Source organism: Engystomops pustulosus, chromosome 6 (genome assembly GCF_040894005.1).
Source record: "Engystomops pustulosus chromosome 6, aEngPut4.maternal, whole genome shotgun sequence".
NCBI classification, from domain to species: domain Eukaryota; kingdom Metazoa; phylum Chordata; class Amphibia; order Anura; family Leptodactylidae; genus Engystomops; species Engystomops pustulosus.
The window spans coordinates 1,087,560-1,330,395 of NC_092416.1; the positions used below are offsets into that span (position 1 = coordinate 1,087,560).

A 242,836-nucleotide genomic window follows, 5' to 3' on the forward strand; every position below is an offset into this window, starting at 1 on the left:
AAGGCTCCACAGAAGATAGAGAGCGGCCACAGGAACAGGGGGTGCAGCAAGTGACAGTTTTGGGGCTTGGATCAACAAGTGCATGTGCCTCCATTTTATGGACATTTGTAGCTTGAAGTAACCCGAGCCGAGGCCCTTCTAATTTCTGTAGCAAACCCCACAGCAGCCAGCAGATGACATAGACCACTGGGCTTAACCCGCTACTCTGACCTTCATGCTAACCAGCCTCCCTAACAAGCAGTTTGCTACTCAAAGGATCCACCATCATAAAGTATTTGCTCAGGCTGCAAGGGGGCCAGCGTTAATCCATCAGCAGCCACATCACACGTGTGAGGGCTCCTGCATCCAGACTGCTGACTGTCGCCCAAAGGCAAAACAGGGTCGTACTCGCTGCAGATACAGACATACTTGTGGAGTGGGACAGAAGCAGGTCAAAACCAAGATGGCATCGGAGCTCAGAATCTATTAACAAGGGAGAAGTTGAGTAAATGTAGAAGAGGTCGGATACACAGAAGAGCAAAATAATAATAAGCAGAAAAGAGGAAAATGTATGAGGAGATGAAAGGAACCAGCAAGGAGTAATGGAACTGGCCAGATATATAAAGGAGTTCATGGATGCCGCCCCCCGCAGCTGACTTGAATAGCTGTCCATCACTCCAGTAACCCTGGACAGATCTGACACATGAGTCATAATGGTAGTGGGTTTAGGGTCACATGAGTATTAATGGTAGCAGGTTAGGGTCACATGAGTAGTAATGGTAGTGGGTTTAGAGTCACATGAGTATTAATGGTAGCAGGTTGGGGTCACATGAGTAGTAATGGTAGCAGGTTAGGGTCACATGAGTAGTAATGGTAGCAGGTTAGGGTCACATGAGTAGTAATGGTAGCAGGTTAGGGTCACATGAGTAGTAATGGTAGCAGGTTAGGGTCACATGAGTAGTAATGGTAGCAGGTTGGGGTCACATGAGTAGTAATGGTAGCAGGTTGGGGTCACATGAGTAGTAATGGTAGCAGGTTGGGGTCACATGAGTAGTAATGGTAGCAGGTTGGGGTCACATGAGTAGTAATGGTAGCAGGTTGGGGTCACATGAGTAGTAATGGTAGCAGGTTGGGGTCACATGAGTAGTAATGGTAGCAGATTGGGGGTCACATGAGTAGTAATGGTAGCAGGTTGGGGTCACATGAGTAGTAATGGTAGTGGGTTTAGGGTCACATGAGTAGTAATGGTAGCAGGTTGGGGTCACATGAGTAGTAATGGTAGCAGGTTGGGGTCACATTAGTAGTAATGGTAGCAGGTTGGGGTCACATGAGTAGTAATGGTAGCAGGTTAGGGTCACATGAGTAGTAATGGTAGCAGGTTGGGGTCACATGAGTAGTAATGGTAGCAGGTTGGGGTCACATGAGTAGTAATGGTGGCAGGTTGGGGTCACATGAGTAGTAATGGTAGTGGGTTTAGGGCACAGGAGCAGTAACTATTAGGAAATTCCAGGGTAATTGGCCCCCCCTGTAGGCCATGCTGGTGGGCGTAGCAGGTTGTATCAGGTCTATAGACTTCCAGTCTCACATGTAGGATGTCCCCATCCAGAGGTTGGACCTCGCCCTCTCACTGGAGATGTGGATTACAGTATTGGAGATCCAGTGATCCCGTAACACAAGCTACACGTTATCTCTCCGCCGTCACCCTGGTTACACGTCCTGCACCCAGGAGATATGGACGCAGGGTATTTGCTTACATTGGAAGGAGAACTTTGCATCTCCGGCTCAGTTACTTCTCCGCACAATGCAAAGGAGCTCAATAAAATGCAAAAATGTGTAAAAGTCCATGTGTCATCATTTCCATTATCTGCGGTGTGGGCGGGGTCAGGGTTTCTCCAATATTCGGCTATTTTGATTCTTGCTGCTATCATTACATGGGATATAACTGTGAGATGATGGGGGTTGTAGTCGTCTAAGTCCATGAGGGACAGAATTTGAAGTGCTGTCAGGTTCGTTATATTTTGGAGAGTGAAGCTGCGATAGCCGTTAGTTTTATAATGTGCAGCGTCCGGGTGCGCAGTCCTGATATACATATATATATATATACACCTGGATGTATCTGCTGGGTGTCAGATACCAACAATACGGCATCTTTATTGCATCTTCCAAATGACTGACGCATTTACATATCTGCGAGGACGTCACATGACGATTCCCATCGTTCGTTCTCAATGTTTATATCCAGTTTATTAGATTATTTTTTAGATTATTATCTGAGAGTCTGATTGGACCTTATAGAATGGGATCGGCCTTTGGTAGTCCATATGATAATTGTTGGGGCCGATATCTGTGGGGGGTTTAGCCTTAGATAAAGTGGGACTTACTCTGATGATATTGTGACTGGTGGAAGGCTAAAGGTAACCCACCTAAAGATAAGGCGTCACCCGGCACTTTCCCAGCAGCATTATATGAAACCTGTAATAACTTATTTTAAACACGTATAACATTAAAGAACGAGGATGGAAAGTCGGCCAGACGAGCAAAGCACCAATCTCCGATCTCCATTTTCCACCAGCAAAGCTCCTCCCCTTAAAGTGCAAGCTAACTTAACCCCTTCCGCCTAACCCGCCTCCACCAGTACAGGTGCACCCTCCATAGCCCGTCAGGCGTACACCGCAGCCTGTTACTTCTTGGTCTGTGATGATTTGGGTTTAGGGTTTAATGTTATTATTATCCATCAGATCCCTGGAGAGTTGTAATCCTTGGGGATCCATGATGGAATTTCAAAATTCTGGATCCTTATTTTAATCTCTTTGTTGTTTTTGTGTTTCTATTTTTCACTCCCCACCTTCAAAAATCTATAACTTTTTTATTTCTCCATGTACAGAGCTGTGTACTGTGCTCTTCATAGTGATGGTATGTAATATCCCGCATTGTGTTCTGGGAAGTGGGAAAAAATCCTAAATGCAGTGAAAATGGTAAAAAAATGCATTTGCTTCATATTCTTGTGGGGTCACTGTGCGCCAGAAATGACAGGTCTACTTTATTCTTTGGGTCGGTATTATCACAGGGATAATGAATTTCTAGGTTTTACGATGTTTTCATACATTGACAAGAATTAAAACTTCCTGTACCAAAAAAAATTCTTCATTTTTCCATCTTCTGGCGCTAATAACGTTTTCATACTTCGGTGCCGGCGCTGTGGGTGGGGTCATTTCTTGTGACTTTTGATGACACTTTCAATGCTTCTATTTCAGGACTGTACGGCACTTTTTTACCAACTGTATTTTTAATAAATGTTTCCAAATCCATCAGCATAAGAAAAACAAGAAGAATCCTTAAACAGGGTCTTTGTGGACATATTGGGGCAGATTTACTTACCCGGTCCTGTCGCGATTCTGTGGTGCGTTGTGCGAAGAGGATTCGGGTCTGCCGGGATTCACTAAGCTCGTGCGTCCAACTTTCTGCATGTGTGGCTTCCGCGCTGAGATCCGCCGGAGTTCACCTTCCTCTTCCTGGTGCATGTAAGTGCTTGATCTTGCGACACATTTCCATTTTTTAATTCAGCGGTTTGTCCGAATCCATCGGGTTGTCGGCACGCCCCCCAATTTGTGTTGCATGCAAGCGGGCGCCGATGCACCACAATCGGTCCACGCGCGCCAAAAGCTCGGGGCATTTTGCTGCAAAAAGGAAATATTTGGGAAACCTAATGGAATCACAGACCCTTGGTAAATGAGCCCCATTACGTCTCTTTCAGGAGCGCTAACACGGTGTATCATTACACTTCAGACTCTGCAGCCCCCCCCCCCTAGGAGGGAGAGAGGCAATTGTCTCGTTCAGTGGTAAAACGTAATTAAGTAACAGGTAACAGAAATCCTGGAAAAGAGAAACAGGTCTGCAAAAAAAAGGATATTAGACTGACAATAACAAGACAAGGGGGAGGACAGTAGGAGAGATGGGACAGGCTGTGGACCTAATCATCATAGTGTGGGGACGGGAGCGGACACGCCAATGACAAAAAATTATCTGACACCTGGGTCATGGTGGATCAGTACCTATCCCAGGAAGCCCAAACTAAGTCAAATGGGTTATTGATCCATCGGATCGCCGTAGGGCGAGTGCCGTGCATCTAGCCGAGTCCTCTCTCAGCTGTCGGCCAGTAAGGAATGGGCTTGGTTTCCTTTTTCGTGATACTTCTGCTTGGTATAGAGTAAAAGTTTTTCTGTACAGAACATTGCTTGTTCCTTCAGTTTAGCCCTGAGGTCTACCATTTTTGTGAGGAGCCCTGAAGTAGGGCAGGATGGTAAAAGAGTCTCTAGGCGGATCGGATCAGCTTTCCCTAGGGATTCCTGCTGAGTCCTCTCCCTTCAGAGGCCTGTTGCTATAGAGATGCATTGCCCCCTAGCTGCCATTTTGTGTGATTCCCACAAAGCTGTGAGAGATCCAAGTTTTTCGTTGACTGCCCAAATAAAATTAAAACCATACCCACCGGGAGCTCAGGCCCCTTTAACCCTAAACCAATTTTCGCCGATAAATAAACACACAGAGACTTGTATTAACCCCTTAAGGACGGAGGGTTTTTCGCCTCATTTCTCGCTCTACAACTTCAAAAATCCATAACTTTTTCATTTTTCCGTGTACAGACCTGTGTGAGGGCTTATTTTGTGCGTAACAAATTTTACTTTCCCGTAATGTTATTTATTTTAACATGCCATGTACTGCAAAGCTGAAAAAAAATTCCAAATGTGGAAAAATTGAAAAAAAACCGCACGTGCGTCACGTTCTTGTGGGCTCAGTTTTTACGACTTTCACTCTTCGCTCCAAATAACACGCCTACTTTATTCTTTGGTTCGGTGCGATCGCGGTGATACCAAATTTATACAGGTTTTATTGTGTTTTAATACATTTTCAAAAATTAAACGAATGTGTACAAAAAAGAAAAAATTTTTTTTGCCATCTTCTGACGCTAATAACTTTTTCATACTTTAGCGCACGGAGATGTGTGAGGGGTCATTTTTTGCGAAATGAGGCGACGTTTTCATTGCTACCATTTTGAGGTCTGTGCGACATTTTGATCATTTTTTATTTCATTTTTTATGTTATGTAAAAAGGTGTAAAAGTCGCATTTCGGACATTTGGGCGCCATTTCCCGCCTCGGAGGTCACCGCCGGCCGTAACCGTTTTTATATTTTGATAGATCGGGCATTTTGGGACGCGGCGATACCTAATATGTCTGTGATTTTTACTGTTTGTTATGTTTTATATCCGTTCTAGGGAAAGGGGGGTGATTTGAACTTTTAATATTTTATTAATTTTTTTTATTTTTTAAACTTTTTTTTTTCTTTTTTTTTTCACTATCTTTTAGACCATCTAGGGTACATTAACCCTAGATAGTCAGATCGCTGCTACCATATACTGCAATACTTCTGTATTGCAATATATGGCGTTTTTGCAGCACATTCATTACAATGAGCCACTGGCTCATTGTAACGAATATGCAGCTGCCAGATAGCCTCGTGTCAAAAGAAGACACGAGGCTACCATGGCAACTGATCGCCGCCCCCCGATGACGTTCGGGGGCGTGGCGATCGAAAAAAAGATGGCGGCGCCCACGCGCCGCCGTCTTTTAAACGCCGCCGGCGACTTTGCCGGCGGCGTTTAGGGGGTTAATAGCCGCGATCGGTGCAAGCACCGACCGCGGTTATTAGCGGTGGGGGTTTTGTGCAAAATGCAAAAACCCCCACCTTTGTATGAAGAGGACTCAGCCCGTGAGCCCTCTTCATACATCCCTTATACCTCTGCGCCGTAGAGCTACGGCGCAGAGCGTTAAGGGGTTAAAGTTGAACATATGTGGGTTGACATGAGGGTCGGCCACAGCTTTATATATTATTGCAATAAACATCTCGTATTTTTTTTTATATTATTTTTTTGTATTATTTAAAACATAAATTGAACAGGTAACAAATTTACATAACAAACCAAGAGCAACAAAACCCCTCCCACCTGTATGCCTGCCAGCCAATGGGCATGTAGGCCAAATACCCCAACTAACCGCCAGCTGTGACAAAAGCAACGCCGAAAATACATTAAACAAAGGGAGGGCGGGTGGGAAACGCAATCCGGAAAGAGGGTGAGTGACGTCTGCAGCCCCTATTTATGCTATGCTCACTTCCTGTACCACCCACGACACAAGCCCCGCCCCTAGTCACATAGCCCCACCACCAGCCCCGCCCCTAGTCACGTAGCCCCCACCACAAGCCCCGCCCCTAGTCACATACCCCCCAGCTCCCTGGAATACGCAGGGAGACAGAAAGGAAAGGGAAAAACCACTTCAGTTACAGAGGGCCTATTCCTGTACATAGAACCCCGCTAACTAAGACCCCTTTGTGCAGTCATTAGCCCAACGGCTATACGCCTCCGGGCTTGCAATGCTTGGAAGAATTCTTTAACAACCGAAGCGAGAGCATCTTTGTGTATTGTTTTTTGAGTGGCACATTTTTGAGGAGGAGAACGTTTCCCTCGGGGTTAGGGTGAGGGGGTCCTGATCTGACCATGTTATGGAGCACAGCATTGTGCATAGAAGTTTTATTGAGCCTAAGTAGGAGTCTATTCTTGTGTGAGTTTTATGGGGAGAATAAAATGAGAAGGAATTATCGCTAGGATTATTATACAGACCGTATTGCGTTATCAGGTCCCGCAGTTGGGGAGAAGGGGGGGTTACCATTCAACGTTAGTCTGTCAGCATAGAACAAAAAGAATCCCCATCAGGATAGATGCTTTAGGTAAAGTCATCAGTTTTTTAAAAACCTGTCATAGAAAACGTATTTGGCCCGAATTTGGAGCGTAGATATTACAGAGAGTCACAGGAGCCCCTTGCAACGTGCCGTGGAGGGAAGTGTATCTACCCTTAGGATCTAACAAAACCGCGGAGGTCTAGAATGGGCAGTGTGATAATAATATTACCACTCTACAGTTTGTTTGTTTTATTTTATTATTTTTTTGGGATGTTTCATTCTGCCTGTTATGAGTCATTAGGCTCCATTTGTTTTTAGACCAGCCGGGAAGAGGAGACTGGCAGTGTGTCTATAACACCCCAGGGAGTCTCTGTATGATCAATGGAGCCTGGCAGTGTGTCTATAACACCCCAGGGAGTCTCTGTATGATCAATGGAGCCTGGCAGTGTGTGTATAACACCCCAGGGAGTCTGTGTATGATCAGAGGAGCCTGGCAGTGTGTCTATAACACCCCAGGGAGTCTCTGTATGATCAGAGGAGCCTGGCAGTGTGTGTATAACACCCCAGGGAGTCTCTGTATGATCAGAGGAGCCTGGTAGTGTGTCTATAACACCCCAGGGAGTCTCTGTATGATCAATGGAGCCTGGCAGTGTGTGTATAACACCCCAGGGAGTCTCTGTATGATCAGAGGAGCCTGGCAGTGTGTCTATAACACCCTAGGGAGTCTCTGTATGATCAGAGGAGCCTGACAGTGTGTCTATAACACCCCAGGGAGTCTCTGTATGATCAGAGGAGCCTGACAGTGTGTCGATAACACCCCAGGGAGTCTCTGTATGATCAGAGGAGCCTGACAGTGTGTCTATAACACCCCAGGGAGTCTCTGTATGATCAGAGGAGCCAGGCAGTGTGTCTATAACACCCCAGGGAGTCTCTGTATGATCAGAGGAGCCTGGCAATGTGTCTATAACACCCCAGGGAGTCTCTGTATGATCAGAGGAGCCTGACAGTGTGTCTATAACACCCCAGGGAGTCTCTGTATGATCAGAGGAGCCTGGCAGTGTGTCTATAACACCCCAGGGAGTCTGTGTATGATCAGAGGAGCCTGGCAGTGTGTCTATAACACCCCAGGGAGTCTCTGTATGATCAGAGGAGCCTGGCAGTGTGTCTATAACACCCCATGTAGTCTCTGTATGATCAGAGGAGCCAGGCAGTGTGTCTATAACACCCCAGGGAGTCTCTGTATGATCAGAGGAGCCTGGCAATGTGTCTATAACACCCCAGGGAGTCTCTGTATGATCAGAGGAGCCTGACAGTGTGTCTATAACACCCCAGGGAGTCTCTGTATGATCAGAGGAGCCTGGCAGTGTGTCTATAACACCCCAGGGAGTCTCTGTATGATCAGAGGAGCCTGGCAGTGTGTCTATAACACCCCAGGGAGTCTCTGTATGATCAGAGGAGCCTGGCAGTGTGTCTATAACACCCCAGGGAGTCTCTGTATGATCAGAGGAGCCTGGCAGTGTGTCTATAACACCCTAGGGAGTCTCTGTATGATCAGAGGAGCCTGGCAGTGTGTCTATAACACCCCAGGGAGTCTCTGTATGATCAGAGGAGCCTGGCAGTGTGTCTATAACACCCCAGGGAGTCTCTGTATGATCAGAGGAGCCTGGCAGTGTGTGTATAACACCCCAGGGAGTCTCTGTATGATCAGAGGAGCCTGGCAGTGTGTCTATAACACCCCCGGGAGTCTCTGTATGATCAGAGGAGCCAGGCAGTGTGTCTATAACACCCCAGGGAGTCTCTGTATGATCAGAGGAGCCTGGCAATGTGTCTATAACACCCCAGGGAGTCTCTGTATGATCAGAGGAGCCTGGCAGTGTGTCTATAACACCTCAGGGAGTCTCTGTATGATCAGAGGAGCCTGGCAGTGTGTCTATAACACCCTAGGGAGTCTCTGTATGATCAGAGGAGCCTGGCAGTGTGTGTATAACACCCCAGGGAGTCTCTGTATGATCAGAGGAGCCTGGCAGTGTGTGTATAACACCCCAGGGAGTCTCTGTATGATCAGAGGAGCCTGGCAGTGTGTGTATAACACCCCAGGGAGTCTCTGTATGATCAGAGGAGCCTGGCAGTGTGTGTATAACACCCCAGGGAGTCTCTGTATGATCAGAGGAGCCTGGCAGTGTGTGTATAACACCCCAGGGAGTCTCTGTATGATCAGAGGAGCCTGGCAGTGTGTCTATAACACCCCAGGGAGTCTCTGTATGATCAGAGGAGCCTGGCAGTGTGTCTATAACACCCCAGGGAGTCTCTGTATGATCAGAGGAGCCTGGCAGTGTGCAATAACACCCCAGGGAGTCTCTGTATGATCAGAGGAGCCTGGCAGTGTGTGTATAACACCCCAGGGAGTCTCTGTATGATCAGAGGAGCCTGGCAGTGTGTGTATAACACCCCAGGGAGTCTCTGTATGATCAGAGGAGCCTGGCAGTGTGTCTATAACACCCCAGGGAGTCTCTGTATGATCAGAGGAGCCTGGCAGTGTGTCTATAACACCCCAGGGAGTCTCTGTATGATCAGAGGAGCCTGGCAGTGTGCAATAACACCCCAGGGAGTCTCTGTATGATCAGAGGAGCCTGGCAGTGTGTCTATAACACCCTAGGGAGTCTCTGTATGATCAGAGGAGCCTGGCAGTGTGTCTATAACACCCCAGGGAGTCTCTGTATGATCAGAGGAGCCTGGCAGTGTGTCTATAACACCCCAGGGAGTCTCTGTATGATCAGAGGAGCCTGGCAGTGTGTGTATAACACCCCAGGGAGTCTCTGTATGATCAGAGGAGCCTGGCAGTGTGTCTATAACACCCCCGGGAGTCTCTGTATGATCAGAGGAGCCAGGCAGTGTGTCTATAACACCCCAGGGAGTCTCTGTATGATCAGAGGAGCCTGGCAATGTGTCTATAACACCCCAGGGAGTCTCTGTATGATCAGAGGAGCCTGGCAGTGTGTCTATAACACCTCAGGGAGTCTCTGTATGATCAGAGGAGCCTGGCAGTGTGTCTATAACACCCTAGGGAGTCTCTGTATGATCAGAGGAGCCTGGCAGTGTGTGTATAACACCCCAGGGAGTCTCTGTATGATCAGAGGAGCCTGGCAGTGTGTGTATAACACCCCAGGGAGTCTCTGTATGATCAGAGGAGCCTGGCAGTGTGTGTATAACACCCCAGGGAGTCTCTGTATGATCAGAGGAGCCTGGCAGTGTGTGTATAACACCCCAGGGAGTCTCTGTATGATCAGAGGAGCCTGGCAGTGTGTGTATAACACCCCAGGGAGTCTCTGTATGATCAGAGGAGCCTGGCAGTGTGTCTATAACACCCCAGGGAGTCTCTGTATGATCAGAGGAGCCTGGCAGTGTGTCTATAACACCCCAGGGAGTCTCTGTATGATCAGAGGAGCCTGGCAGTGTGCAATAACACCCCAGGGAGTCTCTGTATGATCAGAGGAGCCTGGCAGTGTGTGTATAACACCCCAGGGAGTCTCTGTATGATCAGAGGAGCCTAGCAGTGTGTGTATAACACCCCAGGGAGTCTCTGTATGATCAGAGGAGCCTGGCAGTGTGTCTATAACACCCCAGGGAGTCTCTGTATGATCAGAGGAGCCTGGCAGTGTGTGTATAACACCCCAGGGAGTCTCTGTATGATCAGAGGAGCCTGGCAGTGTGTCTATAACACCCCAGGGAGTCTCTGTATGATCAGAGGAGCCTGGCAGTGTGTCTATAACACCCCAGGGAGTCTCTGTATGATCAGAGGAGCCTGGCAGTGTGTCTATAACACCCCAGGGAGTCTCTGTATGATCAGAGGAGCCTGGCAGTGTGTCTATAACACGCCAGGGAGTCTCTGTATGATCAGAGGAGCCTGGCAGTGTCTATAACACCCCAGGGAGTCTCTGTATGATCAGAGGAGCCTGGCAATGTGTCTATAACACCCCAGGGAGTCTCTGTATGATCAGAGGAGCCTGGCAGTGTGTCTATAACACCCCAGGGAGTCTCTGTATGATCAGAGGAGCCTGGCAGTGTGTCTATAACACCCCAGGGAGTCTCTGTATGATCAGAGGAGCCTGGCAGTGTGTGTATAACACCCCATGGAGTCTCTGTATGATCAGAGGAGCCTGGCAGTGTGTGTATAACACCCCAGGGAGTCTCTGTTTGATCAGAGGAGCCTGGCAGTGTGTCTATAACACCACAGGGAGTCTCTGTATGATCAGAGGAGCCTGGCAGTGTGTCTATAACACCCCAGGGAGTCTCTGTATGATCAGAGGAGCCTGGCAGTGTGTGTATAACACCCCAGGGAGTCTCTGTATGATCAGAGGAGCCTGGCAGTGTGTCTATAACACCCCAGGGAGTCGCTGTATGATCAGAGGAGCCTGGCAGTGTGTGTATAACACCCCAGGGAGTCTCTGTATGATCAGAGGAGCCTGGCAGTGTCTATAACACCCCAGGGAGTCTCTGTATGATCAGAGGAGCCTGGCAGTGTGTGTATAACACCCCAGGGAGTCTCTGTATGATCAGATGAGCCTGGCAGTGTGTCTATAACACCCCAGGGAGTCTCTGTATGATCAGAGGAGCCTGGCAGTGTCTATAACACCCCAGGGAGTCTCTGTATGATCAGAGGAGCCTGGCAGTGTGTCTATAACACCCCAGGGAGTCTCTGTATGATCAGAGGAGCCTGGCAGTGTGTCTATAACACCCCAGGGAGTCTCTGTATGATCAGAGGAGCCTGGCAGTGTGTCTATAACACCCCAGGGAGTCTCTGTATGATCAGAGGAGCCTGGCAGTGTGTGTATAACACCCCAGGGAGTCTCTGTATGATCAGAGGAGCCTGACAGTGTGTCGATAACACCCCAGGGAGTCTCTGTATGATCAGAGGAGCCTGACAGTGTGTCTATAACACCCCAGGGAGTCTCTGTATGATCAGAGGAGCCAGGCAGTGTGTCTATAACACCCCAGGGAGTCTCTGTATGATCAGAGGAGCCTGGCAGTGTCTATAACACCCCAGGGAGTCTCTGTATGATCAGAGGAGCCTGGCAGTGTGTCTATAACACCCCAGGGAGTCTCTGTATGATCAGAGGAGCCTGGCAGTGTGTCTATAACACCCCAGGGAGTCTCTGTATGATCAGAGGAGCCTGGCAGTGTGTGTATAACACCCCATGGAGTCTCTGTATGATCAGAGGAGCCTGGCAGTGTGTGTATAACACCCCAGGGAGTCTCTGTTTGATCAGAGGAGCCTGGTAGTGTGTCTATAACACCACAGGGAGTCTCTGTATGATCAGAGGAGCCTGGCAGTGTGTCTATAACACCCCAGGGAGTCTCTGTATGATCAGAGGAGCCTGGCAGTGTGTCTATAACACCCCAGGGAGTCTCTGTATGATCAGAGGAGCCTGGCAGTGTGTGTATAACACCCCAGGGAGTCTCTGTATGATCAGAGGAGCCTGGCAGTGTGTCTATAACACCCCAGGGAGTCGCTGTATGATCAGAGGAGCCTGGCAGTGTGTGTATAACACCCCAGGGAGTCTCTGTATGATCAGAGGAGCCTGGCAGTGTGTCTATAACACCCCAGGGAGTCTCTGTATGATCAGAGGAGCCTGGCAGTGTGTCTATAACACCCCAGGGAGTCTCTGTATGATCAGAGGAGCCTGGCAGTGTGTGTATAACACCCCAGGGAGTCTCTGTATGATCAGAGGAGCCTGGCAGTGTGTCTATAACACCCCAGGGAGTCTCTGTATGATCAGAGGAGCCTGGCAGTGTGTCTATAACACCCCAGGGAGTCTCTGTATGATCAGAGGAGCCTGGCAGTGTGTCTATAACACCCCAGGGAGTCTCTGTATGATCAGAGGAGCCTGGCAGTGTGTGTATAACACCCCAGGGAGTCTCTGTATGATCAGAGGAGCCTGGCAGTGTGTCTATAACACCCCAGGGAGTCTCTGTATGATCAGAGGAGCCTGGCAGTGTGTCTATAACACCCCAGGGAGTCTCTGTATGATCAGAGGAGCCTAGCAGTGTGTGTATAACACCCCAGGGAGTCTCTGTATGATCAGATGAGCCTGGCAGTGTGTCTATAACACCCCAGGGAGTCTCTGTATGATCAGAGGAGCCTGGCAGTGTGTGTATAACACCCCAGGGAGTCTCTGTATGATCAGAGGAGCCTGGCAGTGTGTCTATAACACCCCAGGGAGTCTCTGTATGATCAGAGGAGCCTGGCAGTGTGTCTATAACACCCCAGGGAGTCTCTGTATGATCAGAGGAGCCTAGCAGTGTGTGTATAACACCCCAGGGAGTCTCTGTATGATCAGATGAGCCTGGCAGTGTGTCTATAACACCCCAGGGAGTCTCTGTATGATCAGAGGAGCCTGGCAGTGTCTATAACACCCCCGGGAGTCTCTGTATGATCAGAGGAGCCTGGCAGTGTGTCTATAACACGCCAGGGAGTCTCTGTATGATCAGAGGAGCCTGGCAGTGTGTCTATAACACCCCCGGGAGTCTCTGTATGATCAGAGGAGCCTGGCAGTGTCTATAACACCCCAGGGAGTCTCTGTTTGATCAGAGGAGCCTGGTAGTTTGTCTATAACACCCCAGGGAGTCTCTGTATGATCAGAGGAGCCTGGCAGTGTGTCTATAACACCCTAGGGAGTCTCTGTATGATCAGAGGAGCCTGGCAGTGTGTGTATAACACCCCAGGGAGTCTCTGTATGATCAGAGGAGCCTGGCAGTGTGTGTATAACACCCCAGGGAGTCTCTGTATGATCAGAGGAGCCTGGCAGTGTGTGTATAACACCCCAGGGAGTCTCTGTATGATCAGAGGAGCCTGGCAGTGTGTCTATAACACCCCAGGGAGTCTCTGTATGATCAGAGGAGCCTGGCAGTGTGTCTATAACACCCCAGGGAGTCTCTGTATGATCAGAGGAGCCTGGCAGTGTGTCTATAACACCCCAGGGAGTCTCTGTATGATCAGAGGAGCCTGGCAGTGTGTCTATAACACCCCAGGGAGTCTGTGTATGATCAGAGGAGCCTGGCAATGTGTCTATAACACCCCAGGGAGTCTCTGTATGATCAGAGGAGCCTGGTAGTGTGTCTATAACACCCCAGGGAGTCTCTGTATGATCAGAGGAGCCTGGCAGTGTGTCTATAACACCCCAGGGAGTCTCTGTATGATCAGAGGAGCCTGGCAGTGTGTCTATAACACCCCCGGGAGTCTCTGTATGATCAGATGAGCCTGGCAGTGTGTCTATAACACCCCAGGGAGTCTCTGTATGATCAGAGGAGCCTGGCAGTGTCTATAACACCCCCGGGAGTCTCTGTATGATCAGAGGAGCCTGGCAGTGTGTCTATAACACGCCAGGGAGTCTCTGTATGATCAGAGGAGCCTGGCAGTGTGTCTATAACACCCCCGGGAGTCTCTGTATGATCAGAGGAGCCTGGCAGTGTCTATAACACCCCAGGGAGTCTCTGTATGATCAGAGGAGCCTGGCAGTGTGTGTATAACACCCCAGGGAGTCTCTGTATGATCAGAGGAGCCTGGCAGTGTGTGTATAACACCCCAGGGAGTCTCTGTTTGATCAGAGGAGCCTGGTAGTTTGTCTATAACACCCCAGGGAGTCTCTGTATGATCAGAGGAGCCTGGCAGTGTGTCTATAACACCCCAGGGAGTCTCTGTATGATCAGAGGAGCCTGGCAGTGTGTCTATAACACCCCAGGGAGTCTCTGTATGATCAGAGGAGCCTGGCAGTGTGTCTATAACACCCCAGGGAGTCTCTGTATGATCAGAGGAGCCTGGTAGTGTGTCTATAACACCCCAGGGAGTCTCTGTATGATCAGAGGAGCCTGGCAGTGTCTATAACACCCCAGGGAGTCTGTGTATGATCAGAGGAGCCTGGCAGTGTGTGTTTAACACGCCAGGGAGTCTCTGTATGATCAGAGGAGCCTGGCAGTGTGTCTATAACACCCCAGGGAGTCTCTGTATGATCAGAGGAGCCTGGTAGTGTGTCTATAACACCCCAGGGAGTCTCTGTATGATCAGAGGAGCCTGGCAGTGTGTCTATAACACCCCAGGGAGTCTCTGTATGATCAGAGGAGCCTGGCAGTGTGTCTATAACACCCCAGGGAGTCTCTGTATGATCAGAGGAGCCTGGTAGTGTGTCTATAACACCCCAGGGAGTCTGTGTATGATCAGAGGAGCCTGGCAGTGTGTGTTTAACACGCCAGGGAGTCTCTGTATGATCAGAGGAGCCTGGCAGTGTGTCTATAACACCCCCGGGAGTCTCTCTATGATCAGAGGAGCCTGGCAGTGTGTGTATAACACCCCAGGGAGTCTCTGTATGATCAGAGGAGCCTGGTAGTGTGCAATAACACCCCAGGGAGTCTCTGTCTGATCAGAGGAGCCTGGCAGTGTGTCTATAACACCCCAGGGAGTCTCTGTATGATCAGAGGAGCCTGGCAGTGTGTCTATAACACCCCAGGGAGTCTCTGTATGATCAGAGGAGCCTGGCAGTGTGTCTATAACACCCCGGGGAGTCTCTGTATGATCAGAGGAGCCTGGCAGTGTGTCTATAACACCCCAGGGAGTCTCTGTATGATCAGAGGAGCCTGGCAGTGTGTCTATAACACCCCAGGGAGTCTCTGTATGATCAGAGGAGCCTGGTAGTGTGTCTATAACACCCCAGGGAGTCTGTGTATGATCAGAGGAGCCTGGCAGTGTGTGTATAACACCCCAGGGAGTCTCTGTATGATCAGAGGAGCCTGGCAGTGTGTCTATAACACCCCAGGGAGTCTCTGTATGATCAGAGGAGCCTGGCAGTGTGTGTATAACACCCCAGGGAGTCTCTGTATGATCAGAGGAGCCTGGCAGTGTGTGTATAACACCCCAGGGAGTCTCTGTATGATCAGAGGAGCCTGGTAGTGTGCAATAACACCCCAGGGAGTCTCTGTCTGATCAGAGGAGCCTTGCAGTGTCTATAACACCCCAGGGAGTCTCTGTATGATCAGAGGAGCCTGGCAGTGTGTCTATAACACCCCAGGGAGTCTCTGTATGATCAGAGGAGCCTGGCAGTGTGTGTATAACACGCCAGGGAGTCTCTGTATGATCAGAGGAGCCTGGCAGTGTGTCTATAAGACCCCAGGGAGTCTCTGTATGATCAGAGGAGCCTGGCAGTGTGTGTATAACACCCCAGGGAGTCTCTGTATGATCAGAGGAGCCTGGTAGTGTGCAATAACACCCCAGGGAGTCTCTGTCTGATCAGAGGAGCCTGGCAGTGTGTCTATAACACCCCAGGGAGTCTCTGTATGATCAGAGGAGCCTGGCAGTGTGTGTATAACACCCCAGGGAGTCTCTGTATGATCAGAGGAGCCTGGCAGTGTGTCTATAACACCCCCGGGAGTCTCTGTATGATCAGAGGAGCCTGGCAGTGTGTGTATAACACCCCAGGGAGTCTCTGTATGATCAGAGGAGCCTGGCAGTGTGTCTATAACACCCCAGGAAGTCTCTGTATGATCAGAGGAGCCTGGTAGTGTGCAATAACACCCCAGGGAGTCTCTGTCTGATCAGAGGAGCCTGGCAGTGTGTCTATAACACCCCAGGGAGTCTCTGTATGATCAGAGGAGCCTGGCAGTGTGTCTATAACACCTCAGGGAGTCTCTGTATGATCAGAGGAGCCTGGCAGTGTGTCTGTAACACCCTAGGGAGTCTCTGTATGATCAGAGGAGCCTGGCAGTGTGTCTATAACACCCCAGGGAGTCTCTGTATGATCAGAGGAGCCTGGTAGTGTGTCTATAACACCCCAGGGAGTCTCTGTATGATCAGAGGAGCCTGGCAGTGTGTCTATAACACCCCAGGGAGTCTCTGTATGATCAGAGGAGCCTGGCAGTGTGTCTATAACACCCCGGGGAGTCTCTGTATGATCAGAGGAGCCTGGCAGTGTGTCTATAACACCCCAGGGAGTCTCTGTATGATCAGAGGAGCCTGGCAGTGTGTCTATAACACCCCAGGGAGTCTCTGTATGATCAGAGGAGCCTGGTAGTGTGTCTATAACACCCCAGGGAGTCTGTGTATGATCAGAGGAGCCTGGCAGTGTGTGTATAACACCCCAGGGAGTCTCTGTATGATCAGAGGAGCCTGGCAGTGTGTCTATAACACCCCAGGGAGTCTCTGTATGATCAGAGGAGCCTGGCAGTGTGTCTATAACACCCCAGGGAGTCTCTGTATGATCAGAGGAGCCTGGTAGTGTGTCTATAACACCCCAGGGAGTCTGTGTATGATCAGAGGAGCCTGGCAGTGTGTGTATAACACCCCAGGGAGTCTCTGTATGATCAGAGGAGCCTGGCAGTGTGTCTATAACACCCCAGGGAGTCTCTGTATGATCAGAGGAGCCTGGCAGTGTGTCTATAACACCCCAGGGAGTCTCTGTATGATCAGAGGAGCCTGGCAGTGTGTCTATAACACCCTAGGGAGTCTCTGTATGATCAGAGGAGCCTGGCAGTGTGTGTATAACACCCCAGGGAGTCTCTGTATGATCAGAGGAGCCTGGCAGTGTGTGTATAACACCCCAGGGAGTCTCTGTATGATCAGAGGAGCCTGGCAGTGTGTCTATAACACCCCAGGGAGTCTCTGTATGATCAGAGGAGCCTGGCAGTGTGTCTATAACACCTCAGGGAGTCTCTGTATGATCAGAGGAGCCTGGCAGTGTGTCTGTAACACCCTAGGGAGTCTCTGTATGATCAGAGGAGCCTGGCAGTGTGTCTATAACACCCCAGGGAGTCTCTGTATGATCAGAGGAGCCTGGTAGTGTGTCTATAACACCCCAGGGAGTCTCTGTATGATCAGAGGAGCCTGGCAGTGTGTCTATAACACCCCAGGGAGTCTCTGTATGATCAGAGGAGCCTGGCAGTGTGTCTATAACACCCCGGGGAGTCTCTGTATGATCAGAGGAGCCTGGCAGTGTGTCTATAACACCCCAGGGAGTCTCTGTATGATCAGAGGAGCCTGGCAGTGTGTCTATAACACCCCAGGGAGTCTCTGTATGATCAGAGGAGCCTGGTAGTGTGTCTATAACACCCCAGGGAGTCTGTGTATGATCAGAGGAGCCTGGCAGTGTGTCTATAACACCCCAGGGAGTCTCTGTATGATCAGAGGAGCCTGGCAGTGTGTCTATAACACCCCAGGGAGTCTCTGTATGATCAGAGGAGCCTGGCAGTGTGTCTATAACACCCCAGGGAGTCTCTGTATGATCAGAGGAGCCTGGTAGTGTGTCTATAACACCCCAGGGAGTCTGTGTATGATCAGAGGAGCCTGGCAGTGTGTGTATAACACCCCAGGGAGTCTCTGTATGATCAGAGGAGCCTGGCAGTGTGTCTATAACACCCCAGGGAGTCTCTGTATGATCAGAGGAGCCTGGCAGTGTGTCTATAACACCCCAGGGAGTCTCTGTATGATCAGAGGAGCCTGGCAGTGTGTCTATAACACCCTAGGGAGTCTCTGTATGATCAGAGGAGCCTGGCAGTGTGTGTATAACACCCCAGGGAGTCTCTGTATGATCAGAGGAGCCTGGCAGTGTGTGTATAACACCCCAGGGAGTCTCTGTATGATCAGAGGAGCCTGGTAGTGTGCAATAACACCCCAGGGAGTCTCTGTCTGATCCGAGGAGCCTTGCAGTGTCTATAACACCCCAGGGAGTCTCTGTATGATCAGAGGAGCCTGGCAGTGTGTCTATAACACCCCAGGGAGTCTCTGTATGATCAGAGGAGCCTGGCAGTGTGTCTATAACACCCCAGGGAGTCTCTGTATGATCAGAGGAGCCTGGCAGTGTGTGTATAACACCCCAGGGAGTCTCTGTATGATCAGAGGAGCCTGGCAGTGTGTCTATAACACCCCAGGGAGTCTCTGTATGATCAGAGGAGCCTGGCAGTGTGTCTATAACACCCCAGGGAGTCTCTGTATGATCAGAGGAGCCTGGCAGTGTGTCTATAACACCCCAGGGAGTCTCTGTATGATCAGAGGAGCCTGGCAGTGTGTCTATAACACCCCAGGGAGTCTCTGTATGATCAGAGGAGCCTGGCAGTGTGTCTATAACACCCCAGGGAGTCTCTGTATGATCAGAGGAGCCTGGCAGTGTGTCTATAACACCCCAGGGAGTCTCTGTATGATCAGAGGAGCCTGGCAGTGTGTCTATAACACCCCAGGGAGTCTCTGTATGATCAGAGGAGCCTGGTAGTGTGTCTATAACACCCCAGGGAGTCTCTGTATGATCAGAGGAGCCTGGCAGTGTGTCTATAACACCCCAGGGAGTCTCTGTATGATCAGAGGAGCCTGGCAGTGTGTCTATAACACCCCAGGGAGTCTCTGTATGATCAGAGGAGCCTGGCAGTGTGTCTATAACACCCCAGGGAGTCTCTGTATGATCAGAGGAGCCTGGTAGTGTGTCTATAACACCCCAGGGAGTCTCTGTATGATCAGAGGAGCCTGGCAGTGTCTATAACACCCCAGGGAGTCTGTGTATGATCAGAGGAGCCTGGCAGTGTGTGTTTAACACGCCAGGGAGTCTTTGTATGATCAGAGGAGCCTGGCAGTGTGTCTATAACACCCCAGGGAGTCTCTGTATGATCAGAGGAGCCTGGTAGTGTGTCTATAACACCCCAGGGAGTCTCTGTATGATCAGAGGAGCCTGGCAGTGTGTCTATAACACCCCAGGGAGTCTCTGTATGATCAGAGGAGCCTGGCAGTGTGTCTATAACACCCCAGGGAGTCTCTGTATGATCAGAGGAGCCTGGTAGTGTGTCTATAACACCCCAGGGAGTCTGTGTATGATCAGAGGAGCCTGGCAGTGTGTGTTTAACACGCCAGGGAGTCTCTGTATGATCAGAGGATCCTGGCAGTGTGTCTATAACACCCCCGGGAGTCTCTGTATGATCAGAGGAGCCTGGCAGTGTGTGTATAACACCCCAGGGAGTCTCTGTATGATCAGAGGAGCCTGGTAGTGTGCAATAACACCCCAGGGAGTCTCTGTCTGATCAGAGGAGCCTGGCAGTGTGTCTATAACACCCCAGGGAGTCTCTGTATGATCAGAGGAGCCTGGCAGTGTGTCTATAACACCCCAGGGAGTCTCTGTATGATCAGAGGAGCCTGGCAGTGTGTCTATAACACCCCGGGGAGTCTCTGTATGATCAGAGGAGCCTGGCAGTGTGTCTATAACACCCCAGGGAGTCTCTGTATGATCAGAGGAGCCTGGCAGTGTGTCTATAACACCCCAGGGAGTCTCTGTATGATCAGAGGAGCCTGGTAGTGTGTCTATAACACCCCAGGGAGTCTGTGTATGATCAGAGGAGCCTGGCAGTGTGTGTATAACACCCCAGGGAGTCTCTGTATGATCAGAGGAGCCTGGCAGTGTGTCTATAACACCCCAGGGAGTCTCTGTATGATCAGAGGAGCCTGGCAGTGTGTGTATAACACCCCAGGGAGTCTCTGTATGATCAGAGGAGCCTGGCAGTGTGTGTATAACACCCCAGGGAGTCTGTGTATGATCAGAGGAGCCTGGCAGTGTGTGTATAACACCCCAGGGAGTCTCTGTATGATCAGAGGAGCCTGGTAGTGTGCAATAACACCCCAGGGAGTCTCTGTCTGATCAGAGGAGCCTTGCAGTGTCTATAACACCCCAGGGAGTCTCTGTATGATCAGAGGAGCCTGGCAGTGTGTCTATAACACCCCAGGGAGTCTCTGTATGATCAGAGGAGCCTGGCAGTGTGTGTATAACACGCCAGGGAGTCTCTGTATGATCAGAGGAGCCTGGCAGTGTGTCTATAAGACCCCAGGGAGTCTCTGTATGATCAGAGGAGCCTGGCAGTGTGTGTATAACACCCCAGGGAGTCTCTGTATGATCAGAGGAGCCTGGCAGTGTGTGTATAACACCCCAAGGAGTCTCTGTATGATCAGAGGAGCCTGGTAGTGTGCAATAACACCCCAGGGAGTCTCTGTCTGATCAGAGGAGCCTGGCAGTGTGTCTATAACACCCCAGGGAGTCTCTGTATGATCAGAGGAGCCTGGCAGTGTGTGTATAACACCCCAGGGAGTCTCTGTATGATCAGAGGAGCCTGGCAGTGTGTCTATAACACCCCCGGGAGTCTCTGTATGATCAGAGGAGCCTGGCAGTGTGTGTATAACACCCCAGGGAGTCTCTGTATGATCAGAGGAGCCTGGTATTGTGCAATAACACCCCAGGGAGTCTCTGTCTGATCAGAGGAGCCTGGCAGTGTGTCTATAACACCCCAGGGAGTCTCTGTATGATCAGAGGAGCCTGGCAGTGTGTCTATAACACCCCAGGGAGTCTCTGTATGATCAGAGGAGCCTGGCAGTGTGTCTATAACACCCCGGGGAGTCTCTGTATGATCAGAGGAGCCTGGCAGTGTGTCTATAACACCCCAGGGAGTCTCTGTATGATCAGAGGAGCCTGGCAGTGTGTCTATAACACCCCAGGGAGTCTCTGTATGATCAGAGGAGCCTGGTAGTGTGTCTATAACACCCCAGGGAGTCTGTGTATGATCAGAGGAGCCTGGCAGTGTGTCTATAACACCCCAGGGAGTCTCTGTATGATCAGAGGAGCCTGGCAGTGTGTCTATAACACCCCAGGGAGTCTCTGTATGATCAGAGGAGCCTGGCAGTGTGTGTATAACACCCCAGGGAGTCTCTGTATGATCAGAGGAGCCTGGCAGTGTGTGTATAACACCCCAGGGAGTCTCTGTATGATCAGAGGAGCCTGGTAGTGTGCAATAACACCCCAGGGAGTCTCTGTCTGATCAGAGGAGCCTTGCAGTGTCTATAACACCCCAGGGAGTCTCTGTATGATCAGAGGAGCCTGGCAGTGTGTCTATAACACCCCAGGGAGTCTCTGTATGATCAGAGGAGCCTGGCAGTGTGTGTATAACACGCCAGGGAGTCTCTGTATGATCAGAGGAGCCTGGCAGTGTGTCTATAAGACCCCAGGGAGTCTCTGTATGATCAGAGGAGCCTGGCAGTGTGTCTATAACACCCCAGGGAGTCTGTGTATGATCAGAGGAGCCTGGCAGTGTGTGTATAACACCCCAGGGAGTCTCTGTATGATCAGAGGAGCCTGGCAGTGTGTGTATAACACCCCAGGGAGTCTCTGTATGATCAGAGGAGCCTGGCAGTGTGTGTATAACACCCCAAGGAGTCTCTGTATGATCAGAGGAGCCTGGTAGTGTGCAATAACACCCCAGGGAGTCTCTGTCTGATCAGAGCAGCCTGGCAGTGTCTATAACACCCCAGGGAGTCTCTGTATGATCAGAGGAGCCTGGCAGTGTGTCTATAACACCCCAGGGAGTCTCTGTATGATCAGAGGAGCCTGGCAGTGTGTCTATAACACCCCAGGGAGTCTCTGTATGATCAGATGAGCCTGGCAGTGTGTCTATAACACCCCAGGGAGTCTCTGTCTGATCAGAGCAGCCTGGCAGTGTCTATAACACCCCAGGGAGTCTCTGTCTGATCAGAGGAGCCTGGCAGTGTGTCTATAACACCCCAGGGAGTCTCTGTATGATCAGAGGAGCCTGGCAGTGTGTGTATAACACGCCAGGGAGTCTCTGTATGATCAGAGGAGCCTGGCAGTGTGTCTATAACACCCCAGGGAGTCTCTGTATGATCAGAGGAGCCTGGCAGTGTGTGTATAACACCCCAGGGAGTCTCTGTATGATCAGAGGAGCCTGGCAGTGTGTGTATAACACCCCAGGGAGTCTCTGTATGATCAGAGGAGCCTGGCAGTGTGTGTATAACACCCCAGGGAGTCTCTGTTTGATCAGATGAGCCTGGCAGTGTGTCTATAACACCCCAGGGAGTCTCTGTATGATCAGAGGAGCCTGGCAATGTGTCTATAACACCCCAGGGAGTCTCTGTATGATCAGAGGAGCCTGACAGTGTGTCTATAACACCCCAGGGAGTCTCTGTATGATCAGAGGAGCCTGGCAGTGTGTGTATAACACCCCAGGGAGTCTCTGTATGATCAGAGGAGCCTGGCAGTGTGTCTATAACACCCCAGGGAGTCTCTGTATGATCAGAGGAGCCTGGCAGTGTGTCTATAACACCCCAGGGAGTCTCTGTATGATCAAAAGTTATGGGGTTTTGATAAAAACCCAGACCCAATAAGTATCTCACTGATGGGAGGGGCATAGAAAACGCCCCCCCTCACAGGGACATCACAGCCAGGGGTGGGGGTCAAAATTCCCCTGGGTTTAAATTAGTGAAGCAGCCACATAGTAGTGTTCAGTCTGAGGACTCTAATACACTAGAAGGCTGGATCGATGCTTATGCCCTGTCCTCGGGCCAAAGAATTTCTTCCTATTCCACTAGCAGGAGTTTTTTGTTTCCTTCTTCCCTCACTGTTTGTAAGTATCGGATGTGGATTGTTTTTATCTTTTTTTCATTTTATCTGACATTTTTATTCTTTGAGTGTACTGAATTTTTTATGTATATTAAAGTGTCTATATTAAGTCTCTGCTTGTAGCCTTAAAGAATCTGAGTCTCTGAAGGGAATCACGTTACCAGAGGTCATTGTTAGCGGAGTCCATGTAGTAAGCGATTGCATGTTCTGTGTGAATTTATCCTGTTAATATCGTATAAGAAGTGAGTGCATGCGCTGTGTAATCATCAGGGGGCATTGTCTGTGTGGTTGAGGTGCCTACGGCCTTCTTTGCCTAAGTAACTCATGGGTGGTGGCAGTGGATTTGCCGGGGCTGAGATTCTGTGGAGTAAATTTAGCGTAAAGATGCCATTTTAAGGAAGTGGGTGGAGCTTAAGGGCTAAATTCTGGGACTCCATAGAGTAGGTATCCCCGTGTGTGAACTCTGGTGAGTGGGTTCGTGACAGGCAGGAAGCGGCTAATAAAACGGCTGCCCAGGAACCTTGCTTTTCGCCTATTGCCTGGTACGTCCTACGGTATTTCCCTTTGGCAAAATCTAGGGAGCCTGTGGAATCTAGGTGAGTTGCTTGCAGAAGGACTACTTCCGCACCCTGGGATCTCATTTCTGATAGAGCCAGCCGTCTTTTGGGGGTGATTTAAGACCCTTAACGTTTAAAGTCAGAATACTAACCATCATACCTGAGGGAAATCAATAACCAGCTATAGAAGTTCTTACCCATCCAGGGCTGAAGAAGGGTCATAGCAAGACACCGTTGTGACAGCGACCCCCCCCCCCAATGTGTGGTTAGAGGGCCGCAAAGCCCAGGGCCCAACCTGTTAGGTAACAAAAGTATAAGGGGGAAGGGAAGAAGGGGAGGGGGACACAAAGACAAAAGAACTAGCAAAACCCGACGGAATCCTCGTCGGAGAATGCGCCGCTGGATCGCGACAGAACCGGGTAAGTAAATCTGCCCCTCTGTGTTACATAGGGCAGAGAGCTCTGGGAAGGAGAAGGGAACACCCTCGATCACATGTGCAGACCTGTAAGCCAATCAGCGAGTGGCAGGCTTATGTGATGTCACACAGCCCTATAAAAACAGGCGGCCATTTCCAATCTACTGTACTGTGCTGTAGTGATTTCTGCTCTAATTCCTGGGTGTCCATTTTGGGCGATCTGTATACCGCAAATTGCTGGTGTTTTTTGTTGCTGAAGTTAATAGCAAGAAATCAGAGTAAAATCCAAGCAATTGCTGCAGCGATTTATGCTCCTATTCCAGGGTGTCAGTTCTTGTGCTTCTGTATACCCCAAATTTCAGGTTTCTTTGAAATCTGTGTCAAATCAACATAGTTGATTAACAAATATGTCAGACATAGAGGTGGCAGGTGGAGCAGGCAGAGGTGGCCCACAGTAAGGGGACGTCGCGGCAGGGGTGACTCTGTGAGGCTAGAACTGTCGTTGTCATCTAGCGGCAGTGTGTTGATTAACAACCCAAAGGTTCTCAATTGGTTGACTAGGTCATCCACTTCCTCCCAAATAACATCTGACAACCCTAGCCAAAAGTCTGTGGGCTCGTCAGATACAACCATTAGTTGGCATGGCCGCGGAGCAGGTCAGCGGCCCTCAACTGTCCTCAACCAGCCTCTGTCCTGTTCCTTTCCCGCAGCCAGAGATCTACTAGGTGGTCTGGGCTCAGCGCCACTATTCAGCGAGGACAAAATGTTTGAGGACAGTCAGCAGCTGCTTGGCAGTAGGCAGGAAAGTAGAGATGTGGAGAGTGGTACAGGAAGTTATGTGCATGCTGAGACCATTGATGAGGATAGCAGTGACGGGGAATCACAAATCGATGATGATATAGCCGATCGCACTTGGGAGCCGGGTAAAGCCAGGGTTCATCATCATCATCATCAGGAGAAGGGGTGTCAGCTTGCCTGTCAGGCAGTGGAGCAGGCAGCAAGTCACTACTGTGGCCGTGAATAAGCAGGGTGTCAGCAGTGCGAGGACGGGAGCCAAATGGCCGCGGGGTACAAACCCCGTTCTCGCAGGTCCAAGTAAGCAGTGGCACAGGGGCTTAGCGAGGCAGCGGCTTTTAGTAGTCACTCAGTGTTGGCACTAAAATCACTCACCTCTGTGGTGTGCCAGTTTTTTCTTAAGACACCAGAGGAGCCTAGGGTGTGTATATGTAGAATCTGCGGGCAGAAAGGGAAGCATGGCCAGGAAGCTAACGTTGGCACCACGGCCCTGCATCAACACATGCAGCATCACCATCCAATGGCCTGGGAGAAACGTGGAAAAGATGTGGGAGTCCATCCTGCCACTGGAGCAACAGCAGCAGCACCTAGTGGCACACATGCCATTTCAGCCAGTCAAGGTTCCAGCACCTCTGCCGAAGGGAGCTGTTTGTCTTTGACATCATCTCCCGGTCCAGATGCTCCTGCTCCTCGCTACGCATGGCGCCAGCAGTTCTTGCATGAGACGATTACAAAGAGACAACTCTAAGCATCCAGCAATCCTAAGGTGCAGAAGCTGACCATGCTCCTGTCCATGTTGTTGGTACTGCAGTCTCTCCCTTTCCAAGTCGTGGACTCTCCACCCTTCAGAGAACTAATGGCTTGTGCCAAACCGAGGTGGAGAGTTCCAAGCCGCAATTTTTTTCCCAAAAAGGCAGTGCCAGCCCTTCACAAATATGTAGAACAGAAGGTGGGCCAGTCCTTGAGCTTATCAGTTTCTTCCAAGGTGCACGGCATCGCGGACGTGTGGAGCTGTAATTATGGTCAGGGCCAGTACATGTCGTTTAGAGCCCACTGGGTGAATGTGCTTCCCGCCCAGCCACACCAACAACTTCCACAAGAGACAGCGCTTTCTCCTCCACGTTGTCAAACTGATGCTCCTGCTCCAGTGTCTGCCTCCTCCTTCTCCACCACTGCCTCAGCCTCCACATGTGCTGCTCCATCATACCACATATGCAGGGCACAGCGGTGTCACGCAGTTCTACACCTGGTTTGCCTGGGCGAACGAAGTCACACAGGGGAGGAACTGCTCCGCATCATGCAAGAAGAAATCAATGTGTGGCTTTCTCCGCAACAACTGCAAATCGGAACCATGGTGACAGACAATCGGAGGAACATGGTGTCCACGCTGGACCGAGGAGGGATGGCCCATGAGCCCTGCATGGCGCACGTGTTCAATCTGGTAGCCAACAAGTTCCTGAAGTCTTACACCCATCTGCAAGACATTCTAAAAATGGCCAGGACACTGTGCACGCACTTCAGCCATTCTTACAAAGCCAAGCACACCCTCCTCGAGTTGCAGCGTCAGAACGGCCTCTCCCAACATAGTCTGATATGCGATGTTTCCACCGTTGGAATTCCATCCTCCATATGTTAGACTGTCTGTATGAACAGAGAACAGCCATTAATGAGTTTTTGATGATGTAAGTGGACCGGAGTACACCTCTGTGTAACTTTGATGTCAGCCACTGGCAGCTCATGCGTGACACCTGCCGTTTGCTCAGGCCCTTTGAAGAGGCCACGTTATTTGTCAGTCGCCAGGACTGCAGGATGAATAACGTCATACCACTGCTTCATGTCCTGGAACTCATGCTGCAAAATCTGTCTGGTCAGGGCACTGGAGAAGTGGAGACTACATCTCATGGCCACATGAGTCCGGTGGGGGCTAAACTGGAGGAGGATGAGGAGGAGGACATTGGAGCACAAGCAGAGTCTGGTGAAATCAGTGGTTTTTCTACTCAGGTGACAGGAGAGAGGGGACAATCTCAATTTGTTTAAACAGTAATTGTTAGATAGATTTGGAATAAATACAGGTTTCTCCCTCAAACCACTGTGAATATATTTACTATTCTTCTCCGTTGCATGATTGGGGTGCATTAAAAAATATTTCTTTAACCCCTTAAGGACGCAGAGTATTTTCGCTCATTTCTCGCTCTCCATCATCATTTTTCCGTGTACAGAGCTGTGTGAGGCTTATTTTGTGCGTAACAAATTTTACTTTCCCATAATGTTATTTATTATTCCCTGCTGTGTAGTGGGAAGCCAGAAAAAATTCCAAATGTTGAAAAAAAATTTTAAAACATGTGTGGGCTCAATTTTTATGACTTTCACTGTGTGCTCCAATTATATTATATTTTGATAGATCGGGCATTTTGGGAGGCGGTCATACGTAATGTGTCTTTGATTTTTACTGTTTATTATGTTTTATATCAGTTCTAGGGAAAGGGGGGAGATTTGAACATTTAATATTTTATTAATTTTTCACAATTTTTAAACTTTTTTTTCTTTTTTTTTTCACTATTTCTTAGACCCTCCGGGATACATTAAGCCTGGATGGTCGGATCGTTCCTACCATATACTGCAATAAAACTGTATCGCGGTATGTGGCATTTCTGCACAGTATACACTGCCACTGGCTCATTGTAAAGAATAGGCAGAAGCCATTCAGCCTCGGGTCAAATGAAGATCCAAGGCTACCATGGCAACCGATCACCGCCCCCCGATGACGATCAAAGGTAACATGGCGGCGGCAAAGAAAAGGTTAACACCCGTGATCGGTGCAAGCACCGACCGCAGGTGATAGCGTCTTTGCTGTGATACGCAGCCCGTGAGCCCTCCTCATACACCCTTCATAGCTCCATGGCAGATATATCCATCACTAATCTATGAAGGGGTTAAGTTAACTGATCTAATGAACTTCTGAACATCTACAAATACTTCAAACTTATTCATTTTTTTATCTGGAATATATTTTAGACTTTTAGAGAGGAGACTGACATGTGCTGTAGAGAGAGGTTTTTTACTAAGATTGAAAATACACTTTTCTATTGGATCTATTTGTCTTTCGGTTTCCCAGAGGAACAAAAAATTTTTGTTGTAGATCTGTTGAAATTTGGGTTAGAAAAAAATTATTTTTGGTTTGAAGGTCGTTTCTTCCTGTAAACATCAGGGACGGCGATGGGGGCAAAATTTTCCCCATGCTATGCCTTATACATGGCCACCTGGGAGAGTAGACACATTTTTGAGAATAATCCATTTGGAAAGTACTAAAAACTCTATAAGAGGAATATCGATGATATTATAATAGTGCGGGAGGGTTCTCCACAGCTCCACATTAATAAGAACGCTTTTAACTTGTCTTTTACGTCTAACTTTAGTAAAACTAATATCCAAATTGTAGACTTGGAATTGATTGAGGGGACAATATGATATATACAAAAACTTATTTTAAAGAAACTGACTGCAGTAGCTATGTAGACTTGTCATTCCGCCCCTTGGTTCAGATGAATAAAAAGGAAAGAGGATTATGAGGAGCGAGCCGCGATACTGAAAGAGGGATTCTTGGAGAGGAATGATAGAATAGAGGACACTGATAAAGCACAAAAGGAAATAGAAAATAATCCCATGACATCGGTAGATACTGAAGATAAACATAAGAATAGAAACAATGATAATAAAATTAAAGACACAAGGACACAAGGATGGGGGAAGGGGGAGAAAAAAATCACCTTCACACGAAGGATTCACATTGGGTGAGGAAAATTATCAAAAAGAACGGCACATTTTGCCGCATGATCCGGTGTTAGGACATAGAATGGCAGAACCCAAGATCGTCCATCGGAGACTAAAGAACTTAAGAGATCACATTGTTCACAATAGTATTGGGACAAACTCCAAATCGGTTAAGATCGCACATACAGGTTTTTTTAATTGTTCCCATTGTAAAGCCTGTAGGGGTACGGAAAAATGTTGCACTGGAGGTGTCCATAGTTTTACATCATCTGCGTTGTCCGACGCTGATTCAGGTCTGCGGGGATTCACTAAGGTTGTGCGCCCGATATCCAGCAGGTGTCGCTGCTGCGCTGAGGTCCGCCGGAGTTCACCTTCTTCTTCATGGTGCATGTAAGTGCTTGATCCTGCGACACAAATCGCTTTTTAAATTCCGCCGTTTTTCTGAATCCGTCGGGTTGTCCGACGGCCACGCCCCCCAATTTCTGTCGCGTGAAAGCCGGCGCAATTGAGTCGAAATCCGAACACGTGCGCCAACATCCCAGCAGAATTAGACGGAAATGCACGATTTGGACCCTTAGTAAATGAGCCCCATTATGCGAAACACCACAATAAAAATCCTACAGGTACCTCCTTTTTTAGTATAGAACAGGTGTCTTCACACTCCAGAGGAGAAGACCTATTGAAAAAGATGAGCCAGAGAGAATCCCTTTGGATCTTCCAACTAAAAATGCTGCTCTCACTAGGTCTTAATGCAGACCTTGAAATGAAGTGCTTCTTATAAGGAAAAAATCTTACTCCTGATGTTCTTCCTTTCATCTTAAACAATTTTGGTAAAAAGAGTTAACGGAAAAATAGAGAATGACCTATGGAATTTATATATAAGTATGTCCCTGTTTCGATCCTTCATAGTTTTTTTTTATATTTTTACATAGATTTTTATACATATTTTTATGTATTGTACAAATTGAGTACATGTCTTGTTCTTATGTGTAAGGCTCTTCGTAATTTCAGACGACTACATCAGTATTTATCATTAAGTCTTTGAATTAGGAATCTATATATAGGCAACAATGTATGCACGCCGGCAAGCCCCGGATGACGCCATGTTGGCTAAACTCGGAGTCGGGCAAGTAACGCCGAATGTGCAATTGCTCTGTTTTATAAGCCTTTTTACTTGAAAATTCTTGCGAGTACCTTTAATAAAAGAAAAAGTTTCTCAATGTAGAACCATGTTGCACTACCGGTGAGTGGATTTGAAGTCCTGCTTTTGGAGTTGAGCAGAACCAATAGTTAAAGAGTAGAGTTTCCAAGCCGGAAGACCGGACACTCGCACCGTATCCCACTGTGAACCGCGAGACCCACGAGTGCTCCTAACCGAAAGAACGCCACACCAAAGGAAGATAATACGCAAGAAGGTTGTTTGCCTCTACTGGGGTATATGTGTCTGGAGATGGAGAGGTGCTGCTTTTCACTGACTGTTCTATAACATATAACTCATATGAGGGACGTTGATGTAGAGAAACATTTTTGTATATGTTTTTCGGCTAAAGAATTTGTCATTGTGCCTCTCTCTGACCTCCTGCTGCTTCTACTGCTGCTGCCACCAGCTCCGCACTCTGTCATTGTGCCACTTTCTGACCTCCTGCTGCCGCCACCTCCACGCTCAGTCATTGTGCCACTCTATAGCCTACCATATTGTTGCCAGCTAAATAATTTGTCATTGTGCCACTCTGTGCCCTGCTGCTGCTGCCGCCACCTCTACACTCGGTCATTGTACCACCCTGTGGCCTCCTGCTGCTGCCGCCACCTCCACACTCTGTCATTGTACCACCCTGTGGACTACCATGTTGCCGCCACCCCCAAACTCTGTCATTGCGCCACTCTGTGGCCTACCATGTTGCTGCCAGCTCCAGAATTTTTCATTGTGCCACTTTGAGGCCTCATGCTGCTGCTGCCACCTTTGACTGCCCAAATAGAGTTAAGTCCAAACCACTGGGGCCCCTTTAACCCTGAACCAATATCCGCTGCTAATAAACACACGAAGACTTGTATTCAAGTTGAACTTGTGGGTTAACATGAGGGTCGGCCACAGCTTTATATAATTTAACCAATCGTATAAACATTTCTTTTTTTGTTTTAAATAACACCATGCATAAAGTGCAAAACCCTCTCACCTGTATGCCGGCCAGCCAATGGGCATGTAGGCCAATAACCCCATCTATCCACCAAGAAGGAGGTCGTGTACCACCTATATGACCCTCCGACCCCCAGCCAACCAAAACAAAGCCCTTTCAATGACGTCCTGTAATCCCGATAAATATCCGGGCCAATGTCCGTAAGATGGACACCGTCGGCCATCAGCAAACAGCTGTTATCACCCTCCAATTGCCTATGGCGAATAACCTCACCACCTCTGGCCCGAACAAATCTTGACACCCGGGTATTCAACAGTCTCCGCCCCCTCTCAATAGCTTCCACATCCCGGGCACCTTGCCACACTGTCCTCGGAATGATTTCCGATCACACCAACACCAGTTGCCCAAAATAGGAAGCAAATTGCTCTAAGTCGGACTGGATTAGCGCAATGAGCTTGCTGAAATGAACATGGCAGAGGTTGTTGCCACCAAGATGAATCACCAGCACCGTAGGAACCGGAGGATGAAGACTGATCTCCACGACCTCTGGGAGAGCCTGCAACCAGCACAGACCGCGGAGGCCACGCCAAAAGACATCAACATCATAAAACCCCAGCGATCTTCCACCCAGACGAATTTGGGCCCGATGCTCAGCCCAATAGATGTAAGAGTGGTCGATCAGCCACACAGCTAGACGAGGACCTGAAAAGGAAAAAAACATTAATACAAAAGAAAATCACGGCGAACATAGCCTGCAAAACAGTTGGAACGCCATCTCCCTATTCGCTGTACATCACCATCAGCCGTGGCAGCCGCCCTAATACAGAAAGAATGGGTCCCATACTCAGCCGAGGGAAGCCCAACCGCCTCCAGGGCCTTTCTAAACACTGAAGCAAATTGATACTGGGTCAGAGGAGAAGAGTCCTCGTGAGCCAGGAAATGCACCCCCCAACTCGGCTAGCTAAATAAGTCGATACAGCGGACACGGGGCAAGCCTCACCGTCAAAGGGACACAATGACACCCAACAGCCCCACCCCCACACGTCAGTTTTAGAACAAGGCAGCCTAAAGCGCAAACTACTAATCGAGAGAACCACATCGTCAAAAAACAAACCACCAGGATGCGTATAAATCGACGTCACCAACTCCGACACTCGTAAGGCTCCAAAAAACGCGATAAGAAAAGCTGCGCGGAACAGCAAAACCTCAAACTCATCCGTGCACACAGAAGGAAGGGAGGCTAATAGGCGAAGCAAAATGGAGAAGGAAATCGGCCGGCGAGAATCACACCGCCTGGAACCCTTCTTCCACCCTTTCAACACGGCACAGATCCCGAAAAACCTGCCAATGAAAACTAGATAGCGCATCAGCAGCTTTATTATACACCCCTGGGACATGGCAAGCCCTAAAAGAAATATTGTGCTGGAGGCCAGACTGCTTAGCAATACTAACACTGGAGGGGAGTAAGAAGAAAGGTTATTAACCCCTTAACGCTCTGCGCCGTAGCTCTACAGCGCAGAGGTATAAGGGTTGTATGAAGAGGGCTCACGGGCTGAGTCCTCTTCATACAGAGGTGGGGGTTGTTGCATATTGCAGCAAACCCCCACCGCTAATAACCGCGGCCGGTGCTTGCACCGATCGCGGCTATTAACCCTTTCAACGCCGCCGGCAAAGTCGCCAGCGGCGTTTAAAAGTTATGGATTTTTGAAGTTGGAGAGAAAGAAATGAGCCGAAAAACCCTCCGTCCTTAAGGGGTTAATCACATGTACTACACTCAAATTATCAGTCTAGAACACAATAGATTTAGCAGCCATGGAAGCCCCCCACAATTCAACTGCTACTACAATGGGAAAAAGCTTGAGAAGGGTGAGATTACCGCACCAGCCAAGGTCGCGCCTGCGCACCAAGATGGCCACGCGCCTGCGCACCAAGCCAAACCAATAATAGCTCCAAAACTCTGCCCACCCGAGGCGCCTGTAAACAACTGGAGATCCGGACTGGACTCTACAGCAGAGCGCCAGCAAGTATGCACGTTATACTCAGCGAGAAAAAATTCCCAGACGCCCAGGTGATCCTTAATCTGCCTGGTAATACGGACCCTTTGATGAGGGGAACTTGCCCCCCACTGTTGCCAGTGATAACCTGCAATAAAACACCCGACCCATGGGCATGAAATGACAAACAAAAACTAACAGGCTTAACAGTGATTGCACCTGACGCAGCAGCAGTTTCTTGACACCCAGGCACCTGGAAATGGCATTGCACAATTTCTGCAATTTATCCTCGGGAGGACGAAACTCCGTAGTGACGGAATCAATCTCAATACCCAAAAAATACAAAACTGTACAAGGGGCCACTGTTTTATCAGCCGAAAGGAGAAATTCAGAATCAGAAATCAGAGCCACCAGGACCAACAAATAAGAAATTATCCAAATAGTGGGTAACCAAAGAGGAAGACGTCTCATACCAGAGGAATCATTCCAAAAAGGTGCTAAAGACCTCAAAGTAGTACCATGAGATGGAGCCCCCCATTGGAAGGCACATGTCATAATATAAGGTGTCATCCAGTTGGCAACCCAATAAGTGGAAGCAATCAGCATGAATGGGAAGCAAGCGAAACACCGATTTGATATCGGACTAAGCCATGAGGGCACCGGGACCAGCGTTGCAAACCAAATCGACAACCCTATCAAAGGACACATACGACACAGATATCAAATCCTTCGAGATTCCGTCCTTGACTCACAAACCCGAGGGATAAGATAGGTATTATATTAACCTAAAATAATCTGCCTCCTTCTTGGGAACCACACCCAAAGGGGAAACTCACAAATTAGAGCAGGGCGGTTCCCGGAAAGGACCCGCCATGCGGCCCAATTCCACCTCCTTCCCAACCTTGTCGCTAGCAACATTGGGGAATTCCCGAACAGACTTCAAATTCCCGGAGAATGACGGAAAATCCGGGGCACAAAGGGAATTAGTAGTTCTAACTACGGCAACAGCTCTAGCACGTGCACGGGAGTCCTCTGTGCAACTACCACCCTGAGGGTGGGAGGAGACCGATGCTGGGCGGGAACAGCGAATCGCAGAATGGGCGCCCCTGCAGTTGGAGCACTCATGCCGGAATTTACATGCGCCATAGAAGCAGCAGTGGCCCTCGTTAAACATCCAACACGTCCCAGACCTGCGAGCTTCCCCTGCCCTGAGGGAGGCCCCTGGAGCGGATGAGGGGGGAGGAGGAGGCGGCCCCAAGAAAGGGCCTAGGCGTCATCATGAGCCTAAGCCAAACATCAGTAGCCTTAGTATCCCAACCAAAGTCAGGACGCTGGGCCAACCTCCTCCTGAACTCCTCATCATACTTCCACCACGTGGACCCACCATGGCAGCGAAAAACGCTAAAAATTCGTATATCAATACACGAACAATTGTGGGGATCTATCAGCGAACTTCTGTGAAATCACACAATCCAGCACAGCAAAGGCCTGAACCCAATTGTTAAAGGTCTTTACCACCCTAGGTTCCTTGTCCACCTTTACTGAATCCGTGGAAACCAGGGACCAAATGTCAACATAATCGTTCCGAAGAATCTTGTCCCTGGTATCCTCGGACAGGTGAGTGCCGAGAGGAGAGACCCCACTGAAATAGGTATCCCTAAAAGCTGGAAGAGAGGGAGTAAACTTCCAAGTGGATGCTTCCGCCACCGATTTCCCCGTTGGAGGCGGCAACACCCCAGCCAATGCCAAGGGGGCCGCCCCCAAGAGGGAGCAAAGAGAAGCAAGCAGGGCAGATCAGACACCGTACCACCCCAAGCCTGCAAGCAGGCGGACTCACCGGGCGGAGCTGCAGATGAAGGCGGATGCACCGGACAACCACTGGGCGGCGGGCCTCCACCGATGCCATAGAAGAAGCAGAAGCGCCAGAGGACTTGGAACACAGGGAAGAGAAAGAGCCCCACCTGTTTCTGGCGTGATGCCGCTTATGCCTGACGGATGGATACCCGAAGGCAGTGCGCCGCCTGGAGGCACCTGAACTGCTGCTGCACGGGGAACTCTCCCCGGAGAGGACTGAGGAGGCCCAGGAGGCATTATCGGGGACAGCATGGGGCTTACCAAGGTGGCGGAAACCACCAACTGCCCTGAGGACAGCGGCTCTAGCTCCGCCCCCAGACGTGCCTCATCGGGCCCTGCTGCAAGAGGGGGAGGACAGTGGCGGGGGCACGATACTGTCACTTGGAGGAGACAGTGAACGAAGCAGGGGGCTGCAGAAGTAAGTGAGCTGCAGCCGAACCTCTGCTCCGAGTGGCGGGAGGTGGGGAGCGAGCAGCGTGCGCATGAGAAGTGCTCCCTGCTGCCGGGAGTGAAGGCACAGGGTGTGGCGGTGGCAGGGAGGGAGGGGAATGCCTAGTGCCGGCGCGCGCTGCAAATGCCATCGACGCAGCCGAAGCCCAAGATGCGGCGGACCGCAATCAAGCTGACAGGGACACGGGGGAGAGCTCCCGGCCAGCCATCTCTGTCCCACTCTCTGTTATGGCTGCCACCGCGGCTCCGTCCATGGTGGCGGCCATAACAGAGCGGGGGACAGAGGGCACAAATCGGGGTGCACGGCCGCCGATTCAGAGGGGGCAGCCGGCCGGGGGCCCGGACAGCCTACCTGAATGGCGATGCAAGCGGAGGCCTCCTCCAGGAGGGCCTGAAGCCAGACGGAGCCTTTGGCTATGCTCACTTCCTCTCTTCTGTATGTACCCCCCATATGTACCCCCTGTATGTACCCCCTGCCCATCATACAGATGCTTCATTCTGTGTGTGTGTATGTGACGGTTCTGTATCTCAGTGGTTTTGCCAGCAGCTCCACCTGTTGATCGGTTCTTGTATTGCAGCCTCATGTTTCTGTGCAGATTAACCTTTTCCTATGCTCCTTAGTTTCCCATCATGCTTTGCTGTAGCCCAGCCCCGTGCCTCTTCAGCAGACATCTTTCTCTATAGAAGGTGCACACACAAATGTCTCTCTATTAGTCAATTTATCTGTTGTTTTCCTCACTACAGAACAGTAGGCATAGCTCCCAACCGTCCCGATTTTGACGGGACTTTCCCGTTTTTCGTACCTCTGCCCCGCGTCACGGGCAGCTATGAGATTGTCACGGATTCTCCCCCCCAGGTCCCGCTGTGTCCCGGCGCTGTGTCCGCATTGTAAATACTTTGAAAGTCTGAACTCACAGTACAGAATGGCTTCTACAGACATCGGGAGGGAATCCTTTTCAGAGAAGTGTCGGGCTTAGCGCAGAGCAGGGACCACGTCATCAGCTTCAGATCTGTCCATATATGGTCACTGTATCTCCTAGGGTTCCCCAGAGCAGACATCGGGCAGGGAATCCTTTTCAGAGAAGTGTCGGCTTAGCCAGAGAGCAGGGACCACGTCATCAGCTTCAGATCTGTCCATATATGGTCGCTACATCTCTTAGGGTTCCCCAGAGCAGACATCGGGAGGGAATCCTTTTCAGAGAAGTGTCGGCTTAGTGGAGAGAGCAGGGACCACGTCATCAGCTCAGATCTCTATCTGTCCATATATGGTCACTGCATCTCCTAGGGTTCCCCAGAGCAGACATCGGGAGGGAATCCTTTTCAGAGAAGTGTCGGGCTTAGCGCAGAGCAGGGACCACGTCATCAGCTTCAGATCTGTCCATATATGGTCGCTACATCTCTTAGGGTTCCCCAGAGCAGACATCGGGAGGGAATCCTTTTCAGAGAAGTGTCGGCTTAGTGGAGAGAGCAGGGACCACGTCATCAGCTCAGATCTCTATCTGTCCATATATGGTCACTGCATCTCCTAGGGTTCCCCAGAGCAGACATCGGGCAGGGAATCCTTTTCAGAGAAGTGTCGGGCTTAGCTGAGAGCAGGGACCACGTCATCAGCTCAGATCTCTATCTGTCCATATATGGTCTCCAGGGCTTCCCCAGACACAAGCTCTTTATATAATTAAATTACATAAAGTTTTGCCCAGGCTGAGATTCGAACCTGGGACCCACTGCACCATAGACAGGAGCTTAACTAACTGAGATATAAGCCCAGTGATACAGAGCTGAGGATTTCTGGTAAGTAAGACATGTTATCTGCCATTTACACTGTGACACAGACTAATGCACTGATATATAGAGAGGGATCTTCTCAGAGATTATTATTGTAATTATTCAGACTATTATTATTATTATTATAAATTTTATTATTATGGAGATGATTATTAATAATGGTAAAAATAATAATAATCATCTCAATAATAATAATAATAATAATAATAATAATAGTCTCAATAATTACAATAATCTGAGAAGATCCCTCCCTATATACCAAGGCAGTATATAGTTCTTAGTTACCAAAATTCTCCACTTGTTAATCACTGAGGTTATAGCTCAGTGGGTTGAGGCGCTGTGTTATTATTGTACATGGACACTGCAGGTTCTGGGTTCAAATCCCAATGAGGATAATATTTTTTTAATTATGATTTTTATTATTTTTAATATGGCTAAAATTTGGGGCGTGGCCAGGGAGTGATTGGGGGTGTGGCTTAGGGGGATCGCCGCGGCACGCTACGCGTGCCACCATTTTGTCCCTCTTTCCTTTTCCCAAATGTTGGGAGGTATGCAGTAGGTGTCGACAGAAGTCGGCCCCTCCGTCCAGCTCTAGCGTCTGTCTCCTGTGTCCAGACCCTGTATTCGTCTCCTGTGTCCAGCCGCTGTATCCATCTCCTGCGTCCGGCCCCTGCGTCCGTCTCCTGCGTCCAACCCCCTGCGTCCATCTCCTATGTCCGGCCCCTGCATCCATCTCCTGCGTCCGTCACTTGCGGCCAACCCCTCCACGTCCGTCTCCTGCGTCCGTCCAGCCCCTGCGTCCGTCTCCTGTGTCCAATCCCTACGTCCGTCTCCTGCTTCCAGCCCCTGTGTCTGGCTTGTGTGACCAGCCCGTTTTTTCCAGCCCCTGTGTCCATTTTCCGGTTCAGGTCCCTGCGTCCGGCCCCTGTGTCCATCTCATGCATTCGGCCCCTGTGTCCGGCCCCTGCGTCCGGCTCCTGCGTCCGGTCCCTGCCTCCGGCTCAATGCATTGATAGGAAAGAGTTTAGCTGCCTGACAACTCGTTCACAGGGATGGATTGAGGGTGTCAGAAGAGTTACACAGCTGTATGAAGGCCGCTCCTTCCATGTGCACACCCCATGAGGGGCAGAAGGGGCTGATGGGTAATTCTGAGGAGGCCCAGACATGGAAGGCAGCTGTGCAGGTTACAGAACCTTATACATCAGGACTTGTGCGGCCCCTGAAATTTACTACAACCTGCCGCCCTGAGCCCAATGGCTCAACCACATGCTAGCGCGGCCTGTAGTCTGTGCAACACTAAGAGATGGTTAAAGGGGTTGTTTAATATTAGAAAAGCAAAGTCCCTTTTACAACATTCTCACAACATTCACTATCTAGTTCTGACACTCCCTTTAAGGAATGAGACCTTTCCTTGTATCTAACAGTCCCCACATGATGGCGGCAGAACAGTCTTTATCTACCATGAGGCAAACAGCTTTATTATCCCCAAGGTCCAGATCTCCAGCACCAGAACATGCCAGAACTCACCGTGTAGCTTGCGGCTTAACACCCGACCCCTCCTGTGCTTATTCTGTAGGGACTGGGACTGGGGTGCGGCTACTATAACCCTGCGCTCTCCACCGTGTGGAATGAGACTCCTTCTCCTCGTAGATATTTGGGAAGTTCTATGGACTGGAATAGGATCTCAGCTGGAAGCTACGTGTAGCCTTCAGTCAGTGGGCGGAGCCATTATGTGCCACTCTGGGGGGTTTCTAGGCAGATACCAGCTGAGTTTAGGAGGAGAGGAATCGCATAGTACCAGACCCCTGCTGGGAGGGACCAGGGTTATAGGGGGGCGTCCGGTGCACCCAGCGAGTCCCAGCGGTGGCTCCACCAGTCGTTGTGCCCCGCACCAGATTTAGTGATCTCAGAAGTTATAAAATAAGAAGGTAAAATAAATCTCATGATGATGCAAATAATCAAATAGAACAATTTTTATTGTATTTCTGGTATCCTCTTTCCCTGTGAATGTTACATTGTTGTATATACAGGTTATATTGTTATATACAGGACATTTACAATCTTATATAACGTAGGACCCCAATCATAACTCGCCTGTAGGATCAGGACGTCTTCATACATCACACCAGGCGCATCCTGAGGACTTCTACTCCTGGGTCTATGGACCTTCAGTCGCTGCGGAGGATCAGCTCCTGTCACACAATTATAATGTACAAGATGGCGGCTCCTCCTATATTCGTAATCTCATGGTTCTTTAGGGGATTATGCGGATGATGATAATGACACTATCCTCCCAGCAGGCAGAGCTGGTCATGTGAAACTATGATGAGACATCATGGGATTGGTACCTCCTGAGGAACAGGTCAGGTGATAGAGGGATGGTGATTAGACAATGAGGTGGGATAGACAATGGGGTGGGATGGGCAGTAATGGAACGTTGAGGGTCTGAGAGAGTCAGGGGGATCCTATAACAGTCCCTTCCTCCAGTCTCCTGTACATCCAGCACCTCGTACCTTGAGGGTCAGTAGTCAGTGGGTGTAATCAGGGAGCCCCCACAGCTCATGTAGTGAGACACATGTTACTGCCCCGGGCCGGGGGTCACTGTGTGGTAGATGACGTCCTTGGGGTTTATCAGTTCCTGTTGGAGAGAAGCGAAGATGAGAGGAGAGCAAACAAAACACATTACACCATGTTCTCAGCAATCCTAGAGGTCAGGACTCCACTACTAGGACTGGGAGGAGCAGGAATACTGGGAGGAGCAGGAGGACTGGGAGGAGCAGGAGGACTGGGAGGAGCAGGATTACTGGGAGGAGCAGGAGGACTGGGGAGAGCAAGAGGACTGGGAGGAGCAATAGGACTGGGAGGAAAAGGAGGACTGGAGGGAGCAGAAGGACTAGGAGGACTGGGAGGAACAGGAGGACTGGAAGGAGTAGGAGGACTTGGAAGAGCAGGAGGACTGAGAGGAGCAGGAGGTCTGGAAAGAGCAGGAGGACTGGGAGAAGCAGAAGGACTGGGAGAAGCAGGAGGACTGGGAGAAGCAGGAGGACTGGAGGGAGTAGGAGGAGTGGGAGGAGCAGGATGATCGGGAGGAGCAGGAGGACTGGGAGGAGCAGGAGGACTGGATGGAGTAGGAGGACTGGAGGGAGTAGGAGGACTGGGAGGAGTAAGAGGACTGGGAGGAACAGGAGGACTGGAAGTAGCAGGAGAACTGGAGGGAGCAGGATGAATGGGAGGAGCAGGAGCACTGGGGAGAGCAAGAGGACTGGGGAGAGCAAGAGGACTGGGAGGAGCAATTGGACTGGGAGGAAAAGGAGGACTGGAGGGAGCAGAAGGACTGGGAGGATCAAGAGGACTGGGAGGAACAGGAGGACTGGAAGGAGTAGGAGGACTTGGAGGAGCAGGAGGACTGAGAGGAGCAGGAGGTCTGGGAAGAGCAGGAGGACTGGGAGGAGCAAGAGGACTGGGAGGAGCAGGAGGACTGGAGGGAGTAGGAGGACTGGGAGGAGCAGAATGACTGGGAGGAGCAGGAGGAGCTGGAGGACTGAGAGGAGCAGTAGGACTGAGGGGAGCAAGAGGACTGAGAGGAGAAGGAAGATTGGGAGGAACAGGAGGACTGGGAGTGCACTGCCTGGACTGGACTGGATGGAGTAGGAGGACGGGAGGGAGTAGGAGGACTGGGAGGAGTAAGAGGACTGGGAGGAACAGGAGGACTGGAAGTAGCAGGAGGACTGGAGGGAGCAGGATGACTGGGAGGAGCAGGAGCACTGGGGAGAGCAAAAGGACTGGGGAGAGCAAGAGGACTGGGAGGAGCAATTGGACTGGGAGGAAAAGGAGGACTGGAGGGAGCAGAAGGACTGGGAGGATCAAGAGGACTGGGAGGAACAGGAGGACTGGAAGGAGTAGGAGGACTTGGAGGAGCAGGAGGACTGAGAGGAACAGGAGGTCTGGGGAGAGCAGGAGGACTGGGAGGAGCAGGAGGACTGGGAAGAGCAGGAGGACTGGAGGGAGTAGGAGGACTGGGAGGAGCAGAATGACTGGGAGGAGCAGGAGGATTGGAGGAATCAAGAGGACTGGGGGGAGCAGGAGGACTGGGGGAAGCAAAAGGACTGTAGGAGCAGGAAGACTTGGGGGAGCAGGAGAACTGTGAGGAGCAAGAGGACTGAAAGGAGCAGGAAGACTTGTGGTAGCAGGAAAACTGGGAGGACCAGGAGGATTGGAGGAATCAAGAGAACTGGGGGGAGCAGGAGAACTGGGGGAAGCAAAAGGACTGGAGGAGCAGGAGGACTGGAGGAGCAGGAGGACTAGGGGAGAGCAGGAGGACTAAGGAGAGCAAGAGGACTGGGAGGAGCAGGAGGACTGGAAGGAGAAGGAAGACTTGGGGGAGCAGGAAAACTGGGAGGACCAGGAGGACTGGGGGGAGCAGTAGGACTGGGGGGAGCAAGAGGACTGGGGGAGCAAGGGGACTGGGGGGAGCAGGAGGACTGGGGGAAGCAGGAGGACTGGGGGAAGCAGGAGGACAGAGAAGAGCAGGAGGACAGAGAAGACCAGAAGGACTTGGGGGAGCAGGAGGACTCTGGAGCAGGAGGACTGGGGAAAGCAGGAGGACTGGGGAAAGCAGGAGGACTGGGGGAAGCAGGAGGACTGGGAGGAGCAGGAGGACTGGGGGGAAGAATGACTAGTGGGGGAGCAGGAGGCCTGAGAGAAGCAGGAGGATGGGGAAGAGCAGGAGGACATAGAAGAGTAAGAGGACTAAGAGCAGCAGGAGGACTGAGGGGAGCAGGAGTACTGAGAGGAGCAGGAGGACTGGGGAGAGCAGGAGGACTGGGGGGGAGGAGAATGACTAGTGCGGGAGCAGGAGGACTGAGAGGAGCAGTAGTACTGGTAGGAGCAGAAGGACTGTGAGGAGCAGGAGGACTGGGGGAGCAGACAAACTAATGGGAGAGCAGAAGGACTGTGGAGAGCAAGAGGACTGGGGAGAGCAGGAGGACTGGGAGTAGCAGAAGAGCTGGGAGGAGCAGGAGGACTGGGAGAAGCAGGAAGACTGGGGGAAGCAGGAGGACTGGGGGAAGCAGGAGGACAGAGAAGAGCAGGAGGACTATGAGAATTAGGAGGACTGAGAGGAGCAGGAGGACGAGGAGGAGTAGCAGGAGGAGGACTGGGAGGAACAGGAGAACTGGAGGGAGCATGAGGATTGGGGGAAGCAGGAGGACCAGGGGGGAGCAGGAAGATAGAGGAGCAGGAGGACTGAGAGGAGCAGGAGGACTAGGGAGAGCAGGAAGGCTGAGAAGAGCAGGACGACTTTGGAGAGCAGGAGGACTGGGAGGATTGGAGGAGCAGGAGGTCTAGGGAGAGCAGTAGGACTGGGAGGAGCAGGAAGATTTTGGGGAGCAGGAGAACTGTGAGGAGCAGGAGGACTGAAAGGAGCAGGAAGACTTGGGGTAGCAGGAAATCTGGGAGGACCAGGAGGATTGGAGGAATCAAGAGGACTGGGGGGAGCAGGAGGACTGGGGGAAGCAAAAGGACTGTAGGAGCAGGAAGACTTGGGGGAGCAGGAGAACTGTGAGGAGCAGGAGGAATGAAATGACCAGGAAGACTTGTGGTAGCAGGAAAACTGGGAGGACCAGGAGGACTGGGGGAGCAGTAGGACTGGGGGGAGCAAGAGGACTGGGGGAGCAAGGGGACTGGGGGGAGCAGGAGGACTGGGGGAAACAGGAGGACAGAGAAGAGCAGGATGACAGAGAGGAGCAGGAGGACTTGGGGGAGCAGGAGGACTCTGGAGTAGGAGGACTGGGGAGAGCAGGAGGACTGGGGGAAGCAGGAGGACTGGAGAAAGCTGGAGGACTGGGAGGAGCAGGAGGACTGGGGGGAAGAACGACTAGTGGTCGAGCAGGAGGACTGAGAGAAGCAGGAGGATGGGGAAGAGCAAGAAGACAGAGAAGAGCAGGAGGACTGGGAGCAGCAGGAGATCTGAGGGGAGCAGGAGTACTGAGAGGAGCAGGAGGACTGGGGAGAGCAGGAGGACTGGGGGGAGGAGAATGACTAGTGCAGGAGCAGGAGGACTGAGAGGAGCAGAAGAACTAATGGGAGAGCAGAAGGACTGTGGAGAGAGAGAGGACTGGGGAGAGCAGGAGAACTGGGAGTAGCAGAAGAACTGGGAGGAGCAGGATGACTGGGAGGGGCAGGAAGACTGGGGGGAGCAGGAGGACTGGGGGAAGCAGGAGGACAGAGAAGACCAGGAGGACAGAGAAGAGCAGGAGGACTTGGAAAAGCAGGAGGACTTGGGGGAGCAGGAGGACTCTGGAGCAGGAGGACTGGGGAGAGCAGGAGGACTGGGGGAAGCAGGAGGACTGGGAGGAGCAGGAGGACTGGGGGGCAGGAGGACTGGGGGGAAGAACGACTAGTGGGGGAGCATGAGGACTGAGAGAAGCAAGAGGATGGGGAAGAGCAGGAGGACAGAAAAGAGCAGGAGGACTGGGAGCAGCAGGAGGACTGAGGGGAGCAGGAGTACTGAGAGGAGGAGGAGGACTAGGGAGAGCAGGAGGACTGGGGGGGAGCAGGAAGATTGGGAGGAACAGGAGGACTGGGAGTGCACTGCCTGGTAGAGAAGAGTTTCTGTCTCCCTGCAGCCACCACTAGGGGGAGCTCTCTTCAGCCATGTATTTTATGCTATAGGTTCCCTTGATTGTTGCCAGTGAATATACAAGTTTTATACATCAAACCTTTGGCCCTTTTCATATATTTTATTCATATAGTTATATGCTGAATGCTTTATCTTTATTTATTTCTTTTTTGTCATATTGTCCCACAACACATCAGTTGGGCTCTGGTAGAACATATTTGGGGTCCTGTGGCTAACAATGTATTTGGGGTCCTGTGGCTGACACTGTATTTGGGGTCTTGTGGGTGACACAGTATTTGGGGTCCTGTGCCTGACACTGAATTTGGGGTCCTATGGCTGACACTGTATTTGGGGTACTGTGGCTGACACTGTATTTGGGGTACTATGGCTGACCCTGAATTTGGGGTCCTGTGCCTGACACTGTATTTGGGCTACTGTGGCTGACACTGTATTTGGGGTCCTGTGGCTAACACTGTATTTGGGGTCTTGTGGGTGACACAGTGTTTGGGGTCCTTTGGCTAACACTGAATTTGGGGTACTGTGGCTGACACTGTATTTGTGGTCCTGTGGCTGACACTGTATTTGGGGTCTTGTGGGTGACACAGTATTTGGGGTCCTGTGGCTGACGCTGTATTTGGGGTACTGTGTCTGACACTGTATTTGGGGTCTTGTGTCTTACACTGTATTTGGGGTCCTGTGGTTGACACAGTATTTGGGGTCCTGTGGCTGACGCTGTATTTGGGGTACTGTGGCTGACACTGTATTTGGGGTACTATGGCTGACCCTGAATTTGGGGTCCTGTGCCTGACACTGTATTTGGGCTACTGTGGCTGACACTGTATTTGGGGTCCTGTGGCTGACACTGTATTTGGGGTCCTGTGGGTGATACTGTATTTGGGGTCCTGTGGTCCTCCAGTCAACCCAACAGTGAAACAACTCAGTCTCTATGGGGGTCATTAGCCTCGTCTATGGATCTCTATTTTCTATGAAGTTACTAATTCCACAATTAAAATGTGTATGGTTTAAATTTGAGGGCGGGGATAGTGATAAAGGGGTGTGGTCAGGTAAGCCATTGGTGGATTGCTTTCATCATTTTGATCCAAAGGATCTATTAGAGATCACGACTCTGTGAAGGGGGGGAGGGGATTATGCCACTTTTTCGGAGGGCTTGGTGTCCCCCTGTCACAGCTATGGCGCTGTACACTCAGGATCAGTAGGTGATGGATAATATATCACAAACCTGATAATTTGGCTCCTCCCTCTTGGCCGCTGCTGGATCCATCTGTCAGGAGAAGAAGAGTCAGAGCAATGAAGGAATAAGATCCTGAGGTTTACCATGGGGTCAAAGGTCAGAGGTGACAAGGACAATGCAGGTGCAGTCCAGAGGCTGTTCTGAGGAGGAGGTTGGGGCAGACACCAGGGGAGAGTCCATCCCCCATCCCGGATATTGTACACAGTAGTAGAGGCTGCAGTATGGAGGCGGCTTAAGTGATCAGGTCGTGAATCGATCTTCACCCTTTGTGAGGTTTTCCAGGAGTTAAAGGGTTTGTCCAGTGACTGTGGCCGGTGGTATCACTGGAACTCATTCACATAAGCTGCAATACTAGATGTGACCATGGGGGGCGGTGGCGCTATTCATAACAAGCTGAATACTTGTCTAATCCGGGACAACTCTTCAGTCTATGACCCAGGATTAGAGTCCCTCACATCTGAAGCTTCTGATCTCTGTGTTCCCTGAGGAGGATCTGATATCATTGAGAGGAGTTACTACTGATATTCCCTCCCCCGGATTCCTGACCCTGTGACAGATGAATGTAGATGGAGAGGTGTAACATCTCACCCGTGGCTCTGGGAGCTTCTTGTCATAGATGTTCGGTGGTGGAACGTCCGGATTCTCATAGATCACTGCTGTGGAGTCATCTCCTGAAAGGGTTAAATTATACAACAATGGTAAAGAGTGATAATCATGAGCGACACACTGTGACGAATACTCTGCGAGACTTACTCTTCTTCATTATGAAGAACACAATGATTCCTATCAGAGCCCCAGCAGCGAGGACTCCGATCACGATCCCAGCGATCGCCCCACCATCCAGTCCATTCCTGGAGACAACTGGAAGACAACCAGGAGGAAGGTCAGAAGAAGGAGCAAGGACAACGAGCAGGACCGGGGATCAGGCAGAGGAGGTCCCAGTTATTATATGATAGTATATGAGGAGGAGACAACCAGCAGGACCGGGGATCAGGCAGAGGAGGTCCCAGTTATTATATGATAGTATATGAGGAGGAGACAACCAGCAGGACCAGGGATCAGGCAGAGGAGGTCCCAGTTATTATATGATAGTATATGAGGAAAAGACAACCAGCAGGACCGGGGATCAGGCAGAGGAGGTCCCAGTTATTATATGATAGTATATGAGGAGGAGACATCCAGCAGGACCAGGGATCAGGCAGAGGAGGTCCCAGTTATTATATGATAGTATATGAGGAGGAGACAACCAGCAGGACCAGGGATCAGGCAGAGGAGGTCCCAGTTATTATATGATAGTATATGAGGAGACAACCAGCAGGACCAGGGATCAGGCAGAGGAGGTCCCAGTTATTATATGATAGTATATGAGGAGGAGACAACCAGCAGGACCGGGGATCAGGCAGAGGAGGTCCCAGTTATTATATTATATGATAGTATATGAGGAGACAACCAGCAGGACCGGGGATCAGGCAGAGGAGGTCCCAGTTATTATATTATATGATAGTATATGAGGAGACAACCAGCAGGACCAGGGATCAGGCAGAGGAGGTCCCAGTTATTATATGATAGTATATGAGGAGGAGACAACCAGCAGGACCGGGGATCAGGCAGAGGAGGTCCCAGTTATTATATGATAGTATATGAGGAGGAGACAACCAGCAGGACCGGGGATCAGGCAGAGGAGGTCCCAGTTATTATATGATAGTATATGAGGAGGAGACAACCAGCAGGACCAGGGATCAGGCAGAGGAGGCCCCAGTTATTATATGATAGTATATGAGGAGGAGACAACCAGCAGGACCAGGGATCAGGCAGAGGAGGTCCCAGTTATTATATGATAGTATATGAGGAGGAGACAACCAGCAGGACCAGGGATCAGGCAGAGGAGGTCCCAGTTATTATATGATAGTATATGAGGAGACAACCAGCAGGACCAGGGATCAGGCAGAGGAGGTCCCAGTTATTATATGATAGTATATGAGGAGGAGACAACCAGCAGGACCGGGGATCAGGCAGAGGAGGTCCCAGTTATTATATGATAGTATATGAGGAGGAGACAACCAGCAGGACCAGGGATCAGGCAGAGGAGGTCCCAGTTATTATATGATAGTATATGAGGAGGAGACAACCAGCAGGACCAGGGATCAGGCAGAGGAGGTCCCAGTTATTATATGATAGTATATGAGGAGGAGACAACCAGCAGGACCGGGGATCAGGCAGAGGAGGTCCCAGTTATTATATGATAGTATATGAGGAGACAACCAGCAGGACCAGGGATCAGGCAGAGGAGGTCCCAGTTATTATATGATAGTATATGAGGAGGAGACAACCAGCAGGACCGGGGATCAGGCAGAGGAGGTCCCAGTTATTATATGATAGTATATGAGGAGGAGACAACCAGCAGGACCGGGGATCAGGCAGAGGAGGTCCCAGTTATTATATGATAGTATATGAGGAGGAGACAACCAGCAGGACCAGGGATCAGGCAGAGGAGGTCCCAGTTATTATATTATATGATAGTATATGAGGAGACAACCAGCAGGACCGGGGATCAGGCAGAGGAGGTCCCAGTTATTATATTATATGATAGTATATGAGGAGACAACCAGCAGGACCAGGGATCAGGCAGAGGAGGTCCCAGTTATTATATGATAGTATATGAGGAGGAGACAACCAGCAGGACCGGGGATCAGGCAGAGGAGGTCCCAGTTATTATATGATAGTATATGAGGAGGAGACAACCAGCAGGACCGGGGATCAGGCAGAGGAGGTCCCAGTTATTATATGATAGTATATGAGGAGGAGACAACCAGCAGGACCGGGGATCAGGCAGAGGAGGTCCCAGTTATTATATGATAGTATATGAGGAGGAGACAACCAGCAGGACCAGGGATCAGGCAGAGGAGGTCCCAGTTATTATATGATAGTATATGAGGAGGAGACAACCAGCAGGACCAGGGATCAGGCAGAGGAGGTCCCAGTTATTATATGATAGTATATGAGGAGGAGACAACCAGCAGGACCAGGGATCAGGCAGAGGAGGTCCCAGTTATTATATGATAGTATATGAGGAGGAGACAACCAGCAGGACCGGGGATCAGGCAGAGGAGGTCCCAGTTATTATATGATAGTATATGAGGAGACAACCAGCAGGACCAGGGATCAGGCAGAGGAGGTCCCAGTTATTATATGATAGTATATGAGGAGGAGACAACCAGCAGGACCGGGGATCAGGCAGAGGAGGTCCCAGTTATTATATGATAGTATATGAGGAGACAACCAGCAGGACCGGGGATCAGGCAGAGGAGGTCCCAGTTATTATATGATAGTATATGAGGAGGAGACAACCAGCAGGACCGGGGATCAGGCAGAGGAGGTCCCAGTTATTATATGATAGTATATGAGGAGACAACCAGCAGGACCAGGGATCAGGCAGAGGAGGTCCCAGTTATTATATGATAGTATATGAGGAGGAGACAACCAGCAGGACCAGGGATCAGGCAGAGGAGGTCCCAGTTATTATATGATAGTATATGAGGAGGAGACAACCAGCAGGACCGGGGATCAGGCAGAGGAGGTCCCAGTTATTATATTATATGATAGTATATGAGGAGACAACCAGCAGGACCGGGGATCAGGCAGAGGAGGTCCCAGTTATTATATTATATGATAGTATATGAGGAGACAACCAGCAGGACCGGGGATCAGGCAGAGGAGGTCCCAGTTATTATATGATAGTATATGAGGAGACAACCAGCAGGACCAGGGATCAGGCAGAGGAGGTCCCAGTTATTATATGATAGTATATGAGGAGGAGACAACCAGCAGGACCGGGGATCAGGCAGAGGAGGTCCCAGTTATTATATGATAGTATATGAGGAGGAGACAACCAGCAGGACCAGGGATCAGGCAGAGGAGGTCCCAGTTATTATATGATAGTATATGAGGAGGAGACAACCAGCAGGACCAGGGATCAGGCAGAGGAGGTCCCAGTTATTATATGATAGTATATGAGGAGGAGACAACCAGCAGGACCGGGGATCAGGCAGAGGAGGTCCCAGTTATTATATGATAGTATATGAGGAGGAGACAACCAGCAGGACCAGGGATCAGGCAGAGGAGGTCCCAGTTATTATATGATAGTATATGAGGAGGAGACAACCAGCAGGACCGGGGATCAGGCAGAGGAGGTCCCAGTTATTATATGATAGTATATGAGGAGGAGACAACCAGCAGGACCAGGGATCAGGCAGAGGAGGTCCCAGTTATTATATGATAGTATATGAGGAGGAGACAACCAGCAGGACCAGGGATCAGGCAGAGGAGGTCCCAGTTATTATATGATAGTATATGAGGAGGAGACAACCAGCAGGACCAGGGATCAGGCAGAGGAGGTCCCAGTTATTATATGATAGTATATGAGGAGGAGACAACCAGCAGGACCGGGGATCAGGCAGAGGAGGTCCCAGTTATTATATGATAGTATATGAGGAGGAGACAACCAGCAGGACCGGGGATCAGGCAGAGGAGGTCCCAGTTATTATATGATAGTATATGAGGAGGAGACAACCAGCAGGACCAGGGATCAGGCAGAGGAGGTCCCAGTTATTATATGATAGTATATGAGGAGGAGACAACCAGCAGGACCAGGGATCAGGCAGAGGAGGTCCCAGTTATTATATGATAGTATATGAGGAGAGGACAACCAGCAGGACCGGGGATCAGGCAGAGGAGGTCCCAGTTATTATATGATAGTATATGAGGAGGAGACAACCAGCAGGACCAGGGATCAGGCAGAGGAGGTCCCAGTTATTATATGATAGTATATGAGGAGGAGACAACCAGCAGGACCGGGGATCAGGCAGAGGAGGTCCCAGTTATTATATGATAGTATATGAGGAGACAACCAGCAGGACCGGGGATCAGGCAGAGGAGGTCCCAGTTATTATATGATAGTATATGAGGAGAGGACAACCAGCAGGACCGGGGATCAGGCAGAGGAGGTCCCAGTTATTATATGATAGTATATGAGGAGAGGACAACCAGCAGGACCGGGGATCAGGCAGAGGAGGTCCCAGTTATTATATGATAGTATATGAGGAGAGGACAACCAGCAGGACCGGGGATCAGGCAGAGGAGGTCCCAGTTATTATATGATAGTATATGAGGAGGAGACAACCAGCAGGACCAGGGATCAGGCAGAGGAGGTCCCAGTTATTATATGATAGTATATGAGGAGGAGACAACCAGCAGGACCAGGGATCAGGCAGAGGAGGTCCCAGTTATTATATGATAGTATATGAGGAGGAGACAACCAGCAGGACCAGGGATCAGGCAGAGGAGGTCCCAGTTATTATATGATAGTATATGAGGAGACAACCAGCAGGACCGGGGATCAGGCAGAGGAGGTCCCAGTTATTATATGATAGTATATGAGGAGAAGACAACCAGCAGGACCGGGGATCAGGCAGAGGAGGTCCCAGTTATTATATGATAGTATATGAGGAGGAGACAACCAGCAGGACCAGGGATCAGGCAGAGGAGGTCCCAGTTATTATATGATAGTGCAACACCCTCGCCGATGCAATGGCGAGGTAGTGTTTGCGAATACGTCCCACCTGCATATACCCACATCACTCTATATGGTCCTGATAGGACATAGGGGATATTGCAGTGGTGAATCCTGCCTGGCAAGGCAGAGGTTAAGTATTTTGTATGATGCAAGATGCTGTTGTCCAATGATATGTGTTACATCCTGTGCTCTGTAAGCTGAGATGTGATTGGAGGAGCAGCCACCATCTGACCAGGGGAGTTACAAGATCCCTGGAAACTTCCAGAAGAGGTTAGTTCTCTCTCAGAAGAGAGTGCAGTGTGAGGAGAGAGTTCACTCTCTCAGATTAGAGACTCAGAGGAGTCAGTGCAGCTAGCACATCAGACCAGAGCAAGTGAGCCCAGCTCCCTGCCTGAGTGTAGTGAGTTAGTGAGTGAGGAAAGGGATATCATCCTACCTTCCAGGGTGATATCTGAAGCACTCCAGGACAAGCTGAAGCTTCCTATTAGGACACAGCTACCTCCCAGCCTGCCCTCTGCATCCAGGCTGGCGATCTACCTCCTGAGGCTCCCTCCAAAAGCATCTCAGCACTCCACCATTCTGTTAAAGGCACGTTGCTGAAGTTCCTGTCGGTTCCAATAAAGAACTGTAAGTTGTTTTTGTTCAACCTCTGCCTCCGTCTGGTCCCTGCTACTCCGGCTGTCACCATCACCGGCACCCTGTCCATCACCCAGAGACTCACACTCGGGACATTAAGGGGTTGCCCCAGGGAGATCCGCTATAGCAGCCTCTCCCTCATCATTTCTTGCCAACACCACCCTGCTGGAGACCTGCCAGGCTGTAGGACAGCCCTCCGGTTTCCCCGTACCAAGCACCGTGACCATAGCGTGCTTAGGCCGCAACCGCCAGCCACTCCGGTACCGCGGGCCCCGGCTGTCTCCAGGCCTCACCTCAAAGGCTTGGCCCCGGTGGGGGATGTTGCAATAGTATATGAGGAGACAACCAGCAGGACCAGGGATCAGGCAGAGGAGGTCCCAGTTATTATATGATAGTATATGAGGAGAAGACAACCAGCAGGACCGGGGATCAGGCAGAGGAGGTCCAGTTATTATATGATAGTATATGAGGAGAAGACAACCAGCAGGACCGGGGATCAGGCAGAGGAGGTCCCAGTTATTATATGATAGTATATGAGGAGAGGACAACCAGCAGGACCGGGGATCAGGCAGAGGAGGTCCCAGTTATTATATGATAGTATATGAGGAGAGGACAACCAGCAGGACCAGGGATCAGGCAGAGGAGGTCCCAGTTATTATATGATAGTATATGAGGAGAAGACAACCAGCAGGACCGGGGATCAGGCAGAGGAGGTCCCAGTTATTATATGATAGTATATGAGGAGAAGACAACCAGCAGGACCGGGGATCAGGCAGAGGAGGTCCCAGTTATTATATGATAGTATATGAGGAGACAACCAGCAGGACCGGGGATCAGGCAGAGGAGGTCCCAGTTATTATATGATAGTATATGAGGAGAAGACAACCAGCAGGACCGGGGATCAGGCAGAGGAGGTCCCAGTTATTATATGATAGTATATGAGGAGAGGACAACCAGCAGGACCGGGGATCAGGCAGAGGAGGTCCCAGTTATTATATGATAGTATATGAGGAAAAGACAACCAGCAGGACCGGGGATCAGGCAGAGGAGGTCCCAGTTATTATATGATAGTATATGAGGAGAGGACAACCAGCAGGACCAGGGATCAGGCAGAGGAGGTCCCAGTTATTATATGATAGTATATGAGGAGGAGACAACCAGCAGGACCGGGGATCAGGCAGAGGAGGTCCCAGTTATTATATGATAGTATATGAGGAGAAGACAACCAGCAGGACCAGGGATCAGGCAGAGGAGGTCCCAGTTATTATATGATAGTATATGAGGAGGAGACAACCAGCAGGACCAGGGATCAGGCAGAGGAGGTCCCAGTTATTATATAATAGTATATGAGGAGGAGACAACCAGCAGGACCGGGGATCAGGCAGAGGAGGTCCCAGTTATTATATGATAGTATATGAGGAGAGGACAACCAGCAGGACCGGGGATCAGGAGACACACATATTATATCAATAGAGTATTATAAGCATTTGTCAGGTTGGAGATGTCATGCCAGGATGCTTAATATGTGTTCTCCCTCTGGAGGGCCCTCCAATCTGTAGACCATAGAGAACCCAATGGGGAACATTTACTACGGGTCCGAACTCGCACTTTCGTCAGGTTTCACCTTCTTCTTCCTGGTGCATGTCAGTGCTTGATCCTGCGACACAAATCCTTTCTTAAATTCCGCGGTTTGTCCGAATCTGTCGAGTTGTCCGACGGCCACGCCCCCGATTTCTGTCTCGTGAAAGCCGGCGCCGATGCATCACAATCAGATCGCGTTTGACAAAATCCGGGGACAATTCGGCACAAAACGGAAATATTCGGGAAACCCAACGAAAGTGCATCGTTCGGACTCTTAGTAAATGTGCCCTAATGAGTTCTAGGAAATGTGTGCAATATGTCTTCTCCCCTCGGGAGGCGCTGCAGGGCCAAGAGACACCTGATGCCGAAATCTCCACACAACTGATTGCTTAGGGTCATCCTATCATCAGGGCCATGATGGACAATGTGCAGGGTCTATCTGTGGCTTTCAGGTGAGATGTGAGGTAACGGATGTATGGACCAGCACTTACCTTTCTCCATCACTGTCACGTTGAAGGTGAGGGTTTTGCTGTCTATAAAATTCCTGGCAGTGCATCCGTATAATCCAGATTCCGCCTTGGACGCCTTCTGGATGGTGAGACTGGATGTGTAGTCAGTGGAGATGACAATGTACTGACTGCTATTCTGAACAGGAACATGATCCGGACCACGGAACCAGGAGAACTCAGCGGGAAGGACCTGAGATGAGGGGGAGGCCCGTGACGAGGGTGCAGCTCGGAGATCCACCGTCAGGGTGATTGACTCGCCCACTGTTACTTCATGCTTTGTATCATTTATTTGGTTGGGAAATTGTGGAGCCTCTGATGGAGGAAGAAGAAGAAGAGATTAGAGGACACTTCACCCTAGAGGTCACCGTCTACTCCCCCGGGGTCAGCGCTGGACCCGGTGCTCTCCATATTCATTACAGGTGATGCAATATATTACAGAAGAGGACGGTGTGATACATAAATGGGTCAGAGAGTGGATGGAATATGGTACAATGGCAGGCCGAGGACTATTGTAGTGACCCACAGTGGTCCCTGTGGTATTGTGGCTGGAGGTCTTATCGCCAGCTGCTTTCAGTATTTCTAAGCCCCAGTCATGTAGCATAAGGTGGAACAGACTGTGGATTACTGGGCGACACTTGTACATAAGCCTCATTGTTGTTCATTATAATATTTTAATGTGATATTTAATGTTTGTCACCGAGCTGTACGCAGATATTTTCTCTGGCTGCGAAAATGTTTATACAAAGGGAAGTGGTTCTGGTTCTGTGGTGGAAATTGAGTGATGGAAATATCGGGTTGGAGAGTAATGGTGGGTTATAGTAGTGGAAGCTAAGAATGAGAATGACAAGTCGTGTAGCAGAGCTGAGTCAGCCAATAAAAGGAGACCGAGACAATGGGGCAGATTTTTCAAGTGATTGAAAGCCAGAATATTCCTAGTTGCCCATGGCAACCAATCACAGCTCAGCTCTTTACTTTACCAGTACTCATGAATATTTTAAAGGGGAGCTGTGATAGGATGCCCTGGGCAACTAGGAATATTCTGACTTTCAGACACTTGATAAATCTGCCCCACTGTGTGCAAACCGATATTATAGGGCTGATGAAGAATGTTCCAGCCCTGAATTGAAATGGATTCTGTGAGGGGTATTTATCAAGGCTTCTGCACCAGGAAACGTGATTTTTTGGATTAAAAAAAAATTTAAAAGGACTTTTCACGGCACTCAGAAAATATTGAACCACTGCTAGTGAAGGTGATGGTAGAACCTCCTCTCCTCTAGGTGTAGAGGATGCCCCCTCTCTATGGTGATGGTAGAACCTCCTCTCCTCTAGGTGTAGAGGATGTCCCCTCTCTATTATGATGGTAGAACCTCCTCTCCTCTAGGTGTAGAGGATGCTCCCTGTCTATGGTGATGGTAGACCCTCCTCTCCTCTAGGTGTAGAGGATGCCCCTGTCTATGGTGATGGTAGAGCCTCCTCTCCTCTAGGTGTAGATTATTCCCCCTGCCTATGGTGATGGTAGAACCTCCTCTCCTCTAGGTGTAGAGGATGCCCCCTGTCTATGGTGATGATAGAACCTCCTCTCCTCTAGGTGTAGAGGATCCTCCATGTCTATAGTGATGGTAGAACCTCCTCTCCTCTAGGTGTAGAAGATGCCCCCTGTCTATGGTGATGGTAGAACCTCCTCTCCTCTAGGTGTAGAGGATGCCCCCCTTCTATGGTGATGGTAGAACCTCCTCTCCTCTTAGTGTAGAGGATGCCCTCTGTCTATGGTGATGGTAGAACCTGCTCTCCTCTAGGTGTAGAGGATGCCCTCTGTCTATGGTGATGGTAGAACCTCCTCTCCTCTAGGTGTAGAGGATGCCCCCTGTCTATGGTGATGGTAGAACCTCATCTCCTCTAGGTGTTGAGGATGCCTCCTGTCTATGGTGATGGTAGAACCTCCTCTTCTCTAGGTGTAGAGGATGCCTCCTGTCTATGGAGATGATAGAACCTCCTCTCCTCTAGGAGTAGAGGATGACCCCTGTCTATAGTGATGATAGAACCTCCTCCCCTCTAGGTGTAGAGGATGCCCCCTGTGTATGGTGATGGTAGAACCTCCTCTCCTCTAGGTGTAGAGGATACCCCCTGTATATGGTGATGGTAGAACCTCCTCTCCTCTAGGTGTAGAGGATGTCCCCTGTCTATGTTGATGGTATAACCTCCTCTCCTCTAGGTGTAGAGGATGCCTGTTGTCTATGGTGAAGGTAGCCTGTCTATGGTGATGGTAGAACCTCCTCTCTTCTAGGTGTAGAGGATGCCCCCTGTCTATGGTGATGGTAGAACCTCCTCTCCTCTAGTTGTGGAGGATACCCCCTGTCTATGGTGATGGTAGAACCTCCTCTTCTCTAGGTGTAGAGGATGCCCCCTGTCTATGGTGATGGTAGAACCTCCTCTCCTCTAGGTGTGGAGGATGCCCCCTGTCTATGGTGATGGTATAACCTCCTCTCCTCTAGGTGTAGAGGATGCCCCCTGTCTATGGTGATGGTAGAACCTCCTCTTCTCTAGGTGTAGAGGATGCCCCCTGTCTATGGTGATGGTAGAACCTCCTCTCCTCTAGGTGTGGAGGATGCCCCCTGTCTATGGTAATGGTATAACCTCCTCTACTCTAGGTGTAGAGGATGCCCCCTGTCTATGGTGATGATAGAACCTCCTCTTCTCTAGGTGTAGAGGATGCCCCCTGTGTATGGTGATGGTAGAACCTCCTCTCTTCTAGGTGTAGAGGATGCCCCCTGTCTATGGTGATGGTAGAACCTCCTCTCCTCTAGGTGTAGAGGATGTCCCCTGTCTATGGTGATCGCAGAACCTCCTCTTCTCTAGGTGTAGAGGATACCCCTGTCTATGGTGATGGTAGCACCTTTACTCCTCTAGGTGTAGAGGATGCCCCCTCTCTATTATGATGGTAGAACCTCCTCTCCTCTAGGTGTAGAGGATGCCCCCTGTCTATTATGATGGTAGAACCTCCTCTCCTCTAGGTGTAGAGGATGCTCCCTGTCTTTGGTGATGATAAAACCTCCTCTCCTCTAGGTTTAGAGGATGCCTCCTGTCTATAGTGATGGTAGAACCTCTTCTCCTCTAGGTGTAGAGGATGCCCCCTGTCTATGGTGATGGTAGAATCTCCTCTCCTCTAGGTGTAGAGGATGTCCCCTGTCTATGGTGATTGCAGAACCTCCTCTTCTCTAGGTGTAGAGGATGCCCCCTGTGTATGGTGATGGTAGAATCTCCTCTCCTCTAGGTGTAGAGGATGTCCCCTGTCTATGGTGATTGCAGAACCTCCTCTTCTCTAGGTGTAGAGGATGCCCCCTGTGTATGGTGATGGTAGAATCTCCTCTCCTCTAGGTGTAGAGGATGCCCCCTGTGTATGGTGATGGTAGAATCTCCTCTCCTCTAGGTGTAGAGGATGCCCCCTGTGTATGGTGATGGTAGAATCTCCTCTCCTCTAGGTGTAGAGGATGCCCCCTGTGTATGGTGATGGTAGAATCTCCTCTCCTCTAGGTGTAGAGGATGCCCCCTGTGTATGGTGATGGTAGAATCTCCTCTCCTCTAGGTGTAGAGGATGCCCCCTGTGTATGGTGATGGTAGAACCTCCTCTCCTCTAGGTGTAGAGGATGTCCCCTGTCTATGGTGATGGTAGAACCTCCTCTCCTCTAGGTGTAGAGGATGCACCCTGTCTATGGTGATGGTAGAACCTCTTATCCTCTAGGTGTAGAGGATGCCCCCTGTCTATGGTGATGGTAGAATCTCCTCTCCTCTAGGTGTAGAGGATGCCCTCTGTCTATGGTGATGGTAGAACCTCCTCTCCTCTAGGTGTAGAGGATGTCCCCTGTCTATGGTGATTGCAGAACCTCCTCTTCTCTAGGTGTAGAGGATGCCCCCTGTGTATGGTGATGGTAGAATCTCCTCTCCTCTAGGTGTAGAGGATGCCCCCTGTCTATGGTGATGGTAGTACCTCCTCTCCTCTAGGTGTAGAGGATGCCCCTGTCTATGGTGATGGTAGAACCTCCTCTCCTCTAGGTGTAGAGGATGTACCCCTGTCTATGATGATGGTAGAACCTCCTCTCTTCTAGGTTTAGAGGATGCCTCCTGTCTATGGTGATGGTAGAACCTCCTCTCCTCTAGGTGTAGAGGATGCCCCCTGTCTATGGTGATGGTAGAACCTCCTCTGCTCTAGGTGTAGAGGATGCCCCCTGTCTATGGTGATGGTAGCACCTTTACTCCTCTAGGTGTAGAGGATGCCCCCTCTCTATTATGATGGTAGAACCTCCTCTCCTCTAGGTGTAGAGGATGCCCCCTTTCTATTATGATGGTAGAACCTCCTCTCCTCTAGGTGTAGAGGATGCTCCCTGTCTTTGGTGATGATAAAACCTCCTCTCCTCTAGGTTTAGAGGATACCCCCTGTCTATGGTGATGGTAGAACCTCCTCTCCTATAGATGTAGAGGATGTCCCCTGTCTATGGTGATGGTAGAACCTCCTCTCCTGTAGGTGTAGAGGATGGTCCCTGTCTATAGTGATAGTAGAACCTCCTCTCCTCTAGGTGTAGAGGATGTCCCCTGTCTATAGTGATAGTAGAACCTCCTCTACTCTAGGTGTAGTAGATGCCCCCTGTCTATGGTGATGGTAGAACCTCCTCTACTCTAGGTGCAGTAGATGCCCCCTGTCTATGGTGATGGTAGAACCTCCTCTCCTCTCAGTGTAGAGGATGCCCCCTGTCTATGGTGATGGTAGAACCTCCTTTCCTCTAGGTGTAGAGAATGCCCCCCTTCTATGGTGATGGTAGATCCTCCGCTCCTCTAGGTGTAGAGGATGCCCCTTGTCTACAGTGATGGTAGAACCTCCTCTCCTCTAGGTGTAGAGGATGACCCCTGTCTATGGTGATGGTAGAACCTCCTCTCATCTAGGTGTAGAGGATGCCCCCTGTCTATGGTGATGGTAGAACCTCCTCTCCTCTAGGTGTAGAGGATGTCCCCTGTCTATAGTGATAGTAGAACCTCCTCTCCTCTAGGTGTAGAGGATGCCCCCTCTCTATTATGATGGTAGAACCTCCTCTCCTCTAGGTGTAGAGGATGCCCCTGTCTGTGGTGATGGTAGAGCCTCCTCTCCTCTAGGTGTAGATTATTCCCCCTGCCTATGGTGATGGTAGAACCTCCTCTCCTCTAGGTGTAGAGGATGCCCCCTGTCTATGGTGATGATAGAACCTCCTCTCCTCTAGGTGTAGAGGATCCTCCATGTCTATGGTGATGGTAGAACCTCCTCTCCTCTAGGTGTAGAAGATGCCCCCTGTCTATGGTGATGGTAGAACCTCCTCTCCTCTAGGTGTAGAGGATGCCCCCCTTCTATGGTGATGGTAGAACCTCCTCTCCTCTTAGTGTAGAGGATGCCCTCTGTCTATGGTGATGGTAGAACCTGCTCTCCTCTAGGTGTAGAGGATGCCCTCTGTCTATGGTGATGGTAGAACCTCCTCTCCTCTAGGTGTAGAGGATGCCCCCTGTCTATGGTGATGGTAGAACCTCATCTCCTCTAGGTGTTGAGGATGCCTCCTGTCTATGGTGATGGTAGAACCTCCTCTTCTCTAGGTGTAGAGGATGCCTCCTGTCTATGGAGATGATAGAACCTCCTCTCCTCTAGGAGTAGAGGATGACCCCTGTCTATAGTGATGATAGAACCTCCTCCCCTCTAGGTGTAGAGGATGCCCCCTGTGTATGGTGATGGTAGAACCTCCTCTCCTCTAGGTGTAGAGGATACCCCCTGTATATGGTGATGGTAGAACCTCCTCTCCTCTAGGTGTAGAGGATGTCCCCTGTCTATGTTGATGGTATAACCTCCTCTCCTCTAGGTGTAGAGGATGCCTGTTGTCTATGGTGAAGGTAGAACCTCCTCTCCTCTAGGTGTAGAGGATGCCTCCTGTCTATGGAGATGATAGAACCTCCTCTCCTCTAGGAGTAGAGGATGACCCCTGTCTATAGTGATGATAGAACCTCCTCCCCTCTAGGTGTAGAGGATGCCCCCTGTGTATGGTGATGGTAGAACCTCCTCTCCTCTAGGTGTAGAGGATACCCCCTGTATATGGTGATGGTAGAACCTCCTCTCCTCTAGGTGTAGAGGATGTCCCCTGTCTATGTTGATGGTATAACCTCCTCTCCTCTAGGTGTAGAGGATGCCTGTTGTCTATGGTGAAGGTAGAACCTCCTCTCCTCTAGGTGTGGAGGATGCCCCCTGTCTATGGTGATGGTATAACCTCCTCTCCTCTAGGTGTAGAGGATGCCCCCTGTCTATGGTGATGGTAGAACCTCCTCTTCTCTAGGTGTAGAGGATGCCCCCTATCTATGGTGATGGTAGAACCTCCTCTCCTCTAGGTGTGGAGGATGCCCCCTGTCTATGGTAATGGTATAACCTCCTCTCCTCTAGGTGTAGAGGATGCCCCCTGTCTATGGTGATGGTAGAACCTCCTCTTCTCTAGGTGTAGAGGATGCCCCCTGTGTATGGTGATGGTAGAACCTCCTCTCTTCTAGGTGTAGAGGATGCCCCCTGTCTATGGTGATGGTAGAACCTCCTCTCCTCTAGGTGTAGAGGATGTCCCCTGTCTATGGTGATTGCAGAACCTCCTCTTCTCTAGGTGTAGAGGATACCCCTGTGTATGGTGATTGCAGAGCCTCCTCTCCTCTAGGTTTAGAGGATGCCTCCTGTCTATGGTGATGGTAGAATCTCCTCTCCTCTAGATGTAGAGGATGTCCCCTGTCTATGGTGATTGCAGAACCTCCTCTTCTCTAGGTGTAGAGGATGCCCCCTGTGTATGGTGATGGTAGAATCTCCTCACCTCTAGGTGTAGAGGATGCCCCCTGTCTATGGTGATGGTAGTACCTCCTCTCCTCTAGGTGTAGAGGATGCCCCTGTCTATGGTGATGGTAGAACCTCCTCTCCTCTAGGTGTAGAGGATGTACCCCTGTCTATGATGATGGTAGAACCTCCTCTCTTCTAGGTTTAGAGGATGCCTCCTGTCTATGGTGATGGTAGAACCTCCTCTCCTCTAGGTGTAGAGGATGCCCCCTGTCTATGGTGATGGTAGAACCTCCTCTGCTCTAGGTGTAGAGGATGCCCCCTGTCTATGGTGATGGTAGCACCTTTACTCCTCTAGGTGTAGAGGATGCCCCCTCTCTATTATGATGGTAGAACCTCCTCTCCTCTAGGTGTAGAGGATGCCCCCTGTCTATTATGATGGTAGAACCTCCTCTCCTCTAGGTGTAGAGGATACTCCCTGTCTTTGGTGATGATAAAACCTCCTCTCCTCTAGGTGTGGAGGATGCCCCCTGTCTATGGTAATGGTATAACCTCCTCTCCTCTAGGTGTAGAGGATGCCCCCTGTCTATGGTGATGGTAGAACCTCCTCTTCTCTAGGTGTAGAGGATGCCCCCTGTGTATGGTGATGGTAGAACCTCCTCTCTTCTAGGTGTAGAGGATGCCCCCTGTCTATGGTGATGGTAGAACCTCCTCTCCTCTAGGTGTAGAGGATGTCCCCTGTCTATGGTGATCGCAGAACCTCCTCTTCTCTAGGTGTAGAGGATACCCCTGTCTATGGTGATGGTAGCACCTTTACTCCTCTAGGTGTAGAGGATGCCCCCTCTCTATTATGATGGTAGAACCTCCTCTCCTCTAGGTGTAGAGGATGCCCCCTGTCTATTATGATGGTAGAACCTCCTCTCCTCTAGGTGTAGAGGATGCTCCCTGTCTTTGGTGATGATAAAACCTCCTCTCCTCTAGGTTTAGAGGATGCCTCCTGTCTATGGTGATGGTAGAATCTCCTCTCCTCTAGATGTAGAGGATGTCCCCTGTCTATGGTGATTGCAGAACCTCCTCTTCTCTAGGTGTAGAGGATGCCCCCTGTGTATGGTGATGGTAGAATCTCCTCTCCTCTAGGTGTAGAGGATGCCCCCTGTCTATGGTGATGGTAGTACCTCCTCTCCTCTAGGTGTAGAGGATGCCCCTGTCTATGGTGATGGTAGAACCTCCTCTCCTCTAGGTGTAGAGGATGTACCCCTGTCTATGATGATGGTAGAACCTCCTCTCTTCTAGGTTTAGAGGATGCCTCCTGTCTATGGTGATGGTAGAACCTCCTCTCCTCTAGGTGTAGAGGATGCCCCCTGTCTATGGTGATGGTAGAACCTCCTCTGCTCTAGGTGTAGAGGATGCCCCCTGTCTATGGTGATGGTAGCACCTTTACTCCTCTAGGTGTAGAGGATGCCCCCTCTCTATTATGATGGTAGAACCTCCTCTCCTCTAGGTGTAGAGGATGCCCCCTGTCTATTATGATGGTAGAACCTCCTCTCCTCTAGGTGTAGAGGATGCTCCCTGTCTTTGGTGATGATAAAACCTCCTCTCCTCTAGGTGTAGAGGATACCCCCTGTCTATGGTGATGGTAGAACCTCCTCTCCTATAGATGTAGAGGATGTCCCCTGTCTATGGTGATGGTAGAACCTCCTCTCCTGTAGGTGTAGAGGATGGTCCCTGTCTATAGTGATAGTAGAACCTCCTCTCCTCTAGGTGTAGAGGATGTCCCCTGTCTATAGTGATAGTAGAACCTCCTCTACTCTAGGTGTAGTAGATGCCCCCTGTCTATGGTGATGGTAGAACCTCCTCTCTTCTAGGTGTAGAGGATGCCCCCTGTCTATGGTGATGGTAGAACCTCCTCTCCTCTCAGTGTAGAGGATGCCCCCTGTCTATGGTGATGGTAGAACCTCCTTTCCTCTAGGTGTAGAGAATGCCCCCCTTCTATGGTGATGGTAGATCCTCCGCTCCTCTAGGTGTAGAGGATGCCCCCTGTCTACAGTGATGGTAGAACCTCCTCTCCTCTAGGTGTAGAGGATGACCCCTGTCTATGGTGATGGTAGAACCTCCTCTCATCTAGGTGTAGAGGATGCCCCCTGTCTATGGTGATGGTAGAACCTCCTCTCCTCTAGGTGTAGAGGATGTCCCCTGTCTATAGTGATAGTAGAACCTCCTCTCCTCTAGGTGTAGAGGATGCCCCCTCTCTATTATGATGGTAGAACCTCCTCTCCTCTAGGTGTAGAGGATGCCCCTGTCTGTGGTGATGGTAGAGCCTCCTCTCCTCTAGGTGTAGATTATTCCCCCTGCCTATGGTGATGGTAGAACCTCCTCTCCTCTAGGTGTAGAGGATGCCCCCTGTCTATGGTGATGATAGAACCTCCTCTCCTCTAGGTGTAGAGGATCCTCCATGTCTATGGTGATGGTAGAACCTCCTCTCCTCTAGGTGTAGAAGATGCCCCCTGTCTATGGTGATGGTAGAACCTCCTCTCCTCTAGGTGTAGAGGATGCCCCCCTTCTATGGTGATGGTAGAACCTCCTCTCCTCTTAGTGTAGAGGATGCCCTCTGTCTATGGTGATGGTAGAACCTGCTCTCCTCTAGGTGTAGAGGATGCCCTCTGTCTATGGTGATGGTAGAACCTCCTCTCCTCTAGGTGTAGAGGATGCCCCCTGTCTATGGTGATGGTAGAACCTCATCTCCTCTAGGTGTTGAGGATGCCTCCTGTCTATGGTGATGGTAGAACCTCCTCTTCTCTAGGTGTAGAGGATGCCTCCTGTCTATGGAGATGATAGAACCTCCTCTCCTCTAGGAGTAGAGGATGACCCCTGTCTATAGTGATGATAGAACCTCCTCCCCTCTAGGTGTAGAGGATGCCCCCTGTGTATGGTGATGGTAGAACCTCCTCTCCTCTAGGTGTAGAGGATACCCCCTGTATATGGTGATGGTAGAACCTCCTCTCCTCTAGGTGTAGAGGATGTCCCCTGTCTATGGTGATGGTAGAACCTCCTCTCCTCTAGGTGTAGAGGATGCCCCCCTTCTATGGTGATGGTAGAACCTCCTCTCCTCTTAGTGTAGAGGATGCCCTCTGTCTATGGTGATGGTAGAACCTGCTCTCCTCTAGGTGTAGAGGATGCCCTCTGTCTATGGTGATGGTAGAACCTCCTCTCCTCTAGGTGTAGAGGATGCCCCCTGTCTATGGTGATGGTAGAACCTCATCTCCTCTAGGTGTTGAGGATGCCTCCTGTCTATGGTGATGGTAGAACCTCCTCTTCTCTAGGTGTAGAGGATGCCTCCTGTCTATGGAGATGATAGAACCTCCTCTCCTCTAGGAGTAGAGGATGACCCCTGTCTATAGTGATGATAGAACCTCCTCCCCTCTAGGTGTAGAGGATGCCCCCTGTGTATGGTGATGGTAGAACCTCCTCTCCTCTAGGTGTAGAGGATACCCCCTGTATATGGTGATGGTAGAACCTCCTCTCCTCTAGGTGTAGAGGATGTCCCCTGTCTATGTTGATGGTATAACCTCCTCTCCTCTAGGTGTAGAGGATGCCTGTTGTCTATGGTGAAGGTAGAACCTCCTCTCCTCTAGGTGTGGAGGATGCCCCCTGTCTATGGTGATGGTATAACCTCCTCTCCTCTAGGTGTAGAGGATGCCCCCTGTCTATGGTGATGGTAGAACCTCCTCTTCTCTAGTTGTAGAGGATGCCCCCTTTCTATGGTGATGGTAGAACCTCCTCTCCTCTAGGTGTGGAGGATGCCCCCTGTCTATGGTAATGGTATAACCTCCTCTCCTCTAGGTGTAGAGGATGCCCCCTGTCTATGGTGATGGTAGAACCTCCTCTTCTCTAGGTGTAGAGGATGCCCCCTGTGTATGGTGATGGTAGAACCTCCTCTCTTCTAGGTGTAGAGGATGCCCCCTGTCTATGGTGATGGTAGAACCTCCTCTCCTCTAGGTGTAGAGGATGTCCCCTGTCTATGGTGATTGCAGAACCTCCTCTTGTCTAGGTGTAGAGGATGCCCCCTGTGTATGGTGATTGCAGAGCCTCCTCTCCTCTAGGTTTAGAGGATGCCTCCTGTCTATGGTGATGGTAGAATCTCCTCTCCTCTAGATGTAGAGGATGTCCCCTGTCTATGGTGATTGCAGAACCTCCTCTTCTCTAGGTGTAGAGGATGCCCCCTGTGTATGGTGATGGTAGAATCTCCTCACCTCTAGGTGTAGAGGATGCCCCCTGTCTATGGTGATGGTAGTACCTCCTCTCCTCTAGGTGTAGAGGATGCCCCTGTCTATGGTGATGGTAGAACCTCCTCTCCTCTAGGTGTAGAGGATGTACCCCTGTCTATGATGATGGTAGAACCTCCTCTCTTCTAGGTTTAGAGGATGCCTCCTGTCTATGGTGATGGTAGAACCTCCTCTCCTCTAGGTGTAGAGGATGCCCCCTGTCTATGGTGATGGTAGAACCTCCTCTGCTCTAGGTGTAGAGGATGCCCCCTGTCTATGGTGATGGTAGCACCTTTACTCCTCTAGGTGTAGAGGATGCCCCCTCTCTATTATGATGGTAGAACCTCCTCTCCTCTAGGTGTAGAGGATGCCCCCTGTCTATTATGATGGTAGAACCTCCTCTCCTCTAGGTGTAGAGGATGCTTCCTGTCTTTGGTGATGATAAAACCTCCTCTCCTCTAGGTGTAGAGGATGCCCCCTGTCTATGGTGATGGTAGAACCTCCTCTCCTATAGATGTAGAGGATGTCCCCTGTCTATGGTGATGGTAGAACCTCCTCTCCTGTAGGTGTAGAGGATGGTCCCTGTCTATAGTGATAGTAGAACCTCCTCTTCTCTAGGTGTAGAGGATGCCCCCTGTGTATGGTGATGGTAGAACCTCCTCTCCTCTAGGTGTGGAGGATGCCCCCTGTCTATGGTGATGGTATAACCTCCTCTCCTCTAGGTGTAGAGGATGCCCCCTGTCTATGGTGATGGTAGAACCTCCTCTTCTCTAGGTGTAGAGGATGCCCCCTGTCTATGGTGATGGTAGAACCTCCTCTCCTCTAGGTGTGGAGGATGCCCCCTGTCTATGGTAATGGTATAACCTCCTCTACTCTAGGTGTAGAGGATGCCCCCTGTCTATGGTGATGATAGAACCTCCTCTTCTCTAGGTGTAGAGGATGCCCCCTGTGTATGGTGATGGTAGAACCTCCTCTCTTCTAGGTGTAGAGGATGCCCCCTGTCTATGGTGATGGTAGAACCTCCTCTCCTCTAGGTGTAGAGGATACCCCCTGTATATGGTGATGGTAGAACCTCCTCTCCTCTAGGTGTAGAGGATGTCCCCTGTCTATGTTGATGGTATAACCTCCTCTCCTCTAGGTGTAGAGGATGCCTGTTGTCTATGGTGAAGGTAGAACCTCCTCTCCTCTAGGTGTAGAGGATGCCTCCTGTGTATGGTGATGGTAGAACCTCCTCTCCTCTAGGTGTGGAGGATGCCCCCTGTCTATGGTGATGGTATAACCTCCTCTCCTCTAGGTGTAGAGGATGCCCCCTGTCTATGGTGATGGTAGAACCTCCTCTTCTCTAGGTGTAGAGGATGCCCCCTGTCTATGGTGATGGTAGAACCTCATCTCCTCTAGGTGTTGAGGATGCCTCCTGTCTATGGTGATGGTAGAACCTCCTCTTCTCTAGGTGTAGAGGATGCCTCCTGTCTATGGAGATGATAGAACCTCCTCTCCTCTAGGAGTAGAGGATGACCCCTGTCTATAGTGATGATAGAACCTCCTCCCCTCTAGGTGTAGAGGATGCCCCCTGTGTATGGTGATGGTAGAACCTCCTCTCCTCTAGGTGTAGAGGATACCCCCTGTATATGGTGATGGTAGAACCTCCTCTCCTCTAGGTGTAGAGGATGTCCCCTGTCTATGTTGATGGTATAACCTCCTCTCCTCTAGGTGTAGAGGATGCCTGTTGTCTATGGTGAAGGTAGAACCTCCTCTCCTCTAGGTGTAGAGGATGCCTCCTGTCTATGGAGATGATAGAACCTCCTCTCCTCTAGGAGTAGAGGATGACCCCTGTCTATAGTGATGATAGAACCTCCTCCCCTCTAGGTGTAGAGGATGCCCCCTGTGTATGGTGATGGTAGAACCTCCTCTCCTCTAGGTGTAGAGGATACCCCCTGTATATGGTGATGGTAGAACCTCCTCTCCTCTAGGTGTAGAGGATGTCCCCTGTCTATGTTGATGGTATAACCTCCTCTCCTCTAGGTGTAGAGGATGCCTGTTGTCTATGGTGAAGGTAGAACCTCCTCTCCTCTAGGTGTGGAGGATGCCCCCTGTCTATGGTGATGGTATAACCTCCTCTCCTCTAGGTGTAGAGGATGCCCCCTGTCTATGGTGATGGTAGAACCTCCTCTTCTCTAGGTGTAGAGGATGCCCCCTATCTATGGTGATGGTAGAACCTCCTCTCCTCTAGGTGTGGAGGATGCCCCCTGTCTATGGTAATGGTATAACCTCCTCTCCTCTAGGTGTAGAGGATGCCCCCTGTCTATGGTGATGGTAGAACCTCCTCTTCTCTAGGTGTAGAGGATGCCCCCTGTGTATGGTGATGGTAGAACCTCCTCTCTTCTAGGTGTAGAGGATGCCCCCTGTCTATGGTGATGGTAGAACCTCCTCTCCTCTAGGTGTAGAGGATGTCCCCTGTCTATGGTGATTGCAGAACCTCCTCTTCTCTAGGTGTAGAGGATACCCCTGTGTATGGTGATTGCAGAGCCTCCTCTCCTCTAGGTTTAGAGGATGCCTCCTGTCTATGGTGATGGTAGAATCTCCTCTCCTCTAGATGTAGAGGATGTCCCCTGTCTATGGTGATTGCAGAACCTCCTCTTCTCTAGGTGTAGAGGATGCCCCCTGTGTATGGTGATGGTAGAATCTCCTCACCTCTAGGTGTAGAGGATGCCCCCTGTCTATGGTGATGGTAGTACCTCCTCTCCTCTAGGTGTAGAGGATGCCCCTGTCTATGGTGATGGTAGAACCTCCTCTCCTCTAGGTGTAGAGGATGTACCCCTGTCTATGATGATGGTAGAACCTCCTCTCTTCTAGGTTTAGAGGATGCCTCCTGTCTATGGTGATGGTAGAACCTCCTCTCCTCTAGGTGTAGAGGATGCCCCCTGTCTATGGTGATGGTAGAACCTCCTCTGCTCTAGGTGTAGAGGATGCCCCCTGTCTATGGTGATGGTAGCACCTTTACTCCTCTAGGTGTAGAGGATGCCCCCTCTCTATTATGATGGTAGAACCTCCTCTCCTCTAGGTGTAGAGGATGCCCCCTGTCTATTATGATGGTAGAACCTCCTCTCCTCTAGGTGTAGAGGATACTCCCTGTCTTTGGTGATGATAAAACCTCCTCTCCTCTAGGTGTGGAGGATGCCCCCTGTCTATGGTAATGGTATAACCTCCTCTCCTCTAGGTGTAGAGGATGCCCCCTGTCTATGGTGATGGTAGAACCTCCTCTTCTCTAGGTGTAGAGGATGCCCCCTGTGTATGGTGATGGTAGAACCTCCTCTCTTCTAGGTGTAGAGGATGCCCCCTGTCTATGGTGATGGTAGAACCTCCTCTCCTCTAGGTGTAGAGGATGTCCCCTGTCTATGGTGATCGCAGAACCTCCTCTTCTCTAGGTGTAGAGGATACCCCTGTCTATGGTGATGGTAGCACCTTTACTCCTCTAGGTGTAGAGGATGCCCCCTCTCTATTATGATGGTAGAACCTCCTCTCCTCTAGGTGTAGAGGATGCCCCCTGTCTATTATGATGGTAGAACCTCCTCTCCTCTAGGTGTAGAGGATGCTCCCTGTCTTTGGTGATGATAAAACCTCCTCTCCTCTAGGTTTAGAGGATGCCTCCTGTCTATGGTGATGGTAGAATCTCCTCTCCTCTAGATGTAGAGGATGTCCCCTGTCTATGGTGATTGCAGAACCTCCTCTTCTCTAGGTGTAGAGGATGCCCCCTGTGTATGGTGATGGTAGAATCTCCTCTCCTCTAGGTGTAGAGGATGCCCCCTGTCTATGGTGATGGTAGTACCTCCTCTCCTCTAGGTGTAGAGGATGCCCCTGTCTATGGTGATGGTAGAACCTCCTCTCCTCTAGGTGTAGAGGATGTACCCCTGTCTATGATGATGGTAGAACCTCCTCTCTTCTAGGTTTAGAGGATGCCTCCTGTCTATGGTGATGGTAGAACCTCCTCTCCTCTAGGTGTAGAGGATGCCCCCTGTCTATGGTGATGGTAGAACCTCCTCTGCTCTAGGTGTAGAGGATGCCCCCTGTCTATGGTGATGGTAGCACCTTTACTCCTCTAGGTGTAGAGGATGCCCCCTCTCTATTATGATGGTAGAACCTCCTCTCCTCTAGGTGTAGAGGATGCCCCCTGTCTATTATGATGGTAGAACCTCCTCTCCTCTAGGTGTAGAGGATGCTCCCTGTCTTTGGTGATGATAAAACCTCCTCTCCTCTAGGTGTAGAGGATACCCCCTGTCTATGGTGATGGTAGAACCTCCTCTCCTATAGATGTAGAGGATGTCCCCTGTCTATGGTGATGGTAGAACCTCCTCTCCTGTAGGTGTAGAGGATGGTCCCTGTCTATAGTGATAGTAGAACCTCCTCTCCTCTAGGTGTAGAGGATGTCCCCTGTCTATAGTGATAGTAGAACCTCCTCTACTCTAGGTGTAGTAGATGCCCCCTGTCTATGGTGATGGTAGAACCTCCTCTCTTCTAGGTGTAGAGGATGCCCCCTGTCTATGGTGATGGTAGAACCTCCTCTCCTCTCAGTGTAGAGGATGCCCCCTGTCTATGGTGATGGTAGAACCTCCTTTCCTCTAGGTGTAGAGAATGCCCCCCTTCTATGGTGATGGTAGATCCTCCGCTCCTCTAGGTGTAGAGGATGCCCCCTGTCTACAGTGATGGTAGAACCTCCTCTCCTCTAGGTGTAGAGGATGACCCCTGTCTATGGTGATGGTAGAACCTCCTCTCATCTAGGTGTAGAGGATGCCCCCTGTCTATGGTGATGGTAGAACCTCCTCTCCTCTAGGTGTAGAGGATGTCCCCTGTCTATAGTGATAGTAGAACCTCCTCTCCTCTAGGTGTAGAGGATGCCCCCTCTCTATTATGATGGTAGAACCTCCTCTCCTCTAGGTGTAGAGGATGCCCCTGTCTGTGGTGATGGTAGAGCCTCCTCTCCTCTAGGTGTAGATTATTCCCCCTGCCTATGGTGATGGTAGAACCTCCTCTCCTCTAGGTGTAGAGGATGCCCCCTGTCTATGGTGATGATAGAACCTCCTCTCCTCTAGGTGTAGAGGATCCTCCATGTCTATGGTGATGGTAGAACCTCCTCTCCTCTAGGTGTAGAAGATGCCCCCTGTCTATGGTGATGGTAGAACCTCCTCTCCTCTAGGTGTAGAGGATGCCCCCCTTCTATGGTGATGGTAGAACCTCCTCTCCTCTTAGTGTAGAGGATGCCCTCTGTCTATGGTGATGGTAGAACCTGCTCTCCTCTAGGTGTAGAGGATGCCCTCTGTCTATGGTGATGGTAGAACCTCCTCTCCTCTAGGTGTAGAGGATGCCCCCTGTCTATGGTGATGGTAGAACCTCATCTCCTCTAGGTGTTGAGGATGCCTCCTGTCTATGGTGATGGTAGAACCTCCTCTTCTCTAGGTGTAGAGGATGCCTCCTGTCTATGGAGATGATAGAACCTCCTCTCCTCTAGGAGTAGAGGATGACCCCTGTCTATAGTGATGATAGAACCTCCTCCCCTCTAGGTGTAGAGGATGCCCCCTGTGTATGGTGATGGTAGAACCTCCTCTCCTCTAGGTGTAGAGGATACCCCCTGTATATGGTGATGGTAGAACCTCCTCTCCTCTAGGTGTAGAGGATGTCCCCTGTCTATGGTGATGGTAGAACCTCCTCTCCTCTAGGTGTAGAGGATGCCCCCCTTCTATGGTGATGGTAGAACCTCCTCTCCTCTTAGTGTAGAGGATGCCCTCTGTCTATGGTGATGGTAGAACCTGCTCTCCTCTAGGTGTAGAGGATGCCCTCTGTCTATGGTGATGGTAGAACCTCCTCTCCTCTAGGTGTAGAGGATGCCCCCTGTCTATGGTGATGGTAGAACCTCATCTCCTCTAGGTGTTGAGGATGCCTCCTGTCTATGGTGATGGTAGAACCTCCTCTTCTCTAGGTGTAGAGGATGCCTCCTGTCTATGGAGATGATAGAACCTCCTCTCCTCTAGGAGTAGAGGATGACCCCTGTCTATAGTGATGATAGAACCTCCTCCCCTCTAGGTGTAGAGGATGCCCCCTGTGTATGGTGATGGTAGAACCTCCTCTCCTCTAGGTGTAGAGGATACCCCCTGTATATGGTGATGGTAGAACCTCCTCTCCTCTAGGTGTAGAGGATGTCCCCTGTCTATGTTGATGGTATAACCTCCTCTCCTCTAGGTGTAGAGGATGCCTGTTGTCTATGGTGAAGGTAGAACCTCCTCTCCTCTAGGTGTGGAGGATGCCCCCTGTCTATGGTGATGGTATAACCTCCTCTCCTCTAGGTGTAGAGGATGCCCCCTGTCTATGGTGATGGTAGAACCTCCTCTTCTCTAGTTGTAGAGGATGCCCCCTTTCTATGGTGATGGTAGAACCTCCTCTCCTCTAGGTGTGGAGGATGCCCCCTGTCTATGGTAATGGTATAACCTCCTCTCCTCTAGGTGTAGAGGATGCCCCCTGTCTATGGTGATGGTAGAACCTCCTCTTCTCTAGGTGTAGAGGATGCCCCCTGTGTATGGTGATGGTAGAACCTCCTCTCTTCTAGGTGTAGAGGATGCCCCCTGTCTATGGTGATGGTAGAACCTCCTCTCCTCTAGGTGTAGAGGATGTCCCCTGTCTATGGTGATTGCAGAACCTCCTCTTGTCTAGGTGTAGAGGATACCCCTGTGTATGGTGATTGCAGAGCCTCCTCTCCTCTAGGTTTAGAGGATGCCTCCTGTCTATGGTGATGGTAGAATCTCCTCTCCTCTAGATGTAGAGGATGTCCCCTGTCTATGGTGATTGCAGAACCTCCTCTTCTCTAGGTGTAGAGGATGCCCCCTGTGTATGGTGATGGTAGAATCTCCTCACCTCTAGGTGTAGAGGATGCCCCCTGTCTATGGTGATGGTAGTACCTCCTCTCCTCTAGGTGTAGAGGATGCCCCTGTCTATGGTGATGGTAGAACCTCCTCTCCTCTAGGTGTAGAGGATGTACCCCTGTCTATGATGATGGTAGAACCTCCTCTCTTCTAGGTTTAGAGGATGCCTCCTGTCTATGGTGATGGTAGAACCTCCTCTCCTCTAGGTGTAGAGGATGCCCCCTGTCTATGGTGATGGTAGAACCTCCTCTGCTCTAGGTGTAGAGGATGCCCCCTGTCTATGGTGATGGTAGCACCTTTACTCCTCTAGGTGTAGAGGATGCCCCCTCTCTATTATGATGGTAGAACCTCCTCTCCTCTAGGTGTAGAGGATGCCCCCTGTCTATTATGATGGTAGAACCTCCTCTCCTCTAGGTGTAGAGGATGCTTCCTGTCTTTGGTGATGATAAAACCTCCTCTCCTCTAGGTGTAGAGGATGCCCCCTGTCTATGGTGATGGTAGAACCTCCTCTCCTATAGATGTAGAGGATGTCCCCTGTCTATGGTGATGGTAGAACCTCCTCTCCTGTAGGTGTAGAGGATGGTCCCTGTCTATAGTGATAGTAGAACCTCCTCTCCTCTAGGTGTAGAGGATGTCCTCTGTCTATAGTGATAGTAGAACCTCCTCTACTCTAGGTGTAGTAGATGCCCCCTGTCTATGGTGATGGTAGAACCTCCTCTACTCTAGGTGCAGTAGATGCCCCCTGTCTATGGTGATGGTAGAACCTCCTCTCCTCTCAGTGTAGAGGATGGCCCCTGTCTATGGTGATGGTAGAACCTCCTTTCCTCTAGGTGTAGAGAATGCCCCCCTTCTATGGTGATGGTAGATCCTCCGCTCCTCTAGGTGTAGAGGATGCCCCCTGTCTACAGTGATGGTAGAACCTCCTCTCCTCTAGGTGTAGAGGATGACCCCTGTCTATGGTGATGGTAGAACCTCCTCTCATCTAGGTGTAGAGGATGCCCCCTGTCTATGGTGATGGTAGAACCTCCTCTCCTCTAGGTGTAGAGGATGTCCCCTGTCTATAGTGATAGTAGAACCTCCTCTCCTCTAGGTGTAGAGGATTTCCCCTGTCTATGGTGATGGTAGAACCTTCTCTCCTCTTGGTGTAGAGGAAGCTCCCTGTCTATGGTGATGGTAGAACCTCCTCTCCTCTAGGTGTAGAGGATGCCCCCTGTCTATGGTGATGGTAGAACCTCCTCTCCTCTAGGTGTAGAGGATGCCCCTGTCTATGGTGATGGTAGAACCACTTCTGCTCTAGGTGTAGAGGATGTCCCCTGTCTATGGTGATGGTAGAACCTCCTCTCCTCTAGGTGTAGAGGATGCCTCCTGTCTATGGAGATGATAGAACCTCCTCTCCTCTAGGAGTAGAGGATGCCCCCTGTCTATAGTGATGATAGAACCTCCTCTCCTCTAGGTGTAGTGGATGCCCCCTGTCTATGGTGATGGTAGAACCTCCTCCCCTCTAGGTGTAGAGGATGCTCCTGTCTATGGTGATGGTAGAACCTCCTCTCCTCTAGGTGTAGAGGATGTCGCCTGTCTATGGTGATGGTAGAACCTCCTCTCCTCTAGGTGTAGAGGATGCCTCCTGTCTATGGAGATGATAGAACCTCCTCTCCTCTAGGAGTAGAGGATGCCCCCTGTCTATAGTGATGATAGAACCTCCTCTCCTCTAGGTGTAGTGGATGCCCCCTGTCTATGGTGATGGTAGAACCTCCTCTGCTCTAGGTGTAGAGGATGCCCCCTGTCTATGGTGATGGTAGAACCTCCTCTCCTATAGATGTAGAGGATGTCCCCTGTCTATGGTGATGGTAGAACCTCCTCTCCTGTAGGTGTAGAGGATGGTCCCTGTCTATAGTGATAGTAGAACCTCCTCTCCTCTAGGTGTAGAGGATGTCCTCTGTCTATAGTGATAGTAGAACCTCCTCTACTCTAGGTGTAGTAGATGCCCCCTGTCTATGGTGATGGTAGAACCTCCTCTACTCTAGGTGCAGTAGATGCCCCCTGTCTATGGTGATGGTAGAACCTCCTCTCCTCTCAGTGTAGAGGATGCCCCCTGTCTATGGTGATGGTAGAACCTCCTTTCCTCTAGGTGTAGAGAATGCCCCCCTTCTATGGTGATGGTAGATCCTCCGCTCCTCTAGGTTTAGAGGATGCCCCCTGTCTACAGTGATGGTAGAACCTCCTCTCCTCTAGGTGTAGAGGATGACCCCTGTCTATGGTGATGGTAGAACCTCCTCTCATCTAGGTGTAGAGGATGCCCCCTGTCTATGGTGATGGTAGAACCTCCTCTCCTCTAGGTGTAGAGGATGTCCCCTGTCTATAGTGATAGTAGAACCTCCTCTCCTCTAGGTGTAGAGGATTTCCCCTGTCTATGGTGATGGTAGAACCTTCTCTCCTCTTGGTGTAGAGGAAGCTCCCTGTCTATGGTGATGGTAGAACCTCCTCTCCTCTAGGTGTAGAGGATGCCCCCTGTCTATGGTGATGGTAGAACCTCCTCTCCTCTAGGTGTAGAGGATGCCCCTGTCTATGGTGATGGTAGAACCACTTCTGCTCTAGGTGTAGAGGATGTCCCCTGTCTATGGTGATGGTAGAACCTCCTCTCCTCTAGGTGTAGAGGATGCCTCCTGTCTATGGAGATGATAGAACCTCCTCTCCTCTAGGAGTAGAGGATGCCCCCTGTCTATAGTGATGATAGAACCTCCTCTCCTCTAGGTGTAGTGGATGCCCCCTGTCTATGGTGATGGTAGAACCTCCTCCCCTCTAGGTGTAGAGGATGCTCCTGTCTATGGTGATGGTAGAACCTCCTCTCCTCTAGGTGTAGAGGATGTCCCCTGTCTATAGTGATGGTAGAACCTCCTCTCCTCTAGGTGTAGAGGATGCCTCCTGTCTATGGAGATGATAGAACCTCCTCTCCTCTAGGAGTAGAGGATGCCCCCTGTCTATAGTGATGATAGAACCTCCTCTCCTCTAGGTGTAGTGGATGCCCCCTGTCTATGGTGATGGTAGAACCTGCTCCCCTCTAGGTGTAGAGGATGCTCCTGTCTATGGTGATGGTAGAACCTCCTCTCCTCTAGGTGTAGAGGATACCCCCTGTATATGGTGATGGTAGAACCTCCTCTCCTCTAGGTGTAGAGGATGTCCCCTGTCTATGTTGATGGTATAACCTCCTCTGCTCTAGCTGTAGAGGATGCCTGTTGTCTATGGTGAAGGTAGAACCTCCTCTCCTCTAGGTGTAGAGGATCCCCCTGTCTATGGTGATGGTAGAACCTCCTCTCCTCTAGGTGTAGAGGATGTCCCCTGTCTATGGTGATGGTAGAATCTCCTCTCCTCTAGGTGTAGAGGATGCCCCCTGTCTATGGTGAAGGTAAAACCTCCTCTCCTCTAGGTGTAGAGGATGCCCCCTGTCTATGGTGATGGTAGAACCTCCTCTATTCTAGGTGTAGAGGATGCCCCCTGTCTATGGTGATGGTAGAACCTCCTCTCCTCTAGGTGTGGAGGATGCCCCCTGTCTATGGTGATGGTAGAACCTCCTCTCCTCTAGGTGTGGAGGATGCCCCCTGTCTATGGTGATGGTAGAACCTCCTCTCCTCTAGGTGTAGAGGATGCCCCCTGTCTATGGTGATGGTAGAACCTCCTCTTCTTTAGGTGTAGAGGATGCCCCCTGTGTATGGTGATGGTAGAACCTCCTCTCTTCTAGGTGTAGAGGATGCCCCCTGTCTATGGTGATGGTAGAACCTCCTCTCCTCTAGGTGTAGAGGATGTCCCCTGTCTATGGTGATTGCAGAACCTCCTCTTCTCTAGGTGTAGAGGATACCCCTGTGTATGGTGATTGCAGAACCTCCTCTCCTCTAGGTTTAGAGGATGCCTCCTGTCTATGGTGATGGTAGAATCTCCTCTCCTCTAGGTGTAGAGGATGTCCCCTGTCTATGGTGATTGCAGAACCTCCTCTTCTCTAGGTGTAGAGGATGCCCCCTGTGTATGGTGATGGTAGAATCTCCTCTCCTCTAGGTGTAGAGGATGCCCCCTATCTATGGTGATGGTAGTACCTCCTCTCCTCTAGGTGTAGAGGATGCCCCTGTCTATGGTGATGGTAGAACCTTCTCTCCTCTAGGTGTAGAGGATGTACCCCTGTCTATGATGATGGTAGAACCTCCTCTCTTCTAGGTTTAGAGGATGCCTCCTGTCTATGGTGATGGTAGAACCTCCTCTCCTCTAGGTGTAGAGGATGCCCCCTGTCTATGGTGATGGTAGAACCTCCTCTGCTCTAGGTGTAGAGGATGCCCTCTGTCTATGGTGATGGTAGCACCTTTACTCCTCTAGGTGTAGAGGATGCCCCCTCTCTATTATGATGGTAGAACCTCCTCTCCTCTAGGTGTAGAGGATGCCCCCTGTCTATTATGATGGTAGAACCTCCTCTCCTCTAGGTGTAGAGGATGCTCCCTGTCTGTGGTGATGGTAGAACCTCCTCTCCTCTAGGTGTAGAGGATACCCCCTGTCTATGGTGATGGTAGAACCTCCTCTCCTATAGATGTAGAGGATGTCCCCTGTCTATGGTGATGGTTGAACCTCCTCTCCTCTAGAAGTAGAGAATACCCCCTGTCTATGGTGATGGTAGAACCTCCTCTCCTGTAGGTGTAGAGGATTCGCCTCTCCTCTAGGTGTAGAGGATGCCCCCTGTCTATGATGATGGTAGAACCTCCTCTCCTCTAGGTGTAGAGGATGCCCCCTGTCTATGGTGATGGTAGACCCGCCTCTCCTCTAGGTGTAGATGATGCCCCCTGTCTATGGTGATGGTAGAGCCGCCTCTTCTCTAGGCGTAGAGGATGTCCCCTGTCTATGGTGATGGTAGAACCTCCTCTCCTCTAGGTGTAGAGGATGCCTCCTCTCTATGGTGATGGTAGAGCCGCCTCTCCTCTAGGTGTAGAGGATTCCCCCTGTCTATGGTGATGGTAGAACCTCCTCTCCTCTAGGTGTAGAGGATGCCCCCTGTCTAGAGGATGCCCCCTGTCTATGGTGATGATAGAACCTCCTCTCCTCTCGGTGTAGGGGATGCCCCTATCTATGGTGATGGTAGAACCTCCTCTCCTCTAGGTATAGAGGATGCCCCCTGTCTATGGTGATGTCAGAACCTCCTCTCCTCTAGGTGTAGAGGATGCCCCTGTCTATGGTGATGGTAGAACCTCCTCTCCTCTAGGTGTAGAGGATGCCCCCTTGTCCTGGCCACAGGCCTAGGTATAAAAAGATCTTTGGAGAGATCCTTGTACTGTCCGTTCAGGTATTTGTACATTGTAATGAGGTCTCCCCTCAGTTGTCTTTTTTTCTTAAAATAAATAACCCCCATTCCCCTAATAATCCTGGTTGCTCTCCTCTGCACCCTTTTCAGCTCTACTATGTCCTTTTTATACACTGGTGCCCAAAACTGTCCACAATATTTCATGTGTGGTCTGACCAGGGATTTGCATAAGGGCAAAACTATGGGGCACATTTACTACGGGACCGAATCACATTTTTCCGCCGCGTTTTCTGAATTTTACCGTCTTGCGCAGAATTGCCCCGGGTTTTTGGAGCACGCGATCAGATTGTGTTGCATCGGCACTGGCTTGCATGCGACGTAAAACCCGTCGGATTCGGAAAAACCACGCTATTTAAAAAAAAAGTGTCGCTACATGCGCCAGGAATAGCTTGGTAAACTCCGGTGGACCTTGGCGGACCTTGGCGCAGCAGCAACACCTGGTGGACATCGGGCTCACGACCTTAGTGAATCGCCGAAAGACCCGAATCCTCGTTGGAGAACGCGCCGCTGGATCGCATCAGGACCGTGAAAGTAAATTACCCCATTGTCCTTCTTATGAGATTCTATTCCTCTCTTGATACATCCCATAATTTTATTTGCTTTAGCAGCAGCCGCCTGGCTCTGGTCACTAAAATTAAGTTTACCATCCACCAATACCTCCAAGTCTTTTTCAGCTGCAGTTTTACCAAGTAATTGACTGTTTAGAACATTATTATACTTTTTGTTTCCATGGCCCAAGTGCATAACTTTACATTTATCTACATTAAACCTCATCAACCATTTCTCTGCCCACTCCTCAAGCTTCCACAGATCCCTCTGTAATGCTAAACTATCGACCTCAGTATTTATTACTTTACACAGCTTAGTATCATCTGCAAATATTGAAACTTGACTGTGTAAACCCACTACAAGGTCATTAATAAAAATATTAAACAGAAATGCCCCCAATACTGACCCCTGTGGCCCCAATACTGACCCCTGTGGCCCCAAAACTGACCCCTGTGACCCCAATACTGACCCCTGTGGCCTCCACTGGTAACATTAACCCAATCTGAGAATGCGCCCTCTGTTTTCCATCACTAAGCCAATTACTTACCCAAATACAAAGATTTTCTCCTAGTCTTAGTAGCCTCATTTTATGTACCAACATTTTATGCGGCACGGTGTCAAATGACATGGAAAACAACAGATACTTAACATCCACAGCGTTCCCCAGATCCAGTCAGGAATTTACTTCCTCGGAGAAGCCAATGAGATTAGTCTGACAGGACTGATCTCTCATAACCCCGATTTTGATGCTGGGCTATAAAGTTATGTGAAGTGAGATATTCCAGGATAGCATCTCTAACAAACCACTCAAATATTTTCCCCATAAAAGTTAGACCCACAGGTCTGCAGTTTCCAGGATCGCTTTTTGATCTTTTTTTGCACACTGGCACCACATTTGCTATGTGCCAGTAGTTTTAAACAGAATCTGTCCTCTAGGAATCTTCAAATATTAGAAATAATGGTCTGTCTGTCACGGTGTATGCCATCTGGGCCCGGCGATTCCTCTTCCCCCTCCACCATGACCCCCCAGGTTATTCCTCATCCCCCTCCACCATGACCCCCCAGGTTATTCCTCATCTCCCGCCACCATGACCCCCAGGTTATTCCTCAGCTCCCTCCACCATGATCCCCAGGTTATTCCTCAGCTCCCTCCACCATGACCCCCAGGTTATTCCACATCTCCCTCCACCATGACACCCAGGTTATTCCGCATCTCCCTCCACCATGACCTCCAGGTTATTCCTCATCTATCCCCACCATGACCCCCAGGTTATTCCTCATCTCCCTCCACCATGACCCCCAGGTTATTCCTCATCTATCCCCCCCATGACCCCCAGGTTATTCCTCATCTCCCTCCACCATGACCCCCAGGTTATTCCTCATCTCCCTCCACCATGACCCTCAGGTTATTCCTCATCTCCCTCCACCATGACCCCAGGTTATTCCTCATCTATCCCACCCATGACCCCCAGGTTATTCCTCATCTCCCTCCACCATGAGCCCCAGGTTATTCCTCATCTCCTTCCACCATGACCCCCAGGTTATTCCTCATCTCTCTCCACCTTGACCCCCAGGTTATTCCTCATCTCCCTCCACCATGACCCCAGGTTATTCCTCATCTATCCCCCCCCCCCATGACCCCCAGGTCATTCCTCATCTCCCTCCACCATGAGCCCCAGGTTATTCCTCATCTCCTTCCACTATGACCCCCAGGTTATTCCTCATCTTTCTCCACTAGGACCCCCAGGTTAATCCTCACCCCCCCCCCATCAGGACCCCCAGGTTATTCCTCATCCCCCTCCATCATGACCCCCCAGGTTATTCCTCATCTCCCGCCACCATGACCCCCAGGTTATTCCTCAGCTCCCTCCACCATGACCACCAGGTTATTCCTCAGCTCCCTCCACCATGACCCTCAGGTTATTCCTCATCTCCCTCCACCATGACCCCAGGTTATTCCTCATCTATCCCACCCATGACCCCCAGGTTATTCCTCATCTCCCTCCACCATGAGCCCCAGGTTATTCCTCATCTCCCTCCACCATGACCCCAGGTTATTCCTCATCTATCCCACCCATGACCCCCAGGTTATTCCTCATCTCCCTCCACCATGAGCCCCAGGTTATTCCTCATCTCCTTCCACCATGACCCCCAGGTTATTCCTCATCTCTCTCCACCTTGACCCCCAGGTTATTCCTCATCTCCCTCCACCATGACCCCAGGTTATTCCTCATCTATCCCCCCCCCCATGACCCCCAGGTCATTCCTCATCTCCCTCCACCATGAGCCCCAGGTTATTCCTCATCTCCTTCCACTATGACCCCCAGGTTATTCCTCATCTTTCTCCACTAGGACCCCCAGGTTAATCCTTACCCCCCCCCATCAGGACCCCCAGGTTATTCCTCATCCCCCTCCACCATGACCCCCCAGGTTATTCCTCATCTCCCGCCACCATGACCCCCAGGTTATTCCTCATCTCCCTCCATCATTATCCCCAGGTAAATCCTTATCTCCCTCCACCATGACCCCAGGTTACTCCTCATCTCCCTCCATCATTATCCCAGGTTATTCCTCATCTCCCTCCACCATGACCCTCAGGTTATTCCTCATATCCCTCCACCATGACCCCAGGTTATTCCTCATCTCCCTCCATCATTATCCCCAGGTTATTCCTCATCTCCCTCCACCATGACCCCCAGGTTATTCCTCATCTCCCTCCACCATGACCCCAGGTTATTCCTCATCTCACTCAATCATTATCCCCTGGTTATTTCTTATCTCCCTCCACCATGACCCCAAGGTTATTCCTTATCTCCCTCCACCATGACCTCCAGGTTATTCCTCATCTCTCTCCACCATGACCCCCAGGTTATTCCTTATCTCCCTCCACCATGACCACTAGGTTATTCCTTATCTCCCTCCACCATGACCCCCAGGTTATTCCTTATCTCCCTCCATCATGACCCCCAGGTTATTCCTCATCTCACTCCACCATGACCCCCAGGTTATTCCTCATCTCCATCCACCATGACCCCCAGGTTATTCCTCATCCCCCTCCACCAGGACCCCCAGGTTATTCCTCATCTCCCTCCACCATGAGCCCCAGGTTATTCCTCATCTCCCTCCCCCATGACCCCCAGGTTATTCCTTATCCCCCTCCCTTATGACCCCCAGGTTATTCCTCATCTCTCTCCAGCATGACCCCCAGGTTATTCCTCATCCCCCTCCACCAGGACCCTCAGGTTATTCCTCATCTCCTTCCATCATGACCCCTAGGTTATTCCTCATCTCCCTCCTCCATGACCCCCAGGTTATTCCTCATCTCTCTCCACCATGACCCCCAGGTTATTCCTCATCTCCCTCCACCATGACCCCCAGGTTATTCCTCATCCCCCTCCACCAGGACCCCCAGGTTATTCCTCATCTCCCTCCACCATGAGCCCCAGGTTATTCCTCATCTCCTTTCACCATGAGCCCCAGGTTATTCCTCATCTATACCCCCCATGACCCCCTGGTTATTCCTCATCTCCCTCCCCCATGACCCCCAGGTTATATCTCATCCCCTTCCCCGATGACCCCATGGTTATTCCTCATCTCCCTCCACCAGGACCCCCTGTTTATTCCTCATCTCCCTCCTCCATGACCCCCAGGTTATTCCTCATCTCTCTCCACCATGACCCCCAGGTTATTCCTCATCTCCCTCCACCAGGACCCCCTGTTTATTCCTCATCTCCCTCCACCATGAGCCCCAGGTTATTCCTCATCTTCTTCCACCATGAGCCCCAGGTTATTCCTCATCTATACCCCCCATGACCCCCTGGTTATTCCTCATCTCCCTCCCCCATGACCCCCAGGTTTTACCTCATCCCCTTCCCCAATGAACCCATGGTTATTCCTCTTCTCCCTCCACCAGGAGACCTTGGTTATTTCTCAACTCCTTCCATTATGACCCCCAGGTTATTCCTCATCTCCTTCCACCATGACCCCCAGGTTATTCCTCATCTCCCTCCACCATGACCCCCAGGTTATTCCTCATCTCCTTCCACCATGACCCCCAGGTTATTCCTCATCTATCCCCCCCATGACCCCCAGGTCATTCCTCATCTCCCTCCACCATGACCCCCAGGTTATTCCTCATCTCGCTCCACCATGACCCCCAGGTTATTCGTCATCTCCTTCCACCATGACCCCCAGGTTATTCCTCATCTATCCCCCCCATGACCCCCAGGTTATTCCTCATCTCCCTCCACCAGGAACCCCAGGTTATTCCTCATCTCCCTCCACCATGAGCCCCAGGTTATTCCTCATCTCCTTTCACCATGAGCCCCAGGTTATTCCTCATCTATACCCCCCATGACCCCCTGGTTATTCCTCATCTCCCTCCCCCATGACCCCCAGGTTATATCTCATCCCCTTCCCCGATGACCCCATGGTTATTCCTAATCTCCCTCCACCAGGACCCCCTGGTTATTCCTCATCTCCCTCCTCCATGACCCCCAGGTTATTCCTCATCTCCCTCCACCATGACCCCCAGGTTATTCCTTATCTCCTTCCACCATGACCCCCAGGTTATTCCTCATCTATCCCCCCCATGACCCCCAGGTTATTCCTCATCTCGCTCCACCATGACCCCCAGGTTATTCCTCATCTCCTTCCACCATGACCCCCAGGTTATTCCTCATCTATCCCCCCCCATGACCCCCAGGTTATTCCTCATCTCCCTCCACCATGACCCTCAGGTTATTCCTCATCTCCCTCCACCATGACCCCCAGGTTATTCCTCATCTCCCTCCACCACAACCCCCTGGTTATTCCTCATCTATCCCCCCCATGACCCCCAGGTTATTCCTCATCTCCCTCCACCATGACCCTCAGGTAATTCCTCATCTCCCTCCACCATGACCCCCAGGTTATTCCTCATCTCCCTCCACCATGACCTCCAGGTTATTCCTCATCTCTCTCCACCATGACCCCCAGGTTATTCCTTATCTCCCTCCACCATGACCCCCAGGTTATTCCTTATCTCCCTCCATCATGACCCCCAGGTTATTCCTCATCTCCCTCCACCATGACCCCCAGGTTTTTCCTTATCTCCTAACACCATGACTTCCAGGTTATTTCTTATCTCTATCCATCATGACCCCCAGGTTATTCCTCATCTCACTCCACCATGACCCCCAGGTTATTCCTCATCTCTCTCCACCATGACCCCCAGGTTATTCCTTATCTCCCTCCACCATGACCCCCAGGTTATTCCTCATCTCTCTCCCCCATGACCCCCAGGTTATTCCTCATCTCCATCCACCATGAACCCCAGGTTATTCCTCATCCCCTCCACCAGGACCCCCAGCTAATTCCTCATCTCCCACCACCATGACCCCCAGGTTATTCCTTATCTTCCTCCATCATGACCTCCAGGTTATTCCTCATCTCCCTCCACCATGAGCCCCAGGTTTTTTTTCATCTCCCTCCACCATAACCCTCAGGTTATTCCTCATCTCCCTCCCCCATGAACCCCAGGTTATTCCTCATCCCCCTCCCCTATGACCCCCAGGTTATTCCTCATCTCTCTCCAGCATGACCTCCAGTTTATTCTTCATCTCCATCCACCATGACCCCCAGGTTATTCCTCATCCCCCTCCACCAGGACCCCCAGGTTATTCCTCATCTCCTTCCATCATGACCCCCAGATTATTCCTCATCTCCCTCCACCATGACCCCCAGGTTATACCTCATCTCCCTCCACCATGACCCCCAGGTTATTCCTCATCTCTCTCCACCATGACCCCCAGGTTATACCTCATCTCCCTCCACCATGACCCCCAGGTTATTCCTCATCCCCCTCCACCAGGACCCCCAGGTTATTCCTCATCTCCCTCCACCATGAGCCCCAGGTTATTCCTCATCTCCTTCCACCATGAGCCCCAGGTTATTCCTCATCTATACCCCCCATGACCCCCAGGTTATACCTCATCCCCTTCCCCGATGACCCCATGGTTATTCCTCATCTCCCTCCACCAGGACCCCCTGGTTATTTCTCATCTCCTTCCACTATGACCCCCAGGTTATTCCTCATCTCCCTCCACCATGACCCCCAGGTTATTCTTCATCTCCCTCCACCATGACCCCCAGGTTATTCCTCATCTCCCTCCACCATGACCCCCTGGTTATTCCTCATCTATCCCCCCCATGACCCCCAGGTTATTCCTCATCTCCCTCCACCATGACCCCCAGGTTATTCCTCATCTCCCTCCACCATGACCCCCAGGTTATTCCTTATCTTCCTCCATCATGACCTCCAGGTTAATCCTCATCTCCATTCACCATGACCCCCAGGTTATTCCTCATCCCCCTCCACCAGGACCCCCAGGTTATTCCTCATCTCCCTCCACCATGACCCCCAGGTTATTCCTCATCTCTCTCCACCATGACCCCCAGGTTATTCCTCATCCCCCTCCACCAGGACCCCCAGGTTATTCCTCATCCCCCTCCACCAGGACCCCCAGGTTATTCCTCATCTCCCTCCACCATGACCCCCAGGTTATTCCTCATCCCCCTCCACCATGACCCCCAGGTTATTCCTTATCTCCCTCCACCATGACCCCCAGGTTATTCCTCATCTCCTTCCACCATGACCCCCAGGTTATTCCTCATCTATCCCCCCCATGACCCCCAGGTTATTCCTCATCTCCCTCCACCATAACCCTCAGGTTATTCCTCATCTCCCTCCCCCATGACCCCCAGGTTATTCCTCATCCCCCTCCCCTATGACCCCCAGGTTATTCCTCATCTCCCTCCACTATCACCTCCAGGTTATTCCTAAATTCTTCATCTCCATCCACCACGACCCCCAGGTTATTCCTCATCTCCATCCAGCATGGCCCCAGGTTATTCCTCATCTCCTTCCACCATGACCCCCAGGTTATTCCTCATCCCCCTCCACCATGACCCCCAGGTTATACCTCATCTCCTTCCATCATGACCCCCAGGTTATTCCTCATCTCTCTCCACCATGACCCCCAGGTTATTCCTCATCCCCCTCCACCAGGACCCCCAGGTTATTCCTCATCCCCCTCCACCAGGACCCCCAGGTTATTCCTCATCTCCCTCCACCATGAGCCCCAGGTTATTCCTCATCTCCTTCCACCATGAGCCCCAGGTTATTCCTCATCTATACCCCCCATGACCCCCCGGTTATACCTCATCCCCTTCCCCGATGACCCCATGGTTATTCCTCATCTCCCTTCACCAGGACCCCCTGGTTATTTCTCATCTTCTTCCACTATGACCCCCAGGTTATTCCTCATCTCCCTCCACCATGACCCCCAGGTTATTCCTCATCTCCCTCCACCATGACCCCCAGGTTATTCCTCATCTCCTTCCACCATGACCCCCAGGTTATTCCTCATCTATCCCCCCCATGACCCCCAGGTTATTCCTCATCTCCCTCCACCATGACTCCCAGGTTATTCCTTATCTCCCTCCACCATGACCCCCAGGTTATTCCTCATCTCCTTCCACCATGACCCCCAGGTTATTCCTCATCCCCCTCCACCAGGACCCCCAGGTTATTCCTCATCTCCTTCCATCATGACCCCCAGGTTATTCCTCATCTCCCTCCACCATGAGCCCCAGGTTATTCCTCATCTATCCCCCCCATGACCCCCAGGTTATTCCTCATCTCCTTCCACCATGACTCCCAGGTTATTCCTCATCTATCCCCCCCATGACCCCCAGGTTATTCCTCATCTCCCTCCACCATGACCCCCTGGTTATTCCTCATCTCCTTCCACCATGAGCCCCAGGTTATTCCTCATCTATCCCCCCATGACCCCCAGGTTATTCCTCATCTCCCTCCACCATGACCCTCAGGTTATTCCTCATCTCCCTCCACCATGACCCCCAGGTTATTCCTCATCTCCCTCCACCATGACCCCCAGGTTATTCCTCATCTCCCTCCACCATGACCCCCTGGTTATTCCTCATCTCCCTCCACCATGACCCCCTGGTTATTCCTCATCTCCTTCCACCATGACCCCCAGTTTATTCCTCATCTATCCCCCCATGACCCCCAGGTTATTCCTCATCTCCCTCCACCATGACCCCCAGGTTATTCCTCATCTCACTCCACCATGACCCACAGGTTATTCCTTATCTATCCCCCCATGACCCCCAGGTTATTCCTCATCTCCCTCCACCATGACCCTCAGGTTATTCCTCATCTCCCTCCACCATGACCCCCAGGTTATTCCTTATCTCCATTCACCATGACCCCCAGGTTATTCCTCATCCCCCTCCACCAGGACCCCCAGGTTATTCCTCATCTCCTTCCATCATGACCCCCAGGTTATTCCTCATCTCCCTCCACCATGACCCCCAGGTTATACCTCATCTCCCTCCACCATGACCCCCAGGTTATTCCTCATCTCCCTCCACCATGACCCCCAGGTTATACCTCATCTCCCTCCACCATGACCCCCAGGTTATTCCTCATCCCCCTCCACCAGGACCCCCAGGTTATTCCTCATCTCCCTCCACCATTAGCCCCAGGTTATTCCTCATCTCCTTCCACCATGAGCCCCAGGTTATTCCTCATCTATACCCCCCATGACCCCCAGGTTATACCTCATCCCCTTCCCCGATGACCCCATGGTTATTCCTCATCTCCCTCCACCAGGACCCCCTGGTTATTTCTCATCTCCTTCCACTATGACCCCCAGGTTATTCCTCATCTCCCTCCACCATGACCCCCAGGTTATTCCTCATCTCCCCCCACCATGACCCCCAGGTTATTCCTCATCTCCCTCCACCATGACCCCCTGGTTATTCCTCATCTATCCCCCCCATGACCCCCAGGTTATTCCTCATCTCCCTCCACCATGACCCCCAGGTTATTCCTCATCTCTCTCCCCCATGACCCCCAGGTTATTCCTCATCTCCATCCACCATGAACCCCAGGTTATTCCTCATCCCCCTCCACCAGGACCCCCAGGTAATTCCTCATCTCCCTCCACCATGACCCCCAGGTTATTCCTTATCTTCCTCCATCATGACCTCCAGGTTAATCCTCATCTCCATTCACCATGACCCCCAGGTTATTCCTCATCCCCCTCCACCAGGACCCCCAGGTTATTCCTCATCTCCCTCCACCATGACCCCCAGGTTATTCCTCATCTCTCTCCACCATGACCCCCAGGTTATTCCTCATCCCCCTCCACCAGGACCCCCAGGTTATTCCTCATCCCCCTCCACCAGGACCCCCAGGTTATTCCTCATCTCCCTCCACCATGACCCCCAGGTTATTCCTCATCCCCCTCCACCATGACCCCCAGGTTATTCCTTATCTCCCTCCACCATGACCCCCAGGTTATTCCTCATCTCCTTCCACCATGACCCCCAGGTTATTCCTCATCTATCCCCCCCATGACCCCCAGGTTATTCCTCATCTCCCTCCACCATAACCCTCAGGTTATTCCTCATCTCCCTCCCCCATGACCCCCAGGTTATTCCTCATCCCCCTCCCCTATGACCCCCAGGTTATTCCTCATCTCTCTCCAGCATGACCCCCAGTTTATTCCTCATCTCCATCCACCATGACCCCCAGTTTATTCCTCATCTCCATCCACCATGACCCCCAGGTTATTCCTCATCCCCCTCCACCAGGACCCCCAGGTTATTCCTCATCTCCTTCCATCATGACCCCCAGGTTATTCCTCATCCCCTCCACCAGGACCCCCAGGTTATTCCTCATCCCCCTCCACCAGGACCCCCAGGTTATTCCTCATCTCCCTCCACCATGAGCCCCAGGTTATTCCTCATCTCCTTCCACCATGAGCCCCAGGTTATTCCTCATCTATACCCCCCATGACCCCCAGGTTATACCTCATCCCCTTCCCCGATGACCCCATGGTTATTCCTCATCTCCCTTCACCAGGACCCCCTGGTTATTTCTCATCTCCTTCCACTATGACCCCCAGGTTATTCCTCATCTCCCTCCACCATGACCCCCAGGTTATTCCTCATCTCCCTCCACCATGACCCCCAGGTTATTCCTCATCTCCTTCCACCATGACCCCCAGGTTATTCCTCATCTATCCCCCCCATGACCCCCAGGTTATTCCTCATCTCCCTCCACCATGACCCCCAGGTTATTCCTTATCTCCCTCCACCATGACCCCCAGGTTATACCTCATCTCCTTCCACCATGACCCCCAGGTTATTCCTCATCCCCCTCCACCAGGACCCCCAGGTTATTCCTCATCTCCTTCCATCATGACCCCCAGGTTATTCCTCATCTCCCTCCACCATGAGCCCCAGGTTATTCCTCATCTATCCCCCCCATGACCCCCAGGTTATTCCTCATCTCCTTCCACCATGACTCCCAGGTTATTCCTCATCTATCCCCCCCATGACCCCCAGGTTATTCCTCATCTCCCTCCACCATGACCCCCAGGTTATTCCCCATCTCCCTCCACCATGACCCCCAGGTTATTCCTCATCTCCCTCCACCATGACCCCCTGGTTATTCCTCATCTCCCTCCACCATGACCCCCTGGTTATTCCTCATCTCCTTCCACCATGACCCCCAGTTTATTCCTCATCTATCCCCCCATGACCCCCAGGTTATTCCTCATCTCCCTCCACCATGACCCCCAGGTTATTCCTCATCTCACTCCACCATGACCCACAGGTTATTCCTTATCTATCCCCCCATGACCCCCAGGTTATTCCTCATCTCCCTCCACCATGACCCTCAGGTTATTCCTCATCTCCCTCCACCATGACCCCCAGGTTATTCCTCATCTCCATTCACCATGACCCCCAGGTTATTCCTAATCTCCCTCCACCATGACCCCCAGGTTATTCCTCATCTCCTTCCATCATGACCCCCAGGTTATTCCTCCTCTCCTGTTTTAGCATTTTTATCTTATCTTTCTCACTTATTGCTCTCCTTATAGGACTTTTCTTGTTTCTCTTATGCTTTTTCCCCACACGGTTTGTGTTTCTCACAGGACTTTTATAGAAAATTTGTAAAAATGTCTTATTTTATTTGGGTTCTTTTGTTTTATTTATAATATTTTGATTATTTAAAAATATGACAAGTCATACATCTGGCTGCACACGTGCTGCACTAGCGGTGGTTTTATGTGTAAGCCGCAATGTCTGTGGGATTTTGTTGCCACTTTTTGATGCCAAAAAGTCAATGATAAAAAGAGCCCAATGTCTACAAATAGGGAAGAATCAGGATTTTCCCTTAGTAATCTATCGGATCACATTTTATGGGAAATATCCATATATATATATACATAGGGGATGGGTTACTGGTTCTACAATCTGCTCTTATGGTCAGATTTGGGATTGGGTAGATATGGAATAAATGTACCAGCCCCATAGAGGGGGATATAGTCTTCCGGATCTACACTGCAGGATCGGGCTGCACCTGATGGACCTTCATATGTTACCTAGTGATGATATTACTGATATCTTACCAAATAGCAGCACACAGGTGGAGGTGCGCCCCAGCTGCTCCCCATTACAGGTCATGCTGCTCCCCTGGATATTAGCAGCAGTCGTCACATTTCTGGACACCTCGTTGATCTTTGTATCGGATACATTATTAAATATCATGGTGACGCTGGCGGCAGGTCTTCCCCCGGGCCAGGAGCAGGTAAGTCGTGTTCCCTGGTGGATGGGATCAGCACCGCAGCGAATGTCCTGCGAATCCGGAAACCCTGTGACATCACAGAATGAGAGGAGATGATATCACTGCCAGATACAGGGGGAAGGATAGTAATAGAATATGGTCTCCCATGGGGGTCCACCACCACAGAAGAGGAAGATGAAGGGAATCATAGAAACCGCAGGATGTGAGGGAATTATTATTCTTTATAAATGTTATTCCTATGACTAAAATTTACAAAGACAAAACCCATGAGCAAATATCACGGTGCCTATAAGTGTGTACAGGACATATACATTCAGAGCGGAGAAGGGTCTCATATGTTGTACATATGATATATATAGTTTCCTCTCATTCAGTATAAGCAGCGGCTGAGGCTTTATACCGGCCACGATGTGTAACACCTAGCACCAGCACAGCTGAGCTCAGGAGTCATTCCCCCTGTACAGATCCTATCCTGAGCCGCTCACAGCCGCACCGGCGCCGCTCGTTACTCATCAAGGAACTTTCAAACAGCGAAATATCATTACGATTGGGAGAATAAATGAACACAACCCAAAACAAGAGAAAGGAGACCAAGAATCGCAAATCGGTCATTCAGAGTCTCTGATTGGGAGGTCGGTGATACGTCTTATACAGAAGCTGAAAACACGGAATCAGAAGAGACTGGACGGATCTACCCAGAAGACAATAACACTTCTCCTACATCTGCTGAATGTGCCCCCCTCCGCTGCCCACCCAAAGCACAGAGAAGAGGGAACACATGGGGAGGGAGAGGGGGAAATGATAAATAATACAACTAAGGATCGTCTAGATCTGAAACGCGTCAGGTTTTTTTCTACATTTTTTGTCAGGGGACATGCTTTTAAAAGTATGGAATACAATTTGTATCTATTCTACACCATTGTATGGATTTGGCTGAGTGCTGGAAAAAGTCCCCCTTCTTTTACCATTGCCACATTCTGACTCGATACTCGGTGCACCGGCAAAGCGGGACATCAGAGAGCTGAAGAGCAAATAATCCATTTATCACATTATCCTTCACAGGCGCAGAAGTGTCAGTCCTCAAAAAGGGATTTAACTTCTGTATCATGAGCAGCCTTAAAGGGGTTTTCCCACAAATCCACAGGATAGGGCCTAACTTGCTGATTGGTGGGGATTGGTAGGATGAGAGCCCCATAGATCACAAGAATGAGGGGTCTGATGGGGTCCCAGGTACCTCCGTCGGACCCCTTCATAGTATCATAGTATATAAGGCTGGAAGGAGACGCAAGTCCATCAAGTCCAACCTTTAAGAATTAAATAAATGTTTTATCCCCATAACCCGTGATATTTTTTTCTCTCCAGAAAGTCATCCAGGCCTCTCTTGAACATGTACATAGAGTCCGCCATAACAACCTCCTGCGGCAGAGAGTTCCATAGTCTCACTGCTCTTATAGTAAAGAACCTTTGTCTATGTTGATGGTAAAATCGCCTCTCCTCTAGGTGTAGAGGATGCCCCCTGTCTATGGTGATGGTAGAACTTCCTCTCCTCTAGGTGTAGAGGATGCCCCCTGTCTATGGTGATGGTAGAACCTCTTCTCCTCTAGGTGTAGAGGACGCCCCCTGTCTATGTTGATGGTAGAATCGCCTCTCCTCTAGGTGTAGAGGATGCCCCCTGTCTATGGTGATGATAGAACCTCCTCTCCTCTAGGTGTAGAGGATGTCCCCTGTCTATGGTGATGTTAGAACCTCCTCTCCCCTAGGTGTAGAGGATGCACCCTGTCTATGGTGATGGTAGAACCTCCTCTCCTCTAGGTGTAGAGGATGACCCCTGTCTATGGTGATGGTAGAACCTCCTCTCCTCTAGGTGTAGAGGATGCCCCCTGTCTATGGTGATGGTAGAACCTCCTCTCCTCTAGGTGTAGAGGATGTCCCCTGTCTATGGTGATGTTAGAACCTCCTCTCCCCTAGGTGTAGAGGATGCACCCTGTCTATGGTGATGGTAGAACCTCCTCTCCTCTAGGTGTAGAGGATGTCCCCTGTCTATGGTGATGGTAGAACCTCCTCTCCTCTAGGTGTAGAGGATGCCCCCTGTCTATGGTGATGGTAGACCCTCCTCTCCTCTAGGTGTAGAGGATGCCCCCTGTCTATGGTGATGGTAGGACCTCCTCTCCTCTAGGTGTAGAGGATGCCCACTGTCTATGGTGATGGTAGAACCTCCTCTTCTCTAGGTGTAGAGGATGCCTCCTGTCTATGGTGATGGTAGAACCTCCTCTCCTCTAGGTGTAGAGGATGTCCCCTGTCTATGGTGATGGTAGAACCTCCTCTACTCTAGGTGTAGAGGATGTCCCCTGTCTATGGTGATGGTAGAACCTCCTCTTCTCTAGGTGTAGAGGATGTCCCCTGTCTATGGTGGGTAGAACCTCCTCTCCTCTAGGTGTAGAGGATGCCCCCTGTCTATGGTGATGGTAGATCCTCCTCTCCTCTAGGTGTAGAGGATGTCCCCTGCCTATGGTGATGGTAGAACCTCCTCTCCTCTAGGTGTAGAGGATGTCCCCTGTCTATGGTGATGGTAGAACCTCCTCTCCTCTAGGTGTAGAGGATGTCCCCTGTCTATGGTGATGGTAGTACCTCCTCTCCTCTAGGCGTAGAGGATGCCCCCTGTCTATGGTGATGGTAGTACCTCCTCTCCTCTAGGTGTAGAGGATGCCCCCTGTATATGGTGATGGTAGAACCTCCTCTCCTCTAGGTGTAGAGGATACGCCCTGTCTATGGTGATGTTAGAACCTCCTCTCCTCTAGGTGTGGAGGATGCCCCCTGTCTATGGTGATGGTAGAACCTCCTCTCCTCTAGGTGTAGAGGATGTCCCCTGTCTATGGTGATGGTAGTACCTCCTCTCCTCTAGGCGTAGAGGATGCCCCCTGTCTATGGTGATGGTAGAACCTCCTCTCCTCTAGGTGTAGAGGATGCCCCCTGTCTATGGTGATGGTAGAACCTCCTCTCCTCTAGGTGTAGAGGATGCCCTTCTGTCTATGGTGATGGTAGAACCTCCTCTCCTCTAGGTGTAGAGGATGCCCCCTGTCTATGGTGATGGTAGAAGCTCCTCTCCCCTAGGTGTAGATGATGTCTCCTGTCTATGGTGATGGTAGAATCTCCTCTCCTCTAGGTGTAGAGGATGCCCCCTGTCTATGGTGATGGTAGAACCTCCTCTCCTCTAGGTGTAGAGGATGCCCCCTGTCTATGGTGATGGTAGAACCTCCTCTCTTCTAGGTGTAGAGGATGCCCTTCTGTCTATGGTGATGGTAGAGCCTCCTCTCCTCTAGGTGTAGATGATGTCTCCTGTCTATGGTGATGGTAGAATCTCCTCTCCTCTAGGTGTAGAGGGTGCGCCCTGTCTATGGTGATGGTAGATCCTCCTCTCCTCTAGGTGTAGAGAATGTCCCCTGTCTATGGTGATGGTAGAACCTCCTTTCCTCTAGGTGTAGAGGATGCCCCTGTCTATGGTGATGGTAGAACCTCCTCTCCTCTAGGTGTAGAGGATGCCCCCTGTCTATGGTGATGGTAGAACCTCCTCTCCTCTAGGTGTAGAGGATATCCCCCTGTCTATGGTGATGGTAGAACCTCCTCTCCTCTAGGTGTAGAGGATGTCCCCTGTCTATGGTGATGGTAGAACCTCCTCTCCTCTAGGTGTAGAGGATGCCCCCTGTCTATGGTGATGGTAGAACCTCCTCTCTTCTAGGTGTAGAGGATGCCCTTCTGTCTATGGTGATGGTAGAGCCTCCTCTCCTCTAGGTGTAGATGATGTCTCCTGTCTATGGTGATGGTAGAATCTCCTCTCCTCTAGGTGTAGAGGATGCCCCCTGTCTATGGTGATGGTAGAACCTCCTCTCTTCTAGGTGTAGAGGATGCCCTTCTGTCTATGGTGATGGTAGAACCTCCTCTCCTCTAGGTGTAGAGGATGCCCCCTGTCTATGGTGATGGTAGAACCTCCTCTCCTCTAGGTGTAGAGGATGCCCCCTGTCTATGGTGATGGTAGAACCTACTCTCCTCTAGGTGTAGAGGATGCCCCCTGTCTATGGTGATGGTAGAATCTCCTCTCCTCTAGGTGTAGAGGATGCCCCCTGTCTATGGTGATGGTAGAGCCTCCTCTCCTGTAGGCGCAGAGGATGCCCCCTTATCCTGGTCACAGGCCGAGGTATAAAAAGATCTTTGGAGAGATCCTTGTACTGTCCGTTCAGGTATTTGTACATTGTAATGAGGTCTCCCCTCAGTCGTCTTTTTTCTAAACTGAATAATCCCAAATTTTTTAATCTGTCATTGTATTCTCGTTCCCCCATTCCCCTAATAATCCTGGTTGCTCTCCTCTTCACCCGTTCCAGCTCTACTATATCCTTTTTATACACTGGTGCCCAAAACTGTACACAATATTCCATGTGTGGTCTGACCAGGGATTTGTATAAGGGCAAAACTATGTCTTTATCATGAGAATCTATTCCTCTCTTGATACATCCCATTATTTTATTTGCTTTAGCAGCAGCCGCCTGGCTCTGGTCACTAAAATTAAGTTTACCATCCACCAATACCCCCAAGTCCTTTTCAGCTCCAGTTTTACTAAGTAATTGACCGTTTAGAATTGCTCGGATCGCACTGCTCCATTTATCTCTAAGGAGCTGACGGAGATCGGCGAGTTTCTCAGCAATTTCTGTCGGCTCCATTGAGATGAATGGAGAAGAACGGTCATGCGCGGCTATCTGCTACATTAATCTGACGGAGCAATGAGGGGTCCAAATGATGTACTTGGGACTCAGTTGAACCCCTCATTTTCGTGATCTGTGGGGGTCTCATCACTGAAACCTCCACAGATCAGCAGGTTAGTCCCAATCCTGTGGATAGGGCCTAACTTGAATTTGTGGGATAACCTACCATTTGATTTCATGCATTGTGAAGCAAACATACCTTGGGAATGCTGTAGCTACACTGATGCAGAAACATATCTCGTTTTATCCCTGAGCTGAGTGGTTTTAAACTATTATACAATTCAGGACCTTGGTAAAGCTGGGTGCCTACATAAACACAATACATGGAGCATCCTGAACTGTCCAGACAGGACTCATCAACCTGAAACACAGCAGCCGGGGGATGGTGCAACGATTGATTACTTCTGTCTGTCAGGGATAACACAGTGATGACATCATTCTCTGGAGCAGTGCAGGAGGAGAAGTGCCGAGCCCCAGCACAGAAGTGACAGAGACTCATCATAATGTTATTCTTTTTTAGCAAAGCCACTATCCGACGATAGTGTGGCCCAGGGACCCTTAGTAAATGAGCCCCATAATGCATGACAACAAATGTTAGATTTTCTTTAAGGATCTCCTATTATTTGGGGGTAAGTTGATCTTCGTAGTAAACCTCCCAAGCTTTTATATAACACTGACCGTCTGTCTGTTATAGAATTGGATGCTAGAGATAAGGAGAAGGTCAGGTACAGGAAGAGCTGGAAGATGTCTCAGAAACTACTGAAGACAACCTGGACATACGTGGTGCAACCAATAAGAAATCATGGGACAAGACATCGTGGGATTTATGTCCAAAAACTTGTATTGATTTAGTCTCACGGGACATTGAAAAAATGGAAGAAATACATGTGCAGGATAATCGGACTCCTGAGGAAAGTCGAGCTCTCCGGGAAGGATCTAAAGGGAATTAGGAGGGAATCTCGTGCTTTGGGCAGAAGACGTCCATTAGGAGGCTGGAGACACAATCAATGCTGTTACAGGTCTAACATCCTTAGGGAATACAAAGTCCTTATAGAACATAAGCTGCAGAAATAAAACATTAGCCAAAAGGAAAAAGATTCCTCTCTGTGAGGTCCCCAAGACAGCAACATCTTATGTTCTCCCCGAAATGCACAAAAACATGGAGGCGCCTCTAGGGAGGTCCATTGTGTCCAGTATGGGGAGCCTCACACTTGTAGTCAATGGTTCAGTAAGGACCTTAAGGGTACAACCTAACGTCATATATAAGGGATATAATGCAAGTTCTGAGGGAGCTTGAGGATGTGATGTTAGAAGAAGATAAGTGGCTAGTTACAGCGGAAATAGAAAGCTAGTACACAAGGATAGGACACGTGGAAGCTTGTACACAAGTACAGGATACGTGGAGGCTAGTACACAAGTATAGGACACGTGGAGGCTAATACACAAGTATAGGACACGTGGAAGCTTATACACAAGTATAGGACATGTGGAAGCTTGTACACAAGTACAGGATACGTGGAGGCTAGTACACAAGTATAGGACACGTGGAGGCTAATACACAAGTATAGGACACGTGGAAGCTTATACACAAGTATAGGACACGTGGAAGTTTGTACACAAGTATAGGACACGTGGAAGCTTGTACACAAGTATAGGACACGTGGAGGCTTGTACACAAGTACAGGATACGTGGAAGCTAGTACACAAGTATAGGACACGTGGAAGCTTGTACACAAGTACAGGATACGTGGAGGCTAGTACACAAGTATAGGACACGTGGAGGCTAATACACAAGTATAGGACACGTGGAAGCTTATACACAAGTATAGGACATGTGGAAGCTTGTACACAAGTACAGGATACGTGGAGGCTAGTACACAAGTATAGGACACGTGGAGGCTAATACACAAGTATAGGACACGTGGAAGCTTATACACAAGTATAGGACACGTGGAAGTTTGTACACAAGTATAGGACACGTGGAAGCTTGTACACAAGTATAGGACACGTGGAGGCTTGTACACAAGTACAGGATACGTGGAAGCTAGTACACAAGTATAGGACACGTGGAAGCTAGTACTCAAGTATAGGACACGTGGAAGCTTGTACACAAGTACAGGATACGTGGAGGCTAGTACACAAGTATAGGACACGTGGAGGCTAATACACAAGTATAGGACACGTGGAAGCTTATACACAAGTATAGGACACGTGGAAGTTTGTACACAAGTATAGGACACGTGGAAGCTTGTACACAAGTATAGGACACGTGGAGGCTTGTACACAAGCATAGGACACGTGGAAGCTTGTACATAAAAATTGGACACGTGAAAGCTTGTACACAAGTATAGGACACGTGGAAGCTTTTACACAAGTATAGGACACGTGGAAGCTTGTACATAAAAATTGGACACGTGAAAGCTTGTACACAAGTATAGGACATGTGGAAGCTTGTACACAAGTATAGGACATGTGGAGGCTGCAACACAAGTACAGGACACTTGGAATCTTGTACACAAGTATAGGACACGTGGAAGCTTGTACACAAGTATAGGACATGTGGAAGCTTGTACACAAGTATAGGACATGTGGAAGCTTGTACATAAGTAAAGGACACGTGGAGGCTGCAACACAAGTACAGGACACTTGGAATCTTGTACACAAGTATAGGACACGTGGAAGCTTGTACACAAGTATAGGACATGTGGAAGCTTGTACACAAGTATAGGACATGTGGAAGCTTGTACACAAGTATAGGACACGTGGAAGCTTGTACACAAGTATAGGACACGTGGAAGCTTGTACACAAGTATAGGACACGTGGAAGCTTGTACACAAGTATAGGACATGTGGAAGATTGTACACAAGTATAGGACACGTGGAAGCTTGTACACAAGTATAGGACATGTGGAAGCTTGTACACAAGTATAGGACACGTGGAAGCTTGTACACAAGTATAGGACACGTGGAAGCTTGTACACAAGTATAGGACACGTGGAAGCTTGTACACAAGTATAGGACACGTGGAAGCTTGTACACAAGTATAGGACACGTGGAAGCTTGTACACAAGTATAGGACACGTGGAAGCTTGTACACAAGTATAGGACATGTGGAGGCTGCAACACAAGTACAGGACACTTGGAATCTTGTACACAAGTATAGGACACGTGGAAGCTTGTACACAAGTATAGGACATGTGGAAGCTTGTACACAAGTATAGGACATGTGGAAGCTTGTACATAAGTAAAGGACACGTGGAGGCTGCAACACAAGTACAGGACACTTGGAATCTTGTACACAAGTATAGGACACGTGGAAGCTTGTACACAAGTATAGGACATGTGGAAGCTTGTACACAAGTATAGGACATGTGGAAGCTTGTACACAAGTATAGGACATGTGGAAGCTTGTACACAAGTATAGGACATGTGGAAGCTTGTACACAAGTATAGGACACGTGGAAGCTTGTACACAAGTATAGGACACGTGGAAGCTTGTACACAAGTATAGGACACGTGGAAGCTTGTACACAAGTATAGGACACGTGGAAGCTTGTACACAAGTATAGGACACGTGGAAGCTTGTACACAAGTATAGGACACGTGGAAGCTTGTACACAAGTATAGGACACGTGGAGGCTTGTACACAAGTATAGGACACATGGAGGCTTGTACACAAGTATAGGACACATGGAGGCTTGTACACAAGTATAGGACACGTGGAGGCTGGAACACAAGAATAGGACAGGACACATGGAAGTTTGTTCACAAATATCGGACACAATGGGGCACATTTACTTACCCGGTCCAGTCACGATCCAGCGGCACGTTCGACGAGGATTTGGATCTGTCGGGATTCACTAAGGTCCGTGCGCCCGATATCCAGCAGGTGTCGCTGCTGCGCCGAGGTCCACCAGAGTTCACTTTCTTCGTCCTGGTGCATGTAAGTGCTGATCTTGCGAAACAAATAAATTTTTTAATTCTGTGGTTTTTCCAAATCCATCTGGTTGTCCGACGTCCAACCGACTTCCAACCATGGAAGGCTCAGTAGAACAGAGGAAGTAGACTGGGGTAGCACATTGAACTAAAGTCTCTCCTTATGAAATGCCCCATCTTGTAGGCACAGGGGCTCGGTGCGGTACTGGACTGGACTGGTTCGCAGAGGATCTGCTCACTGATGGATGAGATGACCAGCGGCTTCTCAAGTTGGACCACAAGAAGATGATGCTGGGAGACCAGGTCAGCATCCACAAAGTTTCCTGCATAACCGAAATCCAGGAAGGCAGAAGCTTGAAACTGGCTACTTGATCCAGAGCTAAGTAGGACAGGAATGTTCAGGCATGGAGAAGCTTCTCCCAGGAACCCTAGGTGCGTGCGTTTCCCAGAGTGGACAGGTCCCGAGAAAATGCTCCAGGCAGGCACAGGACAGACATAGAATCTTCTGTCTTTGTCTGGAGCACTCTTGTGGTGTCAGACGAGCTTTATCCACCTGCAGCAGACAAGGAGGACGGCTGTGGTGTTCTTTAGAAGACTGGAGCCAAGCGGGGCAGAAGACGGGTCCTGATCTGAGCCTCTTCAAGAAGCTTGTCCTCCAGGGGCTCTAAAAACTGGATGTCAATCGAAGTGGCCAGGGTGATAAGGTCACTGTCACGCGTGCCACTGCGACCCATGTCCAGGTCGCACCCATGTACCTCCGTGTGCCCCAGCTTCTGCACTCACCTGTTTCAGCTCCAGCAGTGATCCCCGTATTGGCCCCGCTCTGGCGAACGCGCGTTCTGTAAAATGTAAAGAGCCAGCGTGCCTCTAAATAACGCTAGCCAGATTTCGGTCCTAATAAATTCCAACCCCTTCCTAGGTTCCCTGCCGCATCTATGTGCTTCCATGCCTGAGAGAAAGCTATATTCCAGGCCTTCTGCATTTATTCAGATTTCCCGTTGTGACCTCGATTCCGTTCCTGGCTCCGAATCCATACTGCCTGTCCTGACCTATTTCTACGTCCCCGACTCTGAACCTGTGCTGCCTGTCTTGACCTCCTGCCTGTCCTTGACCACAAGTTTATCTTACGATTCTGCACTACGCCTTGCGGGCAAAGTCGCGCCTGTGGAACGACCTGGAGGTAACACGCCGCAACATGTCCAACCTGCTTTTCAGCGGGCTCTGGTGAAAATCGCATGCCACTTAGACTCCGGTCCCAGGTGACGGCTTACGTCATCGCCCGCGGTGGTACAGAGGATCCACTACCTCAGATCGTGACAGTCACTCAGAGAAGACAGCAGTTTCCGTGCAGACAGAACGTCTTTGATTCGACTAGCCAGTGCTTTCTTAAAGATACCGACCAAGGCCGCTTCATTCCAAGAAAACTCGGAGGCAAGAGTGCGGAATTCAACCACATAGGCGCCAACTGACAAGTCCCATTGATGTCATTTTAGCAGAAGGTGTTCGGACCTTCAGCGAGGAATATGGCGAGATTGGCTGTCACCGGGCTAGGACCGGGTCGGTCATGTAAGGGCTTACCTAGAGAGTAGAGTGTCCACAAATGCCACCTTAGGCCTTTTAGTGGCAAACTGCATAGGCATCAGATCATAATGCAGTAAACACTGGGTGACGAATCCCCCGGGCACACAACAGGACTACAACATCCCGGGCACATTCTCCTGCCTCCAATGTTATATACATGATACTGTCCATGAGGACTTACAAAAATAATATATACATTGGGGAGACTCAACAAAACTACAGAGCAGAATGAATTCTCACAGACACCTTGGGGCTTACTTACTAAGGGTCGCGGATCACACCTTTGTCGGACTGTTCATGTTTTTTGCGATTTACGCAGCTTTGACAGGTATTTAACAGGGGTTTGCGCTGGGATTTTATCGCACACGGTTGGATTGCAATGGCTTTCATGCGAAGGAGAACTCCGGGGACCTGAGCGGGGAAGCGACACATACAGGATATCGGGTGCAGGATCTAGTGACTCCCCGCACAGCGCATTATACACGGACAATGCACTTACATGCACCAGGAAGAAGAAGGTGAACTCCGGGGACCTGAGCGGGGAAGTGACACATGCAGGATATCGGGCGCAGGATCTTAGAGACTCCCCGCACAGCGCATTACACACGGACAATGCACTTACATGCACCAGGAAGAAGAAGGTGAACCCCGGGGACCTGAGCAGGGAAGCGACACATGCAGGATATCGGGCGCAGGATCTTAGTGACTCCCCGCACAGCGCATTATACACGGACAATGCACTTACATGCACCAGGAAGAAGAAGATGAATTCCAGGGACCTGAGCGGGGAAGCGACACATGCAGGATATCAGGTGCAGGATCTTAGTGACTCCCCACACAGCACATTATACACGGACAATGCACTTACATGCACCAGGAAGAAGAAGGTGAACTCCAGGGACCTGAGCGGGGAAGTGACACATGCAGGATATCGGGTGCAGGATCTTAGTGACTCCCTGCACAGCGCATTATACACGGACAATGCACTTACATGCACCAGGAAGAAGAAGGTGAACTCCGGGGACCTGAGCGGGGAAGCGACACATGCAGGATATCGGGCGCAGGATCTTAGTGACTCCCCGCACAGCGCATTATACACGGACAATGCACTTACATGGACCAGGAAGAAGGAGGTGAACTCCAGGGACCTGAGCGGGGAAGTGACACATGCAGGATATCGGGCGCAGGATCTTAGTGACTCCCCGCACAGCGCATTATACATGGACAATGCACTTACATGCACCAGGAAGAAGAAGGTGAACTCCGGGGACCTGAGCGGGGAAGCGACACATGCAGGATATCAGGCGCAGGATCTTAGTGACTCCCCGCACAGCGCATTATACACGGACAATGCACTTACATGCACCAGGAAGAAGAAGGTGAACTCCGGGGACCTGAGCGGGGAAGCGACACATGCAGGATATCGGGTGCAGGATCTTAGTGACTCCCCGCACAGCGCATTATACATGGACAATGCACTTACATGCACCAGGAAGAAGAAGGTGAACTCCAGGGACCTGAGCGGGGAAGCGACACATGCAGGATATCGGGTGCAGGATCTTAGTGACTCCCCGCACAGCGCATTATACATGGACAATGCACTTACATGCACCAGGAAGAAGAAGGTGAACTCCGGGGACCTGAGCGGGGAAGCGACACATGCAGGATATCAGGCGCAGGATCTTAGTGACTCCCCGCACAGCGCATTATACACGGACAATGCACTTACATGCACCAGGAAGAAGAAGGTGAACTCCAGGGACCTGAGCGGGGAAGCGACACATGCAGGATATCGGGTGCAGGATCTTAGTGACTCCCCGCACAGCGCATTATACACGGACAATGCACTTACATGCACCAGGAAGAAGAAGGTGAACTCCGGGGACCTGAGCAGGGAAGTGACACATGCAGGATATCGGGCGCAGGATCTTAGTGACTCCCGGCACAGCGCATTATACACGGACATTGCACTTACATGCACCAGGAAGAAGAAGGTGAACTCCGGGGACCTGAGCGGTGAAGCGACACATGCAGGATATCAGGGGCAGGATCTTAGTGACTCCCCGCACAGCGCATTATACACAGACAATGCACTTACATGCACCAGGAAGAAGAAGGTGAACTCCGGGGACCTGAGCGGTGAAGCGACACATGCAGGATATCGGGTGCACGATCTTAGTGACTCCCCGCACAGCGCATTATACACGGACACTGCACTTACATGCACCAGGAAGAAGAAGGTGAACTCCGGGGACCTGAGCGGGGAAGCGACACATGCAGGATATCGGGCGCAGGATCTTAGTGACTCCTTGCACAGCACATTATACACGGACAATGCACTTACATGCACCAGGAAGAAGAAGGTGAACTCCAGGGACCTGAGCGGGGAAGCGACACATGCAGGATATCGGGTGCAGGATCTTAGTGACTCCCCGCACAGCGCATTATACACGGACAATGCACTTACATGCACCAGGAAGAAGAAGGTGAACTCCGGGGACCTGAGCGGTGAAGCGACACATGCAGGATATAGGGTGCACGAACTTAGTGACTCCCCGCACAGCGCATTATACACGGTCAATGCACTTACATGCACCAGGAAGAAGAAGGTGAACTCCAGGGACCTGAGCGGGGAAGTGACACATGCAGGATATCGGGCGCAGGATCTTCGTGACTCCCCGCACAGCGCATTATACACGGACAATGCACTTACATGCACCAGGAAGAAGAAGGTGAACTCCAGGGACCTGAGCGGGGAAGTGACACATGCAGGATATCGGGCGCATGATCTTAGTGACTCCGTGCACAGCGCATTATACACGGACAATGCACTTACATGCACCAGGAAGAAGAAGGTGAACTCCGGGGACCTGAGCGGGGAAGCGACACATGCAGGATATCGGGCGCAGGATCTTAGTGACTCCCCGCACAGCGCATTATACACGGACAATGCACTTACATGCACCAGGAAGAAGAAGGTGAACTCCGGGGACCTGAGCAGGGAAGTGACACATGCAGGATATCGGGCGCAGGATCTTAGTGACTCCCCGCACAGCGCATTATACACGGACAATGCACTTACATGCACCAGGAAGAAGAAGGAGAACTCCGGGGACCTGAGCGGGGAAGCGACACATGCAGGATATCAGGTGCAGGATCTTAGTGACTCCCCGCACAGCGCATTATACACGGACAATGCACTTACATGCACCAGGAAGAAGAAGGTGAACTCCGGGGACCTGAGCGGGGAAGTGACACATGCAGGATATCGGGTGCAGGATCTTAGTGACTCCCCGCACAGCGCATTATACACAGACAATGCACTTACATGCACCAGGAAGAAGAAGTTGAACTCCAGGGACCTGATCGGTGAAGCGACACATGCAGGATATCGGGCGCAGGATCTTAGTGACTCCCCGCACAGCACATTATACACGGACAATGCACTTACATGCACCAGGAAGAAGAAGTTGAACTCCAGGGACCTGAGCGGTGAAGCGACACATGCAGGATATAGGGTGCACGATCTTAGTGACTCCCCGCACAGCGCATTATACACGGACAATGCACTTACATGCACCAGGAAGAAGAAGGTGAACTCCAGGGACCTGAGCGGGGAAGTAAAACATGCAGGATATCAGGTGCAGGATCTTAGTGACTCCCCGCACAGCACATTATACACGGACAATGCACTTACATGCACCAGGAAGAAGAAGGTGAACTCCAGGGACCTGAGCAGGGAAGCGACACATGCAGGATATCGGGGGCAGGATCTTAGTGACTCCCCACAAAGCGCATTATACACGGACAATGCACTTACATGCACCAGAAAGAAGGTGAACTCCGGGGACCTGAGCGAGGAAGCGACACATGCAGGATATCGGGCGCAGGATCTTAGTGACTCCCTGCACAGCGCATTATACATAGACAATGCACTTACATGCTCCAGGAAGAAGGTGAACTCCAGGGACCTGAGCGGGGAAGCGACACATGCAGGATATCGGGTGCAGGATCTTAGTGACTCCCCGCACAGCGCATTATACACGGACAATGCACTTACATGCACCAGGAAGAAGAAGGTGAACTCTGGGGACCTGAGCGGGGAAGCGACACATGCAGGATATTGGGCGCAGGATCTTAGTGACTCCCCGCACAGCGCATTATACACAGACAATGCACTTACATGCACCAGGAAGAAGAAGGTGAACTCCGGGGACCTGAGCGGGGAAGTGACACATGCAGGATATCGGGTGCAGGATCTTAGTGACTCCCCGCACAGCGCATTATACACGGACAATGCACTTACATGCACCAGGAAGAAGAAGGTGAACTCCGGGGACCTGAGCGTGGAAGCGACACATGCAGGATATCGGGTGCAGGATCTTAGTGACTCCCCGCACAGCGCATTATACACGGACAATGCACTTACATGCACCAGGAAGAAGAAGGTGAACTCCGGGGACCTGAGCGGGGAAGCGACACATGCAGGATATCGGGCGCAGGATCTTAGTGACTCCCCGCACAGCGCATTATACACGGACAATGCACTTACATGCACCAGGAAGAAGAAGGTGAACTCCGGGGACCTGAGCGGGGAAGCGACACATGCAGGATATCGGGCGCAGGATCTTAGTGACTCCCCGCACAGCGCATTATACACGGACAATGCACTTACATGCACCAGGAAGAAGAAGGTGAACTCTAGGGACCTGAGCGGGGAAGCGACACATTCAGGATATCGGGTGCAGGATCTTAGTGACTCCCCGCACAGCGCATTATACATGCACAATGCACTTACATGCAACAGGAAGAAGAAGGTGAACTCCGGGGACCTGAGCGGGGAAGCGACACATGCAGGATATCGGGTGCAGGATCTTAGTGACTCCCCGCACAGCGCATTATACACGGACAATGCACTTACATGCACCAGGAAGAAGAAGGTGAACTCCGGGGACCTGAGCGGGGAAGCGACACATGCAGGATATCGGGCGCAGGATCTTAGTCACTGCCCGCACAGCGCATTATACACGGACAATGCACTTACATGCACCAGGAAGAAGAAGGTGAACTCCGGGGACCTGAGCGTGGAAGCGACACATGCAGGATATCGGGTGCAGGATCTTAGTGACTCCCCGCACAGCGCATTATACACGGACAATGCACTTACATGCACCAGGAAGAAGAAGGTGAACTCCGGGGACCTGAGCGTGGAAGCGACACATGCAGGATATCGGGTGCAGGATCTTAGTGACTCCCCGCACAGCGCATTATACACGGACAATGCACTTACATGCACCAGGAAGAAGAAGGTGAACTCCGGGGACCTGAGCGGGGAAGTGACACATGCAGGATATCGGGTGCAGGATCTTAGTGACTCCCCGCACAGCGCATTATACACGGACAATGCACTTACATGCACCAGGAAGAAGAAGGTGAACTCCGGGGACCTGAGCGTGGAAGCGACACATGCAGGATATCGGGTGCAGAATCTTAGTGACTCCCCGCACAGCGCATTATACATGCACAATGCACTTACATGCAACAGGAAGAAGAAGGTGAACTCCGGGGACCTGAGCGGGGAAGCGACACATGCAGGATATCGGGTGCAGAATCTTAGTGACTCCCCGCACAGCGCATTATACATGCACAATGCACTTACATGCAACAGGAAGAAGAAGGTGAACTCCGGGGACCTGAGCGGGGAAGCGACACATGCAGGATATCGGGTGCAGGATCTTAGTGACTCCCCGCACAGCACATTATACATGCACAATGCACTTACATGCAACAGGAAGAAGAAGGTGAACTCCGGGGACCTGAGCGGGGAAGCGACACATGCAGGATATCGGGCGCAGGATCTTAGTGACTCCCGGCACAGCGCATTATACACAGACAATGCACTTACATGCACCAGGAAGAAGAAGGTGAACTCCAGGGACCTGAGCGGGGAAGTGACACATGCAGGATATCGGGCGCAGGATCTTAGTGACTCCCCGCACAGCGCATTATACACGGACAATGCACTTACATGCACCAGGAAGAAGAAGGTGAACTCCAGGGACCTGAGCGGGGAAGTGACACATGCAGGATATTGGGTGCAGGATCTTAGTGACTCCCCGCACAGCGCATTATACACGGACAATGCACTTACATGCACCAGGAAGAAGAAGGTGAACTCCAGGGACCTGAGTGGGGAAGTTACACATGCAGGATATCGGGTGCAGGATCTTAGTGACTCCCCGCACAGCGCATTATACACGGACAATGCACTTACATGCACCAGGAAGAAGAAGGTGAACTCCAGGGACCTGAGCGGGGAAGCGACACATGCAGGATATCGGGCGCAGGATCTTAGTGACTCCCCGCACAGCGCATTATACACGGACAATGCACTTACATGCACCAGGAAGAAGAAGGTGAACTCCGGGGACCTGAGCGGGGAAGTAACACATGCAGGATATCGGGTGCAGGATCTTAGTGACTCCCCACACAGCGCATTATACACGGACAATGCACTTACATGCACCAGGAAGAGAAGGTGAACTCCAGGGACCTGAGCGGGGAAGCGACACATGCAGGATATCGGACGCTGGATCTTAGTGACTCCCCGCACAGCACATTATACATGGACAATGCACTTACATGCACCAGGAAGAAGAAGGTGAACTCCGGGGACCTGAGCGGGGAAGTGACACATGCAGGATATCGGGTGCAGGATCTTAGTGACTCCCCGCACAGCGCATTATACACGGACAATGCACTTACATGCACCAGGAAGAAGAAGGTGAACTCCGGGGACCTGAGCGGGGAAGCGACACATGCAGGATATCGGGCGCACGATCTTAGTGACTCCCCGCTCAGCACATTATACATGGACAATGCACTTACATGCACCAGGAAGAAGAAGGTGAACTCCAGGGACCTGAGCGGGGAAGCGTCACATGCAGGATATCAGGCTCTGGATCTTAGTGACTCCCCGCACAGCACATTATAAATGCACAATGCACTTACATGCAACAGGAAGAAGAAGGTGAACTCCGGGGACCTGAGCGGGGAAGCGACACATGCAGGATATCGGGCGCAGGATCTTAGTGACTCCCGGCACAGCGCATTATACAAGGACAATGCACTTACATGCACCAGGAAGAAGGTGAACTCCAGGGACCTGAGTGGGGAAGTTACACATGCAGGATATCGGGTGCAGGATCTTAGTGACTCCCCGCACAGCGCATTATACACAGACAATGCACTTACATGCAACAGGAAGAAGAAGGTGAACTCCAGGGACCTGAGCGGGGAAGTGACACATGCAGGATATCGGGCGCAGGATCTTAGTGACTCCCTGCACAGCGCATTATACACGGACAATGCACTTACATGCACCAGGAAGAAGAAGGTGAACTCCGGGGACCTGAGTGGGGAAGTTACACATGCAGGATATCGGGTGCAGGATCTTAGTGACTCCCCGCACAGCGCATTATACACGGACAATGCACTTACATGCACCAGGAAGAAGAAGGTGAACTCCGGGGACCTGAGCGGGGAAGTGACACATGCAGGATATCGGGCGCAGGATCTTAGTGACTCCCCGCACAGCGCATTATACACAGACAATGCACTTACATGCACCAGGAAGAAGAAGGTGAACTCCAGGGACCTGAGCGGGGAAGTGACACATGCAGGATATCGGGCGCAGGATCTTAGTGACTCCCCGCACAGCTCATTAGACACAGACAATGCACTTACATGCACCAGGAAGAAGAAGGTGAACTCCGGGGACCTGAGCGGGGAAGTAACACATGCAGGATATCGGGTGCAGGATCTTAGTGACTCCCCACACAGCGCATTATACACGGACAATGCACTTACATGCACCAGGAAGAAGAAGGTGAACTCCGGGGACCTGAGTGGGGAAGTTACACATGCAGGATATCGGGTGCAGGATCTTAGTGACTCCCCGCACAGCGCATTATACACGGACAATGCACTTACATGCACCAGGAAGAAGGTGAACTCCGGGGACCTGAGCGGGGAAGCGACACATGCAGGATATCGGGGGCAGGATCTTAGTGACTCCCCGCACAGCGCATTATACACGGACAATGCACTTACATGCACCAGGAAGAAGGTGAACTCCGGGGACCTGAGTGGGGAAGTTACACATGCAGGATATCGGGTGCAGGATCTTAGTGACTCCCCGCACAGCGCATTATACACGGACAATGCACTTACATGCACCAGGAAGAAGAAGGTGAACTCCAGGGACCTGAGCGGGGAAGCGACACATGCAGGATATCAGGCTCAGGATCTTAGTGACTCCCCGCACAGCACATTATACACGGACAATGCACTTACATGCAACAGGAAGAAGAAGGTGAACTCCGGGGACCTGAGCGGGGAAGCGACACATGCAGGATATCGGGCGCAGGATCTTAGTGACTCCCCGCACAGCGCATTATACACGGACAATGCACTTACATGCACCAGGAAGAAGGTGAACTCCGGGGACCTGAGTGGGGAAGTTACACATGCAGGATATTGGGTGCAGGATCTTAGTGACTCCCGGCACAGCGCATTATACACGGACAATGCACTTACATGCACCAGGAAGAAGGTGAACTCCGGGGACCTGAGCGGGGAAGTAACACATGCAGGATATCGGGTGCAGGATCTTAGTGACTCCCCGCACAGCGCATTATACATGGACAATGCACTTACATGCACCAGGAAGAAGAAGGACAACTCCGGGGACCTGAGCGGGGAAGTGACACATGCAGGATATCGGGTGCAGGATCTTAGTGACTCCCCACACAGCGCATTATACACAGACAATGCACTTACATGCACCAGGAAGAAGAAGGTGAACTCCGGGGACCTGATAGGGGAAGCGACACATGCAGGATATTGGGCGCAGGATCTTAGTGACTCCCCGCACAGCGCATTATACACAGACAATGCACTTACATGCACCAGGAAGAAGAAGGTGAACTCCGGGGACCTGAGCGGGGAAGCGACACATGCAGGATATCGGCCGCAGGATCTTAGTGACTCCCCGCACAGCACATTATACACAGACAATGCACTTACATGCACCAGGAAGAAGAAGGTGAACTCTAGGGACCTGAGCGGGGAAGCGACACATGCAGGATATTGGGCGCAGGATCTTAGTGACTCCCCGCACAGCGCATTATACACGAACAATGCACTTACATGCACCAGGAAGAAGAAGGTGAACTCCGGGGACCTGAGCGGGGAAGTGACACATGCAGGATATCGGGCGCAGGATCTTAGTGACTCCCCGCACAGCGCATTATACACAGACAATGCACTTACATGCACCAGGAAGAAGGTGAACTCCGGGGACCTGAGCGGGGAAGCGACACATGCAGGATATCGGGCGCAGGATCTTAGTGACTCCCCGCACAGCGCATTATACACGGACAATGCACTTACATGCACCAGGAAGAAGGTGAACTCCGGGGACCTGAGTGGGGAAGTTACACATGCAGGATATTGGGTGCAGGATCTTAGTGACTCCCGGCACAGCGCATTATACACGGACAATGCACTTACATGCACCAGGAAGAAGGTGAACTCCGGGGACCTGAGCGGGGAAGTAACACATGCAGGATATCGGGTGCAGGATCTTAGTGACTCCCCGCACAGCGCATTATACACGGACAATGCACTTACATGCACCAGGAAGAAGAAGGACAACTCCGGGGACCTGAGCGGGGAAGTGACACATGCAGGATATCGGGTGCAGGATCTTAGTGACTCCCCGCACAGCACATTATACATGGACAATGCACTTACATGCACCAGGAAGAAGAAGGTGAACTCCGGGGACCTGAGCGGGGAAGCCACACGTGCAGGATATTGGGCGGCGGATCTTAGTGACTCCCCGCACAGCTCATTATACACAGACAATGCACTTACATGCACCAGGAAGAAGAAGGTGAACTCCGGGGACCTGAGCGTGGAAGCGACACATGCAGGATATTGGGCGCAGGATCTTAGTGACTCCCCGCACAGCGCATTATACACAGACAATGCACTTACATGCACCAGGAAGAAGAAGGTGAACTCCGGGGACCTGAGCGGGGAAGCGACACATGCAGGATATCGGCCGCAGGATCTTAGTGACTCCCCGCACAGCACATTATACACAGACAATGCACTTACATGCACCAGGAAGAAGAAGGTGAACTCCGGGGACCTGAGCGGGGAAGCGACACATGCAGGATATCGGGGGCAGGATCTTAGTGACTCCCTGCACAGCGCATTATACACGGACAATGCACTTACATGCACCAGGAAGAAGAAGGTGAACTCCAGGGACCTGAGCGGGGAAGTGACACATGCAGGACATCGGGGGCAGGATCTTAGTGACTCCCCGCACAGCACATTATACACGGACAATGCACTTACATGCACCAGGAAGAAGAAGGTGAACTCTAGGGACCTGAGCGGGGAAGCGACACATGCAGGATATTGGGCGCAGGATCTTAGTGACTCCCCGCACAGCGCATTATACACGAACAATGCACTTACATGCACCAGGAAGAAGAAGGTGAACTCCGGGGACCTGAGCGGGGAAGTGACACATGCAGGATATCGGGCGCAGGATCTTAGTGACTCCCCGCACAGCGCATTATACACGGACAATGCACTTACATGCACCAGGAAGAAGAAGGTGAACTCCAGGGACCTGAGCGGGGAAGCGACACATGCAGGATATCAGGTGCAGGATCTTAGTGACTCCCCGCACAGCACATTATACACGGACAATGCACTTACATCCACCAGGAAGAAGAAGGTGAACTCCGGGGACCTGAGCGGGGAAGCGACACATGCAGGATATCAGGCGCAGGATCTTAGTGACTCCCCGCACAGCACATTATACACGGACAATGCACTTACATCCACCAGGAAGAAGAAGGTGAACTCCGGGGACCTGAGCGGGGAAGCGACACATGCAGGATATCAGGCGCAGGATCTTAGTGACTCCCCGCACAGCGCATTATACACGGACAATGCACTTACATGCACCAGGAAGAAGGTGAACTCCGGGGACCTGAGTGGGGAAGTTACACATGCAGGATATCGGGGGCAGGATCTTAGTGACTCCCCGCACAGCGCATTATACACGGACAATGCACTTACATGCACCAGGAAGAAGAAGGTGAACTCCGGGGACCTGAGCGGGGAAGCGACACATGCAGGATATCGGGTGCAGGATCTTAGTGACTCCCCGCACAGCGCATTATACACGGACAATGCACTTACATGCACCAGGAAGAAGGTGAACTCCAGGGACCTGAGCGGGGAAGCGACACATGCAGGATATCGGGGGCAGGATCTTAGTGACTCCCCGCACAGCACATTATACACGGACAATGCACTTACATGCACCAGGAAGAAGAAGGTGAACTCCAGGGACCTGAGCGGGGAAGCGACACATGCAGGATATCGGGCGCAGGATCTTAGTCACTGCCCGCACAGCGCATTATACACGGACAATGCACTTACATGCACCAGGAAGAAGAAGGTGAACTCCGGGGACCTGAGCGGGGAAGTGACACATGCAGGATATCGGGCGCAGGATCTTAGTGACTCCCCGCACAGCGCATTATACACAGACAATGCACTTACATGCACCAGGAAGAAGATGGTGAACTCCAGGGACCTGAGCGGGGAAGCGACACATGCAGGATATCAGGCGCAGGATCTTAGTGACTCCCCGCACAGCGCATTATACACGGACAATGCACTTACATGCACCAGGAAGAAGAAGGTGAACTCCGGGGACCTGAGCGGGGAAGTAACACATGCAGGATATCGGGTGCAGGATCTTAGTGACTCCCCACACAGCGCATTATACACGGACAATGCACTTACATGCACCAGGAAGAAGAAGGTGAACTCCGGGGACCTGATAGGGGAAGCGACACATGCAGGACATTGGGCGCAGGATCTTAGTGACTCCCCGCACAGCTCATTATACACAGACAATGCACTTACATGCACCAGGAAGAAGAAGGTGAACTCCGGGGACCTGATAGGGGAAGCGACACATGCAGGATATTGGGCGCAGGATCTTAGTGACTCCCCGCACAGCGCATTATACACGGACAATGCACTTACATGCACCGGGAAGAAGAAGGTGAACTCCAGGGACCTGAGCGGGGAAGTGACACATGCAGGATATCGGGCGCAGGATCTTAGTGACTCCCCGCACAGCGCATTATACACGGACAATGCACTTACATGCACCAGGAAGAAGGTGAACTCCGGGGACCTGAGTGGGGAAGTTACACATGCAGGATATCGGGTGCAGGATCTTAGTGACTCCCCGCACAGCACATTATACACGGACAATGCACTTACATGCACCAGGAAGAAGAAGGACAACTCCGGGGACCTGAGCGGGGAAGTGACACATGCAGGATATCGGGTGCAGGATCTTAGTGACTCCCCACACAGCGCATTATACACAGACAATGCACTTACATGCACCAGGAAGAAGGTGAACTCCGGGGACCTGAGCGGGGAAGTAACACATGCAGGATATCGGGTGCAGGATCTTAGTGACTCCCCGCACAGCGCATTATACATGGACAATGCACTTACATGCACCAGGAAGAAGAAGGACAACTCCGGGGACCTGAGCGGGGAAGTGACACATGCAGGATATCGGGTGCAGGATCTTAGTGACTCCCCACACAGCGCATTATACACAGACAATGCACTTACATGCACCAGGAAGAAGAAGGTGAACTCCGGGGACCTGATAGGGGAAGCGACACATGCAGGATATTGGGCGCAGGATCTTAGTGACTCCCCGCACAGCGCATTATACACAGACAATGCACTTACATGCACCAGGAAGAAGAAGGTGAACTCCGGGGACCTGAGCGGGGAAGCGACACATGCAGGATATCGGCCGCAGGATCTTAGTGACTCCCCGCACAGCACATTATACACAGACAATGCACTTACATGCACCAGGAAGAAGAAGGTGAACTCTAGGGACCTGAGCGGGGAAGCGACACATGCAGGATATTGGGCGCAGGATCTTAGTGACTCCCCGCACAGCGCATTATACACGAACAATGCACTTACATGCACCAGGAAGAAGAAGGTGAACTCCGGGGACCTGAGCGGGGAAGTGACACATGCAGGATATCGGGCGCAGGATCTTAGTGACTCCCCGCACAGCGCATTATACACAGACAATGCACTTACATGCACCAGGAAGAAGGTGAACTCCGGGGACCTGAGCGGGGAAGCGACACATGCAGGATATCGGGCGCAGGATCTTAGTGACTCCCCGCACAGCGCATTATACACGGACAATGCACTTACATGCACCAGGAAGAAGGTGAACTCCGGGGACCTGAGTGGGGAAGTTACACATGCAGGATATTGGGTGCAGGATCTTAGTGACTCCCGGCACAGCGCATTATACACGGACAATGCACTTACATGCACCAGGAAGAAGGTGAACTCCGGGGACCTGAGCGGGGAAGTAACACATGCAGGATATCGGGTGCAGGATCTTAGTGACTCCCCGCACAGCGCATTATACACGGACAATGCACTTACATGCACCAGGAAGAAGAAGGACAACTCCGGGGACCTGAGCGGGGAAGTGACACATGCAGGATATCGGGTGCAGGATCTTAGTGACTCCCCGCACAGCACATTATACATGGACAATGCACTTACATGCACCAGGAAGAAGAAGGTGAACTCCGGGGACCTGAGCGGGGAAGCCACACGTGCAGGATATTGGGCGGCGGATCTTAGTGACTCCCCGCACAGCTCATTATACACAGACAATGCACTTACATGCACCAGGAAGAAGAAGGTGAACTCCGGGGACCTGATAGGGGAAGCGACACATGCAGGATATTGGGCGCAGGATCTTAGTGACTCCCCGCACAGCGCATTATACACAGACAATGCACTTACATGCACCAGGAAGAAGAAGGTGAACTCCGGGGACCTGAGCGGGGAAGCGACACATGCAGGATATCGGCCGCAGGATCTTAGTGACTCCCCGCACAGCACATTATACACAGACAATGCACTTACATGCACCAGGAAGAAGAAGGTGAACTCCGGGGACCTGAGCGGGGAAGCGACACATGCAGGATATCGGGGGCAGGATCTTAGTGACTCCCTGCACAGCGCATTATACACGGACAATGCACTTACATGCACCAGGAAGAAGAAGGTGAACTCCAGGGACCTGAGCGGGGAAGCGACACATGCAGGATATCAGGTGCAGGATCTTAGTGACTCCCCGCACAGCACATTATACACGGACAATGCACTTACATCCACCAGGAAGAAGAAGGTGAACTCCGGGGACCTGAGCGGGGAAGTGACACATGCAGGACATCGGGGGCAGGATCTTAGTGACTCCCCGCACAGCACATTATACACGGACAATGCACTTACATGCACCAGGAAGAAGAAGGTGAACTCTAGGGACCTGAGCGGGGAAGCGACACATGCAGGATATTGGGCGCAGGAGCTTAGTGACTCCCCGCACAGCGCATTATACACGAACAATGCACTTACATGCACCAGGAAGAAGAAGGTGAACTCCGGGGACCTGAGCGGGGAAGTGACACATGCAGGATATCGGGCGCAGGATCTTAGTGACTCCCCGCACAGCGCATTATACACGGACAATGCACTTACATGCACCAGGAAGAAGAAGGTGAACTCCAGGGACCTGAGCGGGGAAGCGACACATGCAGGATATCAGGTGCAGGATCTTAGTGACTCCCCGCACAGCACATTATACACGGACAATGCACTTACATCCACCAGGAAGAAGAAGGTGAACTCCGGGGACCTGAGCGGGGAAGCGACACATGCAGGATATCAGGCGCAGGATCTTAGTGACTCCCCGCACAGCGCATTATACACGGACAATGCACTTACATGCACCAGGAAGAAGGTGAACTCCGGGGACCTGAGTGGGGAAGTTACACATGCAGGATATCGGGTGCAGGATCTTAGTGACTCCCCGCACAGCACATTATACACGGACAATGCACTTACATGCACCAGGAAGAAGAAGGTGAACTCCGGGGACCTGAGCGGGGAAGCGACACATGCAGGATATCGGGTGCAGGATCTTAGTGACTCCCCGCACAGCGCATTATACACGGACAATGCACTTACATGCACCAGGAAGAAGGTGAACTCCAGGGACCTGAGCGGGGAAGCGACACATGCAGGATATCGGGGGCAGGATCTTAGTGACTCCCCGCACAGCACATTATACACGGACAATGCACTTACATGCACCAGGAAGAAGAAGGTGAACTCCAGGGACCTGAGCGGGGAAGCGACACATGCAGGATATCGGGCGCAGGATCTTAGTCACTGCCCGCACAGCGCATTATACACGGACAATGCACTTACATGCACCAGGAAGAAGAAGGTGAACTCCGGGGACCTGAGCGGGGAAGTGACACATGCAGGATATCGGGCGCAGGATCTTAGTGACTCCCCGCACAGCGCATTATATACGGACAATGCACTTACATGCACCAGGAAGAAGAAGGTGAACTCCAGGGACCTGAGCGGGGAAGTGACACATGCAGGATATCGGGGGCAGGATCTTAGTGACTCCCTGCACAGCACATTATACACGGACAATGCACTTACATGCACCAGGAAGAAGAAGGTGAACTCCAGGGACCTGAGCGGGGAAGCGACACATGCAGGATATCGGGCGCAGGATCTTAGTGACTCCCCGCACAGCGCATTATACACAGACAATGCACTTACATGCACCAGGAAGAAGATGGTGAACTCCAGGGACCTGAGCGGGGAAGCGACACATGCAGGATATCAGGCGCAGGATCTTAGTGACTCCCCGCACAGCGCATTATACACGGACAATGCACTTACATGCACCAGGAAGAAGAAGGTGAACTCCGGGGACCTGAGCGGGGAAGTAACACATGCAGGATATCGGGTGCAGGATCTTAGTGACTCCCCACACAGCGCATTATACACGGACAATGCACTTACATGCACCAGGAAGAAGAAGGTGAACTCCGGGGACCTGATAGGGGAAGCGACACATGCAGGACATTGGGCGCAGGATCTTAGTGACTCCCCGCACAGCTCATTATACACAGACAATGCACTTACATGCACCAGGAAGAAGAAGGTGAACTCCGGGGACCTGATAGGGGAAGCGACACATGCAGGATATTGGGCGCAGGATCTTAGTGACTCCCCGCACAGCTCATTATACACAGACAATGCACTTACATGCACCAGGAAGAAGAAGGTGAACTCCGGGGACCTGATAGGGGAAGCGACACATGCAGGATATTGGGCGCAGGATCTTAGTGACTCCCCGCACAGCACATTATACACGGACAATGCACTTACATGCACCGGGAAGAAGAAGGTGAACTCCAGGGACCTGAGCGGGGAAGTGACACATGCAGGATATCGGGCGCAGGATCTTAGTGACTCCCCGCACAGCGCATTATACACGGACAATGCACTTACATGCACCAGGAAGAAGGTGAACTCCGGGGACCTGAGTGGGGAAGTTACACATGCAGGATATCGGGTGCAGGATCTTAGTGACTCCCCGCACAGCACATTATACACGGACAATGCACTTACATGCACCAGGAAGAAGAAGGTGAACTCCGGGGACCTGAGCGGGGAAGTGACACATGCAGGATATCGGGCGCAGGATCTTAGTGACTCCCCGCACAGCTCATTATACACAGACAATGCACTTACATGCACCAGGAAGAAGAAGGTGAACTCCGGGGACCTGATAGGGGAAGCGACACATGCAGGATATTGGGCGCAGGATCTTAGTGACTCCCCGCACAGCGCATTATACACGGACAATGCACTTACATGCACCAGGAAGAAGAAGGTGAACTCCAGGGACCTGAGCGGGGAAGTGACACATGCAGGACATCGGGGGCAGGATCTTAGTGACTCCCCGCACAGCACATTATACACGGACAATGCACTTACATGCACTAGGAAGATGAAGGTGAACTCTAGGGACCTGAGCGGGGAAGCGACACATGCAGGATATTGGGCGCAGGATCTTAGTGACTCCCCGCACAGCGCATTATACACGGACAATGCACTTACATGCACCAGGAAGAAGGTGAACTCCGGGGACCTGAGTGGGGAAGTTACACATGCAGGATATCGGGGGCAGGATCTTAGTGACTCCCCGCACAGCGCATTATACACGGACAATGCACTTACATGCACCAGGAAGAAGAAGGTGAACTCCGGGGACCTGAGCGGGGAAGCGACACATGCAGGATATCGGGTGCAGGATCTTAGTGACTCCCCGCACAGCGCATTATACACAGACAATGCACTTACATGCACCAGGAAGAAGAAGGTGAACTCCGGGGACCTGATAGGGGAAGCGACACATGCAGGATATTGGGCGCAGGATCTTAGTGACTCCCCGCACAGCTCATTATACACAGACAATGCACTTACATGCACCAGGAAGAAGAAGGTGAACTCCGGGGACCTGATAGGGGAAGCGACACATGCAGGATATTGGGCGCAGGATCTTAGTGACTCCCCGCACAGCGCATTATACACGGACAATGCACTTACATGCACCGGGAAGAAGAAGGTGAACTCCAGGGACCTGAGCGGGGAAGTGACACATGCAGGATATCGGGCGCAGGATCTTAGTGACTCCCCGCACAGCGCATTATACACGGACAATGCACTTACATGCACCAGGAAGAAGGTGAACTCCGGGGACCTGAGTGGGGAAGTTACACATGCAGGATATCGGGTGCAGGATCTTAGTGACTCCCCGCACAGCACATTATACACGGACAATGCACTTACATGCACCAGGAAGAAGAAGGTGAACTCCGGGGACCTGAGCGGGGAAGTGACACATGCAGGATATCGGGCGCAGGATCTTAGTGACTCCCCGCACAGCTCATTATACACGGACAATGCACTTACATGCACCAGGAAGAAGAAGGTGAACTCCAGGGACCTGATAGGGGAAGCGACACATGCAGGATATTGGGCGCAGGATCTTAGTGACTCCCCGCACAGCGCATTATACACAGACAATGCACTTACATGCACCAGGAAGAAGAAGGTGAACTCCGGGGACCTGATAGGGGAAGCGACACATGCAGGATATTGGGCGCAGGATCTTAGTGACTCCCCGCACAGCGCATTATACACGGACAATGCACTTACATGCACCAGGAAGAAGAAGGTGAACTCCGGGGACCTGAGCGGGGAAGTGACACATGCAGGATATCGGGGGCAGGATCTTAGTGACTCCCCGCACAGCGCATTATACACGGACAATGCACTTACATGCACCAGGAAGAAGGTGAACTCCGGGGACCTGAGTGGGGAAGTTACACATGCAGGATATCGGGTGCAGGATCTTAGTGACTCCCCGCACAGCGCATTATACACGGACAATGCACTTACATGCACCAGGAAGAAGAAGGTGAACTCCAGGGACCTGAGCGGGGAAGCGACACATGCAGGATATCAGGCGCAGGATCTTAGTGACTCCCCGCACAGCGCATTATACACGGACAATGCACTTACATGCACCAGAAAGGAGAAGGTGAACTCTGGGGACCTGAGCGGGGAAGTGACACATGCAGGATATCAGGTGCAGGATCTTAGTGACTCCCCGCACAGCACATTATACACAGACAATGCACTTACATCCACCAGGAAGAAGAAGGTGAACTCCGGGGACCTGAGCGGGGAAGCGACACATGCAGGATATCGGGTGCAGGATCTTAGTGACTCCCCGCACAGCACATTATACATGCACAATGCACTTACATGCAACAGGAAGAAGAAGGTGAACTCCGGGGACCTGAGCGGGGAAGCGACACATGCAGGATATCAGGCGCAGGATCTTAGTGACTCCCCGCACAGCGCATTATACACGGACAATGCACTTACATGCACCAGGAAGAAGGTGAACTCCGGGGACCTGAGTGGGGAAGTTACACATGCAGGATATCGGGTGCAGGATCTTAGTGACTCCCCACACAGCGCATTATACATGGACAATGCACTTACATGCACCAGGAAGAAGAAGGTGAACTCCAGGGACCTGAGCGGGGAAGCGACACATGCAGGATATCGGGCGCAGGATCTTAGTCACTGCCCGCACAGCGCATTATACACGGACAATGCACTTACATGCACCAGGAAGAAGAAGGTGAACTCCGGGGACCTGAGCGGGGAAGTGACACATGCAGGATATCGGGCGCAGGATCTTAGTGACTCCCCGCACAGCGCATTATACACAGACAATGCACTTACATGCACCAGGAAGAAGATGGTGAACTCCAGGGACCTGAGCGGGGAAGGGACACATGCAGGATATCGGGCGCAGGATCTTAGTGACTCCCCGCACAGCGCATTATACACAGACAATGCACTTACATGCACCAGGAAGAAGGTGAACTCCGGGGACCTGAGCGGGGAAGCGACACATGCAGAATATCAGGCGCAGGATCTTAGTGACTCCCCGCACAGCGCATTACACACGGACAATGCACTTACATGCACCAGGAAGAAGAAGGTGAACTCCAGGGACCTGAGCGGGGAAGCGACACATGCAGAATATCAGGCGCAGGATCTTAGTGACTCCCCGCACAGCGCATTATACACGGACAATGCACTTACATGCACCAGGAAGAAGAAGGTGAACTCCGGGGACCTGATAGGGGAAGCGACACATGCAGGATATTGGGCGCAGGATCTTAGTGACTCCCCGCACAGCTCATTATACACAGACAATGCACTTACATGCACCAGGAAGAAGAAGGTGAACTCCGGGGACCTGATAGGGGAAGCGACACATGCAGGATATTGGGCGCAGGATCTTAGTGACTCCCCGCACAGCGCATTATACACGGACAATGCACTTACATGCACCAGGAAGAAGAAGGTGAACTCCAGGGACCTGAGCGGGGAAGTGACACATGCTGGACATCGGGGGCAGGATCTTAGTGACTCCCCGCACAGCACATTATACACGGACAATGCACTTACATGCACCAGGAAGAAGAAGGTGAACTCTAGGGACCTGAGCGGGGAAGCGACACATGCAGGATATTGGGCGCAGGATCTTAGTGACTCCCCGCACAGGGCATTATACAGGGACAATGCACTTACATGCACCAGGAAGAAGAAGGTGAACTCCGGGGACCTGAGCGGGGAAGCGACACATGCAGGATATTGGGCGCAGGATCTTAGTGACTCCCCGCACAGCTCATTATACACAGACAATGCACTTACATGCACCAGGAAGAAGAAGGTGAACTCCGGGGACCTGAGCGGGGAAGTGACACATGCAGGATATCAGGCGCAGGATCTTAGTGACTCCCCGCACAGCGCATTATACACGGACAATGCACTTACATGCACCAGGAAGAAGAAGGTGAACTCCAGGGACCTGAGCGGGGAAGTGACACATGCAGGACATCGGGGGCAGGATCTTAGTGACTCCTCGCACAGCGCATTATACACGGATAATGCACTTACATGCACCAGGAAGAAGAAGGTGAACTCCGGGGACCTGAGCGGGGAAGCCACACATGCAGGATATTGGGCGGCGGATCTTAGTGACTCCCCGCACAGCTCATTATACACAGACAATGCACTTACATGCACCAGGAAGAAGAAGGTGAACTCCGGGGACCTGATAGGGGAAGCGACACATGCAGGATATTGGGCGCAGGATCTTAGTGACTCCCCGCACAGCGCATTATACACGGACAATGCACTTACATGCACCAGGAAGAAGAAGGTGAACTCCAGGGACCTGAGCGGGGAAGTGACACATGCAGGACATCGGGGGCAGGATCTTAGTGACTCCCCGCACAGCACATTATACACGGACAATGCACTTACATGCACCTGGAAGAAGAAGGTGAACTCTAGGGACCTGAGCGGGGAAGCGACACATGCAGGATATTGGGCGCAGGATCTTAGTGACTCCCCGCACAGCGCATTATACACGAACAATGCACTTACATGCACCAGGAAGAAGAAGGTGAACTCCTGGGACCTGAGCGGGGAAGTGACACATGCAGGATATCGGGTGCACGATCTTAGTGACTCCCCGCACAGCGCATTATACATGGACAATGCACTTACATGCACCAGGAAGAAGAAGGTGACCTCCGGGGACCTGAGCGGGGAAGTGACACATGCAGGATATCGGGGGCAGGATCTTAGTGTCTCCCCGCACAGCGCATTATACACAGACAATGCACTTACATGCACCAGGAAGAAGGTGAACTCCGGGGACCTGAGTGGGGAAGTTACACATGCAGGATATCGGGTGCAGGATCTTAGTGACTCCCCGCACAGCGCATTATACACGGACAATGCACTTACATGCACCAGGAAGAAGAAGGTGAACTCCAGGGACCTGAGCGGGGAAGCGACACATGCAGGATATCAGGTGCAGGATCTTAGTGACTCCCCGCACAGCACATTATACACGGACAATGCACTTACATGCACCAGGAAGAAGGTGAACTCCGGGGACCTGAGTGGGGAAGTTACACATGCAGGATATCGGGTGCAGGATCTTAGTGACTCCCCGCACAGCGCATTATACACGGACAATGCACTTACATGCACCAGGAAGAAGATGGTGAACTCCAGTGACCTGAGCGGGGAAGCGACACATGCAGGATATCAGGCGCAGGATCTTAGTGACTCCCCGCACAGCGCATTATACACAGACAATGCACTTACATGCACCAGGAAGAAGGTGAACTCCGGGGACCTGAGCGGGGAAGCGACACATGCAGGATATCGGGTGCAGGATCTTAGTGACTCCCCGCACAGCACATTATACACGGACAATGCACTTACATGCACCAGGAAGAAGAAGGTGAACTCCGGGGACCTGAGCGGGGAAGTGACACATGCAGGATATCGGGCGAAGGATCTTAGTGACTCCCCGCACAGCGCATTATACACAGACAATGCACTTACTTGCACCAGGAAGAAGATGGTGAACTCCAGGGACCTGAGCGGGGAAGCGACACATGCAGGATATCAGGCGCAGGATCTTAGTGACTCCCCGCACAGCGCATTATACACGGACAATGCACTTACATGCACCAGGAAGAAGAAGGTGAACTCCGGGGACCTGAGCGGGGAAGTAACACATGCAGGATATCGGGTGCAGGATCTTAGTGACTCCCCACACAGCGCATTATACACGGACAATGCACTTACATGCACCAGGAAGAAGAAGGTGAACTCCGGGGACCTGATAGGGGAAGCGACACATGCAGGATATTGGGCGCAGGATCTTAGTGACTCCCCGCACAGCTCATTATACACAGACAATGCACTTACATGCACCAGGAAGAAGAAGGTGAACTCCAGGGACCTGAGCGGGGAAGTGACACATGCAGGATATCGGGTGCAGGATCTTAGTGACTCCTCGCACAGCACATTATACACAGACAATGCACTTACATGCACCAGGAAGAAGAAGGTGAACTCCAGGGACCTGAGCGGGGAAGTGACACATGCAGGATATCGGGTGCAGGATCTTAGTGACTCCCCGCACAGCGCATTATACACGGACAATGCGCTTACATGCACCAGGAAGAAGAATGTGAACTCCAGGGACCTGAGCGGGGAAGTGACACATGCAGGATATCGGGCGCAGGATCTTAGTGACTCCCCGCACAGCGCATTATACACGGACAATGCACTTACATGCACCAGGAAGAAGAAGGTGAACTCCTGGGACCTGAGCGGGGAAGCGACACATGCAGGATATCGGGCGCAGGATCTTAGTGACTCCCCGCACAGCGCATTATACACGGACAATGCACTTACATGCACCAGGAAGAAGAAGGTGAACTCCGGGGACCTGAGCGGGGAAGTGACACATGCAGGATATCGGGCGCAGGATCTTAGTGACTCCCCGCACAGCGCATTATACACAGACAATGCACTTACATGCACCAGGAAGAAGATGGTGAACTCCAGGGACCTGAGCGGGGAAGCGACACATGCAGGATATCAGGCGCAGGATCTTAGTGACTCCCCGCACAGCGCATTATACACGGACAATGCACTTACATGCACCAGGAAGAAGAAGGTGAACTCCGGGGACCTGAGCGGGGAAGTAACACATGCAGGATATCGGGTGCAGGATCTTAGTGACTCCCCACACAGCGCATTATACACGGACAATGCACTTACATGTACCAGGAAGAAGAAGGTGAACTCCGGGGACCTGATAGGGGAAGCGACACATGCAGGATATTGGGCGCAGGATCTTAGTGACTCCCCGCACAGCTCATTATACACGGACAATGCACTTACATGCACCAGGAAGAAGAAGGTGAACTCCAGGGACCTGAGCGGGGAAGTGACACATGCAGGATATCGGGTGCAGGATCTTAGTGACTCCCCGCACAGCACATTATACACGGACAATGCACTTACATGCACCAGGAAGAAGAAGGTGAACTCCAGGGACCTGAGCGGGGAAGTGACACATGCAGGATATTGGGCGCAGGATCTTAGTGACTCCCCGCACAGCGCATTATACACGGACAATGCACTTACATGCACCAGGAAGAAGAAGGTGAACTCTGGGGACCTGAGCGGGGAAGCGACACATGCAGGATATTGGGCGCAGGATCTTAGTGACTCCCTGCACAGCGCATTATACACGGACAATGCACTTACATGCACCAGGAAGAAGAAGGTGAACTCCTGGGACCTGAGCGGGGAAGCGACAAATGCAGGATATCAGGCGCAGGATCTCAGTGACTCCCCGCACAGCGCATTATACACGGACAATGCACTTACATGCACCAGGAAGAAGGTGAACTCCGGGGACCTGAGCGGGGAAGTGACACATGCAGGATATCGGGGGCAGGATCTTAGTGACTCCCCGCACAGCGCATTATACACAGACAATGCACTTACATGCACCAGGAAGAAGGTGAACTCCGGGGACCTGAGTGGGGAAGTTACACATGCAGGATATCGGGTGCAGGATCTTAGTGACTCCCCACACAGCGCATTATACACGGACAATGCACTTACATGCACCAGGAAGAAGAAGGTGAACTCCGGGGACCTGAGCGGGGGAAGCGACACTTGCAGGATATCGGGCGCACGATCTTAGTGACTCCCTGCACAGCGCATTATACACGGACAATGCACTTACATGCACCAGGAAGAAGAAGGTGAACTCCAGGGACCTGAGCGGGGAAGCGACACATGCAGGATATCAGGCTCAGGATCTTAGTGACTCCCCGCACAGCTCAGTATACATGCACAATGCACTTACATGCAACAGGAAGAAGAAGGTGAACTCCGGGGACCTGAGCGGGGAAGCGACACATGCAGGATATCGGGCGCAGGATCTTAGTGACTCCCGGCACAGCGCATTATACACGGACAATGCACTTACATGTACCAGGAAGAAGAAGGTGAACTCCGGGGACCTGAGCGGGGAAGCGACACATGCAGGATATCAGGCTCAGGATCTTAGTGACTCCCCGCACAGCTCAGTATACATGCACAATGCACTTACATGCAACAGGAAGAAGAAGGTGAACTCCGGGGACCTGAGCGGGGAAGCGACACATGCAGGATATCGGGCGCAGGATCTTAGTGACTCCCCGCACAGCGCATTATACACGGACAATGCACTTACATGCACCAGGAAGAAGAAGGTGAACTCCGGGGACCTGATAGGGGAAGCGACACATGCAGGATATTGGGCGCAGGATCTTAGTGACTCCCCGCACAGCGCATTATACACGGACAATGCACTTACATGCACCAGGAAGAAGAAGGTGAACTCCGGGGACCTGAGCGGGGAAGTGACACATGCAGGATATCGGGCGCAGGATCTTAGTGACTCCCCGCACAGCACATTATACACGGACAATGCACTTACATGCACCAGGAAGAAGGTGAACTCCGGGGACCTGAGTGGGGAAGTTACACATGCAGGATATCGGGTGCAGGATCTTAGTGACTCCCCGCACAGCACATTATACACGGACAATGCACTTACATGCACCAGGAAGAAGAAGGTGAACTCCAGAGACCTGAGCGGGGAAGCGGCACATGCAGGATATCGGGCGCAGGATCTTAGTGACTCCCCGCACAGCACATTATACACGGACAATGCACTTACATGCACCAGGAAGAAGAAGGTGAACTCCGGGGACCTGAGCGGGGAAGTGACACATGCAGGATATCGGGTGCAGGATCTTAGTGACTCCCCGCACAGCGCATTATACACAGACAATGCACTTACATGCACCAGGAAGAAGGTGAACTCCGGGGACCTGAGTGGGGAAGTTACACATGCAGGATATCGGGTGCAGGATCTTAGTGACTCCCCACACAGCGCATTATACACGGACAATGCACTTACATGCACCAGGAAGAAGAAGGTGAACTCCGGGGACCTGAGCGGGGGAAGCGACACTTGCAGGATATCGGGCGCACGATCTTAGTGACTCCCTGCACAGCGCATTATACACGGACAATGCACTTACATGCACCAGGAAGAAGAAGGTGAACTCCAGGGACCTGAGCGGGGAAGCGACACATGCAGGATATCAGGCTCAGGATCTTAGTGACTCCCCGCACAGCTCAGTATACATGCACAATGCACTTACATGCAACAGGAAGAAGAAGGTGAACTCCGGGGACCTGAGCGGGGAAGCGACACATGCAGGATATCGGGCGCAGGATCTTAGTGACTCCCGGCACAGCGCATTATACACAGACAATGCACTTACATGCACCAGGAAGAAGAAGGTGAACTCCGGGGACCTGAGCGGGGAAGTGACACATGCAGGATATCGGGCGCAGGATCTTAGTGACTCCCCGCACAGCACATTATACACGGACAATGCACTTACATGCACCAGGAAGAAGGTGAACTCCGGGGACCTGAGTGGGGAAGTTACACATGCAGGATATCGGGTGCAGGATCTTAGTGACTCCCCGCACAGCACATTATACACGGACAATGCACTTACATGCACCAGGAAGAAGAAGGTGAACTCCAGAGACCTGAGCGGGGAAGCGACACATGCAGGATATCGGGCGCAGGATCTTAGTGACTCCCCGCACAGCACATTATACACGGACAATGCACTTACATGCACCAGGAAGAAGAAGGTGAACTCCGGGGACCTGAGCGGGGAAGTGACACATGCAGGATATCGGGTGCAGGATCTTAGTGACTCCCCGCACAGCGCATTATACACGGACAATGCACTTACATGCACCAGGAAGAAGAAGGTGAACTCCGGGGACCTGAGCGGGGAAGTAACACATGCAGGATATCGGGTGCAGGATCTTAGTGACTCCCCACACAGCGCATTATACACGGACAATGCACTTACATGCACCAGGAAGAGAAGGTGAACTCCAGGGACCTGAGCGGGGAAGCGACACATGCAGGATATCAGACGCTGGATCTTAGTGACTCCCCCCACAGCACATTATACATGGACAATGCACTTACATGCACCAGGAAGAAGAAGGTGAACTCCGGGGACCTGAGCGGGGAAGCGACACATGCAGGATATCGGGTGCAGGATCTTAGTGACTCGCCGCACAGCGCATTATACACGGACAATGCACTTACATGCACCAGGAAGAAGAAGGTGAACTCCAGGGACCTGAGCGGGGAAGCGACACATGCAGGATATCGGGTGCAGGATCTTAGTGACTCCCCGCATAGCGCATTATACACGGACAATGCACTTACATGCACCAGGAAGAAGAAGGTGAACTCCGGGGACCTGAGCGGGGAAGTAACACATGCAGGATATCGGGTGCAGGATCTTAGTGACTCCCCACACAGCGCATTATACACGGACAATGCACTTACATGCACCAGGAAGAGAAGGTGAACTCCAGGGACCTGAGCGGGGAAGCGACACATGCAGGATATCAGACGCTGGATCTTAGTGACTCCCCCCACAGCACATTATACATGGACAATGCACTTACATGCACCAGGAAGAAGAAGGTGAACTCCGGGGACCTGAGCGGGGAAGCGACACATGCAGGATATCGGGTGCAGGATCTTAGTGACTCGCCGCACAGCGCATTATACACGGACAATGCACTTACATGCACCAGGAAGAAGAAGGTGAACTCCAGGGACCTGAGCGGGGAAGCGACACATGCAGGATATCGGGTGCAGGATCTTAGTGACTCCCCGCACAGCGCATTATACACAGACAATGCACTTACATGCACCAGGAAGAAGGTGAACTCCGGGGACCTGAGTGGGGAAGTTACACATGCAGGATATCGGGGGCAGGATCTTAGTGACTCCCCGCACAGCACATTATACACGGACAATGCACTTACATGCACCAGGAAGAAGGTGAACTCCGGGGACCTGAGTGGGGAAGTTACACATGCAGGATATCGGGTGCAGGATCTTAGTGACCCCCCGCACAGCGCATTATACACGGACAATGCACTTACATGCACCAGGAAGAAGGTGAACTCCAGGGACCTGAGCGGGGAAGCGACACATGCAGGATATCAGGCTCAGGATCTTAGTGACTCCCCGCACAGCACATTATACACGGACAATGCACTTACATGCACCAGGAAGAAGAAGGTGAACTCCGGGGACCTGAGCGGGGAAGTGACACATGCAGGATATCGGGTGCAGGATCCTAGTGACTCCCCGCACAGCGCATTATACATGGACAATGCACTTACATGCAACAGGAAGAAGAAGGTGAACTCCGGGGACCTGAGCGGGGAAGCGACACATGCAGGATATCGGGCGCAGGATCTTAGTGACTCCCGGCACAGCGCATTATACACAGACAATGCACTTACATGCACCAGGAAGAAGAAGGTGAACTCCGGGGACCTGAGCGGGGAAGTGACACATGCAGGATATCGGGCGCAGGATCTTAGTGACTCCCCGCACAGCGCATTATACACGGACAATGCACTTACATGCACCAGGAAGAAGAAGGTGAACTCCAGGGACCTGAGCGGGGAAGTGACACATGCAGGATATCGGGCGCAGGATCTTAGTGACTCCCCGCACAGCGCATTATACACGGACAATGCACTTACATGCACCAGGAAGAAGAAGGTGAACTCCAGGGACCTGAGCGGGGAAGTGACACATGCAGGATATCGGGCGCAGGATCTTAGTGACTCCCCGCACAGCGCATTATACACGGACAATGCACTTACATGCACCAGGAAGAAGGTGAACTCCGGGGACCTGAGTGGGGAAGTTACACATGCAGGATATCGGGTGCAGGATCTTAGTGACTCCCGGCACAGCGCATTATACACGGACAATGCACTTACATGCACCAGGAAGAAGAAGGTGAACTCCGGGGACCTGAGCGGGGAAGTGACACATGCAGGATATCGGGTGCAGGATCTTAGTGACTCCCCGCACAGCGCATTATACACGGACAATGCACTTACATGCACCAGGAAGAAGAAGGTGAACTCCAGGGACCTGAGCGGGGAAGCGACACATGCAGGATATCGGGCGCACAATCTTAGTGACTCCCCGCACAGCACATTATACACGGACAATGCACTTACATGCACCAGGAAGAAGAAGGTGAACTCCGGGGACCTGAGCGGGGAAGCCACACATGCAGGATATTGGGCGGCGGATCTTAGTGACTCCCCGCACAGCACATTATACACGGACAATGCACTTACATGCAACAGGAAGAAGGTGAACTCCGGGGACCTGAGCGGGGTAGCGACACATGCAGGATATCGGGTGCAGGATCTTAGTGACTCCCCGCACAGCGCATTATACACGGACAATGCACTTACATGCACCAGGAAGAAGAAGGTGAACTCCAGGGACTTGAGCGGGGAAGTGACACATGCAGGATATCTGGGGCACGATCTTAGTGACTCCCCGCACAGCGCATTATACACGGACAATGCACTTACATGCACCAGGAAGAAGAAGGTGAACTCCAGGGACCTGAGCGGGGAAGTGACACATGCAGGATATCAGGTGCAGGATCTTAGTGACTCCCCGCACAGTGCATTATACACGGACAATGCACTTACATGCACCAGGAAGAAGAAGCTGAACTCCAGGGACCTGAGCGGGGAAGCGACACATGCAGGATATCGGGTGCAGGATCTTAGTGACTCCCCGCACAGCGCATTATACACGGACAATGCACTTACATGCACCAGGAAGGAGAAGGTGAACTCCAGGGACTTGAGCGGGGAAGTGACACATGCAGGATATCAGGCGCACGATCTTAGTGACTCCCCGCACAGCGCATTATACACGGACAATGCACTTACATGCACCAGGAAGAAGAAGGTGAACTCCGGGGACCTGAGCGGGGAAGTGACACATGCAGGATATCGGGTGCAGGATCTTAGTGACTCCCCGCACAGCGCATTATACACGGACAATGCACTTACATGCACCAGGAAGAAGGTGAACTCCGGGGACCTGAGTGGGGAAGTTACACATGCAGGATATCGGGCGCAGGATCTTAGTGACTCCCCGCACAGCGCATTATACACAGACAATGCACTTACATGCACCAGGAAGAATAAGGTGAACTCCGGGGACCTGAGCGGGGAAGCGACACATGCAGGATATCAGGGCTCGATCTTAGTGACTCTCCGCACAGCACATTATACACGGACAATGCACTTACATGCACCAGGAAGAAGAAGGTGAACTCCAGGGACTTGAGCGGGGAAGTGACACATGCAGGATATCAGGCGCACGATCTTAGTGACTCCCCGCACAGCGCATTATACACGGACAATGCACTTACATGCACCAGGAAGAAGAAGGTGAACTCCGGGGACCTGAGCGGGGAAGTGACACATGCAGGATATCGGGTGCACGATCTTAGTGACTCCCCGCACAGCGCATTATACACGGACAATGCACTTACATGCACCAGGAAGAAGAAGGTGAACTCCAGGGACCTGAGTGGGGAAGTGACACATGCAGGATATCGGGTGCAGGATCTTAGTGACTCCCCGCACAGCACATTATACACGGACAATGCACTTACATGCACCAGGAAGAAGAAGGTGAACTCCGGGGACCTGATAGGGGAAGCGACACATGCAGGATATTGGGCGCAGGATCTTAGTGACTCCCCGCACAGCGCATTATACACGGACAATGCACTTACATGCACCGGGAAGAAGAAGGTGAACTCCAGGGACCTGAGCGGGGAAGTGACACATGCAGGATATCGGGCGCAGGATCTTAGTGACTCCCCGCACAGCGCATTATACACGGACAATGCACTTACATGCACCAGGAAGAAGGTGAACTCCGGGGACCTGAGTGGGGAAGTTACACATGCAGGATATCGGGTGCAGGATCTTAGTGACTCCCCGCACAGCACATTATACACGGACAATGCACTTACATGCACCAGGAAGAAGAAGGACAACTCCGGGGACCTGAGCGGGGAAGTGACACATGCAGGATATCGGGTGCAGGATCTTAGTGACTCCCCACACAGCGCATTATACACAGACAATGCACTTACATGCACCAGGAAGAAGGTGAACTCCGGGGACCTGAGCGGGGAAGTAACACATGCAGGATATCGGGTGCAGGATCTTAGTGACTCCCCGCACAGCGCATTATACATGGACAATGCACTTACATGCACCAGGAAGAAGAAGGACAACTCCGGGGACCTGAGCGGGGAAGTGACACATGCAGGATATCGGGTGCAGGATCTTAGTGACTCCCCACACAGCGCATTATACACAGACAATGCACTTACATGCACCAGGAAGAAGAAGGTGAACTCCGGGGACCTGAGCGGGGAAGCGACACATGCAGGATATCGGCCGCAGGATCTTAGTGACTCCCCGCACAGCACATTATACACAGACAATGCACTTACATGCACCAGGAAGAAGAAGGTGAACTCTAGGGACCTGAGCGGGGAAGCGACACATGCAGGATATTGGGCGCAGGATCTTAGTGACTCCCCGCACAGCGCATTATACACGAACAATGCACTTACATGCACCAGGAAGAAGAAGGTGAACTCCGGGGACCTGAGCGGGGAAGTGACACATGCAGGATATCGGGCGCAGGATCTTAGTGACTCCCCGCACAGCGCATTATACACAGACAATGCACTTACATGCACCAGGAAGAAGGTGAACTCCGGGGACCTGAGCGGGGAAGCGACACATGCAGGATATCGGGCGCAGGATCTTAGTGACTCCCCGCACAGCGCATTATACACGGACAATGCACTTACATGCACCAGGAAGAAGGTGAACTCCGGGGACCTGAGTGGGGAAGTTACACATGCAGGATATTGGGTGCAGGATCTTAGTGACTCCCGGCACAGCGCATTATACACGGACAATGCACTTACATGCACCAGGAAGAAGGTGAACTCCGGGGACCTGAGCGGGGAAGTAACACATGCAGGATATCGGGTGCAGGATCTTAGTGACTCCCCGCACAGCGCATTATACACGGACAATGCACTTACATGCACCAGGAAGAAGAAGGACAACTCCGGGGACCTGAGCGGGGAAGTGACACATGCAGGATATCGGGTGCAGGATCTTAGTGACTCCCCGCACAGCACATTATACATGGACAATGCACTTACATGCACCAGGAAGAAGAAGGTGAACTCCGGGGACCTGAGCGGGGAAGCCACACGTGCAGGATATTGGGCGGCGGATCTTAGTGACTCCCCGCACAGCTCATTATACACAGACAATGCACTTACATGCACCAGGAAGAAGAAGGTGAACTCCGGGGACCTGATAGGGGAAGCGACACATGCAGGATATTGGGCGCAGGATCTTAGTGACTCCCCGCACAGCGCATTATACACAGACAATGCACTTACATGCACCAGGAAGAAGAAGGTGAACTCCGGGGACCTGAGCGGGGAAGCGACACATGCAGGATATCGGCCGCAGGATCTTAGTGACTCCCCGCACAGCACATTATACACAGACAATGCACTTACATGCACCAGGAAGAAGAAGGTGAACTCCGGGGACCTGAGCGGGGAAGCGACACATGCAGGATATCGGGGGCAGGATCTTAGTGACTCCCTGCACAGCGCATTATACACGGACAATGCACTTACATGCACCAGGAAGAAGAAGGTGAACTCCAGGGACCTGAGCGGGGAAGTGACACATGCAGGACATCGGGGGCAGGATCTTAGTGACTCCCCGCACAGCACATTATACACGGACAATGCACTTACATGCACCAGGAAGAAGAAGGTGAACTCTAGGGACCTGAGCGGGGAAGCGACACATGCAGGATATTGGGCGCAGGATCTTAGTGACTCCCCGCACAGCGCATTATACACGAACAATGCACTTACATGCACCAGGAAGAAGAAGGTGAACTCCGGGGACCTGAGCGGGGAAGTGACACATGCAGGATATCGGGCGCAGGATCTTAGTGACTCCCCGCACAGCGCATTATACACGGACAATGCACTTACATGCACCAGGAAGAAGAAGGTGAACTCCAGGGACCTGAGCGGGGAAGCGACACATGCAGGATATCAGGTGCAGGATCTTAGTGACTCCCCGCACAGCACATTATACACGGACAATGCACTTACATCCACCAGGAAGAAGAAGGTGAACTCCGGGGACCTGAGCGGGGAAGCGACACATGCAGGATATCAGGCGCAGGATCTTAGTGACTCCCCGCACAGCACATTATACACGGACAATGCACTTACATCCACCAGGAAGAAGAAGGTGAACTCCGGGGACCTGAGCGGGGAAGCGACACATGCAGGATATCAGGCGCAGGATCTTAGTGACTCCCCGCACAGCGCATTATACACGGACAATGCACTTACATGCACCAGGAAGAAGGTGAACTCCGGGGACCTGAGTGGGGAAGTTACACATGCAGGATATCGGGTGCAGGATCTTAGTGACTCCCCGCACAGCACATTATACACGGACAATGCACTTACATGCACCAGGAAGAAGAAGGTGAACTCCGGGGACCTGAGCGGGGAAGCGACACATGCAGGATATCGGGTGCAGGATCTTAGTGACTCCCCGCACAGCGCATTATACACGGACAATGCACTTACATGCACCAGGAAGAAGGTGAACTCCAGGGACCTGAGCGGGGAAGCGACACATGCAGGATATCGGGGGCAGGATCTTAGTGACTCCCCGCACAGCACATTATACACGGACAATGCACTTACATGCACCAGGAAGAAGAAGGTGAACTCCAGGGACCTGAGCGGGGAAGCGACACATGCAGGATATCGGGCGCAGGATCTTAGTCACTGCCCGCACAGCGCATTATACACGGACAATGCACTTACATGCACCAGGAAGAAGAAGGTGAACTCCGGGGACCTGAGCGGGGAAGTGACACATGCAGGATATCGGGCGCAGGATCTTAGTGACTCCCCGCACAGCGCATTATATACGGACAATGCACTTACATGCACCAGGAAGAAGAAGGTGAACTCCAGGGACCTGAGCGGGGAAGTGACACATGCAGGATATCGGGGGCAGGATCTTAGTGACTCCCTGCACAGCACATTATACACGGACAATGCACTTACATGCACTAGGAAGAAGAAGGTGAACTCCAGGGACCTGAGCGGGGAAGCGACACATGCAGGATATCGGGCGCAGGATCTTAGTGACTCCCCGCACAGCGCATTATACACAGACAATGCACTTACATGCACCAGGAAGAAGATGGTGAACTCCAGGGACCTGAGCGGGGAAGCGACACATGCAGGATATCAGGCGCAGGATCTTAGTGACTCCCCGCACAGCGCATTATACACGGACAATGCACTTACATGCACCAGGAAGAAGAAGGTGAACTCCGGGGACCTGAGCGGGGAAGTAACACATGCAGGATATCGGGTGCAGGATCTTAGTGACTCCCCACACAGCGCATTATACACGGACAATGCACTTACATGCACCAGGAAGAAGAAGGTGAACTCCGGGGACCTGATAGGGGAAGCGACACATGCAGGACATTGGGCGCAGGATCTTAGTGACTCCCCGCACAGCTCATTATACACAGACAATGCACTTACATGCACCAGGAAGAAGAAGGTGAACTCCGGGGACCTGATAGGGGAAGCGACACATGCAGGATATTGGGCGCAGGATCTTAGTGACTCCCCGCACAGCTCATTATACACAGACAATGCACTTACATGCACCAGGAAGAAGAAGGTGAACTCCGGGGACCTGATAGGGGAAGCGACACATGCAGGATATTGGGCGCAGGATCTTAGTGACTCCCCGCACAGCACATTATACACGGACAATGCACTTACATGCACCGGGAAGAAGAAGGTGAACTCCAGGGACCTGAGCGGGGAAGTGACACATGCAGGATATCGGGCGCAGGATCTTAGTGACTCCCCGCACAGCGCATTATACACGGACAATGCACTTACATGCACCAGGAAGAAGGTGAACTCCGGGGACCTGAGTGGGGAAGTTACACATGCAGGATATCGGGTGCAGGATCTTAGTGACTCCCCGCACAGCACATTATACACGGACAATGCACTTACATGCACCAGGAAGAAGAAGGTGAACTCCGGGGACCTGAGCGGGGAAGTGACACATGCAGGATATCGGGCGCAGGATCTTAGTGACTCCCCGCACAGCTCATTATACACAGACAATGCACTTACATGCACCAGGAAGAAGAAGGTGAACTCCGGGGACCTGATAGGGGAAGCGACACATGCAGGATATTGGGCGCAGGATCTTAGTGACTCCCCGCACAGCGCATTATACACGGACAATGCACTTACATGCACCAGGAAGAAGAAGGTGAACTCCAGGGACCTGAGCGGGGAAGTGACACATGCAGGACATCGGGGGCAGGATCTTAGTGACTCCCCGCACAGCACATTATACACGGACAATGCACTTACATGCACTAGGAAGATGAAGGTGAACTCTAGGGACCTGAGCGGGGAAGCGACACATGCAGGATATTGGGCGCAGGATCTTAGTGACTCCCCGCACAGCGCATTATACACGAACAATGCACTTACATGCACCAGGAAGAAGAAGGTGAACTCCGGGGACCTGAGCGGGGAAGTGACACATGCAGGATATCGGGGGCAGGATCTTAGTGACTCCCCGCACAGCGCATTATACACGGACAATGCACTTACATGCACCAGGAAGAAGGTGAACTCCGGGGACCTGAGTGGGGAAGTTACACATGCAGGATATCGGGTGCAGGATCTTAGTGACTCCCCGCACAGCGCATTATACACGGACAATGCACTTACATGCACCAGGAAGAAGGTGAACTCCGGGGACCTGAGTGGGGAAGTTACACATGCAGGATATCGGGTGCAGGATCTTAGTGACTCCCCGCACAGCGCATTATACACGGACAATGCACTTACATGCACCAGGAAGAAGGAGGTGAACTCCGGGGACCTGAGCGGGGAAGTGACACATGCAGGATATCGGGCACAGGATCTTAGTGACTCCCCGCACAGCGCATTATACACAGACAATGCACTTACATGCACCAGGAAGAAGAAGGTGAACTCCGGGGACCTGATAGGGGAAGCGACACATGCAGGATATTGGGCGCAGGATCTTAGTGACTCCCCGCACAGCTCATTATACACAGACAATGCACTTACATGCACCAGGAAGAAGAAGGTGAACTCCGGGGACCTGATAGGGGAAGCGACACATGCAGGATATTGGGCGCAGGATCTTAGTGACTCCCCGCACAGCGCATTATACACGGACAATGCACTTACATGCACCGGGAAGAAGAAGGTGAACTCCAGGGACCTGAGCGGGGAAGTGACACATGCAGGATATCGGGCGCAGGATCTTAGTGACTCCCCGCACAGCGCATTATACACGGACAATGCACTTACATGCACCAGGAAGAAGGTGAACTCCGGGGACCTGAGTGGGGAAGTGACACATGCAGGATATCGGGCGCAGGATCTTAGTGACTCCCCGCACAGCTCATTATACACAGACAATGCACTTACATGCACCAGGAAGAAGAAGGTGAACTCCGGGGACCTGATAGGGGAAGCGACACATGCAGGATATCGGGCGCAGGATCTTAGTGACTCCCCGCACAGCGCATTATACACGGACAATGCACTTACATGCACCAGGAAGAAGAAGGTGAACTCCAGGGACCTGAGCGGGGAAGTGACACATGCAGGACATCGGGGGCAGGATCTTAGTGACTCCCCGCACAGCGCATTATACACGGACAATGCACTTACATGCACCAGGAAGATGAAGGTGAACTCTAGGGACCTGAGCGGGGAAGCGACACATGCAGGATATTGGGCGCAGGATCTTAGTGACTCCCCGCACAGCGCATTATACACGAACAATGCACTTACATGCACCAGGAAGAAGAAGGTGAACTCCGGGGACCTGAGCGGGGAAGTGACACATGCAGGATATCGGGGGCAGGATCTTAGTGACTCCCCGCACAGCGCATTATACACGGACAATGCACTTACATGCACCAGGAAGAAGGTGAACTCCGGGGACCTGAGTGGGGAAGTTACACATGCAGGATATCGGGTGCAGGATCTTAGTGACTCCCCGCACAGCGCATTATACACGGACAATGCACTTACATGCACCAGGAAGAAGAAGGTGAACTCCAGGGACCTGAGCGGGGAAGCGACACATGCAGGATATCAGGCGCAGGATCTTAGTGACTCCCCGCACAGCGCATTATACACGGACAATGCACTTACATGCACCAGAAAGGAGAAGGTGAACTCTGGGGACCTGAGCGGGGAAGTGACACATGCAGGATATCAGGTGCAGGATCTTAGTGACTCCCCGCACAGCACATTATACATGCACAATGCACTTACATGCAACAGGAAGAAGAAGGTGAACTCCGGGGACCTGAGCGGGGAAGCGACACATGCAGGATATCAGGCGCAGGATCTTAGTGACTCCCCGCACAGCGCATTATACACGGACAATGCACTTACATGCACCAGGAAGAAGGTGAACTCCGGGGACCTGAGTGGGGAAGTTACACATGCAGGATATCGGGTGCAGGATCTTAGTGACTCCCCACACAGCGCATTATACATGGACAATGCACTTACATGCACCAGGAAGAAGAAGGTGAACTCCAGGGACCTGAGCGGGGAAGCGACACATGCAGGATATCGGGCGCAGGATCTTAGTGACTCCCCGCACAGCACATTATACACGGACAATGTACTTACATGCACCAGGAAGAAGAAGGTGAACTCCGGGGACCTGAGCGGGGAAGTGACACATGCAGGATATCGGGCGCAGGATCTTAGTGACTCCCCGCACAGCGCATTATACACAGACAATGCACTTACATGCACCAGGAAGAAGATGGTGAACTCCAGGGACCTGAGCGGGGAAGCGACACATGCAGAATATCAGGCGCAGGATCTTAGTGACTCCCCGCACAGCGCATTATACACGGACAATGCACTTACATGCACCAGGAAGAAGAAGGTGAACTCCGGGGACCTGATAGGGGAAGCGACACATGCAGGATATTGGGCGCAGGATCTTAGTGACTCCCCGCACAGCTCATTATACACAGACAATGCACTTACATGCACCAGGAAGAAGAAGGTGAACTCCGGGGACCTGATAGGGGAAGCGACACATGCAGGATATTGGGCGCAGGATCTTAGTGACTCCCCGCACAGCGCATTATACACGGACAATGCACTTACATGCACCAGGAAGAAGAAGGTGAACTCCAGGGACCTGAGCGGGGAAGTGACACATGCTGGACATCGGGGGCAGGATCTTAGTGACTCCCCGCACAGCACATTATACACGGACAATGCACTTACATGCACCAGGAAGAAGAAGGTGAACTCTAGGGACCTGAGCGGGGAAGCGACACATGCAGGATATTGGGCGCAGGATCTTAGTGACTCCCCGCACAGGGCATTATACAGGGACAATGCACTTACATGCACCAGGAAGAAGAAGGTGAACTCCGGGGACCTGAGCGGGGAAGCGACACATGCAGGATATTGGGCGCAGGATCTTAGTGACTCCCCGCACAGCTCATTATACACAGACAATGCACTTACATGCACCAGGAAGAAGAAGGTGAACTCCGGGGACCTGAGCGGGGAAGTGACACATGCAGGATATCAGGCGCAGGATCTTAGTGACTCCCCGCACAGCGCATTATACACGGACAATGCACTTACATGCACCAGGAAGAAGAAGGTGAACTCCAGGGACCTGAGCGGGGAAGTGACACATGCAGGACATCGGGGGCAGGATCTTAGTGACTCCTCGCACAGCGCATTATACACGGATAATGCACTTACATGCACCAGGAAGAAGAAGGTGAACTCCGGGGACCTGAGCGGGGAAGCCACACATGCAGGATATTGGGCGGCGGATCTTAGTGACTCCCCGCACAGCTCATTATACACAGACAATGCACTTACATGCACCAGGAAGAAGAAGGTGAACTCCGGGGACCTGATAGGGGAAGCGACACATGCAGGATATTGGGCGCAGGATCTTAGTGACTCCCCGCACAGCGCATTATACACGGACAATGCACTTACATGCACCAGGAAGAAGAAGGTGAACTCCAGGGACCTGAGCGGGGAAGTGACACATGCAGGACATCGGGGGCAGGATCTTAGTGACTCCCCGCACAGCACATTATACACGGACAATGCACTTACATGCACCTGGAAGAAGAAGGTGAACTCTAGGGACCTGAGCGGGGAAGCGACACATGCAGGATATTGGGCGCAGGATCTTAGTGACTCCCCGCACAGCGCATTATACACGAACAATGCACTTACATGCACCAGGAAGAAGAAGGTGAACTCCTGGGACCTGAGCGGGGAAGTGACACATGCAGGATATCGGGTGCACGATCTTAGTGACTCCCCGCACAGCGCATTATACATGGACAATGCACTTACATGCACCAGGAAGAAGAAGGTGACCTCCGGGGACCTGAGCGGGGAAGTGACACATGCAGGATATCGGGGGCAGGATCTTAGTGTCTCCCCGCACAGCGCATTATACACAGACAATGCACTTACATGCACCAGGAAGAAGGTGAACTCCGGGGACCTGAGTGGGGAAGTTACACATGCAGGATATCGGGTGCAGGATCTTAGTGACTCCCCGCACAGCGCATTATACACGGACAATGCACTTACATGCACCAGGAAGAAGAAGGTGAACTCCAGGGACCTGAGCGGGGAAGCGACACATGCAGGATATCAGGTGCAGGATCTTAGTGACTCCCCGCACAGCACATTATACACGGACAATGCACTTACATGCACCAGGAAGAAGGTGAACTCCGGGGACCTGAGTGGGGAAGTTACACATGCAGGATATCGGGTGCAGGATCTTAGTGACTCCCCGCACAGCGCATTATACACGGACAATGCACTTACATGCACCAGGAAGAAGATGGTGAACTCCAGGGACCTGAGCGGGGAAGCGACACATGCAGGATATCAGGCGCAGGATCTTAGTGACTCCCCGCACAGCGCATTATACACAGACAATGCACTTACATGCACCAGGAAGAAGGTGAACTCCGGGGACCTGAGCGGGGAAGCGACACATGCAGGATATCGGGTGCAGGATCTTAGTGACTCCCCGCACAGCACATTATACACGGACAATGCACTTACATGCACCAGGAAGAAGAAGGTGAACTCCGGGGACCTGAGCGGGGAAGTGACACATGCAGGATATCGGGCGAAGGATCTTAGTGACTCCCCGCACAGCGCATTATACACAGACAATGCACTTACTTGCACCAGGAAGAAGATGGTGAACTCCAGGGACCTGAGCGGGGAAGCGACACATGCAGGATATCAGGCGCAGGATCTTAGTGACTCCCCGCACAGCGCATTATACACGGACAATGCACTTACATGCACCAGGAAGAAGAAGGTGAACTCCGGGGACCTGAGCGGGGAAGTAACACATGCAGGATATCGGGTGCAGGATCTTAGTGACTCCCCACACAGCGCATTATACACGGACAATGCACTTACATGCACCAGGAAGAAGAAGGTGAACTCCGGGGACCTGATAGGGGAAGCGACACATGCAGGATATTGGGCGCAGGATCTTAGTGACTCCCCGCACAGCTCATTATACACAGACAATGCACTTACATGCACCAGGAAGAAGAAGGTGAACTCCAGGGACCTGAGCGGGGAAGTGACACATGCAGGATATCGGGTGCAGGATCTTAGTGACTCCTCGCACAGCACATTATACACAGACAATGCACTTACATGCACCAGGAAGAAGAAGGTGAACTCCAGGGACCTGAGCGGGGAAGTGACACATGCAGGATATCGGGTGCAGGATCTTAGTGACTCCCCGCACAGCGCATTATACACGGACAATGCGCTTACATGCACCAGGAAGAAGAATGTGAACTCCAGGGACCTGAGCGGGGAAGTGACACATGCAGGATATCGGGCGCAGGATCTTAGTGACTCCCCGCACAGCGCATTATACACGGACAATGCACTTACATGCACCAGGAAGAAGAAGGTGAACTCCTGGGACCTGAGCGGGGAAGCGACACATGCAGGATATCGGGCGCAGGATCTTAGTCACGGCCCGCACAGCGCATTATACACGGACAATGCACTTACATGCACCAGGAAGAAGAAGGTGAACTCCGGGGACCTGAGCGGGGAAGTGACACATGCAGGATATCGGGCGCAGGATCTTAGTGACTCCCCGCACAGCGCATTATACACAGACAATGCACTTACATGCACCAGGAAGAAGATGGTGAACTCCAGGGACCTGAGCGGGGAAGCGACACATGCAGGATATCAGGCGCAGGATCTTAGTGACTCCCCGCACAGCGCATTATACACGGACAATGCACTTACATGCACCAGGAAGAAGAAGGTGAACTCCGGGGACCTGAGCGGGGAAGTAACACATGCAGGATATCGGGTGCAGGATCTTAGTGACTCCCCACACAGCGCATTATACACGGACAATGCACTTACATGTACCAGGAAGAAGAAGGTGAACTCCGGGGACCTGATAGGGGAAGCGACACATGCAGGATATTGGGCGCAGGATCTTAGTGACTCCCCGCACAGCTCATTATACACGGACAATGCACTTACATGCACCAGGAAGAAGAAGGTGAACTCCAGGGACCTGAGCGGGGAAGTGACACATGCAGGATATCGGGCGCAGGATCTTAGTGACTCCCCGCACAGCACATTATACACGGACAATGCACTTACATGCACCAGGAAGAAGAAGGTGAACTCCAGGGACCTGAGCGGGGAAGTGACACATGCAGGATATTGGGCGCAGGATCTTAGTGACTCCCCGCACAGCGCATTATACACGGACAATGCACTTACATGCACCAGGAAGAAGAAGGTGAACTCTGGGGACCTGAGCGGGGAAGCGACACATGCAGGATATTGGGCGCAGGATCTTAGTGACTCCCTGCACAGCGCATTATACACGGACAATGCACTTACATGCACCAGGAAGAAGAAGGTGAACTCCTGGGACCTGAGCGGGGAAGCGACAAATGCAGGATATCAGGCGCAGGATCTCAGTGACTCCCCGCACAGCGCATTATACACGGACAATGCACTTACATGCACCAGGAAGAAGGTGAACTCCGGGGACCTGAGCGGGGAAGTGACACATGCAGGATATCGGGGGCAGGATCTTAGTGACTCCCCGCACAGCGCATTATACACAGACAATGCACTTACATGCACCAGGAAGAAGGTGAACTCCGGGGACCTGAGTGGGGAAGTTACACATGCAGGATATCGGGTGCAGGATCTTAGTGACTCCCCACACAGCGCATTATACACGGACAATGCACTTACATGCACCAGGAAGAAGAAGGTGAACTCCGGGGACCTGAGCGGGGGAAGCGACACTTGCAGGATATCGGGCGCACGATCTTAGTGACTCCCTGCACAGCGCATTATACACGGACAATGCACTTACATGCACCAGGAAGAAGAAGGTGAACTCCAGGGACCTGAGCGGGGAAGCGACACATGCAGGATATCAGGCTCAGGATCTTAGTGACTCCCCGCACAGCTCAGTATACATGCACAATGCACTTACATGCAACAGGAAGAAGAAGGTGAACTCCGGGGACCTGAGCGGGGAAGCGACACATGCAGGATATCGGGCGCAGGATCTTAGTGACTCCCGGCACAGCGCATTATACACAGACAATGCACTTACATGCACCAGGAAGAAGAAGGTGAACTCCGGGGACCTGAGCGGGGAAGTGACACATGCAGGATATCGGGCGCAGGATCTTAGTGACTCCCCGCACAGCACATTATACACGGACAATGCACTTACATGCACCAGGAAGAAGGTGAACTCCGGGGACCTGAGTGGGGAAGTTACACATGCAGGATATCGGGTGCAGGATCTTAGTGACTCCCCGCACAGCACATTATACACGGACAATGCACTTACATGCACCAGGAAGAAGAAGGTGAACTCCAGAGACCTGAGCGGGGAAGCGGCACATGCAGGATATCGGGCGCAGGATCTTAGTGACTCCCCGCACAGCACATTATACACGGACAATGCACTTACATGCACCAGGAAGAAGAAGGTGAACTCCGGGGACCTGAGCGGGGAAGTGACACATGCAGGATATCGGGTGCAGGATCTTAGTGACTCCCCGCACAGCGCATTATACACAGACAATGCACTTACATGCACCAGGAAGAAGGTGAACTCCGGGGACCTGAGTGGGGAAGTTACACATGCAGGATATCGGGTGCAGGATCTTAGTGACTCCCCACACAGCGCATTATACACGGACAATGCACTTACATGCACCAGGAAGAAGAAGGTGAACTCCGGGGACCTGAGCGGGGGAAGCGACACTTGCAGGATATCGGGCGCACGATCTTAGTGACTCCCTGCACAGCGCATTATACACGGACAATGCACTTACATGCACCAGGAAGAAGAAGGTGAACTCCAGGGACCTGAGCGGGGAAGCGACACATGCAGGATATCAGGCTCAGGATCTTAGTGACTCCCCGCACAGCTCAGTATACATGCACAATGCACTTACATGCAACAGGAAGAAGAAGGTGAACTCCGGGGACCTGAGCGGGGAAGCGACACATGCAGGATATCGGGCGCAGGATCTTAGTGACTCCCGGCACAGCGCATTATACACAGACAATGCACTTACATGCACCAGGAAGAAGAAGGTGAACTCCGGGGACCTGAGCGGGGAAGTGACACATGCAGGATATCGGGCGCAGGATCTTAGTGACTCCCCACACAGCACATTATACACGGACAATGCACTTACATGCACCAGGAAGAAGGTGAACTCCGGGGACCTGAGTGGGGAAGTTACACATGCAGGATATCGGGTGCAGGATCTTAGTGACTCCCCGCACAGCACATTATACACGGACAATGCACTTACATGCACCAGGAAGAAGAAGGTGAACTCCAGAGACCTGAGCGGGGAAGCGACACATGCAGGATATCGGGCGCAGGATCTTAGTGACTCCCCGCACAGCACATTATACACGGACAATGCACTTACATGCACCAGGAAGAAGAAGGTGAACTCCGGGGACCTGAGCGGGGAAGTGACACATGCAGGATATCGGGTGCAGGATCTTAGTGACTCCCCGCACAGCGCATTATACACAGACAATGCACTTACATGCACCAGGAAGAAGAAGGTGAACTCCAGGGACCTGAGCGGGGAAGCGACACATGCAGGATATCAGGCGCAGGATCTTAGTGACTCCCCGCATAGCGCATTATACACGGACAATGCACTTACATGCACCAGGAAGAAGAAGGTGAACTCCGGGGACCTGAGCGGGGAAGTAACACATGCAGGATATCGGGTGCAGGATCTTAGTGACTCCCCACACAGCGCATTATACACGGACAATGCACTTACATGCACCAGGAAGAGAAGGTGAACTCCAGGGACCTGAGCGGGGAAGCGACACATGCAGGATATCAGACGCTGGATCTTAGTGACTCCCCGCACAGCGCATTATACATGGACAATGCACTTACATGCACCAGGAAGAAGAAGGTGAACTCCGGGGACCTGAGCGGGGAAGTAACACATGCAGGATATCGGGTGCAGGATCTTAGTGACTCCCCACACAGCGCATTATACACGGACAATGCACTTACATGCACCAGGAAGAGAAGGTGAACTCCAGGGACCCGAGCGGGGAAGCGACACATGCAGGATATCAGACGCTGGATCTTAGTGACTCCCCCCACAGCACATTATACATGGACAATGCACTTACATGCACCAGGAAGAAGATGGTGAACTCCGGGGACCTGAGCGGGGAAGCGACACATGCAGGATATCGGGTGCAGGATCTTAGTGACTCGCCGCACAGCGCATTATACACGGACAATGCACTTACATGCACCAGGAAGAAGAAGGTGAACTCCGGGGACCTGAGCGGGGAAGTGACACATGCAGGATATCGGGGGCAGGATCTTAGTGACTCCCCGCACAGCGCATTATACACAGACAATGCACTTACATGCACCAGGAAGAAGGTGAACTCCGGGGACCTGAGTGGGGAAGTTACACATGCAGGATATCGGGGGCAGGATCTTAGTGACTCCCCGCACAGCACATTATACACGGACAATGCACTTACATGCACCAGGAAGAAGGTGAACTCCGGGGACCTGAGTGGGGAAGTTACACATGCAGGATATCGGGTGCAGGATCTTAGTGACCCCCCGCACAGCGCATTATACACGGACAATGCACTTACATGCACCAGGAAGAAGGTGAACTCCAGGGACCTGAGCGGGGAAGCGACACATGCAGGATATCAGGCTCAGGATCTTAGTGACTCCCCGCACAGCACATTATACACGGACAATGCACTTACATGCACCAGGAAGAAGAAGGTGAACTCCGGGGACCTGAGCGGGGAAGTGACACATGCAGGATATCGGGTGCAGGATCCTAGTGACTCCCCGCACAGCGCATTATACATGGACAATGCACTTACATGCAACAGGAAGAAGAAGGTGAACTCCGGGGACCTGAGCGGGGAAGCGACACATGCAGGATATCGGGCGCAGGATCTTAGTGACTCCCGGCACAGCGCATTATACACAGACAATGCACTTACATGCACCAGGAAGAAGAAGGTGAACTCCGGGGACCTGAGCGGGGAAGTGACACATGCAGGATATCGGGCGCAGGATCTTAGTGACTCCCCGCACAGCGCATTATACACGGACAATGCACTTACATGCACCAGGAAGAAGAAGGTGAACTCCAGGGACCTGAGCGGGGAAGTGACACATGCAGGATATCGGGCGCAGGATCTTAGTGACTCCCCGCACAGCGCATTATACACGGACAATGCACTTACATGCACCAGGAAGAAGAAGGTGAACTCCAGGGACCTGAGCGGGGAAGTGACACATGCAGGATATCGGGCGCAGGATCTTAGTGACTCCCCGCACAGCGCATTATACACGGACAATGCACTTACATGCACCAGGAAGAAGGTGAACTCCGGGGACCTGAGTGGGGAAGTTACACATGCAGGATATCGGGTGCAGGATCTTAGTGACTCCCGGCACAGCGCATTATACACGGACAATGCACTTACATGCACCAGGAAGAAGAAGGTGAACTCCGGGGACCTGAGCGGGGAAGTGACACATGCAGGATATCGGGTGCAGGATCTTAGTGACTCCCCGCACAGCACATTATACACGGACAATGCACTTACATGCACCAGGAAGAAGGTGAACTCCGGGGACCTGAGTGGGGAAGTTACACATGCAGGATATCGGGTGCAGGATCTTAGTGACTCCCGGCACAGCGCATTATACACGGACAATGCACTTACATGCACCAGGAAGAAGAAGGTGAACTCCGGGGACCTGAGCGGGGAAGTGACACATGCAGGATATCGGGTGCAGGATCTTAGTGACTCCCCGCACAGCGCATTATACACGGACAATGCACTTACATGCACCAGGAAGAAGAAGGTGAACTCCAGGGACCTGAGCGGGGAAGCGACACATGCAGGATATCGGGCGCACAATCTTAGTGACTCCCCGCACAGCACATTATACACGGACAATGCACTTACATGCACCAGGAAGAAGAAGGTGAACTCCGGGGACCTGAGCGGGGAAGCCACACATGCAGGATATTGGGCGGCGGATCTTAGTGACTCCCCGCACAGCACATTATACACGGACAATGCACTTACATGCACCAGGAAGAAGGTGAACTCCGGGGACCTGAGCGGGGTAGCGACACATGCAGGATATCGGGTGCAGGATCTTAGTGACTCCCCGCACAGCGCATTATACACGGACAATGCACTTACATGCACCAGGAAGAAGAAGGTGAACTCCAGGGACTTGAGCGGGGAAGTGACACATGCAGGATATCTGGGGCACGATCTTAGTGACTCCCCGCACAGTGCATTATACACGGACAATGCACTTACATGCACCAGGAAGAAGAAGCTGAACTCCAGGGACCTGAGCGGGGAAGCGACACATGCAGGATATCGGGTGCAGGATCTTAGTGACTCCCCGCACAGCGCATTATACACGGACAATGCACTTACATGCACCAGGAAGGAGAAGGTGAACTCCAGGGACTTGAGCGGGGAAGTGACACATGCAGGATATCAGGCGCAGGATCTTAGTGACTCCCCGCACAGCGCATTATACACGGACAATGCACTTACATGCACCAGGAAGAAGAAGGTGAACTCCGGGGACCTGAGCGGGGAAGTGACACATGCAGGATATCGGGTGCAGGATCTTAGTGACTCCCCGCACAGCGCATTATACACGGACAATGCACTTACATGCACCAGGAAGAAGGTGAACTCCGGGGACCTGAGTGGGGAAGTTACACATGCAGGATATCGGGCGCAGGATCTTAGTGACTCCCCGCACAGCGCATTATACACAGACAATGCACTTACATGCACCAGGAAGAATAAGGTGAACTCCGGGGACCTGAGCGGGGAAGCGACACATGCAGGATATCAGGGCTCGATCTTAGTGACTCTCCGCACAGCACATTATACACGGACAATGCACTTACATGCACCAGGAAGAAGAAGGTGAACTCCAGGGACTTGAGCGGGGAAGTGACACATGCAGGATATCAGGCGCACGATCTTAGTGACTCCCCGCACAGCGCATTATACACGGACAATGCACTTACATGCACCAGGAAGAAGAAGGTGAACTCCGGGGACCTGAGCGGGGAAGTGACACATGCAGGATATCGGGTGCACGATCTTAGTGACTCCCCGCACAGCGCATTATACACGGACAATGCACTTACATGCACCAGGAAGAAGAAGGTGAACTCCAGGGACCTGAGTGGGGAAGTGACACATGCAGGATATCGGGTGCAGGATCTTAGTGACTCCCCGCACAGCACATTATACACGGACAATGCACTTACATGCACCAGGAAGAAGAAGGTGAACTCCGGGGACCTGATAGGGGAAGCGACACATGCAGGATATTGGGCGCAGGATCTTAGTGACTCCCCGCACAGCGCATTATACACGGACAATGCACTTACATGCACCGGGAAGAAGAAGGTGAACTCCAGGGACCTGAGCGGGGAAGTGACACATGCAGGATATCGGGCGCAGGATCTTAGTGACTCCCCGCACAGCGCATTATACACGGACAATGCACTTACATGCACCAGGAAGAAGGTGAACTCCGGGGACCTGAGTGGGGAAGTTACACATGCAGGATATCGGGTGCAGGATCTTAGTGACTCCCCGCACAGCACATTATACACGGACAATGCACTTACATGCACCAGGAAGAAGAAGGACAACTCCGGGGACCTGAGCGGGGAAGTGACACATGCAGGATATCGGGTGCAGGATCTTAGTGACTCCCCACACAGCGCATTATACACAGACAATGCACTTACATGCACCAGGAAGAAGGTGAACTCCGGGGACCTGAGCGGGGAAGTAACACATGCAGGATATCGGGTGCAGGATCTTAGTGACTCCCCGCACAGCGCATTATACATGGACAATGCACTTACATGCACCAGGAAGAAGAAGGACAACTCCGGGGACCTGAGCGGGGAAGTGACACATGCAGGATATCGGGTGCAGGATCTTAGTGACTCCCCACACAGCGCATTATACACAGACAATGCACTTACATGCACCAGGAAGAAGAAGGTGAACTCCGGGGACCTGAGCGGGGAAGCGACACATGCAGGATATCGGCCGCAGGATCTTAGTGACTCCCCGCACAGCACATTATACACAGACAATGCACTTACATGCACCAGGAAGAAGAAGGTGAACTCTAGGGACCTGAGCGGGGAAGCGACACATGCAGGATATTGGGCGCAGGATCTTAGTGACTCCCCGCACAGCGCATTATACACGAACAATGCACTTACATGCACCAGGAAGAAGAAGGTGAACTCCGGGGACCTGAGCGGGGAAGTGACACATGCAGGATATCGGGCGCAGGATCTTAGTGACTCCCCGCACAGCGCATTATACACAGACAATGCACTTACATGCACCAGGAAGAAGGTGAACTCCGGGGACCTGAGCGGGGAAGCGACACATGCAGGATATCGGGCGCAGGATCTTAGTGACTCCCCGCACAGCGCATTATACACGGACAATGCACTTACATGCACCAGGAAGAAGGTGAACTCCGGGGACCTGAGTGGGGAAGTTACACATGCAGGATATTGGGTGCAGGATCTTAGTGACTCCCGGCACAGCGCATTATACACGGACAATGCACTTACATGCACCAGGAAGAAGGTGAACTCCGGGGACCTGAGCGGGGAAGTAACACATGCAGGATATCGGGTGCAGGATCTTAGTGACTCCCCGCACAGCGCATTATACACGGACAATGCACTTACATGCACCAGGAAGAAGAAGGACAACTCCGGGGACCTGAGCGGGGAAGCGACACATGCAGGATATCGGCCGCAGGATCTTAGTGACTCCCCGCACAGCACATTATACACAGACAATGCACTTACATGCACCAGGAAGAAGAAGGTGAACTCCAGGGACCTGAGCGGGGAAGCGACACATGCAGGATATCAGGTGCAGGATCTTAGTGACTCCCCGCACAGCACATTATACACGGACAATGCACTTACATCCACCAGGAAGAAGAAGGTGAACTCCGGGGACCTGAGCGGGGAAGCGACACATGCAGGATATCAGGCGCAGGATCTTAGTGACTCCCCGCACAGCACATTATACACGGACAATGCACTTACATCCACCAGGAAGAAGAAGGTGAACTCCGGGGACCTGAGCGGGGAAGCGACACATGCAGGATATCAGGCGCAGGATCTTAGTGACTCCCCGCACAGCGCATTATACACGGACAATGCACTTACATGCACCAGGAAGAAGGTGAACTCCGGGGACCTGAGTGGGGAAGTTACACATGCAGGATATCGGGTGCAGGATCTTAGTGACTCCCCGCACAGCACATTATACACGGACAATGCACTTACATGCACCAGGAAGAAGAAGGTGAACTCCGGGGACCTGAGCGGGGAAGCGACACATGCAGGATATCGGGTGCAGGATCTTAGTGACTCCCCGCACAGCGCATTATACACGGACAATGCACTTACATGCACCAGGAAGAAGGTGAACTCCAGGGACCTGAGCGGGGAAGCGACACATGCAGGATATCGGGGGCAGGATCTTAGTGACTCCCCGCACAGCACATTATACACGGACAATGCACTTACATGCACCAGGAAGAAGAAGGTGAACTCCAGGGACCTGAGCGGGGAAGCGACACATGCAGGATATCGGGCGCAGGATCTTAGTCACTGCCCGCACAGCGCATTATACACGGACAATGCACTTACATGCACCAGGAAGAAGAAGGTGAACTCCGGGGACCTGAGCGGGGAAGTGACACATGCAGGATATCGGGCGCAGGATCTTAGTGACTCCCCGCACAGCGCATTATATACGGACAATGCACTTACATGCACCAGGAAGAAGAAGGTGAACTCCAGGGACCTGAGCGGGGAAGTGACACATGCAGGATATCGGGGGCAGGATCTTAGTGACTCCCTGCACAGCACATTATACACGGACAATGCACTTACATGCACCAGGAAGAAGAAGGTGAACTCCAGGGACCTGAGCGGGGAAGCGACACATGCAGGATATCGGGCGCAGGATCTTAGTGACTCCCCGCACAGCGCATTATACACAGACAATGCACTTACATGCACCAGGAAGAAGATGGTGAACTCCAGGGACCTGAGCGGGGAAGCGACACATGCAGGATATCAGGCGCAGGATCTTAGTGACTCCCCGCACAGCGCATTATACACGGACAATGCACTTACATGCACCAGGAAGAAGAAGGTGAACTCCGGGGACCTGAGCGGGGAAGTAACACATGCAGGATATCGGGTGCAGGATCTTAGTGACTCCCCACACAGCGCATTATACACGGACAATGCACTTACATGCACCAGGAAGAAGAAGGTGAACTCCGGGGACCTGATAGGGGAAGCGACACATGCAGGACATTGGGCGCAGGATCTTAGTGACTCCCCGCACAGCTCATTATACACAGACAATGCACTTACATGCACCAGGAAGAAGAAGGTGAACTCCGGGGACCTGATAGGGGAAGCGACACATGCAGGATATTGGGCGCAGGATCTTAGTGACTCCCCGCACAGCTCATTATACACAGACAATGCACTTACATGCACCAGGAAGAAGAAGGTGAACTCCGGGGACCTGATAGGGGAAGCGACACATGCAGGATATTGGGCGCAGGATCTTAGTGACTCCCCGCACAGCACATTATACACGGACAATGCACTTACATGCACCGGGAAGAAGAAGGTGAACTCCAGGGACCTGAGCGGGGAAGTGACACATGCAGGATATCGGGCGCAGGATCTTAGTGACTCCCCGCACAGCGCATTATACACGGACAATGCACTTACATGCACCAGGAAGAAGGTGAACTCCGGGGACCTGAGTGGGGAAGTTACACATGCAGGATATCGGGTGCAGGATCTTAGTGACTCCCCGCACAGCACATTATACACGGACAATGCACTTACATGCACCAGGAAGAAGAAGGTGAACTCCGGGGACCTGAGCGGGGAAGTGACACATGCAGGATATCGGGCGCAGGATCTTAGTGACTCCCCGCACAGCTCATTATACACAGACAATGCACTTACATGCACCAGGAAGAAGAAGGTGAACTCCGGGGACCTGATAGGGGAAGCGACACATGCAGGATATTGGGCGCAGGATCTTAGTGACTCCCCGCACAGCGCATTATACACGGACAATGCACTTACATGCACCAGGAAGAAGAAGGTGAACTCCAGGGACCTGAGCGGGGAAGTGACACATGCAGGACATCGGGGGCAGGATCTTAGTGACTCCCCGCACAGCACATTATACACGGACAATGCACTTACATGCACTAGGAAGATGAAGGTGAACTCTAGGGACCTGAGCGGGGAAGCGACACATGCAGGATATCGGGTGCAGGATCTTAGTGACTCCCCGCACAGCGCATTATACACGAACAATGCACTTACATGCACCAGGAAGAAGAAGGTGAACTCCGGGGACCTGAGCGGGGAAGTGACACATGCAGGATATCGGGGGCAGGATCTTAGTGACTCCCCGCACAGCGCATTATACACGGACAATGCACTTACATGCACCAGGAAGAAGGTGAACTCCGGGGACCTGAGTGGGGAAGTTACACATGCAGGATATCGGGTGCAGGATCTTAGTGACTCCCCGCACAGCGCATTATACACGGACAATGCACTTACATGCACCAGGAAGAAGGTGAACTCCGGGGACCTGAGTGGGGAAGTTACACATGCAGGATATCGGGTGCAGGATCTTAGTGACTCCCCGCACAGCACATTATACACGGACAATGCACTTACATGCACCAGGAAGAAGAAGGTGAACTCCGGGGACCTGAGCGGGGAAGCGACACATGCAGGATATCGGGTGCAGGATCTTAGTGACTCCCCGCACAGCGCATTATACACAGACAATGCACTTACATGCACCAGGAAGAAGAAGGTGAACTCCGGGGACCTGATAGGGGAAGCGACACATGCAGGATATTGGGCGCAGGATCTTAGTGACTCCCCGCACAGCTCATTATACACAGACAATGCACTTACATGCACCAGGAAGAAGAAGGTGAACTCCGGGGACCTGATAGGGGAAGCGACACATGCAGGATATTGGGCGCAGGATCTTAGTGACTCCCCGCACAGCGCATTATACACGGACAATGCACTTACATGCACCGGGAAGAAGAAGGTGAACTCCAGGGACCTGAGCGGGGAAGTGACACATGCAGGATATCGGGCGCAGGATCTTAGTGACTCCCCGCACAGCGCATTATACACGGACAATGCACTTACATGCACCAGGAAGAAGGTGAACTCCGGGGACCTGAGTGGGGAAGTTACACATGCAGGATATCGGGTGCAGGATCTTAGTGACTCCCCGCACAGCACATTATACACGGACAATGCACTTACATGCACCAGGAAGAAGAAGGTGAACTCCGGGGACCTGAGCGGGGAAGTGACACATGCAGGATATCGGGCGCAGGATCTTAGTGACTCCCCGCACAGCTCATTATACACAGACAATGCACTTACATGCACCAGGAAGAAGAAGGTGAACTCCGGGGACCTGATAGGGGAAGCGACACATGCAGGATATTGGGCGCAGGATCTTAGTGACTCCCCGCACAGCGCATTATACACGAACAATGCACTTACATGCACCAGGAAGAAGAAGGTGAACTCCGGGGACCTGAGCGGGGAAGTGACACATGCAGGATATCGGGGGCAGGATCTTAGTGACTCCCCGCACAGCGCATTATACACGGACAATGCACTTACATGCACCAGGAAGAAGGTGAACTCCGGGGACCTGAGTGGGGAAGTTACACATGCAGGATATCGGGTGCAGGATCTTAGTGACTCCCCGCACAGCGCATTATACACGGACAATGCACTTACATGCACCAGGAAGAAGAAGGTGAACTCCAGGGACCTGAGCGGGGAAGCGACACATGCAGGATATCAGGCGCAGGATCTTAGTGACTCCCCGCACAGCGCATTATACACGGACAATGCACTTACATGCACCAGAAAGGAGAAGGTGAACTCTGGGGACCTGAGCGGGGAAGTGACACATGCAGGATATCAGGTGCAGGATCTTAGTGACTCCCCGCACAGCACATTATACACAGACAATGCACTTACATCCACCAGGAAGAAGAAGGTGAACTCCGGGGACCTGAGCGGGGAAGCGACACATGCAGGATATCGGGTGCAGGATCTTAGTGACTCCCCGCACAGCACATTATACATGCACAATGCACTTACATGCAACAGGAAGAAGAAGGTGAACTCCGGGGACCTGAGCGGGGAAGCGACACATGCAGGATATCAGGCGCAGGATCTTAGTGACTCCCCGCACAGCGCATTATACACGGACAATGCACTTACATGCACCAGGAAGAAGGTGAACTCCGGGGACCTGAGTGGGGAAGTTACACATGCAGGATATCGGGTGCAGGATCTTAGTGACTCCCCACACAGCGCATTATACATGGACAATGCACTTACATGCACCAGGAAGAAGAAGGTGAACTCCAGGGACCTGAGCGGGGAAGCGACACATGCAGGATATCGGGCGCAGGATCTTAGTCACTGCCCGCACAGCGCATTATACACAGACACTGCACTTACATGCACCAGGAAGAAGAAGGTGAACTCCAAGGACCTGAGCGGGGAAGCGACACATGCAGGATATCGGGCGCAGGATCTTAGTGACTCCCCGCACAGCTCATTATACACAGACAATGCACTTACATGCACCAGGAAGAAGAAGGTGAACTCCGGGGACCTGAGCGGGGAAGTGACACATGCAGGATATCGGGCGCAGGATCTTAGTGACTCCCCGCACAGCTCATTATACACAGACAATGCACTTACATGCACCAGGAAGAAGAAGGTGAACTCCGGGGACCTGAGCGGGGAAGTGACACATGCAGGATATCGGGCGCAGGATCTTAGTGACTCCCCGCACAGCGCATTATACACAGACAATGCACTTACATGCACCAGGAAGAAGATGGTGAACTCCAGGGACCTGAGCGGGGAAGCGACACATGCAGAATATCAGGCGCAGGATCTTAGTGACTCCCCGCACAGCGCATTATACACGGACAATGCACTTACATGCACCAGGAAGAAGAAGGTGAACTCCGGGGACCTGATAGGGGAAGCGACACATGCAGGATATTGGGCGCAGGATCTTAGTGACTCCCCGCACAGCTCATTATACACAGACAATGCACTTACATGCACCAGGAAGAAGAAGGTGAACTCCGGGGACCTGATAGGGGAAGCGACACATGCAGGATATTGGGCGCAGGATCTTAGTGACTCCCCGCACAGCGCATTATACACGGACAATGCACTTACATGCACCAGGAAGAAGAAGGTGAACTCCGGGGACCTGAGCGGGGAGGTGACACATGCTGGACATCGGGGGCAGGATCTTAGTGACTCCCCGCACAGCACATTATACAGGGACAATGCACTTACATGCACCAGGAAGAAGAAGGTGAACTCCGGGGACCTGAGCGGGGAAGCGACACATGCAGGATATTGGGCGCAGGATCTTAGTGACTCCCCGCACAGCTCATTATACACAGACAATGCACTTACATGCACCAGGAAGAAGAAGGTGAACTCCGGGGACCTGAGCGGGGAAGTGACACATGCAGGATATCAGGCGCAGGATCTTAGTGACTCCCCGCACAGCGCATTATACACGGACAATGCACTTACATGCACCAGGAAGAAGAAGGTGAACTCCAGGGACCTGAGCGGGGAAGTGACACATGCAGGACATCGGGGGCAGGATCTTAGTGACTCCTCGCACAGCGCATTATACACGGATAATGCACTTACATGCACCAGGAAGAAGAAGGTGAACTCCGGGGACCTGAGCGGGGAAGCCACACATGCAGGATATTGGGCGGCGGATCTTAGTGACTCCCCGCACAGCTCATTATACACAGACAATGCACTTACATGCACCAGGAAGAAGAAGGTGAACTCCGGGGACCTGATAGGGGAAGCGACACATGCAGGATATTGGGCGCAGGATCTTAGTGACTCCCCGCACAGCGCATTATACACGGACAATGCACTTACATGCACCAGGAAGAAGAAGGTGAACTCCAGGGACCTGAGCGGGGAAGTGACACATGCAGGACATCGGGGGCAGGATCTTAGTGACTCCCCGCACAGCACATTATACACGGACAATGCACTTACATGCACCTGGAAGAAGAAGGTGAACTCTAGGGACCTGAGCGGGGAAGCGACACATGCAGGATATTGGGCGCAGGATCTTAGTGACTCCCCGCACAGCGCATTATACACGAACAATGCACTTACATGCACCAGGAAGAAGAAGGTGAACTCCTGGGACCTGAGCGGGGAAGTGACACATGCAGGATATCGGGTGCACGATCTTAGTGACTCCCCGCACAGCGCATTATACATGGACAATGCACTTACATGCACCAGGAAGAAGAAGGTGACCTCCGGGGACCTGAGCGGGGAAGTGACACATGCAGGATATCGGGGGCAGGATCTTAGTGTCTCCCCGCACAGCGCATTATACATGGACAATGCACTTACATGCACCAGGAAGAAGAAGGTGACCTCCGGGGACCTGAGCGGGGAAGTGACACATGCAGGATATCGGGGGCAGGATCTTAGTGTCTCCCCGCACAGCGCATTATACACAGACAATGCACTTACATGCACCAGGAAGAAGGTGAACTCCGGGGACCTGAGCGGGGAAGCGACACATGCAGGATATCAGGCACAGGATCTTAGTGACTCCCCGCACAGCGCATTATACACGGACAATGCACTTACATGCACCAGGAAGAAGAAGGTGAACTCCAGGGACCTGAGCGGGGAAGCGACACATGCAGGATATCAGGTGCAGGATCTTAGTGACTCCCCGCACAGCACATTATACACGGACAATGCACTTACATGCACCAGGAAGAAGGTGAACTCCGGGGACCTGAGTGGGGAAGTTACACATGCAGGATATCGGGTGCAGGATCTTAGTGACTCCCCGCACAGCACATTATACACGGACAATGCACTTACATGCACCAGGAAGAAGAAGGTGAACTCCGGGGACCTGAGCGGGGAAGCGACACATGCAGGATATCAGGCGCAGGATCTTAGTGACTCCCCGCACAGCGCATTATACACGGACAATGCACTTACATGCACCAGGAAGAAGAAGGTGAACTCCGGGGACCTGAGCGGGGAAGTAACACATGCAGGATATCGGGTGCAGGATCTTAGTGACTCCCCACACAGCGCATTATACACGGACAATGCACTTACATGCACCAGGAAGAAGAAGGTGAACTCCGGGGACCTGATAGGGGAAGCGACACATGCAGGATATTGGGCGCAGGATCTTAGTGACTCCCCGCACAGCTCATTATACACAGACAATGCACTTACATGCACCAGGAAGAAGAAGGTGAACTCCAGGGACCTGAGCGGGGAAGTGACACATGCAGGATATCGGGTGCAGGATCTTAGTGACTCCTCGCACAGCACATTATACACAGACAATGCACTTACATGCACCAGGAAGAAGAAGGTGAACTCCAGGGACCTGAGCGGGGAAGCGACACATGCAGGATATCGGGTGCAGGATCTTAGTGACTCCCCGCACAGCGCATTATACACGGACAATGCGCTTACATGCACCAGGAAGAAGAAGGTGAACTCCGGGGACCTGAGCGGGGAAGTGACACATGCAGGATATCGGGTGCAGGATCTTAGTGACTCCCCGCACAGCGCATTATACACGGACAATGCGCTTACATGCACCAGGAAGAAGAATGTGATTTCCAGGGACCTGAGCGGGGAAGTGACACATGCAGGATATCGGGCGCAGGATCTTAGTGACTCCCCGCACAGCGCATTATACACGGACAATGCACTTACATGCACCAGGAAGAAGAAGGTGAACTCCTGGGACCTGAGCGGGGAAGCGACACATGCAGGATATCGGGCGCAGGATCTTAGTCACGGCCCGCACAGCGCATTATACACGGACAATGCACTTACATGCACCAGGAAGAAGAAGGTGAACTCCGGGGACCTGAGCGGGGAAGTGACACATGCAGGATATCGGGCGCAGGATCTTAGTGACTCCCCGCACAGCGCATTATACACAGACAATGCACTTACATGCACCAGGAAGAAGATGGTGAACTCCAGGGACCTGAGCGGGGAAGCGACACATGCAGGATATCAGGCGCAGGATCTTAGTGACTCCCCGCACAGCGCATTATACACGGACAATGCACTTACATGCACCAGGAAGAAGAAGGTGAACTCCGGGGACCTGAGCGGGGAAGTAACACATGCAGGATATCGGGTGCAGGATCTTAGTGACTCCCCACACAGCGCATTATACACGGACAATGCACTTACATGTACCAGGAAGAAGAAGGTGAACTCCGGGGACCTGATAGGGGAAGCGACACATGCAGGATATTGGGCGCAGGATCTTAGTGACTCCCCGCACAGCTCATTATACACGGACAATGCACTTACATGCACCAGGAAGAAGAAGGTGAACTCCAGGGACCTGAGCGGGGAAGTGACACATGCAGGATATTGGGCGCAGGATCTTAGTGACTCCCCGCACAGCACATTATACACGGACAATGCACTTACATGCACCAGGAAGAAGAAGGTGAACTCTGGGGACCTGAGCGGGGAAGCGACACATGCAGGATATTGGGCGCAGGATCTTAGTGACTCCCCGCACAGCGCATTATACACGGACAATGCACTTACATGCACCAGGAAGAAGAAGGTGAACTCCAGGGACCTGAGCGGGGAAGTGACACATGCAGGATATTGGGCGCAGGATCTTAGTGACTCCCCGCACAGCGCATTATACACGGACAATGCACTTACATGCACCAGGAAGAAGAAGGTGAACTCTGGGGACCTGAGCGGGGAAGCGACACATGCAGGATATTGGGCGCAGGATCTTAGTGACTCCCTGCACAGCGCATTATACACGGACAATGCACTTACATGCACCAGGAAGAAGAAGGTGAACTCCTGGGACCTGAGCGGGGAAGCGACAAATGCAGGATATCAGGCGCAGGATCTCAGTGACTCCCCGCACAGCGCATTATACACGGACAATGCACTTACATGCACCAGGAAGAAGGTGAACTCCGGGGACCTGAGCGGGGAAGTGACACATGCAGGATATCGGGGGCAGGATCTTAGTGACTCCCCGCACAGCGCATTATACACAGACAATGCACTTACATGCACCAGGAAGAAGGTGAACTCCGGGGACCTGAGTGGGGAAGTTACACATGCAGGATATCGGGTGCAGGATCTTAGTGACTCCCCACACAGCGCATTATACACGGACAATGCACTTACATGCACCAGGAAGAAGAAGGTGAACTCCGGGGACCTGAGCGGGGGAAGCGACACTTGCAGGATATCGGGCGCACGATCTTAGTGACTCCCCGCACAGCGCATTATACACGGACAATGCACTTACATGCACCAGGAAGAAGAAGGTGAACTCCAGGGACCTGAGCGGGGAAGTGACACATGCAGGATATCAGGCTCAGGATCTTAGTGACTCCCCGCACAGCTCAGTATACATGCACAATGCACTTACATGCAACAGGAAGAAGAAGGTGAACTCCGGGGACCTGAGCGGGGAAGCGACACATGCAGGATATCGGGCGCAGGATCTTAGTGACTCCCGGCACAGCGCATTATACACAGACAATGCACTTACATGCACCAGGAAGAAGAAGGTGAACTCCGGGGACCTGAGCGGGGAAGTGACACATGCAGGATATCGGGCGCAGGATCTTAGTGACTCCCCGCACAGCACATTATACACGGACAATGCACTTACATGCACCAGGAAGAAGGTGAACTCCGGGGACCTGAGTGGGGAAGTTACACATGCAGGATATCGGGTGCAGGATCTTAGTGACTCCCCGCACAGCACATTATACACGGACAATGCACTTACATGCACCAGGAAGGAGAAGGTGAACTCCGGGGACCTGAGCGTGGAAGCGACACATGCAGGATATCGGGTGCAGGATCTTAGTGACTCCCCGCACAGCGCATTATACATGGACAATGCACTTACATGCACCAGGAAGAAGAAGGTGAACTCCAGAGACCTGAGCGGGGAAGCGGCACATGCAGGATATCGGGCGCAGGATCTTAGTGACTCCCCGCACAGCACATTATACACGGACAATGCACTTACATGCACCAGGAAGAAGAAGGTGAACTCCGGGGACCTGAGCGGGGAAGTGACACATGCAGGATATCGGGTGCAGGATCTTAGTGACTCCCCGCACAGCGCATTATACACAGACAATGCACTTACATGCACCAGGAAGAAGGTGAACTCCGGGGACCTGAGTGGGGACGTTACACATGCAGGATATCGGGTGCAGGATCTTAGTGACTCCCCACACAGCGCATTATACACGGACAATGCACTTACATGCACCAGGAAGAAGAAGGTGAACTCCGGGGACCTGAGCGGGGGAAGCGACACTTGCAGGATATCGGGCGCACGATCTTAGTGACTCCCTGCACAGCGCATTATACACGGACAATGCACTTACATGCACCAGGAAGAAGAAGGTGAACTCCAGGGACCTGAGCGGGGAAGCGACACATGCAGGATATCAGGCTCAGGATCTTAGTGACTCCCCGCACAGCTCAGTATACATGCACAATGCACTTACATGCAACAGGAAGAAGAAGGTGAACTCCGGGGACCTGAGCGGGGAAGCGACACATGCAGGATATCGGGCGCAGGATCTTAGTGACTCCCGGCACAGCGCATTATACACAGACAATGCACTTACATGCACCAGGAAGAAGAAGGTGAACTCCGGGGACCTGAGCGGGGAAGTGACACATGCAGGATATCGGGCGCAGGATCTTAGTGACTCCCCGCACAGCACATTATACACGGACAATGCACTTACATGCACCAGGAAGAAGGTGAACTCCGGGGACCTGAGTGGGGAAGTTACACATGCAGGATATCGGGTGCAGGATCTTAGTGACTCCCCGCACAGCACATTATACACGGACAATGCACTTACATGCACCAGGAAGAAGAAGGTGAACTCCAGAGACCTGAGCGGGGAAGCGGCACATGCAGGATATCGGGCGCAGGATCTTAGTGACTCCCCGCACAGCACATTATACACGGACAATGCACTTACATGCACCAGGAAGAAGAAGGTGAACTCCGGGGACCTGAGCGGGGAAGTGACACATGCAGGATATCGGGTGCAGGATCTTAGTGACTCCCCGCACAGCGCATTATACACAGACAATGCACTTACATGCACCAGGAAGAAGAAGGTGAACTCCAGGGACCTGAGCGGGGAAGCGACACATGCAGGATATCAGGCGCAGGATCTTAGTGACTCCCCGCATAGCGCATTATACACGGACAATGCACTTACATGCACCAGGAAGAAGAAGGTGAACTCCGGGGACCTGAGCGGGGAAGTAACACATGCAGGATATCGGGTGCAGGATCTTAGTGACTCCCCACACAGCGCATTATACACGGACAATGCACTTACATGCACCAGGAAGAGAAGGTGAACTCCAGGGACCTGAGCGGGGAAGCGACACATGCAGGATATCAGACGCTGGATCTTAGTGACTCCCCGCACAGCGCATTATACATGGACAATGCACTTACATGCACCAGGAAGAAGAAGGTGAACTCCGGGGACCTGAGCGGGGAAGTAACACATGCAGGATATCGGGTGCAGGATCTTAGTGACTCCCCACACAGCGCATTATACACGGACAATGCACTTACATGCACCAGGAAGAGAAGGTGAACTCCAGGGACCTGAGCGGGGAAGCGACACATGCAGGATATCAGACGCTGGATCTTAGTGACTCCCCCCACAGCACATTATACATGGACAATGCACTTACATGCACCAGGAAGAAGAAGGTGAACTCCGGGGACCTGAGCGGGGAAGCGACACATGCAGGATATCGGGTGCAGGATCTTAGTGACTCGCCGCACAGCGCATTATACACGGACAATGCACTTACATGCACCAGGAAGAAGAAGGTGAACTCCGGGGACCTGAGCGGGGAAGTGACACATGCAGGATATCGGGGGCAGGATCTTAGTGACTCCCCGCACAGCGCATTATACACAGACAATGCACTTACATGCACCAGGAAGAAGGTGAACTCCGGGGACCTGAGTGGGGAAGTTACACATGCAGGATATCGGGGGCAGGATCTTAGTGACTCCCCGCACAGCACATTATACACGGACAATGCACTTACATGCACCAGGAAGAAGGTGAACTCCGGGGACCTGAGTGGGGAAGTTACACATGCAGGATATCGGGTGCAGGATCTTAGTGACCCCCCGCACAGCGCATTATACACGGACAATGCACTTACATGCACCAGGAAGAAGGTGAACTCCAGGGACCTGAGCGGGGAAGCGACACATGCAGGATATCAGGCTCAGGATCTTAGTGACTCCCCGCACAGCACATTATACACGGACAATGCACTTACATGCACCAGGAAGAAGAAGGTGAACTCCGGGGACCTGAGCGGGGAAGTGACACATGCAGGATATCGGGTGCAGGATCCTAGTGACTCCCCGCACAGCGCATTATACATGGACAATGCACTTACATGCAACAGGAAGAAGAAGGTGAACTCCGGGGACCTGAGCGGGGAAGCGACACATGCAGGATATCGGGCGCAGGATCTTAGTGACTCCCGGCACAGCGCATTATACACAGACAATGCACTTACATGCACCAGGAAGAAGAAGGTGAACTCCGGGGACCTGAGCGGGGAAGTGACACATGCAGGATATCGGGCGCAGGATCTTAGTGACTCCCCGCACAGCGCATTATACACGGACAATGCACTTACATGCACCAGGAAGAAGAAGGTGAACTCCAGGGACCTGAGCGGGGAAGTGACACATGCAGGATATCGGGCGCAGGATCTTAGTGACTCCCCGCACAGCGCATTATACACGGACAATGCACTTACATGCACCAGGAAGAAGAAGGTGAACTCCAGGGACCTGAGCGGGGAAGTGACACATGCAGGATATCGGGCGCAGGATCTTAGTGACTCCCCGCACAGCGCATTATACACGGACAATGCACTTACATGCACCAGGAAGAAGGTGAACTCCGGGGACCTGAGTGGGGAAGTTACACATGCAGGATATCGGGTGCAGGATCTTAGTGACTCCCGGCACAGCGCATTATACACGGACAATGCACTTACATGCACCAGGAAGAAGAAGGTGAACTCCGGGGACCTGAGCGGGGAAGTGACACATGCAGGATATCGGGTGCAGGATCTTAGTGACTCCCCGCACAGCGCATTATACACGGACAATGCACTTACATGCACCAGGAAGAAGAAGGTGAACTCCAGGGACCTGAGCGGGGAAGCGACACATGCAGGATATCGGGCGCACAATCTTAGTGACTCCCCGCACAGCACATTATACACGGACAATGCACTTACATGCACCAGGAAGAAGAAGGTGAACTCCGGGGACCTGAGCGGGGAAGCCACACATGCAGGATATTGGGCGGCGGATCTTAGTGACTCCCCGCACAGCACATTATACACGGACAATGCACTTACATGCACCAGGAAGAAGGTGAACTCCGGGGACCTGAGCGGGGTAGCGACACATGCAGGATATCGGGTGCAGGATCTTAGTGACTCCCCGCACAGCGCATTATACACGGACAATGCACTTACATGCACCAGGAAGAAGAAGGTGAACTCCAGGGACTTGAGCGGGGAAGTGACACATGCAGGATATCTGGGGCACGATCTTAGTGACTCCCCGCACAGCGCATTATACACGGACAATGCACTTACATGCACCAGGAAGAAGAAGGTGAACTCCAGGGACCTGAGCGGGGAAGTGACACATGCAGGATATCAGGTGCAGGATCTTAGTGACTCCCCGCACAGCGCATTATACACGGACAATGCACTTACATGCACCAGGAAGAAGAAGGTGAACTCCAGGGACCTGAGCGGGGAAGTGACACATGCAGGATATCGGGTGCAGGATCTTAGTGACTCCCTGCACAGCGCATTATACACGGACAATGCACTTACATGCACCAGGAAGAAGAAGCTGAACTCCAGGGACCTGAGCGGGGAAGCGACACATGCAGGATATCGGGTGCAGGATCTTAGTGACTCCCCGCACAGCGCATTATACACGGACAATGCACTTACATGCACCAAGAAGGAGAAGGTGAACTCCAGGGACTTGAGCGGGGAAGTGACACATGCAGGATATCAGGCGCACGATCTTAGTGACTCCCCGCACAGCGCATTATACACGGACAATGCACTTACATGCACCAGGAAGAAGAAGGTGAACTCTAGGGACCTGAGCGGGGAAGCGACACATGCAGGATATTGGGCGCAGGATCTTAGTGACTCCCCGCACAGCGCATTATACACGGACAATGCACTTACATGCACCAGGAAGAAGAAGGTGAACTCCGGGGACCTGAGCGGGGAAGTGACACATGCAGGATATCGGGGGCAGGATCTTAGTGACTCCCCGCACAGCGCATTATACACGGACAATGCACTTACATGCACCAGGAAGAAGAAGGTGAACTCCAGGGACATGAGCGGGGAAGTGACACATGCAGGATATCGGGTGCAGGATCTTAGTGACTCCCCGCACAGCGCATTATACACGGACAATGCACTTACATGCACCAGGAAGAAGGTGAACTCCGGGGACCTGAGTGGGGAAGTTACACATGCAGGATATCGGGCGCAGGATCTTAGTGACTCCCCGCACAGCGCATTATACACAGACAATGCACTTACATGCACCAGGAAGAATAAGGTGAACTCCAGGGACCTGAGCGGGGAAGTGACACATGCAGGATATCAGGGCTCGATCTTAGTGACTCTCCGCACAGCACATTATACACGGACAATGCACTTACATGCACCAGGAAGAAGAAGGTGAACTCCAGGGACTTGAGCGGGGAAGTGACACATGCAGGATATCAGGCGCACGATCTTAGTGACTCCCCGCACAGCGCATTATACACGGACAATGCACTTACATGCACCAGGAAGAAGAAGGTGAACTCCGGGGACCTGAGCGGGGAAGTGACACATGCAGGATATCGGGGGCACGATCTTAGTGACTCCCCGCACAGCGCATTATACACGGACAATGCACTTACATGCACCAGGAAGAAGAAGGTGAACTCCAGGGACCTGAGCAGGGGAAGCGACACATGCAGGATATCGGGCGCACGATCTTAGTGACTCCCCGCACAGCGCATTATACACGGACAATGCACTTACATGCACCAGGAAGAAGAAGGTGAACTCCAGGGACCTGAGCAGGGGAAGCGACACATGCAGGATATCGGGCGCAGGATCTTAGTGACTCCCCGCACAGCGCATTATACACGGACAATGCACTTACATGCACCAGGAAGAAGAAGGAGAACTCCAGGGACCTGAGCGGGGAAGCGACACATGCAGGATATCGGGTGCAGGATCTTAGTGACTCCCCGCACAGCACATTATACACGGACAATGCACTTACATGCACCAGGAAGAAGAAGGTGAACTCCGGGGACCTGATAGGGGAAGCGACACATGCAGGATATCCCCTAGTCCATCCCCTGACTCCAGACCCTGCCATCCTGTGCCATCCCCTGACTCCAGACCCTGCCATCCTAGCCCATATGCCTCATGTGTTATGTAAAACATAACCTCCAGTTTTATTGCCCCATCTTATCTTAATTATGTCTCACCATATGTACCAATCATCTCAGTATATTATTTGTAGCCTTGTCTGATGAAGGGTCATGTGTGCCCTGAAAGCTTGCAACAAATATAATTTTTCTGCTTCACCAATAATGGGATCATCCCTTAAGCATTTTTGTAGTTTTTACAGAAAAGTAGTTACATCATAGAAGATATTTGAACTTGCTGCCTAAGAAAGAGGAGTGATCAGACCCTACGCCTGAACACCACAGGGCTTTATCCTGGGATCTATACCGGACACAGATATTCTCACATTTACTTACAGTTCAGACTGAGGTTGAGCTCATTGCTGGTGTCAGTATTGAGCAGGTTGGTGGCTGTACAGGTGAAGGGTCCGGTGTCCCCCCTGGAGACGGGGCTGATGGTGAGATTGGAGCTCGGAGGAGAATCGCTGTGGGTGATGGAATATGGAGGGTTGGAGGACAGTGAGGATCCATTCAGGCTCCAGGAGAAGGTGACGGCTGAACCTCGAGCGGAGCAATAGAGAGACACCGAGTCCTGTCCTGCCCAGAGCGCGGCCGATGTGTTACTGGTCAGTGTCACCGCCGAGACCCCAACTGTGAACAAATAAAGATGCAGAGAAATCTGTGACATTTCAGAGGCAGATTCAGATATTCACTATAAATTTGCATATAAAACGACACATTTTTCTATAAATCTTAGATAAGTATTATGTGCAGTCAGTAAATGTACAGGGAGGATGTGACACGTTCGGCTCCCACCAATGTTTCAGGAGAAATGAAGCCTTACACTTCTCTTCGCTATATCCGTGGCTTCTCCATGTACAGACAGTCCCTGGGTTACGTACAAGATAGGGAACGTAGGTTTGTTCTTAAGTTGATTTTGTATGTAAGTCGTAACTGTATATTTTATAATTGTAGTTCTTTTGCTCCAGTGACAATTGGAGTTTCAAATTTTTTTGATGTAATGGGACCAAGGATTATCAATAACGCTTCATTACAGACGCCTTACAGCTGATCATTGCAGCCTGGGGCTATAGTAACATCCAGAGAGGTCACCAGAGGTCAGAGGGGTCGTCTGTAACTAGGGGTCGTCTATAACTAGGGGTCGTCTGTAACTATGGGTCGTCTGTAAGTCGGGTGTCCTTAAGTAGGGGACCGCCTGTAATGGGGCGGCTGCTCTACGCACAAGTCATTAGATGACACAATTTATTAATTCAGAATTAATTCCTGGTAACGGATTTACAAAACGATATATTTATAACACGACCCCAACTAGACCGTCCTTCTGCACAGATGACACATAAGAGCCGGTGAGAGACATGATGAGTAGATGACACATAAGAGCCGGTGACAGATGTGATGAGTAGATGACACATAAGAGCCGGTGACAGATGTGATGAGTAGATGACACATAAGAGCCGGTGAGAGACATGATGAGTAGATGACACATAAGAGCCGGTGACAGATGTGATGAGTAGATGACACATAAGAGCCGGTGAGAGACATGATGAGTAGATGACACATAAGAGCCGGTGAGAGACATGATGAGTAGATGACACATAAGAGCCGGTGACAGATGTGATGAGTAGATGACACATAAGAGCCGGTGACAGATGTGATGAGCAGATGACACATAAGAGCCGGTGACAGATGTGATGAGTAGATGACACATAAGAGCCGGTGACAGATGTGATGAGTAGATGACACATAAGAGCCGGTGACAGATGTGATGAGTAGATGACACATAAGAGCCGGTGACAGATGTGATGAGTAGATGACACATAAGAGCCGGTGACAGATGTGATGAGTAGATGACACATAAGAGCCGGTGACAGATGTGATGAGTAGATGACACATAAGAGCCGGTGACAGATGTGATGAGTAGATGACACATAAGAGCCGGTGACAGATGTGATGAGTAGATGACACATAAGAGCCGGTGACAGATGTGATGAGTAGATGACACATAAGAGCCGGTGACAGATGTGATGAGTAGATGACACATAAGAGCCGGTGACAGATGTGATGAGTAGATGACACATAAGAGCCGGTGACAGATGTGATGAGTAGATGACACATAAGAGCCGGTGACAGATGTGATGAGCAGATGACACATAAGAGCCAGTGACAGATGTGATGAGCAGATGACACATAAGAGCCGGTGACAGATGTGATGAGTAGATGACACATAAGAGCCGGTGACAGATGTGATGAGTAGATGACACATAAGAGCCGGTGACAGATGTGATGAGTAGATGACACATAAGAGCCGGTGACAGATGTGATGAGTAGATGACACATAAGAGCCGGTGACAGATGTGATGAGTAGATGACACATAAGAGCCGGTGAGAGACATGATGAGTAGATGACACATAAGAGCCGGTGACAGATGTGATGAGTAGATGACACATAAGAGCCGGTGACAGATGTGATGAGCAGATGACACATAAGAGCCGGTGACAGATGTGATGAGTAGATGACACATAAGAGCCGGTGAGAGACATGATGAGTAGATGACACATAAGAGCCGGTGACAGATGTGATGAGTAGATGACACATAAGAGCCGGTGAGAGACATGATGAGTAGATGACACATAAGAGCCGGTGACAGATGTGATGAGCAGATGACACATAAGAGCCGGTGACAGATGTGATGAGCAGATGACACATAAGAGCCGGTGACAGATGTGATGAGCAGATGACACATAAGAGCCGGTGACAGATGTGATGAGCAGATGACACATAAGAGCCGGTGACAGATGTGATGAGCAGATGACACATAAGAGCCGGTGACAGATGTGATGAGTAGATGACACATAAGAGCCAGTGACAGATGTGATGAGCAGATGACACATAAGAGCCAGTGACAGATGTGATGAGCAGATGACACATAAGAGCCGGTGACAGATGTGATGAGCAGATGACACATAAGAGCCGGTGACAGATGTGATGAGCAGATGACACATAAGAGCCGGTGACAGATGTGATGAGTAGATGACACATAAGAGCCGGTGACAGATGTGATGAGTAGATGACACATAAGAGCCGGTGACAGATGTGATGAGTAGATGACACATAAGAGCCGGTGACAGATGTGATGAGTAGATGACACATAAGAGCCGGTGACAGATGTGATGAGTAGATGACACATAAGAGCCAGTGACAGATGTGATGAGCAGATGACACATAAGAGCCGGTGACAGATGTGATGAGTAGATGACACATAAGAGCCGGTGACAGATGTGATGAGTAGATGACACATAAGAGCCAGTGACAGATGTGATGAGCAGATGACACATAAGAGCCGGTGACAGATGTGATGAGTAGATGACACATAAGAGCCGGTGACAGATGTGATGAGTAGATGACACATAAGAGCCAGTGACAGATGTGATGAGCAGATGACACATAAGAGCCGGTGACAGATGTGATGAGTAGATGACACATAAGAGCCGGTGACAGATGTGATGAGTAGATGACACATAAGAGCCAGTGACAGATGTGATGAGCAGATGACACATAAGAGCCGGTGACAGATGTGATGAGTAGATGACACATAAGAGCCGGTGACAGATGTGATGAGTAGATGACACATAAGAGCCGGTGACAGATGTGATGAGTAGATGACACATAAGAGCCGGTGACAGATGTGATGAGTAGATGACACATAAGAGCCAGTGACAGATGTGATGAGTAGATGACACATAAGAGCCGGTGACAGATGTGATGAGTAGATGACACATAAGAGCCGGTGACAGATGTGATGAGTAGATGACACATAAGAGCCGGTGACAGATGTGATGAGCAGATGACACATAAGAGCCGGTGACAGATGTGATGAGTAGATGACACATAAGAGCCAGTGACAGATGTGATGAGTAGATGACACATAAGAGCCGGTGACAGATGTGATGAGTAGATGACACATAAGAGCCGGTGACAGATGTGATGAGTAGATGACACATAAGAGCCGGTGACAGATGTGATGAGTAGATGACACATAAGAGCCGGTGACAGATGTGATGAGTAGATGACACATAAGAGCCGGTGACAGATGTGATGAGTAGATGACACATAAGAGCCGGTGACAGATGTGATGAGCAGATGACACATAAGAGCCAGTGACAGATGTGATGAGCAGATGACACATAAGAGCCGGTGACAGATGTGATGAGCAGATGACACATAAGAGCCGGTGACAGATGTGATGAGTAGATGACACATAAGAGCCAGTGACAGATGTGATGAGTAGATGACACATAAGAGCCGGTGACAGATGTGATGAGTAGATGACACATAAGAGCCAGTGACAGATGTGATGAGTAGATGACACATAAGAGCCGGTGACAGATGTGATGAGTAGATGACACATAAGAGCCGGTGACAGATGTGATGAGTAGATGACACATAAGAGCCAGTGACAGATGTGATGAGTAGATGACACATAAGAGCCGGTGACAGATGTGATGAGCAGATGACACATAAGAGCCGGTGACAGACATGATGAGCAGATGACACATAAGAGCCGGTGACAGATGTGATGAGTAGATGACACATAAGAGCCGGTGACAGATGTGATGAGCAGATGACACATAAGAGCCAGTGACAGATGTGATGAGTAGATGACACATAAGAGCCGGTGACAGATGTGATGAGTAGATGACACATAAGAGCCAGTGACAGATGTGATGAGTAGATGACACATAAGAGCCGGTGACAGATGTGATGAGTAGATGACACATAAGAGCCAGTGACAGATGTGATGAGCAGATGACACATAAGAGCCGGTGACAGATGTGATGAGTAGATGACACATAAGAGCCGGTGACAGATGTGATGAGCAGATGACACATAAGAGCCGGTGACAGACATGATGAGCAGATGACACATAAGAGCCGGTGACAGATGTGATGAGTAGATGACACATAAGAGCCGGTGACAGATGTGATGAGTAGATGACACATAAGAGCCGGTGACAGATGTGATGAGTAGATGACACATAAGAGCCAGTGACAGATGTGATGAGTAGATGACACATAAGAGCCGGTGACAGATGTGATGAGTAGATGACACATAAGAGCCGGTGACAGATGTGATGAGTAGATGACACATAAGAGCCGGTGACAGATGTGATGAGTAGATGACACATAAGAGCCGGTGACAGATGTGATGAGTAGATGACACATAAGAGCCGGTGACAGATGTGATGAGTAGATGACACATAAGAGCCAGTGACAGATGTGATGAGTAGATGACACATAAGAGCCGGTGACAGATGTGATGAGTAGATGACACATAAGAGCCAGTGACAGATGTGATGAGTAGATGACACATAAGAGCCAGTGACAGATGTGATGAGTAGATGACACATAAGAGCCGGTGACAGACATGATGAGCAGATGACACATAAGAGCCGGTGACAGATGTGATGAGTAGATGACACATAAGAGCCGGTGACAGATGTGATGAGTAGATGACACATAAGAGCCGGTGACAGATGTGATGAGTAGATGACACATAAGAGCCGGTGACAGATGTGATGAGTAGATGACACATAAGAGCCGGTGACAGATGTGATGAGTAGATGACACATAAGAGCCGGTGACAGATGTGATGAGTAGATGACACATAAGAGCCGGTGACAGATGTGATGAGTAGATGACACATAAGAGCCGGTGACAGATGTGATGAGCAGATGACACATAAGAGCCGGTGACAGATGTGATGAGCAGATGACACATAAGAGCCAGTGACAGATGTGATGAGTAGATGACACATAAGAGCCGGTGACAGATGTGATGAGTAGATGACACATAAGAGCCGGTGACAGATGTGATGAGTAGATGACACATAAGAGCCAGTGACAGATGTGATGAGCAGATGACACATAAGAGCCGGTGACAGATGTGATGAGCAGATGACACATAAGAGCCAGTGACAGATGTGATGAGTAGATGACACATAAGAGCCGGTGACAGATGTGATGAGTAGATGACACATAAGAGCCGGTGACAGATGTGATGAGTAGATGACACATAAGAGCCGGTGACAGATGTGATGAGCAGATGACACATAAGAGCCAGTGACAGATGTGATGAGCAGATGACACATAAGAGCCGGTGACAGATGTGATGAGTAGATGACACATAAGAGCCGGTGAGAGACATGATGAGTAGATGACACATAAGAGCCGGTGACAGATGTGATGAGTAGATGACACATAAGAGCCAGTGACAGATGTGATGAGCAGATGACACATAAGAGCCGGTGACAGATGTGATGAGTAGATGACACATAAGAGCCGGTGACAGATGTGATGAGTAGATGACACATAAGAGCCAGTGACAGATGTGATGAGCAGATGACACATAAGAGCCGGTGACAGATGTGATGAGCAGATGACACATAAGAGCCGGTGACAGATGTGATGAGTAGATGACACATAAGAGCCGGTGACAGATGTGATGAGTAGGTGACACATAAGAGCCGGTGACAGATGTGATGAGTAGATGACACATAAGAGCCAGTGACAGATGTGATGAGTAGATGACACATAAGAGCCGGTGACAGATGTGATGAGCAGATGACACATAAGAGCCGGTGACAGATGTGATGAGTAGATGACACATAAGAGCCGGTGACAGATGTGATGAGTAGATGACACATAAGAGCCAGTGACAGATGTGATGAGTAGATGACACATAAGAGCCGGTGACAGATGTGATGAGTAGATGACACATAAGAGCCGGTGACAGATGTGATGTGTAGATGACACATAAGAGCCGGTGACAGATGTGATGAGTAGATGACACATAAGAGCCAGTGACAGATGTGATGAGTAGATGACACATAAGAGCCGGTGACAGACATGATGAGCAGATGACACATAAGAGCCGGTGACAGATGTGATGAGCAGATGACACATAAGAGCCAGTGACAGATGTGATGAGTAGATGACACATAAGAGCCGGTGACAGATGTGATGAGTAGATGACACATAAGAGCCGGTGACAGATGTGATGAGTAGATGACACATAAGAGCCAGTGACAGATGTGATGAGTAGATGACACATAAGAGCCGGTGACAGATGTGATGAGTAGATGACACATAAGAGCCGGTGACAGATGTGATGAGTAGATGACACATAAGAGCCGGTGACAGATGTGATGAGTAGATGACACATAAGAGCCGGTGACAGATGTGATGAGTAGATGACACATAAGAGCCGGTGACAGATGTGATGAGTAGATGACACATAAGAGCCGGTGACAGATGTGATGAGTAGATGACACATAAGAGCCGGTGACAGATGTGATGAGTAGATGACACATAAGAGCCGGTGACAGATGTGATGAGTAGATGACACATAAGAGCCGGTGACAGATGTGATGAGTAGATGACACATAAGAGCCGGTGACAGATGTGATGAGTAGATGACACATAAGAGCCAGTGACAGATGTGATGAGTAGATGACACATAAGAGCCGGTGACAGATGTGATGAGTAGATGACACATAAGAGCCAGTGACAGATGTGATGAGTAGATGACACATAAGAGCCAGTGACAGATGTGATGAGTAGATGACACATAAGAGCCGGTGACAGACATGATGAGCAGATGACACATAAGAGCCGGTGACAGATGTGATGAGTAGATGACACATAAGAGCCGGTGACAGATGTGATGAGTAGATGACACATAAGAGCCGGTGACAGATGTGATGAGTAGATGACACATAAGAGCCGGTGACAGATGTGATGAGTAGATGACACATAAGAGCCGGTGACAGATGTGATGAGTAGATGACACATAAGAGCCGGTGACAGATGTGATGAGTAGATGACACATAAGAGCCGGTGACAGATGTGATGAGTAGATGACACATAAGAGCCGGTGACAGATGTGATGAGCAGATGACACATAAGAGCCGGTGACAGATGTGATGAGCAGATGACACATAAGAGCCAGTGACAGATGTGATGAGTAGATGACACATAAGAGCCGGTGACAGATGTGATGAGTAGATGACACATAAGAGCCGGTGACAGATGTGATGAGTAGATGACACATAAGAGCCAGTGACAGATGTGATGAGCAGATGACACATAAGAGCCGGTGACAGATGTGATGAGCAGATGACACATAAGAGCCAGTGACAGATGTGATGAGTAGATGACACATAAGAGCCGGTGACAGATGTGATGAGTAGATGACACATAAGAGCCGGTGACAGATGTGATGAGTAGATGACACATAAGAGCCGGTGACAGATGTGATGAGCAGATGACACATAAGAGCCGGTGACAGATGTGATGAGCAGATGACACATAAGAGCCAGTGACAGATGTGATGAGTAGATGACACATAAGAGCCGGTGACAGATGTGATGAGTAGATGACACATAAGAGCCGGTGACAGATGTGATGAGTAGATGACACATAAGAGCCAGTGACAGATGTGATGAGCAGATGACACATAAGAGCCGGTGACAGATGTGATGAGTAGATGACACATAAGAGCCGGTGACAGATGTGATGAGTAGATGACACATAAGAGCCGGTGACAGATGTGATGAGTAGATGACACATAAGAGCCGGTGACAGATGTGATGAGTAGAGGACACATAAGAGCCGGTGACAGATGTGATGAGTAGATGACACATAAGAGCCGGTGACAGATGTGATGATCAGATGACACTTACCGGCCAGGCTGAGCCTCACGTCGCTGCTGTTCTGGCTGTTGAGTAAGTTTCTGGCTGTACATATGAAGGATCCGCTGTCCTCAGAGGAGACCGGGCTGATAATGAGCCGCGTGTTATTCTCCGTCACATGGAATCGGCCTCCTCCAGAGATTGGCGCCCCCTGTAGACTCCAGGAGTAGCTGACATCTGTACCACGAGCAGAACATCGTAGAGACACCAAATCTATTCCCGGCCACACAAGTCCCGAAATATTACTGGTGACCACCACATCCGAGACCAGGACTAAGAGACACAACACAGAGACCAGAGTCAGGATTATACATGAGGAGGAAGATATCAGTGATGGGGACAGTCTCAGGATTATAGATGAGGAGAAGATATCAGTGATGGGGACAGTCTCAGGATTGTAGATGAGGAGAAGATATCAGTGATGGGGACAGTCTCAGGATTATAAATGAGGAGGAAGATATCAGTGATGTGGACAGTCTCAGGATTGTAGATGAGGAGAAGATATCAGTGATGGGGACAGTCTCAGGATTGTAGATGAGGAGAAGATATCAGTGATGAGGACAGTCTCAGGATTGTAGATGAGAAGGAGGAAGATATCAGTGATGGGGACAGTCTCAGGATTGTAGATGAGGAGAAGATATCAGTGATGGGGACAGTCTCAGGATTGTAGATGAGGAGAAGATATCAGTGATGAGGACAGTCTCAGGATTGTAGATGAGAAGGAGGAAGATATCAGTGATGGGGACAGTCTCAGGATTGTAGATGAGGAGAAGATATCAGTGATGGGGACAGTCTCTGGATTGTAGATGAGGGGGAAGATATCAGTGATGAGGACAGTCTCAGGACTGTAGATGAGGAGAAGATATCAGCGATGAGGAGAGTCTCAGGACTGTAGATGAGGAGAAGATATCAGTGATGAGGAGAGTCTCAGGATTGTAGATGAGGAGAAGATATCAGTGATGAGGACAGTCTCAGGATTGCAGATGAGAGAGAAGATATCAGCGATGGGGACAGTCTCAGGATTGTAGATAAGGGGAAGATATCAGTGATGTGGACAGTCTCAGGATTGTAGATGAGGGAGAAGATATCAGTGATGGGGACAGTCTCAGGATTGTAGATAAGGGGAAGATATCAGTGATGTGGACAGTCTCAGGATTGTAGATGAGGGAGAAGATATCAGTGATGGGGACAGTCTCAGGATTGTAGATCAGGAGAAGATATCAGTGATGGGGACAGTCTCAGGATTATAGATGAGGAGAAGATATCATTGATGAGGACAGTCTCAGGATTGTAGATGAGGAGAAGATATCAGGGATGAGGACAGTCTCAGGATTGTAGAAGAGGAGGAAGATATCAGTGATGGGGACAGTCTCAGGATTGTAGATGAGGAGGAAGATATCAGTGATGGGGACAGTCTCAGGATTGTAGATGAGGAGGAGGAAGATATCAGTGATGGGGACAGTCTCAGGATTGTAGATGAGGAGGAGGAAGATATCAGTGATGAGGACAGTCTCAGGATTGTAGATGAGAGAGAAGATATCAGCGATGAGGACAGTCTCAGGATTGTAGATGAGGAGAAGATTTCATTGATGGGGACAGTCTTAGGATTGTAAATGAGGAGGAAGATATCAGTGATGAGGACAGTCTCAGGATTGTACATGAGGGGGAAGATATCAGTGATGGGGACAGTCTCAGGATTGTAGATGAGGAGAAGATATCAGTGATGAGGACAGTCTCAGGATTGTAGATGAGGAGAAGATATCAGTGATGGGGACAGTCTCAGGATTGTAGATGAGGAGAAGATATCATTGATGAGGACAGTCTCAGGATTGTAGATGAGGAGAAGATATCAGTGATGTGGACAGTCTCAGAATTGTAGATGAGGAGGAAGATATCAGTGACGAGGACAGTCTCAGGATTGTAGATGAGGAGGAAGATATCAGTGATGAGGACAGTCTCAGGATTGTAGATGAGGAGAAGATATCAGTGATGGGGACAGTCTCAGGATTGTAGATGAGGAGGAAGATATCAGTGATGGGGACAGTCTCAGGATTGTAGATGAGGAGGAAGATATCAGTGATGTGGACAGTCTCAGGATTGTGGATGAGCAGGAAGATATCAGTGATGAGGACAGTCTCAGGATTGTAGATGAGGAGGAAGATATCAGTGATGAGGACAGTCTCAGGATTGTAAATGAGGGAGAAGATATCAGTGACGAGGACAGTCTCAGGATTGTAGATGAGGAGGAAGATATCAGTGATGAGGACAGTCTCAGGATTGTAAATGAGGGAGAAGATATCAGTGATGAGGACAGTCTCAGGATTGTAGATGAGGAGGAAGATATCAGTGATGAGGACAGTCTCAGGATTGTAAATGAGGGAGAAGATATCAGTGACGAGGACAGTCTCAGGATTGTAGATGAGGAGGAAGATATCAGTGATGGGGACAGTCTCAGGATTGTAAATGAGGGAGAAGATATCAGTGATGGGGACAGTCTCAGGATTGTAGATGAGGAGAAGATATCAGTGATGTGGACAGTCTCAGGATTGTGGATGAGCAGGAAGATATCAGTGATGAGGACAGTCTCAGGATTGTAGATGAGGAGGAAGATATCAGTGATGAGGACAGTCTCAGGATTGTAAATGAGGGAGAAGATATCAGTGACGAGGACAGTCTCAGGATTGTAGATGAGGAGGAAGATATCAGTGATGGGGACAGTCTCAGGATTGTAAATGAGGGAGAAGATATCATTGATGGGGACAGTCTCAGGATTGTAGATGAGGAGGAGATATCAGTGATGGGGACAGTCTCAGGATTGTAGATGAGGAGGAAGATATCAGTGATGAGGACAGTCTCAGGATTGTAGATGAGGAGAAGATATCAGTGATGGGGACAGTCTCAGGATTGTAGATGAGGAGGAAGATATCAGTGATGGGGACAGTCTCAGGATTGTAGATGAGAGAGAAGATATCAGTGATGTGGACAGTCTCAGGGTTGTAGATGAGGGGGAGAAGGTATCAGCGATGAGGACAGTCTTAGGATTGCAGATGAGGAGAAGATATCAGTGATGGGGACAGTCTCAGGATTGTAGATGAGGAGGAAGATATCAGTGATGTGGACAGTCTCAGGATTGTAGATGAGGAGGAAGATATCAGTGATGTGGACAGTCTCAGGATTGTAGATGAGGAGGAGATATCAGTGATGGGGACAGTCTCAGGATTGTAGATGAGGGAGAAGATATCAGTGATGTGGACAGTCTCAGGATTGTAGATGAGGAAGAAGATATCATTGATGGGCACAGTCTTAGCATTGAAGATGAGGAGAAGAAGATATAATTGATGTGGACAGTCTCAGGATTGTAGATGAGAAGGAGGAAGATATCAGTGTTGGGGACAGTCTCAGGATTGTAGATGAGAAAGAAGATATCATTGATGGGGACAGTCTCAGGATTGTAGATGAGGAGGAAGATATCAGTGATGGGGACAGTCTCAGGATTGTAGATGAGGAGGAGATATCATTGATGAGGACAGTGTCAGGATTGTAGATGAGGAAAAGATATCATTGATGAGGACAGTCTCAGGATTGTAGATGAGGAGGAGGAAGATATCAGTGATGGGGACAGTCTCAGGATTGTAGATGAGGAGGAGGAAGATATCAGTGATGAGGACAGTCTCAGGATTGTAGATGAGGAGGAGATATCAGTGATGGGGACAGTCTCAGGATTGTAGATGAGGAGGAGATATCAGTGATGGGGACAGTCTCAGGATTGTAGATGAGGAGGAAGATATCAGTGATGAGGACAGTCTCAGGATTGTAGATAAGGAGAAGATATCAGTGATGTGGACAGTCTCAGGATTGTAGATGAGGAGTGAAGATATCAGTGATGAGGACAGTCTCAGGATTGTAGATGAGGAGGAAGATATCAGTGATGGGGACAGTCTCATGATTGTAGATGAGGAGAAGATATCAGTGATGAAGACAGTCTCAGGATTGTAGATGAGGAGAAGATATCAGTGATGAGGACAGTCTCAGGATTGTAGATGAGGAGAAGATATCAGTGATGGGGACAGTCTCAGGATTGTAGATGAGGAGGAGAAGATATCAGTGATGAGGACAGTCTCAGGATTGTAGATGAGGAGAATATATCAGTGATGGGGACAGTCTCAGGATTGTAGATGAGGAGAATATATCATTGATGGGGACAGTCTCAGGATTGTAGATGAGGAGAAGATATCAGTGATGTGGACAGTCTCAGGATTGTAGATGAGGAGAAGATATCAGTGATGAGGACAGTCTCAGGATTGTAGATGAGGAGAAGATATCAGTGATGGGGACAGTCTCTGGATTGTAGATGAGGAGAAGATATCAGTGATGGGGACAGTCTCAGGATTGTAGATGAGGAGAATATATCATTGATGGGGACAGTCTCAGGATTGTAGATGAGGAGGAAGATATCAGTGATGGGGACAGTCTCAGGATTGTAGATGAGGAGGAGGAAGATATCAGTGATGAGGACAGTCTCAGGATTGTAGATGAGGAGAATATATCATTGATGGGGACAGTCTCAGGATTGTAGATGAGGAGAAGATATCAGTGATGAGGACAGACTCAGGATTGTAGATGAGGGGGAAGATATCAGTGATGAGGACAGTCTCAGGATTGTAGATGAGGAGAATATATCATTGATGGGGACAGTCTCAGGATTGTAGATGAGGAGGAGAAGATATCAGTGATGAGGACAGTCTCAGGATTGTAGATGAGGAGAAGATATCATTGATAGGGACAGTCTCAGGATTGTAGATGAGGAGAAGATATCAGTGATGAGGACTGTCTCAGGATTGTAGATGAGGAGAAGATATCAGTGATGAGGACAGTCTCAGGATTGTAGATGAGGAGGAAGATATCAGTGATGGGGACAGTCTCAGGATTGTAGATGAGGAGGAGAAGATATCAGTGATGAGGACAGTCTCAGGATTGTAGATGAGGAGAAGATATCATTGATAGGGACAGTCTCAGGATTGTAGATGAGGAGAAGATATCAGTGATGAGGACTGTCTCAGGATTGTAGATGAGGAGGAGAAGATATCAGTGATGTGGACAGTCTCATGATTGTAGATGAGGAGCAGATATCAGTGATGGGGACAGTCTCAGGATTGTAGATGAGGGAGAAGATATCAGTGATGGGGACAGTTTTAGGATTGTAGATGAGGAGAAGATATCAGTGATGAGGACAGTTTTAGGATTGTAGATGAGGAGAAGATATCAGTGATGATGACAGTCTCAGTATTGCAGATGAGGAGGAAAATATCAGTGATGAGGACAGTCTCAGGATTGTAGATGAGGAGTGCAGATATCAGTGATGAGGACAGTCTCAGTATTGTAGATGAGGAGGAGGATATCAGTGATGTGGACAGTCTCAGGATTGTAGATGAGGAGGAGATATCAGTGATGGGGACAGTCTCAGGATTGTAGATGAGGAGAAGATATCAGTGATGAGGACAGTTTTAGGATTGTAGATGAGGAGAAGATATCAGTGATGAGGACAGTCTCAGTATTGTAGATGAGGAGGAAAATATCAGTGATGAGGACAGTCTCAGGATTGTAGATGAGGAGTGAAGATATCAGTGATGAGGACAGTCTCAGTATTGTAGATGAGGAGGAGGATATCAGTGATGTGGACAGTCTCAGGATTGTAGATGAGGAGGAGATATCAGTGATGTGGACAGTTTTAGGATTGTAGATGAGGAGAAGATATCAGTGATGAGGACAGTTTTAGGATTGTAGATGAGGAGAAGATATCAGTGATGAGGACAGTCTCAGGATTGTAGATTAGGAGGAGGATATCAGTGATGGGGACAGTCTCAGGATTGTAGATGAGGAGGAAATTATCAGTGATGAGGACAGTCTCAGGATTGTAGATGAGGAGTGAAGATATCAGTGATGGGGACAGTCTCAGGATTGTAGATGAGGGAGAAGATATCAGTGATGGGGACAGTCTCAGGATTGTAGATGAGGAGGAGAAGATATCAGTGATGAGGACAGTCTCAGGATTGTAGATGAGGAGAAGATATCAGTGATGAGGACAGTTTTAGGATTGTAGATGATTAGAAGATATCAGTGATGAGGACAGTTTCAGGATTGTAGATGAGAAGAAGATATCAGTGATGAGGACAGTCTCAGGATTGTAGATGAGGAGAAGATATCAGTGATGGGGACAGTCTCAGTATTGTAGATGAGGAGGAGGATATCAGTGATGTGGACAGTCTCAGGATTGTAGATGAGGAGGAGATATCAGTGATGGGGACAGTTTTAGGATTGTAGATGAGGAGAAGATATCAGTGATGAGGACAGTCTCAGTATTGTAGATGAGGAGGAAGATATCAGTGATGAGGACAGTCTCAGGATTGTAGATGAGGAGGAGATATCAGTGATGGGGACAGTTTTAGGATTGTAGATGAGGAGAAGATATCAGTGATGAGGACAGTCTCAGGATTGTAGATGAGGAGTGAAGATATCAGTGATGAGGACAGTCTGAGGATTGTAGATGAGGAGGAAGATATCAGTGATGGGGACAGTCTCAGGATTGTAGATGAGGGAGAAGATATCAGTGATGGGGACAGTCTCAGGATTGTAGATGAGGAGGAGAAGATATCAGTGATGAGGACAGTTTTAGGATTGTAGATGAGGAGAAGATATCAGTGATGGGGACAGTTTTAGGATTGTAGATGAGGAGAAGATATCAGTGATGGGGACAGTCTCAGGATTGTAGATGAGGAGGAAGATATCATTGATGGGGACAGTCTCAGGATTGTAGATGAGGAGAAGATATCAGTGATGAGGACAGTCTCAGGATTGTAGATGAGGAGAAGATATCAGTGATGAGGACAGTTTTAGGATTGTAGATGAGGAGAAGATATCAGTGATGGGGACAGTCTCAGGATTGTAGATGAGGAGGAAGATATCATTGATGGGGACAGTCTCAGGATTGTAGATGAGGAGAAGATATCAGTGATGTGGACAGTCTCAGGATTGTAGATGAGGAGAAGATATCAGTGATGAGGACAGTCTCAGGATTGTAGATGAGGGGGAAGATATCAGTGATGAGGACAGTCTCAGGATTGTAGATGAGGAGGAGGATATCAGTGATGAGGACAGTCTCAGGATTGTAGATGAGGAGGAGGATATCAGTGATGGGGACAGTCTCAGGATTGTAGATGAGGAGGAGAAGATATCAGTGATGAGGACAGTTTTAGGATTGTAGATGAGGAGAAGATATCAGTGATGAGGACAGTCTCAGGATTGTAGATTAGGAGGAGGATATCAGTGATGGGGACAGTCTCAGGATTGTAGATGAGGAGGAAATTATCAGTGATGAGGACAGTCTCAGGATTGTAGATGAGGAGTGAAGATATCAGTGATGGGGACAGTCTCAGGATTGTAGATGAGGGAGAAGATATCAGTGATGGGGACAGTCTCAGGATTGTAGATGAGGAGGAGAAGATATCAGTGATGAGGACAGTCTCAGGATTGTAGATGAGGAGAAGATATCAGTGATGAGGACAGTTTTAGGATTGTAGATGATTAGAAGATATCAGTGATGAGGACAGTTTCAGGATTGTAGATGAGAAGAAGATATCAGTGATGAGGACAGTCTCAGGATTGTAGATGAGGAGAAGATATCAGTGATGGGGACAGTCTCAGTATTGTAGATGAGGAGGAGGATATCAGTGATGTGGACAGTCTCAGGATTGTAGATGAGGAGGAGATATCAGTGATGGGGACAGTTTTAGGATTGTAGATGAGGAGAAGATATCAGTGATGAGGACAGTCTCAGTATTGTAGATGAGGAGGAAGATATCAGTGATGAGGACAGTCTCAGGATTGTAGATGAGGAGGAGATATCAGTGATGGGGACAGTTTTAGGATTGTAGATGAGGAGAAGATATCAGTGATGAGGACAGTCTCAGTATTGTAGATGAGGAGGAAGATATCAGTGATGAGGACAGTCTCAGGATTGTAGATGAGGAGGAGATATCAGTGATGGGGACAGTTTTAGGATTGTAGATGAGGAGAAGATATCAGTGATGGGGACAGTCTCAGGATTGTAGATGAGGAGAAGATATCAGTGATGAGGACAGTCTGAGGATTGTAGATGAGGAGGAAGATATCAGTGATGGGGACAGTCTCAGGATTGTAGATGAGGGAGAAGATATCAGTGATGGGGACAGTCTCAGGATTGTAGATGAGGAGGAGAAGATATCAGTGATGAGGACAGTTTTAGGATTGTAGATGAGGAGAAGATATCAGTGATGGGGACAGTTTCAGGATTGTAGATGAGGAGAAGATATCAGTGATGAGGACAGTTTTAGGATTGTAGATGAGGAGAAGATATCAGTGATGGGGACAGTCTCAGGATTGTAGATGAGGAGGAAGATATCATTGATGGGGACAGTCTCAGGATTGTAGATGAGGAGAAGATATCAGTGATGTGGACAGTCTCAGGATTGTAGATGAGGAGAAGATATCAGTGATGAGGACAGTCTCAGGATTGTAGATGAGGGGGAAGATATCAGTGATGAGGACAGTCTCAGGATTGTAGATGAGGAGGAGGATATCAGTGATGAGGACAGTCTCAGGATTGTAGATGAGGAGGAGGATATCATTGATGAGGCCAGTCTCAGGATTGTAAATGAGGGGGAAGATATCATTGATGAGGACAGTCTCAGGATTGTAGATGAGGAGGAAGATATCAGTGATGGGGACAGTCTCAGGATTGTAAATGAGGGGGAAGATATCATTGATGGGGACAGTCTCAGGATTGTAGATGAGGAGGAGAAGATATCAGTGAGCAGCCTATTATCAATGTCTCCCTCAGGGTTTAAATGTTTTTTAGGGATTTTACTTCAAAGATTTATGAGTCTTGATGTATATAATAGTATAGATGATTTTATTTCTCCTCATTCTCACCTGATACGGTCACCCTCAGGGAGTTGCTTGTGCTGGTGCTGACCGGGTTCTGGATGGAGCAAATGTAGGATCCACTGTCCTTCTCAGTTATTGGGGTGAAGTCCAGGTATCGCCCCCTGCAGGTCACATGGGGCTCGGAGCAGATCGTCTTCTCATCACGGTAGAAAGTGTAAGAGGTCACATCCTGAGTCCCGGCATCACAGTCCAGGGTCACGTAGGAGCCGTTGATAAGGAAAGCGCTGGTGTCATTGGAGCGCAGGACAGGGGGGAGGAGTGCGGCTGAAAAACATAAAAACAGGTGTCAGTAAGCAATGTATACAGGGGACACCATAGAGTGAGGCAGGACAGAGGAATCCACTGGTGGTCCCAGGCCCTGCATGAGTGGAGCAGAACCCCCACAGTGCAACAGAGATATTCAACATAATAATCAGCAAAATAATCCCCCCCCCCCCCCCCCGGGGCAGGTCTATGATGTGAAGATTAGATGATCCACCGTCTGTCTGATAAATATAGTAACATGGACAGAGGGGAGATTTATGAAGCATGTGCCTGCAGCAACCAATCACAGCTCAGCTTTACAGAATTCCTGAGCGCTGGTATAATGAGAGCTGAGCTGTGATTGGTCGCCCTGGGCTCATTCTTACTCTTCAGCTGCTTCATAAATCTGCCCCAGAGTGATCCCTTTAATTTCCAGGATGATCTATTAGATCTGATCTTATCTATTTGTTATTGCTGCATTTGCAAACAAATGTTTTACATAAAATTTTTTTGATGACCATTTGCATATTTTTAATTGGGTCATTTTAACCCTTTAAGGACCAGGATAAAAGTTCTGTCTCAGAAATACTACAAGCACTACGTGATTGCAATTCCTCCATCATGACCCTCACCAATTAGAAACGGAAACATCAATGATAAGGGGGGATTTTAAATAAATTTAAGAAAAAATGAAGGAAAACAACTCCAAAATGGTAGAATTGATGGAAGATATGTCAATATTAAAGAAAGAGGTCAAGATATTAAAGGAAGGGAAAATATCTCTTCAGAACAAAATTGACAAATTGGAAGGCAGGTCGCGTAGGACTAACCTACGTATTATCGGTATGCCAGAGGGGGCAGAGGGGAAGGATCCCCAAGAGTTTATAGAAAAATGGATAAAGGAGCTTGTGGGTGGAGAGCATCTGTCCCCCTTATTCTGTGTAGAGAGGGTCCATAGAGTACCGGGGAAGCCCCCACCCCCGGGCGCTCGAGCAAGACATTTCTTAGTAAAATTGGTAATCTCCAAAGACAGAGACAGTATACTGAGAAGACTAAGGGGAAAGGGGGATGTGTCTATTGCCGACGCAAAAGTCATGGTTTTTCCAGATTATTGTAAATCAACTCAAGCGAAAAGGAAAAATTTCCATGACATAAAAAAAGAGATTGCAGAAAGCTAATTTGCGATACTCCCTCTTGTTCCCCTCCAAACTCAGAATCATATACCAGGAGAAAGTGAATTTTTTTGTTACTCCGGAGGAGGCAATGGAGTGGTTAGACTCCAAGGGCTGGTAAGGTCCTTTGGCCCCCAGTTATATGAATAAGAGGATATGATAAGTGATTCGGCCTAATAAGGCTTCTGGTCCTTATGTATCAAATTGTCATAATTTAAGGTTGTGGGTGATTTGGGCATGGGGGTGGGGCGAGAGTATGGAGTAGTGGGGTTGGATGAGTAGAGATCCGCAGGAAGACTGTGGGTCAATCGTGGGGTGGGATGCTCAGTCAGCAAGGGTAACTCTTTTTCTTCTCTCCTCTTTTTTCTCTCATCCCGGTTCTTTTTTTTTTCTCTCTTTCTCTCTTTTCTTTCATGGGCAGGTGTAGGTGAGAGAGAGAGAAAGAAGAGTGTTAAAGTTTTGAAATGGAAGGTTAGAGGCCTCGGGGACTCCATAAAAAGATTAGCCATCTTTGACTGCATTCAGCGACACTTACCGGCCATAGTAGTTCTCACAGAGACACATCTTACACCCGAGACTTTATGGAGGGTTAAACAAAACGATTGGCACACAGTATCATTCATGCCACTAGAATTGTCCAGGGTGTTAGTATTCTTATACATCAGAGAACAGATTTTAATATTATAAGAGTCAAAATCGATGAATATGGCCGGTATATTTTTATTGAGGGAACCTGGAGGGCTTACGTTGTATACTCTCCCTGGTGTATATCCCTCCACCTTACACACATGATATTATTACATGTCTAGTCCTGTTTATGGAGAGAGGCCCTGATTGCCCGGTCCTGTCTTGTAGGGACTAAAATTGTGTGATGGACGGGAACTTAGATAGAATTTCGAGGGATGGTTCAAAGAAAGTGGATGGGACTTCCCCCCTGAAAAAGATATGTGACGAGGAGGGTTTGGTGGATGTGTGGAGAAAGAAATATGCAAATAAAGCGGGATGTTCATGTTTTAGTAACACACACAAAACGACGTCACAAATTGATCTCGCTTTATGCAATACTAGTTTCCTCGAATATATAATAAGGATGAAGTACGAGCCAAACAGCATCTCGGATCACCATCTCATGATTGTTGATATAGAACCAAAAAAAGGTGCAGCAGGATACTCTATGCCATTTTGTGTAAATGCCCACTGGTTAGCGATTCTGGACATTGATTCGGAGTTGATGGAGGTAATTAGGGAATTCTGGGCAGCGAACAAGAGAGAGTCAGATGTTAGAACTGTCTGGGATACATTAAAAGCCTTTATTCTGTACAACAAGATACAATGGGCTCTCAGGAAGATAAATACAAGCAACAAATACAAAGTTGTAAAAACGAATTTAGTTCCAACCCCTCTCATTATAATTTTGAAAAAATGAAAAGATGCCCACAAGGGTTATACAGATTTTTTGTTGGATAAGGCGCAGCATGCTGCACCTATTTGCAGGTCATAAAAAAAATTTTGAGAGGGGGGAAGCCCAGGAAGACCTTATCCAAGATTATTTGGAGCCAAGAACCAGATCGAGGGATCAGCACGATTAAAACCAGAAAAGGCAACATCACCAAGGACCCGGGTGAGATTCAAGAGGAATTTGTCACCTCCTTCTCGAATTTGTACACAGCCCTAAAGGGGAGGTGGGAAAACAGGCAAGGCGTTAGCAAGGGTTATCAAAAGTCAAGAACCGAACACGGGGATAAGGACAATTCGAAGTAAAAGTGGCCAAATTTCTAATGAACCAGGGGAGATACAAGGGGAATTTGTCAATTTATTTTCAGATTTATATTCCTTCCAAATATCGGTAGGACAAGAAGAAATTAGAAGTTATTTAGAGAGTTCAGACCTTCCCCAAATAACAGACCAACAGAAGGGACAACTTGATACGCAGATTACTGAAGAAGAGATAGGGGAAGCACTGGACTCGATTTTGGGCAATACTGCCCCAGGTTCCGATGGATTGCCCTTCGAAATGTATCGGAGATGTAGGCAGGTTCTGCTGCCCATCCTCTTGGAGGTTTTATATTGTTCACTCAGGGAAGGAAAGTTACCGACCTCCATGAGAGAGGCCATGATTGCTCTAATACTAAAAAAAAGAAGAATGAGCTCGAGGTTGAGTCATATCGCCCCATCTCATTATTAAACACCGGCGTTAAATTGTTGGCCAAAACATTGGCATTGAGATCGAGGACGGTGGTGGCGGATATAGTACATCCGGATCAGTCAGGCTTCATCCCTGGGAGACATGGGGCTAATAACCTGAGAAGGATTTTCGCAGGGATTCAGATGGGCCGGGGGGGGGGGGGGGCGCTCCATCCTGTCGATAGATGCTGCAAAGGTGTTCAACAGGGTGGAGTGGGTCTTCCTCTGCGAGACTATGAAAGGTTTTGGATTTGGACAGGAATTTATGGGCTACATCCAATTATTATACTCGGAACCTACGGCCAGGATTAGAACCAGCTGGGGATTGTCGGATGAGATTAAAATATCGAGAGGGACGAGGCAGGGATGCCCAGTATCCCCCATTTTGTTCGTATTATTCTTGGAGCCACTGGCAATTAGGTGTAGGAATAATCAGGATATAGTTGGATGGGGTTGTGGTGGCTCGAAGAATAAAATCTTACTATACGCTGATGACATTGTCTTCACAGTCAATCAGACGGAGAGATCAGTTCGGGCGATTATGGACACCATCCAGAGCTTTAGTGAGAATTCGGGATTCAAGGTCAACTGGTCAAAATCACATATTCTCCCTTTGGATGACTTTAAAGTGGATGACACTAATGAATTGAATGTTTTAGCGAGAGGAGAAAGTATAGAATATCTCGGCATAAAAGTATCAGAGAACCCCAGCACTTATATAGATAACAATCTGGTCCCTTTAATACAACAGTCATGGATAAAATGATGACTGTCACAGGTAGATAGAATGGCACTTATAAAGATAATTATTCTGCCCCAGTTGCTGTATATTATTACAGTTACTCCTATTTGGATAAAGAGTAAATTCTTCAAAATCATTGAGAGGTTAATGACTGATCTTATATGGGGAAGGAAGAGGGTAAGAATTAAACTGGAAGTATTTTACAAACCAAAGGGTAAGGGGGGGGGGGGGGGGTCTCTGCCTAATTTCTTTTTGTATTTTGTATCGGCAATATTACAATATCTGGTGGGTGGAGCTGATGAATTAGTTATTGGGGAAATAGCACGAGTAGCGGGAATAGACACTAGGAATGGAATAGTTTTATTATCTACACGTAGAAGTTTACCAATATGCAGTTGTTTTCGAAAAACAAAATTCTCACCATTATGGCAGAACGTAAGATTAAAGGAATTAGAGAATTTTCACGGTAGGACTTTTTGGGAGCATAAAGGAATCCAATATATTTCACAGATGTTTGTAGATGGAAGATGAATCCCCACAGTGAAAGAATTATATAATATTCATGATACAAACTATTATGTCCAGTTACCACATAGAATAGGGAAGCTGAGGGATAAGCAGAGTTTAAGGATAGGGAATCACAATATAATAGAATTTTTGGGGAAAGTTAGAGGGGGGGGGGAATTATCTAAAATATATAAATTTATTATAAATAATATCAGGGAACCAGACACACATATAAGTAAACATTGGACGAACATCTTCCAAAATATGAACAGTGTATGAACAGTGTATGAACAGTGTATGAACATTGTATGAACATTGTATGAACAGTGTATGAACAGTGTATGAACAGTGTATGAACATTGTATGAACATTGTATGAACAGTGTATGAACAGTGTATGAACAGTGAATGAACAGTGTATGAACAGTGTATGAACAGTGTATGAACAGTGTATGAACAGTGAATGAACAGTGTATGAACATTGTATGAACAGTGTATGAACAGTGTATGAACAGTGTATGAACAGTGAATGAACAGTGTATGAACATTGTATGAACAGTGTATGAACAGTGTATGAACAGTGTATGAACAGTGTATGAACAGTGTATGAACAGTGTATGAACAGTGTATGAACAGTGTATGAACTGTGTATGAACTGTGTATGAACAGTGTATGAACAGTGTATGAACAGTGTATGAACAGTGTATGAACATTGTATGAACTGTGTATGAACATTGTATGAACATTGTATGAACAGTGTATGAACATTGTATGAACAGTGTATGAACATTGTATGAACAGTGTATGAACAGTGTATGAACAGTGTATGAACATTGTATGAACAGTGTATGAACATTGTATGAACATTGTATGAACATTGTATGAACAGTGTAAGAACAGTGTATGAACTGTGTATGAACAGTGTATGAACAGTGTATGAACATTGTATGAACATTGTAAGAACAGTGTATGAACTGTGTATGAACATTGTATGAACATTGTATGAACAGTGTATGAACATTGTATGAACAGTGTATGAACAGTGTATGAACTGTGTATGAACATTGTATGAACAGTGTATGAACAGTGTATGAACAGTGTATGAACAGTGAATGAACAGTGTATGAACAGTGTATGAACAGTGTATGAACAGTGTATGAACAGTGTATGAACATTGTATGAACAGTGTATGAACAGTGTATGAACAGTGTATGAACAGTGAATGAACAGTGTATGAACAGTGTATGAACAGTGTATGAACAGTGTATGAACAGTGTATGAACAGTGTATGAACATTGTATGAACAGTGTATGAACTGTGTATGAACTGTGTATGAACAGTGTATGAACAGTGTATGAACAGTGTATGAACAGTGTATGAACATTGTATGAACTGTGTATGAACATTGTATGAACATTGTATGAACAGTGTATGAACATTGTATGAACAGTGTATGAACATTGTATGAACAGTGTATGAACAGTGTATGAACAGTGTATGAACATTGTATGAACAGTGTATGAACATTGTATGAACATTGTATGAACATTGTATGAACAGTGTAAGAACAGTGTATGAACTGTGTATGAACAGTGTATGAACAGTGTATGAACATTGTATGAACATTGTAAGAACAGTGTATGAACTGTGTATGAACATTGTATGAACATTGTATGAACAGTGTATGAACATTGTATGAACAGTGTATGAACAGTGTATGAACTGTGTATGAACATTGTATGAACAGTGTATGAACATTGTATGAACAGTGTATGAACATTGTATGAACAGTGTATGAACAGTGTATGAACAGTGTATGAACATTGTATGAACAGTGTATGAACAGTGTATGAACTGTGTATGAACATTGTATGAACAGTGTATGAACATTGTATGAACATTGTATGAACATTGTATGAACAGTGTAAGAACAGTGTATGAACTGTGTATGAACAGTGTATGAACTGTGTATGAACATTGTATGAACATTGTAAGAACAGTGTATGAACATTGTATGAACAGTGTATGAACATTGTACGAACAGTGTATGAACATTGTATGAACAGTGTAAGAACAGTGTATGAACATTGTAAGAACAGTGTATGAACATTGTATGAACAGTGTATGAACATTGTACGAACAGTGTATGAACAGTGTATGAACAGTGTATGAACATTGTATGAACAGTGTATGAACAGTGTATGAACAGTGTATGAACAGTGTATGAACAGTGTATGAACTGTGTATGAACATTGTATGAACAGTGTATGAACATTGTATGAACATTGTATGAACAGTGTAAGAACAGTGTATGAACATTGTAAGAACAGTGTATGAACATTGTATGAACAGTGTATGAACATTGTACGAACAGTGTATGAACAGTGTATGAACAGTGTATGAACAGTGTATGAACAGTGTATGAACATTGTATGATTATTGTATGAACAGTGTATGAACAGTGTATGAACAGTGTATGAACAGTGTATGAACATTGTATGAACAGTGTATGAACTGTGTATGAACAGTGTATGAACAGTGTATGAACAGTGTATGAACATTGTATGAACAGTGTATGAACAGTGTATGAACTGTGTATGAACATTGTATGAACATTGTATGAACAGTGTATGAACATTGTATGAACAGTGTATGAACATTGTATGAACAGTGTATGAACAGTGTATGAACAGTGAATGAACATTGTATGAACATTGTAAGAACAGTGTATGAACTGTGTATGAACATTGTATGAACATTGTATGAACAGTGTATGAACATTGTATGAACAGTGTATGAACAGTGTATGAACTGTGTATGAACATTGTATGAACAGTGTATGAACATTGTATGAACAGTGTATGAACATTGTATGAACAGTGTATGAACAGTGTATGAACAGTGTATGAACATTGTATGAACAGTGTATGAACAGTGTATGAACTGTGTATGAACATTGTATGAACAGTGTATGAACATTGTATGAACATTGTATGAACATTGTATGAACAGTGTAAGAACAGTGTATGAACTGTGTATGAACAGTGTATGAACTGTGTATGAACATTGTATGAACATTGTAAGAACAGTGTATGAACATTGTATGAACAGTGTATGAACATTGTACGAACAGTGTATGAACATTGTATGAACAGTGTAAGAACAGTGTATGAACATTGTAAGAACAGTGTATGAACATTGTATGAACAGTGTATGAACATTGTACGAACAGTGTATGAACAGTGTATGAACAGTGTATGAACATTGTATGAACATTGTATGAACAGTGTATGAACAGTGTATGAACATTGTATGAACAGTGTATGAACAGTGTATGAACAGTGTATGAACAGTGTATGAACTGTGTATGAACATTGTATGAACATTGTATGAACAGTGTATGAACATTGTATGAACATTGTATGAACAGTGTAAGAACAGTGTATGAACATTGTAAGAACAGTGTATGAACATTGTATGAACAGTGTATGAACATTGTACGAACAGTGTATGAACAGTGTATGAACAGTGTATGAACAGTGTATGAACAGTGTATGAACATTGTATGATTATTGTATGAACAGTGTATGAACAGTGTATGAACAGTGTATGAACATTGTATGAACAGTGTATGAACATTGTATGAACATTGTATGAACAGTGTATGAACAGTGTATGAACAGTGTATGAACAGTGTATGAACATTGTATGAACAGTGTATGAACAGTGTATGAACATTGTATGAACAGTGTATAAACAGTGTATGAACATTGTATGAACATTGTATGAACATTGTATGAACAGTGTATGAACATTGTATGAACAGTGTATGAACAGTGTATGAACAGTGTATGAACATTGTATGAACAGTGTATGAACAGTGTATGAACATTGTATGAACATTGTATGAACATTGTATGAACAGTGTATGAACATTGTATGAACAGTGTATGAACAGTGTATGAACATTGTATGAACAGTGTATGAACATTGTATGAACAGTGTATGAACATTGTATGAACATTGTATGAACATTGTATGAACAGTGTATGAACAGTGTATGAACAGTGTATGAACAGTGTATGAACATTGTATGAACATTGTATGAACAGTGTATGAACAGTGTATGAACATTGTATGAACAGTGTATGAACAGTGTATGAACAGTGTATGAACAGTGTATGAACAGTGTATGAACAGTGTATGAACATTGTATGAACAGTGTATGAACATTGTATGAACAGTGTATGAACAGTGTATGAACATTGTATGAACATTGTATGAACACTGTATGAACAGTGTATGAACATTGTATGAACATTGTATGAACAGTGTATGAACAGTGTATGAACATTGTATGAACAGTGTATGAACAGTGTATGAACATTGTATGAACATTGTATGATTATTGTATGAACAGTGTATGAACAGTGTATGAACAGTGTATGAACAGTGTATGAACAGTGTATGAACATTGTATGAACATTGTATGAACAGTGTATGAACAGTGTATGAACAGTGTATGAACATTGTATGAACATTGTATGAACAGTGTATGAACAGTGTATGAACATTGTATGAACAGTGTATGAACAGTGTATGAACATTGTATGAACATTGTATGAACAGTGTATGAACAGTGTATGAACATTGTATGAACAGTGTATGAACATTGTATGAACAGTGTATGAACAGTGTATGAACATTGTATGAACAGTGTATGAACAGTGTATGAACAGTGTATGAACATTGTATGAACATTGTATGAACAGTGTATGAACATTGTATGAACACTGTATGAACAGTGTATGAACATTGTATGAACAGTGTATGAACATTGTATGAACAGTGTATGAACATTGTATGAACAGTGTATGAACATTGCATGAACAGTGTATGAACAGTGTATGAACAGTGTATGAACAGTGTATGAACATTGTATGAACATTGTATGAACAGTGTATGAACAGTGTATGAACAGTGTATGAACATTGTATGAACATTGTATGAACAGTGTATGAACAGTGTATGAACAGTGTATGAACATTGTATGAACAGTGTATGAACAGTGTATGAACATTGTATGAACAGTGTATGAACAGTGTATGAACATTGTATGAACAGTGTATGAACAGTGTATGAACATTGTATGAACAGTGTATGAACAGTGTATGAACAGTGTATGAACAGTGTATGAACAGTGTATGAACAGTGTATGAACATTGTATGAACAGTGTATGAACAGTGTATGAACAGTGTATGAACATTGTATGAACATTGTATGAACAGTGTATGAACAGTGTATGAACATTGTATGAACATTGTATGAACAGTGTATGAACATTGTATGAACAGTGTATGAACAGTGTATGAACAGTGTATGAACATTGTATGAACAGTGAATGAACATTGTATGAACAGTGTATGAACATTGTATGAACAGTGTATGAACATTGTATGAACAGTGTATGAACAGTGTATGAACATTGTATGAACAGTGTATGAACATTGTATGCTTAGAAGCAATCAGTCTGATTCAGTTCAAAATAATATATAGATTGTACTACGCTCCGGCTATAATCAATCGGTTTAAGAGAACAAAGAACGTAAAATGCCCGAAGTGCCAGGAACATAATGCAGATTTCCTCCACATGATGTGGAGCTGTAATGTGGTCCTGGAACTCTGGGAGGATATATACAGAGGTAGGACGTGTATCAGGACTGTGCTGGGAAATACGTGTGATATCGCTGGTACCTCACAGCAGGTTAGATGGTTGGGAATGGCACTACAGGCGGCTCGCTGTATACTGATTTATAATTGGATGTCCCCTAGAAGACCATCCATAGCAGAATGGCAGAAGAGACCAGATAGAATACAAAGGTTTGAAAAAATTAAATATATAGAATTAGGAAAGGAGGAAAGGTGGCAAAAAAGATGGCGAGACGATAATGTAGAGAACTAACTGTGAGGAGGAATTATCTGTGTATCTTTTTATTTTATTTTTTTTAATTTTTTATTTTTTCTCCGCTGACTGGGAGGGAAAGGAAAAGTAAGAGGGAATGTGAGGATAAAGAATAGCACTAAGGTATCAGGTATTTATTGTTGTTGTTAAGGTGATTATAAGTGACAGTGTGATGGTTACTTCTGATAATGTATAGTGGATTATTGGAGACGTATAGCATATCTCTAATGTACTAAAAGGTTATTTAACACTGGGTTGATATCTTGTGATTGTTAAAACTATCCCTCGCTTTTGATTAATGTTTTTTGTAATATTTATGGAAAATTTGAATAAAGAAAATGAAAAAAGAAAAGTAATAAATCATTTTGTTCTCCTTTCTAGTTTTTTTCCCTTTTTCCTTCCTTCTGCTGCTGACTGAGGTCGGGTGCGATTGGTGGGGGGGTTATTGTAGACTTTGAAGGCCAAGATAGTCACGTACTTTCCAATGTTACACAATATATATAATATATAATATAATCAGTGTTTATCCGATCATAATCCGTTGTTGCCACTGGACAAGGAGTTACATTGTGTATCATTTGGTGTTTTTCATTGTCTTTTAGATTGTATACGTTTGTTCCATCACTGTAAACCTATTGACAGCATTATTAACTTTTGTTTATATGCTTTAAAAAAACGAAATAAAGAAATTTTAAAACAGAAAAAAAAAAAAAACAGGACCTGGCCCTTTTTTTGTTTTTTCATTTCCATTTTTCACTCCCCTCAATCAAAAATCTATAACTTTTTATTTCTCCATGTGCAGAGATGTGCGGGGGCTTGTTTTCTTCATAGTGACGGGGTATAATATTCCATGTCGTGTCCTGGGAAGCTGGAAAAAAATTAAAAATGCACTGAAAATGGCGAAAAAATGCATTAGCTCCGTTTTTTTGGATGTTACGGCTGTCACTGAGTGCCCCAAATGACAGGTCTACTGTATTTTCTGGGTCGGTGTGATCCCGAGGATAACACATTTATAGGTTTTATAAGGTTTTCATCCATTTACAAAAATTAAAAATTAGAATCTTCTGGCACTAATAACTTTTTCATACTTCAGTGCCCGGAGCTGTGGGTGGGGTCATTTTGTGCAGCTTTTGATGACTGTTTCAATGCTATCATATTAAGGACTGTACGACCTTCTGATCACTTTTTATTGATTTTTTTTATATTTTTCAAAATGGGAAAAAAATGCCATTTTCGACTTTGGGCGCTATTTTACGTTACGGGGTTAAACACAATGAAAAAACTTTAATATATTTTGATAGATTGGGCATTTTCGGACGCGGCGATACCGAATGTGTTTATGATTTTTACTGTTTATTTCTATTTATATCAGTTCTAGGGAAAGGGGGGGATTTGAATTTCAATTTTTTTTATTATTATACATTTATTTTTTTAATAAAATTTTTTTTACATTTTTCTTTTTACTATTCTTCAGACTCCCTAGGGTACTTTAACCCTTGGTTGTCTGTACGTACCTATCATATACTAAAGTATGGCAGTATATGGGGATTTGCCTCCTCCTTCATTACAATGTGCACATTGTAATGAATGGACAAAATGAGTCAGCCTCGGGTCTTTGGAAGACCCGAGGCTGTCATGGCGACAGATCGACGCTCCCCGATGACGTCACGGGGGGTGCTGATCTTCGGCAAGATGGCGGTGCCCATGCTAGCACCGATCCCGGGTGTTACTGGTAAGGGTAAGTGCATGTGCAGCAGAGACTTCCCGGCTATGGAGAGGACTCGGCCCTTGATCCCTCTCGATCCCTCACGTCACGGGTCGTGAAAAGGTTAAATATATAAAGCGGGTTTATATTTTTCTATTTTTCATTTTTTTTGCGCCTAAAATTTTTCTATTTTGCACCAAACTTGTAGATAGATGCGATCATTCTCAAAACCTCACCTCAAAAGATGGAGACAGCTACAAAACACTCACTCTAACAGACACGACTACATAACACTCACTCTAACAGACACGACTACATAACACTCACTCTCTAACCTAAGCACAGAAATAGAACAGGAACACGAGCAACCAAAGCACAAACCCCACAGCGATAGGAACTAGTAATACAGACAGTCCCCGGGAATACAAACAAATCTTATGAACACCCTTCTCCCCGGATACTCAGCAACTTACTGCCCTTCCTGATCAAACCGAAAAGGGAAGTCACTGCATAAATGTGGAGCGCAGGGTCCAAGACGCCCCAAAATAATTTCACTCTCCACCATACGAGGAGTTTAGAGGCAGTAGAAGTACAGCCGCAGGGAATAACTGTCATACATTCAGCAGGCGACACATGAATCCCTGCTCAGAAAACCCTACTCTCAGCTAAAAGACCCTTCTTGGCTGAGGAAAGACTTTATCCCTAAAGACTACATGTTAAGCAAGAACACAAATACCAATCCAGCATACATTATGGGATGGGAAAAAGACCTCAAAACAACTTTCTCTGACTAACAAATCAAAACTACCCCTAGAAACTCACATGGGTTCTCCAAATGACAAGATGGTACAACACCCCCGCTATACTGAAACCAAAAGGGTTAACAGTAGAGATGAGCGAGCATACTCATCCGAGCATTAGCGTACTCGCAACTGCTCGTTGCTCGGACGAGTATTTCGCCAGCTCGAGAAAATGTCATTTTTAGATTTAGATTTTTGGCGGCCAGAAACAGAGCCAATCACAAGCCAGGAGACTCTGCACTCCACCCAGCATGACGTGGTACCCTTACACGTGGATAGCAGTGGTTGGCTGGCCAGATCAGGTGACCCTGGAATAGACTAGCCCCTGCCTGCGCTGCTCGGATCATTCTGTGTCTGGATGCCGCTAGGGAGAGAGCTGCTGCTGGTCAGGGAAAGCGTTAGGGTGTTCTATTAGAATAGTGTTAGGCAGGAGTGAGTCTACAAGTACCCAACAGCCCTTCTTAGGCCTACAATAACGTTTTATTTTACTTTTTTTTGTTTGCTTGTGGCTGGGCTTGCTGGCACTAGTAGTGCAGCTAGTACCATATTGTGAGGAATTTGCAGGGGGACTTGGGACCGTTGTGTTTAGCGTCCAACTACTGCAGGGGTCAGAGGCCGTGGTCCTGGGCGGGGTGAGACACCACCTGCTGATGAGGGAGCAGGGGAACGCCGCAGAGCTACACTCCCTAGGTTCATGTCTGAAGTTACTGGGACTCGTGGTAGAGCACTGTTGAGGCCAGAACAGTGCGAACAGGTGATGTCGTGGATTGCGGACAATACTTCTAGCCATTTATCCACCAGTCTTCCACGCAGTCCACCCATGTCACCGAAATCAGCACTCCTCCAGCTCCTCCACCTCAGCCTCCTCCCCCCCAGTCTGCCCCCTCCCAGGAAAATTTGGCATTTGAACCCCACATCTGGACCCTTCCCAGAGTCACAAACCACTTGTCCGGTTGCTGCTGAGCTCTTTCCCGATGCCCAGGTTTTCCACCGGTCGCAGTCTGTGGGTGATGATGACATTGTTGACGTAGTGGAAGAAGTGTGTAGAGAGGTGTCGGAGGGCTAAATTTTCAGAAGTCTGCAGGTTCTTTAAAGAGACATCAGATGACCAACGGACTGTGGTGTGCAACCTGTGCCAAACCAGGATCAGCAGGGGTTCCACCACTACCAGCTTAACCACCACCAGTATGCGCAGGCATATGAATGCTAAACACCCCACTCAATGGCACCAAGCCCGTTCACCTCCGGCCGGGCACACCACTGCTCCTTCCCCTGTGTCAGCTGCTAGTCAGCCCCCTGCCCAGGACCCCGGCCCAAACACCTCCCGTGCGAAAGCCGCACCTTCGCCTCCACGATCCTCCACAGCGTCCACCAATGTCTCCATGCGCAGCGTCCAGCCGCCACTACTTTTCCCGATGTGCCGTCCCAGCCCTGCACCAGCACGTGTCAGACAACATCATCCGTGCCCTGACCAACGCCGTTTCTGACAAGGTCCACCTGACCACGGACACGTGGACGAGTGCTGCCGGGTCACTATATATCGTTGACGGCACATTGGGTTAACTTGGTGGAGGCTGGGACCGAGTCTGACCCTGCGGCTGGTCATATACTGCCGACGCCGAGGATTGCGGGGCCTACCTCGGTCCAGGTCTCTCAGGCCTACTATGCCTCCTCCTCCTCCCACCCCTCCTCCACCTCCTCCTCCGAATTACCATCCGTGGGCATGGCGCCATCAGTCGGTAGCTCTAGGCACAGCAGCAGTGCCGTCGCTAAGCGGTGGTGCTCAAACTGCTGAGCCCAGGCGCCCAAGAGCTATTACAGGCAGGGCCGGATTAAAGTTGGTGGGGGCCCCTGGGCGCAAAACATGGTGGAGGCCAACATTGAATGTAGTCCAGACAGGGAACAGCAATTGCTATATACCGCTCCCAGGCAATAACCTTATACAGCCTCCCCAGTAATCACTATATACAGCTCCCCACTGCAACCACTGTATACAGCTCCCCACTGCAACCACTGTATACAGCTCCCCAGCAATCACTACATACAGCTCCCCCAGCAATCACTATATACAGCTCTCCCAGTAATCACTGTATACAGATCCCCCAGCAATCACTATATACAGCCCCCCAGTAATCACTGTATACAGATCCCCCAGCAATCACTATATACAGCTCCCCAGCAATCACTACATACAGCTCCCCCAGCAATCACTATATACAGCTCCCCCAGTAATCACTGTATACAGATCCCCCAGCAATCACTATATACAGCTCCCCAGCAATCACTACATACAGCTCCCCCAGCAATCACTATATACAGCTCCCCCAGTAATCACTGTATACAGCTCCCCCAGCAATCACTATATACAGCTCCCCCAGCAATCACTATATACAGCTCCTCCAGTAATCACTGTATACAGCTCCCCAGCAATCACTATATACAGCTCCCCCAGCATTCACTATATACAGCTCCCCCAGCAATCACTATATACAGCTCCCCCAGCAATCACTATATACAGCTCCCCCAACAACCACTGTATACAGCTCCCCCAGCAATCACTATATACAGCTCCCCCAGTAATCACTATATACATCTCCCCTAGCAATCACTATATACAGCTCCCCCAGTAATCACTATATACATCTCCCCTAGCAATCACTATATACAGCCCCCCAGCAATCACTATATACATCTCCCCCAGCAATCACTATATACAGCTCCCCCAGCAATCACTGTATACAGCTCCCCTAGCAATCACTATATACAGCTCCCCCAGCAATCACTTTATACAGCCCCCAGCAATCACTATATACAGCTCCCCCAGCAATCACTATATACAGCTCCCCCAGCAATCACTATATACAGCTCCCCCAGCAATCACTATATACAGCTCCCCCAGCAATCACTATATACAGCTCCCCCAGCAATCACTATATACAGCTCCCCCAGCAATCACTATATACAGCTCCCCCAGCAATCACTGTATACAGCTCTCCCCAGCAATCACTATATACAGCTCCCCCAGCAATCACTATATACAGCTCCCCCAGCAATCACTATATACAGCTCCCCCAGCAATCACTATATACAGCTCCCAGTAATCACTATATACAGCTCCCCCAGCAATCACTATATACAGCTCCCCCAGCAATCACTATATACAGCTCCCAGTAATCACTATATACATTCCCCCTATTATAACTATATACAGTGTCCCTATAATAACTATATACACCCCTATGATAACTATATACAGTTCCCCTATTACAATACAGTCCCCTATAATAACTATATACACCCCCCTATAATAACTATATACAGTTCCCCTATTACAATATACACCCCCTATAATAACTATATACAGTCCCTCTATAATAACTATATAAACCCCCCTATAATAACTATATACAGTCCCTCTATAATAACTATATAAACCCCCCTATAATAACTATATACAGTCCCTCTATAATAACTATATAAACCCCCCTATAATAACTATATACAGTCCCTCTATAATAACTATATACAGGCCCCTATAATAACTATATACACCCCTATAATAACTATATACCCCCCTATAATAACTATATACAGTGCCCCTATAATAACTATATACAGTGCCCCTATAATAACTATATACACCCCCCTATAATAACTATATACACCCCTATAATAACTATATACACCCCTATAATAACTATATACACCCCTATAATAACTATATACCCCCCTATAATAACTATATACAGTGCCCCTATGATAACTATATACAGTGCCCCATAATAACTATATACACCCCCTATAATAACTGTATACACCCCCATACTAAATATATACAATCCCTTTATAACAACTATATACAGATTCCTATTATTGCTATATACCCCCCACATAATAAATATACGACCCCCCCCAATAATAACCATATACAGTTCTAGATATAATTCCCCCCCCCCCAATAACAACTATATACAGTTCTAGATATAATACTAAAATTGTACTCACCCTCCATCGTTCCCACAATGCGCCCTGTCTTCATCCTCCCTCGCGCTGTCAGGGTGGAGATCGGATGTAAACAAAGATGGCGGCGCCCTGCTACAGCCCGCGCCGTGAGTCGCGCCGCGGTGATGTCACATTCTGTGATGTCACACTCTGCGACGTTACCCGGCGGCAGGGCGCCGCCATCTTTATTTACATTGGATCGTCTCTGTCAGAGCAGGGAACTTATTGTTCCCTCGCTCTGCCATAGACTGAAGGCAGAAACATTGGCAGGATTTGGCCCGCGGCCTGGGGAGCCCGGAGCCGAATATATTGCTGGCGATTCGGGCAGTCATGCGAAGGCGAAGTGGCCCCGGGAGCCCCCCCTATGATCCGGCTCTGATTACAGGGCATCACGGCGCAGACTGATCTGTGGCTGGCACCGCTGAACCTGAAGCCAGGCATGGTTGTGTGTGACAACGGCCGTAACCTGGTGGCGGCTCTGCAACTCGGCAGACTGACACATGTGCCATGCCTGGCCCATGTGTTAAATCTGATATTTCAGCGTTTCCTCAAGACATACCCCAATCTGTCTGATTTGCTCACGAAGGTGCGCCGCATCTGTGCACATTTCAGGAAGTCCAGCACAGATGCTGCCACTCTCAGGGCAGCGCAGCGCCGCCTCCAACTGCCCGCTCACCGACTGTTGTGCGACGTGCCCACGAGGTGGAATTCAACATTAACCATGTTATCCAGAGTTTACCAGCAGCGCCGAGCGATTGTAGACTGCCAGATGTCAACTTCCACCAGAACTGGTAGTCAGGTCAGTCAGCTTCCTCAAGTCTACAATGAGGAGTGGGCGTGGATGTCTGATATCTGTCAGGTGCTGAGTAACTTTGAGGAGTCAACACAGATGGTCAGTGGCGATGCCGCCATCATCAGCCTCACCATCCCGCTGCTTGGCCTGTTGAAAAACTCTCTGGTCAGCATGAAGTCGGAAGCTTTGCGCTCGTCACAAGAGACGGGGGAAGAAGCTTCCCTTGTTGATAGCCAAAGCACCCTCAGGTCTGTTTCTCAGCGCATATCGGAGGAGGTGGAGGTGGAGGAGGATGAGGAGGAAGAGGAGGAGAATGTTGGCGAGACACAAGAGGGGACCATTGTTCAGCGTGTATGGGCAGAAGAAGAGGAGTTGGAGGAGTTGGAGGAGGAGGAGATGGACAGTCAGGCCAGTGAGGGGAGTGAATTCTTGCGCGTTGGGACTCTGGCGCATATGGCAGATTTCATGCTAGGCTGCCTATCCTGTGACCCTCGCGTTCAAAGAATTTATTCCAGCACCGATTACTGGGTGTTCACTCTCCTGGACCCACGGTACAAGCAAAATCTTTCCACTCTCATCCCTGGAGAGGAAAGGAGTGTGAGAATGCATGAATACCAGCAGGCCCTGGTGCACAAGCTGAAACAGTATTTCCCTTCTGACAGCGCTAGCGGCAGAGTGCGTAGTTCTGCGGGACAAGTAGCGAGGGAGAGTAGGCGAGCAGGCAGCTTGTCCAGCACTGGCAGGGGTACGCTTTACAAGGCTTTTGCCAGCTTTATGTCACCCCAGCAAGACACTGTCACCTGTCCCCAGTCTCGGCAGAGTAGGGCTGATCTTTACAGAAAGATGGTGAGGGAGTACGTAGCTGACCATACCATCGTCCTAAATGATCACACAGCTCCCTACAACTACTGGGTTTCAAAGCTGGACATGTGGCACGAACTGCCCTGCCTGCCCGTGTTGTCCGAGCGGGTTTTCAGTGCAGCTGGTGGCATCATCACCAATAAGCGTACACGCCTGTCGACTGACAGCGCTGACAGGCTGACGCTTATCAAGATGAATAAAGCCTAGATTTCTCCGTATTTCCATTCTCCACCAGGTGAAAGAAGGTGAAAGTCGTCTCCATAGCTGCCACCACACATTGTCTGCATAGATGCCTCCAAACATTGTCTCCATAGCTGCCACCACACGTTGTCTCCATAGCTGCCTCCAGACGCCGTCTCCATAGCAGCCTCCACATGTTGTCTCCATAGCTGCCTCCACAAGTCGTCTCAATAGCTGCTTCCACACGTCGTCTCCATAGCAGCATCCAGACGCCGTCTACATAGCCGCCTCCACACGTTGTCTCCATAGCAGCCTCCACATGTCGTCTCCACAGCTGCCTCCACATGTCGTCTCCACAGCTGCCTCCACATGTCGTCTCCATAGCTGCCTCCACATGTCGTCTCCATAGCTGCCTCCACATGTCGTCTCCATAGCTGTCTCCACATGTCGTCTCCATAGCTGTCTCCACACATTGGGGCAGATTTACTTACCCGGTCTATTCGCGATCCAGCAGCGCGTTCTCTGCCCTGGATTCGGGTCCGGCCGGGATTCATAAAGGTAGTCTCTCCGCTGTCCACCAGGTGGCGCTGCTGCGCTGAAAAGCATCGGAACGCGCTGCAGTTCACCGAGCCGGGCTGAGTAAAGGTAAGTGCAAGCTCTGCGACAGATTTTTTGTTTTAAATGCGGCGGTTTTTCCGAATCCATCGGTTTTTCGTTTGGCCACGCCCCCCAATTTCTGTCGCGTGCATGTCAGCGCCGATGCGCCACAATCCAATCGCGTGCGCCAAAATCCCGGGGCAATTCAGGGGAAATCGGCGCAAATCGGAACTATTCGGGTAACATGTCGGGAAAACGCGAATCGGGCCCTTAGTAAATGACCCCCATTGTCTCCATAGCTGCCACCACATGTTGTCTCCATAGCTGCCTCCAAAAGTCGTCTCCATAGCTGCCTCCACATGTTGTCCCCTTAGCAAACGAGCTGTGTCAGGCTCATTATGGATACGTTATGGAACTTGGTCACTCTGTCGCCGCCATGCTGTGTTATCGACTAAATATACTGTCAACCTTTTGTTCACATAGGAAATCATTTCAACACTTCTTGCACACCTCCTTTGGTTCCTCTCTGCCACCCATTGGTTTGAAGCCGGAGTCCATTTAGGGTATGTCGCCATGACACTCTCTAGCCTGCCGCTGCTGCCGCTGCCTCTGCATGCCGTCCCCTATAGTGTCAGGGTCAATTATTGGATGTTTTAGATGCTATCTAGCCTCATTCGGTCACTCTGTCATGGCCATGCTGTTGCCCATAATTTTGGCATAATGGTGCGATTAAGCAGCCTCAGAGGCATCCATGCATGCCGCCCCTGCTGTTTCCTGTCCATTTCCGTGGTGTTTCCATCATTTTCTGAGGTTTCCAGGTGTTTGGCCAAGCTTCCCTGTGCAGATCCTTGGTCCCCTTGAAAAATGCTCGAGTCTCCCATTGACTTCAATGGGGTTAATTATTCGAAACGAGCACTCGAGCATCGGGAAAAGTTTGACTCGAGTAACGAGCACTCGAGCATTTTAGTGCTCGCTCATCTCTAAATATAACCTTCACCTTGACAAAGGCAGAACAGGACTTGTAGTTTTGCCCTGTACTGTATAGAGAGACGTCCAGTCGAGCTCTAGAGTCATACAGTGTTACGTGGGGAATACAGATTTGTAGAATCTTCCAGCAGGCAACATGCGCCGCAGCTCAAAACCTTTTTGCAATGTTGAATTTGATTCCCCTAGTGCAATAGCCCAGAACACTGCCCGACCATCTCACGAGCCCAGAACACTGCCCGACCATCTCACGATCCCAGAACACTGCCCGACCCTCTCACGAGCCCAGAACAGTGCTCGACCCTCTCACGAGCCCAGAACACTGCCCGACCATCTCACGAGCCCAGAACACTGCCCGACCCTCTCACGAGCCCAAAACACTGCCCGACCCTCTCACGAGCCCAGAACACTGCCCGACCCTCTCACGAGCCCAAAACACTGCCCGACCATCTCACGAGCCCAGAACAGTGCTCGACCCTCTCATGAGCCCAGAACACTGCCTGACCCTCTCATGAGCCCAGAACAGTGCTCGACCCTCTCATGAACCCAGAACAGTGCCCGACCCTCTCACGAGCCCAGAACAGTGCTCGACCCTCTCATGAACCCAGAACAGTGCTCGACCCTCTCATGAACCCAGAACAGTGCTCGACCCTCTCATGAGCCCAGGACACTGCCCGATGCTCTCATGAGCCCAGAACAGTGCTCGACCCTGTCATGAGCCCAGAACACTGCCCGACCCTCTCATGAGCCCAGAACAGTGCTCGACCCTCTCATGAACCCAGAACAGTGCTCGACCCTCTCATGAGCCCAGAACACTGCCCGACCCTCTCATGAGCCCAGAACACTGCTCGACCCTCTCATGAGCCCAGAACACTGCCCGACCCTCTCATGAGCCCAGAACAGTGCTCGACCCTCTCATGAGCCCAGAAGAAGACAAGCTTATTGGGAAGTAGCGAGCACAATCGTAGGACCTCAGGGGTAATTGTTATAGGATGATTTACCACTGCTACAGATTAGGAGATCATATGGAGATTATATGGACATGTATGGGTCATATATAGATGGGGGATGGGCCCTTACATTGATCACATCTGGATACTGTAACTTGAGACCTTGTGTTCCTTTATCACTGACCAACATATTATTAGATCTACATAATCTCACACAATTGTGAAGTCCAATGTGTCTAATTGTGTTATATCTTTGTTCTTATCACAAAAGCAAAAAATTATCCTCACTTACCAAACACTCGGAGCTGGTAGGTTCCTCTAATAATGGGCGCAGCTGGTGGAACTTGTGTATATAGAGTATAATCTCCTGCATCCTCAGATGTCACATTGTGTATTCTCAGGGACCCATCAGGAAACACCTCACATCTTCCAGAGAGATTAAAACTACAAACAGGACTCGATGGAGGGAAAAACTGTGCCACTTGTTGATTCTTAAAAGTCCAGGTGACGATAGAATTTTCCGGAACTGACAAATTCACATGGAATATAACCGAACCCCCCAGCGCCGCGTCCACCACATGCACAGACGACGCGGCCACAGAACCTGCATATAAAACACAAAGAGAGAGACTGAAGACCAGGAAAGATCCGGACATAACATCTCCTCTCACCTGACCACAGGACTGACCCCACACACTGCGGCCATATCACTACACACCCCATCATCTCCTCTCACCTGACACCAGGAATGACACGGCACACAGCCGCCATATCACTACACACCCCATCATCTCCTCTCACCTGACGCCAGGACTGACACGGCACACAGCCGCCATAGCAGGACGCGCTCCATCCCAGTGTCTACAATCTTCAGGAATAACAATGACCTTTGGGTCATTATAAAGTTACTTCTCTATTTATCCCATAGAACTTCCTTGTGCAGTAATTCCGGAGCCTCCTGCTGGAAGCTTCTGCACAGAATCCACCCACAAGAAAAAGTCACATTGGAAAGTCAGACAATTGCATCTGGAGATCTTAGAGATCCCAAGCGGAGAAGATATGGAGGATGCACTAGACTGTATAGGGAGGACTGGGGACTGGGGGGCAACCCTCCCATATGTAACCTTTATAGGCTCGGCGCTGAGTGGGCACTCCCTCTTGCCCGGGCCATTAAGCTGTCTGCAGTGGTGGTTAGCGGTGTATTGGCTGGTGTCCTGGTACCTTAGGTAACCTGGTTAATTAAGTGCGACCCCCCCCCCCCCCATCTTATTGAGGTGTCTCTTGCAGCTCCTCTTTCCCTCGGAGCCTCCCTCTGCCCCTTCAACATTAGTGTCAGTGGCGATATACGCGCGCTTTAGCCCCATAGCCTTAGGGAAAGTTTAGATGGATCCATCATCTTTCTTTTCCTAAATGTTCTTCGGTGAATGACGGCATTTCCCTGGAAGAGTCATTCGTGTCATATGTATCCTTTGATAGGGCAGTCATTTTGCTATGCAAGGTGGGTCCGGGGGCTCTCATGGCTAAGCCCAATATTGAGTTGACTTTTCCCCTGTTGCCTGTGCACCCTGATTGCTATCATCTGCTTGGTTGCTTTGTGGAGGGCGAGTATTACTATGACATCTGTCTACAGATGGGTTGCTCAATCTCTTGTCGCTATTTTGAATTGTTTAGCTCCTTTTTAGAGTGGCTTGTGTGATACGGGACAGGGCGTAATTCCGTTATTCATTATTTGCATGACTTCCTTTTTACTGGCCCCAAAGATAGTTTGGAGTGGTTCTTTTTTGTTAAAGACTTTTCAGTTTTTCATGCAGCACTTCGGTGTACCTTTGTCAGCGGAAAAGACTGAGAGTCCTTGTTCCTTTATTACATTTTTGGGGATCGAATTGGATTCAAACCCCATGGTATTCCGCCTTCCCCCCGGACAAGTTGAGCAAGCTTCCTGTGCTGGTGGAGAGTTTTTATGCTGTAAGAAAAGGTCACCTTGCGGCAGTTGCAATCCCTGTTATGTATGTTGGTCCTTGTCTGCCGTATTATGGGGCAGGGTTTTGCCATGTGTCTTTCCTTGTCCACAACGAAGCCTTAACATCATATTCACATCACCTCTCAGCTTAGGGCCAACCTTCAGGTGTGGAGGCAATTTTTGCTTCCTTACAATGGTCAAACTTCTGAATTGTCGTTGTTTACTGCCGCGGCAGGATCTTCGGGTTTTGGAGCTATTTTGGGGTCAGAGTGGTCTGCAGAGGCTTGGCCCAGTAGCTGGCGGCGAAGAGGGGTTGGACATGAATTTGACCCTTTTGAAGTTTTTCTCTATCATAGTTGCAGTGGAGTTGTGGGGCCTCCTTCTGGTTAACCGGTAAATATGTTTCTACACAGAAAATATGGCCGCTGTTTTTTGTATCAGCATTTGGTCTTGCAGTTATCCGGGTTGTGTGAATGTGGTGGCTGATTCTCTTTCCCATCACCCATTGGCGGCCCTGGTGAGACGGGAGTGCCCAACGTTTTTATGGGATTTAAATTGCAATTGACGTCTTTGGTCCGTTCATCTCTAGCCCCGACAACGTGACGTCAATATGGTAAATCGTGGGAGGCGTGGTTGAGTTTGTCTGAGGGGAGGCCATTGCAATACCTGCAATACCTGCCTTCATTGCACTCTCAAGGGGTCTCTGGTTCGGTAGGGCAGAAGCATTCAGCGGGGATAGCTTTTTACATTATCAGCTGCGCTGATGGCCTGACACAATGATGAGTTTTGTAATTCGCCAGATATTGAAGGGCTGGAAGCGTCCCGTCGCTTGGTGCCATTTTCCTTGCTGGGTTCCATGGTTAGCGATTGCTCCGGCGGTTTATATGTCCGAACATGAGGCCCTGCTTTTCTAGCATGCATTTAGGCTTGCATTTTTTGGCGCATTTATGATCAGGGACCTACTGCCCCCGTCTGCTTCCTGTCCTGGGGGTATACAACTGGTAGAATGCTAAACTTACCCCCAAATCAAGTTATGGCACACCCAGCACTTTTCATAAACATTCCATAAAACCTGTAACAACTTATTTTACAAGTATAAAACACTGGAAACCGAGGCACGTGTTGGGTGGTGGAAAACCGATCACAGCATTTATTAGATGTTATTTAACAATTTTCTCAAAACATAAAACATAAAATGGTAGGCACTTTTATAGTAAATCTTCATCCGAAGGTAAAACGGCTCGAGACTGCACTATGCCCATCTGGACTCCCAGATGGCAAGTCGGCCAGAAGATCAAAGCACCAATTTCTGATCTCCATTTTTCCGCCAGCTGTGACTTCAAAACTACAAAACAGAGAATATCCAGAACAGTAATACAAAACATTAATTTAGGGAGGCAGGGAGGGACTGCTTCCTGAGTGTGCCGCAGTCCAGAAAGGAAGAGGAGGAGACTCGCTCCTCTTTAAGTACAGAAACACGGGGGAGGAGGTAAGTGCACTGCAGCAAACGTCTTCCCTTTAAAGTGCAAAAACAGGACATTAACCCCTGCGCCTCCAGCATCCTCCACCAGTCCAGGTGCACCCTCCGTAAACCGTCGGGAGTACACCACAGGAGACGGGGTGTGGTACTGGGTCCCGACACGATAAGGATTAAAATCCCAAACTGATCTGTATGGTAGGGGATCCTGGGTCTGCTTGCCATTTTTGCTTACACAAACATTTTTGTCACTTCCTATACATGGTGAGCATTTTTTAGTTAGAACGAATGGATCCCCTCTTACCCGTTATCAGTTTCAGGCTATTTTCAAGCAGTGTCTGGCATTGATAGGGGTGAACCCATCAGAGAATGGCACTCATTCCTTCTGTGTAGGTGCTGCTACTGAGGCTGCCATGGTGGGCCTGCCTGATTTAGACGTCATGAGAATTGGGCACTGGCGCTCTGGCTGTTTTGCGCAATATTTGAGGCCTGATCTTCAATAAACTTAATTTTTATTTTTTTTTATTTAGGCCCTGTTTCGCAGCATGTGCGACCCTCATTGTGGATTTTGGAACACTCTTACGTCTTCTGGGCAAGAGTGTTTCTTTTGGCACGGCATTCAAGGGTTGACCTGGGCTCAGGGTCCGCCCAGAGGTCGTTGATATCAGCCGGTGGTCAGTCGTCCGGTGATCCTTGTGATCCATGTGGGTGGGAATGACCTTTGTTCACTTCGGGTCGTTGAGATGTTAACGGTTATGTGACCAGATATAGACTAGGTGTTAGCATTCTTTCCGGAGGTGGTGCTGGTGTGGTCCAAGATCGTACCACAGGTAGTGTGGCAGGGTGCCAGAGATGTTAGAGCAGTGGACTGGGCTAGATGCTCTATAGATGTCCGTATGGTGCGTTTCATCAGATCTAAATCTGGTGTGGTAGTGCAGCATTGTGAGTTAGATTGTGATAATTCCTCTTTGCAGCGCTCAATGAGATAGGGCTGGACATTTTTCTTTCTGGTTTGCAAGACGGCATTGAGCAAGCCCTCCTCCTGTTGGATGGGGGTCGGAGCTCTGTGTAGGGGTACTTGAAACTCCTAGTAGCGGAAATTTTGATGGAGGAGAATCTTGCCTGGAAGTCGAAGTCCTAGTTGGGAGTCCGGCTGACAAACCACTTTGGGCAGTTTTTTTTTTTTAAGTTTTAAAACAGTTTATTGAAGAATTGCAATTTACAAACATAAGGACAGTCATTAGTCCTACAGTTAACTCTTTGTGCTTAGAAAAATGTCCTAGCGACACAAATTGCATGGGACTACAGTGTGTAAGTCCTTTAAATTTGAGCATGTCCCAATGTATGGGAGGATGGTTATCCTTCTTCTAAGTTGTAGTCCAGCTTGGTAACCATATTGTGGTAAGAGTCCTTCATGCATGGATACTCATTTCCTTTCCAAACAGATGGTATTATTGAAGAGACATGAAAGGAGAACAAACATAACAATACAATTATTATGACCAGAAAAAGACAAAATAGCAACCTGTGAGAGTGGGTTGTCTGTTGTATCATTTAGTGGTTGACGTAGGAAGAGTTGTTTTCTTCCTATTAATTATGACTCATAGTGGAGGTAGGGGTGGAGGGGAAGGGGAAAAGTAAGATGAATGCATTTTTTGACTCCTAACCTTGTGTTGTATTGACTTTAAATTTTACAGTTACTTTTATTAAGGTTATGTATTCCCACCGTTTTATTATCAAGCCAACAAGACAAGAGTCTAAATATAAATGTTAGGATTGGGTAACACAGAAGACAGGGGATAGTGTGCCCTGAACTTGCCTCAACCTCAACCTCTGTCCCTTCCTATAGCCTCCCCCCCCCCCCCCCAAGCTAAACCGTGGGACGACTACTTGAAGACTCAGAATACACTGGATAAGTGTGGGAAGTGAAACACGAACAGACTGACAAACATAAAACACAAATGAGTGGTAAACTAGCCGGAGTCACAACGAGAGGGTACGTCAAGAACAAAGTCAGAAGCCAAAAACGTCAATGTCAAACACTAGCCGAGATCACAACAATCCAGACACAGAGCAGGTCACACCTAATGCAGAGAGCGAGTGATGGAAGGATCTCACACACTGGCACAGGCGACTAGTGGCGCTACAATTTATGCAGCCAGAACCTCCAGAACCTGATAGGAGCTGGACAACTTCTGGGAATTAACCCCTCATGGTGCAGAACAACCAAGCACAATAGCAGACACCATGCAGAGGTACCACAAGTCTCAGCAGTTCAGAACACTAGACAGCACGAGATCTTAGCAGCCGCTGCCCGGGGCACACGCCAGAGACCGCTGGTAGCGGACGAGAGGTAGAGTTTGCGCGGAGAAGCACCGGAAGTCGGAGAATGCTGCTAGCACCACCAGTAGAACCAGAAGTCCAAGCATTCTCCCTAGCGAACCTGACAGTCCCCCCCCCCCGACGGAGGGCCATCGGACCCCTAGATCGTAAAGATGGCTTCTGAGGATAGGCCTGATGAAATAACCTGAGTAACCGAGAAGCATGAACATCCTCAGGACCAAAACCTTTCCAATGGACTGCAGGGAGTTACCTACCCATCTGGAATTCACGACTTTTTCGACCTCAAACTCCAGATTCCCCGCCACAATAGATGGAGAAGGAGGGTCAGGAAGAGGCAAAACAGGCTCAACATAGCGCTTCAGGAGACTCTTATGGAAGGTGTTATGAACCCGCCACCCTGCTGGAAGAGTAACCTTGAAGGAAACCGGGTTAACAATTTGAGTAGCAACAAAAGGACCTACAAACCTGGGCGCAAACTTCAGAGAGGGGACCTTCAATTTAAGGTTTTTTGTCGATAACCACACTTTTTCCCCCACCACAAACGTATCGGAGTTAGTGCACCTTCTTTGAGTCTGTTGGACCATAGACCATAGTTGGACCATGTGCCCTCTGAATATTCTGCTGAACTTGTGACCAGAGCGTGCGCATCTTGGATGTAATAGCTTCAACCCGAGGAATATTAGAGACAGGCACAGATGAAAAGCAGAAACGAGGATGAAAACCATAATTGCAGAAAAACGGAGAAACCTGAGTGGACGAACTACAGTGACTATTAATAGCAAATTCTGCCAACGAAAGGAATTTCACCCACTGGTCCTGACTGTCCGAGACAAAGAGTCGCAGATATTGAATCATCTCTCGGACTGACCATTAGTCTCAGGGTGAAACGCCGAGGAGAATGATTAATTCACTTCCAGTCTAGAAAAAAATGCTTGCCAAAACCTGGAAACAAATTGTACGCCCCTATCTGACACACTGGGGGTCATTTACTAAGGGCCTGATTCGCGTTTTTCCGATGGGTTATCCGAATATTTCCGATTTGCGCCGATTTTTCCTGAATTGCCCCAGGCATTTTGGCGCACACGATCGAATTGTGGCGCATCGGCGCCGGCAAGCGCGCAATGGAAATTGGGGGACGTGGCCGTAAAAAACCCGATGGATTTGGAAAAACCAGCGTATTTAAAAAAAAAAAAAAGTGTTGCTTGAAACACGCTTACCTGCACCCAGCGGAGGAATGTGAAGTTCAGTGCACTCCGATGGACTTCAGCGCAGCAGCGACACCTAGTGGACATCGGGGGAACTACCTTAGTGAATCCCGGCCGGACCCGAATCCTCCGCAGAGAACGCGCCGCTGGATTGCGAATGGACCGGGTAAGTAAATCTGCCCCACTATCATCTGGTATACCATGGAGGCATACAATATTCTGTAAAAACAATTCAGTCAACTCCTCAGCTGAAGGTAACTTTTTTAATGGAACAAAGTGTCCTATCTTAGAGAAACGGTCACAGTATACCCTTGAGACACTTTAGACCATGGCCTGGTCGGAACTGGAAGCGGAAGAAGAGGCCCCTCAGGACGTCTCCTGGGAGTCTTTCCTCGCGCACAGACCTGACAGGCTTGGACAAATGCGTGCACATCATTAGTCATGTGAGGCCACCAGTAACTTCTCTTTAAGAGATCCAAGGTACTCCGCATTCCCGGATGACCAGCCAATACCGAGCAATGCGTCTCCTCCAACACTCTCAAACGACAAGAAAGAGGAACAAATAATTTGCCTTCCGGAAGGTCTTTAGGAGCAGATCTTTGTCCTGCTAAAATTTGAGAGGAGAGGTGTGAGGAGACAGCTGCCAGCACAACCCCTGGAGACAAAATATTACTGTCCGCAGCCTCTGGAAGCTCAGGAGTCCCGAAGCTACGGGACAAGGCATCAGCCTTCACATTTTTTGACCCAGGTCGGTAGGTGACCACAAAATTAAAGCGAGAGAAAAACAAGGCCCACCTAGCCTGACGTGAGTTCAAGCGCTTAGCAGTATCCTAATATACTAAGTTCTTATGGTCCGTGAGCACAGTTATCGGATGAAGAGCTCCATCCAAAAAGTGTCGCCAGACTTCAAATGCCCACTTAATGGCAAGGAGCTCTCGATTACCAATATCATAATTCCTCTCACAAGAAGAAAACTTTCTAGAGAAATATGCAAAGACCCCTGAGACAACACTGCACCTACTCCAACCTCGGAGGCATCTACCTCTACAACAAATGGTAGAGAGAGGTCAGGTTGAACCAAAACTGGGGCTGACGAGAAAGCCCCTTCTAGAGTTTCAAACGCAGAGCAAGCGGCAGGGGACTAATTGTTTGGATCAGCACCCTTACGGGTTAGATCCGTGAGGGGTTTGGCGATCACGGAAAAGTTCTTTATAAAGTTCCGATAATAGTTAGCGAAACCTAAAAAACATTGTAGGGCCTTAAGATTGGTAGGCCGAACCCAGTCCGTGAGCGCCTGAACCTTACTCGGATCCATCTGTACATCAGAGGGAGTAACAACATAACCGAAGAAGAAACCTTCTGGACGCAAAAAACACACTTTTCCAGCTTAGCGAAGAGGTGGTTTTTGTGTAACCTGGTAAGTACTTGGCGGAGATGTTGCTGGTGAGAAACCATATCAGGAGAGAAAATCAAAATATCGTCCAGATACACCACCACAAACACACCGATGTAATCATGAAAAATGGAGTTCATAAAGCCTTGAAAAACCGCTGGGGCATTACTCAAACCAAAGGGCATAGCCAGGTATTCAAAGTGTCCCAAAGGTGTATTAAATGCGGTTTTCCACTCATCCCCTTCTCGGATCCGAATCAGGTTATAAGCCCCTCTGAGATCTAATTTAGAGAAAACTTGGGCCCCAGAAACCTGATTTAAGAGATCCGGGATCAAGGGGAGAGGACCTGAGTTTTTTACCGTTATCTTATTTAATTCTCGATAATCAATACACGGCCGTAAACCACCATCCGATCCCGGCCCCAGTGGGCGACTCAGAGGGACGGATATGTCCGATTGCCAAACTCTCATCAATATAACTCTTCAGTGCCTCCCGTTCTGGTACTGACAGGTTATATATACGACCCTTTGGCAATCTAGCATCAGGAAGAAGGTCAATTTTACAATCAAACTCCCTATGAGGAGGAAGGACTTGGGACAAGGGTTTTGAAAACACATCTGAGTAATCAGAGAGAAAACCTGGAAGACTCTGATCTTCCGCCACTACTGTACATAATGAAACTCTGGTCAGGTGATCCTTACAGTGAGGACCCCAATGAACCAGCTCCAGAGTTTCCCAATTAATTACCGGATTATGGATCCGGAGCCAGGGTAGACCAAGAATGACATTTTCAGACAAGTTTTCCATAACTAGGAAAGAACACCACTCTTCATGCATAGCTCCTACCATAAGCTTTATCTGCGGGGTTCGGAATTTGATCAACCCTGCCTGTAGAGGGGTCAAATCCGCACCCGACATCTGGATAGGAGTGGACAAAGGAATCAATGACATGCAAAACTGAGAGACAAAATTATAATCAATTAAATTAGTTGCAGCACCTGAATCTAAAAAGGCGCGACCAGTGCAGGAAACAGACTGAAACGTAACCGTACAAGGTAAATACATTCTAGACACAACTGGGAGTACCTGAGCTCCTAAGCAGTCCCCTCCATTACTGCTTAGGAGCGGAAGTTTTTCCTGCTGCTGCCTCTTGGAACAGGTGTTGATCTGATGATCAGGACTTCCACAGTAGAAACAAAGATGGCGTCTTATTCGATGTTGCTTCCGCTGTGCAGGAGAGATGCTATCCAGCTCCATGGATTCCAATTCTGGACTACCTGGAGACGGACTGGCCGCTGGCTGACAGTCAGAGGACACCCGAGGTGATCGCCTGGAGACAGACCGGCCGCTGGCTGACAGTCAGGGGACACCCGAGGTGATCGCCTGGAGACAGACCGGCCGCTGGCTGACAGTCAGGGGACACCCGAGGTGATCGCCTGGAGACAGACTGGCCGCTGGCTGACAGTCAGGGGACACCCGAGGTGATCGCCTGGAGACAGACTGGCCGCTGGCTGACAGTCAGGGGACACCCGAGGTGATCGGCTGGAGACAGACCGGCCGCTGGCTGACAGTCCGAGGACACCCGAGGTGATCGCCTGGATCTTAGGCGACGATCAACTCGGATGACCAGAGTCATAGCATCATCTAATGTCTGAGGCTCGGCATAAGCTAAGACTAAGTCCTGTACTCGGTCTGACAGTCCGGACATAAATTGGAACAGTCGTTCCATTGCGAGTCAGTCACATACTGTGAGCGGAGAGCGGGCATGACGGACTGGGCTGGGAGGGGCACAGAATACAGGTGGTTGGAATTGATTGGGGGGTGGAGAACAACATTAGCTGTGATAGGGGCTTTAAATGCAGGGGGTGGAGTGAGAGGGTTTATAAAGTCTGGCAGGGAGGGAGAGCCTCATTCTGGCCAGAAAAAAATTGTCTCCATTTGGTTGGTCTAGGGCCACATCTCTAGCAAGGAGCAGGTCTCACCTATAGCAGGGAGCAGGTCACACCTATAGCAAGGAACAGGTCACACCTATAGCAGGGAGAAGGTCACACCTACAGCAGGAAGCAGGTCACACCTATAGCAGGGAGCAGGTCACATCTATAGCAAGGAGCAGGTCACACCTATAGCAAGGAGCAGGTCACACCTATAGCAAGGAGCAGGTCACACCTATAGCAGGGAGCAGGTCACACCTACAGCAGGAAGCAGGTCACACCTATAGCAAGGAGCAGGTCACACCTATAGCAAGGAGCAGGTCACACCTATAGCAGGGAGCAGGTCACACCTATAGCAGGGAACAGGTCACACCTATAGCAGGGAGCAGGTCACACCTATAGCAGGGAGCAGGTCACACCTATAGCAAGGAGCAGGTCACACCTATAGCAGGGAGCAGGTCACACCTATAGCAGGGAGCAGGTCACACTTATAACAGAGAGCAGGTCACACCTATAGCAAGGAGCAGGTCACACCTATAGCAAGGAGCAGGTCACACCTATAGCAAGGAACAGGTCACACCTATAGCAGGGAGCAGGTCACACCTATAGCAGGGAGCAGGTCACACCTATAGCAGGGAGCAGGTCACACCTATAGCAAGGAGCAGGTCATACCTATAGCAGGGAGCAGGTCACACCTATAGCAGGGAGCAGGTCACACCTATAGCAGGGAGCAGGTCACACCTATAGCAGGGAGCAGGTCACACCTATAGCAAGGAGCAGGTCACACCTACAGCAGGGAGCAGGTCACACCTATAGCAGGGAGCAGGTCACACCTATAGCAGGGAGCAGGTCACACCTATAGCAAGGAGCAGGTCACACCTATAGCAGGGAGCAGGTCACACCTATAGCAGGGAGCAGGTCACACCTATAGCAAGGAGCAGGTCACACCTACAGCAGGAAGCAGGTCACACCTATAGCAAGGAGCAGGTCACACCTATAGCAGGGAGCAGGTCACACCTATAGCAGGGAGCAGGTCACACCTATAGCAGGGAGCAGGTCACACCTATAGCAAGGAGCAGGTCACACATATAGCAGGGAGCAGGTCACACCTATAGCAGGGAGCAGGTCACACCTATAGCAGGGAGCAGGTCACACCTATAGCAAGGAGCAGGTCACACCTATAGCGAGGAGCAGGTCACACCTATAGCAGGGAGCAGGTCACACCTATAGCAAGGAGCAGGTCACACCTATAGCAGGGAGCAGGTCACACCTATAGCAAGGAACAGGTCACACCTATAGCAGGGAGAAGGTCACACCTACAGCAGGAAGCAGGTCACACCTATAGCAGGGAGCAGGTCACATCTATAGCAAGGAGCAGGTCACACCTATAGCAAGGAGCAGGTCACACCTATAGCAAGGAGCAGGTCACACCTATAGCAAGGAGCAGGTCACACCTACAGCAGGAAGCAGGTCACACCTATAGCAAGGAGCAGGTCACACCTATAGCAGGGAGCAGGTCACACCTATAGCAAGGAGCAGGTCATACCTATAGCAGGGAGCAGGTCACACCTATAGCAGGGAGCAGGTCACACCTATAGCAGGGAGCAGGTCACACCTATAGCAGGGAGCAGGTCACACCTATAGCAAGGAGCAGGTCACACCTACAGCAGGGAGCAGGTCACACCTATAGCAGGGAGCAGGTCACACCTATAGCAGGGAGCAGGTCACACCTATAGCAAGGAGCAGGTCACACCTATAGCAGGGAGCAGGTCACACCTATAGCAGGGAGCAGGTCACACCTATAGCAAGGAGCAGGTCACACCTACAGCAGGAAGCAGGTCACACCTATAGCAAGGAGCAGGTCACACCTATAGCAGGGAGCAGGTCACACCTATAGCAGGGAGCAGGTCACACCTATAGCAGGGAGCAGGTCACACCTATAGCAAGGAGCAGGTCACACCTATAGCAGGGAGCAGGTCACACCTATAGCAGGGAGCAGGTCACACCTATAGCAGGGAGCAGGTCACATCTATAGCAAGGAGCAGGTCACACCTATAGCGAGGAGCAGGTCACACCTATAGCAGGGAGCAGGTCACATCTATAGCAAGGAGCAGGTCACACCTATAGCAAGGAGCAGGTCACACCTATAGCAAGGAGCAGGTCACACCTATAGCAAGGAGCAGGTCACACCTACAGCAGGAAGCAGGTCACACCTATAGCAGGGAGCAGGTCACACCTATAGCAGGGAGCAGGTCACACCTATAGCAGGGAGCAGGTCACACCTATAGCGAGGAGCAGGTCACACCTATAGCAAGGAGCAGGTCACACCTATAGCAAGGAGCAGGTCACACCTATAGCAAGGAGCAGGTCACACCTATAGCAGGGAGCAGGTCACACCTATAGCAGGGAGCAGGTCACACCTATAGCAAGGAGCAGGTCACACCTATAGCAGGGAGCAGGTCACACCTATAGCAGGGAGCAGGTCACACCTATGGCAAGGAGCAGGTCACACCTATATCAGGGAGCAGGTCACACCTATAGCAAGGAGCAGGTCACACCTATAGCAAGGAGCAGGTCACACCTATAACAAGGAGCAGGTCATACATATAACAAGGAGCAGGTCACACCTATAGCAAGGAGCAGGTCACACCTATAGCAGAGAGCAGGTCACACCTATAGCAGGGAGCAGGTCACACCTATAGCGGGGAGCAGGTCACACCTATAGCAGGGAGCAGGTCACACCTATAGCAAGGAGCAGGTCACACCTATAGCAAGGAGCAGGTCACACCTATAGCGAGGAGCAGGTCACACCTATAGCAGGGAGCAGGTCACACCTATAGCGGGGAGCAGGTCACACCTATAGCAGGGAGCAGGTCACACCTATAGCAAGGAGCAGGTCACACCTATAGCAGGGAGCAGGTCACACCTATAGCAGGGAGCGGGTCACACCTATAGCGGGGAGCAGGTCACACCTATAGCAGGGAGCAGGTCACACCTATAGCGGGGAGCAGGTCACACCTATAGCGGGGAGCAGGTCACACCTATAGCAGGGAGCAGCTCACACCTATAGCAAGGAGCAGGTCACACCTATAGCAGGGAGCAGGTCACACCTATAGCAGGGAGCAGGTCACACCTATAGCAGGAAACAGGTCACACCTATAGCAAGGAGCAGGTCACACCTATAGCAGGGAGCAGGTCACACCTATAGCAAGGAGCAGGTCACACCTATAGCAAGGAGCAGGTCACACCTATAGCAGGGAGCAGGTCACACCTATAGCGGGGAGCAGGTCACACCTATAGCAGGGAGCAGGTCACACCTATAGCAAGGAGCAGGTCACACCTATAGCAGGGAGCAAGTCACACCTATAGCAGGGAGCGGGTCACACCTATAGCAAGGAGCAGGTCACACCTATAGCAAGGAGCAGGTCACACCTATAGCAGGGAGCAGGTCACACCTATAGCAGGGAGCGGGTCACACCTATAGCAGGGAGCAGGTCACACCTATAGCAGGGAGCAGGTCACACCTATAGCAGGGAGCAGGTCACACCTATAGCAAGGAGCAGGTCCCACCTATAGCAAGGAGCAGGTCACACCTATAGCAGGGAACAGGTCACACCTATAGCAGGGAACAGGTCACACCTATAACAGAGAGCAGGTCACACCTATAGCAAGGAGCAGGTCACACCTATAGCAGGGAGCAGGTCACACCTATAGCAAGGAGCAGGTCACACCTATAGCAGGGAGCAGGCACACCTATAGCAAGGAGCAGGTCACACCTATAGCAAGGAGCAGGTCATACCTATAGCAGGGAGCAGGTCACACCTATAGCAGGGAGCAGGTCACACCTATAGCAGGGAGCAGGTCACACCTATAGCAGGGAGCAGGTCACACCTATAACAGAGAGCAGGTCACACCTATAGCAGGGAGCAGGTCACACCTATAGCAAGGAGCAGGTCACACCTATAGCAGGGAGCAGGTCACACCTATAGCAGGGAGCAGGTCACACCTATAGCAGGGAGCAGGTCACACCTATAGCAGAGAGCAGGTCACACCTATAGCAGGGAGCAGGTCACACCTATAGCAGGGAGCAGGTCACACCTATAGCAGGGAGCAGGTCACACCTATAGCGGGGAGCAGGTCACACCTATAGCAGGGAGCAGGTCACACCCATAGCGAGGAGCAGGTCACACCTATAGCAGAGAGCAGGTCACACCTATAGCAAGGAGCAGGTCACACCTATAGCAGGGAGCAGGTCACACCTATAGCAGGGAGCAGGTCACACCTATAGCAGAGAGCAGGTCACACCTATAGCAGGGAGCAGGTCACACCTATAGCAGGGAGCAGGTCACACCTATAACAGAGAGCAGGTCACACCTATAGCAGGGAGCAGGTCACACCTATAGCAGGGAGCAGGTCACACCTATAGCAGGGAGCAGGTCACACCTATAGCAAGGAGCAGGTTACACCTATAGCAGGGAGCAGGTCACACCTATAGCAAGGAGCAGGTCACACCTATAGCAGGGAGCAGGTCACACCTATAGCAGGGAGCAGGTCACACCTATAACAGAGAGCAGGTCACACCTATAGCAGTCAGCAGGTCACACCTATAGCAGGGAGCAGGTCACACCTATAGCAGGGAGCAGGTCACACCTATAGCAAGGAGCAGGTTACACCTATAGCAGGGAGCAGGTCACACCTATAGCAAGGAGCAGGTCACACCTATAGCAGGGAGCAGGTCACACCTATAGCAGGGAGCAGCTCACACCTATAGCAAGGAGCAGGTCACACCTATAACAGAGAGCAGGTCACACCTATAGCAGGGAGCAGGTCACACCTATAGCAGGGAGCAGGTCACACCTATAGCAGGGAGCAGGTCACACCTATAGCAAGGAGCAGGTTACACCTATAGCAGGGAGCAGGTCACACCTATAGCAAGGAGCAGGTCACACCTATAGCAGGGAGCAGGTCACACCTATAGCAGGGAGCAGCTCACACCTATAGCAGGGAGCAGCTCACACCTATAGCAAGGAGCAGCTCACACCTATAGCAGGGAGCAGGTCACACCTATAACAGAGAGCAGGTCACACCTATAGCAAGGAGCAGGTCACACCTATAGCAGGGAGCAGGTCACACCTATAGCAGGGAGCAGGTCACACCTATAGCAGGGAGCAGGTCACACCTATAGCAGGGAGCAGGTCACACCTATAGCAAGGAGCAGGTTACACCTATAGCAGGGAGCAGGTCACACCTATAGCAAGGAGCAGGTCACACCTATAGCAGGGAGCAGGTCACACCTATAGCAGGGAGCAGGTCACACCTATAACAGAGAGCAGGTCACACCTATAGCAGGGAGCAGGTCACACCTATAGCAGGGAGCAGGTCACACCTATAGCAGGGAGCAGGTCACACCTATAGCAAGGAGCAGGTTACACCTATAGCAGGGAGCAGGTCACACCTATAGCAAGGAGCAGGTCACACCTATAGCAGGGAGCAGGTCACACCTATAGCAGGGAGCAGCTCACACCTATAGCAGGGAGCAGGTCACACCTATAACAGAGAGCAGGTCACACCTATAGCAAGGAGCAGGTCACACCTATAGCAGGGAGCAGGTCACACCTATAGCAAGGAGCAGGTCACAAGGGATGGAGGGATCTCACATACTGGCACAGGTGACTTGTGAAGCGGTAATATATGCAGCCAGAACCTCCAGAACCTGATTGGAGCTGGACAACTTCTGGGAATTAACCCCTCATGGTGCAGAATAACCAAGCACAATCGCAGACACCATTCAGAGGTACCACAACTCCCAGCAGTCCAGAACACAACCTCTAAACAGCGCAAGATCTTAGCAGCCGCTGCCCAGGACGAGAGGTGGAGTTTGCACAGACATGCTCTGGAGGTCGGAGAACACTGCTAGCACCACCAGAAGAACCAGAAGTCCCAGCATTCTCCCCTGCAAACCTGACAATAAATTGTGATTACTAGTTTGGTTGACATTAGCAAGTGAGCTACTACAACTCTCATAGAGAGGGGTATAGATTCTATATCGATTAGAAGAAGAGCCGTATGTGACTTTATGTCCTTATGCTTGCGTAAGATTACATCTATTGCCTTGGAAGTGGCTTCCCATAGTGGCCTGATACCTGAGCAGCCCCACAGGATATGCCAGGTGGTGCCTCTTGTGCCACACTGGGGCTCATTTACTAAGAGTCAGAACGGCGCACTTTCGTCAGGTTCCCCGAATATTTCCATTTTGCACCAAATTGCCCCGGGATTTCGCACGCGAACGGATTTTGGCGCATCGGCGTCGGCTTTCACATGACAGAAATCGGAGGGCATGGCCGTCGGACAACCCGACGGATTGGAAAAACCGCAGAATTTAAAAAAACGATTTGTGTCGCAAGTTCAAGCACTCACATGCACCAGGAAGAAGGTGAACTCCGGGGACCTCGGCGCAGCAGCGACGGATACAGGAACTCGAACAGACGCAAATCCTCGTCGGAGAACGCACCGCGGGATCTGCCCTATTCTCTCCAACACATGGGAGTGGAAGAGGGGTATATCTGTGCCAGGCTCACTGGGGTAAAGTACCATCTCATGACCGTTTTGATGATAGCCTCATGGTAGTTTGTACATCTAAATAATGAGTATATATTGGAACAAGCTTTATACCAAATCTTTATGTCCAATATTTTTCCTAAATCCTTTTCCCACTTCAGCATACCGGTGTATTTTTTCCCCTAGCATCTTTTGTACCTAACAATTTGTAAATATATGAAAACTTTCTTGTTTCCTGCCGTATGATTCAACCATTGAAGGAGGGCGGGGGCCATTATGGGTTTCTTATCTTGCCATTTATTTAAAAAGTCCCTAAGTCTAAGGTATGAGTAGATTTCTTGTGGGGTTAGACTGTATTTCTCCTTAAATAGCTGAAAACTGTGAGGTACGAGGGACTATTTGCCATGTTTCGGCTACTATCCTGTTTTTTAGCAATGTGTTCCTATTGAGTGTCATTTCTAAAATATCCATTCTTTATCTTTGGTATCATTCCACCAATGCGACAATTGATCTACCAGTGCCGCAATATAATAGTAAAATAGATCCGGCACTCCCAAACCTCCTTTTTCTCTGTGCCTAGTAAAGTGACTCTAGGGTGTTTGTTTTGCCAATCTGCTTAATTGGGCGTTTGCAGATGCAGAGAAGGTTCTAGGAACTATGATTGGTAGTAGAGATGGGCAAATCGATTCTAAAGATTCTAACTTTGGTTAGAATTTCAGGAAAAATTTGATTCGTCGCGAAGCTGAAGTTTATGCTGATTCGCAGGAACCAAGTAGTTTTTTTCCCCTCTTTTTTCAGCTAAATGGGCGCGAGAACAACGTGTTACATGGGGCAGAGAACTCTGGGAAGGAGAAAGGAACACCCCCGATCACATGTGCAGACCTGTAAGCCTATCAGCGACCCGCAGCTTCTGTGATGTCACAGCCCTATAAAACCAGCCATTTTCTATCTCAGCACTTCACACTTTATGTTGTAGCGTCCAGCTGCTGCTATTGTACTGTGTAGTAATGCTGCAATCCCTGCTTGTTCTTTACGGGGGATCTGTATACCCCAAATAGCAGTTCTATTCAGTGACAAAATCGAATAGGAAGAAATCTGTTTGACATTCATGCATCTGCAGTAGTGATTTGTGGACCTCTCACTGGGTGTCAGTTGTGGAGCATCTGTATAACGCACATTGCCATATCTTTTTGGGGGCTCTAGTTTACAGCCGGATTTACGTGTCAAATCCACATAGTTTATAAACCACTATGTCAGACAGAAAGGTGGCAGGTGGAGCAGGCAGAGGTGGCAGCACAGTAAGGGGACGTCGCAGCAGGGGTCACTCTGTGAGGCCAGAACTGCCGTTGTCATCTAGTGGCAGTGTGTTCATCAACAACCCAAAGGTTGTTGAATGGTTGACTAGGTCATCCAATTCCTCAAATATAACATCTGGCAACCCCAGCCAAGAGTCTGTGGGTTCCTCACATACAACAATTAGTTGTCATGGCCAAGGAGCAGGTCAGCGGCCCTCACCTGTCCTCAACCAGCCTCTGTCCTGTTCCTTTCCCGCAGCCAGAGAGCTACTAGGTGGTCTGGGCTCAGCGCCACTATTCAGCGAGGACAAAGTGTTTGAGGACAGAAGCTGCTTGACAGTGAAGAGGTGGGGCAGACTTCCGCTGATTCCTGCAGTAGGCAGGCTGTGCATAATGACATCGGTGAGGAGAGTAGCAGTGACCGGGAAATGCAAAATGACGATGATGTAGCTGATGGCACTTGGGAGCTGGGTGGGGCAAGGGATTAATCATTGTCAGGCGAAGAGAGTGTCAGATTGCGTGTCAGGCAGCAGAGCAGGCAGCGCTACTGTGGCCGTGAGTCAGCAGGGTGGCAGCAATGTGAGAACTGAAGCCAAATGTCCGGGGGGATACAAATCTCGATTCACAGGTCCAAGTAACCAGTGGCACAGGGGCTCAGCGAGGAAGCGGTGGTAGTAGTCGCTCAGTGCAGAGTGTTGGCCACCTCGGGGGTGTGGCAGTTTTTTGTAACAACACCAGAGGAGCCAAGCGTGGGTATGTGTCGTATCTGCGGGCAGAAAGTGAAGCCCTGAACCAACACATGCAGCGTTACCATTCAATGGCCTGGGGGAAACGGTGTCAGATGTGGTCCATCCTGCAGGCGAAGTAACAGCAGCAGCACCTAGTGGCACACATGCTGTTTCAGCAAGTCAAGGCTCCAGCACCTCTGCCGAAGGGAGCTGTTTGTCTTTGACATCATCTCCCGGTCCAGATGCTCCTGCTCCTCTCTACGCATGGTACTAGCAGTCGTTGAGCGAGGCGATTACAAAAAGACAACTCTATGCGTGCAGCCATCCTAAGGTGCAGAAGCTGACCGTGCTCCTGTCCAAGGTATTGGTACTGCAGTCTCTCCCTTTCCAAGTCGTGGACTCTGCACCCTTCAGAGAACTAATGGCTTGTGCTGAACCGAGGAGGAGAGTTCCAAGCCGCAATTTTTTTTCCAAAAAGGCAGTGCCAGCCTTTCACCAATATGTAAAACAGAAGGTGGGCCAGTCCTTGAGCTTATCAGTTTCTTCCAAGGTGCACGGCAGCGCGGACGTGTGGAGCTGTAACTATGGTCAGGGCCAGTATATGTCCTTTACAGCCCACTGGGTGAATGTGCTTCCCGCCCAGCCACACCAACAACTTCCACAAGGGACGGCGCTTTCTCCTCCACGTTGTCAAACTGCTGCTCCTGCGCCAGTGTCAGCCTCCTCCTTCTCCTTCTTTACCACCACCTCAGCCTCCACAAGTGGAGGACTGCAGGATGAATAACGTCATTCCACTGCTTCATGTCCTGGAACTCATGCTGCAAAATCTGTCTGGTCAGGACACTGGAGAAGCGGAGACTACATATTATGGCCATATGAGTCTGGTGGGGGCTCAACTGGAGGAGGATGAGGAGCTGCCACCATGTTGCTGACACCTGTGGGCTCCTACTGCTGCCGCCACCTCCACACTCTTATCATTGTGCCACTTTGTGGCCTCCTGTTGCCGCTGCTGATGCTGCTGCCGCCACCTCCACACTCTTATCATTGTGCCACTTTGTGGCCTACCATGTTTCCGCCACTTCTATAATTTGCGTCCTACTCATGCTGCTGCCAACTGACCTCTGTCTCCCTGGAACACCCTGTGGTTTCCATAATGCTGTTTTCACCCTCCACCACTCTATGATGTTGCCACTATGTTTGGTTTGCCAGAAGGATAAAAAGCCTCAGGAATGAGCCAAAAGCAGGAGTGGATACAGAACACACAGGACATGCAAGTATTACATTTACTGCTCATCTCTGCTCTGGATCCACTCCTGTTTGTTTTTGGCTTTAGCAATACTGATGGATTATTGGCCGATTGAAAGCTGACACTGACGGAGGAAATGAAGGGCAAAATGATCAGTGACGTCAATGCAGAATTACTGCCGACACCCTCTGCACTCTTTTGGGGGGTTTCTACATGTATCCGCGTGTAACCGAACAGGTTCTGTCGTAATCTATGGAATCATCTGATGTCAGTGTAAATAGAGTGCACTCTGTGATGTTATAGTGGGATCTTGGCCCTAAGTTCAGTCCTTTCGAGCTGGCACAGACGTTACCTTGTCAGGCTGCGTTCCCGCTTCGCTTATTTGGTGAAGTTGGCCTCTGTAAGTGCACATGGAAGTGAAGAGTGAAGCGATTCTAAGAGCGGCGACTGTCATGTGCGTGTCATACTAAAACACAGCAAACCGCGCTCCCTATGCATATTTACCATGGCACAACGTTCTACAACACCCTACAGGCTCTCTGCAGCCAAGAAATACATTGTTTTTAACATAATTTGTCATGATTCGATTCGGGTCGAATCCAATTTTTTTGTGGCTAGGCCACGTTCTATGGGGTTGCCCCCTCATTCGATCTTTAGAGGAACACATCACACAAATAATGGGGATAAGAATCGTGCTCACACCTGACTCTTGTGGTTACCGCACAAAACTTGGACACCAAATAAAAGGAATCTCACCACCCAGCCGATCCAGGCTGCCAAGTTGGTAATACCAGCAAAATGGTCGCAAACAATCCCTGCAACCCTTACGGACTGGACAGAGAAAGTGGACACTATCTGTAGGATGGAAGAACTGGTTAGCTGGGAAATCACATCACACCACAAATTTTCGCTTCTATGGAAATTCAGGCACAAATGTAGCCAAGATAATACGTAGTGCATGTCGATTGGCGAGCTGTAATGCATACCCCTGCCTACATACATACATACATACAACGCCTGAGACCAGTTATTCAATTATAGGCCACATAGGATTGAAGAAACAGAACAGATCTTACCTTCACCACACAATACACAATAATCAAAGCTGATGACGAAAATTAGCGCTAATCGGTCAAAGATTCAAATGTTGTTCATTTGTAAGTTCCCCAACCAAGCCCGTTCTGCTGCAGACAAAGGTTGGGGAGGTTCATGCTGCTGGAAGCACCACTAGGTGGCAGTGTCCCCGCTGTCAGTGAGTAGGACCCTTCTATATATTGTGTGCAGTACTTACCGTAGACTCGGAGCTGGTAGGTTCCTCTAGTAACGGGTGGAGAGGGTATAACTTGTGTAATCAGAGTATAATCTCCTGCATCCTCAGATGTCACGTTGTCTATTCTCAGGGATCCATCAGGAAAAACCTCACATCTTCCCGAGAGATTAAAATTACAAAAAAAAGATGGAGGAGAAGGGAAATACTGCGCCACCGGATTATTCTTATAATTCCAGGTGATGATAGAATTTTCCGGGATTGTCTCAGTCACATGGAGCGATGTGGATTCTCCCAGCGCCGCGTCCACCAAATTCCCAGAAACTGCAAATAAGACACAAGGAGAAAGTGAGAGACTGAAGGAAAGGTCCTGATATAACATCATCATTATTAGTATGTCGCCATCATATTCTGTAGCGTTACACATCTTAGGGGACATATACACATATAGGGGCTCATTTACTAAGGGCTCCGCCGCCGCACTTTTTTCGGGTTTCCGTTTTGTGCCGAATTCTGCTGGGATTTTGGCGCATGCGAATGGATTTTGGCAGAATTGCGCAGGCTTTCACGCAACAGAAATCGGGGGTCATACAACCTGACGGATTCAGAAAAACTGTGGAATATAAAAAACTAAATGTGTCGCAAGATCAGCACTGACATGCACCAGGAAGAAGAAGGTGAACTCCGGCGAACCTCGGTGCAGCAGTGACACTTGGTGGACATCGGGCGCACGGATCTTAGTGAATCCCGGCAGACACGAAACCTTGTGGGACAACGGACCACGGGATCACGACTGGACCGGGTAAGTAAATGAACCTCATAATATTCCATTATACAGAACAAAATGTGTAAAGTATCCCGAGCACCAGTGCTCATTACCCTCTATTGTTGTTGTGTATATTATACTAATGAAATTTCATATTTTTGAAGAAACAAGTACAAATAATACAAATAAATCAACCTAAAAAAACTTAAAAATAGTTTTTAAAAATCCCTCGTAAATTACAACACAAACATTCGCTCTTATCTCATATTATTGTACAATCTGGAAGCCGCTCCTGTGACTCCTCGCTGGCGGCTTCTGGATCCGTCACATCTGCAGGTGACACGAGTCATGAGATATTACACCTCTACCTGTTATGTCCACACTTTTTTGTTGTTGGAAACAAATGTTCTAAGAGTTGCGCTCAAATCTTTTATAAACCACGGCCGTATATTCATGGGGAAAATATATTACACACAGATGATGGAACGTATAAAACACGGCAGTAATTGCAGCATAAATATTGTCCGTTCTAGTAACAGCGATACAGTTGTAAGAATATAATGTAGCAGCGTTACTCACGACCTGTACGCTGCTCAGTTCACAACTCATGCACTGACGGGGTGCGGGTGTCTCCTTCGGCATTGTATTCCTTTAGTTGCGCATGCGTGGAAGCAGATTGTATCATAATAGTTACGGAGCTCCGCTTCCTTCAGTTCACGGTTCCTTTTTGATAAGAATCCTCTTGGTTTATACTGGAGATATCGTCAGATCTGTGGTGGCGCCAGCTTTGCCTGCACTCGCGGTGGTGGACGGGTGGCATCTGTGGTGGCGGCCTCCTTGACGCGTCCTCCTGGGGGTTCTCTGTTCCCTCCTTTCCGAGAAAAAGGACGCCGTCTTCCTTGGTATCCACTGCGTTCACTGCTCGAACTGGATGAGTGATAGCCGCTTCTCCCACCATATCTTGAGCCTCCTATTGGTCGTCTCCAGAAGTCGCGCCATTTGTGTACCCGGTTCAGCAGGGAATCCTCCACGTCACGGAGATACTTCTTCCTTTTAGCTTCCTCAGTCTCCATGCGATATTTAGCCAGGTAAGAGAAATGATCGGGGCTCATGCAGTCCTGCAGTTGTTGCATTTTGGCATCCGATTTACTATGTATTTCTCTGATTCCGCTCTGTAGACGTGAGATCGTCAGTATCATTAAGTCCATACAGCACTTATGTAATATCCTTTCAAAATCATTGCGGAATTCCTCTTCATCCGGAAACAACGTTGGACGCAAGTTAACCCGTAAACCTCGTGGCCGGTTTTATGATACTCCGCTGGGGCCACAGAATGTAATTCATATGCTGCTAGTTTTCTGAGATCCCTCTCCCAGTCCCTCCTCTTAAACTCACTCTGAGGGATGTTCAAGAAGTCCGTAGAAGCAGTTACTTGTGACACAATGTTGTTGGCTTCATCCTCGCTGAACGCAAGCGTCGGGGTCGACATTTATAAACAGGTGCAGGTTTTTTTCTTGGAAGGGAGGGAACAGAGAACCTGCAGGAGGACGCGTCGGGGAGGCCGCCACCACAGACGCCACCACAGACGCCCCCCATCCACTATCAGGAGTTCATGCACCGCCGGCGCCACCACTACAACCCCTGCTTACCCGGGCACAGGTGCTGTACTGAGTTTAGTCATTAATATATCCTCGTAGAGTTTGAATTCTTCCCAAATGAACTTGCTGCAGAAAGGATTGTCGTTTAGTCCTGTTGGACATTCTGATTCTTTCCAGATGGACTTGGACTTACAAAAGTTGTATAGAAATATAAGATTGTTAATAGAGATGAGCGAGCATTAAAATACTCGAGTGCTCGTTACTCGAGTCAAACTTTTCCCGATGCTCGAGTGCTCGTCTCGAATAACGAGCCCCATTGAAGTCAATGGGAGACTCGAGCATTTTTCAAGGGAACCAAGGCTCTGCACAGGGAAGCTTGGCCAAACACCCGGAAACCTCAGAAAATGAGGTATGGAGACGACGTGTGGAGGCATGTGGGGGGGACGCGCACTCAGTCATACAGCTTTGCATCCATTATCAAAATGAGTGACCCATATAAAACACCAGAAAATCACAGCCGGTAAAACACCCAAAAATGTAGAAAATGTAGTGACCGAATGAGGCTAGATAGCATTTAAAACACCCAATAATTGACCCTGACACTATAGGGGACGGCATGCAGAGGCAGCGGCAGCAGCGGCAGGCTAGAGAGTGTCATGGCGACATACCCTAAATGGACTCAGGCTTCAAACCAATTTAAAAAATTCATTTTGGCGAGTATAACGTGTAGCACTGTATGTATCAGTATTTTGCCTGGTTATGGCGGCAGAGAGGAACCAAAGGAGGTGAGCATGAAGCGCTGATATGATTGTGCTGTATTTCCTCTTGCACTCCAGCATCTGGGGTATAGAGAGCTGGACGCTGCGCATGGAGACATTGGTGGACGCTGTGGAGGATCGTGGAGGCGAAGGTGCGGCTTTCGCACGGGAGGTGTTTGGGCCGTGGTCCTGGGCAGGGGGCTGACTAGCAGATGACACAGGGGAAGGAGCAGTGGTGTGCCCGGCCGGAGGTGAACGGGCTTGCTGCCATTGAGTGGGGTGTTTAGCATTCATATGCCTGCGCATACTGGTGGTAGTTAAGCTAGTAGTGGTGGAACCCCTGCTGATCTTGGTGTGGCACAGGTTGCACACCACAGTCCGTCGGTCATCCAGTGTTTCTTTAAAGAACCTCCAGACTTCTGAAAATCTAGCCCTCGCCACGGGAGCTTCACTAGTTGACACATTTGGCGCTGATGCACCAGCTCTGGCCCTGCCTCTCCGTCTGGCCCCACCACTGCCTCTTCCAACCTGTTCTGCTATAGGACTCGCCTCCGTCTCAGAAGCACTGTGTTCACCCGGCCTATCAACCCAGCTTGGGTCTGTCACCTCATCATCCTCCGATCCCTCAGTCTGCTCCCCCCTCGGACTTCCTGCCCTGACAACAACTTCACCACTGTCTGACAACCGTGTCTCCTCATCGTCCGACACCTCTTTACACACTTCTTCCACTACGTCAAGAAGGTCATCATGACCCACAGACTGTGACTGTTGGAAAACCTGGGCATCGGAAAATTGCTCAGCAGCAACCGGACAAGTGGTTTGTGACTGTGGGAAGGGTCCAGAAAACAGTTCCTCAGAGTATGCCGGTTCAAATGCCAAATTTTGCTGGGAGGGGGCAGACTGGGGGGAAGGAGGCTGAGGTGGAGGAGCTGGAGGAGTGCCGATTTCGGTGACATGGGTGGACTGCGTGGAAGACTGACTGGTGGACAAAAGGCTAGAAGCATTGTCCGCAATCCACGACATCACCTGTTCGCACTGTTCTGGCCTCAACAGTGCTCTACCACGAGTCCCAGTAACTTGAGACATGAACCTAGGGAGTGTAGCTCTGCGGTGTTCCCCTGCTCCCTCATAAGCAGGTGGTGTCTCACCCCGCCCAGGACCACGGCCTCTGACCCCTGCAGTAGTTGGACGCCCACGTCCCCGCCCTCGTCCTCTACCCCTAGCCCTCGGGTTCATTTTATTTTATATTTTATAGACAAAAGAGAAATATAAACTGTAATTTTTTTTTTTGGTCATTTTTTTTAATGTTTGTTTTTTTTTTTATTTATAGAAGAACAAAACGTGCAGAAGAAATCAGACGGCAACCACAGAAGATGATTGCTATGGCTAGTTTCTAACCAACACAGACAATTTTTTTTAAATGTCCCGGTCTTGATGTGAACAAAAAAACGTATTAGATTACGCCACAAGTGACGTACAGTACGCTTCACCGGCAGAGAGAATGTGGATTGGGATTTCTGGAGACTAGCTAGCTAAACAGTAGCAGGCAGACTAAGCTAGATGAAATTGCATTTGCACCACTGACAGCACACAAAAGGATTTTGTGCTGTGACTTTCACTTTCACTTTTGAAAAAAAAATTAAAAATTGGCAGACTCTGCCTAATTCAATCAAACCCCCAATAAATTGTCCCACTTAGGTGTTTGAAATGGATATGTGCGTCACTAAGAGCTAAATAGAATGTTCCCAAGTCTCCCTGCAAATTCCTCACAATATGGTACGAGCTTCACTACTAATGCCAGCAAGCCCCGCCACAAGGAAATCAACAAAATATATATATATATAACGCTATTGTAGGCCTAACAAGGGCTGTTGGGTTCTTGGAGAATCACTCCTGCCTTACAGTAAGGTCCTTGGAGAATCACTCCTGCCTAACAGTAAGGTTCTTGGAGAATCACTCCTGCCTAACAGTAAGGTTCTTGTAGAATCACTCCTGCCTAACAGTAAGGTTCTTGGAGAATCACTCCTGCCTAACAGTAAGGTTCTTGGAGAATCACTACTGCCTAACAGTAAGGTTCTTGGAGAATCACTCCTGCCTAACAGTAAGGTTCTTGGAGAATCACTCCTGCCTAACAGTAAGGTTCTTGGAGAATCACTCCTGCCTAACAGTAAGGTTCTAGTAGAATCACTCCTGCCTAACAGTAAGGTTCTTGTAGAATCACTCCTGCCTAACAGTAAGGTTCTTGGAGAATCACTCCTGCCTAACAGTAAGGTTCTTGGAGAATCACTCCTGCCTAACAGTAAGGTTCTTGGAGAATCACTCCTGCCTAACAGTAAGGTTCTTGGAGAATCACTCCTGCCTAACAGTAAGGTTCTTGGAGAATCACTCCTGCCTAACAGTAAGGTTCTTGGAGAATCACTCCTGCCTAACAGTAAGGTTCTTGTAGAATCACTCCTGCCTAACAGTAAGGTTCTTGGAGAATCACTCCTGCCTAACAGTAAGGTTCTTGGAGAATCACTACTGCCTAACAGTAAGGTTCTTGGAGAATCACTCCTGCCTAACAGTAAGGTTCTTGGAGAATCACTCCTGCCTAACAGTAAGGTTCTTGGAGAATCACTCCTGCCTAACAGTAAGGTTCTAGTAGAATCACTCCTGCCTAACAGTAAGGTTCTTGTAGAATCACTCCTGCCTAACAGTAAGGTTCTTGGAGAATCGCTCCTGCCCAACAGTAAGGTTCTTGGGGAATCACTCCTGCCTAACAGTAAGGTTCTTGTAGAATCACTCCTGCCTAACAGTAAGGTTCTTGGAGAATCACTCCTGCCTTACAGTAAGGTTCTTGTAGAATCACTCCTGCCTAACAGGAAGGTTCTTGGAGAATCACTCCTGCCTAACAGTAAGGTTCTTGTTGAATCACTCCTGCCTAACAGTAAGGTTCTTGGAGAATCACTCCTGCCTAACAGTAAGGTTCTTGGGGAATCACTCCTGCCTAACAGTAAGGTTCTTGCAGAATCGCTCCTGCCTAACAGTAAGGTTCTTGTTGAATCACTCCTGCCTAACAGTAAGGTTCTTGGAGAATCACTCCTGCCTAACAGTAAGGTTCTTGGAGAATAACTCCTGCCTAACAGTAAGGTTCTTGGAGAATCACTCCTGCCTTACAGTAAGGTTCTTGTAGAATCACTCCTGCCTAATAGTAAGGTTCTTGTAGAATCACTCCTGCCTAACAGTAAGGTTCTTGTAGAATCACTCCTGCCTAACAGTAAGGTTCTTGTTGAATCACTCCTGCCTAACAGTAAGGTTCTTGGAGAATCACTCCTGCCTAACAGTAATCTACTAGCACCCTAACACTATCCCTGACCAGCAGCAGCTCTCTCCCTAATAGCATCCAGACAGAGAATGATCCGAGCAGTATATTCCAGGGTCACCTGATCAGGCCAGCCAACCACTGCTATCGACATGTAAGTGTACCACGTGATGCTTGATGGTGATATGTATTGGATCTCAGTTACTAAGGGTCCTTGAATCGAATTTTTGGCGCTTTTCGCGACGATTTCCGTTTTGCGCTGCATCTAGCAAGAGTTCTTGGCGCACGCAATCAGATTTTTCGGTCAATCGCGCTGACTTTCATGCAACGCAAATCCGAAATCGATTCGGACTACACGCAGGATTTAAAATTCAAATTGTGTCCCAAGACACGCTTTTACAAGTACTAGGAAGAAGAAGGTGAACTCTGGCGGATCTCACACGGGGAAGCGACAGATGCAGGAACTTGGGCGCACGAGCTACATGAATTGCGCTGGACTTCATCTTCGTCGGACCGTCTGGATCGGGATCGCGACAGGACCGGGTAAGTAAATTTTTCCCATTGTTTCTGATGTTAGATACTGTGGGGCACATTTACTTACCTGGTCCCTGCGCGATCCCTGAGGTGCGTTGTGCGCTGGAATGAACATCTGCCGCGATTCATGAGTTCCTGCAGGTGTCGCTTCCCTGCTGAGGTCCGCTGGGGTTCACCTCCTTCTTCCCGGTGCTTGGAAGTGCTTGTCTTGCGACACAATTTGAATTTTAAATCCTGCGGGTAATCTGAATCCGTCTGGTTGTCCGATGGCCAGGCCCCCTATTTGCGTTGCATGAACGTCGGTGTGATTGCGCCCAAATCCGATCTTGTGCGCCAAAAACCCCTGTTAAATGCGACGCAAAACGGAAATCGTCAGGAAACCCGATGAAAATGCGGTCCACGAACCCTTAGTAAATAAGTCCCTGTAAGTTCAACCCAACAATGTATCAGTGCATGTGTACATACATTTACAAACACCGAAAACAAACACTGGAGCATGCACATACACAGGTCCAGGTGCATGCACATAAATATATATATTACATACACACAGACTCATCTATGTACACAAATATACAGTATATTGACCCTTAGGCGCACCAGGACGCACTATAACGTCCTGCTTCTGGTACCGGCTCCGTTCATGGAGCGGCTGTCAGCTGTGTATCAAAGCTGACACCTCGCTGTAACAGCCGCAATCGGAGCCAACTCTGATCGCGGGTGTTAACCCTTAACACGCCGCGGTCAAGCATGCCCGTGACGTGTAAGGGTGTTTCCGCTATGGATCGGATCCCCCATGCCACTTACCAGGGGATCCGATCCACTTCTCGGCAACTCCGAGGACTGCCATGTGCCCCGGAGCTGCCCGCTCTCCCTGCCAGTCAGATCCCTTCCGGGTCTGACTGTGAACTGTCTGCGCATGCGCCTGCACCGCCAGACATTGTACACGGCTCTACAATGAAGAAGTATTATACAGCAGTGTATTGGACTTGAACCAGCTATCAGAGCATCAGAGCATCGCTGGTTCACGTTCAAGTAAGTATAAGTAAAAACATGAAAAAACACTACACACTACACATTATAATAAATAAAAATTAGAGATGAGCGAACATACTCGTCCGAGCTTGATGCTGGTTCGAGCATTAGCGTACTCGAAACTGCTCGTTGCTCAGACGAATACTTCGCCCGCTCGAGAAAATGGCAGCTCCCGCCGTTTTGCTTTTTGGCGGCCAGAAACAGAGCCAATCACAAGCCAGGAGACTCTGCACTCCACCCAGCATGACGTGGTACCCTTACACGTCGATAGCAGTGGTTGGCTGGCCAGATCAGGTGACCCTGGGATAGACTAGCCCCTGCCTGCGCTGCTCGGATCATTCTGTGTCTGGATGCCGCTAGGGAGAGAGCTGCTGCTGCTCAGGGAAAGCGTTAGGCTGTTCTATTAGCTTATTGTTAGGCAGGAGTGATTCTACAAGAACCCAACAGCCCTTCTTAGGGCTACAATAACGTTATACTTTTTTTTTTTTTTATTTGCAGCTAGTACCATATTGTGAGGAATTTGTAGTGAGACTTGCGACCGCTGTGTTTAGCGCTTAGTGACGCACATATCCACCTCAAACACCAAAGTGGGAAAATTTATTAGGGCCCGGGGTTGGATTTCAATTAGGCAAAGTCTGCCATTTACTTTTTATTTTACGTTTATTTTTTCATAACTCAGCGTCATCTCATCTGGCATAGTAGTGTGCTTTCATACTTGGCTAGAAAATAGCCATAGCAATAGGAAAGCATCGTTTGGTTTTAAAAACTAAAAAACACAAAAAAAAAGAAAAAAAAAAAACACAAAAAAAAAGTTAAAAAAAATGTTTAACCTGAGGGCTAGGGGTAGAGGACGAGGGCGGGGACGTGGGCGTCCAACTACTGCAGGGGTCAGAGGCCGTGGTCCTGGGCGGGGTGAGACACCACCTGCTTATGAGGGAGCAGGGGAACGCCGCAGAGCTACACTCCCTAGGTTCATGTCTGAAGTTACTGGGACTCGTGGTAGAGCACTGTTGAGGCCAGAACAGTGCGAACAGGTGATGTCGTGGATTGCCGACAATGCTTCGAGCAATTTGTCCACCAGTCAGTCTTCCACGCAGTCCACCCATGTCACCGAAATCGGCACTCCTCCAGCTCCTGCACCTCAGCCTCCTCCACGCCAGTCTGCCCCCTCCCAGGAAAATTTGGCATTTGAACCGGCATACTCTGAGGAACTGTTTTCTGGACCCTTCCCACAGTCACAAATCACTTGTCCGGTTGCTGATGAGCAATTTTCCGATGCCCAGGTTTTCCACCGGTCGCAGTCTGTGGGTGATGATGACCTTCTTGACGTAGTGGAAGAAGTGTGTAAAGAGGTGTCCGACGATGAGGAGACACGGTTGTCAGACAGTGGGGAAGTTGTTGTCAGGGCAGGAAGTCCGAGGGGGGAGCAGACTGAGGGATCGGAGGATGATGAGGTGACAGACCCAAGCTGGGTTGAGAGGCCGGGTCAACACAGTGCTTCTGAGACGGAGGAGAGTCCTCGACCAGAACAGGTTGGAAGAGGCAGTGGTGGGGCCAGACGGAGAGGCAGGGCCAGAGCTGGTGCATCAGTGCCAAATGTGTCACCTAGTGAAGCTCCTGCGGCGAGGGCTAGATTTTCAAAAGTCTGGAGGTTCTTTAAGGAAACACCGGATGACCGACGGACTGTGGTGTGCAACCTTTGCCAAACCAGGATCAGCAGGGGTTCCACCACTACTAGCTTAACTACCACCAGTATGCGCAGGCATATGAATGCTAAACACCCGAATCAGTGGCACCAAGCCCGTTCACCTCCGGCCGTGCACACCACTGCTCCTTCCCCTGTGTCAGCTGATAGTCAGCCCCCTGCCCAGGACCCTGGCACAAAAACCCCATCGTCGCCTCCACGATCCTCCACAGCATCCACCAGCGTTCAGCTCTCCATACCCCAGACGCTGGAGCGGAAACGCAAATATAGTGCAACCCACCCGCACGCCCAAGCCCTTAATGTCCACATCTCCAGATTGCTTAGCCTGGAGATGCTGCCCTATAGGCTAGTAGAGACCGAGGCCTTTCGCAACCTCATGGCGGCGGCCGCCCCTCGGTATTCGGTCCCCAGCCGCCACTACTTTTCCCGATGTGCCGTCCCAGCCCTGCACCAGCACGTGTCAGACAACATCATCCGTGCCCTGACCAACGCCGTTTCTGACAAGGTCCACCTGACCACGGACGGGTGGACGAGTGCTGCCGGGCAGGGCCACTATATATCGCTGACGGCACATTGGGTTAACTTGGTGGAGGCTGGGACCGAGTCTGACCCTGCGGCTGGTCATATACTGCCGACGCCGAGGATTGCGGGGCCTACCTTGGTCCAGGTCTTTCAGGCCTACTATGCCTCCTCCTCCTCCCACCCCTCCTCCACCTCCTCCTCCGAACTACCATCCGTGGGCATGGCGCCATCAGTCGCTAGCTCTAGGCACAGCAGCAGTGCCGTCGCTAAGCGACAGCAGGTGGTGCTCAAACTGCTGAGCCTCGGCGATAAAAGGCACACCGCCCAAGAACTATTACAGGGCATCACGGCGCAGACTGATCTGTGGCTGGCACCGCTGAACCTGAAGCCAGGCATGGTTGTGTGTGACAACGGCCGTAACCTGGTGGCGGCTCTGCAACTCGGCAGACTGACACATGTGCCATGCCTGGCCCATGTGTTAAATCTGATAGTTCAGCGTTTCCTCAAGACATACCCCAATCTGTCTGATTTGCTCACGAAGGTGCGCCGCATCTGTGCGCATTTCAGGAAGTCCAGCACAGATGCTGCCACTCTCAGGGAAGCGCAGCGCCGCCTCCAACTGCCCGCTCACCGACTGTTGTGCGACGTGCCCACGAGGTGGAATTCAACATTAACCATGTTATCCAGAGTTTACCAGCAGCGCAGAGCGATTGTAGACTGCCAGATGTCAACTTCCACCAGAACTGGTAGTCAGGTCAGTCAGCTTCCTCAAGTCTACAATGAGGAGTGGACGTGGATGTCTGATATCTGTCAGGTGCTGAGTAACTTTGAGGAGTCAACACAGATGGTCAGTGGCGATGCCGCCATCATCAGCCTCACCATCCCGCTGCTTGGCCTGTTGAAAAACTCTCTGGTCAGCATGAAGTCGGAAGCTTTGCGCTCGTCACAAGAGACGGGGGAAGAAGATTCCCTTGTTGATAGCCAAAGCACCCTCAGGTCTGTTTCTCAGCGCATATCGGAGGAGGTGGAGGAGGATGAGGAGGAAGAGGAGGAGAATGTTGGCGAGACAGAAGAGGGGACCATTGTTCAGTCCTTCACTGTTCAGCGTGTATGGGCAGAAGAAGAGGAGTTGGAGGAGGAGGAAATGGACAGTCAGGCCAGTGAGGGGAGTGAATTCTTGCGCGTTGGGACTCTGGCGCATATGGCAGATTTCATGCTAGGCTGCCTATCCCGTGACCCTCGCGTTCAAAGAATTTATTCCAGCACCGATTACTGGGTATTCACTCTCCTGGACCCACGGTACAAGCAAAATCTTTCCACTCTCATCCCGGGAGAGGAAAGGAGTGTGAGAATGCATGAATACCAGCAGGCCCTGGTGCACAAGCTGAAACAGTATTTCCCTTCTGACAGCGCTAGCGGCAGAGTGCGTAGTTCTGCGGGACAAGTAGCGAGGGAGAGTAGGCGAGCAGGCAGCTTGTCCAGCACTGGCAAGGGTACGCTTTACAAGGCTTTTGCCAGCTTTATGTCACCCCAGCAAGACACTGTCACCTGTCCCCAGTCTCGGCAGAGTAGGGCTGATCTTTACAGAAAGATGGTGAGGGAGTACGTAGCTGACCATACCATCGTCCTAAATGATCACACAGCTCCCTACAACTACTGGGTTTCAAAGCTGGACATGTGGCACGAACTGGCGCTGTACGCCTTGGAGGTTCTTGCCTGCCCTGCCGCTAGCGTCTTGTCCGAGCGGGTTTTCAGTGCAGCTGGTGGCATCATCACCGATAAGCGTACACGCCTGTCGACTGACAGCGCTGACAGGCTGACGCTTATCAAGATGAATAAAGCCTGGATTTCTCATAATTTCCAATCTCCACCAGGTGAAGGAAGCTCAACCTGAATAATTTATGCACTCCTCCTCCTCATTGTCCTCCTTCTCCTCCTCTTTGTACACTAAAGCAGAGGAAACTGGCTATTTTTTGACAGGGCCCACTGGCTCTAGCTATAGTACTTTATGCATTTAATTTTTCTGGAGGGCCACCTACCCGATCCTCTGTTTTAAACAATTTTTGGGAGTGCCACATACAGGCACTCAATCTATTCAATTTTTCTGGAGGGCCACCTACCTGCTCCTCTGGTTTGAAAACTTTTTTGGACTGCCACATACAGGCACTCAATCTATTTAATTTTTCTGGAGGGCCACCTACCTGCTCCTCTGGTTTGAAAACTTTTTTGGACTGCCACATACAGGCACTCAATCTATTTCATTTTTCTGGAGGGCCACCTACCTGCTCCTCTGGTTTGAAAACTTTTTTGGACTGCCACATACAGGCACTCAATCTATTCCATTTTTCTGGAGGGCCACCTACCTGCTCCTCTGGTTTGAAAACTTTTTTGGACTGCCACATACAGGCACTATCCAAATTAAATTGTCTCCATAGCAGCCTCCACACGTTGTCTCCATTGCTACCTCCAAAAGTCGTCCATATAGCTGCCTCCATACATCGTCCCCTTATCAAACGAGGTGTGTCAGGCAGAAATTTGGGTTGTTTTCATGGATTCCACATCAAAGTTGTTAACTTTGTCGCCACCCTGCTGTGTAATCCACAAAATATACTTGCAAACTTTTACCATTTAGGGATATTATTTCAGCGCTTCTTGCGCATCTGTTTACATTCCCCTCACCCGCCATATCCCAAACTTATAAGAACGCTACTACACTTAACTTGGTGCAGGCTGGGACCGAGTCTGACCCTGGGGCTGGTCATATACTGCCGACGCCGAGGATTGTGGGGCCTACCTCGGTCCAGGTCACAAAGGCCTAGTATACCTCCTCCTCCTCCCACCCCTCCTCCACCTCCTCCTCCTCCGAATTACCATCCGTGGCCATGGCGCCATCAGTCGGTAGCTCTAGGCACAGCAGCAGTGCCGTCGCTAAGCGACAGCAGGCGGTGCTCAAACTGCTGAGCCTAGGTGATAAAAGGCACACCGCCCAAGAGCTATTACAGGGCATTCCACATCAAACTTGTTAACTTTGTCGCCACCCTGCTGTGTAATCCACAAAATACACTGGCAAACTTTTATCATTTACGGATATTATTTCAGCGCTTCTTGCGCATCTGTTTACATTCCCCTCACCCGCCATATCCCAAACTTATAAGAACGCTACTACACTTGATCTTATACAAAAGGTTCTTAGAAGTGCTGTTTGGGGAGTAGCCTAGAGACAGGGGCTTGGATTGGCGAAAGCTCGCCTGGCAGCGGAGCGCCAGCTCCATGCCAAGATCCAACTAACATAGTTTTAACTGCAGCACCTTTAATCTACTACTAGTTCACTGCCTCCATACATCGTCCCCTTATCAAACGAGCTGTGTCAGGCAGAATTTTGGGTTGTTTTCATGGCTTCCATGTTAACTTTGTCGCCACCCTGCTGTGTAATCCACAAAATATACTGGCAAACTTTTATCATGTACCGATATTATTTGAGCGCTTCTTGCTCACCTCCTTTGGTTCCTCTCTGCCACCCATTGGTTTGAAGCCTGAGTCCATTTGGTGTATGTCGCCATGCCACTCTCTAGCCTCCCGCTGCTGCCGCTGCCTCTGCATGCCGTCCCCTATAGTGTTAGGGTCAATTATTGTATGTATTAGATGCTATCTAGCTTCATTCTGTCACTCTGTCATGGCCATGCTGTTGCCCATAATTTTGGCATAATGGTGCGATTAAGCAGCCTCAGAGGCATCCATGCATGCTGCCCCTGCTGTTTCCTGTCCATTTCCGTGGTGTTTCCATCATTTTCTGAGGTTTCCGGGTGTTTGGCCAAGCTTCCCTGTGCAGAGCCTTGGTCCCCTTGAAAAATGCTCGAGTCTCCCATTGACTTCAATGGGGCTCGTTATTCGAGACGAGCACTCGAGCATCGGGAAAAGTTCGTCTCGAATAACGAGTACCCGAGCATTTTAGTGCTCGCTCATCTCTAATGGTGATGCTAAAATGAATAAGATTTTCTCCAAATTAGTTTTTATTCAGTAAAACTGAATAAAATACACAAAACCCCCACATATCTGGTATCGCTGCGTCCGTGACAATCTGCATAATAAAACAGAATTGTTATTATATCCGCAAAGTGAATGCCGTAAAAAAAAAAACAAAAAGCTCCAAAAAATATATTTTTTAATTAATACCCTATAAAAAATGCTCTAAAAAGTGATTAAAAAATGTTCTGAACTCTTAATTAAGACACTTTTATTATGAGGAGAAAAATAAAAAAGTTCTGCATATGAAAGACGGTGATGCTAAAATTAGCAGCATTTTTGCCAAACTACTTTTTATTCAGTAAAAATCGGAAAAAATAAAAAAATCTATATAAATGAGGTATTTTCGTAATCGTGGCGACCCATAGAATAAAAATAATATACTATTTTTATGGTATGGTAAACGGCCAAAAAAAAAACATAAAAATTTTCCTAAAAATTGATGATTTTCATTTCCTCCACCAACAAAGAGTTAATAAAATCTCACCAATTAGCCTATAGATGCCCCAAAATTACCTACCAGAAAAGTGCATCTCATGTGGCAAAAGAAATAAGCCCTATAGGTCCTCAATGAAAAAAGAAACAAATTATAGCCGGTACAATGTGACATCGCAAATCTGCTCTGGATGGCACCTCCTTCCCTTCTATGCTCCTCCTATTCTATGCTCCACCCCCTGTTTTATGCTCCTCCTTCCATTCTATGCTCCTCCCCCTGTTTTATGCTCCTCCCTCTATTCTATGCTCCTCCCATTCTATGCCCGGCCGTGCGCCCATACAGCAGTCACCACCACATATGGGGGGATCAGTTCTCAAGAGAAATTGGGGATCACACTTTGTGGAGCCTTTTTTTCATTTAATCCATTGTAAATGTTTAATTTTCCACCCAAAATGAATGTATTGTCCAAAAAATATTACAATTTGCAGACTGCACCTCCATTTTGTTTTAACCCCTATAAAACACCTAAAGGGTTAACAAACTTCTTAAAAGTGGTTTTTCATACATTGAGGGGTGTAATTTCCATAATGGGGTAAGTTAAGGGTCTCGCTATTATTTCGGCCTCTCACAGCAGCTCCATCTAAATACGGGTTTTGGTGATTTTACAAAAAATGTGAAAAATGTCCCCAAATTCTGCGCCTCATCACATTCTAGTAAAATATGTGCAATCTTAAAAAACGATCCAATATAAAGCAGAGATTTGGGAAATGTAAGTTATGAAGTTATTCGGGGGCTGTCACATCTGCATCAAAAGGAGAGAATTTAGAACGTTGAAAATAAAGAATTTTTCCAAATTTTTGCCAAATTGTTTTTTTTCAGAACTAAACGCAAAAGATTTGATCCAAATTTTTAAGTGCAATGTGTCACGAGAAAACAATCTTAAAATCCCCGGATATCTCATAGCGTTCCAAAGCTACAAGCACTGATAGTGACAGCGGGCAGATCTGAAAAATGGGGCCGCGTCCTAAAGGCCAAAATAGGCCGAGTCCTGAAGGGGTTAAAACAGGCTGAACACATACATGTTTTTAAATATATATATATATAGAGAGAGAGAGAGGAAGGGACATATTTGTATAGTACACACAAGCTTTCCGCATGGGTCTCCGCTCCCTTCAGGCTCCTGATTGGGCAGAGCTTCCTCCTGCTCTATGTGTGCACAGGATCCAGTACGGCAGCTTATAGTGTATATGCGGATTCTGAAATCACTAGCCCTGATCCTGATCTATGGTACTGTACACATCTCTCACCTTTACAGGCTGATTGACTCAACTTTTTATAAGGTCTGTCATCTATATTGATATGCAACATCCCCCACCGGGGCCTTTTCTCGCGGGGCCTGGAGGCAGCTGGGGCCCAGAATACCGGAGTGGCTGGCGGTTGCGGCCTAGGCACGCTGATGTCACGGTGGGCTGTCCTACAGCCTGGCAAGTCTCCAGCAGGTGGTGTGTGCAAGAAATATGGAGGGAGAGGCTGTGGTACTGGTTCTCCCTGGGGCAACCCCTTAGTATACGTAAGATTTATGTACCTGGGTAGTGAATGGGGAGTTGTTGGAGGTGATACAGCAGTATCAGGGATCAGACGGAGGCAACATTGTGCAAAAATAACTTACAGTTCTTTATTCAAACAACTGCAGGCAACGGCCAAACAATCTTTACAGATATTGGATTATTGGATAGTCCAGATTACTGGAGTGGTCATGGAGAGTGATACACAGGAGTTGTGTCACCAGTCTGGATGCAGGGTCAGGCTGGGAGGTATCTGTGTCTAATGCTGGAAGCTGCAGCTTTAGTCCTGGGAGGTAGCTCTGTGTGAGACACTGAAGTTGTATCTCACACTCTCTGGTCACTCAGTCTTGTAGAAGATGTCTGCTCTGGAAGAGAGCTAGACTCCAGGAGGTGTGCTGCTGACTCAGGAGCTGGGGCCTAAGAGCTCCACATGTGGTGAGAGCTGGGCCTAAAGAGAAGTCACTTCCTGTCCAGGGGTTTTGTTATTCCCTGGTCAGGTGATCTCACTCTCCAATCACACTCCAGTTACAAAGGTGGAACATCATTGGATAATAACATTAAACAGTTTTAACCCTTGCCTGTCCAGGCATAAACTACCGCTGCATAATTAGCTCTAGATGTACCGAATGATACAGGGGCTTATTCACAATCACTGCCATGTGCATTGGCAGGGGTGTTGCAGATACAAAGAATTGATGAAAATCAGTTACTGGAAATGACTTACCGTAGACTCTGAGCTGATAGTTCGCTGTCTGTGTGATGTCCCCAGAATCTCCGATAGCAGTCATTGTATATTCCCCCGTGTCATTGTATGTGATATTATCCAGGGCCAGGGATCCATTCTCATACACATGACATCTTCCTACAAACTGACCAAAGCATCGAGGAGCTGCACCAGAGATGAGCTGTGCTGCTGCTATACCATTAAAAATCCAGGTAATAAGTCCATTAGTCTGACTTGGTACAGAGACTCCGAAATACACCGACCCCCCGAGAGATCCATTCACCAGAGAAGCCGCAGACACTGCACCTGTACAGATAGAAAGGAAAGATAATACATAGAAGAGACGGGTAACACAGAGGAAAGATGGATAACCCAGAGGAGAGACAGATAACACAGAGGAAAGATGGGTAACCCAAAGGAGAGATGTATAACGCAGAGGAGAGGTGGATAACCCAGAGGAGGGACAGATAAGACAGAGGAGAGACGGATAACACAGAGGAGAGACTAATAACACAGAGGAGAGACAGATAATACAGAGAAGAGACAGATAACACAGAGGAGAGGTGGATAACCCAGAGGAGAGATGTATAACGCAGAGGAGAGAAGGATAAACCCAGAGGAGAGACAAGTAACTCAGAGGAGAGACAGATAACACAGAGGAGAGACAGATAACACAGAGGTGAGACAGATAACACAGAGGAGAGACTAATAACACAGAGGAGAGACAGATAACTCAGAGGAGAGGTGGATAACCTAGAGGAGAGATGTATAACGCAGAGGAGAGAAGGATAAACCCAGAGGAGAGACAGATAACTCAGAGGAGAGACTAATAACACAGAGGAGAGACAGATAACTCAGAGGAGAGGTGGATAACCCAGAGGAGAGATGTATAACGCAGAGGAGAGAAGAATAAACCCAGAGGAGAGACAGATAACTCAGAGGAGAGACAGATAATACAGAGGAGATACAGATAACACAGAGGTGAGGTGGATAACCCAGAGGAAAGACAGAT

General features: G+C 50.0%; 1 protein-coding gene across 1 annotated transcript; it reads right to left on the reverse strand.

The window, feature by feature from the left end:
• Nucleotides 1-45,254: 45,254 nt before the first annotated feature.
• On the reverse strand, nt 45,255-241,983 carry LOC140065248 (cell adhesion molecule CEACAM1-like). The gene is made up of 9 exons (XM_072112847.1): nt 241,825-241,983; nt 181,758-182,036; nt 172,782-173,063; nt 164,378-164,671; nt 88,405-88,647; nt 53,036-53,365; nt 45,509-45,616; nt 45,344-45,426; nt 45,255-45,302 (listed from the first exon to the last, which is right to left on the reverse strand). Exons 1-9 carry the CDS (start codon nt 241,886-241,888, stop codon nt 45,255-45,257), a joined length of 1,731 nt encoding a protein of 576 aa, XP_071968948.1. The 5' UTR covers nt 241,889-241,983.
• Nucleotides 241,984-242,836: the final 853 nt, after the last annotated feature.

What these genes read in the sequence shown, in the direction of transcription:
- LOC140065248 (XM_072112847.1), bottom strand. Translation starts at nt 241,888, where the DNA reads ATGACTGCTATCGGAGATTCTGGGGACATCACACAGACAGCGAACTAT. An exon ending in CACCTGTGTGCTGCTATTTG is followed by an intron (nt 53,366 to 88,404) that starts GTAAGATATCAG and finishes TTCCTCCATCAG; the next exon opens with AGGCTCCACAATTTCCCAAC. An exon ending in AGAAGCTCCCAGAGCCACGG is followed by an intron (nt 45,303 to 45,343) that starts GTGAGATGTTAC and finishes CATCTGTCACAG; the next exon opens with GGTCAGGAATCCGGGGGAGG.